Here is a 288,358-nt window from a genome sequence, read left to right as displayed (position 1 = left end):
CCATGCCACCTACCAATTATTGTAGTAATGCCCACTGTACTCACCCCCTTGTGGCTGCTGTGATGCCCTCAACCTCCCATGCAGCACTGGGTAGGCCACTATCAGTATGCGGCCCATCAGGGGGGTCAGGTTCCGACAGGCACGCCTTCCTCATTGCAGGTCCATCCCCAGCTGGGCCTTCGCGGTCTTCCGTGCTCAGTGTCTCAGGTCCTCCCACAGTTTCCTGCAGTGGGTGCTCCACCTGTTGTAGATCCCCATGGTCCGCACGTCCTTGGCCACAATCCCTTCTTTTGATGGGCGCTGACCTGCAGATGTAATACAGACAGGAGGACAGCATTACACATACAATCCAGCCTGTCACACACATGGCCCACAAATCCCGTTTAAAACTCCATTGGCACACACATAGCCCAGCACACACCATGTACACTACCACCAGACATCCCCCCTACAAATGACACGATGCCTGCACACACATCTCCATGCAACCTTCCCACATGCATTGTGCCCAAGGTGTACACACCTGTTGGTCTGGAAGCCCAGACAGCTGTCCATACTGCGGTAGGACCCCATCCACCAAGCGCTCCAACTCCATCGAAATGAAGGCAGGGGCCCTTTCCCCGGTCACACGGGCCAAGGTAAGTTCCAGACACAGGTCACAGCAGCACATGCAGTGTAGGTGTTGTCTTGTGGAAAGTCAGGAATCAAGTGAGATTATAGACAGAAAATGGCGGTCACGGCCAGCGGCGGTGTACACCGTCACTGCCGCCGATGATCCTCATTGGCCACTTTACTCCATAGAGCCCCATATTAGCCAATGAGGAATTGCACGGCGTTGCAAGACTGCCTTCCGCCAGGACGCCCAACGTTGGCAGAGTAACCTCACTTCCACCTGTCCCTAGATGCAAGACAGGCAGTCGCCATTTCATGGTGGTGTACTACATTCAGAACTTCCATAACTGCATCATTGCTGAAAATTCCACATACATTGCCATTCCCAATGTCCCATCACAGTAATGCTGTATGCTGAGGTGGTGGTTCCATTGTTCAAATTGTGACAGCCTACTCACTCTTGTGTCCTTTAGATACCTAATACTATGGATGCATAGGAGGAGGAGACAAATCCCCGTGTACAGGCCCCTTGTGGACTTGGCTACACTGAAGGACAGGCACATAATACTCACCTATTAACTGGACAGGGCCACAATCATAGAGCTGTGTGCCCAATTGGAGCCTGGCCTAATATCAGCTATCCGTCATCCCACTGGGATCCCCCCTCTTGTGCAGGTTCTATCAGGGCTCCATTTCCTGGAAACTGGTTCTTTTCAAGTGACAGTGGGCTTGGCAGCAGGAATGTCACAGCCAATGTTCTCAACCGTGCTGGCAAGGGTATTGTATGCCTTGGTGAAACACATGGGCAGCTACATTGCTTTCTCCCAGGTGAAAGATGTGGCCACTGTGAAGGCAGGATTCTATACTGTGAAGGCAGGATTCTATGCAATGGGATATATACCCAATATTATTGGGGCGATTGATGGTACACATATTGCGTTTGTCCCCCTACGCCAGAATGAACAGGTGTTCAGGAATCTGAAGAGTTTCCACTCACTGAATGTGCAAATGGTGTGCCTGGTGGACCAAGACATCTCCCACGTCACTGCCAAGTATCCTGTGTCGGTGCATGACACCTTTGTTTTGAGGAATAGCAGCATCCCAAATGTGATGGCCCAACTTCAGAGGCACAAGGTGTGGCTAACAGGTGAGCCAAAGTCCCGACCAACGGTATGTCAGTGGATGTCTTCAGGTGGGATCCCCATAGCATTGTGTAAGGCTAATGTTTGTCCCTCAGTACTTGCAGGTGACTCTGGCTACCCAAACCTATCGTGGCTCCTGACCTCTGTGAGGAACCGTTATAATGATGAACATGTGCGAACCAGGAGATTAATCGAAAGGACCTTCGGCCTCCTGAAGGCCAGGTTCAGATGCCTGCATCTGACAGGTGGATCCCTGTGATAGTCACCCGAGAAGGCCTGCCAGAGAGTAGTGGCATGCTGTATGTTGCACAACCTGGCCCTCAGACGACATGTGTCTTTTCTGCAGGAGGAGGAGACTGGAGATGACCCCGTGGCACCAGTGGACCCTGAGGACAGTGAGGATGAGGAGGCAGAGGATGAGGATGTGGACAACAGAACATCAGTTATATGTCAATACTTCCAATGACACACAGGTGAGATAGTGGAACTGAAGGCATTCACTTCATTTGCATCTTAACTTACTGTCACCTATGGCATGTCTTTCTACAGATGTTGGTGATATGACAACAGTGTTCTGATGTGTTTAATACAGACAGATACAGGGCATTATTTGTATGCTATCACACTGTTCAGATCATTTGCACTAGATGTGACTGTTCCCATAAATGCACATTTTCAACACATAAAACAGTGTCACTCAAGTTGTGTTCAAGGGTGTTTAGTTTGACGGAAAAGTGCAATGGAATGGGGTGATGGTAGAGGAATGTCCAGGGTATTGTTCCAGTCTATTTGTAGCACAGTTCCAGTGTCCAAGGGACCATAGGAAGGGGAGCAAAGGCAGTTCAAAGTGGAAAAGGTGATAGGGTGGGACACAAGGGGGGCAATCAGGGGAGTCTCATTTAGTGGCAGTGGTCTTGGTCTTGGCAAGTGTCTCTGGCTTCTGTCTAGGTCAAAGGGAACTTTTGCGGGGTGGTTCACCTTCTGCAGGGGAGCGGTGTTAGCGACCTGTGGGTCCTGTGGTGGGGCCTTCTGCCCACTAGCTGAAGCGGAAATGGAGGGCTGGTCAATAGACTGGCTAGTGGCAGGGACCCGCTGGTCTGGTGTCCAATCCCTCATGATGTTAGCCATGTCTGCCTGCACCCCTGCTATTGAGATCATGGTGGTGTTGAGAGCCTGCAAATCCTCCCTGATCTCCTGATGGTGTTCCTCCTGCAGCCGCTTGTTCTCCTGCACTGGGTTTGTTGGTAGGCCCCCAGGATCTTGGGGATCTTGGTGAGTGCCTCCTGGAGAGTCAGTTTCCTGGGCCTGTCTTCCCCCTGGCGCACAGCGGTTCTCCCAGTGTCCCTGTTGCCCTGTGCCTGTGTGCCCTGAACAGTGTGCCCACTGACCCCAGGTCCCTTATTGTCTTGGGGGCGAGGTGTGGACTGGGGTCCCTGTACAGGTGGGCACACTGCTGATTGACGTGTCCTGGGGACAGAGGTGTGGGAACACTGGGTGGGTACTGTGGTGTTCGATACTGATGGGGTCGGCTTTGTGTTTGACTGGGAGTGGGCTGGGGTGTCCGACTGACCAGTGGTCCCTGATGGGCCAGGTTGTTTATCCAGATCCAGAAGTCCAGAGTTACTGTCATCACTGGGGGCACCTTCTGTTCAGGGACTGGTTTGTCGTGGCACCTCCTCTTTGCTGACATTGGTTGGGGCACCTGTGGGGATGTAAGGGATGTATTATGCTTCATGTCTGTGACATATTGTACATCTCTAGCTTCCCTTTTATCGGTGCTGTTGCCCTGCCACCTTTGTTTGTGTATGGTGATGTATTGTGGGATTGTTAGTTCCCCTATGCTGTGCATGCTTTTGTGATGGGTGTCCATGCATTGGTATAGCATGCAGGGCTTGGCATTGGGGTTAGTCATATGTGTAGGTACAGTGTGTGGGATGGAGTGGAGTGATGGGAGTGAGGGTGAGGGGATGAGATGGGATGCAGTTATGGGGGGTGATAAGTAGTAAATCTTGAATCACCAGTGTCCAGTCCTCCTGCTACACCAGTGAATCCCTCCGGATGCAGTATTGCCAAGACTTGCTCCTTCCATGCTGTGAGCTGTGGGGGAGGAGGTGGGGATCCACCACCAGTCCTCTGGATGGCGAGCTGGTGCCTTGCTGCCACGGAATGTACCTTCCCCTGTAGGTCATTCCACCTCTTCCTGATGTCGTCCCTTGTTCTTGGGTGCTGTCCCATGGCTTTCATCCTATCCTCGATTCTCTGCCATAGCTCCATCTTCCTTGCAATGGATATTTGTTGTACCTGTGCTCCAAACAGCTGTGGCTCTGCCCTGACTATTTCCTCCACCATGACCCGCAACTCCTCATCTGTGAAAAGGGGGTGCCTTTCTGGGGACATGGGTGTTGTGTGGTGTGTGTAGGTGTGTGGGTGTTGGGTACTGTGGTTGGGTGTGTGAACTGGGGTGCGTGAGGGATGTATGGGTGTATGTGGTGTGTGTGTCTAGTTGTTGCCGTGGTCTTGGTGTCAGTCAAGTGGCATTAATTTGTATTCGTGAAGGGTTGTGGGTAATGTAGGTGTGTGTTTTATAGTACTGTGGGCGTGTGGGTGTGGTGTGTGTAGTAGTGTCAGGTCTGTGTTTTTGGTATTGGCCAATGTTGTGTAGTTTAGTACTTGGGTGTCCATTCTGAGTGCACTGGTGTGTACCGCCAATGGTTTACTGCCATTGAATGTCCGCTGTGATGATTCATGGGTCATGATGCGTTGGGCGTTGTTTTGTTTGCGTAACGGTATGGGTGTTCGTACCGCCACTTTAGCACTGAACTTTGGTCTGGCAGATTTGTGTATGTGGCAGTATTCTGTCGGATTGGTGTGTGTCATAATTTGGCAAATGGATGTTCGCCTCCGCGGTGGTATGTTGGCAGCCATCACCACTACGGTAAGCAGGATTTACTGCCAATGTCATGATGAGGGCCTATATGTTGTTTTAACCACTGCCAGACTTTCACTACAGCAACTGCTCCTTCATCATGTGTGGAGAGTTGAGACCAGTGCTGCATTTCCTGTAGCTGTGTTTAGCAGCAGCCATCAAGTCTTTTCAACCCACCTATGTTCCACTTTGTTTTGTACAGTCTCTCACCATCTCCAGTATTTGGCTTTTTGACAAAAACAACTGTAGAACCAGGAATCTTTATGAACTGCAGGATGCTATGGCCACGGTCTTTGGTTTCCTTGCAGTCAGACAATGTGGTTCAGGCATACACATACCTACTGGTGAATTCCAGGATTCTAAGACAGAGTTCAAGCAGCTTGGGCCAGATTCAAAAACATTTTCACTCTCTCTATTGATCATCTCCACATATTTTACAATAGCAATGGCTGTTTTTGTTTCTTCAATATGCCTCAATGCCCATTTAAACCCCTCTCAGCATCTCTCCTCAAGGATGTATAGTTTTCAGTAGTCCCTGTAAGAACCAGCCTAGGACCTTAAAAGATATTCATGAGATCTGGTCATCAAGCATTTAAATGTGTCACTGCACCTCATACAGAAAAAGATTTTATTTGACCTAAAGACACTGTCCTGTCACTTAGCATCTCCTAGGTTTTCAAATCCTGAAAAGGTGGCCACCTCTAAGCGTCAATGTCCCTTGGAAGAGCACAACGTAGTGAACCCGTACGAATTAGGCCTTTACCCAAAGAATGGCAGGGAGAGTACCATTATCATGATTTGGTACAATATGGTGCAGAAAACCAAAAAGAGCCCGTCTGTTTTATGTGGACTAATCCTCCACACTACAAAGGAAAAAGCTAGGTCTTTCTTATATAAGCCCCACCCACCAGGGTTTCCCTTTGGTGACATGCTTCATCATTCAGTCCACCCCGTTCCGCCATGGAACGGGGTGTGCTGAGACCTACGAATTATGTGGGAGCACTTATTGAGGTGTTCTAATGATGAAAGATAGGAGTAGGGGAGTCTTGAGTGGATAGTGAAAATTAAAAATATCTGCCAAGTAGGTAAACAGTCATTTATTCCAGCCTCCTGACTGTATGATTAAAACCGGAGTAAAAGGAAAATGTAGGTGTTAATGTAACTGCCTTTCAAATGATCTTGTCAACATGTTTCAAGCCCTCCTTTGGCTTTTCCTCAGGACCGAAGCTATGACTCCCTGGTACCACTCCTTTCAAAGTGACATATAGCTGTACACGCTCAGCATGCTAAAGGTATTAAAATATATACCACACCTACTTGATATTACTCTTTAATAACCTGAAATATTTAAGGGGAGAGTTGGTCTGCCCAAGTCTTGGCAATAACTTAGAATCTACTCACTGCTTTTACCTATGATAGGTGCATTTGTAAGCGCGTCTTACCTTATTTGGCTTCTCTTCATTGTTTTATAAGGGGACGCGTTAGAGGTTCGATGGATCTTTTGACTGTGCTTAGAGTAGTTCCCACCATAAGACTCAAATTTCAATACCAATCAAGAACCATAACAATCAATAGAATTGATCATCTTTGGAGGAGGAGAGGGAAGTTTGTAGTCACACTCTATATCGTAAAGAAAGAATATCGGCATTTCAGAATTGTTTTGTATAAGGAATCTGCAAAAACAATATTTATAACTGCTTTGCTGTACTCACAAATCCAAAGTGTCACTTCTGTTTAATGACCTATATGCACCTACCCTGCGCCCCAATCTTACTGTCCTCTCTGCCCGCCGGGCTCTTATGCTGTCTGCCAATAATCCTGGTGTGACCACTACTCAGATTTCAAGATGGCGGCTGTAAATCGAATCGCTTCCATGTTACCTTCCTGTATATCTCTGGTGTGTGAGCAACTACAGTTAGGTGGAAATCCCCATCACTTTATTCTCTCCCCAAGAGGAAAGCAGCTTTTTTTGTGGAAATATATTTGAAATTTTGGGACCAATCTAATCAGAATAACACCCTGAAGGCCTCAGAGACAGGAAAAATACCTGTACTAAAAACATAAACCTCATAATCTCTGTGTTATTTAAACAGGTGCACTTTGCAGGGCACTGGGTGGGAAATGTAATTCAAATCGCCCTTCAGTACTTCAGAAGTAGAGGTATGTTCCTACTCTGGGCAACCACTCAATCCAGTTGGGGAGGTCATGGTGCAAATTGTTCCCAAGGGATATTGTCTTTCAGGCTCTCAGTATGTGTTCTGAGCTTGAACACCCAGCGTTGCTCTTTTTCAAACAGTTTGTGTTCACAGTTGACAGTATCGTTCAGATATTCCAAGACCACCCATTGGTGGCCTTGCACTGTATGTCTCTTCTCGATGTAGTGAGTTGACCTTTTTGTTGTTGCTCATAGGATTGCTGGGACGTCAAAGATTTTTGTTTTTACCTTTCGGGTGCCATCCCAACATAATGCAGATTGCAGGAGCAGGTTATTAAATAAACCACTCTTTGTGTGTTGCAATTTGAGAATTTCCTAAATTCCTATGTAGTGTTGTTGTTAAAGACTACTGTTTTGGTGACTCTCATAAGATGACATACAATGCATTCACCACAAGGGTAGTGGGCTAACACTGAGGATGTTGTGCCCTGGGTCTGTGTTCTCTCTATCATAGTTTTCCGGGAATGTGTGTGTAGTAACATATCCTGTAGACTGAAACCCATTCTGTGTGAAAACATGGGTTCAAGAAAATTCAGCAAACCACTATTCAGAATGCACCAATGTCTATTTATAATCTTGCTCACTTCATCTGAGGCAATGTTGAAAGTAGTAATAAAAATGGGTCTCTCTTCTTTCTCTTTTTAGGGTGAGTGACTCAATAGGGCCTCCCTGTATTTATTCCTTGCACTTGTATTGCCTGAGCCACTATTCTTGGTGGCTATTTCCTCACCTCTAGTTTAGTTGCTAGGTGATTTGCTCATTTTTTATAGTCCTTTACATCGGAACAGTTCCTCCTCAACCTGAGGAACTGGCCAAAAGGGAGGTTTTCCCTAAGGTGGTGAGGGTGCAAACTGTCATAGAGAACTAGGCAGTTTTTTGCTGTTGGTTTCTTATCTGTTGTGGTTTTAAGTGCACTCTGATGTGGTGTTATGTTCAGGTCCAGGAATACCAATTCTTTATTACTTACTGTGTAAGTAAATTTCCGAAACCCATCTTGTGTATTTAGCCAGCTAAGGAAACACTTGTCTGTCAACTCATTGCCATTCCATATGATCAACACATGTAATGTGGAGGCCGAACTACTGCTTTGGAGGTGGTCCGACCTCCACTGCGAGTCTGGTGGTCTCAGGACAGCCAGACTCGTAATGAGGGGCTTAATGTCCAGGCCCATAAGAAGGTGGATGTCTGGGTTAAAATTGGTGTGTCTTAGGAGGCATAGTACATCTTTGCTGTCTTTTAGGAATGTGTTTGTATTCTGAACCTGGGACCTTGAAAAAGCATCAGCAAATCGGATAAAGGTTCTAAAATGGAACCTGTCTCTGATACTATGGGTCACCTGGGTGGTTTCTCTAAATTCTTATGGATCTTAGGGATCGTGTAAAAATAGGGGGTAACCGGGGTTCTGTTAGTTAGAAATTCTCCCTCTTTTTGTGTAACTCAGTCATGAGCCAAGGGCTGTTCAACCATGCTACCAATCTTTGTTTTGAAGGAAGTGGTTGGATCTGTGGACAGCCATTCATAATTTCTTTTGTCCATGATGAAACGGAGGCATTCTCTTCGATATGCCTCTGTTGACTGTATGACAGTTGCACCACCCTTGTCCACTGGTACATGCTAGTAGGAGGACATGCCTGTGTCTGCTTTTATTCCTCTTAATGACACCCCTTTTTTTTAACAATATGGTACAGACCAATGGCAAGTTGCTGACCCTCCTCATCCACTTGCAGATTTACTCAGCCTTCAGCATCACTGCTCACTACTACCTCTTCATCAGATTCCACCAGGTCTCTAATGCAAACAAACCCTGGTGGATGGGTTTAGCTATTGATTTAGTCATCATTCCCAGGGAGTTAGACTTGTCCCAGTCATTTTCAAACTCATCCTAGTCACCCACAAGTACCCAATTACCTGCTCACCACCTCAGAGACAAAGGGGCATTCATAAAGAATGCATGTTCTCAACTTATTTTGCACTTATACAAATAGGCCATGAGCAACATCTGTATGGTGACGTGTAACAGATGCAAAAACAAATGCATCCTTCATGCACAATGGGATATCTTTTGTGGTCACCTGGCCTCCCCTTGGCTTCCCTTACCCAGCATGAGCAAAGACACAGACATGGTTTTATTCCCACTCCCTTAGACGTGGTAGTATTGAAATCAAGTGTATGCCTGAGCTTCGTTAGGGGTAAGATTTTAGTCAGTCGTCTTTTACTGGATGGAACGTTTATGTTCGGCAGAAAATTGCACTACCCTGAACAAGTAGGTAGAGGATCCCCTGATGCAGTGGCTCATGGGAGCAAATACATAATAAATTGTTGGTCGCGCATCAGACCCCTTATTTTGCCTGAAGGCCAAATCTCTTCACCACATCCCAATGAGTGTGACATTCTCACCACAGTTTTGTGCCACTACTTTGATTAACTTTCCTTAACAATAATTGAGTGTAGCTCATGCGAGCGAAGTTCTACATAGATTCCAGTTATTGGCTTGCCCAGAGTTTCCTGCTTTTCCTTCCTTTATTCTCTCTCTCTTAGTTTAACTTTACAAACTGGCAATATTTCCTCATGAAGGTTCCTCGGTGTTGAAATGTACAGTTTTCTCACAAGCTAAATTTAAAAATGTTTTCACTATGACTTTGAAAGTGGATGTATGTTGTTGTTTTTTTTTCAGCACAACTATTAACAAGCATTGACAAGGCAAATAGGTCTCGCATGTACAAGAGCTATTGGCTTTGGCAATGTGTTTTTGCCACGTTGTACATCAGAGTGGCTGCTGTTCAGCATGGCTAAAAGTTAGTGATGTGGGGTGTCATAGAGTAGAGTGGGAGAGTAGAGTGTTGTAGAGTGGAGTAGGGAGAGTAGTGTGTCATAGAACTGAGTGAAGGTGAGTAGAGTTCAATGGTTCAGTGGCAGAGAGTGTAGTGGCATGGAGTGGTGGAATAGGGTGGAGTGGGCAGGAGTGAACGGAGGTAGTGGGGTGGACTAGAGTAGATTTGGCTGGATTGTACTGGAATAGAGTGGGGTGGATTGAGTGGGTGGATTGAAATGGGGTGAGGTGGATTGGAGTGAGTTGGATTGGAGTGGGGTGATTAAATTGGACTGGGGTGGGTGGATTGAATTAAAGTGATAGGACTAGGGTGGGGTGGAGTGGATTTGGTTGGATTGGATTGGGGTGATTTTGAGTGGGGTGAACTGGAGTAGGGTGGATTAGATTGGACTCCAGTGGATTGGACTCCAGTGGGGAGGACTGGAGTGGGGTGGATAGGATTGGATTCATTGGACTGGAGTGGGGTGGGCTGGACTGGAGAGGGGTGGATTGGAGTGGGTGAAATGGACTAGAGTGGGGTGAGGTAGATTGGAATGGGATGGGGTGGGTGGATTGGAATGGGGTGGGCTAGATAGATTGGAGTGGGGTGGATAGAAATGGGGCAGATTGGATTGGGGTAGAGTGGGGTGGATTGGACTAGAGTGGGGTGGATTGGACTAAAGTGAGTGGGCAGATTGGAGTGGACTGGAGTGAAGTGGGGTGGATTGGAGTAGGGTGAATTGGAGTGCGGTTGACTGGATTGAACTGCGGTCGGATGGACTGGAGTGGGATGGATTGGAGTGGTGTGGAGTGGGTTGGATTGTGGTGGGGTAGGGTGAATTGGTATGGGGTGAAGCATTGGGGTGGGGTGGTTGGATTGGGTGTTGGGGAATGCACTGAGGTGGGGTGGATTGCACTGAGATGGGGTGGATTGGAGTGGGGTGAATTGGACTGGAGTGGGGTGAACTGGGCTGGAGTGGGCCAGAGGTGGGTGGAATGGAGTAGGGTGGAATGAAGCAGTGTGAACTGGATTGAGTAGAGTGGATTGGGATTGGGGTGGGACTAGGGTGTACTGGACTGGGGTGGATTAGATTGGGGTGGGGTGGATTGGAGTGGGGTGGGGTGGGGTGGAGGGAAGTGGAACAGACTAGATTTGAGGAGGGTGGATTGGACTGGAGTGGGGTGGACTGGAGTAGAGTGAAGTGGGGTGGATTGGAGTGAAGTGTGGTGGGGTGGATTGAAGTAGAGTGGGCTAGACTAAAATAGAGTGGGTGGATTGGATTGGAGTGGGGTTGATGGGAGTAGAGTGGGGTGGATTGGAGTAGAGTGGTATGAGGTAGACTGGAGTGGGTGGAGTGAATGGGATGAACTGGATTGGAGTGGGGTGGATTGGAGTAGGGTGGGTTGGAGTGGGGTCAAATGCATTTAAGTAGGGTGTATTAAATTGGATTGGGGTGGGGTGGGTGTATTGGATTGGGGTAGGGTGGATTGGCTGGAGTGTACTGGACTGGGTGGATTGATTGAATTGGAATGGGGCGGACTGGACTGGAGTGGGATGAATTGGCTTGCAGTGGGGTGGATTAGATCGGTTTGGAGTATGTGGATTGGAGTAGAGTGGGATGGACTAGATTGGAGTGGGGTGGATTAAGGTTGTGTGGGGTGACCTGGATTGGAGTGGGGTGGAATAAGGTGGATTGGAGAGGGATGGACGGGGGTGAGCGTGTGGATTGGATTGTGGTGGATTGGGTTACATTGGATTGGGGTGGGTTGGATTGGATTGGGGTGGAGTAGGTTTGATTAGAATGGGTTGCATTGAAATTGGTTGGGGTGGATTGGAATGTGGTGGTTTAGAGCAGGAAAGGTTGGACTGGAGTGGTACGGATTGGATTGTAGCGGTGTGAGTTGAACTTGAGTAGGATGGGTTGACAGGAGTGGATTGGTTTGTGGTGGATTGGAGTTGGGTAGATTGAACTGGATTGGAGTGGGGCATTTTGGATTGGTCTGGATTGGTCTGGATTGAGGTGAATCAGATTGGTGTGGGGTTGAGTGTGGTGGATTGGAGTGGGGTGAATTGGGATAGAGTGTGGTAGATTGGATTGGGGTGAGGTGGACTGGATTGGAGTGGGGCAGTCTGAAGTGGGGCGGACTGCAGTGGGGCAGATTGTTTTGGACTGGAGTGGGCAGATTGTTTCTAACTGGAATGGGCATATTACAGTGGGGCAGATTGTTTTGGATTGGATCGAGACAGGTTGGAGTGGGGCAGATGTTTTTGGATTGAAGTGGGGAAGATTTTTTTGGACTGGAGTGGGGCAGATTGTTTTGGAATGAGGTGAAGCATATTGAAGTGGGATGGGTTGGGAGGATTGAAGTGTGATAGCTTGGAGAGGATGGGGTGAGTGGTCTGGATAGGAGTGGGAAGGATTTGATTGGAGTGGGGTGGATTGGGGCGTACTGCATGATAATGGGGGTCATTACGACCTTGGCGGGCGGCCGCCAATGCGGCCGCACTCGCGCACGGCCATTATGAGATCCCCGCTGGGCTGGCAAGCGGAAACCTGGTTTCCACCCGCCGGCCCAGCGGGGATCACGGCCGCAACACAGGAGCCAGCTCCAAATGGAGCCGGCGGTGTTGCGGCCGTGCAATGGGTGCAGTTGCACCATCTCGCTTTTCACTGTCTGCATAGCAGACAGTGAAAAGCTGCACGGGGCCGTGGCAGGGGACCCCACGACTCCCATTTCCGCCAGCCTTTTCATGGCGGTGCAAACTAAAAATTATGTTAAAGCATAATTTCGAAAATTACACATATGAAAGAAAGAATGTGGCTTTACAGTATTTAGTACAAGATAATAGTCATCTTTTGAGAACAGCGCCCATGAGCAGAAACAAAACAAAACATGAGTGCAAAGTGATAAAAGAAGACTTGTCAAAATAAAACAAGATAATAGTCATCTTTTGAGAACAGGCTGCCTAACGAGAAAGACAAAACTAAACATGAGTGCAAAGTGAGAAAATAAGACTTGGCAAAATTAAAAAAGATCCTGCGGCCAGAGCCTGTGGAAGCCCCTAGGCAGTCGAAATTGTGGAGCTCCCATTGCAAATTATCTCATAATACGTTTTAAATTATACCAACCAACAGTTCTAATAAACCAATTTTATTATATAAAACTAAGCATTACACGTACATAATTTTCACCATATTTCTTTTTTACAAACTGACAGCTGACAGAAGATGAGCTTTAAAGAAACAAACTGTTATGTAAATCTGATGTCTATGGTTTATGTACTTCAGGTTGTTAATGGGTACATTACATTAATACAGTATTTTCTCTGTAGAGACTTTAATGTAAAGTTTTCCTTTCTTTGAAGTGATTCATTTTTTCTATCTTTTGGAAAAAATTAAAGAAAGCTTGATTGTAATTTTCTTGAAATATAAAATCAATACTGTTTTGATCCGTTGTTGGGGGGCTCCTAAAAGGGGTGGGGCCCATAGGCTGGTCCCTATCTTGCCTATTTGGTAATCCGGCAGTGGCTGCTGCCGTATCTATTGTTTTTGTGTTTCTGTATTAATTGTGGCAGCAGTGGTGTAATCAGTCTTGCTAGTAAATTTTATTTGAATTTTAAGTTGATTGGCATCTAACTTTCAACTTCACACACTTTGTGACCCAGCCCTCTGCCACTTTAGAAGAAGCATTAGCAAAGCCGGTATGTCCATATAGGCAAGCTTGCTCATTTTTTTACTGCAAGCACATGCCACTAAAATTTAAAGAAGAAATTATGGAATACAAATATTAAATTAATGATAATTGACCATTACATATTATTTTAATATAACAGTACAGAAACCCTTTTAGTTTTACCGGAAAATCACAGAAAATATGATTCTTAATGGACCAAACAAAAGATAATGTTGGCTATGAATTGATATAACCTGAAAACATAGTTTAAGCAATCAACAATGACCAAAAAAATATGACTTGCACATTTTTTAGGGTGTGTGTCTGCATGTGATCAGGAAAAATGGTCCATCGCAGTGCAAAAGTGCCAATGGCTGAAGTGGGCTGAGACACTCTCCTGTGTTGTATGTTTGGGTGTATAGACGAAAAATATGAATCACAGTTGAATAGATCAATGGATGAAGAAAGCTGACAAAAAGCCCTTCTGTGTATATATGGATCAGTGTATTTTTATTTATGTTTTTTTAATTACAGCTTGCCATACAGCAGTTTTTTGGACAGACCTGAAAGAGATTGATGAGGTTTCATTGTGTATTGTGGAAGGGACTGTGGTTCCTCCATCATTAGATGTTGGTGCTTAATGGGAGCTGTGATATGGACTCCCTTCTAACACTTGGCATTTGCTGCTACCCTAAATCATGAACTAGATTTGGTTTCATTTTGACATCTTCTTCTTTTCTTGTACTTGAACATCTAGTCCCAAGGGATTACTGGACCTTAAAATTACATTGTTATTTCAGCTGATTTGCTTTCTTTGGCATTTTTTTCTTGAACTTGGGTTTGCCCGACTCCATTTACATTATTTTATTTTATTGTTTTAATCTTGTTCATTTTTGCCTGGGCTACCTTGAGTTGGTGCAGATGTTAAAAGCTATCACTCTGCAGGTGTCGACAACTGGCCCTCCTACAGCTTGTCCATCTGGATCCGTCAACACCCAAATACAGCAATTCTTTTCTTACAGAGGTCTATAAACATTACAACTGTGAGTTTTGGTTTCACTGTTTTCTCCCTGCTACACTTTCAATCCTTAATCTATTTCTTTTCTTCATAGAGGCAACCTACATCATCTAGTGCCATATAGAAAACATGCATCTGCGTTAAAATCTACCAGCCAGCCAGAAGTAAATGAGAACATTTATAAAACACCAGTCTTATGACTGCCAGGTCTGCAATAAAGCACTTACACTCATATAATGCATTAGTCTTTAAACAGCATTTACAACTTTTGTTCATTACTGAAACATAGTTTATGGAAGAATTACATGTCTCATTGAGAAGTTTGCTCCTCAATGGTTCAAATATTGTCATAACCATACCAATGAGAAAGGTGGCAGGATACCAGTTGTGTGTCATGAGTGTCTTTCGCTTACAATTAAGGCATGTAATCAACTAGCTGATGTGAGGTCAATGTAACGTGAAAGCAGCATGCTATAATAGGCCTGAGACTGCAAGTTATGTGTAATTTGAGGGATGGTATTGCTGTCAGATTTGCTGTCTGAGGTTTGGGTTTGCCCAACCTGTGTAACCTGAGGGATAGCTCGAAGGCCATGGTTTAGAGAAGTTGATACAGTAGCCTATAAACTCTAGATGTATCACTTTGGGGATAACGTTCCTGTGTGAAAACTGAGCCCATATTTGCATCTGTGTAAAAAGCCCTAAATACCTTTCTTTTTTCAAGTTTACTGATGTTCAAATCTGCCCTTTCTGTTTCTGGATCTATGTTTGTAGGTCTTGTAAGTTGATTGTCTCCTGAAATTGTAGTCTTTTTTCTTTACCTATGAATTGACACAGGGAATCGTGTCATGGAGATGTGAAATTCATCCCACTGATTCAGTCAAAATTGTCCATTTCAGGGTCCCTAGGATTGTTTATAGCCTGCGGTCCAGTAATTTGTACGATGGATGCCTCTGATCTGGCAAAAGCAGCCACGAATGAGCTGAAAACGGTCAATAAAGTCATAGTGGTTCCAAATAGGGCCCTTCAAAATATGTTTAGCCTAGGGCCCCTAAAAACCTTAGGATGTCTGTTAGACTTTTCATCCTTGGCGTGGTCTCCCTTAACTTTTTGCCTCTGTTCCCCAGGTTGTTGATGTGTGCTGGACTCTGATTTTGCTGTTTTTGTTACTCTGGACACTTTACCACTGCTAACCAGTGCTAAAGTGCAAGTGCTACTTTACAAAATGTGTATGTGATTGGCTTATCCATGATTGGCATATTTGATTTACTAGTGAGTCTTTAGTAAAGTGCACTGGAGGTGCTGGGGACTGTAAATCAAATGCTACTAGTGGGCCTGCAGCACTGGTTGTGCCACCCACATAAGTAGCTCTGTAATCATGTCTCAGACCTTCCATTGCAGTGTCTGTGTGTGCAGTTTTAACTGTAAATTCGACTTGGCAATTGTACCCACTAGCCAGGCCTAAACCTTCCCTTTTCTTACATGTAAGGCACCTCTAAGGTAGGCCCTAGGTAGCCCCAAGGGCAGGTTGCAGTGTATGGTTAAGGTAGGACATATAGGCCCTCATTACAACCCTGGTGGTCGGTGTTAAAGCGGCGGTAATACCGCCAACAGGCCGGCGGAAAGAAAAAAGGGATTACGACCATGGCGGAAACTGCCAACATAAACAGCCACTTTAACACTCTGACCACCACGGCGATACAAACAAACAGCACGACGGACACCGCCAATAGACTGGCGGGAGACAATGTACCACCCACCCTATCACAACACGCCTACCCGCCACCTTTTCTGGGGCGGAACCAACGCGAGTAAAAACACGGCGGAAACAGTACACAGAAGGGAAAACACTCACCTCTCCACACCCCACGAGGAACCAGGATGCCATGGAGCCCGAATTGCAGATCCTTCCGGCGATGGTCTTCCTGCTCCTCTATCAGGAGCTCCAACGACGGCGGCGACGACCATGGTGAGTACTGCACCTACAACACAGGGGAGGGGGGAAGGAAAAGAGAGTGACACACACACGCAACACGCAACAACCCCACCCCCACCCTCACCCACAACACCATACACACAAATACATGCTACAACATTACATATACACCCCCCATCCCCTCTTGAATAACACAAGGACAAAAGGAAATGATTGTCACGATTGTAATCAATAAAAATCCATTAGTAAAAAGTCAAAATCCAGTATATACAAATATGTACACCAACTACACAAGTCCGAATAGTTCACCAATCATTGTCTGTGGACCAATGGGCCCAAAATGCATGGGCGAGGCCCACACATGATACCTGACTCCAAACGGAGAGAACATTGGAGGGGCATCACATAGAAAATATACAGGCACCTCAGGGGGTGTGGGAGGGGGGGCAACTCAGCCTGATAAACGCACGACGACAATGCTCCACGAGGGGGCTCCATGCCCATTAATGTATCCTGGGGAGTGCAAAGCCACAGTCTCTCAAGTCTTTTCAGTGATGGTTTGACCACTGCTTTATCCTGGGGAGGGCAAAGCCACAGTCTCTCAAGTCTTTTCAGTAGGTGGTTTGGCCACTGCTTCATCCTGGAGAGTGCAATGCCACAGTCTCTCAAGTCTTTTCAGTGGATGGTTTGCCCACTGCTTTATCCTGGGGAGTGCAAAACCACAACTCTCAAGTCTTTTCAGTGGGTGGTTTGCCCACTGCTTTATCCTGGGGAGTGCAATGCCACAGTCTCTCAAGATCTCCAGTGGGTGGTTTGCCCACTGCTTTATCCTGGGGAGTGCAAAGCCACAGTCTCTCAAGTCTCTCCAGTGGGTGGTTTGCCCACTGCTTTATCCTGGGGAGTGCAAAGACACAGGGGGTCATTCTGACCTCGGCGGTAAAAGGCCCTTACCGCCGGTCAGAAGACCGCCATAACACCGCCGCGGTTAACCGCCACGGTCATTCTGACCCACAACGGCCAAACCTCCAAAATTCCGTCCTCCACTGCAGGCCGCCACATCAGCGGGCAGCGATAAACTGGAGATGACCAAACCTCCACCGTCACGCCAACAGAAATACGCCCATGCCATTACGACCCACGAATCCACACGGCGGTCATTCAAACGCGGTATTCCATTGGCGGTACACACCACCGCGGTCAGAATACACACACATCACCTAAACACAGCCACATTGGACAATTTGAAATACACACACCTGATACACATACACACACCACTCCCACACAATCAACCAACTATAAAACACACACCCACATCACCCACAAACCCCTGCGACCATAATTACTGAGAGAAGGAGAGAGAGACACAGCAGACAATCCAAAGCAAGACACACTGAGGCACACTACACCATCACACACACCACATAGTAGCACAAAGCACCACTCACCAACATACTTATCATCACATACACCACCCCACACCACACCCACACCACCCCATGGCACCCCAAAGGCACCCACGCTTTTCGGACCAAGAACTCCGGGTCATGGTGGAGGAAATCCTAAGAGTGGAACCCCAGCTCTTCGGCTCGCAGGTGCAGCACACCAGTATAGCTAGGAAGGCGGAGCTATGGCAGCGGATCGTGGACAGGGTCAACGCGGTGGGACAGCATCCCAGGAATAGGGAGGACATACGCAAAAGATGGAACGACCTACGGGGGAAGGTCCGATCGATGGTCTCCAGGCACAACATCGCGGTCCAGAAGACTGGCGGCGGACCCCCACCCAGCCCTCCCGAATTCACATCGTGGGAGCAAGACGTCTTGAACATCCTGCATCCTCAGGGCCTCGCAGGAGTAGCCGGAGGAATGGACTCTGGTAAGTCCAATCTCAACTACTATATCCCCCCCACCCCACCAGCATGCCAACCCACACCCCCACCCTCACCCCCCCATCACACATCCTCCCTGACAATGTCTCACCAGCACAACCCACCCATCCCAACACCAACTCCTGCATGCCAACACAAATCATGGGCACCCATCACCTAAGCATGACCACTGCACTAACCCCCCCCCCTAACTACCCTCACAACCCCTCCCTCAAGGGAATGCCTGCACTGGGGGACAAGGGCACCCATAACACGCACGCTATTGCACACACAGAAACAATAACCAAACTCTCTTACCCCATGCAGGACCCGAACGACAACACACCAGCCAGGAGGGTCCAGAAGTGTCCATCCCACCACCGGAACAGGCCCACACTGAGGATAGCAGCTCTGTCGACAGTGAACCTGAATGACCAGCCCGGACCATCGGGGACCTCTGGGCAGTCGGTTCCCCTCAGGCAGCCACAGGCCACACCAGACCCGACCCCCTCTGCCAACACCAGCACAGCTCCCACCCAGCGGGCCCATGCCTCTGTCTCTAGGACAGCTCAATCAGCGGTGTGTCCGCCACTACAGGGCACCCAGGCTAACCCAACACCCCAACAACAACAGGGACCTGGGGGCAGTGGTAGCGGGCACACCGTCCAGGGGACAGAGGCCGGGGGAAACCGGACAGCTCGGAGGGCTGCTGTGTGACAGGGGGGGGGAGGAGAGGCCCAGGGAACCCACTCTCCAAGAGGCCCTCACCACCATCATGGGGGCATACCACCACTCCCAAGAAACGATGGTGACGGTACTGGCCAGGTTCACTGAGATCCAGGCACAGCAGGAAGAACGCTACATGGGGTTCAGGGAGGAGCTGAGAATCATCGGGACCGCAATGGGGACCATCGTCCTGGCCCTCCACAGGATAGAGGATGCGTTGCGGGACCATGGTGCACCACACAGGGCCCCTGTCACTAGGCCGGACCAGGAACAGCCTACCACCTCCGCCGGCGCTAGTGGACAGGAGGTCCCAACACCTCGACAGCCCCCCAGAACCCCACCTCCTGCTGAAGAACAACCACCCCGTAAGAGGAGCCTGAGACCAAAAAAAAAGACAGAGTAGGATGTCAAGACCCCCGCCAGCAGGACATACCCCCTCAAGTCTTCCCACTGTCCCACATTGCCACCCTGTCCCACCATGAACTGCCTATGCTCCATCCTTCCACAGGCAAAAGAACAATGCACCTGTGAGACTGAGAACTGGACTCTGCCATGGATATTCCTCCACCCCCACCCATCACCCTTAGAATCACATGTACCGATATCTAGCACTGTAAATAAATCACATTTTGCACACAAATCTGTTTTGAGTCATGCTGTATTATTAACAAATGTATTATATATTACTGTTCAATTTCTGTTCTGTCAATTAGTCATGACAACATACCAATGTCAATACGCTGTATTTCATGGGCGAACCAAGCAGAAGTCAGGTACTGAGTCAGACAGCACTGAGAAGGGAAGGGAAAGGCAAAAATTTATGAAAAACATCTGTGGGGAACTACAGAAAGTACAGATGCAGGAGGCTATAAGCAATTGTGAAATGGCGTGGGTGATTCTTACCTGGGTGTTACTGGAAATACTGTTGTATCACTCTGTCCCTATTGTCTGTGTCGTCCTCAGAGTCTTCCTCCTCTTCACTCTCCACAGGCTCCACGGCTTCTACAACACCACCATCTGGACCATCCTCCTGCAGGAAAGGCACCTGGCTTCGCAAAGCCAGGTTGTGGAGCATACAGCACGCCACGATGATATGGCACACCTTCTTTGGTGAGTACATTAGGGATCCACCTGTCATATGCAGGCACCTAAATCTGGCCTTCAGGAGCCCAAAAGTTCGCTCAATCACCCTCCTAGTACGCCCATGGGCCTCATTGTACCGTTCCTCTGCCCTGGTCCTGGGATTCCTCACTGGGGTCAATAGCCATGGCAGGTTGGGGTAACCAGAGTCACCTATTAGCCACACACGCTGTCTCTGTAGCTGGTCCATCACATAGGGAATGCTGCTATTTCGCATAACATACGCGTCATGCACTGACCCTGGGAACTTGGCATTTACATGTGAGATGTACTGGTCAGCCAAACAGACCACCTGGATATTCATTGAATGGTAATTCTTCCTGTTCCTGTACACCTGTTCATCATCATTTGGGGGGACTAAAGCCACATGGGTCCCATCAATTGCACCAATGATGTTGGGGATGTGTCCAAGGGCATAGAAATCAGCTTTCACTGTAGGCAAATCACCCTCCTCTGGGAAAATGATGTAGCTCCGCATGAGTTTCATCAGGGCAGACAACACTCTGGATAAGATCTTGGAAAACATAGGCTGAGACATCCCAGATGACATGGCCACTGTTGTCTGGAATGAGCCAGTTGCAAAGAAATGGAGGACTGACAGAACCTGCACCAGAGGGGGAATTCCTGTGGGTTGGCGGATGGGGGACATCAGGGCTGGCTCCAGCTGGGCACACAGTTCATGGATGGAGGCACGGTCAAGTCGGTATCGTAGTATTATATGGCGTTCTTCCATTGTCGACAGGTCCACCAGCGGCCGGTACACGCGAGGATTCCTCCTTCTCATCGCTAGTCCCAGCGGACGGTGCCTAGGAAGGACAACATGGAGCACAGAGTCAATCCACTCACAGGTACGTACAACACAGCTTGCACAGTACAGGTAAATATATGGTTTGATATGTTTGAATGTGTGCCATTGCAAGGCCTAGGCCTGTGTGACGCATTAGAAATTAAGCCATGTGGGCCCTTGAAATGGCCGATGCCTGACCTGTGAAGTGGGACAATGGGATGTGAGGTCAATGCGCTGGCGGGGCACACCGTGGCGGTAGGCGGTCGAAGACCGCGGCTCCAAGCCGCATTGGTTAACATTGAAGCCTATGGGTTTCAGGAGCCAATGACGATGTGCGCCGGCGGTCGCGGGACGCACCGCCGCGGTACGCACCGCCGCGGGCGTGACCGCTATTTTCTATCAGCTCAATCATTCGAGACCTGATCATCCACAGGAGAGGACCTATACTGCAAGTGCTGCTGTGAACTCGGTCTGGAAGTGACAATGGCTGCTGCTACTGGTGAAAGGGCCCCCGCCTTCAGTTCAGAAGAGTTGGAGAAGCTCGTGGACGGGGTCCTCCCCAAGTATGCGCAACTCTACGGTCCTCCAGACCAACAGGTAAGTACACTCAGTGCACATTGAATGGGTTATGCCTGTGTGGAGGGGGGGGGATGTAAGTTGGTGGGGTGTGGAGGGAATGGGGAGTGCAAAGCACGACAGATGAGAGAATGGGAACCATGACAAGGTTGGGGAGGGGGGGGCATGTACTCCAAACATGCAGATATGTGACGGTTTCTCTTTCCCACCCTGTACATGTCAAACAGGTGAGCGCCCACCAGAAAATCGATATTTGGCGTGCCATCGCCGAGGAAGTCCGGAACTTGGGGGTCCACAACAGACGGGGCACCCACTGCCGCAAGAGGTGGGAGGACATCCGCCGCGGAACGTGGAAGACCGCAGAAACACTGCTGGGGATGGCCTCCCGACCTAGGAGGGGTGCCAGTCGCACCATGACCCCCCTGATGTCCCGGATCCTGGCGGTGGCCTACCCTAATTTGGATGGGCGCTTGAGGACAGCACAGCAGACACAAGGGGGTGAGTATCCGCACATTCTCCCATCTGTATGCGCATTGGAGGCGTCTGGGGGGGGGAGGAGGGCTGTGGGTGACATTAGGCCCGGGCGCTCTCTGTAGTGTAGTCCGCTCCCTTAGGCATGGCCCTGTGCCCCCGCCCCCCACCTCTGTAGGGTGCCAAGTGCAGCTACCCATGCTCCAGCATCACCCATGTGCGCGTGTGTTGTCCCTAGACCTGTTTGCCTAGTCAGAAGTACTGAGTAGTGTACCCCAAGTTCGCGACTTAGTGCACGAGGCACCTGTGTCTGTCCTCTCCGCAAAGGGTATTGCTAAGGCATGCACTCAACTTTGTTTAATTTCTCCCCCCACCCTAATGTCTTCTTGTGTTTTAGCATCATCAGGCGGAGGAGATTTGGCGTCGGAGCAGGAGGGAGCTGCAGGTCACCAGGCCCCGGTGGGCACTGACACAGACACCGAGGGCACCAGTGATCCGGAGGGCGAGGGGAGCACCACAACGGGGGCCGGTGGAGACACCAGCGACACGGACACGTCCTCGTTTGGGAGCTCCCTAGCGGGGGCGGCACCATCTGTGCCCCCCGCAACAACAGGTACAGCCGCCACCCAGCGCACCAGCACCGCCCTCCCAGCAGCCCCTCAGTCTTCGCTCCGTGGCCGCTCGGCCAGGAAGGCGTGCGTCTCCTTCGCCCCAGGCACCTCAGCCCCTGCCTCTGTTACCCCTGCTGCCCTCAGTGCGGAGCTCATTGACCTGGTGAGGACGCTCATTGTTGGGCAGACTACCCTTCTGAATGCCATCCAGGGGGTGGAAAGGGAGGTGCATCGGAGCAATGCCTACCTGGAGGGCATTCATTCGGGTCAGGCTGCCCATCAACGAGCGTTCACTGCTCTGGCCTCAGCACTGACGGCAGCCATTGTCCCTGTCTCCAGTCTCCCTCTTCTATCTGCCTCCACCCTTTCTCTGTCTCCTGTACCTCAACCTATCCCATCCACACCATCAGACCAGCCTGCACACACCTCAACACCCAAGGCCAGCTCATCCAAACATAAGCACCACAGAAAACACAAGCATTCACCCAAGCAACACACAGATGCAGACATATCAACAGTCACTACCACCTCTGTGTCCCCGTCCTCCTCGTCTCCCTCCTCCCTCCCTGTGACGTCTACACTCACACCTGCATGCACCCCAACATCAGCCAGTTCTTCCACCACCAGCAAACCCTCCACTACAGTCCGCACACCTGCAGTCACCACCCCCACTGGCATTTACACGTCCCCTGTGTCCTCTCCCACTGTGTCTGTCACCCCCTCTTCCAAGACACATAAACGCAGGCAGACACCCAAACAACAGCCAACCACCTCACCACAGCCTACGTCCCAGTCACCTGCACCCAAGGACAGCACACCTGGCTCTCATACAACCACATCCTCTTCCTCCACTTCTCTCACCACTACTCCTACCCCTTACCTTGGTCCCAAGAAAAATGACCTCTCCAGTTTTGACCTCTTTCCCTCCCCCGACCCACCCCCTCCAACTGGGAAAAGTCCCAAGGGCACCTCAGCCACCACCAGCCCAACTACTACAGTGCAAGTGGTGCATGGCATGTGGAGTCCACCCTTTGGCGGCAGTAACACTTCGGTGAGCAGCAAGGGGACAGCCAGCCCCCCCCCAGGCAAGAGGACCCGGAAATTGAAGGGCCGCCGTGAGCGGACAGAGACGGCTGCCCCCAAGGAGGTGACTCCGGCCACTTCACCGGCCACAGCAGCCAGGGGAGGAAAGGGCCCGAGAGCCCCATCTGAGGAGCGGAAGGACAGCAGGGCGGAGAGGACAACCACCAGGAGCGCGGAGCAGGCGGGCCCCACAAGCCCCATCCCGGCTGCAAGGGACGACACCAAAGGGCCCAGGACTCACTCCCCGAAGGGGCCTGACACAGCACGGTCGGAGGGCGACTGAGCAGGGTGTCCAGGCCAGGTATGACTCCCTTGACATACTGCAAGAGCACCACTGAAGAGGGCCCCGCCGTGAAGACAGGTACCGCTGAACAGGGCCCCGCCGTGAAGACAGGTACCGCTGAAGAGGGCCCCGCCGTGAAGACAGGTACCGCTGAACAGGGCCCCGCCGTGGAGACAGGTACCGCTAAACAGGGCCCCGCCGTGAAGACAGGTACCGCTGAAGAGGGCCCCGCCGTGAAGACAGGTACCGCTGAACAGGGCCCCGCCGTGCAGAAGAGCACCGCTGAAGAGGGCCCCGCCGTGAAGACAGGTACCGCTGAAGAGGGCCCCGCCGTGAAGACAGGTACCGCTGAAGAGGGCCCCGCCGTGAAGACAGGTACCGCTGAAGAGGGCCCCGCCGTGCAGAAGAGCACCGCTGAAGAGGGCCCCGCCGTGAAGACAGGTACCGCTGAAGAGGGCCCCGCCGTGAAGACAGGTACCGCTGAACAGGGCCCCGCCGTGGAGACAGGTACCGCTGAACAGGGCCCCGCCGTGGAGACAGGTACCGCTGAACAGGGCCCCGCCGTCTCAAGCACCGCTCCGCTGGGCCCCGCCGTCTCAAGCACCGCTCCGCTGGGCCCTTCCTGTCAAGCACCGCTCCGCTGGGCCCTTCCTGTCAAGCACCGCTCCGCTGGGCCCCGCCGTCTCAAGCACCGCTCCGCTGGGCCCCGCCGTCTCAAGCACCGCTCCGCTGGGCCCTTCCTGTCAAGCACCGCTCCTCTGGGCCCTTCCTGTCAAGCACCGCTCCGCTGGGACCCGCCGTCTCAAGCACCGCTCCGCTGGGCCCTTCCTGTCAAGCACCGCTCCGCTGGGCCCTTCCTGTCAAGCACCGCTCCGCTGGACATCGCCATGTCATGCACCGCTGCGCTGGGTCCCGCCGTCTCAGGCACTGTTTATGGTTCACTGTGCCCACCATGCCTCCTCCTTGACCAGTGGACTCTGTAATCCACCTGAGAGACTGTGGCTTTGCACTCCCCAGGATGGTACAGTGGGCAACCCACCCACTGTAGAGACATTGAGAGACTGTGGCTTTGCACTCCCCAGGATGGTCCAGTGGGCAACCCACCCACTGCAGAGACTTGAGAGACTGTGGCTTTGCACTCCCCAGGATGGTACAGTGGGCATGGTGGCTCCTCGTGGATCTGGCGTCGTGGACTCATGTGGCTGTGGTAGCCCCCCTTCCCTTCCCCCTGAGGTGCCTGTAGTTTTGACATCGGATGCCCCTGCAGTGTTCTCTCCAAAGGACTCAGGTCTCGTGTGTGGGCTTTGCCCTTGTTTCGCAGAACCTTGGCCCACGGACATGTTAGATTCGTAGGATGTGCAGGACTTGTTACTTCAGTGATACACTGATGTGTATATCTTTTTGGTTTTTGTAAATATTTTTCACCGTTGCTCAATTATTTCCAGGTGCTTTTTTGTACATAAATATTTATTCCAAATTTGGTTGTGTCATTGTATTTTTAAAGGGTGTTTGTGTGGTGTCACTGTGACTTCCTGCTCTGCATTGGTGTGTACATATTGGGGGGGTGGGGGGGTCGCATATGTGTATGCCCGTAACCTTTCTTCCTCCCCCCTCCCGTGTGTCGTAGGTGCAGTACTCACCGTTGACATCTGCGCCGGAGTTCGTACTCGTGGTAGATGAGCAGGTAGACGAGAGCAGGTATGATGTTCAATTCGGGTTCCATGCTGTCCGGATTCCGCGTGGAGTGTCTCGAGGTGAGCGTTTTCCATTGGAAATGTCTGTTTCCGCCGTGTTTTTATCGGCGGTGCTCCCGCCCCGGAAAAGGTGGCGGATTGGTGGGTCGTGATAGGGTGGGCGGTACATTGTCTGCCGCCTGGCTGTTGGCGGTGACCGCCGGGCTGTTTGTTTGTTCCGCCGTGGCGGTCGGAGTGTTAATGCGGGGGGCTGTGTTGGCGGTTCCCGCCATGGTCAGAATTGCATTTTTATGACCGCCGGCCTGTTGGCGGGTTGGCCGCCGCTTTATCACCGACCGCCAGGGTCAGAATGACCCCCACAGTCTCTCAAGTGGATAACAGTCTCCACTGGTTCTGGAGGGGGCTTTGTGCCCAGAGTGCTTCATCCTGCCAAGGACTGAGGTAGTGGACGAGATACTCCACTGGTTCTGGAGGGGGCTGTGTGCCCAGAGCGCTTCATCCTGCTAAGGACTGAGGGAGTGGATGCCTTTCTCCACTGGTTCTTGAGGGGGTTTTGTGCCCAGAGTGCTTCATCCTGCCAAGGACTGAGGTAGTGGATGAGATACTCACTGGTTCTGGAGGGGGCTTTGTGCCCAGAGTGCTTCATCCTGCCAAGGACTGAGGTAGTGGATGCCTTTCTCCACTGGTTCTGGAGGGGGCTTTGTGCCCAGAGTGCTTCATCCTGCCAAGGACTGAGCTAGTGGATGAGATACTCCACTGGTTCTGGAGGGGGCCTGGTGCCTAGAGTGCTCCACGTGCTGTGTGGCCGGTACAATTCCCTCACCTGGGTGTGTGTGCCACGAGATTGCCGAGGTACAAGTAGCATGATACGCCATGGATGCAGCGACATACCCCACACTGCTGCGGCTTCGTATTCCATATGCAGGTGACAACTGTGATGACAGTGATGCTTCATGGAAGCTGCCCAGGGTCCTGGAACTCACCACCAGCCTCAGACGACTGACCACTGGGGATGGTAGCAATGTCTGCGGTGGTGCCACTGGCTGAGGATGTCGCGGGGCCGCTGGCGGTGCTTGCGGTGGTGGCAGTCGCAGCGGTGCTGGCTGCGGGGTCTTTGGCGGTGGTGCTGGCTGTGGGGTCTGTGGCGGCGGTGTTGGCTGCAGGGTCTGTGGTGGCGGTGCTGGCGGCGGGGTCTGTGGCGGTGCAGGTGGCGGTGTTCTCCGCCGTGCAGATTGGCGTCGACGTGGACAGAAGGTGTAACACTGGTCCCTCAGTCGGTGCCACCATGCCCTCTCCTGACCTGCCCTTAGGTTTTTGGCCCTTCCCCACCTTTGATGGTGGCGCAACTGTCTTGCCACTATCCCCTTTTGTTTTCCCTGACCCCTTGGTGGCAGGTGTTTTCGGCTTCTCCCTCTGGAATGGGGGCACCTTTTTCACCTTGGCAGGTGGCAGAATGTCCTTGCCCTCGCTCTGTGGCACACTGGCAGCCCTGATGGTTGGCGCACTCCATGAAACATCAGTTGCTGGCACCACTGTGCCTGGGGATGTGGTGGCTGAGGTGCTGGGCTGGGACCTGGAAAGCCTGGCCCTAGGGTAAGGACGGGGGGAGGTGTAGGGAAGAGGTCAATGTTAGCCAAGAAAAGTTTTTTAGACACACTGGGATGGGTAGATGGAGGGGGTTTGGGAGAGGAGGTAGAGGTAGTGGTTGTAGGAGGTGTACGTCTGCTGAATTTGGGTGAAGGTGCATGGGCTGGAGGCTGTTGTGAGGTGGATGGCTGTTGGGTAGGTGTGTGCCTGCGTTTGTGTACTTTGGGAGGAGGGCTCACAGACACACTGGGAGAGGACACAGGGGATGTGTGAATAGTAGTGGGGGTGGTGTGTGCACGTGAGCGGTGTGTGGTGATGGGCGTGCTGGTGATGGAGGTAGTGGCTGAGGATGTAGTGCATGCAGGTGTGAGTGGAGATGAGACTGGGAGGGAGGAGGGAGACGTGGAGGAGGGGGACACAGTGGAGGCAGTGGATGTTGGTATGCGTGCATGGGTATGATACTTGTGTGAGTGCCTGTGGGATGTGTGGTGCTTATGTTTGCCTGAGCCACCCTTGTGTATTGAGGTGTGTGCATGCTGGTCTGATGGTGTGCTTGGGATAGGCTGAGGTATCCCTGGGTGGAGGAAGTTGGAGGGGGGAGGCTGGACACAGGGACAATGGCTGCCATCAGTGCTGAGGCCAGAGCCTGAAATGCTCTCTGTTGGGCTGCCTGGCCAGAATGAATGCCCTCCAGGTATGCATTTGTTTGTTGCAAATGCCTCTCGACACTCTGGATGGCATTCAGAATGGTAGACTGCCCAACAGTGAGGGATCTCAGGAGGTCAATGGCCTCCTCACTGAGGGGAGCAGGGCTGACTGGGGCATGGGCTGAGGTGCCTGGGGCGAAGGAGATGCCCACCCTCCTGGGTGAGCGGGCACGGGACACACAGTGAGGGGCTGCTGGGAGGGCGGTGCTGGTAGGGGGGGTGGCGGATGTACCTGTTGATGCAGGGGGCACAGAGGGGCCCGCCACTGCTAGGGAGCTCACATCAGAGGAGGAGTCGCTGTCACTGCTGTCTGCTCCTGTCCCTGCCGTGGAGCTCCCCTCGCCCTCCGTCCCACTGTTGGCTTCAGACTCCGTTGTTTTGCCCGCCAGGGCCAAGTGGGATGCAACTTCCTCCTGCTCCGATGCCAATGCTCCTCCGCCTGATGATGCTATTGCACACAAGAACAGGGAGACCACAAAAAGGGGGGGGGAGACAGAAGAAAGGCATGTTCAGTGCATGCAACACCACTACCGTTGGCGGACACAACAGATACAGCAGCCCTCTGCACTCCGCCATGCACTCAAAGTTCCTAGATTAATCACATGCCCATGGGGTACAAGGCCAAAGCCCGATTGCTGCACACATGGAAGTCACAGGAGCCTGACTAGGTGTAGAAGGCACTAACCACTAGTGGGGTTGGGGTGTCACTGAGCCTGCCTCACAAGGGACCTTGCCTACCAAGATCACCCTGGCCTAGGGGAACCCACTGCCCACCTCCCCCACCCAGACACCTCGTAATGCACGCAGAGTCAGCTGAATGAGACTGTACTCACCCCCTTGTGGCTGCTGTGATGCCCTCAAGCGCCCATCCAACTCCGGATACTCCACCGCCAGGATACGGAACATCAGGGGGGTCATGGTGCGACAGGCACCCCTCCCACGTTGGGAGGCCATCCCCAGATGGGACTCCGCCGTCTTCTTGCTCCAGCGCGAAGGTCCTCCCATCTTTTCCGGCAGTGGGTGCTCGTCTGTGGTGGACCCCAAGGGTCCGGACGTCCTTGGCGATGGCACGCCAAATAGCCTTCTTCTGGTGGGCGCTGACCTAGAGGAATAGTACAGGGGAAAAGGAAAATCTTTACCCGTCCGGACCATCATACTAATTGGCCCACGTTCCCACCCTTGCCCTGACGCGCATACACTCACGGTCCGCACATGCAGGCCTCAGACCCCTCCATTTATCTTCCATCCATACCACTCCAAACAGGCATTGCCCATGCAGCATGCTCACAGTGTACTCACCTTTTTGTCTGGAGGACAGTACAGTTGTGTGTACTGGGGGAGGACCCCATCCACTAGTTTCTCCAACTCCTCCAAAGTGAAGGCAGGGGCCCTTTCCCCAGACACATGAGCCATCGTCGCTTCCAGACTGAGGTCACAGCAGCACTTGCAGTGTAGGTCCTCTCCTGTTGAAGGTCAGGTATCAAGTGAATGAACAGACAGAAAATGGCGGTCATGTCTGCGGCTCTGCGTACCGTCGCCGCCGGCGTACATCGTCATTGGCTCCTCAGACCCATAGGGTCCAATGTTAACCAATGCAGGATTGCGCCACGGTCTTCGACCGCCTACCGCCACGGTGTACAATGCCAGCGCAGTTACCTCATATCCCCTTGTCCCACCTTACAAGTCAGGCAGCCGCCATTTCAGGGGGCCACATGGCATTAATATTAACTGCGTCACACCAATGTAGGCCTTGAATACACACAGTAACAGGCACATTGCGGATGAATAAATGTGTGCAAATGACATGTTGTGATACCTCAGTGTTGGCTGACTCTCTGCTCACTGTTCTCATCCATAGGGCATGTCTGCTGGGGCAGGTGATGAGATGGCGGCATCCTCCGGTCTACAGACCGCTGGTGGACCTGTCAACAATGGAAGAGAGACACGTAATAGTCACCTACAGACTTGATCGTGCAACAATCCATGAACTGTGTGCCCAGTTGGAGCCAGACCTGATGTCAGCTATCCGCCATCCCACAGGAATCCCCCCTCTAGTGCAGGTCATGTCAGTTCCATTTCCTGGCAAGTGGTTCCTTTCAAACAACAGTGGCCATTGCATCAGGGATGTCCCAGCCAATGTTCTCCAACGTGTTGTCCAGAGTGTTGTCTGCCCTGCTGAAACACATGCGTAGCTACATCGTGTTCCCTCAGGTGGAGGATTTGCCCACAGTGAAAGGTGACTTCTATGCCCTGGGACATATCCCCAATATCATAGGTGCCATTGATGGGACACATGTGGCCTTAGTACCCCCCCGCAGGAGTGAACAGGTGTACAGAAACCGGAAGAGCTACCATTCTATAAATGTGCAGATGGTGTGTTTGGCCAACCAGTACATCTCCCATGTGAATGCCAAATGTCCTGGCTCAGTGCATGACGCTTACATTCTGAGGAGTAGCAGCATCCCTTATGTGATGGGGCAACTCTAGAGGCACCGTGTGTGGCTAATAGGTGAGGACAAGGACCCTATACAGTGTGAATAGTTGTCTGGGTATGAGGTTGTCCTACGGGTTAGTGTGTGTCTAACAGTTGTCCCTCGATATTTGCAGGTGACTCTGGTTACCCCAACATGTCATGGCTACTGACCTCAGTGAGAACTCCCAGGACAAGGGCAGAGGAACGCTACAATGAGGCACATGTCCGAACTAGGAGAGTGATTGAACGCACCTTCGACCTCCTGAAGGGCAGGTTCCGGTGCCTCCATATGACAGGTGGTTCTCTCTACTACTCACCAAAGAAGGTGTGCCAGGTCATCGTGGCCTGCTGTATGCTGCACAACCTGGCTTTACGACGGCAAGTGCCTTTTCTGCAGGAGGATGGTCCATCTGGTGGTCTTGTGGCAGCTGTGGAGCCTGTGGACAGTGAAGAAGAGGAGGCAGAAGAAGAGGATATCGACAACAGAAACAACATAATCATGCAATACTTCCAGTGAGACACAGGTATGAAGATGTCACTGCCTCCCACATCTCATACTATTGTTGGAGCTAGCATAAGTCTGTCATTTTCACTCAGTGTATGGACCCTGACTTGTCACTTTGCCTTTCCATTTCACAGATGTGGGTCCCACTTTGTGCCCTCTGCAATATTTCCTCCAGCCCTACAGCTGTGTTACATCGGTACGTGAACAATTAAATTGACATTACTATATTCCATGGTTATTGCAATTACACGTTTGTGAAAGCACAGCCTGACTCCAGATTGTTTTGTGATTGAAGTGTGTTTATTTCTGTGCACATAAGTGGAGGGGGTTGTAAAATGGGCAGGGGTGAAGGTGGAGGAATGTCCATGGCAGAGTCCAGTCTATTTGTTTCACAGGTGCATTGTCCAAAGGGGCATAGGAAGTGGAGCAATGGCAGTTTAAGGATGGACAGGGTGACAAAGTGGGACAGAAGGGTGACATTCAGGGGGGTCTCATTTCCTGGCGGGGGTCTTGGCAATGTTCTCTGTCTTATTCCTGGATCTCAGGGACCGTTTGAGGGGTGGTTCTCCATCTGCAGGGTGTGAGGTGCTGGTGTCGTGGTCCTGTGGCGGTGCCTCCTGTCCACTAGCGCCGGCGGAGGTGGAGGACTGTTCATCGTCCAGGCTAGTGTCAGAGGCTCCTTGTTGTGCCACAGTGTCCCTCCCGGTGTTGACAAGGTCTTGCAGCACCCCTACAATGGTGACCAGGGTGTTGTTAATGGACTTCAGGTCCTCCCTGATCCCCAGACAGTGTTCCTCCTGCAGCCGCTGGGTCTCCTGAAGCTTGGCCAGTACCATTGCCATCATCTCCTGGGAATGATGGTAAGCTCCCATGATGTTGGAGAGGGCCTTGTGGAGAGTGGGTTCTCTGGGTCTGTCCTCCCCCTGTCGCACAGCAGTCCTCCCAGTTTCCCTGTTTTCCTGAGCCTCTGTCCCCTGAACCGTGTGCCCACTGCCACTGCCTCCAGGTCCCTGATTTTCTTGGGTTTGGTGGGTTTGCCTGGGTTCCCTGTAGTGGTGGACACACTGCTGATTGACGTGTCCTGGGGACAGAGGGATGGGCCCGCTGGGTGGGTGCTGTGCTGGTGTTTCCTGAGGGGGGAGGCTCTGTGGTGGCTTGTGCCAGTGTCAGGGGAACCAACTGTCTCGAGGTTCCTGATGGGCCGGGCTGGTCATCTTGATCCAGTTGTGCAGAGCTGCTGTCATCCCTGTGGGTCTCTTCTGTGGGGGGACTGGACATGTCTGGTACCTCCTGTCCGGTGATGTTGGGTTGGGGTCCTGCAGGGGTGTAAAGGCATGATTATTGCATCTGTGTGTGCCATTGTGTGCAATGGGTAAGTGACCCTGTACTCCAGTGCTTGCATTCTTGTCTTGGTCCTTGTGTGATATTTGGGTTGGGGTCTGTGTGGGTATTTGTAGTGGACATGCTTTGGTGATGGGTCTCCATGCTTTGGTGTTGCATATGTGAGGTGTTGGAGTGATGGGGATGAGGGTGAGGGTGGGAGTATGTGATGGCATGCAGGTAGGGTGGGGGATATAATAGTAAAGCTTTGACTTACCAGAGCTGAGTCCTCCTGCTATTCCTGTGAGGCCCTCAGGATGCAGTATTGCCAAGACCTGCTCCTCCCATGTTGTTAGTTGTGGGGCGGGGGTGGGGGTCCACCGCCAGTCCTCTGTACAGCAATTTGGTGTCTGGAGACCACAGAACGCACCTTCCCCCGTAGGTCGTTCCACCTCTTCCTGATGTCATCCCGTGTTCTGGGGTGCTGTCCCACTGCGTTGACCCTGTCGACGATTCTGCGCCGTAGCTCCATCTTCCTTGCAGGTGTGCTGCACCAGTGCTCCGAATAGCTGTGGCTCTACCTGGACGATTTCCTCCACCATGACCCTGAGCTCCTTCTCAGAGAACCTGGGGTGTCGTTGAGGTGCCATGATGTGGTGTGGGTCATGTGTGAGGTGGTGTGTGTTGTGATGTTTGAGGGGATGTGTTGTTGTGTGTTGTTTGAGGTGTGTTGATGTGTAAGTGATGGTGATGTGTGTCTGTGGATACTGGTGTTGTTTATGGTGGTGTCTCTCTCTGGCGTGGTATCAGAATTCTGGTAGTAAGGGTTTGTGGGTGATGTGGGTGTGTGTTTTATATTGGATTGGGTGTGTGGGTGTGGTGTGTGTATGTGTATCAGGTATGTGTATTTCGATTTGTCCAATGTGGTTGTGTTTTGTAAATGTGTGTGTATTTTGAGCATGGCGGTGTGTACCGCTAATGGAATACCACGGTTGAAAGACCGCCGCATGGATTAGTGGGTCGTGATAGTGTGGGCGTATTCCTGTTGGCGTGACGGTGTGGGTTTTGTTATCGCCAGTTTATCACTGACCTTTGGTGTGGCGGACTTGTGTGGGTGTCTGTATTATGGCGGATTCCGAGCTGTGGGTCGTAATAGCTGTAGCTGAATTCTGCGGGCGCAGCGGTATGTTGACGGTCTTCTGCACGGCGGTAAGCGGCATTTACCACCAGGGTTGTAATGAGGGCCATAGTAATATGTTTTATATGTCCTGACAGTGAAATATTGCTAAATTTGTTTTTCACTGTTGCAAGGCCTGTCCCTCTCATGGGTTAACATGGGGGATACCTTTAAATCTGATTAAAGTGTAGATTCCCTTTGTGAGCGGATGGACATGTGGAGTTTGGGGTCTCTGAGCGACAAATTTAAAAATACATATTTTAGTAAAGTTGATTTTAAGATTGTGTGTTTGAAAATGCCACTTTTAGAAAGTGAGCATTTTCTTGCTTATACAATTTCTGTGACTCTGCCTGTTTGTGGATTCCCTGTCTGGGTCAGGTTGACAGTTGGGCTGGTTGCACCTCACACTAGACAGTGACACAAAGGGAGCTGGGGTGTAGTCTGCATTTCCTGATGAGCCATCTGTGCTAGGAGGGAGGAGAGGAGTGGTCACTTACACTTGAAAGGGCTGTGCCTGTCCTCACACAATGCAGTCTCCGACCCCCTGGTGGGTGTCTGGGGCCTGGCCTGGGCAAGGCAGGATTTCACATTCAAATGAGACTTTACTTTGAAGTAGGCCTACTTTAAAGGAGAAATTGGGTATAAGAAGGGCACCCAAAACCACAGACGTTAGAAACACTTCTGGAAACAAGAGGAACCTCTGCCTGGAGAAGAGCTTAAGAGATGAGGAAGAAGAGCTGCCCTGCCTGTCACTGTGCTTTGTGGAGCTATCCTGCAGTTGCTGCTTCTGCCAGAGTAAGAAGGCAAAGACTGGACTTTGTGTGCCTTCCATCTTGTGAAGAAATCTCCAAGGGCTTGATTTAGAGCTTGCCTCCTGTTGTTTGAAGTCTCAGGGACAGCAAAGACTTCTCTCTGCCAGCACCTGGAGTCTCTGGAGAGACTCCTGCTCTGACGAGCGGTGCCCTATCCAGTCCCTGGGCCCTTGAAAGGAAAGCTGGTGAAAATCCAAGGCAATCGACTTCGGACGACTTCGGACCGACGCCGCTGCTGAATCCAGTGAGGCCGCCTGCAACCGACTCCGTGATCTTCGCTGGAACGTGATGACCTTCGCAGGCCCGACATCCCTGCAGCCCCGCCGAAGTCCACGGCTCCGTGGAAGTCGCTGCACCACGTTGTAACCGGCGCCGCTCAAAGTGCGCGGATTCAACGTTTTGCACAGACGCCGTGATCCCCGACTTCGCGCATCGGCTCGTTTTCATTTCTTTACCAAGGTACTGTACCTGGGGGTCTACGCGACTCCGTGTCTGGCGCCGCTGGTGTCAGATTGTTGGGAACGACTCCGTTACGATGCCCTATTAACACCTCATTGAAGCATTTTTTTGTTTCTAAGTGCGATTTTTTTGTTTAATCTTTAAAAATTCATAACATGACTTGTGTATGTCAGATTTTTGTTGTTTTGGTCTTGTTTTGTTTAGATAAATATGTCCTATTTTTCTAAACTGGTGTTGTGTCATTTTGTAGTGTTTTCATTAAGTTACTGTGTGTGTTGGTACAAATACTTTACACCTAGCACTCTGACGTTAAGCCTACTGCTCTGCCAAGCTACCAGGGGGGTAAGCAGGGGTTAGCTGAGTGTGATTCTCTTTTACCCTGACTAGAGTGAGGGTCCTTGCTTGAACAGGGGGTAACCTGACTGTCAACCAAAGACCCCATTTCTAACAATGTCCGTTCTGTTTCTGGCTCCTGGTTCTGTTCCGTTTCATCTCTATTAATACAGTACACAGCACGCTTTGTAGGTTTCCCACAAGTTTGCAATTTCTCCTAGCATTGTCTCAATTCCACACAACGGTGTTCTCTGTCAGTTTTAAAGGCACATCCGAGATGCGACCATACCCCACTAATTTATCAATGTATTTATTTACTATTTTTTATATTGCACTTATTTATTATTTTTATGCACTGTGGTATATGAAATTGCCTTGCGGTAGGCTATATTCAAATGATGCGTTATGTCCTTGTTCAACAGTAAATTGATGCCCTTGAATATGGTGTCAAGGGCATCACCCCTAGTCAAACCTACCCAATCTTTCTTGGGAGAAAGCAACATGATCAATTTTATTACGTTTCTAAACATTTCACTAACCATGGCAAACAGTGGGGGAAACATTAAGGTAAGAGACATTTTCACCTTCTGCTCACCTTACCTTCCACTAGATATCAAACCTAAAAATATTAATGAGGCAGAGTAGATGGTGTGGGTGACAGTCTCACACTTAATGTCAGGATGTGAGGTGCCCACAACGTCTCTGTAGTCTCACAACACCCAGAAGGACAGACTGATACATTAGAGTGTGAGTCAGGTTCTCTACATTTATCTCAGAACTGGAAACCTGATCACCACACATAGAACTAAAGAGCAGGATGAAATCAATGTCAGTTGGGAAACCCATAGCAACTGATTCAAGGGGGCATTGCCAAGAACTGAACAAATAAGGGAGAGAAGAACAAGGCTGGACCATTCATAAAATCGGATGGCCCTCCGTGAGTATCAGAAAGTATTGAGTATATTATGAGCAGTCTCAGCAGAGCAGCCAGAAACAGAAGAATCACTGTCAAGTAGTAGAATAAGCAGTACACACCCACTCTGGCAAACTCTGCTGATGCAATGGCCCATTGGTAGTACTCATGAAGGGCAGACAGAGGCCCGTCCCCTTGGAAATTTGGGCCCTGAGCAATTGTCTACTCTGCCCGTGTCTTGAAATGGCTATGCAGTCGAGCCAACCCGAACCAATTGTCTGGGCCATCACCAATGCCAAAGAACATGTAGAGTCTTCACAATATTTGGGATGTAAATTACACAACAAACAAAAAATAAAAACACGATAAAGACTTTAAAGTGTAGAAAGTGTTTCTTTAACACATGGAAGAGTTTCAATTTAGCATATTAGATCACAACATTGTTTTGAACTTATTTGAAGTGGAAGTTTCTAAGCATTAGCTTTAAAACATTTATCAACCCTCCTGCCTGAAAAAGCCATGAGTGAACAAAGTGAACCAATTCATGTTTTTTTCCAATAATGGCCAATAATATTTTTATGGCTGGTGGAGCATTACAGACAATGAAAGCATATGCACGTGACGTTTTTATATATGCTCCATCCTGGCCTGAATTACTTGAAAGTGATCTTGAATGTCACTATATAGTAAACTAGACACATGAAGTAAATTGATTTGACTTAAATCACACAATTTAGCCATGTGGGAGAGGCAGGGTTTTAACTTAGGTTTCCTGGATACACAGTGTATTTAAGCAACTGTCTAGATTACATTCCTTTCTCTCAATTCCCTTTCGCACCAGAGGACAGTGGCTCTGTACAATTCTGTCGGATAAATGGTAGACAATGTTATGTAAATACAGCCCACAGGATCATTTGACACAATATCTAAAACAAAAAAAGTACATGATGAAGGTAAGGGATTACAGGAAACCATATGCTAACATCACTGGCTTTCTCAGACTACATAGTTAGTACACGCAGCTGTCAAAGTGCATTAAAAAAAGTATGTATATTTATGATTGTGAGTGTAATCAGGACGGTGTCAGTGAGCATGGATTCGGAATCACAGGTGTGGCTAAAGAAATATAAAATAATTCACACCTTAACTGAAAAATAAATGAAAGTTAAACTAATCACTGAAAAATACACTATGTTATATTATGAAACTTTTGTTGATTAATGTGAGACCTGCAGATGTCCGTGTGGACAACCAGAGGCACATGGAATTGAATCCTCTTTGGCTAGCAGGGAACAGTGACTTGTGTATTTTGTATATACACATGTGTTCACGTTTGGTGCTCCTCCGAGTGTACACTGTTAGGGGCCCTTTGGCTAGATTCAAGGTCATGTGAAGTGCCAGATAGCCACGATGCTTGTAGGTTCAAGATGCCGGGCTGGGGCAATCACTCAGGGCCACTCTTGAATTTCATAAAAATCCCTTCAATGGCTCCAGGCTAAGTGACAGGTTTCACTTTCACCCCAAATGCCAGTCAGTTGCTGTTCCGCCATCCTCTTTGTTCCTGCAACAGATTAGTGGCATACCTCCCTCCACTGTTGTTACGGTGTGCGGCCTGGAAACGGAGTCTCAGCCGCTCTTGGGGATTGTGCCTTCTGTCTTATTTTGGCCTCTGTCTCCAGTCTTCCAGATTCATGCACATGCTGTGCCTAATTTTTCCTGGGGGAGTAGAGCCTCCGCAGCAACTACCCCACTGGTATCTCTGCACTCATGGTCCAGCCTTAAGCTAGTGGGTGGGGAAGGTAACCATCTTCACTGGCGCCAGCCTCAGTGTTCATCCGTGGTATCGTTGGCAGCAATCCATGGGCAGTCATACGCCGCTCCCTTGGTTTTTGGTAGGGATGTAATTGCCATAATATCCACTAGACACTGTGGACTGTAGTAGATATATGGGTGGCCAACAAGAGCTTCTCTAACTAGCACCCACCCACCATGTTGGTGAATTCACATATCACATAATTAGCCATCAGCTTTAGCCCGCCTCAACTTTGTTCATGCCAAATTTAAAGTGTGGAAGTATCCTCCACGGATGCAAGATCCAAACAGCACATTTAAATATCATGAAGATCCTTTAAGGTTAATGCCTGGTTCTTAAGCTTCACGTCTTAAAGGTTACTTGACTGGCACTCTGAAAATACATTGCTGGAAAGCTCCTACGTCTACCATCCAAAAACAATATCAATAAGTCAAGGCTAAACACACAGCCTAAAAGTGATACCAGAAACAATGCCCTGCCCTCGATACATGTACTGTATATGCAGACGACAGTATAACATTTGTTGTTGTTGTTGTTGTATATTTTTATTGTTCCATTTGTAAAGTGCTATGTATGTGTGTCTGAAAGTACTAATAAGAAAATACAGCAGCAAGCAATGAAAAATGCAGGCAAACTGTAGGGCTCATTACACGAAGGGTTGTAGCTACAGCATAGAGATGAGGTAATGGAAACTTACCACCTGTGGAAATGTATTGCTCAGTAGAAAACGCTCCTTCTTTCCATGTTCTAGTCAACAGATACCACAGTGGTAGTTACTGTTCTTCCGACGACCACGGCTTTAAGACACTGCTGTTCATTATCACCGGATGAGATTCGAATACCAGCGGGCTTTACCACTGTATAAAATGTAGCACTGGAAGTTTCTGAATAAAAGACAAACACATGCATATAGCTTGCTGTGCATCACGTGTACAAACTCTCATGCAGGAGGAGGTTTGTACTGTGATTGATCCTGCAGTTTGTACTGTTGCTGGAACATGCAATTGGACCAAGTCTTTTCTCTAGTTATTTTCTATCAGTTTGGGTTGGTGGACTCTCAAGGCCCACTGAAATGTGCAAACCTAACTAACAGAACAGATTCCCTCTTCATTTACATAACCACATCCTTGGAAACTTTCACTCACTTGGTCTCCTACAAGCACTATTAGTCATAGCAGACTCTACTCAGACATTGGACACACTTGTCTTCAATCCAGGAGTCTATTGTATTATATTGTAATTGAATTTACATAGCGCTTACGACCCTCAATGCAGTTATGAATCTTTCTCCTTGGGCATACCATTTCTGTAATCTTTTTACATCACACATAACAATGTTGACAGGGAATCTCACATACTCATTTATAGAGAAGATGCCCTTTCACTTGTGTTGATTACTGGATCCAGGCAGTTATATTGAACGACCAAATACAAATGACTTTCAGGATAAGATGCATATGTGTACAGATAGCCCAGGAGCTAAATTCTTCGTTTCATGAGCCCATTGATCTAAATGACCATCTGCTGACACAGACTGAAGACACTATCAAAGAAAGGTGACTGCATTACATAGAAATGAGATAGTGCAAGGGCAAACCGCATAGACAAATGACATACCCCCTGTAGTGTTACTTTTACATTTCTTTTAGGTGTGTTTTCCTGGTATTTTAAGGTTCTTGTTTATTGTGACTGTTCTGTTTGGAACCGTGACTGTATTGGCTATTGACTGGCTTCTAGAACTCAGGGTATTCTGCCTGGAGTGCTGGAGTCTGGCTGGTAGCTGATGCAGTCGTGGGTCTTATTTATCAAGGAATACAACATCATCTTTACTCATCATCTATTCGAGTTCCTGTGATGTTCATTGGACTGTCATTGATTCAAGTGGAGAGTCCCTACTATATAATTAGTACCAGAAGTGGGCTGAAGATCCACCAAGTTACGCCCGCTGTGACCCACTGACAAAAAGGAAAATTATCATCACTCGGTAACAGTTTATTTCAGATCGTTTATTCCCGGATCATCATACTTTGATTCGTCAGCACAATAAACTTCGTGACTTTTTACTTCTTCGACGTTGAGGAAAAGTTTACATTATTGGAAACATAACATTATGCAACTGCTTTACTTTCAAGCCGTGTTTTTCATTCCATTTTTTGCACACGGATCCCTTTACTTTCAGAGCTCAGCATCATTCCGTCAAAAGCCACAAGTGACGAGTTACACCTGAAGCATAGCTTCGGAGCGCGCCATGACATTACGTGCACCGTAGTGTGTCATCACACCACTTCCCTGTGCGTGGCGGTCATACTGGATTGCCTCAGAATACATTTTTACCCGTAGGATTGCCTCAGATTAGCATTTTACCTGCGTGTTTACGATTTTCAGATAGCCAAGGTTGCAGAGTATCATTTAATCGAAGCGTTTTTAGCCACGGTAGTTCAATCGATTCCTCTACTAAATTATCCATTGTTTTTAAGGTACTGCTTTGACTAATTTTCCTTCTCTCATAACAATTGGAATTGGAACAGCAGCCATTTAAACAGACTATTTTTATTTATTTAGAAAATCAATTACATTTATATTTTCTTCTTACACTATGGCTACAACATAAGGAGTAATGCAGCCTCTTCGATTTCTATAAAAATCAGGAAAACCTGAAATTAAGTGGAGTGAGTGGTGCGCAATTTTGAAAAATATCTTGCAGCAATAAACGCTTGGGAGTATCAACCTAAGAAAATGGCACTGCTGTTTAATCATCTAGAGTTGGCAGGTCAACGTGTTTTTGACAACTTACATCCTATTCCAGCACCTCAATCTGGTGATATAACATGAAATATCTATATAGAGGCAAAGGAAATAATTAAGAAACAGTATTCTGGCGATTCAAGTGTGCTTTTAGAAAGGTTCAATTTTTGCAAACAAGCATCTGATGAGACAGTAGAAGAGTATGTGGCCAGGGTATTGCCATCAAAATGTGACTTTGGGAACAATGTAGATACTTACATACCTGACCAACTTGTACTTTATTGTTACTCTAAAACAATTCAGGAACACCTGTTGACTTGTCACAATCCTACTTTGGAGGACACTATCATTGATGGTAAATGTGTCACTGTAATGGCTGATTCTGGGGCACCAGTCACCATATACTTTATACTGATTATGGCCCAAATCTTTGGTGTTATCTTGCTCTGACATTAGCCAGAAAGCATATGGAGATCAAGATATTGATCTTTTAGGATTCATTTAGTTTTCTTTACAGTGTTTGGGTAGGTCCATTATGACGAAAATTTATGTGGCTGTCAAAGGCTGGGATATTTTCGGATGGAAAACCTGGCAAAACTAGGAGATATATTATGTCCTGGTCATGCTATTTCTGTTGTGTTAGGAGATCTACCTGATTTGATTGCCAAAGAACCTGTGTTGAAGATTGATTTATCAAATAATATCTTGGATCGCATAATTGGGTTGTTTCCTGAGGTGTTTAAAAACCAGGTTAAGGGCGGTGCGTGGATTTGAGCATAGCACATAACTAAAGAGGAATGCTATTCCTGTGGTTCACAAAGTTAGACAGGTTCCATTGAGTGTTAGACGAAATCTGAAAGATCTTTTGCAGAACCTGAGGGCTGAGGGGATCTTAGCACCCACAGATTCTTCTGAGTGGGTTTCTCCAATTGTACGTACAAAGAAGAAATTGGGCGACTAAAGTTATGTGTGGCTTCAAGACCTTTAAATCAAAATATTGTGATCGATTGTCATCTGCTTCCCCATATTCAGGAGACGATTACTAAGATAGGACGTTCAAAATATTTTTCCACAATTGATCTATCAGCGTGTCACCAAATACCCTTGAGTGAAGATTCACAAGTATTAACTACATTTATAACTTCATTTGGGGCATTCAAATACTTGCAGCTACCATTTGGATTGGCATCTGCTGCAAGTGTTTTTAAGAAAATGATGGATACTCTTTTCGTGGACATCCCTCATGTTCAGTCATTCCAAGATGATATCTTGATTTTTACTGAAACTCAAGAAGAACATTTTTATGTGTTAGAAAAGGTACTAAGGGGGTCATTCTGACCCTGGCGGTCCATGACCGCCATGGCGGAGGGCGGCGGAAGCACCGCCAACAGGCTGGCGGTGCTTCCTGGGCGATTCTGACCGCGGCGGTAAAGCCGTGGTCAGAAAAGGGGAGCCGGCGGTTTCCCGCCGGTTTCCCGCTGGCCCAGGGTATCCGCCATGGCGGCGCTGCTTGCAGCACCGCCATGGGGATTCCGACCGCCTTCCCGCCAGCCTGTTTCTGGCGGTGTCCACCGCCAGAACCAGGATGGCGGGAACGGGTGCCGTGGGGCCCCTGGGGGCCCCTGCACTGCCCATGCCCATGCCATTGGCATGGGCAGTGCAGGGGCCCCCTAACAGGGCCCCACAAAGATTTTCACTGTCTGCTTTGCAGACAGTGAAAATCGCGACGGGTGCCACTGCACCCGTCGCACCCCTGCAACTCCGCCGGCTCCATTCCGAGCCGGCTTCATTGTTGAAGGGGCTTTCCCGCTGGGCCGGCCGGCGGTCTTCTGGCGGTCGCCCGCCGGCCCTGCGGGAAAGCCAGAATGGCCGCCGCAGTCTTTTGACTGCGGAGCGGTCTTTCGGAGGGAACCGCTTGGCGGGCGGCGACCGCCGACCGCCGCGGTCAGAATGACCGCCTAAGTATTTTACAATCCAGAGGCATGGCTGTCAAACCCAATAAATGTAAATTAATGGTACAATAGGGAGAATATTTAGGTCATAGAATTTCCCTAAAAACCTACGTTTTGTAACTTGGAAGCCATAACAAATGCACCTCCTCCCACTAATAAAGATGATCTACTATCATTTTTAGGATTATGGGGGTCATTCTGACCCGACCGCTGAAGCACCGCCAACAGGCTGGCAGTGCTTCCGGGGGCATTCTGACCGCGGCGGTAAAGCTGCGGTCAGAAAAGGGAAGCCGGCGGTTTCCCGCCGGCTTCCCGCTGCCCCAGGGAATCCTCCACGGCGGCGCTGCAAGCAGCGCCGCCATCGGGATTCCGACCCCCTTCCCGCCAGCCTGGTTCTGGCGGTGGAGGGAACGGGTGTTGTGGGGCCCCTGGGGGCCCCTGCAGTGCCCATGCCACTGGCATGGGCACTGCAGGGGCCCCCAAACAGGGTCCCACATAGATTTTCATTGTCTGCGTGGCAGACACTGAAAATCGCGACGGGTGCAACTGCACCCGTCGCACCCCTTCCACACCGCCGGCTCCATTCGGAGCCGGCATCCTCGTGGAAGCGGGTTTCCCACTGGGCGGGCGGGCGGCCTTCTGGCGGTCATCTCAGAATGACCGCCGCGGTCTTTTGACCGCGGTACGGTCTTTTGGCGGTTCCCGCCAGGCCGGCGGGGGTCAGAATGACCCCCAATGTGTGTATTATGCCAGATTTGTGCCTGGATATGCGTTAGCTGTTCAACCTTAAGATCCCTTCTCCAAAAAGGCAACAAATTTGAATTGGGTGATGAAGTTAAAATTGCCTTTGAAAATATAAAGAATTTGGGCCTATACTTTTTGACGCAAAACTGCGCAAATGTAGTTTTGTGTCAAAAATCTTAGAGCTGGCTTGCGCCATGTTTTAGCGCCATCTGGGCGTCACATTTATACCATGACGCACAACGGTTCTACAAACTTTATAGAGTCAAAATTGTTGACGTTAACCGTTGCACCTTGTCGTAAGGCAGAATGACGTTAGCGCCACAAAAATGACTCTAACCTGTTTTACGGCACGTAAATATGTCACAAAATGGATATGCACCATTTTTAACAGCATTATCGTCAACTTCGGATGCTAATGCAGAAAACAGTGCAAAGGATAGATAAAATGGACCCAGAAAGCCAGGAGAAACCCCAGGGTGACCCCAGTCAACCAGGAACCAGCCAGGAGGACACACACAAGTCCCAGAGGAGGGAGAAGAAAAAGCGCAAGTGCCGTTTTAGTGCAGAGGAGCATGAAATACTTGTATGAGAGGTGACGGAGCATCAACATCAACTCTTCGTCACTGGCAGCACAAAGTTGACAAGATCAATAGTGTGGCAGAGGTGAGGAAAAGTGTAACTGAGTGCAAGAAACGCTGGCATGATTTCAAGTGAAGGGCAAAGGAGAAAATGACAAGGAACAGAAAGGCAACACTGCAACCTGGAGGTGGAAGTCCAGCATGACAAGATGACCAGGATGAGATGGAGGAGATGGTTACCGCGGTCATCCCGGAGAAACTGGTCACTGGAATCGCAGGACAGCGCAGACTACCTGGAAACACCACAAATGCAGGGTAAGTTGCATGGGGGAAATTAATGCAAAATTGTCAAATGCAAGAAGGAGGAGGCACATAGGACACACTCACTGCATGTTAAAGGAGCACAGAGGGACACATTGCACATGAATCAAGTTGCACCATTCAAACATAAGCAACACATGTACCTACACCTTGGTAGTGCCATGCACCACAACACATACACAACCTGGACATATATTAATCACCAGGGCTAAATACCTACATGTACATATGCAGCACATAGGATGGAAGGCATGCCTAATGACTGCGCCTCTGGTTGTGTCTTTACAACATCTCTTGGATATAGTCAAACAAACCCTACCAACATGACCAAGACATCAGAGACTAGGAAGTCAGTCCATACCATTCCTGGGGTTACATCATGGTGGTGTCCCTTACAAAAACACCTTGCAACTGCCTTGTCTCATTGCCAAAACACATGTTCTGCATTTTACAGCACACAATACATTGAAACTTTTCCTAACAGTGCCCAGACATGTGCCGGAAGCACCACCACCCCGCACATAAATAACACATCCTCATAAGGCAGGCACTACTCCATCATGCAGTAAGGATGCCTCTCTGGGTGCAGGGAGAAGTAATCTGGGCAGGCGCTGGGGGAATAGCAGGGTGGTCCTGTATCATACGAAACATGACACTACCCAGTGTAACTAAACTGGTGTAGTGTGGAGCCACACATTTTGACGCTGATCAGAACTGTGCCACTAGAGAAAATATGTACTGCAGATTGCAATCTCTAGGTCAACAATTAAAGGCTGACCCCACAACTACTCTGACTCAACCATGTGAGACACATAGGAATGGGTAAATAACCACACAAATGCAACATATGTTATATGTCTATGAACATAATAGTGTACAATATCACGTTGATGGGTGGGGGTGGTGCATGGGCAAGTCTGGTGGTGGTAGGACTGCTAGTGCAGTGTACCCTTTGCGGTTGGCAGTGTGAGTTACACGCTGGGATGGCAGGTGGAAATCTGTATCGTCCTGGTAGCTCTGTGGGGCAGTTAGCACTACATTGTTGATGGACCAAATAGAGTCAGTGCCAGTCTTGGGGTGCATTGAGTGTGACAGGACACGCTTCTCTTAGCCCTGCAAATTAGGCAGTAAAAAGCGCAAAGGGGCTGGGCATGGGGCCCCCTGCACTGCCCATGCCAGGTGCAGGGGCTGTGCAGGGGCGCCCAGGGGCACACCACATCACCATCAACCTTTGCATGGGGGTTTCACTGCCATGCAAATGCTGGTGGAAAAGCGGGAACATACCTGAAGGTTAGCGCTGATCGTAATACTTGTCTGCTTTCACAAGACAGGTGGCATTGCCAGTCTCTAAGCTGCCAGCAACCTGCCAGTGCCAGGCCATTAGCTCATGGGGCATTCCCCATGGACGACATAAGCCACTACCACTTGCGCTGTTGGCAGTGGTCATATTGGCAATGGCAGTCAGGTGGTCATAGGACTGCCAGACTTGTAATGAGGGTCCATGTATGCACCAGTATACCTACCTGCAAAATCACCATCAAACTAGCGCGAGGTCCTGACCCAAGTTCAACTTTAGTCAATTGGCTATGTCCATCAATTTTTATACATCAGGCACTGTCATATAGGAAGGAGCACCTTCTAGCACAGACAGAAACTGAAATGGAAATCTGCTAGGTCCATGAATGCTGTGCAATGTAGCACACATACACATACATCAACATGAGGAGCAATCAAAGGAAACAACAGCATAGTGTCTTGGTAATGCCTTCCCTGAGGTAGTGTCAGGTATTGGTACCGCCTTGGTGTGTGTGAAGCATGTAAAACTGGACAGGGACATATTAAAATGTGTGTTGCTGTGGCTTGATCACTGCAACACCCATTGCAAGGCCTTATCATGCAAATGGATGCATAGGAAGGGTCCTCGATAACAAGATGGTGTCAAGCCACCAAAAGGATTTACATCACACCTAGTAAATATGACCAGCCAATTGCGCCACCTGAGCTTCCCCTCATGTGACACTCAGGTGGGGCTAAGGGTAGATAGACTGCAACCATGATGTACAGGAACAATGTTTGGGAAGTAAGCTGACAGTGAGCCTCCAATAGCAAGTCAGTGACGTGACATGTCAATTGCCACAACATTGAAAGATTGATTTGACACCATCTCATTGCAGAGGATGATGGCTTTCCTGCTGATCTGCCTGTCCTGGAGTTCTCCGATGACCTGGTTGACCAGCTGACAACCATCATCCAAGAGACCCTACAATCTGCCAGCACCGACACAGCTGAGGACTGAGAGGACCCAGGGACCAGCTTTGAGAGGATAGTGGTAGGAATCTAGCGGGAGCTGGCCAAGCAGGTGCGGGTAGGGATGGAGGCTATGGCAGCCAGCCTAGAGGTAATGGCAAGTGCCTTGTTACGGCCAATGAACATACAGCAGCCAAATGAGGCACACAGTCCTCACTGCATGGAGTCCAACAGTATCTGAGGGACATAGCTGTTGCCATGATGGAGAGGCCACAACAACTTCCCTCCCAAACTGGCAGCAGCGTGATTGAGAAAAAGCTGGACACCATGCACAGGGAAGTGGCATCCCTCAGGGCAGACTTGGCTGCCTACCAACGGGATGTTGCTGCTATCCTGAAAAAGAAGCAGCTCCTCCTTGCTGCAGTGATCCATCACAATCTACAACAGTGCTCCCCAGTTCCTTAGACACAAAAGCCAGCAGTGTTGTCCACACAAAACTCTCCACTGTCTCCAGGTCTTACTGCTTAAAAACCTCAGGATACAAAAATCCATCTTCAGAGGAAGATCATGTTCCTAATTAGCACTGCATCTTTGGAATTCACTTCCTCAGGATCTAAAAATGAATTCCGTCCCACTTGGCATTTAGATAAAATCTAAAAAATCTGCTCTTAGCTGAATATCTCCTCTAGGTTACCCTCCTCTCTGAATACTGCACATTTCTCTTCTTTTATTTTCCAGTTCACATCTCATCCTTTTCTATTGCAATAGCTTTTTGGATTACAAATTGATTTTAAATACTAATGATTTTTATGAAGATCTAGTTGTGACCCCAAAAATATTAATGTTGCACTATAAATGATGTTTATTAAATGTTCAGAAGTGTGTTTATTAATGAAGTTTATGTGTGCCACATTTTTATCAAGACACAATTTTATTGATATGGGTGCTGTTTTGGTATTCTGTTCGTCTTGCTTCTGCTCATTACCTCTCTAAATCAATAGTCTGTACATCTTGCTCCTACTCATTACCTCTTCCAATCAATGTCTCCCTGTGTGTCTTCTCTTTCCACAGTCTTCACCGAGCACAGGCCACTGTGATGTAACTAGTTGTTTTCCTCTAAGCAAATATATTTTGAATTAAACTTTCTTTGTGTTCTGAATGTATCAATCCCAAAAACACTTCCATGATAAGTTCTGATGGAGGCCTGCTAGTATACACTTGTGTATGGGCCTTTGTTAGAAAAATGTTTCATATTTTGTTGTGCATCTCTGGACAGCAACAGTACAAAAGCTGTTGGAGATTCTTTCCTTAAAAATGGATTAGTCTTATGTCTATGTGTGACGATCTAAATTCTGATTTGCTTAATATGTGTTATTACTAGTCATGCCATGCTGAATTTGCAGTTTTGGTTCATCTTGTATTTATAAAATGTGTATGAAAACCCTTGGTTTTGGGGTGAGCCAGTTCACTTCCCTTTTCTACCGGAGGCTTTGTACTGTTTATTTCTGATGTAGATTTGCCTCAACATCTATTAGATAGGGACACAGCCCGTTCTTCTGATTTTTGCTTCTTATTGGGGCTTAGAATAATTCAGATTTCTGACTATGTACTCTGTATTTATGCCTTCTTGGCCTATATATTTTGTATTTTCTCTGTAATGCTTAATTTGAGATTTTGTAACAAAACCCTCTACATTTTCATCTAGAACTCAGCTATTAAGAGGTCCTAATTACTTATTACTCTGCTAATTTGTTGGGTCTCATGCTGAGGAGGGTGGGGACTATTATTGCAAGATGAAACACGCTAGAGGGGAACATCCTAATGTAAATTCTGGGATGGTTTCAATTTTGGGGTTCATGTAGATATCAGGGTTCTGCTCCACCTCCATTGCCAAATGACTTGACAGTGTTCAAGCGCTTTATAAATTATCAATAACGTTTCATGCAGGACAAAAGACATAACATACCTCCTTTTCACAGAACGAGAGACCTGACCAAACAGTCACAACATCAAGTAAAGAACAAGCACGACTGTTCAGAAAAGACTGACACAAATCTCAACAATCACATGCCGTAAGAAAATTGATATGGGAATCAGACATAGATGTAATACCCACACAAGCAAGCCTTAAAAAACACATGTAATTTACATAGTGGACACTGGACTCACACAAAATACCCCATGTAGAGATAAATAATCACAGTCATTGGGTATTTCAGATTCAGGTGACCTGCATTCTGGCAAATAAACAACCATCACAACAAAGAGTGAAGAAACAAAACATGCATGTGTGTGTGTAAAATAACCTGTATTTCTAAACTGAATGTTTACCCCATTAAGCATCCATGAGCTGAACAACAGATGTTTATTGTTACCCAACTGTACTAATGTTATCAACCTCTGAAAAATGAAAGACTCTGCTGGGATTTAAACCTGTGTCCATGAGATCGAACACAGATTCCTGGAGTGGATGCATTAGTCAACTGAGCCATCCCACATGGTTGGTAAATTAAATGTCAACACAGTGCATGGTAGCCATGTAATTCTAATGATGTGTGGCCAGTCATACACATATTTATTAACCTCTCTCAGTAGCGGGTGGCACATGCAATATAAAGCAGTACATGGCAGCACTCCTGTGGGCTCTCCCCCTCCATCAACATCTACTACAAACAATGGACACATCAACCACAAAAAAGCACACACTAAACTCACTGGTAGATGTCAATAAATGGGAATTCCCACAATACCAAGAAACCTGGACCTGGATGCCCCAGCATCCACTTTTCCAGCCTTGCTAAAGCACAGTGGGTTGAGGCACTGATATGTCACACACTGTCATACACACTACTTCTACTTTTGCATTCTTTCGGTGTACAGGTCCACTCAACCTAGATAAACACAATGAGGCTCTCATTATTCTAATGAGACTACTGGATTTTGAGCCGCAGAATCGCCTGCAGTGTGGGAGACTAAGAGGGTCATTCTGACCCTGGCGGCCGGTGGCCGCCAGGGCCACCGACCACGGGAGCACCGCCAACAGGCTGGCGGTGCTCCAACGAGCATTCTGACCGCGGCGGTTCAGCCGCGGTCAGAAGCGGAAAGTCAGCGGTCTCCCGACGACTTTCCGCTGCTCGTGTGAATCCTCCATGGCTGCGGAGCGCGCTCCGCAGCCATGAGGATTCCGACCCCCCCTACCGCCATCCTGTTCATGGCGGGAAAGCCGCCATGAACAGGATGGCGGTAGGGGGGGTCGCTGGGCCCCTGGGGGCCCCTGCCGTGCCCATGCCAATGGCATGGGTACGGCAGGGGCCCCCGTAAGAGGGCCCGCAAAGTATTTCAGTGTCTGCCTTGCAGACACTGAAATACGCGACGGGTGCCACTGCACCCGTCGCACCTTCCCACTCCGCCGGCTCGATTACGAGCCGGCATCCTCGTGGGAAGGTCGTTTTCCCCTGGGCTGGCGGGCGGTTTTTCAGCAACCGCCCACCAGCCCAGGGGAAAACTTGTAATACCCGCCGCGGTCTTTTGACCGCGGCGCGGTATTTCGGAGGGGGGATTTGTGGCGGGCGGCCTCCGCCGCCCGCCAACATTGGAATGACCCCCTAAGTCTGACTCACTACAGGTGACACCTGTCGCTCCAATCTGGGTTTTGCTCGGCTAACTAGCAGTGCCTCACCTACACCCAAGGGCGGGAAGATTGGGCAGACAATCGCATGACATAATTGATTTCTCAGGGAAACCGTGGTCGCTCAGGTCTCATCCTTTTTTCTCAGTTACATTAGTCTCACATACACAATGACAGACAGAGGCAGTATATATTTCAATCAGGTTTTAATGAAGCAACTGCATCTTAGATAGCAAAGCATGGGCTGCAATAACCAGGAAGATACAGCATGACAAGATTAAAATTGTGACAAGGAGAGTAAAGCATAGAAATAACACTACCATATTGTCACTAGAGTCAATAGACTAATTCCTACCTAGGCTACAATAGAGCACAGCATGTTAAGCTCTAATTCTGCCCTTCAGGTTCCCCTGGGAAGACATCAACCCTTATACCTAAGCAAAAGCATGAAGTCTACATAAGCAGCTGTAGCGAAGCATTCAGCAATCAGCATACAGTCGTGGTTCTCTGACTGGAATCTCCTTCTAACGTGTAAGGGACAGGAAAGTGTTTATATAATAAAACAGCTGATGTTCTGAGAAAATGTCCCCATGTAAGGATGCTTGTTTTCTACGAATGTCAGAGACAAAACTTTATACCACGTTCACCGACAACCTATCTTACTGCAGCCTTGTAAGAAGCACAGAGTGAGCAAGAATGTCTTGTTTGAGAACAGAGTGCTGGCCTAGGCAAAAACAGTCAGATAGAGAGAAATAAAACAGGACACTAAAAGTGGCTACTGTAATAATAATAAAGCGAAGCTGAATAAAATACATCTAGGTTAAAGTGCACAGCTGCAGGCCTAGTATGTTAAAATAACATGCATGGAGCTATAACTAAAATGGCTACACAACAAACCAAATAACACCACTAGCAGCCACATTGATGTAGGCTTACTTTATCAAAAAGCAACATCTAACCCAGTGCTTAATTTTTAAACAAAAAATATGCCAGTGTCCAAAGCTTCCTACTGAAATACGCTGTTGTGCAATTACATGAGTGAGCACAGAATACTGAGGCAGCTTAATCTTATAGCCATCTCGGCCTCTTTAATCCATTTACAGGCCACTCCCTGCCCCTCCAGCTCACTCTTGCAGCTTTCTGCTTTCTCCTTTTGTGAGACTTTTCCATCTTTCTCTTACTCCATTTTCCCACGTGTCATTTGCGCACTGTAAATGCCTGCTGCAGAAAAATAAGTGCCGGCCCCCAAAAATAAGTGCTGGTGACCCTAAATGGCAACCACCGGCTCAAATTAAGCACTGATCTAACCCCTTTACATACACTGTAGTTAATTCCAGAAGTCCACACTATGAACACAATATGAGAAAATAACATAAACCAACCACACTAACACCCTAGATTTGCAATATACGAAAATGAAAGCATACATAGTTACAAGTAAACAAAAACTAAAAGGAGGCCTCATGTACAAAGGCAGCAGATGGTGGAGTAAATTCTGCACTGCACTCGTACAGTCCTCCCTTTTTGCGTAGCTAAATTTACTCAAAGGCCTCACACCACAATGGGTATTTTTCACAAAGTCGCAATTCGTCTGTCTTATGAATATTAATGAGGTAGGAATCAATTTGTGACCTCTTGAAAGAAGTAGAACTTGCTGGGATGGAGGATAGAGGAGTACGTGAAAGAGCAGACCTCTATCCAATCATTTGCATTCACAATGTTCATGGTTGCAAACCTTTTTCTCACAGGACAGGGGTACAAATGGCAAACTTAGTGGCACGTTGTGAATAGGCATTACGTGAGGCTCTTTTTGCATTGAAAATTGTATTTTCAAAATTCATTGTACTGATTTCATGGGCGTCAATTGATTGAAATACAAGGGGTGGCAGAAGTGACATTGCACGCCCTTTGACACACATATATTTAAAACCATTTATTACTTACGTCAGCTGCCAGGAAAGGGCATATTCCAGCTACTTGTACTCCATTTTTATTACACTAATAGTGCATAATATATTATTGTTCAGTATTAGTGTGATAAGTGATAAGGAGAGTGGAGGCCCAACTAATGTCCATAGGACGAGCTGCCACTGTGTTCCTGGCACTAAGGCCCATATTTATGAAAAATGGCACACAACTGCGCTAACTCAGTTGTGCGTAATTTTTTTTAATGCCAGCTAATGCCATTCCCTAACTTTATCCGTACACCATATTTATAAAATGACGCACAATGGCGCTAAGAAATGGCTAGCGTCTAAAAAAGATGCTAGCTGATTAGGGATGGCGTTAGGGTAAATGGTGCTAGTGGGTCAGAAATGACATTAGGCTGCTTAGCGGCAAAATATCTGCTGCAAGTCAGCCTAGCGTCATTTTTTGACGTACAAGCAGCCAAAAAATTAGTCCTGTCTAAGTACAGACAGGAGTCATTTCCCCTAGCCCAGTGCCCACCACAGGGGACCAGTGGCCCCTGGGCAACTGCTGCATACCCAGTGTCAGGCAGAGAGCCCCATGTAAGGGGTCCCCAATGCACACCACACATACACTTACCTGCAACTTACCTTGGTTGGGCTCCCTTCTCCTGTTGTGCCCCTGTGGTGTGGGTGGTGTTGCTGGGAATTGGGGTGGGTGGACATCTATGTGCCCATTCCATGGTGTTCTTCCATGGAAATGGGCCTACCCGCACTTTAACACCTGGTCTGACCAGGTGTTAAATAATGGCGCTAAACGGGCTTGGCGCCATTATTTAGGCCCACCTCCTCATTGAGTGTCGTTTCTGCATTAGGAGTTAAATATGGCGCTGGGGGGTCAGCATAATTTTTAGAAAGGGAATGCCTACCTTGCATCTCGTTGAGCAAGCTGGGTTGGCGCTTCCTAAAAACGGCACTAACACCATTATTTTGAAGCTAGATGAGTCTAGCGTCAAAATAAAAATAGAAATATGGAGTTAAGTTAGAACCGTTTTAGTGCCAAAATAAATGGGACTAAGGCGATGCTAACCGTCCATAAATATGGTCCTAAATTTGCCACCTCTGAGGCTAGGGTTCCCAAAGACAGAGACAAGGGTATCAAAGGGCAAGCTAGGGGTCCCCTAAATGACATCCATGACTGATTTTAGGAATGCAAAGCCTTTTGTGCATCTGGCACAAGAGGGGCTAATCACCGTTGAGAGACTTATGCTACACACGAGAAGAACCACACATAACCTATAAGCACAAGTAACTTTAGGTAGTAAGAACCCTTCTACACAGTAACTTTAGCTATATCTTTTTTTAAATGCTAGGCTAATGAGGACTAGTAAAATACACACGATTTGGTTCCCAGAAACCATTCCTTTAAGTTCACTTTGAGTGCAGGATAGTCACTGTTCTGCCCCCACTGAGCAGGCCGCCAGCAGAACGCCTCCTTTCCTGCCTCTTAAAAGACCATGAGATTGCAGCCAGGACAGAAATGCACAAAGTCATGTTAAGAGGTAGTCGCTGCTGGCACTGCTCTTGGACCCGCATGCTGGCAACAAAGCAAACCAGATCACATCACTTCTCACCGAGGACTGACCCAGACACTACAGCAATAAAAACATCAATACCCTAGCACTCAACGAAGGCTCTCTTTTTGGGAATATGGACATGAAAAATAGAATGATGTCAGAGAGACGTCACTAACCCCATCCTCAGTGGTATCCCCCATAATGGAGCAGGTGGCGGCTTTACCATCAGGATAGCCAGCATAGACAGCATCTAAGTAAGGCGGGGATGCGATCTTCTGTACCAGTTCCATCACTGCACACTCCCGAAAGTGACTGCTATACTTTACTTCCTAACGCCCTTTTTAAAAGAGATATTGACTGCATTAGTATTGGCTTATATTTCTTCAGACTATCCTTCTTCATTTTGTGGTTTTCCACCGTCGTTTTGATTTTATTTTTCTCGTATTATCAGGCACTTATGTATACAGTTGTTCTAAAACCTTCTTTGCTTCTCACGTCTGTTATGACTATGTATATCGATATAGCCTGGTTTATTGCTTTTCAAATTTTGCATTTTGAAATAATAAAGAATAAATACAAAAAATAATAAAAAGAGATAAGAAGCTAGAAAAGTATTTTTGATAGGCATTTAGCTCCAAGTTTCAAGAAAAGCCCTCCTCCTTGTCTCTAGCAAACATTCCATCATAGTAAGTTTGTGCACGCCCACAGCCATGGCCTCGTGTTTAGCTTCCTCAAGGGTGATCTTGTGCTTATTTGAAGTGCTTTCTTGCCCTAAGCAGCAGCAGCTTACTCGCAATTATACATTTACAAAGGCCTAACTGTGACTTGATTAAGCCAGTCCCTTGTACTATTTCGTCCACCAATTAGATTACAGCAAGATACCTTCAAAGTGGACAGCATACCGTTGCACTATTGCACCTCTAGTGAATTGTATTGGCAGTGCAAGAAGTTGCTTACAAACTAGTGTTACTGGTTTACCAGATCTCACCTGAAGTTGCCTGAAGGTTGTAGCAGCCTCTTCCGTCTCAAATAATTAAATAAAGGACACATTAAAGCTGCACCTGTGATTTGGTTATTCCTTCGTAGCATACACAGTTTACAGAACACATGACCTAATGTATCAAAGGGTTTTGCCTATTCTGTGTCTATGGAGAAATGTATTAGTGCATATAGGCCTAAGTCGTTTTTGTCCACCTTAGTTCTTCTGCTCGATAAGTTCGTCTTTGTGCACCCTCCCCCCTTTTACTCCAAAATATCATACTTGTGAACCTTCTTTCTTGAGATCCAACAGTGTACACACTGAGGTCATTCATGTTCATCCTGAGTTCTGTCACCCTTTCGAAACAATTCTCAAAAGGGTAATTGTGCCTTGATAAATACTCAAAATGGTGGTTGCATTATGACCTGCCAATGAACTCACAGAACCCTCTTACAACCTGTAATTTAATGACCAATATTGTTGGTTCATATTTGTACATACAAGGTGATAGAATTTGGCTTTTTAGGTTGTCATCTGTTTCACTGACTAGTTCCACCACTAATTTCGGTAAGTCATTTTCCCGTCTGCATTGCTTTGCTAGGACAAAGCTACTCTGTGTCAGAGAACTCCCACCCCTGACAATTTCTCTACTCCGCAATCACACTACAGATTTCGCTTTCCTCTAGGCATCTCTAAGAAAGATTATTTGCTCAGATTCTTTTTCATTATGACAGCTTAAAGTTTTGGTCGTGCACTTTGGAGTTTTAGTTCAAATTTTGTTTTAGTGTCATTAAAGCCCATTCACCTCCATTGAAAGGGATTTGAATTGTAGTTACGCTTGAATGTGCAGGCACATCCATCTATAATTATTGTGTGTATTTTCTAAGGGTAGGACTACCGATTTTCCTCAATTTAAGGTGTTCAGGTAAAAGGGAGAAAGACCCATCGGTCTTCGATCAAGTCATCGAGAAGGCCGTCATCAGACAACTAACCCACTTCCTAGAGGAGAACCGCACCCTGGACCCTTCCCAATCTGGATTCGGCAGCAGGCACAGCACCGAAACTGCCCTCATAGCCGCCACCGACATCAGAACCATACTGGACAGCGGCGAAACCGCAGCCCTCATCCTCCTAGACCTCTTGCCCGTGTTCAACACCGTCTGCCACCACACCCTACGCTCACGCCTCAGCAATGCTGGAATCCGCGAAAGAGCCCTGGACTGGGTCACCTCATTTCTCACCGGCAGGACCCAGAGCTCCAGAAAAAACTGCAACATATACAGAACGCCTCCGCACGCCTCATCCTCGACATCCCACGCCGCAACCACATGTCAGCCCACCTCAGAGACCCACACTGGCTCCCCGTCAACAAGAGGATCACCTTCAAACTCCTCATCCACGCCCACAAAGCGCTCCACAACGCTGGCCCTGCCTACCTCAATAAGAGACTCACCTTCCACACTCTGAACTCCGCTCCGCCAACCTCACCCTCGCCACCGTCCCTCGCATCCACCAAACTCCCACCTCGCTGCCAAGACCTGGAACTCCCTCCCCGTCCACCTACGACAGACCCAGGAATTCCTGACCTTCAGGAAACTCCTCAAGACCTGGCTATTTGAGCAGTAGCAATTCCTTCCCCCCCCTATCAGCGCCTTGAGACCCTAGCGGGTGAGTAGCGTGCTTTAAAAATTATTGATTGATTGATTGAGAGAGTCGGCCTCCCCCATTCCGCTCAGAGGCCACCCCAGGGTTCGTCCCTCAGCCCGACCTTCTTCAATGTCTACATGGCCCGCTCGCTAACATCGCCCGATCCCACAACCTCAACATCATCTCATACGCTGATGACACCCAGCTGATGCTTTCCCTCACCAAGGACTCCAACAAGACCTACCTCCATGAAGGAATGAAGGCCATCTCCGAATGGATGAAGAGCAGCTGCCTCAAACTCAATTCCGACAAGACGGAAGTCCTCATCTTTGGCTCCACCCTCTCTGCATGGGAAGACTCCTGGTGGCCTGCCACTCTCGGAGCCGCTCCGACTCCCACCGACCACGCACACAACCTAGGATTCATTCTGGACCCCTCACTATCCATGACACAGCAAGTCAATGCCATCTCCTCCTCCTGCTTTAAGACCCTCCGCATGCTCCGAAAGATCTACAAATGAATACCCACCGAAACCAGAAGAATGGTCACCCAAGCCCTCGTAAGCAGCAAACTGGACTACGGCAATGCCCTCTACGCAGGAACCATGGCCAAACTCCAGAAGAGGCTGCAATGCATCCAGAATGCCTCCGCACGCCTCATCCTGGACAATCACCTTCAAACTCCTCACCCACGCTCACAAAGCACTGCACAACACCGGACCAGAATACCTTAACAGATGACTCTCCTTCTACACCTCGACCCGGCATCTCCGCTGTGCCGACCTTGCCCTTGCAACCGTCCCACGCGTTGGCAGAACTACAACTGGCGGTAGATCATTCTCGCACCTCGCCGCCAAAACGTGCCACATTCTTCCCACCCACCGGCGCCAGACCAAAGACCTCCTTACCTTCAGGAAACTTCTCAAGTCCTGGCTGTTCGGGCAGTAGCAGCACTTCCCACCCACCTTCTCCCCCATCCCCTCCTCAGCACCTTGAGACCCTCATGGGTGAGTAGTGCGCTTTACAAATCCCTTATTGATTGATTGACTGATTGATCTGTGAAAATGTAGCCTACACCCAGAGTTATTGACTCAGCAAAGTTATTGAGGTAGCAGAATTGAAGTCACATACCCAACAACTGATGAAGAAAACTTCACTTCCGGTTTTAGGTTAGTCTGAAAGGGTTTACCAACAAAAAAATGGTGTATCACATAATTAACCTACCAGGAGATACCCTGAAATCATAGGGGTAGGCAAGATCTACGAGTACAGTCAGGACCCTAATTTATACCCTAATGCACCCAGCTTCCCACTACCAATCAGAAGTCAGAATTCTCACAAAGAATACAAGGAAATGCTGTAGCTGAGCACATGAGAACAAGAGAGTGACCTTAATAAGTAACAGAAAAGACAACTTTCAGCTGAGCAAGCTAATTCACAACTTTGTGTCTCGATTCCCAAAATGCAGCATGTCTCAATATCAGAGATGCACACATTCTGTAGGCATTATAGGAATGGCTGAAATAGGTTACAGCAAGACAAAGACAGACAAAAACGCTCAGAATTTTAGCACTACTTCTAATTACATCCTAGAAAATTAGATCCCACAAATCTTTAAGATGATGATGGGCAGCTGTATTTTTAAAGTAATATTAATTAAATATTGGGAGCTACAATGCAATTATAAGCAATGCATTGTATTGCTATCTAGAGGCCAACATATTAAGCATCCAACTTTCTTAGTTAAGATACATTACTTAGGATATAATAATATATTTACATTCTATTATTACAAACATTTATGAGGAGATTAAATGTATGAATGGAAGAAAAAGGGATTAACTGTATTGCCCTAAACATAATGCTGGGTGGCACCCCAATAAAAGTAATTTGGTTTTTACTGCAAAATAACTTACAACTCATGGAGTATATATTACTTTTGGCACAATCTTTGTGTAGAAGGGATTAATATAAATTTACGATTATTTGATACCTTTACTTACAGATTTACTCTGTGTGACATGGACAGTTAAGCTCTTTTCTAGTATTAGAAGAATATTATTCAAAGTGTAACCCCAGATTTGCAGACAACCCACAATGTATGAAGGACTTTCTAAAGAAGTAATGTGAATTTTAGTGTGATGGCGATTGCCAAATAGAATTTGACAATATCAAGTGGAATATATAAGAGGCTTTGGTGTTGAATAGGTTTTATGTTTAAATATGTACGATATTTACAATGTATACCGGGACCAATGGACGGGGATCAGGTAATAATAGCCTATACCCCCGCAAGCACTGAAGGAGTCTCACAAGAAACCATGTTACATTGGTGGACAAGAACAGGCAGGGTAAAGGTTGTGTCATGAAGGTAGAAAAGGGATCTCAAAGTCTGAGCCAGAAGGATATGCATGACACCCAGATGTGTAGTGGGTGCAGACGGATGATGACAAAAATAATAATGATTTCTTTTTGGGGGAGCTCACATTTCAAAGTGTGGATGTAGTGAGTGCACAATCCATGGTCTACCACATTTATGTATTTATGCCACATTTTTTGTTTATGTTTGAAGAAGAGGGTACACACTTGGCTGGCAGAATAGTGGAGCTTCATTCTCTAGATCAATTTTGATTGTGAGCTGGTGAAGGGATCTACGTAAAGTTAACTTGTACTTGTGTATCACTCTCATTACACAAACATGGTGAAGGTATGTAGCGACAAAGAAGGAGGAATATTGAGACAGCGATGAATAGAGATGCAAAGGAAGAGCATAGTGGGAACAAGGAGAACAGAAAACAGTATTGAGAAATGCCATAAACTCTTGTATTAAGCATTCAATAAAACAGGTCTTATTGTTAAAAACTAATAAAGACATAAAAGCAAGAGTTTAGTGAAGACAAAGTGCACCTTGACATACTGAACAGCTAGGTGAGTGCAAGGACTAAAGATGATAAAGGAAATGTCTGAGAATGAAAGGGAGCATTGACATAGTATGGCGACCTTGGTGAGGGCAAGGAGCTCAGGGACAAAAGAAATGCTTGGTAAGAGCATGGAATTCACAAAAAACGGAACATCTTTGTCAGTATATAGAGCTGAGAGTCAAAGGGAAGAAGTGGTGAAACAAGGAGTGACAAAGTCAATCCGTCATGTCTATGCAAAATTATTGGCTGTGACAAAGTGGGTCATTATGAACATGGCGGTCTGGACCGCCATGCTGGCGGTGGCGGTAATTACCGCCACCGGCATGGCGGTCCAGACCGCCATATAATGTTGCAGCCTAAACCCCACCGCCAGAGGTAAGCCTGGCTGTGGCGGTGTTTTCCTATCTGCCAGGGCAGCTTCTGGATAATGATACCCATTCCACCAGCCTGTCTTGGGGTGATTTGTGGCCTCCCTGGGGGCCCCTGCACTGCCCATCGTGAAGGTCACTGCCGATTTACTGGCAGCGATCTGCGCGACGGGTGCTGCTGCACCTGCTGCACAGCAACATTGGCAGTGGCTCCATTTGGAGTCACTGTCAATGTTAATGCCCTGTTCCCTGATGGACCGGCGGCCAGAAACACTGTTCCCGCCCGGCGGCCCAGCAGGGAAAACATAATACGGCTGGCGGGGGGGCCGTCGCACTGATGGTCTTGTGTTGACCGCCAGTGCTGATCTGGGCTGTTTTTACCGTCAAGATCATAATGAGGGCCAAAGTCTTTTAGCTTTATAGTACAGCACTCTAGCTGTGCAAAATGGCCATAAGTAAACTTAGAAAAGAAGCGCTATGATATAGTCAGGCCGGCCATATCGTAGCACTTTTTTTACCTTCCTGTTCACCTCCACGCTCTCCCATTGTCCGTCTGGTCCTACCCATTACTTCCTCCCATTATCTGCGTGCCCACCCATACCTGCCATAAGAAAAAAAAACAATATTGTGTGGTCAGCGCTGGTCATGTCATATTGCTTTTTTTTTTTTTTTACTTTACTGTTGCTGTACAACATGGCTAAAAGACATTGGCAAAGCCAATAACTTTCAGATAGGAGAGACCTATAGGCATTGTCAATGCTTGTTTGTTAGCATAGATAATGGAAGCTGATATTTACATCTCTGCAATGCAATAAAAGACTCTGGCTAGAAGTGTATGAAACAACTGACAAGAATTGTGACTGAGGGTGTGGATCCAAGCAGCTCACTGGCATCTCCTTACTTGCTCAAAAAAGGTATTTGTTAATATAGCGTAAAGGGTCTGGTATAAATCTAGCAGAAGCAAATGCCTCCCTTCATCTGCTCCACAGGAAATCTTTGTCAGTACATTATGAAATGGCAGGTGTAAATGTAAGATGCTCAACATGCGTGCCTTTCTTTATTCCTGTAGATGTTAAAAATATTGTGAAAGGAAACTGGTGTTACACCAAGATGATAATTTACTCCATAGACGTCTTTGTAAATACATTGTAAAGTGGCTGATGCATATCTAAGATAACACATAAAAGAAGGGGAGAGAGGTACTTCTCCTTTTCAGTCCTCCCTTATCTCTGTAAACCATACACACACAACATAGGAAAAGGAGGAACAAACGATACTCACAATAATTCCAGAGTATCATCAATTTGGAAACTATGCAAGGTTCTTAAAAATTGCCTTTGCCCACTCTTCATGGCATGCTCAAACATCCCTGTGCTAGCCAATGTCAGAGATGGAGCATAGGGTATGGGGGAAGTCAATACACCACACATCTAGGGATCTACTCTGCAGAACACATAAACAGAATGGATAAAACTATCTCATGGGGCTCCTACACAAACTTTACTCATGGATTCCTTGGACCGGATTAAAAATTATATCACAGTGATGAAATGGGGAAATTAGTATTCCTTCATCCCTGTTATCTGGTCACTTGTCTACATGTTTCGGCCATTCAACATTGTCCTCTTGGCTCCATCGGCCTTCCTCAGGATGTGAGATCCCGCCTTTTTAATACCTCGTACCTGTAATCATAGTTTTGGGAATCAGGATGTGGTGACTTGATAGTCCCTTAACAGTAAACACACATGAAAATACCTGGAAGAAACATAAAAAGCAAGAAATAAAGAAAAAGAAGAACCAAGCATTTTTCCAAGCGTCCATACCTGGTGCAATTACCATGCCATAGTTAAATCAAATCTCATACCATTACCAGTGCACAATACACAAGCTTCCTAATTCGTAATCTCCTGCAACCAATTTCTTATCATCCCTCCAGAGGTCATCCAATCACCACACACACACATCATCCAGGAGCTTTGTGAGGTTATTCATTGTCCTCTGTGAGCTACACCAAATATCACTTACTGAGTTTCACTTTTGATTCCTCTAAAATTGGAGTGCCAGTGGGAGCGCCTGACTATAGTCACACACTGTTACAAAGGGAAAGAGAAGTATAGTCCAATAGCCCATTGGTTACAATACTTGTCTCCATGTGGATACTCAGCGACTACAAGAGACTCTGCCTATGTTTCTCTCCCGTCTCAAGGATGCACACCCCCTCAGGTATATGAACACAAGGTTCTAACTTGGGAGTATCCCCATATCGATACTCCGCATCACCAAAATTATATATGCAATTGCTCACATTCCTTTTGCTTCTCGTGGATGCCCAACCCTCACTGGGTATTTCAGCCAAATGTTACAGCTTGGGAGTATCCCCTATTAATTCAGCCATGGTACAGGTACCCTACTGGCCTGGTTGTTCTGCCATGTGCTGATTCTGACCCCTCTGCATGCTGCTCGTATTCAGACACTTGGCCCGAGAGAGCACACTTTCTGTTTCTGTACAATACTCTGCCTCCTCGCTTGCTCTCCGGTTTGCAACTCAGTCCTTACTCACTCCATCCCCAAGTGGTTTTCCCTCTACTCACATCTTCAAGGGACCGACGGCACTTCCCTGTGCCACTCAGGACTCCGGGGAGGTGGCGTAGAGGGTGCTAATCCTTCCTTTATTCCAGCCACCCCAATCAATATCAGCAGTGTGCAAACCACATGATTTCCTGTGAGCTGTGCTGCGGGGGCCTTGCTTTATGCCAGAAAACAGCACTACCATCTTGAAGCTGGTATTGTAATACCGGGCAAACCGGGGACATCGCCAATCTGCTATGGCATCAGTCTCTAAAAATAAGCAATTCTACATTCTATATCTATTTCTATACTCCCAATTCTAATGCTTGCCACTCCAAAAAAGACTTGGTTGCATCCAATGGAAATTATTGATGACTGGGTACAGTATACTTACCCACTACAGGTGCAGTAGGTTTAAGTCAAAGTCCAGTGCCCTCACCTTTGATCTAGTTCAATATACTTGGATGTATTAATGAGAACTTCCAGCCCACTTCATTCTGATGTATTTACTCTCTTCTATCCTGAAATACATTTATCTCCTATCACAGAGTAATTGGCCCCAGGAGTGGAGTATATGTGTACTGAGGTAATTCTGGTGTGTTTACTCTCTTCTATCACTCAACCAGGGGACGTCCTAAATCATGTTCCATAGGAGAGCTTGAGTAATAGGGGGGTAATGAGTTACTCCTACTGGATGTTTTAAGGGGAGGGGAGCATAGATGCACTAATGCCCCTCCTTCAGGTTATTTTCTCAGAGACAGTTCAACTGATGCCACAGGATGTCCTCGTTCAATTCTATCTCATAGCTTTGGATGCAGTATATCAAATTTTGCTCATGTTTAAACAAGAAATTGTTTATGTCTTTCACATTGTGTGGGAATTTTGGCTTATCCAATTTTGTCCATATAATATCCTCAGTTCTGTGTGTTGTCATCCCTATATATAGGAGACTGCATGGACATTGAATCATGTAAATAACAATCTCTGAGTTGCAATTTGTATGTTTTGTTTGCACCCAAGGGAGACTCAAGCCCACATCCACAGTTTGTGAGCTCCTCGTTAATGAACATACACTACATGAACCACATGCCATGTGTGCTGTCACTGCAGGAAGGTCCTACATCCTTGGTTCCTGACTCAGACCAATATTTTGAGACCTTGGGTGAATGAGCATGTCTCTGATGCTGGCACACTTTTTAAATGAGAACATAGGTGTCTTTAAGTTCAAACCATTGTGTTAGACCTGACATCCTTGGCATGGTCTCCCCAAATTTTTTGCCTCTACTTCCCAGGTTGTTTATGTGTGCTGGAGTCTTTTTTTGCTGTTTTTTGTTACTCTGGGCACTTTACTACTGCTGACCAGTGCTAAAGTGCAAGTGCTCCCTACGTGAAATTGTATGTATTGACTTTTCCATGATTGGCATAATTGATTTACTAATAAGACCCTAGTAAAGTGCACTAGAGGTGCCCAGGGCCTGTAACTCAAATGCTACTGGTTGGCCTGCAGCACTTGTGCCACCCACATGAGTAGCCCTGTAAACATGGCTCAGACCTGCCACTGCAGTGTCTGTGGGTTCAGTTTTAAACTACCAGTTCAACTTGGCAAGTGTACCCACTTGCCAGGACTAAACCTTCCCTTTTAATACATGTAAGGCCCCCCTAAGGTAGGGTGCAGTGTATGTTAAAGGTGGGACATGTACTGATGTGGTTTACATGTCCTAACAGTGAAATACTGCCAAAGATGTTTTTCACTGTTGCAAAGCCTATCTCTCTCACAGGATAAAATGGGGGCTGCCTTTAAATATCCGTAAAGTGCAGCTTCCCTTTGAGAGCAGATAGTTTGAGGTCTCTGAACTCACAATTTAAAAATATATCTGTTGGTGAAGTTGGTTTTTATATTGTTAGTTTGAAAATGCCACTTTTAGAAAGTAGGCATTTTCTTGCTTTAACCATTCTGTGACTCTGCCTATTTGTGGATTCCCTGTCTGGGTCAGACTGACAGTCGGGCTGTTTGAGAATGTTCTCTAGAGAGTGACACAAAGGGAGCTGGGGTATAGACCGCATATCCTGATGAGCCATCTGGGCTAGAGTGGAAGGAGGATTGGTCACTCACACTTGAAAGGGCAGTGCCTGCCCTCACACAATGTATTCTCCAACCCCTGGGTGTGTGTCTGGGGCCTGGCCTGGGCAAGGCAGGATATTGTGAACAACAGAGACTTTCCTTTGAAGTTTGTCTACTTCAAAGCCAGAAAGGGGTATAAGTAGTGGACCCAAAACCCCAGACTTTAGATCACTTTCTGATTAAAGAGGAACCTCTGCCAAGGAGAAGAGCTGAAGAGCTGAGGAGAAGTGCTGCCCCTGCCTGTGACTGTGCTTTGTTGGGCTATCCTGCAGTTGGTCCTTCTGCTTGTGAAAGGGGACAAAGAGTGGACTTTGTGGTATATTCCTGCTTGAGAAGAATCTCCAGGCCTTGGACTGAGCTTGCCCCCTGTTCTGAAGTCTCAGTGCCATCAAAGAATTCCTCTGCTACCACCTCGACTCTCTGTTGAGACTCCTTCCCTGCCAAGTGGTGCCTAATTCAGTCCCTGGGACCTTGAAAGGAGAAGCTGGTGGAAAACCAAGAAAATCCAAGAAAACCGACTTCAGACGACTCCGGACCAATGCCACTGCAGAATCCTGTGACGCCGCCTGCAACCGAAGCTGTAGCCCTCTCTGGATGGTGACAATCTTGCAGGCCCGACCCTTCTGCAGCATCACTGAAGTCCGCGACTCTGTGGATACAACATCTCGCACTGACGCTCCTTTGCTCCGCTTCACCGGAACCAACTCGCCTTGGATTCAGCGACGCTGCAGTCCCCGACTCCGTGCACTGGCTTGTTTCCTCATTTTCACAAGGTACTGTACCTGGGGGTCTGTGTGACTCCATGGCCGGCACCTTTGGCGTTGGATTGTTGGGAACGACTCCATCACGACATCTTGATACCACCTAATCGAAGTATTTGTGCTTCTGAGGGCTATTTTTGTGTTTAATCTTGAAAAATTCATAACTTGTTGGATTTATGTTGTTTTGCTCTTGTTTTGTTCAGATAAATATTGGCTATGTTTCTAACCTAGTGCTGTGTCATTTTGTAGTGTTTTCACTGTATTATTGTGTATGTTGGTACAAATAATTTACACATTGCTTCTGGGTTAAGCCTTTCTGCTCATGCCAAGCTACCAAGTGGGTGAGCGGGGGTTAACCAGGTGTGTTTCTCCTTTGCCCTGACTAGAGTGAGGGTACTTTCTTGGGTAGGGGGTAACCTGACTGCCAACCAAAGACCCAATTTCTAACACATTGTAGTTGAGGATACACCAGTTCCTTGTAATTATCCGCTTGACATGATTAAATGCCATGCTGAATGTTACACAAACTGATCTGTCTACTTTAGGTCTTTCCCTGTGTTCCTGTAGCACATCTCTGTTACAATTCCTGACTCTATTCTGTGCCCACTTTATTTATCGGAGGGGGTAATCCCGCTCCGCTAGTTTCCTCCCAAGTTTGAGAGACTCCTCCTTGAACTCCCGTACTTCTGAGCAGTTCCTCTGGACTCGCAAGAACTGCTTGAAAGGATGATTTTCCCTTAGAGACTTCGGGTGGAAACTGTTAAAAGATAGGAGATTGTTTCTCTCAGTTGGTTTATGGTACATTCTTGTGGCCAGTCTTCGCTCCCTTGCTCTTATTTCCAGAAACAGCAGTGACATGTTGGAAATCATAGAACTGAAAAGTAGAAGAGGATTCCTGCCATTCAACCATTCAAGGAATTGAATTATGGAGCTCCAATAACCTTTCCATATTAGGAGGACATCACCTATGAAGTGGTACCTCAGTCTGATATGATCTGTTCTGGCCATACTGACACGCCAGGAGTGGTGCGAATGTACTGCCCATAGACGTGCCATGGGTTTTGAGTAGATGGTCCCCTTGAATTCAAAGACGTTCTTAGTCAGCGCTGTTCAGGCCAAATCCAGTATGAAGGATCTGGGTATTTGGAACTCACAATCTTGTTGATATAAGATTTCCTCAATTACCATCACAGTCTCCACCTGAGGGATGTTGGTATACAGGAATTCGATATCCAACCCACCAGAAATTCCATTTCTGGATTTAATTCCATATCCTTGAAGAGGTTCAGAACACCCCTGGTGCCCATCGCATACAATTCCATTTTGTGGACTAATGGTTTCAGAAAAAAGTCACAAAACTGTGACAAGGGTTCCATTACTGAACCTACTCCTCATACTATTGGATGCCCCAGAGGAGGTCTTGCAGGTTTGTGAACTTTTCGGTAGCGTATAGAAATATGAAACACTGGCCTCTCTTCACACAGAAATGCACCCTCATTGTGAGAGATCCAACTGTTGTTCACTGCTTCATTCACAAGGGATCCACTCTCTCTTTGTATTTCCTGTCTGGGATCTGCTGGGAGAATTTTATAGCTGCGTTCATCTGATATCAAACATAAGCATTCCCATTCATAGACCTCTTTCATCTGCATTGCAATCGCTCCACCCTTGTCAGCAGGTTTTTTAACTATCTTGGGGTTCTGCTTGGGTTCCTCTATCACTTGCACGTCAATTCCTGAGAGGTTTCTGAAAGGTTGATCAAAATTTTCCTCATCGCCTCCAGATCATGTGTAACCACCTACTCAAATGCTGCTGTCTCTGGCAGTAATTGTGAAATTGGTACAAATGTTGATCTTGGATGGAAGGAAGTGTCCGCCTGCTGTGTGGATACTTCTCCTTTGTTCTCAGAAAAGATCCTTAGGTGTAACTTCTTAAAACGTTCTGCCAATTCTTGTCTTAATTGTAACGCATTTACCATATTTGTGCGAACAAACTGCCAATACTGATTGGGTCAAGGAAGAACTAGCTCCCTCTATGGCACCTCCTTGGAGCTGTGAGTGGCACGGAGCAGGGGCACTGGTCCCTTGAAGACATGAGTAGAGGGAAAACCACTTGGGGACGAGGTGAGTTAGGACTGAGTCGCAAACCGGACAGCCATGGAGGGGGCAGAGTAATGTGCGGAAACAGAAGGTGTGCTCTCTCTGGAGTGTTTGAACAGGAGCAGCACGCAGAGGAGTCACGACTGACAGATGGCAGGTTCAACCAGGCCAGTAAGGTTCCAGTAGCATGGCTGATTTATTGGGGGGATACTCCCAAGCTGTAATATTTGGTTGAGATACCCAGTGGGGGTTAGGCATCCACGAGAAACAAGAGGAATGTAGGCAATGCCACATATAATTCGGTGATGCTGAGTACCAATATGGGGATACTCCCAAGTTAGACAGTTGGGTTCATATACCTGAGAGGGTGTAGCATCCTTGAGATGGGAGAGGAACATAGGCAGAGGCACTTGTAGTGGCTGAGTTGAGTATCTATATGGAGATAAGTATTGTAACAAAATGGGTTTTGTAACAGTGTGTGGCTACAGGGAAGTGCTTCCACTGGCAATCCAATTTCAGAAGAATCAAAAGTGAAACTCGGTAAACGATATTTGGTGTAGCTCACAGAGGATCATGAATAACCTCACAAGGCTCCTGGGTGATGTGTGTGTGGTGATGGAATGACCATTAGAGGGATGATCAGGAGTTGCTTGCAGGAGGTTCCATAGTAGGAATCTTGAGTATTGTGCACTGGTAATGGTATGGGATTCGATTTAACCATGGCATGGATATTGCACCATGTGTGGACACTTGGAAAAATATGTGGTTCTTCTTTATCTTTATTTCTTGTTTTTTATGTTTATTCCAGGTATTTCAATATATCAAGGGACCAGTAAGGTCACCACATCCTGATTCTCAAAACTATGATTACAGGTATGCGGTATTAAAAATGAGGGATCTCAAGCCCTGAGGAGGGCTGACCGACCCAAGAGGGTGATGTTGAATGGCCGAAACATGCCGCCAAGTGAGAAAATTACAGGGATGAAGGGATACTGATTACCCCATTTCATCACCGTGATATAATTTTTAATCCTGTACAGGGAGTCCATGAGTAGGGTTTGTGTAGGAACCCTCTGAAATAGCTCTATCCATTCTGTTTGTTTGTTCTGCAGAATAGATCCCTTGACATGTGTGTTGTATTGTCTTCCCCCATACCCTATGCTCCTCGCTGACCTTGGCTAGTATGGAGATGTTGTAGCAATCCCAATGTTGAAGCATGCCACGACTAGTCAGTGAGGGCAATTTGTTATAACATTGCGTAGTTTCCAAATGGATGATTCTCTGGAATGTTTATGAGTATTATTTGTTCCTCATGTTGTGTGTGATAATCTAAGATACTTAGATGGCAGTCTTATTTTACTGCAGTGGACGTCTTTGTGGATATGTTAGAAGATGTTAAGAGTAAATTTGGGATACTCACACAGCGCTCTCACTTTACTCCAGTTGACGTCTTTTTTAATCGAATGATAAAGCAGTAAATGGAGATTTTCTGCACCACTAATAATTTTAAAAGTAGAGGTGGTTTGGTGCTCTGGGAGGCTGTTGGGACTGGGTCAAAGAACAAAGCAGATATGTGTACACCATCTAAATACAGATAGAAACAGAACTGGTGAATCTTATCCACTGATCCAATGGCGACTGAAAGATTCATCAACTGTTTTTAAAAATAAATTATATGTTTAGAGGGTATGTTGAATAATAAGGGAGTGGATGTGGCACTATGGCAATAGCTGCAGTCTTTGACTTGTATTCAATTTCTTACCAAGCAACAGAGTGGAAGGGGAAGGAAGGATAGCAGCAACAATGCAGAAGGGAGGGGGCAGGGCTCGATGAGGCAACAAGCAAGGAAGGAGGAAGCATTATGATGGAGAAGCAGTATAAAAGTACCACCATCTGAGCGCAAGCAGCAGAAGGATACCAATAAGGACATTAATCAGCTCTTGGTCCATACTTCATTGAAAGGACAAACACACAAAGAAGAAGTGGTCTGCACATGCTGACCAATGAGAAGTATGAAAATGACAGAGACAAAGCCAACTAGTGGTAAGTAATGGGCGGGCTACAAGCGCATTTTAAGAGTTTTGTTTTTTTCAAAGTAATAGATTGTCACAAGGGGCAGCGTATGCACCCTGCTTGCAGGTGAGACTTAAAAAGGAGCAAAGACACAGAAGAAAGAGCTTGGTGAAGACAATTAGCACATTTGCAAAGGAAGAATTTTCTGAAGGGCAAAGAGCTGAGAGACGAAAGAAGAGCTTGGAACAGACAAGAGCAGAGACACATGTAATAGTTTGGTAGTGGCAAAGAGGAGAGATACACAAGGAAGATCTGTTGAATGTCAGGAGCATAAACACGAAGTGTGTGTAAAGACAAGGAGCAAAGACACAGAAAAAAAGAGCTCAGGGAGGGCAAATAGCAGTAACACACAGGTGAAATCTTTGTGAAGGCTGCCCAGGGGATTAGGGAATGCAGGGAGTGAGGGTGCACGAGGCCCTAGTGCCAGCTGTAATAAGAATGCACAAGGAGGAATTAGGGGCCAGATGTAGCAAGGCTTTTGCGCCTCGCAAACAGCGAAAATCGCTGTTTGCGAGGCGCAAAAGCCACATCACGATGCCCATTCCCATTTTGCAAGTCGGTAACCTGGTTACCGACTCGCAAAATGGGACTGCGAGTCGCAAATAGGAAGCGGTGTTCCCCTTCCTATTTGCGAGTCGCATCGCGATGTTGGATTGCTTTCTGACCGCGAACGTGGTTGCAAAGCAATTCGCAGTTACCACCAGTGTCACACTGGTGGTAACCCATTCGCAAAAGGGAAGGGGTCCCTATGGGACCCCTTCCCCTTTGTGAATGGCCTTGAAAACATTTTTTTCAGAGCAGGCAATGGTCCTATGGACCACTGCCTGCTCTGAAAAAATGAAACTGAAACGTTTCATTTTTCATTTTGTAACGCATCTCGTTTTCCTTTAAGGAAAACGGGCTGCATTACAAAAAAAAAAAAACTGCTTTATTTAAAAAGCAGTCACAGACATGGTAGTCTGCTGTCTCCAGCAGGCCACCATCCCTGTGAGTCGCAAGAGGGTCGCAAATTGCGACCCACCTCATTAATATTAATGAGGTGGGCCTTTGCGATCCCCTTGCGACTCGCAGATGGTGTCAGGGACACCATCCTGCATCTGACATTGCAACTCCCAAATTGCGAGTCGCTCAGACTCGCAATTTGCGAGTCGCAATGCCGGAATTTTGGACATCTGGCCCCTGATGAGCAAAGATGGAGATGCTGAATGTATACAGAGAGAGAGCTTTGTAACTGGTAGTGCATGGCTTAGTGCATAGGGCTGATCCCTGTGTGTTGTGTACACCAACGGTGGTGTTGGTGCTGGCATTGACCAAGTGTATTCTCTGTCTCTCCCCCCTTCTTGTTTTGTCACACTGTCCTTGTGTGCATTAGCATCATCTGGCGGAGGAGCAGAGGCACCAGCGATGGAGGGAGCTGCATCCCACATGGGCCTGGAGGCCAAATCCACCGATGGTGAGGGCAACAGTGGGACGGAGGGCGAGGGGAGCACCACGACGGAGACAGGAGGGGACACCACAGACAGCGACTCCTCCGATGGAAGCTCCCTGGCGGTGGCGGACACCTCTGTGCCCACCCCAGCAACAGGTACAGCCGCCACCCCCGTACCAGCACCGCCCCCCAGCAGCCCCTCAGCGTGTTTCCCGTGCCTGCTCACCCAGGACAGTGGGTGTAGGAAGTTGGCTCTGTATATACTATTTCAAAGCAAGAAATAGTGTGCACAGAGTCCAAGGGTTCCCCTTAGATGTAAGATAGTGGCAAAAGTAGATAATTCTAATGCTCTATTTTGTGGTAGTGTGGTCGAGCAGTAGGCTTATCAGAGGGTAGTGTTAAGCATTTGTTGTACACACACAGGCAATAAATGAGGTACACACACTCAAAGACTTACTCCAGGCCAATAGGTTTTTATATTGAAAAATATATTTTCTTAGTTTATTTTAAGAACCACAGGTTCAAGATTTACATCAGACACTTTAAATGTAAGGTACTTCACTTAGATACTTTAGGAACTTTGAATGAAAACAATATCATGTACAGTCTTTGTAAAAATGGCAATAAGCTATTTTTAAAGTGGAAGAGTTCCTGTGGGAGGTAAGTAAAGGTTAGATTAGGAGGTAAGTAAAACACTTACAAGTCTCAGTCCTGGGGCGTAGGCAGCCCACCATTGGGGGTCAAGGCAACCCCAAAGTTACCACATCAGCAGCTCAGGGCCGGTCAGGTGCAGAGGTCAAAGAGGTGCCCAAAACACATAGACCTGTGTCCTCGGGGGCAGACCAGGGGGGTTTTGTAGAGCACTGGGGGGGGGACACAAGTAGGCACACAAAACACACCCTCAGCGGCACAGGGGCGGCCGGGTGCAGTGTGCAAAGTAGACGTCGGGTTTCAGGTAGAAAACAATGGAGGGACCCGGGGGTCACTCTAGCGGTGCAGACAGGCACAGGGGGGGCTTCTCGGGGCAGCCATCACCTGGGAAAGGCAGAGGGTCGCCTGGGGCTGACTCCTGCGCTGAGGTTCGGTTCCTTCAGGTCCTGGGGGCTACAGGTGCAGTGTTGTATCCAGGCGTCGGCTCACTTGTTACAGGCAGTCGCGGTCAGGGGAAACCTCTGGATTCTCTCTGCAGGCGTCGCTGTGGGGGCTCAGGGGGGTCGTCTCTGGTTACTCACTGGCTCGCAGTCGCTGTGGAGTCCTCCCTGAGGTGTTTGTTCTCTGGATCTCGAGCCAGGGGCATCGGGTGCAGAGGGTGAAGTCTCACACTTCCGCCGGGAAATGTGCAGTCTTTGAAAGTTGCTTCTTTGTTGCAAAGAAGTAGCTGGTTTTGAACAGGGCCACTGTTAACAGGAGTTCCTTGGTCCTTTAGTCCAGGTCAGTCCTCTGAGCCCTCAGAGGTTTCTGGTCCCTGTCGGATGTGTCGCTGGAGCAGGGTTTGAAAGTTGGAGCCAGGCCAGTAGGGCTGGGGCCAAAGCAGTTGTCGTCTTCCTCCTTCTCTGCAGGCTTGTAGGTCAGCAGTCCTTCTTGTTTCTTCAGGTTGCAGGAATCTGATTTCTTGGGATCTGGGGAGCCCCTAAATACTGAATTTAGGGGTGTGTTTAGGTCTGGGAGGGCAGGAGCCAATGGCTACTGTCCTTGAGGGTGGCTACAACCTCTTTGTGCCTCCTCCTGGTGGGGAGGGGTGCACATCCCTAATCCTATTGGGGGAATCCTCCACCAAACTCAAGAAGGAGGATTTCTCAAGGCAGGGGTCACCTCAGCTCAGGACACCTCAGGGGCTGTCCTGCCTGGTGGGTGACTCCTCCTTGTTTTTTGCATTATCTCCTCCAGCCGTGCCACCAAAAGTGGGGGCAGTGGCCGGAGGGGCGGGCATCTCCACTAGCTGGGATGCCCTGGGGTGCTGTAACAAAAGGGGTGAGCCTTTGAGGCTCACCGCCAGGTGTTACAGTTCCTGCAGGGGGAGGTGAGAAGCACCTCCACCCAGTACAGGCTTTGTTCCTGTCCACAGAGTGACAAAGGTACTCTCCCCATGTGGCCAGCAACATGTCTGGTGTGTGGCAGGCTGGCAAAAACTGGTCAGCCTACACTAGAAGTCGGGTAGGTATTCAGGGGGCATCTCTAAGATGCCCTCTGGGTGTATGGTACAATAAATTGCACACTGGCATCAGTGTGCATTTATTAGTTCTGATAAGTTTGATACCAAACTTCCCAGTTTTCAGTGTAGCCATTATGGAACTGTGGAGTTCGTGTTTGACAAACTCCCAGACCATATACTCTTATGGCTACCCTGCACTTACAATGTCTAAGGTTTTGTTTAGACACTGTAGGGGCATAGTGCTCATGCACATATGCCCTCACCTGTGGTATAGTGCACCCTGCCTTAGGGCTGTATGGCCTGCTAGAGGGGTGACTTACCTATGCCACAGGCAGTGTGAGGTTGGCATGGCACTCTGAGGGGAGTGCCATGTCGACTTAGTCATTTTCTCCCCATCAGCACACACAAGCGGAGAAGCAGTGTGCATGTGCTGAGTGAGGGGTCCCTAGGGTGGCATAAGACATACTGCAGCCCTTAGAGACCTTCCCTGGCATCAGGGCCCTTGGTACCATTGGTACCAGTTACAAGGGACTTACCTGAGTGCCAGGGCTGTGCCAATTGTGGAGACAATGGTACAGTTTAGGGAAAGAACACTGGTGCTGGGGCCTGGTTAGCAGGGTCCCAGCACACTTTTAAATCATAACTTAGCATCAGCAAAGGCAAAATGTTAGGGGGTAACCATGTCAAGGATGTATTTCCTTACAGTGGGCATCTCCTTTGCCCCAGGCACCTCAGGCCCTGCCCCAGTCAACCCTGCTGCCCTCAGTGAGGAGGCTATTGACCTCCTGAGATCCCTCACTGTTGGGCAGTCAACCACACTGAATGCCATCCAGGGTGTCAAAAGGCATTTACAACAAACAAATGCATACCTGGAGGGCATTCACCCTGCCGTGGTGGTCCAACAGAGAGCATTTCAGGCTCTGGCCTCCGCACTGATGGCAGCCATTGTCCCTGTCTCCAGCCTCCCCCCTCCAACTTCCTCTACCCAGTCCCAATCCCCTCAACCCCAACCTATTGCAAGCACACCTTCAGACCAGCATTCACCTAAATCAACACACAGAAGTGGCTCAGGCAAACACAAGCACCACACTTCATCTCACAGGCACTCACCCAAGCACCAGCCCCATGCAGACACACCAACATCTACTGCCTCCACTGTGTCCACCTCCTCCTCATCGTCCACCTCCCTCCCAGTAGCGTCTCCACTCACACCTGCAGGCACTACATCCTCATCCACTACCTCCATCACCAGCACGTCTATTACTACACACCCCTCACTGGCAGTCACCACCCCCACATCCATGCACATGTCCCCTGTGTCCTCTCCCACTGTGTCTTTGACCCCTCCTCCAAAAGTACACAAACGCAATCACACACCCACCCAACAGCCATCCACCTCATAACAGCATCCAGCTCATGCACCTGCACCCAAACACAGCAGACTGACACCTCCTACAAGCACCCCCTCTTCCTCCACTCCCAAACCTTCACGCTCTTCCCAACCCAATGTCCCTAAGAAGCTTTTCCTAGCCAACATTGACCTCTTCCCTACCCCTCCCCCCCGTCCTTCGCCTCGGGCCAGGGTGGCCAGAACCCAGCCCAGCACCTCTGCCACCAAGTCCACATCTGCTATGGTTTCTGCAGCTGTGAGAGGCTCTAAGGAGTCACCCATCAGCCCAGCCAGTGTGCCACCGACACCTGCCAAGGCCAAGAAGGATCCACCACCTGGAAAGGGCAAAAAGGGGACAGCTTCCAGCAAGGAGAAGGAGACACAACCAGCCAGCAAGGCCAAGTCAAAGACTCCAGCTGGCAGAAGCAAGGAGGCACCACCATCTACTAAGGGCAGGAAGGGGCACAGAACAACAGCCAGGGCACTTCAGCCGTCCGAGGCTGCAGGTGAATGCCTGGAGGCTACCACCACAACCACCAGCACCGCCACCTGCACCGCAGTCAGCACCGCCACCTGCACCGCTGCAAGCACGCCACCTGCACCGCTGCAAGCAGCACCACTGACAGCAGCAGCAGCCCCAGTGGGCAGCCGTCTGAGGCTGCAGGGGAAGGGCTGGAGCCTCCCCCCATCACTGGCAGCACCGACACCAGCACTGCCACCACTGTACAGCCATCCCCGCTGGCAGATGGACTGTAGTCCTGTCTCCATGGAGTGTCATGCATCCTGCCCACAGAAAATTGTGTGGGGCTGACACCCGGGTGAGTGACTGTGACCTTGCACTCCCCATGAGCTGCATCACAGGGCACAAATACCCCTCCAGAAACAATGGAAAAAGGCATCCACTCAGCCCCTCCTTGCCAGGATGAAGCACACTGGGCACAAAACCCCCTCCAGAACCACTGGAAGAAGGCATCCACTCACCCTATCCTTGCCAGGATGAAGCACACTGGGCACTAAGGTGGTCATTCCGACCTCGACGGTCTTTTCAATAGACCGCTGAGGGACCGCCTTACGGAAGACCGCCAGTGCTGGCGGTCTTCCGCACGGGCCATTATGACCGTTGGCAGCGCTCCGCCCATTTCCGGATGAAGAGCCGCCAACAGCCATACTGGCGGCAGGCGGGGAAGTGGAGGTAGCTCCACCTCCACCGCTACGCCAACAGAACACCGCCCAGCGAATCACGACCTGTGATTCGCTGTGGCGGTGTTCTGTTGGCGTGGCGGTGTCGGCGGAGCTGCCCCCATGGGTCCCGTTCCGCAACAGGTAAGGTGATCGTCCGCTAGGGAAGGGGGGTGAGGGGGGTGTTGTGAGTTGTGTGCATGCATGGGTGTGTGCGTGTGTGTATGTAGAGGGGGCGTGTGAGTGCGTGCATGAATGCGGGGGGTGTGTGTATGTGCATGAGTGCGTGCATGAATGCGGGGGGGTGTGTGTATGTGCATGAGTGCGTGCATGAATGCGGGGGGGGTGTATGTGCATGAGTGCGTGCATGAATGCGGGGGGGGTGTATGTGTGTGTATATGTTAGGGATCTTCCGGCTAGGGAGCCCCCTCCTTCCCCGTCCCCCTGAGAAGCTTGTGTGTTTTTGACCTGATGCCCCTGCAGTGTTCTCTCCGTATTGAGGCAGGAGTCAAGTGTGGGCTTGGCCTATGTGTTTTGGCCCAGTGGGCCACAGACTATTTTTGAGTGGGCATTGTCCCGTCTTTTGTATATATTGTATGTAGTGTAAATACTGTTTTTGATTTCTGAACGTATTTCTAAGTATTTCTAATATTACACTCATTTGACTCCATTCCTTTTGTCCTTGTGTAATTCCAGATGGTTACGGGGTGTATATGTAATGTTCTTGCATGTGTTTGTGTATATGGTGTTGGGGGTGAGGGTGGGGATGGGGGTGTTGCATGTTGCGTGTGTGTGTCACTCTCTTTTTCCTCCCCCCTCCCTTGTGTGCTAGGTGCAGTACTCACTGTGGTCGTCGTCACCGGCGTTGGTGATCCTGGTGTATGAGCAGATACACCAGCATGGGGAAGACCTGCAGCTCGGGCTCCATGGTGTCCTGGTTCTTCCTTGAGTGTCGAGAGGTGAGTCGTTTCCCTTCTGTGTACTGTTTCTGCTGTGTTTTTGATGGCGTTGGTACCGCCCCGGAAAAGGTGGCGGATAGGCCTCTTGTAATACAGTGGGCGGAACCTTGTCTTCTGCCTGGCTGTTGGAGGTTACCGCTGTGGCGGTCGGAGTGTTAAAGTGGCTGTATGTGTTGGCGGTTTCTGCCGTGGTCATGATTCCATTTTATTTACCACCGGCCTGTTGGCAGTGTTACCGCTGCTTTAACACCGACGCCAGGGTTGTAATGAGGGCCTAATTACTGTTATCCTGCTCCTCTCTCAGACAACTACTGTTATCCTGTTCCTCTCTCAGACAGACACATGATACTACTTCTCCTCGCCTCTACTAGGCATAGACCTTGAAAGCTCCACAGAATTGAATATGTACAACCAGGATTTATATTCACTATGAGATCTTGGGTCCAATTTGCTGTTCTCTGTTAGCTATAGACGGCACTGCAGCGGTTTGAAGGGACAGTGCATATGGCTGACTGATACATATAATCCCTTCTAGCACCCCTATCTTACTATCCCTCACACAGCCATCACCTATGCACATGCTCCACTCCTTCTCTCACTTACACCTTCTCTCCCAGCAGTCCTTGCCATTATAGGCCTTGCTCAAGAAAGCATAAAGAAAACATATTTCAGTTTAAGCACTTTCACAGGTAGGAGTCACATTCAATCCTTGACCAAAACAACCTTGTTCTTCCACACATAAAAAAAATACCACAAAGATGAGTTCAAAGCCTACTCATCTCAAGAGCACAGAGGTGTCACAGGAGCATCAATCTAGGCAACCCTGTATTGTAAGCCATATACAGGTCTCACAAGGCCAACTTTCAGAAGCCTGTGTTGTGTAAAGCATAAAACCATGATGCCGTTGACCTCCCAAAAGCTCAAGCACAAGAGGATATGAGTAAACTGAAACACTCCCTTCTCTGCTGCAGGCCCAGAGAGGTGTATATCCATGGTGAGAAGCCCTGTGAAACATCTGAGTGTAGAAAATACAGAGGGGGCAGTCTCCTGTTGGCAATGAATAAAATCTGGCTTGGACAGGAATCTCTTGAACGATGTACTATGTCTTCGAACTCTTTGATGCCACGGTTCCTCTAAACGAAACCTACCTCTTCAAAGAAGTTTACCTCATTCTCTGCAGAGTTCCTCCACCCCATTATCCATCCTTCCTCCCTCCCCACCTATCTACTACTCAGATGCCTAAGGCTGACTGGCCACAGTGCACTATCTTCACATCTTCCGGGATACTAATCTTTTGGGGAAGACCCAAAATACTTATTTCTCATTCCTCCCATCTTGTTTCCTTCTTTCTTCTATTCTGGTTCTACTTTTCCTGCTCTTCTGTTCCACATTTAGCATTTAGAGGCAACCGTAGGATGACTTAAAGAGCTTTACAAATAATAAACATGATACACCATACCTAGAATATTTTTCAGAGCAGGAATATATGTTGTTCCGTCCGCCACCACTGTTGCTCTGCCTTCTGCAGCCTACGCGGATTACACTCTGAGAGCCTGCTTTTGAATATTAATCTTATGCCATACTCTCTGGCATATTTCTGAGTCCTTATCGCTCTGAGTGTTCAGACTAAAATAAGTGATGCTGCTTTGAATAGCCTAATATCTATTTTTCATTTAAGGATCGGAAGGAATATGCAAATCAAGAAGCGCCCGAAGCTAGCCACTCGGACCAGAGCGGGGACATATGTCTCCCCCGAGTTCCTGTAGGCAGCCCAGCCATTATCCTCTAATCTCTGCAAATAAATTCAGCTGCAAAGCCCCTCAAATCCGTATTTGTTCCTTTTTAAAGCTTTTTACAAGTGTTCGCCTTGTAAATAACATAATCAGTCACTGGGAAAGGGCAAGGAAAATATATTTCTGCTGGGGAGGGGAGCAGGAGCCTTGGAACAAAATGGTGACTCATGAGACAGTCCTTTGCTGCATATTACACACCATAATACAGATTACTCCTGGGAGAGCCCTGCTTTCTCTTCTCATATGATAGGAAGACACCTTCATAAATCCAGAGACTGTCCCTGCCTTCTATCAAAACTATAAAATATTACTGGCGCTTCTCAGAAATGTTTAACCCGTTAAGTGCTGAAGACTTTAACCCATCTCTCTAAACTTTATAACTTTTTCCCCACATATGTTATTACAAGTGTCTACTTTTGACCTTTTCTCTCCATATGCTGGGGGTTGTTCAGATGGCAAGTGTGTGTGAGTTACTCAGGAGGGCCTGCGAAAGTAGCCAAAAACATGGCCACGTTTTTTTTTTAACTGAAACAAAGCACTTTGTAAATAGTATGATATTTTTTCAGGTGATGCACAATATTTTCCATTATCTGCTTGCATTTTGTGGGCAGAATGGGTGAGAAACTCATTGGTGGGCCCAGAAAATTATACAAACTAAACACCGTTCTGAATTCTGTGCAGATTGATTAAGAGTTTCCAGAGCAACTATTCATTGAATTCACAAAATAGTGAATGTAAACTGCTTCATTGTTACTGAAGACCACAGGATTGTTTGCAATTGAAAATCTATAAATAAATGTTGCTAAAGGAGAGCGGGGAGTTCGAAGCGCTGGACATTATGCCCCATTGCCACATCCAGCCTTTGTGATGGCCCTGGGCAGACCTATCTTGCTAAAAGTAAAGTAAAGGGTCAAGACAAAACCTCAATCCTGCTTAGGGTGATTTGGGTAAAAAGTAGTCCCAATACTCCATAGAAAGTCTGTGGGTTGTGTGACTCTCGCTTTTATGGTCAAGAATTCCATTCAGATTTCACACTATTGATTTATTAACACACAGATTTCTCACTGTTACCACGGAGGGTGGCTGTACTATTTAGGAATGGAGTTGGCTGCGGGTAAAGAGAGCTTGTGCAATACAGGGGTGGGCAGAACTCGCAAATTGCCATGTTGCGCTACTCGTGCTGATTTTTAACGGCAGGAGCTCGTTCCGCACTGAAAAATCAGAGCAAACAGCACCACACGAAACACCAGACGGCACTGCTGCTAGAACTGATTTTGCTACAGCTTAAGTAGATGTTCTACTCCAGAGGCAGCTTTCGCACCGTGAATGGGCGTGACCGCCCACAACATTTGTAGTGAGAAAATCTTGATTGGTCCCATCCTAGCACCTGAAAATCGCACAATGGGACAGCACCTCTTGCTCACCAACTTACTGTTGACTAGCTGCGTGCAAGAAAAAAACATTGTCACACAGCGGTTGCTGAATATGACTGTTACTACGCATTGCAAGCGTATCGTGGCCAAAATTCCACTAAATCCGCCAGCGGAGCGGGATTTATCGCCCACTCCCAGAGCAATGTAGACACATCACACATCGTTCAATTTTCCTGGATCTCTATTCTTCAAATAAGTGTAGGATCAGAGGGAGAGGGGCCAAGTAAGATGGCTGATTAGGTGCTCCTAAATGTGCTCCCTTTGACAGAGGCACAATCCTGTTGTGTAATCTAGGCCATTCTGCCCTCCTTCCATGCTCTAGAGACTCCTGGAGAGGCGGAACACTGATTTGCGGCCTATTCACAAAAAACACGGGATCGAGCAGACTTGTGGGTGGGCTGTGCCGCTCCTCCTGAGCCCAGATTTGTGTTGTATTGTGCCCCCGTTATGTGCTGTAACCTAGGGGGGGAGGGCGCTGATCCAGTTTAGACTCCTGTGGCATCCGGACTCACCTTTCTGCCTGTCCTGGCTGAAGAATCTATAGGTGTTTGCAGATCTCTGTGCCATGCTACTCCTGGCCCCTGGAGGAAGGTGCTGGGCCGTGGCAGGGTGTGATGGGCCACGCTGAGTGCTGTCTGTCAGCCGGAGGCCTGCCTGTGCTCACACACATTGTGGAGGCTTGAGGTGGACTGGAAATGCCTTGATCTGCTACCCTACATGGCTGGCCTCAGTGCTTGGGGAGAAGTAGGAACACAGCACGCCCGGCCTGCCCGGCACTTGAGGTGAGAGGACCGGAATGTTGTGAATGCTGTACTGGGTGCTCCCGCCCTCAAAGTGAGCCCTGAATACACCTCACTGAGGCAGCTGGAGTTTTGCAGATGTCTGTCGAGAGCACCACCTCCTGCCTATGTTGATCCGGGCAGTCCCCAATGACCGGAGGGGTGTCCTGGAAGTGAGATCAGCATCGCAGGAGAATAGCTGGCTGAGTCAAGCATGGGAGCCTTCCTGAACTGTACCTTAATTTGGCCCTGTTTGCTTGGTTGGATGTCCAGCATACCAGAGGGCCCAACCGGTTTTGACGTCCAGCTTTGATCCGTATGGTGAGGAGTCACCTATGAAGCTCACCTGCTTCACACCCTGAAAGTACTGTGTTTTGGGTTGCGGTTTTGGGGCACTGCCCAAGGGAATCCATTCTAAACCCTGCATTAGCCTTGTGCCTTTTTACTTTTTGGGGCACCCTGGAGCTCACTGTATGAGGGGTCTGTCTTTGCACTGTAGAAACATCAGTGTGCAAGAGGGCTGCCTAGGGACATACCACTATTACAGGCTGCAGGCTGTTTATACCATTGCGGTGGTCCCTTGAGTGCATCTACAGGGTGGAGATCTCAGCAGCAGCATCAGAACTGCAGTACGCCACTGGGACCTGGGACACGCTCTGCAATATCTGGATGTGACGCCCTCTCTCTGTAGGTGTGTGACCCTGGTTGCATTGAGGTTACGTGGGAGGCCTTACCTACCTTCTGTGCACAGCTGCTTTCCTGGTGCCTTTGGCTTTTTGTTACAGCGCAGCCGCTGCTGCGCAACACCTCTTGCGGGCACTGTCCGTGATGCTGGGGCTCCGACAATACCCATCATTCTTCATTGGACCCAGCTCAGTGACCTTCTGGAGCCTGCAGCAGTCCTTTTGAAGTCTACCTAGTTTTGGGTCTGAGGAGAATAGTAGACTTCAACCATCATGGTGAAAGATAAGGGTACCAAGTCTGTGTAATCTAATAAAATGGCCAATTACACTCAGAGATTATGGCCTCCTGAACTCGCAGCAGGTGTACACCCGTTAACTGAAGGAGCAGATGGAGGGGTTGCAGGGCCTGGGCCCATCTCTGGCAGACAGGATGATGGAAATTCAAGGTTGCCTAACTGAGATGGCCAACAAGATAGATGCCATTGAGACATAAACTTACTACATATGGACCTCCACAAGGTGAAGGACTGTGTAACCGCTAGAACAAACAGTCGACACACATCAGCAGGCGGTCCAGGAACTACACCACATGGTATCTGACCTCAGGAGGCAGACTGACTGCCTAGATGAACACATAAAAGACGCTGAGGGGAGATCCCAGAAGAATAACCTGTGCGTTGTAGGTTTCCCTGATAGGGCGGAGGGTCGGTCCATGGAATTGTTTCTTTAAGAATGACTTGCTACGTCTATGCCCCGGAAAAAACTATTCAAGTTCTTCACGATTGAAAGAGCCCACAGAGCACTTGCACCCATGTCCAGACCTGATGCCCCTCCAAGAGTGATAATCGCCCACTTATTTAGATTCAGAAATCAGGACGCCATCCTTCAATGGGTCCATGTCCGGAGCCCCTCACTGTTCCAAGGACATCCTAATTATATATTTGCTGATTACACCCAGAAAGTGCAGGATGGGAGTGAAACCTTTATTTCGGTCACAAGATGCATGTGTGAATGGAACTTGAAATACTTAATATTTCCAGCCAAACTTCGTGTCCAACTTGAAGGGTCAGTTTTGTTCTTCTTTTCTTCTGAAGAAGCCAGTGAATGGTTAGACACCTTGCCATGACAGTTTGGTCAGAGTAAGCCAGATCAGGAGAAATGAACACCTCATGCACAGACACTGTTGTCCCGCCCGAGAAGGCAGAAAGGGAGGAGCCTTGATGATGCTTGACCATCTGACAAAATTTTGGTTTGCCCGTATGGTGCACTTTGAGCTCCGAATGTGGTCCTGGATTCCAGAGACTCCTTTCGTAGACACCGCAGAGATCCTGAAACAACCAGTGACAGCACAGGCATGGGGTGACCTTATAAGTAGATACACCAGCTGTGAGTACAAATGATGTGGAGATAAACTTTCCCAGCTGTCACTGTACTGTTCTCTGCGATTGTCCCTGCTGGATTGTTCTCAATCAGTCCGATGGTTAACCCGGAATACTGATCATTATTGGTAAGGACCCCGGGGGGAGGGCAGATATGGACACATGGACTAATTTGTTAAACTTTAGCTGGAACACTGAGTTGACAGGTAGTATTAGAACAGAATGACACGGTGAGGGAGCTTTAACCTGCTCAGGCTTGCACCTTTTCCAGAGTCCTCACCTCTTGCATAGCATGGTGATTTATTGTATTTTGAGTTTCTGATTGTATTTGGGTGTTTAGTTTGAAGTTTGAAAAATGGGGCAGTCACGGCTGGTGCACCACTGGCTTATAGTTGGGGGGAAGTTTATAGTGCAGCTGCCCATGGGGAGGGGGAATATGGGTAATGATTTACGTTTCGAAGTGTTGCATTTTTGAGGACATGTACCTTACTCTTGTGCATCATATGCTTGGCTAAGTCTCTGGGGTCGGAGCCCTAAAGAGTTGTCAGAACCACCACTGTTTCACTAGGGAGGGATGTGGGATCTTTAATATTCACAAGTGGCAGAACATGTCATTAAACTTATGTTATGGAATGTCCGTGGCATTGCCCAGCTTATCAAGGGAAGAAGGGTGCTCACTTATCTAAAACGTTATAGGCTATACATACCCTGTCTGACAGAAACTAGTTAATCGGTGGACTGCATATCCTACCTGCAACGGCAGTGGAGAGGGCAATTATATGCCACCTTCTACTCCAGCTACACCCAAGGTGTACTGATCTAGATGGCTTTATTTACCAGGGGCACATCAAAGCTCCCGATCGGAGATGTCTTGTATTACAGAGCATCCTGGAGGGACAAGAGATTTTCCTTATCAATGTCTATGCACCTCACATTGACTACCCTGAATTTTATGCCATGGTCACACGGGCCACTTTACAGTATCTTACTTTGCACTATCTTGCACAATATTTGCGGAGGACTTTAATTGTGTCCTGGATGGCTTGCTGGTTTGAAACTCCCATAAACTACATACCAAACCCCACCTGACTGGTGCTTTAGGGGACTTATTGAGTGATTTATGCCTTGATGACATATGGAAGCTCAGGCATCCCCAAGGAACACACTACTCCGTTTATACCCCCACAATGGGGATCCATAGTAGGCTGGATTATTGCTTGATCATAGAAGATGTGGCACAAACAGTGTTGGGAATCTTCTACCTTACCAGATATTTATCAGATCACTTGCCCATTTTCTTGACCTTTGGAAAGCAGTGAGAAGGGCCTGCGATTCCACTCTGGAGGCTCTGGGCAGAAGCCTTAAAGGCTCCCCATTCGAGGCCCTTGTATCCAACACATTAACACATTACTTCCAAGAGAATTGGGGTACATCAAGAAGTCGGGCCATGGACTGGGAGGCTATGAACTTGGTTCTTTGTGGGGAGTGTTTAAAGAAATCATATGGGGTTAGGAGTCAACTAGAAAGAGACATTCAGGTGTATGAGCGAGAGGTAGGATTATAAGTGGCTGCACTCCCATCACACCCTGATAGATTAGGAGGCTGAAGGGAGGCCAACAAAGTCATTTTGGATGCCAAGAGGAGGCTTTAAAAGCATGTTGATACAGCATATGGCCAACGACTTCCTGTAGAAGGGGACAAGACTAGGACGATGTTAGCCCACATGATCAGACAGGAGAGTTCTCCAACCCCAATTTTTACCATGAATGACCATGCTAGATGCAGGGGCTGCATGCATAACATTAATTATGTTTTTAGGTCCCATCTGAGCACCAATAATGCAATGAGGTAGCTCACCCAGCCATGTGCAACTGCACATTACCTCAGTCAGATCCCTCTCCTACAGCTCAGCCATGAAGAACATGAGGCTCTGGAGTGCCCCCTCACTTGTAAGGAGATCCTAGGTGCAATCTGTGCCAGAACACGGGAAGCGAAGGGCTTCATACTGAGTTCTATCACAGATACCTGGATATAGTGGCCGATAAACTCTTTGCTGTCTATGAAGAGACTCTTCAGATGGGAAGCCTCCCACTCACTCTGCAAGAAGCCACGTTAATAATGATTCACAAGCCTGGTAAAGATCCCATGGCCACTTTTGCATACAGGCCGATCTCCTTCTTAAACTTTGATGACAAACCTACATATTAACAGCCCCTCTGCTTCAATGTCTCCCCTCGCTTATACATTCTGATAAATCTGGGTTCATCCCCAAAAGAAGCACTCCGCATAATCTTAGACACCTCTCCCACATCTATCATTCTTCACAGCATCTCGAAGACAAGATGGCCCTGGCATTATTGGATATCGAACAGGCATTTGACTCCTTAAGGTGGTCATACCTGTGGCAGGTGCTAAGGAAAGTAGGACTACCCATACATTTATGCAATGTGTACAACTGCTTCCTGCTAATCTTTGCACATGCGTGTGATCCGGATGTGAGACTGTGAGACTTTGGAAGTGTTTAATCTGCATAGTGGTACCATACAGGGTTGCCCTCTGTCCCTGCTCCTATCCCCACTAATAATGGAGCCTCTGGTGGAGAGGCTGCGCAGGATGCTGAGCCCATGGGGATTTCTGTGGGGAAGACAACTCATGTGATCTCCCTCTATGCTGATGACACCCCGGTGCACATTAGGAAACCTACATACTCCGGGCCTATTCTCTTGCAAGGGATGAGGGAGTCTGGAGAATTCTAGAGCCTTCAGGTGAATCCAGCAAAGTCTAAACTATACCTGCTTTGCCTATTGGCTGACAGGTCCCTAGAAGATCTCCTGGACGTGGGGCTCCCTGGAATTAAGTGATGTTCGCAAACTGGGTATATGCCTGGTGCCCACCAAGGACGTATTTCTGGAGTTTATATATGGAAAGGGTAGTGAGAGGGCTGCGTGCATCAGTGCAATTTCGGAGAGACCTGCCTCTATCCCTTATGGGCCGTATTGCAGTTGTGAAGATGGTCATGCTCCCCAAATGTTTACATGTGCTCCAGGGTATGCTGTATGCAATCCCAGGTAGTACTTCTGGATGCTCGACAGCATTGTCATTGATTTGATCTTGGCTATTAAAAGTAAACGTGTCAGGCTCTCTACCCTAAAATGGCAGTGGAGCCTTGGAGGTTTAGAAGTCTCTGACATAGAGCTCTATCACAAGGCGGCCCAGCTGCAGCATGTTGTCCATTGGTTCGACTCAGGGGACACATGGGAGAAAGCCCTCCTAAAGGGATCTCGTGAGGACAATCTGCTCCCTCTACTGCAGAGTGAGTCTTGGGTTTCCCTGGAAACACCCTACTTGAATTAACTGGTATCTGAAATGTGGAAAGAGGTTATCAAATTGGTAACCCGGGGTGCCACATATACCCCAGACCTATCGCTCTAGATTCTGCAACCATTTCAGAAGATCACCAACTCCATGTCAGTGCAGAGGTGGAGCGAGGGAGAGTGTAATACCTTGGGGGACCTGTACTCCGACGGATGCTTCACCTCATGGGATGATGCCATGACATCTTTTGCCCTTGGCATGGGTCAATATATCCAATATGTGAAAGTCTCCCCACAGGCTGGGAAATTTGGCCTACCTTCCCGGATGCCCCACCGAATTATACTTGTGACAACGCTGGTGATGGCTGGACGCTGACTGATATTACATCTCTATCGTGCACTACGAAGTGACTTACCCAAGTTGTCCCTCCCGATCTAGAACAGATGGGCCAACCTATAGGATGGGCTGCTCTCGTGCAGAGAAATGGTGCACATACATGAGGGGGGTTTGTACTCCTAGCTCCAATGCCATATTCAAACTTGTACAATATAATTATATTCACCAAACCTACCTCACCCCAGAAACATTGCACAGGATCTACCCTACCTGCCCAAGGACCTACCTAGGCTGCAGACAACCATCAGCAGATTTCACACATATGGTATGGCTTTGTAAGGCCCTGGCTTCTTACTGGCAACTGATATTGGATAATCTAAATAGGGCCACTAAATGGCATTTACAAACGGATCTCAAACAGATGATAGTAGGTCTAATCCTGTCCCCTCCCAACGAAAAACTTAGTAGGAAGTTTGCCCTGCTTGGTTTGGTCCCAGCAAAATGTTGCATTCCCATTAGGTTGATTAGTATGGAACCCCCTCGCTATGAGGACTGGAGCCGAAATGTATTTGAGTGGGCATCAGCAGAAGAAATATGGGTGAAACACATCCAGAATGACACAAAACTAGAAAATTATATTAGGGCTTGTGCTGCCATATTAGCTGATCTGCGTGGTTCTCCTAAGGGGCAGGACACGTGTCTAGACTGCCACTCTTTGTGATTATTTTTGTATTGTTGCATACTCTGCTGTGTGAAGGGTCTGGTACAAGTGCATGGGGGAGTGAGGGGAAACTGGGTAAAGTTGAAATGTTTTTTTTCCCTTTTGAAGTAGCTCACATTGTTCTTATACTGATCTGGATGCTCAGCTCTATGACCAAGTGTATCCTTTGTAACCACAATAAAGATATATACAAAAAAATGTAGGATAAACGATTTTAATGTGTTTTGTGAGGAAAAACTGTAGCAATACCACATTTCAATGACAAATCACACAGCCATAATTCACATAGAGCAAGTTTTTTGGGAGGTGCACTAGGGTGCCAGACATTAGATAATGCTGCTTTAAATTCCACAGTTAGAGAAAATAAATAACCCCTTGTAGGTAGTGGGTGTCAGCTTTCCTAGGCAGTATATCAGAGGTGACACATCCTTCTACTCCACAAGGGAAGTTGAAATGAAAATTAAATCATTTTAGTTGCTTCTTGTGCCATGAAGTGCAGGTACTCAGGGCTTCATTTATGATGCCCTTGTGTCACCGGATCGTCACTTTTAGTTACACTCTGGTGGCGTAATGCCCTGCACCATATTTACAAGGTGGCTTTAAGCCACTTTTTATGGCTTAACACCGCATTGTAAATACAGCCCCTTTACACGCATCACTTAGTGTGAAAGGGGCATGCAATGGGTTTTGCTGTGGGTGTTCCACCGCAACACCCATTGCATTTAGATGCAGCCCGGGGGGGGGGGCGTAAGCATGGTGCAACAAGGAGAAATACCTCTATTTCTCCTTGTTTTTGCTTTTACTATGTGTGCTGCATTCTGCAGCATACATAGAAAGACCAAAAACTCAATCAATGATTGGTTATGTGTAGGAAGGGACACCTTCCCGCGCATAAACAATCATTAAATAATGACGACTTGTTAATGTAGCACACATAGAAGTAACAAGTCATCATTATTTAGCGATTGTTAATGTGCAGGAATAAGCAATCATTCTCTACACATGGTGAGTAGAGTCCAAAGAGGAGCATGCCTTGTACCAGGAAGTCGTAGCATTCACTTTTCTACCACTTTTTTTGCTTGACAAAATGACACAAAATTAACTCAGGATCCTGGATAGGAATAGATTGGGTTAAGGAACCTGAAATGCTTCTCTATGGGATTTGGAAAGCAGATGAGGGCGGAAAGTGGCTTGTCTTATGTCAGAAAGCTTTTGATTTCTACTCTGTTTCTGTCCTATGCTTTACAAAAAACAATTCCTTGCTGTCCCATTCAGCCCTGCTAAGAACCATATTGTGGGTAAACCCCAAATGTATGCCCCATCGTGGGATCTCAAAGGGATTTTTTTCCAATGAAATGTGAGTCACAGCATAATGTCATGAAGGGCCAACCTCCATTCCATCCATTTTATTGTATTTGTCCCTGTCATTTCGTGGACCAGATGACTGGTATTGATCACCCCAATTTTTCCTCAGAGGTGTTGAAATATATTGTTTCCAAAGAAGATGGGTGATGTGACCCAAGGATCAGAGCTAAGGGCCAGATGTATCAAAAAAGCCTTTTGCGAATCGGTAATAGTGAATTTTTAAAATTTGCTATTTCTGATTCGCAAAATGCTATGTATCATATTTGCAATTCGGTAATAGAGATTTCTTAAAAATCGCAAATGCTATTACCGAATCGCAAATTGCGATACAGCCCCCATTCGCACCTATGGGCCTGCAGGCCCATATTTGCGATTTTTTTGCATTTCCCAAATAGGGAATTCCTAACTGGAATTTGCAATTTTGGAAATGCAAAACCCCAGGGTGCTGGGGGCCTAAGGCCCCCTCTGCTGCACCCTAAAAAGGTTTTTTGGACATGTAAGGTGCACACATGCCAAAGGGGCATGTGTGCGTTACATGTCAATTTTAAAAATGCATTTTTAATGCATTTTTAAAATTTGCACATGGTTACCACCAAGTTTTACTTGGTGGTAATTGCGATTCCTTAATGCCCAATTCGCATTAAGGAATTTCTTGATACATGTGGTTTAGAAATCGCAAATAAGGATTCCTTCTTTGCAATTTCTTATTTAGAGAATCGCAATTTGCGATTCTCTAAACGGGGTCGCAAATTTAAGGAATCGCTATTTTAGCAATTCCTTAAATTTGCATTGCTAATGCCTTTCATACATACTGAAAGGCATTTTTGCATGCGCAAACGGGCATTAGCACTGTTCTTGATACATCTGGCCCTAAATCTTTCGGGTGTTTACATTTTCCCTGATAAGTAGTACTTTCATCTCTCTGGAGCAGGCACATTGTAAGAAAAGCCAATCTGGACACCTAAGGGGAGTTGATAATTGTTGGAGAGGTGAAAGGAGCAAAGCCGTTTACCAGATTGCCACTTCTCTATTCCTCGTGATCCATGGAGGAGTTTGTATTTGGATATCGCTCACAGGTGGTAATCACCAAGCAGGAATGCTATTGGAGTCGTACCTCTGGAAAAGGAAGAGTCTCTTCTTTTCGATGGAACCGCCTGTGCCTCAGGGGTGGCTGAACTGCCCATCCAATTGGCAATTGTTCCAACAGTTACTGGAGCTGTATGAGTTTGGCAACTTCTGTTAGGAAGAGTCTCCAGGGGCATACCTGCTTTTGTGTCAGCACCAGAGAAGGGGAAAGATGAGAAGCACCAGAGATTGTTATGCACTCTGAGACAAAATTGAGTGCAGTGGATGTCGCAGCAACATCATCTTTACTAGAAGGATTAATGTAGTTCAATAGATTCCAATAAGGTAGAAGGCATCTCTTTCATGATGATGACATTAAAAGTGTGTTTTAAAAGTATGTACCATGTGTTATGATATTGACATTTGTCTTTAGTATGCCTTTACTATGACTTGAAGTCATTTCAGTTGTTTGTGAAGCCAGCCATACCATTCCAATGTTACCGTCAGTGAGCAGATTCTTAAACCTCTTGTGATTATGGCCCTCATTACAACCTTGGCGGTAAATGGCTCCTACCGCCGTGCTGATGGGCGCCAACATACCGTGACCGCGGCGGTAATCCGTCATGGGTATTATGACCCACACAGAGAATACCGCCACTATACAAACACCCACACAAGTCCGCCACACCAAAGGTCAGTGATAAATTGGCAGTACCAAAACCCACACCATTACGCCAACAGGAATACGCCCACAGTATCACGACCCACAAATCAACGTGGCAGTCTTTCAACCGTGGTAAACCATTGGCAGTACACACCGCTGCGCTCAAAATGCACACACACTTACAATACTACACCACATTGGACAATTCAAACTGCACACACCTGACACACATACATACACCACACCCACACACTCACACCACTATAAAACACCCACCCACATTACCCACAACCCCTTACAACCCAAAAAAATCAAACAAGCACAGAGAGACAAGCAAAGAGCACACATATACTCTAAGGCACAGAACACCATCTCTCATACACCGTCCACGCACGTCACATAAGACATCACAGCACATCACCCCACACATCACCTCACACATATCACTCACACCACATCATGGCACCTCAAAGACACCCCAGGTTTTCTGAGGAGGAGATAGCGGGTCATGGTGGAGGAAATCATCCGGGTACAGCCACAGCTATTCAGATCACAGGTGCAGCAAACGTCCATTGCTAGGAAGATGGAGCTATGGCGGAGAATCGTCAACAGGGTCAACGCTGTGGGACAGCATCCAAGAACCAGGGATGATATCAGGAAGAGGTGGAATGACCTACGGGGGAAGGTGCGTTCCGTGGTATCAAGACACCAGATTGCTGTACAGAGAAGTCTGGCGGTGGACCCCCACCTCCTCCCCACAACTAACAACATGGAGGAGCAAGTCTTGGCAATAATGCATCCTGAGGGCCTTGCAGGAGTAGCAGGATGACTGGACTCTGGTAAGTCAAATCTTTACTGCTATATCCCCCACCCTACCTGCATGCCATCACAAACTCCAACCCCTACCCTCACCCCCATCACTCCACCACCTCACATATACCCTACTATCACAACCCACCCATCACAATACCAAGTCCTGCATGCAACACCAGTGCATGGACACCCATCACAGACCTGTATGGACATCCATCACCACAGCATGCCTAGTATAGAGACTCAGCCAGCCCACACAATCACCAATCACACAAGTTCAAGGCGACAGGGAAAGCACAATTCGATAAGGGAAACACACCCATTGCACAAGATGGCGCACACAGATACAATAACAATGCATTTGCATCCCAACAGGACCCCTACCCAATGTCACGGGACAGGAGTTGCCAGCTACATCCAGTCCCCCCACAGAAGAGGCCCACAGTGATGTCAGTAGCTCTGCACTCCTGTATCACGATGACCAACCTGGCCCATCAGGGACCTCTGGACAGTCAGTTACCCTGCCACAGTCCCAACCCACCACAGAGCCTCCCCCCTGAGGAAACATCACCACAGCACCCACCCAGCGGGCCCATGCCACTGTCCCCAGGACACGTCAATCAGCAGTGTGTCCACCACTACAGGGACCCCAGGCAATCCCACTAACAAAGGATGATCAGGGACCTGGGGTCGGTGGCAGTGGGCACATGGTTCAAGGGACAGAGGCAAAGGACAAGAGGGAAACTGGAAGGAGTGCTGTGCGACAAGGGGAAGACAGGCCCAGGGAACCGACCATCCACAAGGCACTCTCCAACATCTTGGGAGCATACCATCATTCCGAGGGGACCACGGGCACGGTACTGGCCAAGTTGCAGAAGACCCAGCGGCTGCAGGAGGGACAGTACATTGGGATCAGGAAGGACCTCACCAAAATCTACACCATCCTGGTCACCATAGCAGGGGTGTTGGCTGATATGGGCCAGACCATGTGGGAGGCAGTGGCTCAACAAAGGGCCCCTGACACTAGCCAAACCGAGGAACAGCCTTCCACCTCCGCCGGCGCTAGTGGACAGGAGGCACCGCCACAGGACCAACAGGCCACCAGCACCCCACCCCCTGCAGAAGGAGAACCATCCCCCAAACGGTCCCTGCGATCTAGGCAGAAGACAGAGAACATTGCCAAGACCCCCGCCAGCAAATAGGACCCTCTTGATAGTCACCCTACTGTCCCACTCTGTTACCCTGTCCACCTTGAACTGCCATTGCTCCACTTCCTATGCCCCCTTGGACAATGCACCTCTGATGCCATGAGACTGGACTCTACCATGGACCTTCCTCCACCATCACCCCAGCCCCTTGCACATACCCCTATACTTATTGGCACCTAAATAAACACCCTTGAAACAAATACCAATCTGGAGTCAGTCTGATGATTCACAAATGTATTACTACAACATTAGCAAAGCATTGCAAAGTATATGTTCATTTACTCATACCAATGTATGACAGTTGTTGGGCAGCAGTACACATAGCAGAAGCCACAAAGGGGTACACAGATATGAAAAAAGGGAATCCAAAGGGAACACTCAGTGTCCCTAGACAGAGGGTAAGAGGCTGCCATGTACAATGTCCAAAGTAAACTGAAATGTCAAGAGGAGTTACAGTGTCTTACCTGTGTGTCACTGGAAGTACTGCAGGATAATGTTTGTTCTGTTGTCAACATCCTCTTCCTCTGCCTCCTCTTCCTCACTGTCCACAGGCTCCACCGCTGCCACAAGACCATCACCAGGCTCATCCTCCAGCAGAAAATGCACCTGTCGTCCCAATGCCAGATTGTGCAACATACATCATGCCATGATGATCTGGCACACCTTCTTCGATGAGTAGTACAGGAATCCATCTGTCAGATGGAGGCACCGGAATCTGGCTTTCAGGAGGCCGAATGTCTCAATGATCCGCCTAGTCCGCCCATGTGCCTCATTGTAATGTTCCTCTGCCCTTGTCCTGGGATTTCTCACTGGGGTCAGTAGCCATGAGAGGTTGGGGTAACCAGCGTCACCTGCAAATATCGAGGGACAATAGTGAGACACACACTAACCCTTAAGGACAACCCCATACCCAGACACCTACTCATACTGTGTGGGGACCTTGGGCTCACCTATTAGCCACACCTGGTGCCTCTGGAGTTGGCCCATCACATAAGGGATACTGCTATTGCGCAAGATATAGGCGTCATGCACAGAGCCAGGATACTTGGCATTCACATGGGAGAAGTACTGGTCCGCCAAACACACCATTTGCACATTCATAGAATGGTAGCTTTTTCTATTTCTGTATACCTGTTCATTTCTGCAAGGGGGGACAAATGCCGCATGTGTCCCATCAATGGCACCAATAATGTTGGGGATATGTCCCAGGTCAGCTTTCACTGTGGCCAAATTCTCCACCTGGGGGGACACGATATAGCTGCGCATATGTTTCAGCAGGGCAGACAACACCCTGCTCAACACGTTTGAGAACACTGGCTGAGACATCCCTGATGCCATGGCCACTGTCGTTTGGAAGGAGCCACTTGCCAGAAAATGGAGCACTGACAGGACGTGCACTAGAGGGGGTATTCCTGTGGGCTGGCGGATAGCTGACATCAGGTCTAGCTCCAATTGGGCACACAGTTCTTGGATTGTGGCACAATCAAATCTGTATGTGATTATAATGTGTCTGTCCTCCATTGTCGACAGGTCCTCCAGGGGTCTGTACACTGGAGGATGCCGCCATCTCATCATCTGCCTCAGCGGTTGTAGCCTATGGAGGAGAACAGTGAGCAGAAGGTCATATTTCCACATAGAATGCACAACTGTGTCCGAATGAATGTTACAGAAGCCGTGCGTGAGTCTGGATATGTGCCAATATGTGCTGTGATGCAGTTAGCTGCTATGCCATGTGCCCCCCTGAAATGGCGGCTGTCTGACTTGTGAGAAGGGACAAGGGGAAATTAGGTAACTGCACTGGCATTGTGCTGCGTTGCGGTGGGCGGTCCAAGACCGCAGCGCAACTCCGCATTGGTTATCATTGGGCCCTATGGGTCCTATGAGCCAATGGCGATCTACGTCGGCGGTGAGGGTACGCACCGCCACGGACATCACCGCCATTTTCTACCCATTCACTCACTTGATACCTGACCTACACTGCAAGTGCTGCTGTGACCTGAGTCTGGAAGCGACAATGGCTAGAGTGTCTGGGGAAAGGGCCCCTGCCTTCACTGCGGAGGAGTTGGAGAAACTGGTGGATGAGGCCCTCCCCCAGTACACGCTACTCTACGATCCTCCACACAAAAAGGGGAGTACACTGTGAGCAGGATGCATGCGCAATGCCTGTTTGGAGTGGTTTGGATGTAAGCCACATGTTGGGGGGGTGGCCTGAGTGCTGCATGTGAGGTGGTCAGTGTATGTGCATCAGGGCATGGCTGGGAACTGGTGGGCAATGGGTATGATTGTCCGAACGGGTGACTAATTGCCTTTTCTGCTGTCTTTTCCCTACAGGTCAGCGCCCACCAGAAAAAGGGTATTTGGCGTGCCATCTCCAAGGAGGTGTGGACCCTGGGGGTCTATCACAGGCGGAGCACCCACTGCCGCAAGAGATGGGAGGACCTGCGCCGCTGGACCAAGAAGACGGTGGAGGCCCAGCTGGGGCTGGCCTCCCAATGTAGAAGGGGTGCCCGTCGCACCATGACCCTCCTTATGTTCTGCATCCTGGCGGTGGCCTATCTGGAGTTGGATAGGCGCTTGAGGTCATCACAGCAGCCACAAGGAGGTCAGTACAGTTCAGAAAGCTGACTTTGTGCACTTTAGAAACTAGTTGGGTGTGGGATGTGGGCTGTGGGTGCCCCCAGGCCAGGACGATCATGCCAGGGTAGGTCCCTTGTTTGCAGGCCCTGAAGCACCCCTACCCAATGGTACAAGTGGGCAACTACTACTGGGCAGGGTCCTGTGGGTGTCAGGTGTGCAGGTGCTGGCGGTGGGCATTGTACCCCATGGGCTGGTGACTGTCTTTGTAAATGGTTGGGCATTTCCTAGGGCATAGGGCATCTCAGTGTGTGTTGAGTCCGCCAACGGTAGTGGTGTTGCTGACATTGACCATGTGTGTCCTCTGTCTTTCCCTCCCTTTTTGTTTTGTCACCCTGTCCTTGTGTGCATTAGCATCATCTGGCGGAGGAGCAGAGGCACCGGCGACGGAGGGAGCTGCATCCCACATGGCCCATGAGGGTGAATCCAAGGAGGGTGAAGGCACCAGTGGGACGGAGGGCGAGGGGAGCTCCACGACGGGGACAGGGGGAGATACCAGTGACAGCGACTCCTCCTCTGATGGAAGCTCCCTGGCAGTGGCGGACACGTCTGTGCCCACCCCAACAACAGGTACAGCCGCCACCCCGCCTACCAGCACCACCCTCCCAGCAGCCCCTCAGCGTGTTTCCCCTGCCTGCTCACCAAGGAGGGTGGGCATCTCCTTCGCTCCAGGCACCTCAGGCACGGCCCCAGTCAGCCCTGCTGCCCTCAGTGAGGAGGCTATTGACCTCCTGAGATCCCTCACTGTTGGGCAGTCAACCATTTTGAATGCCATCCAGGGTGTCAAGAGGCATTTGCAACAAACAAATGCATACCTTGAGGGCATTCATTCTGGTGTGGCGGCCCAACAGAGAGCATTTCAGGCTCTGGCCTCAGCACTGATGGCAGCCATTGTCCCTGTGTCCAGCCCCCCCTCCAACTTCCACTACCCAGACCCAATCCCCTCTACCTCAGCCTATCCCAAGCACACCTTCAGACCAGTATGCACACACATCAACACACACAAGTGGCTCAGGAAAACATAAGCACCACAGATCATCACATAGGCACTCACACAAGCACCATACCGATGGACACATACCAACATCCACTGCCTCCACTGTGTCCCCCCCTCATCTTCCTCCACCTCCCTCCCAGTATCTTCTCCACTCACACCTGCATGCACTACATCATCAGCCACAGCCTCCATCACCAGCACTCCCATCACAACAGACCGCTCACGAGCAATCACCACCCCCACAACGATTCACACATCTCCTGTGTCCTCTCCCAGTGTGTCTGTGAGTACACAAATGCAGGCACACACCCACTCAACAGCCATCCACTTCACAACAGCCTCCAGCCCATGCACCTTCATCCAAACTCAGCAGACGTACACCTCCTACAACCACTACCTCTTCCTCCACTCCCACACCACCCCAATCTTCCCAACCCAGTGTGTCAAAAAAACTTTTCCTAGCTAACATCAACCTCTTCCCTACACCTCCCCCCTGTCCTTCCCCTAGGGCCAGGATATCTAGATCCCAGGCCAGCACTTCAGCCACCAAATCTGTGTCCGCTGTGGTCCCTGCAAGTCCGGGTGGATCGAAGGGGGCACCCATCCAAGCTGTCAGTGTGCCACCTTCAGATGGGAAGGACCACCCGATTCCGCCACCTGCCAAGATCAAGAAGGGGCCGGCATGCAGCAGGGGAAAGTTGCAACACCCACCCAGTAAGGCCTCATCCAAACCCAAAGAGGACAGTGCCAAGGTCCCAGCAGCGACTACCAAGGTGGGGAAGGGACACAAGAGCAAGGCCAGGTCACCTCAGGTAACGGAGCCTCCTGGTGAGAGGCTGGTCACCACCATTTCCCCAGACATGCCAGCGACATGTACCACGGTCACCACAGCCACGACCACCGTCACCTGCACCCCCACCTGCACCGCCGCTGCCACAACATCAGTCAACAGCATCCTCCCCAGTGATCTTCCGTCCGAGGCTGCCGGAGACGGTCTGGTGTCTCCATCCACCACTACAGACACCAGCACCACGGCCAGCACCAGCAGCATCTCCGCCGCAGCCACCACCACCTGCACCGCCATCTGCACCGCCACTTGCCCAGCCGGTGCCACTACATCGGACGGCAGCAGCATCCCCAGTGGGCAGCTGTCCGAGGCTGCAGGTGACATCTTGGACCCTGGACACACCACATGAGGCACCAGCACTGGCAGTACCAGCAGTTTGCAGCCTAAGTCGCTGCAGGATGGAGTGTGGCTCTGCCTCCATGGAGTATCATGCTACCTGTTCCGTGAACATCTCGGTCCGCAGACACCCAGGTGAGAGAATGTGAACTGCCACACCACCGGTGCAGCATCACTGGGCACAAAGCCCCTTCCAGAACCAGTGGAGAGATGCATCCACTCCCCCTATCCTTGGCAGGATGAAGCACACTGGGCACAAAGCCCCCTCCAGAACCAGTGGAGAGATGCATCCACTCCCCCTATCCTTGGCAAGATGAAGCACACTGGGCACAATGCCCACTCCAGAACCAGTGGAAGAAGCCATGACCAAGCAGTGGGCAAACCACCCACTTGAGAGACTGTGGCTTTGCACTCCCCAGGACCAAGCAGTGGGCAAACCACCCACTTGAGAGACTGTGGCTTTGCACTCCCCAGGACATCGCTGTGGGCATGTAGCCCCCTCAAGGAGCAGTAGTGTTGTACCATATTCCGGCTGAGGTGCCCCCCTCCCCTTCCCCCTGAGGTGCCTGTGTTTTTTCGACCTGATGCCCCTGCAGTGTTCTCTCCGTTTTGAGGCATGTGTCATGTGTGGGCTTCACCCATGATTTTTGGGACCACTGGTCCACGGACTTTACAAGGGACAATGTACAGCCTTCTGTACATGATGTAAATATTTGTATATACTGATTACGGTAAAGTCTATTGCTATATCTAAATGTTCCAATATATCACTGGTTAAACTCATTTCCTTTTGTCCTTGCGTTCTTCCAGGGGGTGACAGGGTGTATCTGTAATGTTGTTGGATGTGTTAGTGTGTATGGTGTTGTAGGTGAGGGTGGGGGGTGGTGGGGTTGCGTTCTGCGTGTGTGTGTAACTCTGTTTTGCCTCCCCCCCCACTTTGCGCCACCGCCTTCTTTCAAATTCCTGGTGTTTTAGTAGATACACCAACATGGGGAGGACCTGAAGTTCGGGCTCCATGGCGTCCTGGTTCTTCATGGAATGTCAAAAGGTGAGTGGTTCCCCTTCGGTGTACTGTTTCCGCTGTGCTTTTGATGTTTTTGGTACGTCCACGAAAAAGCTGGCGGATTGGCCTGTCATAATACAGTGGGCGGTACATTGTCTTCCATCTGTCTGTTGGCGGTGACTGCTGCGGTGTTGGTTGCCCTGGCGGTCGGAGTGTTAAAGTGGTTGTCTAGGATGGCGGTTTCCGCTGTGGTCGTGATCCCATTTTTTTTACCTCCGGCCTGTTGGCAGTACTACTGCTGCTTTAACACCAACCACCAGGGTTGTAATGAGGGCCTATATGTTTAGAATGTTTCGGTCAATGGAAAACTGTGTGGTGCGCATTTGCTTTGTGCAAGGTTGAATAATGGATTTGCATGTAAGGGACCTTCATATTTCATCTTGGGCACACTAAAGGGTTTGAAAGCACTGATCAGTGAATGTATGATAATAGTGTCTGAAGGCCATACCAATTGCATGGCTAGTTTTAAGGTCAGTAATATGACTCTGCCCAGTGGCTAGCGATAATATGAGCAGGGTTTTTTGATTGTTGTATGAAACCAGAGAGTGCAAAACAAATTCACCCAGTTCTTAAAAACTGTCCAAATGGTATGTTCTCCCAGAGTGATTGTGGATGACAGTTCTCAAAACTAAGTAGAAAGTTCCTATCAGTTTGTTTATGGGTATCTTTCTGTGTAGTGCACCATCTTTGACAATCAGGTGGAGATTCAACAAGAATAGGTGTATGACGTTCAGTGCTGATCATAAAGTTCAATTTGGTGGTCATCTGTACTGATCCATTCAACAGACGATTTGGTGACAGAAAAAAGTTAAACATCACCTAAAGCTCTGGAAACTTCACCCACTAACAAAAAGGGCAGAGCTGCCCATTTCATGGCCAAGTTAAAATTGCATAAGCCTAATTGAACAACCCAAAATGCTTTAGTATTCACTTTTCACTTTAAGCTGAGATATGTGAAATCCCATTGTCAGGCAGCCACATTGGATAGGCTTGAGTCATCAAAATTGAGTTTTATCCTTCAAATACCAACTTTTAGTAGACTTTTAAAACTCGTTAAACATCTTTGCAAACTCCGTGCCGTTCAGAGAGATGGCTACAACTTTAAACTTCACAAAGTAGGAGAAGATGAAATTTCACAACTTCGTCGGCCATTTCTGGTGACCAGAATGGTTTAAACCACAGATTCTAGACGAAGGGCCAGATGTACCAAGAAGGCCTTTTGCGAGTCGGAAATAGCGATTTTTAAGAAATCGCTATTTTTGATTCGCAAAATGCAATGTATCACATTTGTGATTTGGTAATAGCGATTTCTTAAAAATCGCGAATACCATTACCGAATTGCAAATTGCGATACTGGCCCCATTCGCACCTATGGGCCTGTAGGCCCATATCTGCTAATTTTTTGCATTTTCAAAATTGCAATTTCTTAACTGGAAATCGCAATTTCGGAAATGCAAAACCCCAGGGTGCTGGGGGCCTAAGGCCCCCTCTGCTGCACCCCAAAATAATTTTTTACACATGTAAGGTACACACATGCCAAAAGGGCATGTGTGCTTTACATGTAAATTTTAAAAATGCATTCTAAATGCATTTTTAAAATTTGCACATGGTTACCACCAGGTTCAACCTGGTGGTAAATAGTGAATCCTAAATGCCCAATTCGCATTTAGAAATTGCTTCTTACATGTGCTTTAGAAATCGCAAATAAGGAATCCTTATTTGCGATTTCTTATTTAGAGAGTCGTAATTTGCGACTCTCTAAACAGGGTCGCGATTTTAAGGAATCGCTATTTTAGCGATTCCGTAAAATTGCTTTCAGAATGCCTTTAATACATTCTGAAATGGCTTTTTGCATTCGCAAACGGGCAATTGCACCGTTTGCGAATGCAAAAAGCATTCATACATCTGGCTCGAAGTGCCTTAAGATTACCAAGATGTAAAGAGAGACTTTCGAGTCAAAATCCCTACAGTGAATAAACATCACACAAGTAGAATGCATGTCACTAGAAAAGTATTTCTATGACACCACAACATAATTGATCGAGGGTCAGGGATCGGGAGTAAAACTGAATTATGTTTTCACAAATAGAAGAGTGCCCCTGAACATGCCATAAATCAACCCAAACATAGCCCAAGCAGACATGGGTGCAAACTCACTGAAAAATACATGAAGTGGAAAAGGAGGGAGGGACTATTGGTGAAGAGTGGAATAGAAATGGGCAGGTAGAATGGATTTTGTGAACCGTATCTGTTGGCAAAACAATATCTTTTAATACTAATGTTGTTTGAAATTAAGGTGTTTGGAACAGTGGTTCACAATCTTTTGACTTCTGTGGATCCCCACTTTATCATTACTAGAACCCATGGACCCCCACTGAATCCTTATTGGAATCCGCCCCCCCAGTGGGTCATTACTTAAAGCTAGGGACCTAATCTGTTAAGATTATATAATTTTCTATATCAAAAAATCAATAGGGATTAGGAGGAATTAAAGGTCCAGTGCATGCCCTCCAATAACTGTTACTAATAATGAAATACACTGTTCCTAAGAGACATGAAAAACAAACAACTAAACAGGGAGAGTGTTAGGAGAACCTACTCAATAGGGAGTCCTATTTAGTAGGAGCAAGAGTCCTCACACACCCAAATGGGTGTCATGCTTCATCATCGGACCAGCTCCTCGTCAGACCAAAAGTTGTTTGTTTTTCATGTCTCTTAGGAACAGTGTATTTCATCATTATTAGTATATAATTTTCTAAGCAGTCGCGAACCCCCTGAGGAGGCTTCGCAGACTTCTAGGGGTCTCTGGACACAGATTAGGAACCACTGGTTTAGAACATCTTACCTGCATTTCTTCCACTAATATTCACTCCTGTCAGCTCAGTTCCTTCCTTAGTTACACCTACTCAAGTAACTGACCTCCTCCTTAACCCCTTCGCAGCCAAGGACGTAACGGTTAAGTCCTTGGCTGCGGCACTGAGGCACCAAAGACGGAACCGTTATGTACTGGGACCGGCTCATGGGGGGAGCACTAGCGCCCCTACTGCAGGGACGGAAGGGGAATCGCTTCCCCTTCCACCCTCATCCCCCCACACGGCATCTGATGACATCAGTATGCGATCGCGCACTGACCTCATCAGCTTCCAGCATGGATCAGAGGAGAAATGCTTTTGCATTTCTCCTCCAATCACTGGAGGGGCTGAGAAAGGCATGAAAGGAGAGGAAAGGCCTTTCCTTTCCTTTCATGTCTTTCTCAGCATTTCAATCGGGCAGCAGAAATGCCCACTAGACGCCAGGGATTATTTTTTTTGTGTAATTGATATGAGGGGAGCGGCCCCTTGGGCAGGGGGGAAAATTCTTTTTAGGCCATTTCTGCCACCGGGGGCAGATCGGCCTAATATAATTAGGCCGATCTGCTCCCGGGTGGAGGGGGCAGAAACCCCCTAGACACCAGGGATATATATTTTTTTTTTTATATGTGGGGAGTGACCTTAGGCAAGGGTCACTCCTCAGGGAGCAAAATTACTTTTAGGCCATTTCTTCCCCCCTTGGGAGTAGTTCAGCCTATTTTTATTAGGCCAATCTGCCCCCACGGGGCAGAAACCACTAGACCACTAGACACCAGGGATTTGTTTTTAGATATTATTCATAGAGGGGAGCGGCCCCTTGGGGAAGGGTCGCTCACCGGGAAAGAATATTTTTAGGCCTTTTCTGCCCCCCCCCCAGGGGTAGATCAGACTATTATAATTAGGCCGATCTGCCCCCACAGGGGGTAGAAACCCCTAGACACCAGGAATGTATATTTTTTATGTTTACTTTTGATTTTTATATATAGGGAGCGACCCCTTAGGCAAGGGTCGTTCCCCTGGTGGTGCAAATTGTATTTTGGTCATTTAAGCTCACCTTGGGGGCAGATCGGCCTATTTTTGTTAGGCCAATCTGCCCCCAAGGGGGGAAGAAACCACTAGACACCAGGGATTTTTATTTTTTGTGTCAATTTCACACAGAGGGGGCAACCCCTTGGGCAAGGGTCATTCCCCTGGGGGGGCAAATTTATTTTAGACCATTTCTGGGCAGATCGGCATATTTTTATTAGGGGGGGGCAGAAACCACTAGGCATCAAGGATTTGTTTTTGCACCAATTTCACGCAAGGGGAGCGACTCATTAGGCAAGGTTCGCTCCCCTAGGGGGGCAAATTTATTTTAGGCCATTTCTGCTCCCCTTGGGGGCAGATTGGCCTATTTCTATTAGGCTGATCTGTCCCCGGGGGTGGCAGAAACCACTTAGGCACCAGGGATTGGTGTGTGTATGTGTGCGTTTTGTTTAGGGGGGCAGCCCCATAGGCAAGGGTTGCTCCCCATTACTGTTTGCCATATCTGCCCCCCTTGGGGGCAGATCGGCCTATTTTTGGAAGGCCCATCTGCCCTCTAGTGGGCAGATTGGACAATTACCCCCGATCCACACCCCGGTTGGGGGGGGGGGCAGAAAGTCTACTAGATGCCAGGGAATTTAAAAATAAATAGTGGGGTGGTGGCTACCAAAGAGTATGGGCCTGGTTATGCCCTCCCTCGAACTGAAGGGGGTAACAGTCTTTCAGCTCTACCCTCACACACTAAAACATCTTATCCCATGGCAAACAAGAGGACATTTGATTATTTGGGGTTTTGGTTTTACATTTGGGCCATGAGAGCTTGGCTAACTCTCAAAATCGTCCCACTTGGAATGGTGTGGGCTGCACTTTTTGGACTTTGGTGCGCTGCCATGTAGAAAAATCCACAAGACCTAGACACATCTGAAAACTAAACATTTGGATAATTCCAGGGTGGTGTGCTTCACATGCACCCTGCACCATCTTACCCAAAATGCCCTGCAAATCCCCAACTTTGCTGGAAATCACAAATTTTTTTGATGGAACCTTCCGGAATCTGCAGGAATCCACAAAATTCCTAACACCCAGCATTGTCGCATCTATACCGATAAAAATTCTGCCCCGCTTGTCAGCCTGTAATTTTTTTTTTCAAACTGCCCTTTTGGACCCGCTTTGTTTCCCCCTCAATTTCGACATGTTTTTGTCTCTTCCCTGTCACAGGCACTTGGACCACCTACACAGATGGGGTATCCTTTTTACTGGGAGGCTGAGGGGAATGTTGGGTAGAAGGAAATTTGTCCCGGTGTGGTGATTCCACACAGAAATGTGGGAAAAATGTGATTTTTTAGCTAAATTTGAAGTTTGCTGAGGATTCTGGGTAAGAAAACACTGGGGGATCCACGCAAGTCACACCTCCCTGGACTCCCTCGGGTGTCTAGATTTCAGAAATGTCTGGGTTTAGTAGGTTTATCTAGATTGCTGCTTAGCTCAGGACCAAAAACGCAGGTGCCCCCTCCTCCCCTCAAAAATAAGTAGTTTTGTATTTGATAATTTTGATGTGTCCAGATAGTGTTTTAGGGCATTTCCTTTTGCGGGCACTAGGCCTTCCCACACAAGTGAGGTACCATTTTTATCGGGAGACTTGGGGGAACGCTGGGTGGAAGAAAATTTCTGGGTCCTCTCAGATTCTAGAACTTTCATTCACCGAAATGTGAAGAAAAAGTGTTTGGCAAAATTTTGAGGTTTGCAAATGATTCTGGGTAACAGAACCTGTCGAGAGCCTTACAAGTCACACCATCCTGGATTCCCCTAGGTGTCTAGTTTTCAAAACTGCACAGGTTTGGTAGGTTTTCCTAGGTGCCGGCTGCACTAGAGGCCAACATTCACAGCTTGGCACTTTGCTAAAAACAGCTCTGTTTTCTTTGGGAAAATGTGATGTGTCTGATAACACGTCCCTTTATGATAATTTATTATACATCAGGACTCGTTTTAGGCCAATGAATCTTTGGACCCAGTTGAGAGACAACTTAGGACGAGATAGCTAATCAATATATCAAAAAATACGTCAATAATGTCATCAATATTTATCACAACAATACATTTTACCTTAGTCAAAGTCAGTAATTAATTCAAGACGCTACCATGACCTTTCAGCCATGAATAACCACACCGGTTTAGTAGAATTTTATGAGTTTTATTCCCTAGTGCTTACAATTCTAATATCAGATACGTCAATCTCAAAACCAAGAAACATAATAGCACAGTCACAATATGGCAACCTTGGCAACATTTCATTAAAGCGAGAATCACAAACATCAGAACATAACACGGCGTGAACATAGATCAATTTAGCAGAGTGTCAATAATGAGTCAATTCAACAAAGCATAGATTCGGTCATTTGTCTATTTGCGTCAGTTTTGGTGAACACCTGTCCTAACCACTGATTAGCATTAGCACGTTGGGCTTCATGCAAAACAATTTAGAACACTAATTTGGAAAACATCTATCTAAGGTCTCTGTCAAAAGTAAGCAGTTGGTACCTAGAAAGGAAAAGCAAACAGACAACTCACAAATGCATTGTCATAATTAACCTCCAAGGTTTAGGTCAGCGCACAGGTTCAGTCTTCATCTTCAGGACATCAGTCAATTCGCCATCAGTCAAAACTCAGCTTCGGGGCAAAAGGGCACTTCCCTCATAAGGAAGTAAAGTGTAACATGGGCAAATCTAAGGGCGAGGATGGTTTTAAGTAAAGCAACAAGTCACCAAACAGAGTGACAGAGTTTCTGGATAAAATCAATAGCATTCCCTAACCCACCTAAATGTCTCCCCGTGACATGGGTTTTTATCCCTTTTCCATTGTACATTCCCCCAAAACTCTATTGGACATTTGTTATACCCCACTATCGTTAACCTATCAGAAAATACATTAGGTCACCTAACTCTTCACCCCATATTATTTTGCGAGTCTTTGATTGGTCCCCATAATTGACGTTTTCAGAGGTGGCACGTCCGGTATGATTTCATCTTTTTGTAATTCTTTGCACATCTTTTGGTCAACAGCTCCATTGTCTTCACCGGTTTGGTTGACCTTGTACATTACATTAATCTATACTGTTTCAATTGGTTTTTAACATTTATTCTGCAAACAAGAAAAGGCTGTGAGAACGGATCTAACATGGTTACATTCGTCTTCTAGTTTGAAAACAAAAAGAACATGCAGGGTTGTGTCCTTTTATGAATCAGCACACTGCAAAATAGAAAAATACATTTAATATGAGAGCCAAGCAGCTAAACTTCGGCTCATGCTAACTTAAGGCCTATGAGGATTTTAGCACAGGTTCAATAACGCAATCATTAGTACAAACTTATTTAAACATAATATAAACATTTTAGTCATTATTATTAGTCTACGTATACATTGGCGGCCACTCCCCGTGGTCATATTTCAGGTGCACGTTTAAGCACACATTATTATTATAGTTTCTATGCAGCATTATTACACATGAATTCATAAACATTTCATGTTAATATAGATTATATATAGGCTACACTCTCTCAGTCCCTCCTCTGATGACGTCCATCATCACACAAACATTTCCCTTTGACCTTTCACTTAAATGTTTCACTTTACGCATTATGCGCATTTCAACATCTTGTCCTTTGTGTGTTAGGGTTTGTACACAGCAAAGAGCATGTCCCCTCTCACTGCACTAGTGGGTTCTGTAATAGCTCCCTTTTAAACTTACTATTGAAAGCCTTTTTTGTTATCTCACCTCCCCCACCCCTAGGCTTCTGTGTATGTTGTTTAATGTGCTGTTTTGTTTACACATTGGGCCTTGCTTTTACCAAGGATGCTTTAAAATACTCCTCCCTAGGCCATGTGTTAATCCAACTCATTTGTATAATAACTGAAACTCTGCACACCTTCCAAGAACATGTGCAGCATGTGAGGACCACACCCAGCCCTTCAAACCACACCCAGCCCTGTCTATAAAAGGCATCCCCCGAGCCTCACCCAGTGCTTGTGCTCGTCTACCTCCCGCTTACCTGAGAACAGATCCCTCGGCGCTGGCACTCCTGCTCTTTACAGACTTTCATTGACTTCAATGGGCGCAGCTTCTGGCTCTTCCTTCTTCCGGTTTCCGGTTCCTCCTTGCTTCAGCCTCTCTCCTATGAGAAACCTGCAAAAGAGAAAGAAGACAAGGTTAGACTGATCAGTATCTCTTGCCAGCAACAAGTAAGTGCAAAACCTTTTATTACCTGAAAGAACTTTGACAACAATTTCTGGATTCGTGTATAGACAATTTGAAACAAAATACCTTCCACGAACATTGTGATTCAAACTCTTTGTTACAAGAATATTTTGCAGAACTTTGTGAAGCAAACATTGTTTTTTCTCATGGAACTTTTAAGAATCGAACAGTGGAAACCATTAACAGCAAGGCAAACAGTAAATCAAGGACTTGCACAAATTACATGCTGTATTTTGATGTAAAAGTACAGTATTTGTTTTATAAAAGATTCTGGAAATATGGGAAAAGTGAGTCTGCTATTGGGAATTTAGGCTTTAGTTATATTATGATGAATGTTTGATATTGGTAATTCTGATAACGGTATTTGTTTAATGTTTTAGAAGCTTTACAGTAATAGAAAACACATCCCAGAGCAGTAACACATTCCAAACCTGGAAACTAGAGACCAGGATCCAAGAGGTACTTTTAGAAGAGAATTTCTAATAAATAAAGGGATAGTCAGGAACCCATTTAGGAATAGGTTGCACTTATCTGTTCTTTGTTTATGTTTCATTAGGCACCAGTTTCTACAGAAGTCAGAAAGGGACGCAGATTTGTGCAGCACTTCAACAGTGGAAACGCAAGAACGGTGTTGTCTCTCTTTTTTATTTTATCCACTTCCCCCTTCCCTTGAGCTTCTGTTCTTAGTGCACTGTTTTAAAAACTAGTGTGCTGGAGCAAGCAGTTTCAGGGTGGGGTCGGATTGTCTTCAACCTCCATCAGAACTGAACAAGAACTCAGGTGAGCTGGGCTTTGACAGAAGCACAAGCCTTAAAAAAATTCAGTTCTGGTGGACGATGAATACCGGGGAAGAAATAGAGGGCATTGACGGGATATGGCGCAGGCCCTAAATGAGGACTTGGCTCATAATGAATCAGTGTCTGGCATCTTGCAACATATGCAAGAGGAAATAGAGAGATTAAAGATGGAGAATACCTCTTTAAAACAGGATTTAAGCAGGTATAAATTTAGGGGATCTCAGTGGAACACAGCTTCTACGCCTTTGTTTAAAACCTCCTCAGAGACAGGGGCACCATCAAAACATACAACTTTGCCTTCCCCAGTTGAGGTTACTGTTAATGTTCCTAATGTTGTGCCCTTAGCAGCACCTGAACGTTTTCATGGAGATAGTAACAAATTCCATGTTTTTATCAATCAATGTCAATTACACTTCATTTGTAAGCCACAACAGTTCCCTACTGATGATACGAAAGTGGCATTCGTCTTGTCTTATTTGGGTGGCACAGCAGCCAATTGGTCAATTCCTTTCGTGGATAGAGATGATCCCATCCTCCATAATTGGAATCAATTTAAACGTACCATGACCAGCCTTTTTGCAAAACACACTTTCATGCAGGCAAGTGATAATGAGCTTTTAAATCTTAAACAAGGCAAAAAGGATTTATTGACCTATCTCACTAGTTTTAATCGTTTACTCACCGAGACACAGTGGCCAGAAGAAAAGCGTGTCTCCCTTTTTTATAAAGGTTTGAGAGACGAGTTAAAAGACGCGCTGGCTCATATGGTTGATTTGCCAAAAGACTATTCGGACTTTGTAGATTTAGTTGTGAAATTAGAACATAGACTAGGAGAAAGAAAGGGAGATAAATACAAACTGGAATCACGGTTAACTTTTATTAGACACGAGAAGAAAGACACAGATAATAAACTCCCTGAACCAGAGCCTATGGAAATAGGGACACTCAGAGGTCCACTCACATCAGAGGAGAAAGAAAGAAGGAGAAAATTTCAATTATGTTTATATTGTGGCAGGGCAGGTCACTTTGCCAGAGAATGTCCAGTAAAGCCTAAAACTCCACGAAAGGGTGCTGTTTCCTCCACCTCCTCAACTGAATCGGGAAACGATTAAGCTCGACAAGGGGAGAGGTTACTTGTTCGAGAAAACATCTTAATCAAACCTCTAATGCTGCAGCCTTCAGGGTACCGCACATACCTAGACATTTCATAATTCAGGTCGTTTTAATTGTTACTACCCAAGTGAGGCATTCCCTCCCTGTCCTACTGGACTCAGGCGCGACAGGAAATTTTGTGGATAATAAGTTAGCTGAAATCTTAGGACTTCCTATGTGCCTAAAGCCTTGTCCAGAAGCAGTATGTGCAGTGGATGGGTCAGAATTGACCTCTGGATTAATCACAAAACAAACAAGTCCACTTGTTATGGTCTGTCAGAACGGGCACACAGAGGTGATTAGCTTTGATCTGATAGATACTCCTAATTTTGGTTTGATTGTCGGGGTACCCTGGTTAACAACTCATAACCCAAAAATTGATTGGGTGAATAGAACTGTTACTTTGGATTCCTCTTTCTGTAGAACCAATTGCTATCAAGAAGCAGGTACAGAACAGAGCACAGTATTACACTGTGCTAGTGTTACACAAGATGAACCAAGTCTCCCTCCTGAATATTCTGACTTTAAAGACGTCTTTGATCCAGTAAAGGCTAGTGTGCTGCCCCCACATCGGTCTTATGACTGCCGTATAGATCTTATCCCAGGGGCCCCTTTACCTAATAACAGAGTATATGCTTTGACTGACGAAGAAACCAAGGCCCATATTTATACTTTTTGACGCTAAACTGCGCTAACGCAGTTTAGCGTCAAAATATTTAGCGCCGTCTAACGCCATTCTGAAGCGCCATGCGGGCGCCGTATTTATGGAATGGCGTTAGCCGGCGCTAGCAGCTAGCAGACCGGCGCTGCCTGGTGTGCGTGGAAAAAAAACACGTAGACCAGGCAGCGCCGGCGTAGGGGGAAAATGGCGTTAGGGCGTCTTAAAATGGGGCAAGTCAGGTTGAGGCAAAAAAATCGCCTCAACCCGATTTGCGCCATTATTTTCGACGCCCAGACGCCATTTAAATGACTCCTGTCTTAGTAAAGACAGGAGTCATGCCCCCTTGCCCAATGGCCATGCCCAGGGGACTTCTGTCCCCTGGGCATGGTCATTGGGCATAGTGGCATATAGGGGGGCACAAATAAGGCCCCCCTATGCCACCCAAAAAAATTAAAAAATATAAAAATTTATACTTACCTGAACTTACCTGAATGTCCCTGGGGTGGGTCCCTCCATCCTTGGGTGTCCTCCTGGGGTGGGCAGGGGTGGCAGGGGGGGTCCCTGGGGGCAGGGGAGGGCACCTGTGGGCTCATTTTGAGCCCACAGGCCCCTTAACGCCTACCCTGACCCAGGCGTTAAATAGTGGCGCAAATGCGGGTTTTTTTGACCCGCCAACTCCCGGGCGTGATTTTTGCCCGGGAGTATAAATACGACGCATTTGCATCGCCGTCATTTTCCTTGCATCTCGTTAACGCAAGGAAGGCGTTCACGCAAAAAAATGACGCTATTTGCCCATACTTTGGCGCTAGACGCGTCTAACGCCAAAGTATAAATATGGCGGTAGTTTTGCACCGAATTTGCGTCGAAAAAAATGACGCTAATTCTGCGCAAACGGAGTATAAATACGGGCCCAAATACTTAAGAACCTACCTAGATGACCTACTACAGTCTGGGTTCATCCGTCATTCCACATCTCCGGTGTCATCTCCACTCTTTTTTATCCCGAAGCCGGATAAATCCCTGCGCGCGTGTATCGATTATAGAGGACTAAATAAGGCTACAATAAAGAATAAATATCCTCTTCCTCTAATACCTGTGTTGTTGGATCAATTAAGACATTCTACTGTATACACTAAACTAGATCTGCGGGGAGCTTACCACCTGGTCCGAGTAAAAGAGGGGGATGAGTGGAAGACAGCTTTCAAGACAAAGTTTGGTTTATTTGAGTACACAGTAATGCCCTTTGGGTTATGTAATGCCCCTGCGGCCTTTCAGTTCTTTATAAATGAGGTCCTACACGAATTCCTGGACGTTTGTGTCATAGTATACATAGACGACATCCTCATTTACTCTAAGAACTCAGAAGAACATACCCAACATGTTCGTGCAGTATTATCAAAGTTAAAAGAAAATCATCTTTTTGCTAAGTTAGAAAAGTGTACTTTTAATGTCAACAAGGTGGACTTTTTAGGATACTGCCTGTCACCTCAAGGAATAACTATGGATGTAAAGAAAATCAGTGCTATTGCTGATTGGCCAGAACCATCCTCTGTAAAAGATATTCAGAAATTTCTGGGTTTCGCCAATTTTTATAGGAGGTTTATTGCACATTTTGCAGACATTGCGGCCCCAATAACTACCTTGTTGCGGAAAGGGCAACGATTTCTTTGGACTGATGAGACGGCACACGCCTTTCAACTCCTAAAACAAAAGTTCACTTCAGCCCCAATTCTGAAACATCCTGATCCTGACTTGCCCTTTTTTGTTGAAGCGGATGCTTCACAAGTAGCTTTAGGAGGAGTTCTCTCTCAACGAGATGCAGTAGATGGCCAGTTAAATCCTATAGCCTTCTATTCTAAAAAGTTATTGCCAGCTGAACAAAATTACACTGTGGCTGAAAGGGAACTACTAGCTATCAAAGTAGCCTTTTCAGAATGGAGGCACCATTTAATGGGAGCCAAGTACCCAGTTACAATCTTTTCTGACCATAAGAACCTAGAGTTTTTTGGATCACTTAAAGCGCTAACACCACGTCAGATGCGCTGGTTAACTTTTTTTAGCACATTTGACTTTGTGTTAACCTATAGACCAGGTGCACAACAAATTCAATCTGATGTGTTATCTAGATACGGACATACCTCAGACATGAAACAAGATAAAATAGGAGAACCCATTATTCCTCCCCAAAAGTTGTTGGCACCAGTACAACAGAAGGATTTCATCACAGATCTATATAATGCACACATGCAAATAGCACCTCAGGATTGGTTAAAGGATTCCCATAACACAATACAACGAGGTTTATTGTATCACGACAACATGCTGTTAGTGCCCACCTCTGAATTACAAACACAGGTGATAATTTGGCATCACGCCTCACCGTTGGCAGGTCATCCTGGTTGGGTAAAAACCCTGGAAAATGTGCAAAAACACTTTTGGTGGGACACTATAAGAAAGGACATTAAGCAATTTGTCACTACCTGTCCAATTTGTGCAAGACATAAATATTCTCATAAGGCTCCTGACGGCTTGTTAATACCAATGCCAACACCCAAACAACCTTGGCACACTGTGAGCGTAGACTTTATTGTAGGTTTACCACCTGTAAAATCCTTCACAACAGTGTTGGTTATAGTGGATTTTTTATCTAAAATGGCACATTTTGTACCATTACGGAAATTACCCACGGCGGCAGAATTTGCCGATATTTTTATAAGGGAAATTGTGCGTTTACATGGTTTGCCAAACAAAGTGGTGTCAGACCGAGGGAGCCAGTTCAACTCCAGATTTTGGAAAAAATTATGTGAAAAACTGAAAATAGATGTGGCCTTATCCACTGCTTTCCACCCAGAGACAGATGGACAGACTGAACGACTGAACCAAACCTTACTTCAAACGCTACGTTGTTTATTGGCTGATTATTCTAGTGAATGGTTGGAAGCTCTCCCTGTAGCAGAGTTTGTTTATAATAATACTGAGCATTCAGCTCTACTTTGCTCACCATTCTATTTCTTGCAGGGGTATCATCCAAGAGCTATACCCATTTTGTTAGAAGATTCCCTGTTGCCTACAGTAACGGATAGACTAACGAGGTTAGGTGACATACAAGACAAAGCCAGGAAACATTTATTAAAGTACAAGGAAAGCATGAAAAGACAAGCAGACAAACACAGGTCTGAGGCCCCAATGTATAAAATTGGTGACAAGGTATGGCTCGCCACAAAGAACCTAAACATAGAGGGATCCCGAAAGCTGCAACCACGTTTCATTGGACCCTTTAGTATAACTGCCATAGTAAACCCGGTAACAGTAAAATTAGATTTACCAAAAGAATATCCAGTACATACTACATTCCATGTGTCCTTGCTTAAGCCGTACAACTCAAAAACCCGACCTGAACCACCACCTCCACCCATACCAATTAAGGGAAATCTGGAATATGAAGTGAAAAGCATAAAAGACTCAAAAAGAATTAGTGGACGTCTGTTTTATTTAGTAGAATGGAAAGGATATGATGAATCTGAGAATTCATGGGAACCAGCATCATATGTACATGCCCCACAGCTGATTAGACGGTTTTATTTAAAAAATCCAGGAAAACCCCGTCCTGTAGGAGGGCCTTTGAGGGGGGCAACTGTTAGGGTTTGTACACAGCAAAGAGCATGTCCCCTCTCACTGCACTAGTGGGTTCTGTAATAGCTCCCTTTTAAACTTACTATTGAAAGCCTTTCTTGTTATCTCACCTTCCCCCCCCAGGCTTCTGTGTATGTTGTTTAATGTGCTGTTTTGTTTACACATTGGGCCTTGCTTTTACCAAGGCTTCTTTAAAATACTCCTCCCTAGGCCATGTGTTAATCCAACTCATTTGTATAATAACTGAAACTCTGCACACCTTCCAAGACAGTGAACTCTCCCAAATTTCATTAAACATTTTCTCCCTTTCATTTTCTTCATTCTTTTTACTCCTCTTTGTCCAATTTCTTTTAATTTTGTCATTTATTTTGCAAGCTCCCCATAATCCTAATAGACAGGCCAGAACAATTAATAGACCACCTAATATTTTTGCAAGTACCCCATTCCAAATGTTGCTAAACCAGCTCCCTACTCTGGCAATTCCCTCTCCTAATTTCTCCCACACTCTGGGTTCCTTCAAATCTTTCAAATCTGCACTATCTTTAGTTAGGTCAGTAAGCATACCTCTAATCTTTTTACTATTATCAGGTATATATGAGCAACAATGACGCTCGTTGAGCATCTTGCAGACTCCGCCACTCTTTGCTAAAAGAATGTCTAAAGCAAGCCGATTTTGAAGAGTCATAGCTCTTTCCGTAGCAAGTTCAGAATCCATCAGGAGTATAGCCCCTGTAAAATTTGTCAGCATGTTATCCACAATAGTAGACAGCTTTTCAATCTTCATGGATTTTAAAATAACCCCTACTGAAGGAATTATGGCTCCAAATATGTCACCAACGACAGCAGCCGCTGTCTCTCGTTTTTGTTTAGCATGTTGTAACTCAGACGTTTTAGGTATTTGCTTTAAGTCATCAATCTGGTAAATCTTTGGGAAAACTATTCCCAAATAACTTGTCCCATACCATCCCTTAGGGAGACGGTAATAAGCATTAAGTCCACAGATATAATAGATCCCAGGGATCGCTGGATCCTGTTAATTTAACATGAATGCCCATTTACTCTGAAATAAAAACACATGCCTGCAGTCACTCGTTCCCACAAATAAAGGGGGTCATTCTGACCCCGGCCAGCGGCAGTAGCCGCCGGCCTGGCTGGGACCGCCAGAAGACCGTCCCGCGGTCAAAAGACCGCGGCGGTCATTCTGGGTTTCCCACTGGGCTGGCGGGCGACCGCCAAAAGGCCGCCCGCCAGCCCAGTGGGAAACACCCTTCCATGAGGAAGCCGGCTCCGAATGGAGCCGGCGGAGTGGAAGGTGTGCGACGGGTGCAGTAGCACCCGTCGCGAATTTCAGTGTCTGCTAAGCAGACACTGAAATTCAAAGTGGGGCCCCCAGGGGCCCCACGACACCCCTCACCGCCATCCTGTTCCTGGCGGTCGAAACCGCCAGGAACAGGATGGCGGTGAGGGGGTCGGAATCCCCCATGGCGGCGCAGCAAGCTGCGCCGCCATGGGGGATTCCTCAGGGCAGCGGAAAACCGGCGGGACACCGCCGGTTTTCCGGTTCTGACCGCGCCCATACCGCCGCGGTCAGAATGCCCTCAGGAGCACCGCCAGCCTGTTGGCGGTGCTCCCGCCGACCCCGGTCCCGGCAGTCAAGGACCGCCGGGGTTGGAATGACCCCCAAAGTGTCATGTTCTGATTTTGGCCTATATATACAAAGCCTTCCTACATGTAATGCATCTAAAGCTAGTTTGCCTTGTGTCTTTATTGCGGTGTAAGCATAATCATTTGCATATGTGCGTTTTTCTATCCCCTTTTCTAATCTTTCCTTCAATGCTTTGCGTCTATCATCAGTGTGATCTAAGAAGCTTTTCTCTACAGGTGTCAATAAGCAAGTCAGATTATTGCGGTGTGCATAAGCTGTCCCAAATGTAAGCGTCGGTTCAAAGAAACCTCTAACTAATTTTATACTATGCTCCTTGGCTAATTTGTTCAGAAACTCAATCACAGGCACAAAAGAAAACACTACATCCAAATTTGAATAAAAGTATTGCACATGCTCCTGATTATAGAATCTTGTTAATAGCAAGCTACAACGTATCCCGTATGTTAAAGGAAGACTATGATAGGTGACCCCCCTCTTGTACTGATGAAGGAACCTTTGTGCACACATAACAGTTTTTCGCATCCATGGTCTCAACGTACTCATTCAGCAAGCGATAGAAGACATTAGTGGAGAGTTCCCCTTTTGAGTTAGTTCCCTCATGCAAGTGTTTTGCATCCTGCTCAAACTTTTCCCACGGTGATAGTGTTGTAGTCTCAGGTTTTGGAGCATTGTTAGTCACTTTCTTATCCAACCACGGCATTCCCACAATCACACCTACAATTATTATTGCACACACAATACCTATTATAAGACTCAACCAACCACACACTTTACCCTTTTTGTTACTACCTCTATTATAAGCCATGTCTGTAAGAATCAGATAGCAGAACAACAATCAACTTGACAACGGTATAAAACTCTTTTTCTCTCCTTTTTTTTAATCTCGATGCAAAAGTCTTTTTTTTCTCTGTGCGTATTTACAGCGTTTCACTCACTCCAGGACCCTTTTGTCAAATCAGGTTAGCAGCTTGTCATAATCGGGTTTTCAAAGTCAAATCAGGTTATCAGTGTCGCATCCGGTAGTTCATAAGTCTTTTTCTTAGCTTCTCAGTTTTCAAATTCAAATTTTTGTTTTAACAATGTCTCTTTCTTTAATTGATTTCAAGTACCGTAGTATTGGCCTGGCACTTCTCGATCAAAACAAAATGCTAAGAATTCTTGTTGCCATTCAGATGTTGTGCATATGCCCATTCAGGACCTGCGTACCTTCTATTTGCGGTTCTCTTTCTTTTCAATCTGCGTTCGCCTTGCAATTCTCCTTCACTTAGATCCTCTATTCAGGATGTATCAGTTTCTTCTGTTATTGTTTCACCTGGTGCGACCCTTTCTTTCGCAGCCTGCTTCTCTGGCCAATTATCTCCCTTATGCGTCTTTTTCCTGCTTGTCCTTTCAGTACGCTGAACAGCACCCTCCTCTTGTGCTATGGTGTTTTCTCTTAATGGACCTGCAACTGGCTCAGGGGATGCCGGTGTACTTTGATCTCTTTCTACTATTTCCCCTTCTTCTTCTGGATCTGTAACGGGTTCAAGCTCTAACCCGTATCCGTCTGCTTCTGGGAGAACCTCTCCTTGGTTTAGTTCTCCTGCTGCCTCTACTGAGATAGGCACATTGTCACCTCTCTCTAACTCATTTATTGTTTGAGGGACTAGGCTGTTCTCAGTGGGCTCTCCTGTAGTCTCAGTTCCCTCTTGGCTATTTTCAGGCCCTGAGACTTCCATAACTGGAACTGTTGAGTCGGAAACTTCAAGTTCCTCATCAGTTGCACACATTACCTTCTTTGTGTGACTGGCATGTATCCAGTTTGGAACGCCAGCACATTTCACAGCAGTGGTTGTTGTCAATATTACTTGATATATCCCCTTCCAGCGCGGCTCCAAACACGACTTTCTCACGTGCTTCTTGACAACCACCCAGTCACCGGCTTGCAGAGTGTGACGTGGATCACTGATTGGTGGCAATGTATTAGCTTCCACCTGGTGAGAAAAGGAGCGAACCACATCATCCAAACCTTTGCAGTAGTCCAACACCATATCATCCGTGATATTCACAAGAGCATTAGCAGGTACTGCGGGCAGCCTCATAGCTCTACCCATAAGGATCTCGTGGGGTGATAGTCCTGTCTTCTTATCAGGGGTGTTCCTCATCGACATCAGCACTAAGGGTAATGCATCTGGCCATTTCATATTGGTAGCTGCGCACATCTTCGCCATTCTCGATTTCAAGGTGCCATTCATTTGTTCTACTAGTCCTGATGCTTCAGGGCGATAGCTACAATGCAGCTTCTGTTCAATGTCTAATGCGGCACACAAGAGCTTAATCCATCATTATCAAAGTGTCTGCCCCAATCTGATTCTATAGAGACCGGAAACCCGAACCTGGGTATTAGTTCCCTAAGCAGCAGCTTTGCAACTGTGAGACTGTCGTTTCTACGTGTGGGGTAAGCTTCAATCCAGTGGCTGAAAACACACACAATCACCAACACGTACTTCAATCCTCCACAAACAGGCATCTCAATGAAATCCATTTGCATCTTGCTAAATGGACCACCAGCTCTCCCTATGTGGCTCAAAGTTACCACAGTCCCTTTTCCGGCATTCATCTGTTGACATATGATGCACCTGTGACAAGTAACCTCTGCGGCATGTCTGAATTTTGGGTTAAAACAGTCAATATTGAATGACCTGATCATTGCATCTCTCCCAAGATGTGCCTGTCCATGGTAAAGCCTCGCAAATTGTGACAGAAGACTGTTTGGCAAAACCAGTTTCCCCTCCTCCGAGACCCACAAGTCATCAGCTCTTTGTACGCATTGCATTCTCTGCCAAGAGCGTTTTTTCTCCTTGCTAGCACGACTCTGTAGTGTTTTTAGCTCATCTGTGTATCAACCACCCTTAATGCAAGGTTCAAACATTTGTCATTTTCGGTTTGCGGTAACAATTCCCACTGATCCTTGAACGATATACAGTTCAATGTGCAAAATCTTGCGACTTGATCTGCATAGCCGTTTCCCATGGACACAAAGGGGGTCATTCTGACCCCGGCCGGCGGCGGAAGCCGCCGGCCTGGCTGGAACCTCCAGAATACTGCTGCGCGGTCAAAAGACCGCCGCGGTTATTCTGGGTTTCCCGCTGGGCGGGCGGGCGACCGCCAGAAGGCCGCCCGCCCGCCCAGCGGGAAACACCCTTCCATGAGGATGCCGGCTCCGAATGGAGCCGGCGGAGTGGAAGGGGTGCGACGGGTGCAGTTGCACCCGTCGCGATTTTCAGTGTCTGCATGGCAGACACTAAAAATCTTGGTGGGGCCCTGTTACGGGGGCCCCACTACACCCCTTACCGCCATCCTGTTCCTGGCGGCCACAACCGCCAGGAACAGGATGGCGGTAATGGGGGTCGGAATCCCCATGGCGGCGCAGCAAGCTGCGCCGCCATGGAGAATTCCCCAGGGCAGCGGAAAACCTGCGGTACACCGCCGGTTTTCCGTTTCTGACCGCGGCTATACCGCCGCGGTCAGAATGCCCATTGGAGCACCGCCAGCCTGTTGGTGGTGCTCCCGCGGTCGTTGGCCCTGGCGGATTTTACCACCAGGGTCAGAATGACCCCCAAAGTCTTGTGACTTAGCATGAGCATTGAATTTCACCATGGCATTTTCAAGAGGCAACTGAATCGCATGTAACAAATCCTTGATTTGTTCACCATTTTTCACGGGAGAACCAGAAGAGGTCATAAAACCTCTCTGTGACCACAATTGGCCAAAGTCATGTACAATTCCAAATCCGTATCTGCTGTCGGTATAAATAGTGACTCTCAGGTTTTCAGCTGCGTGGCATGCCTTAGTAAGGGCAATTAGCTCTGCCACTTGTGCGGAATACACTCTCTCGAGCCAGGAAGCTTCAATAATACCAGCTATGGTACACACAGCATAACCAGCTCTCAGCATTCCGAGTGAATCTCTCAAACAGGATCCATCAACAAACATAATGCAGTCATTTTCTTTTAACTGCGTATCTTGAATGTCAGGTCGGGGCTTGGTACATAGTTCTGTTACCTCAAGACAGTCATGCTCCACTTCCTCTTCATTATTAATCTCAGTACTTTCAACAGGAAGTAGAGTTGCCGGGTTTAATACAGTGCATCGCTTCAGTGAAACATTAGGCGATCCCAAAATGATTGTCTCATATCGGGTAAGTCGGGCATTTGTCATGTGCTGGGTCTTAGTTCGAGTCAACAGAATTTCAACTGAATGTGGAACCATTACTGTCAAGGGATGTCCCATCACTATGCCTTCACACTGCGTGAGGCTTTGACCAACTTCTGCAACTGCGCGCAAACAACCCGGTAAGGCTGCTGCGACGGGGTCCAAGGTAGCTGAAAAATATGCTACAGGACGGTTTGCACCTCCATGGACCTGTGTTAAGACAGACAAAGAACAAGCATCACGTTCATGACAAAACAGTAGGAAAGGTTTCGTGTAATCAGGCATACCCAAAGCTGGTGCCCTGCACATGCACTCTCTCAATTCCATGAATGACTCAAGCTCTTCTTTGGATAGGGTTATGGTCTTTGCCTGTTAGCTTTATCAATGATTTTGAGATAATTGAGAAGTTGGGTATCCGCTGGCGACAGTAGCCCACCATTCCCAAAAACATCCTGACATCTCTCTTTGTTGTCGGGGGGTTCATTTGCAGAATAGCTGTCACTCTTTCCTTCAATATTCTTCTGGACCCTCTCTCAATCAAGTGTCCTAAGTATTTCACCTCTTTCTGGCAGTACTGCAGCTTCTTGGGTGACACTTTATGTCCGTTCTTTCCCAAATGATTCAGTAAGGCAATTGTGTCATACCTACAGTCATCTTTTGTCCTGGACGCAATCAGCAAGTCGTCAATGTACTGTTCTAGAGTTGAATTGAAAGGCAGTACTAAGGATTCTAAGTCCTTTTTCAATATCTGATTAAAGATGGACGGTGACTCAGAGAACCCTTGAGGAATTCTGCACCAACTATACACCTTGTCCAGGAATTTGAAACTGAATAAAAACTGGCTGTCCTCATGAAAAGACACCGAAAAGAAGGCTTGTGACAAATCTACAACAGTGAACCATTCAGCATCACATGGAACCTGAAACATGATCACTGCTGGATTTGGCACTATGGGGCAACACTTCACCACAATCTTGTTTATTTTCCTTAAGTCCTGCACAATTCGAACCTTCCGACAGGGCTTTTTCAGACCCATTATCGGTGAATTACATGGACTGCTCAATACCTCCTTCAGGACTCCTTGTTTTACAAAGTCTGCAATTCTTTGCGACACCTGAATAAGAACATCTTGTGCCATATGGTACTGCAGCACCTGGGGAAACACTGCGTTTGGCTTTACTTGTACTTTAACTGGTTCTACTCCTTTTATCAGTCCCACTTCCTTTCCTGTCAAGTCCCACACTTTCTCCATCACCGTTCCCTGTAATTCGGCTGGTAAGTAAGTCACTGTAAGCATTGGGAATAATGTTATCAAAGGGTAATCTTCATTCGCGGTTTCTGTTTCTAACTCTGAGAACTGACCATCACCCCTTCATCATCACTGTTTGTTTGCACCTCAATTCCATCATTGGAACAGGTAATTGAGCACTTCGTTTTGCACAGTAAGTCTCTTCCCAGTAGGGATACCGGACTTGAATCACAAACTACAAACATATGCAGTCCCTGGAAGTTGCCAATCTCAACTTGCACTGGATCTGTAATTGGATTTGTCAAGTACTGGTTTGCCACTCCGACCACTCTTATGGTACGCCCTGAAAGTGGCAATTTCTGAACCTCTGCACTCCTGACCGTGGAGCGTGTAGCTCCAGTATCAACCAAGAAGGAAACCTTGTGACCCATTACCTTTCCCTCTACATAGGGTCCCCTCTGATCTACCTCTAGGGATGCTGCAAGCCTGCACTCTTCACTGTCTGAACTGTCATCCGACCATTCCTCATTCATTCAATCTTCACCACGCAATGGGAATTGCTGTACTGTATTATTTTGGCTCATCACTTGACCTGTGACCTGCTGAGGAAGCATCACCTGCTGCTGTCCCATTGGAGCCAGTGGTAGTTGCATTTGCTGTCTAGATACCATGGGAACCTGCTGTTGTACTTGCTGCATTTGCGCTGGTTGAACATGCGGCATTTGCATTTGCTGCATAGGCTGTAGACCTTGCATCTGAACCATATTATTTTGGAAGTTCAGATTTTGATTCCTCAATTTTGGACCTCTCATATTTTGTAATGTACCGACATTAGTGCTTTGTTGAACGACACCATCCTGCACCACATTTGGGCATTCCCGCTTCCAATGCCCCAGGCCCCCTCACGCGTGACATGGTGACATCTTTTTCATCCCTTGCACGTCATTTTGAACCACAACAGTATTCAAGTCTGGACCGCGATTCACAAAACCTAGACCTCGACCTCTTGGTTGTGCCTGAAACACACCATTCCCTTGCGGTTGCTGCTGTATCATCTGTTGAATCCCATTTCCCTGCATTCCTGCCTGTGCAGCCCTTATCTGCATCACCATCACTTTCTCTTTCAACTTTTTCTGCTTCAGCTCAATCTCATCACTACAGTATTTCGCATACTGCAACACCTCATGAATCGGCTTTGCTTGCCAACAAATCAAATGATTCTTAATCATCTGGCTAACCTCTGGTCTCAGCCCTTCAACAAATCTGAACACGAGATGGTTCATGTCTTTCGGCTCAATGGTCTCAGTACCACTGTAATGTTTGAATGCCTTCAACAACCTCTCATAGTAAGCATGTATTGATTCCTTAACCTCCTGTGAGGTCCGGTCGATTTTCTGCCAATCAGTTACTTTCGGCGACACCTTCTGCTTCAAAAACTCAATCACTTTATGATAGCACTTCATCACCTCCTCAGAGGGTGCTCCGGTCACCTTATCCCTTGCCGGCTCCTGCGTCGGCCAATCTACCCCTCACTTGCACTCAAGCCATAAGTCAGGCGGAACAATGATCTCAAACAAGGTATTCAGGTCTTCCCAGAGACACTTCGCAAGCTTCACAAACCTATCTGTTTGTTGATACCACTCGATCGGTTTCTTCCTCAATCTGGGATAATCATTAGTGAAGGATAGGATGTCTCCCCTGGACCACTGTACATGAATTAGAACCCCACCAGCTGTTTCTCTCATTGGTAGCATCTTTACTGATTCCATATCTGGTGTAGTTTTAGCTTTACTCGATCCTGCGCTATCACCTTTCTCCTTGTCTCTTTTCTTAGCCCATCTGCCGTCCCACTTTTCTAACGCTCCCTAGATTTGCGCACCTTGCAATATTTCCTTTAAATGCGCTTTCCTTCCGGCAGACCTCATATGCTCGAAGTCTTTTGAATCAAAGTCTAACCTGTAACTTCTTTTCAAATGTTTAGTATTCTCAATATCAATATTGTATTTGTCAGCCAGGTTTGCTAATTTCTGATGTACCTTGCCTACTTCTTTAGTAATCTTAGGGCAAAGATATCTCAATTCTGCTTCTGTGTATGACTCTAATCTGTTTACCCCCATTGTTCCTTCCACTAGTTCCGCCGCTTCCACGCCCAGTCTCACAAAGTTGAGGTAATCATCTTTCTCCGACCTTTCCGGTTCCACTGCAGTTACTGTAGTCTTTTGCGTAGTAAAGGTCTTCTCTAACCACTCATTCAACTGTTGTACCGTAAAACCTTGCAGTGAAATGTTCCCTGCATGCATCATTGGCGACTGTGGAGCATTCGTACTTATTGTTTGTGGGGTTAGCACACCTAGCCCTGCCTGTCTCATTGCCTCCAATGGTGCTTCAACAGGGCTAAGGTCTAACAAAGACCTTGGTTTTTCAACCGCTTGCTCTCCTGGGGCCATTAACTGAGGGGTTCCTATGGACCCTCCTCTTATTACATCTTGGGTCATCACTCCCTGATCAAATACACCAGGCTTACCTTGTGCATACAATGGCACCGGTGGACCAACGGTAATTGGCAATGATATTGCAGCTGGTGTCTGACCTGGTCCCAAACTTCGTGGAGCAGTGACTCCAAAGGTCTGATTCTCTAAAGCCGGGGCAGGTATTAATGGAGGTCCTGCTGCTGGATTAAATCCCGGTATCAGTTGTGGCTGCAGCTGGGGCAGCAATTGCGGAGTTGACTCAATCTGCACTAACCTCGATTTTGTATATATCGGGTATGGCGGCACTATCAGGTTTGTAGTAGTCTCTAGTACTGGGACGTCTGGATAGATTCCCTGTATCTGCGGTGGAGGTTGCAACTGTATCTGCATGTCTGGCGCAGTGGGTACACTGACACCATTCTGTATCGAACCCGTATCACTAGTCTGTACTGTATCAGTAAATCCCTTCTCGTGCGTCTGGTTCCCAAGACGCGCACTAGTGCTCGGGACATTGTCGCTTACCGCAGAAGGTGGCGGGCGATCATGTAATATCTGATTTAAGAATTCTTCGTTATCTGAATCATCTTCTTCTTCCCAAGATTTTTTAGTTTCTTTAGGCTTACTAGAATCTTTGTCTGTTTTGCATGTGGCTTTCTTCCCCTGTGCCTCATCTCCCTGTGTTATTGCTGGGAACAATTTTAATCCATCAACTATTCCCCGTCTCCACATTTTGCTCTCATTATCCCACCTTGCCTCCGCTAAAGTCTTATCTGCCCTTTTTATTCTTCTTTGAAATTTTTCTTGTCTTTGTTTAATAGCCATTAGATCCCAAATTGCTAAAACCTCATACTGCGCTGGCCTCGGAGATGGTTTCTGTACACTTAACATCCACCTTAAATTCTCTAGAACTTTCGTATTGAACGTCCCGTGTTCTGGGAACGCCAAACATCCTTCCTTTTCTGTCAATTTGCACCCCTGTTTCATCCATAAACAAGGCAAGACACCTTTTTCTTCCATGACAATGTAAGCTGGAGTTCCTTCAGGCGGTGTAGACTCCCCTTCACTCGCCATAATGTATGTGTCTCCTTTCAGAGCGCTCTTAAAAGCTTTGACAAAGTTCATCTTTACGTCTTTCTTTTGTTTGTATTTAATCAAGAAGTGACTTTAGTTCCCAGGACACTCTTCACCCACCTTTCTCAACCTATTGCCTCTCACGGACGGCAGCCAATCCCTGCGCGGCCCCTCTCGACAACTGACCTATCTCAGCGCGGCACTACTGACGTCACATTCACACACTGCAGCTGACAAAGTCTTGCGGCTCGTCCGCCCCTCACTGGATTCACACCAAACTAATGCAAAATTACTGCAAGCCCCTTTTAACAACAACACAAATTTGCCAGTTTACTACAAGAAAGGTAACACATTCGCTTCAGAACTTTACAGAGATTTCACTTGAAGCCTCGGCCGCTACTCTCTCCTTCTCAGTTCCCGCACCCGCAAGCAGAATTCGACCTGCAAATCCTACTCTCGACTTGTCAATGGTTTGTTCTAGTGCACTTTAGAACTTGCCAAATCTCCATGGAAGGTTTCACACATACAATTTGACTCAAACTCGACTTGTCAACCACGCCTGATTGACCTAATTAAACCGCACAAATTACACTTGTCAATATACTCCGGAGTCTTAGACCACGACGGGTCCATACATGAACAACCAACCATGTGGATAATTTTGAGCACAAAGCGCCACACTCATAATAAGTACGCCGACTTCCCTACTCTCACACTGCAGAGTACGCCCACTCCTACTAAAACAACATTTACCTGGCCTAGATACACACAAACTTCACAAATCACCTGCAAAAATGCATAAGCTGAGCAAGCGCAAATCCTACACCACACATGCTATAACGCCGAGAACATTCCCAACTCACTTAGGCAGGCTCCAAGATCCCGGGAAAGTCATGGGGAATTTAGAAACACATCATACCTCCAGTTTGCATTATCTCAGAAAAACAATTTAAACAATAATTATCCGTCCTAGGGCCCCAAAGGGCCAAACCGTCGCTCTGCTACCAGAACTGATAACGCGTCCCTTTATGATAATTTATTACACATCAGGACTTGTTTTAGGCCAATGAATTTTTTGACCCATTTGAGAGACACCTTAGGACAAGATAGCTAATCAATATATCAAACAATATGTCAATAATGTCATCAGTATTTATCACAACAATACATTTTACCTTAGTCAAAGTCATTAATTAATTAAAGACGCTACCATGACCTTTCAGCCATGAATAACCACACAGGTTTAGTCGAATTTTATGAGTTTTATTCCCTAGTGCTTACAATTCTAATATCAGATACGTCAATCTCAAAACCAAGAAACATAATAGCATAGTCACAATATGGCAACTTTGGCAAGATTTCATTAAAGCGAGAATCACAAACATCAGAACATAACACGGCGTGAACATAGATCAATTTAGCAGAGTGTCAATAATGCGTCAACTCAACAAAGCATAGATTTGGTCATTTGTCGATTTGCGTCAGTTTTGGTGACCACCTGTCCTAACCACTGATTAGAATTAGCATGTTGGGCTTCATGCAAAACAATTTAGAATACTAATTTGGAAAACATCTATCTAAGGTCTCTGTCAAAAGTAAGCAGTTGGTACCTAGAAAGGAAAAGCAAACAGACAAATCACAAATGCATTGTCATAATTACCCTCCAAGGTTTAGGTCAGCGCACAGGTTCAGTCTTCGTCTTCAGGACATCAGTCAATTCGCCATCAGTCAAAACTCAGCTTCGGGGCAAAAGGGCACTTCCCTCATAAGGAGGTAAAGTGTAACATGGACAAATCTAAGGGCGAGGATGGTTTTAAGTAAAGCAACAAGTCACCAAACAGAGTGACAGAGTTTCTGGATAAAATCAATAGCATTCCCTATCCCACCTAAATGTCTCCCCGTGACATGGGTTTTTATCCCTTTTCCATTGTACATTCCCCCAAAACTCTATTGGACATTTGTTATACCCCACTATATTTAACCTATCAGAAAATACATTAGGTCACCTAACTCTTCACCCCATATTATTTTACAAGTCTTTGATTGGTCCCCATAATTGACGTTTTCAGAGGTGGCACGTCCGGTATGATTTCATCTTTTTGTAATTCTTTGCACATCTTTTGGTTAGCAGCTCCATTGTCTTCACCGGTTTGGATGACCTTGTACATTACATTAATCTACACTGTTTCAATTGGTTTTTAACATTTATTCTGCAAACAAGAAAAGGCGGTGAGAACGGATCTAACTTGGTTACATTCGTCTTCTAGTTTGAAGAAAAAAAAGAACATGCAGGGTCGTGTCCTTTTATGAGTCAGCACACTGCAAAATAGAAAAATACATTTAATATGAGAGCCAAGCAGCTAAACTTCGGCTCATGCTAACTTAAGGCCTATGAGGATTTCAGTACAGGTTCAATAACGCAATCATTAGTACAAACTTATTTAAACATAATATAAACATTTTAGTCATTATTATTAGTCTACGTATACATTGACGGCCACTCCCCGTGGTCATGTTTCAGGTGCACGTTTAAGTACACATTATTATTATAGTTTCTATGCAGCATTATTACACATTCATTCTTAAACATTTCATGTTAATATAGATTATATATAGGCTACGCTCTCTCATGTCCATGTTGTGTTTTGGGGCATTTCCTTTCACGAGCACTAGGCCTACCCACACAAGTGAGGTACCATTTCTATCGGGAGACTTGGGGGAATGCTGGGTGGAAGGAAATTTGTGGCTACGTTTTGTCACCGAAATGTGAGGAAAATGTGTTTTTTTGGGCCAAATGTGGAGGTTTGCAAAGGATTCTGGGTAACAGAATCTGGTGAGAGCCCCACAAGTCACCACATCTTGGATTCCCGTAGGTGTCTAGTTTAAAAAAATGCACAGGTTTGGAAGGTTTCCCTAGTTGCCAGCTGAGCTACAGCTCAAAATCCACAGCTAGGCACTTTCCAAAAAACACGCAAGTTTTCATTGTAAAAATGTGATGTGTCCATGTTGTGTTTCCTGTTGCGGGCATTAGGCCTACCCACACAAGTGAGGTACCTTTTGTATCTGGAGACTTGGGGGAACACAGAATAGCAGAACAAGTGTTCTTGCCCCTTGTCTTTCTCTACATTTTTTCCTTCCAAATGTAAGACAGTGTGTAAAGAAGACGTCTATTTTAGAAATGCCCTGTAATTCACATGCTTGTATGGGAACCCCAGAATTCAGAGATGTGCAAATAACCACTGCTTCTCAACACCTTATCTTGTGCCCATTTTGGAAATACAAAAGTATTGTTGATACCTATTTTTCACTCTTTATAGTTCACCAAATGAATTTCTGTATACCCAGTATAGAATGAAAACCCATTGCAAGGTACAACTCATTTATTGGCTCTGGGTACCTAGGGTTCTTGATAAACTTACAAGCCCTATATCTCCCCACAACCACAGGAGTCCAGCAGATGTAACGGTATATTGCTTTCACAAATCTGACATCGCAGAAAAAGGTTACAGAGTTCGCTGTCTGCAAAGCAGACAGCGAACATTGCAATGGGGCTGGCCAGGGGGTCCGCTGCACTGCCCATGCCAAGTCCATGGAAAGTACACGGGCCCCCATGGGGCACCCTGCACCCCGACTCCACCAGCCTTTTCATGACTGGGTTACTGCCATGAAATATCTGATGGAGAAGGGTGTTGTAATCCCCAGGGCAGCGGTGCTTGCAGTGCTGCCCCGGTGAATTAGAACACCAGCACCGCTAGACCATTATGTAGATGAAATCTGGCAGTGCTAGCGGTCCAACCGCGGTTGAACTATGGTGCTCGGACCGCCGCATTTGCAGTGGTCCGATCACCACCGTGACCCGGCAAACATTATTCCTGGCAATGCAGCCCTTGCTTTCCTTCAAGTCTAGCTCTGCATTTCCAGGTATTCCTGGCATTACAGAATCCCTCCTCTAAGGAATGGGTCTCAGGTTCCTGCCACCCAAACTGGGTTCAAACTTTCCTTGGCAACAGCACTTGAATCTCTCTGTCAACCAGCTCATAACAACCTGATTAATGGAAAATTCCATACACTCGTACACTTTGTGCACACATGTTCAGCCAGTAACAATACATGGACCAGGTACTCCTCTCATTAGGATTGACAAACTGATAATTTGGGGGAGAGGCTAGAGAATAGCAAGACTGACTTAGGAGGAGGCCCTGACCACAGTGCCTGCCTCCCCCATACCACCTGATACCATGGTTCTAGGCTGATGCAAGGTCAGCTTGATAAACGCTCTTCATGTTCAGGTCAGTCAGCTAGGTGGTGTACATGCACTAAATGTGCAGGCACCTGGGTACCTGAGCTGAACTTTTCCAGGCTGAAAATTTCACAGCCCTAGAGGCATGACCTCTTAAGCCTGGGAAAGCTCTGCAAGGACCCCCTCCTCATAACCAAGGGACGTGTCACTGATAGACTCAAACGTGGGTGCTTCAGTTCTAAGCCCTGTAGTGCCCAGGCTGAGTGTCCATCAGTGATGCTTGTCACAGAAGGGGGGTGGAGTCAGCTAGTTTAACTGACCATATCCCACTATTTCACAGAGTAACTTTCCTGAAGCCTCCAGGAACCACTAAGCCTTCCATCCCACCACCCGAAACTACTGCTGGTCCAGTAAGTGTAGTATGATTGTTTGTGTATTTATGCTTGTGTGCTGTAAATGGGTGTGTGCATGGGTACGTGCTTGTGAATGGTGGGTGTGTGTGTGCACACTTGTGAATGGATGGTTGTGAGTGAGTGTGTATGTGGATGGCTGTTAGTATGTGAATGTGCATGTAGAAGAGAATGTGTGTGTGCGGGCCCCACAACTATACCACATTACGGACCACCATAGGGGCTCACCAACTGTTACTGAGACATCCTGGGACACTGGAGTCTGGTGTGCCTGGGGTGGCTGCTTTTGTGTGATTAGATCATGTTGTCAAGAGGAGGGTCAGAGCACTCCTCATAACCCAGAGAACAAATGTGTGGTCCTGATGCCAGCAACAGAAGGAATGCTTATCTTGGCATGGCGAATGGCTGCAGATGAGGAATCTGGTACTTAGAGTGGTTTGGAGCAGGAAACAGCACACCACCCATCCCACCTGCTCTACACCAATACAGAGGGGTGTCAGCAGTGAACATCGAGGACAAATGGCAAGGAAGTAGCATCGTCTTTAAGGCATAGTGAGGGTGGCGAATACCTGTATCTTGCTGGCGACTCCCTTTTTGTCTGAATGGCCTGAAGGTCAGAACTGTAACTGCAACAAAGCAAGGATTTTGTGACAAAAAATTGCTGCCAAAATTATTGGCAACAAAAATATCAGCAAAAAATTTTGCTCATCAAATCAATATTCTTAATTCCAAAGTTCCCGATCACAATAATACAGTTGTCTCAGCCAAAACGTGTTTTGTGACACTCTCATTCTAACTAGTTACATTACTCCTAGCTGCCCTAAATGACCTATTATATATAAAGTGATGCTCTACAATTACAAGACACCTGGATTATGAAGATTGCGGAATTAACAAGTGGATGATTAAGAGTCGCTTAAATAATTTGTCATGTTTTAGGCCTGAAGAAGCAACTTTGTGGAGAAACAGCACTAAAGTTAGCAAAACAAAAAATACTCTACCTATGGAAAATCTGACCTAACTATAACTGTAAAGTGATCTGAGGAAGGTATTGGAGCACTTTATATGAGCACCAGTTACATTAAACAAGGTCATGTTCAATTTTTTCAGGGAGCTTGTGATTTTCTCTGAATCACAACATGTTGAGCCGATGCTGTGACTCAAACCTGGTTCCCCAGGTCTAAAGTTTGCAGCTCTGGTTGTAACACACATCCTCTCCCCATATGTACATACATATAAAAAATTGTTTTAATTCAGAATAAAAAAATAGACTTGTGGAGGTCAAACTCCCTACTCACAATCCAATCTCATGAACAGTTTTGAAAGTGCTGGGCATTGGAGGGGTCACATTTACTAGCAAAATTTACTATTCCCATTCCAAGCTGAGAAATTTTACAGAAATAGTTGAACTTTGGAATGTTCACATTTGCTATTCCCACAGGAGTAGCAGTAGGGAAAGTGTTGGACTTTGAAGGGGTTCGATTTACTATTACCACTCTAATGTAAGTAACGGTAGGGAAAGTATTGGTTGTTGGAGAGGTCACTTTTATTATTTCTACCCCAAGATAAGCAACTCTAGGGAAATTGTTGGACTTGGAGGGCTTTGGGTTTACTCTTTTCATTCCAACATAATGATCAGTATGGGAGGTGTTGGACTTTGGAAGGGTCACATTTGCTATTCCCACTTCAAAGTAAGCAACAGTTGAGAGACTGCTGGACTTTGGAGGGGTTAGATTTACTATTCCCATTCCAACATAGGCAACAGTAGGGAGAGAATTAGACTTAAGAAGGGTTTGGTTTAGTATTCTCACTCCAAAATAACAGTATGAAAAGTGATGGACTTCAAAGAGCTAATATTGTCAGAGAGACCAGATCCTCGGGGCCTGCGCACGTTCCCATGTCCACCACTAGACAGCTCCAAAGCTCCGATAGAAATATCACAGAGCCTGAGAGAGTCCAAGTGGAGGAAAAGGGGATTAGGTAGGGAACAGCTGGGAAGGAGACCTGTAGGAAGCAAAAGGTTAAATAACACAATATCAAGATATAATCACATTGACTTTCAATAGACTATGGTTCTAAGAGTTCTCATACTGTAACCATGGATAACCTAAGAAGTGACTATAACTAGACCTCAAGAAATCTAGGTACCTGGAAAAAATCAAGAATGGGTTAATACAATGTTTCATATGAGCTATTCATGAAATACCACAAACTGTCCTTATACAAGAACCTTCTAGAGTTATGTTTCTTTTACATGAGGACAAAAGGCTATCTGAAATATTCCCTGGAAAACAATAAGAATTGTACTCGGGACTTAATATGCACAAAGGATGTCACATTTTGAATTAAGCATCTTCACAGAAAATCCAAAAAACTCTGGTTAAATGTGTGCACCTCAACAAACACAACACACCAAAGTTTTAAATGCCAGGAAATGATCGTGCACACTGTTGCCGATCTGAACATCAAGTTTTACATGCTGGAAATGAATCGCGCACACTGCCGATTCAAACAAGAATATGCAAATGCCATGCATTGATTGCGCACACTGCTGATTCGAACAAGAATATGCAAATGCCATGAAATGATCGGGCACACTGTTGCCGATCTGAACATCAAGTTTTACATGCTGGAAATGAAGCGCGCACACTGCCGATTCGAACTAGAATATGCAAATGCCATGAAATAATCGTGCACACCGTTGCCGATCTGAACATCAAGTTTTACATGCTGGAAATGAATCGCGCACACTGCCGATTCGAACAAGAATATGCAAATGCCATCAAGAATATGCAAATGCCATGGAATGATCGCGCACACTGTTGCCGATCTGAACATCAAGTTTTACATGCTGGAAATGAATCGCGCACACTGCCGATTCGAACAAGAATATGCAAATGCCATGAAATGATCACCCACACTGTTGCCGATTTGAAGATCAAGTTTTACATGCTGGAAATGAATTGCGCACTCTGCCAATTCAAACAAGAATATGCAAATGCCATGGAATGATCGCGCACACTGTTGCCGATCTGAACATCAAGTTTTATATGCTGGAAATGAATCGCGCATACTGCCGATTCAAACTAGAATATGCAAATGCCATGAAATAATTGCGCACACTGTTGCCGATCTGAATGCCAAGGTTTACATGAGAGCAATGAATCGCGCACTCTGAAAGTTTCACAAGTATACCCAAAACTCGAGAGTCTTTGAGAACGGGGTCGGGGGCCCAGCCCGACCTCCGCCTTACCTCCCTGCTCAAGGATCAACAATATAATGCGGGGCAGGCCTGGAACATCAAGGTAGGCCTCCGGAACAGGAGCTCAGGAAGTTGCTGCTGCTCTGCACCGGGACCTCTGAATAGTGAGCACGTGGAGCTGGGCTGGCTAAAGAGTCTGGCCCAGCCCACAAACCACACTCAGTAATGCTGGGCGGAAATCTTCTAGAAGGTCCTAGAAAGGGACCACACCCTAACACACTCAGTAAGCCTACAGCAATACCTTGCAAATGAACAGTTATTGCAAACATCATTAATAGTGTTTTTCAAAGTTAAACTCTGCAATGCAAAAGGTTAACATACTGCATATAAACACAATGCATGAATTATGCTCTTGCATAAATACTGGGTTTTTGCATTTTTGTCGCCCGTAGAGCGCGCACTGTCCTGATGTTGACAAATATTTAATTTCCCTTATCCTAAATTGATGCAAAATAAATTACATAAACATAAAATAAATAAACACAAAATATATCCACATATATATACATACAAAATATTTAACATTATATAGGTTATTCAAATAATTAACATTTAAAAATGTGAATTTAACATATAAACCTATACATTAAATTATATAAAAACATATCATTTAAAATATTTTAAAAAATGATTTAACACACTTACCACCCTAATGCCCTTAAATTTCAACAACCCCAAAAACAAATTAAGCTAAGAGAAATAAACAATAAACTTTATTAAAAAATAACTCTAAGATTATTTGCATACAAAACAATTAAATACCATAATCAACTATCGGATTTACCAAGGAATAAAGAAAAAAATGTATTACCATACTTTTTTAATGGCTTATTTAATAAGGTAAAAAATAATTTGCATACCTAATTATCAAATAAACAAACTAAAACTTACAAACAAATCATAATTATCTATACACTAAATATTTAAAATACTTCCCATCCTATTCCCCTACAAGCCCAATATCCCCCCAAAAATTAAATTGACATAATTTTTTAAATAAAATACTAAATCGAAATAAAACAACACAGTAAAATAATTGAACAAGTTTAACATTAAAATAACAAAAATGTAAAAAACAAAAAACAAATAAAACACACCAAAATAAAAAAATAAACTATATGTACAAATATAGTTAAACAAGCATTTACAATGCAATGGGCCTCGCGTTTGTTCGAGTTAGAGCTATTAGTGTTGTAAACTCATAACCAGACTTTTCTTGTCACATAAACTGAAAATGAAAAGATGTATGATTACTTACCGGTAATCTTCATTACTCCTGGCCCTGTAGTCCTAGTCCCATTCATTACTATATGGAGAGGAATGTCTCCCTGACAGAAAAAAGAACAAGAGGAATGCTGTATCCCTACCCCGCCCCCATCCGGGAAGTACATAACTGTCTACTTACCCAGCATTCCTCCTGAACTACCAAGCCCCCTGACTTGAACACCGGCCGTCCAGGAGGGAGGGTGGGGCGTAATGAATGGGACGAGGACTACAGGACCAAGAGTAATGAAGATTACCGGTAAGTAACCAGACATTACCCCCAGGTCCCACCATCCTCGTCCCCTTCATTACTATATGGAGAATACCAAAGCTGAAAAAAGAATGGCTTGAGAGACAAAACCATCAAAGAACCACAGAGGCAAACAACAGGTACATGCCAAAAGTGATTGAAAGAAAACACCAAAGTTAGGAGCAAACTGCCTGAAGAACCCCTAGCCCAAAATTAAGGTCATCCCCCAACACATTCTGAAGACGATAGTGGGAAACAAAGGTATTAGCAACAGCCCAAGTTGCCGCCCGACAAAACTCAGATATGGAGACCCCCTTTATTTCCGCCCAAGATCTGCCATACCTCTGGTAGAGCGACCCTGCACACCTCCGGGAGGAGGAACACTGGCCGAAGAATAAGCTAGCTCAATAGCTTCAGCCACCGGCCGATGGAAAGAGAGGACGCCGTCCCTCTCATAGAAGGGGAACCAAAGGAAAGAAAAAGAGAGTCAGATTTGCGAAAAGGGCGAGTTTTTTTCAAGATAGACCAAAGGAGCCCTACGAACATCCAGCAAAGACCAATACAGAACCCCTTCCCCAGGAGTCCCCCTTGCAAAGAAGGTAGGACAATCTCCTGAGAATGATGGAATTGACAACGCCATCCTCTGAAAAAGACAAAAAGGGCTCCTGAGCCATCAAAGCACCCAATTCCCCAATTCGCCTACCTGAGGTGATAGCAACCAAAAACACCACTTTGAAAATTGAAAACCTAGGACCAAGGAATGAAGCGAAGCAAAGGAGAGCCAGAAGAAGTGTCAGGAACCTCATCCTCAGGAAAATCCATGTTAATTTTGACATGCTTCACCAAAGGAAGTAATAACTCCTTGGAAATATATTTGCCCTTCTGCTCCTCTTGAGAAGGACCCTCCAACTCAGAACTGGACGAGGGAGAAGCAGCCACCCCAGCCGGAACCACAACTGGAGGGGCGGCCTGAAACTCCAACAAGGTCTCCTGAATCAATTTGCGTAGATGGGTATCATCCCTTTTTCTGCTCCTCCGAACATGCCCATGGGAAGAGGAGGAGAAAGAGGAAGAAGAAGTGGAGGAGGAAGAAACCGCCACATGCCTTCGCTTGGATGTGTGTTTACCCATAGTGACACACACACAGCACAGCCAAATGACAGGAGCCAGCAACTATCACATACCAACAGCACCGAGTGATTTTACAGAAGAAAAATGAAAGCAGACACTTACCGGCACACAACGGTGACCGCCCCAGCAATATCGCGACATTGCGGACAGGAAGCACGAACAAGGAAGCTCAGGAGGCGCTTCCCCAGCCCAAAGCCGCCCCAGCCACAAAGAGCCGAACAGAGGACCCGCCCAGCGGTCCATCGGCAAAACCCAGAGACCGCACTGCATCGAGGCCAAGCACCCGAGCAGAAGCACAGCGGCAGCAAGCTTCCTCACCACCCAGCCGGAGGAAGCAATCGCACTGCGCAAGTCCCCGCAGGAGCAGCACATCCTCGTCAACCTGTCATGGACAGAAAAAAAGAACAGTAGGAATGCTGGGTAGGTAGATGGTTATGTACTCCCCGGTAGGGGCGGGGTGGTGATACAGCATTCCTTGTGTTCTTTTTTTCTGTCATGGAGAGATTCCTCTCCATATAGTAATGAATGGGACGAGGGCGGTGGGACCTAGGGGTAATAAACAGTTTCATATAAGCAAGCTGATTGCTGGGAAGCAAACACACAAAAGGAAACAGAAGTTAGCTTGCAGTGAAACGTATCGGCAAAAGTGCAATTATCTATGTAACATGATTGATGTCATGGAAAGCGCGCGACTAATTCCCAGCGAAATCGCGCCATCAATGAAACAAAGAAAAAAAGTAGTCCAGATACCATACGGAAAACATGGAGCCTCGTATGTTTTCAGTAGTTGGCCGGTGCGCTCGAGGAGGGCTAAACACCGGAAAAGGCATGACGTATGCATGCTTTTAACTAATCAAATCAGGCAAATTTTAAAAGGCAAGCCCACGAACCAACCAAAGTGATGGCTGTGGTTACAAACCTGTAGAGAGATAACAACAGGGACAGAGTGCTTTGCGCGCTCGACCCTAAAAACTATACAGGATTTAAAATAAACAATATTCTACTGCATGTTGTTCCGCAATATTTCTGACATCGCAATATTTTTACATCATACTTGTGTCTCTCAATTTTATTTAAAAAAATATTTTGGCGAAATACCAAAGCAAGAACCTGATGCAAAGGTGTGCTAAGCCACCATTGTCATATGCCTTGTGAGTGGACCTGAATACAGACGGTAGGCATAGCTTTGCGCAGAAGTAACCTATGACGATTTGCTGAATATGTTGGCCCTGATCCAATGCCTGGTACATTGTCAGCATCCTTGATCGCCATACGGCCACCTGGGACGCAACTGAATCTTGCAGGTGTCTTTTTGATGCCAGATTACTGTGCACCCTGCCAACATCCTTCATGGTTACACGTCCACCTGGGAGCTTAACTGATTTTTGCAGGTGTCCTTCTAATGCCTAATTATAGTGCCCCTTTGGGAGATTCAGAACTGATTCTATGCCTGTATGAGAGGGCATAACTTTACTTTTGCCTCGCCTGCTTCATGTACAAATATGCTTCCGCCCTATCACCTACCCACACAAACCTTTTGGGCACTGGACCTATTGTACTGATCTGCTCTTTCTGCGTGCAGTTGGGTTTGGGGCAGTCTCAACCTTCTATATGAGCCTCACTGTTTTACTGCCACTGCAGATTATTTCAGATGACTGAAGCATTTCCCACAATCGGACTTCATTGTCTGACAGAGGAGTAAGGTGATTGTGTTGTTCTTTTGTCAATAACCACCTTATGTGAAAATCGGAAATAGAACACAAAGATAAGTATCACCTGATGTAAAGCCTTTGGAATAAGGAGAGCACAAGCCTGGATCAATCATATGCAGCAACATTATCGCGTACATGAGAAAATGAGGCGATATATGAGTCAGTGCCGGGTTACTTTGTTTCAAGGGGCAAGCATGCACAGGGTAGCAGTGAGCACCAGAATAACACATGTTTTTATAATTTAGACTCGCATGAGGATGGATGTGTCTAAAAGCCAATGAGTTCTGTGATGAATTGTTTTATTTGAGCCAATAGAATAGGTTATGCAAATTAGTATTTTAAAATATTAGCAAGAATGAGCAAAGTGGGTTCAAGTGCTTGATGCAAAGATTTCTTTGCAACTTTAAGGTAGCAGGTTTGTATGCAGGTAAATAGTTTATTCACTTGCTTTGAATCTTGAATCTTTGTAGGACTAAATTATTCTTTCATTCTCCCACATTTGATAAAATTACTGCTTTTTTACATTACTAAGTTTATATTAAGTTGCATACGGATGTTAATTAGCATAATTGTAGTGAAATGCCAGCATACATACAATACATTACTTATTAGATGAATTTGACATGCTATTTTCCTTGGAACATATCTTGCTGCAATTAATCTTCCTGTAGTCTATCCTTGCTCTTCTATCATTCCCTTTCACATATTCTTCACTTGTTCTACAATAATTCTCGGTTTTCGTTTCTAGAAAGCTTGAAAAAGCAGATTGGTTTCATATTGGTTACTCCACTAGCTCAGTTGAAAGCAGAGTGCATCTTTGCAACTTATGATGGTCTGCTGAGTCTGGCACAAGATGGCATGGTGTCCAGCCATACGGGCTACTGACAGACTGCATGAATGAAGCGGACTACCGACAGTCTGCATGAATGAAACTTACAGTTCACATTTCTTGATACTGTTCGAGTGCTAAAATTACAAAGTGGGCTGCAGCACAGCTTTCTTTTCTTTTTCTAATCACCCATCGGTTCTTCAGCGAAAAGCTTGTCTGAAGTAATTTAAAAGAGGTCAGTCCATGGACATCACTTCACCAAAATGCCAGGGGTAGTGGAAGTGACATCACAAGTCCTTTGACCTCAAATTTCACTCCCACACACATACTTATGCATACATACAAATTCCTACATACACTCTCTCACACATAATCTCACTCGCGCAAGCACGCTCAAAACATACATTTAAAAGCATTTTCCATTATGTCAGTTGTCATGGAAGGGCATGTTCCAGCCAATTCGACCCATTTTGTTACAATAACAGTGAACAATATGTTATTATTAACTATTAGTGTAATAGAAAATTGACAGAAAACAAAGACAATGGAGCCCCAACTCACTATAAGGAGAGCTGCCACTGCGTTCTTCACACTGAATTTTAAGCATCTGAGGCCAGGGGTCGCAAAGGCAGTGCCAGGGGTCGCAAAGGGCAAGCAAGCTGCGACCCCTGGCTACCCCTAAGTGACAACCGTGGATCAGTCAAGTCAAAAAAACAGCAGGTGGCAAATTTAGAATTAATAATAAATAAACAGTTTGTGACCTCTTGGTGGTGGGGACTTTCATTTTTTCATTTTAAAGTAAATTCCGTCTGGAGTACGCCTGGCCTGTAGAATAGTACCCTTCGTGGAGACCTTTGACTAAGAAGCTTGCCCAAGGGACAACCCTCAATGACCTTTGACATGCAGCTTTAACAATGCGTGAATCTGCTCTAGTATTTTGTGGCATTACAGAATTTACAAGGAAAAGAAAAACTGTGAAGCAATTTATGCAATTAACGTCAAATTATATGCACATTAGGCGTCTTTATTACCTAGCTATTATGTAGATCAACACACATGCTTATTGCCTCAAACAGATCACAATGCTTACATACAAATGCCTTTCTTAAGAAAAACAAGCTGTGCCCATGTAGCAGATACTAATTAAATTGGTATTTAGCAACATTTGTTTCTTTACTATATTTCACTTATCTCCAAAACTGACTTTAAGTGGTTGAAATAGGGTGGGATGCATGGGGTCTTTAGTTCTTCATTCCATTGGCTTCCGTCAGTTCTGTTATTGTTTATTTGTTTGGGCTAAAGCGAAAATGTAGCTTTTCAGCCACAGTACAACAGTTTAGGAAGTCTTTGCCTAAATGCAACTTTACCTTTATTTTTAATACTGTTGTGAAAGCTGAATTAATTACTATTAAATTTGCAATAATTAATAGCTAAGAACTTACATGAATTATGCTAACACAGGGCAATCTATTTTTTGGGGAATTGTGCCCACCTAGGTGGCAGCCATTACATGTACAACATTAATAAAGAAATAACATGAACTGCTTACAAATAAAATGCACATAAAACGTATTAGTGGGCCATATTAATGTTTTAGTGAGATGCATTTGCTTAATTTTACTAGGCGTAGAGTAATTGTGAAATTATGGGCCTATTCAACAAGGCCTCATGTTAAGCTTCATGGCATGGATAAATAAATGTTCAAAAATGTTTTGCAAGAGCAGAGAATGTGTTTATTCATTATTCACACAATGCTGACCAAACGATTTGTAAATGTCTTAAATTTTCTTGTGAGAACTGTCTGCTGTAGTACAATGCACTTCTTATGGATACATTTATATCCTTGGTGCGTGAGAAGCAAATGTTACCAGGACTCAACAAAGGCTTCACTGACTGGAGTTATGATTGTAACTAAACTGGTGATGGGAATGGGAAAAGAGGAGCCAATCATCGACTTGTGAAAGTCTGTCTAACAATATCATAGATTCAAGAATCAATGTTCATTGGTTCTACTGTGAACACACGATATTGTGACCAATGACGGTGTGAGAAAATACTTTATGGATTTTTAACTTAGCTTGACTGCACTTTCGAGTCCCGTTCGAGGAGCAGAGCAGTTCCTGATGGCATTTTCTTCCTAACTCTTAGTCATTGTGTACATTTGTTAATGCTATCGATGCTGTTTCCCTTAGCTTGACGACCTCTATAAGTTGGTTCAGTTAACTTAAAGCCCCACTGTGGCTGTGCCGATCCCCTTCACTGTCCCTTGCCAAAGCTGACCAAAAGGATGTCCAACTGATGAAGAAATCACAGATTGCTGATCCATTCTGGAGCAGTATAACAAAATGCTATTGTTTTTGTTTTAGATTTTGTTCTTTCTTTTAGGTACCAACCGCTATTTTGTTAGAGTCCTAGTTAGATGTTTTCCAAATTAACTTTTGTCTAAATTACTTTTGCATGAAGCCCAAACATGCCATTCGAATTGGAGGGTTAGCTATTGTGTTATCGTGTCACCTGCTAACAAATGTTATTAATAAAGAATTGATTTTATGCATCTGCTGAGTCTAGATGGATGCAATTTCTATAGTTCAGATATTGTTATTGTTAATTTGTACGGTAACCATTGAATGTTTGAGGATAAATACTTGAGGATAAAGGATTGAAATTCTTTCGCCGCTTTGGTCAGCCTGTGTTCTTTGTATATGAATATCATTTGGTTTTGAGATTGTTTATGTGATATTAGCATTGTTAATCTAGGGAAATAAACTTTCTAATTTTACCAAAAGGTGTGGTTATTCATGGCCATATGAGTCATGGTGCGTAAAGATTACTTACTCAAAGTTTCTGATGTTTGATTTGTTAAACAGATTGCACTGTGGTTGTTTAGGTCATGAGAACATTTGTACCCATGGTGGAACACTCTTAGCGTTAGTCAAAAGGTCCATCGAACCTCTAACTCGTCCCCTCATGAATAAATCATCAAACAACAAATAAGATCAGACGCACTCACACTGTCATCTATATCTAACATGAAAAACACATACAATATTGATCTCAGAAGAACATAAACCAAGAGGCACATGGTTTTTAAGTCTTGGGCGCAGACAGCTTTGGCAGACCAATTGTTTCCAATTCACATCAAATACTTAGGCCCTGATTACGAGTATGGTGGTCTCACTGTAAAACTGCCATTGTGGTGGTTGGGAGAAAGGCGCCAAGCCATTGGCCTCCTGACCACCACATTACGACACTATTGCCAGGCTGGCGGAGGTGTCTGCAGGGGTGTCACTGTGGTGGCAAGCTTTAGCTCATAAAGTGAGCCTGAAGCACATGCTGCAGCAGTGCAGTGCCAGATACACCTTGGGCACACTGTTGCCATGCACAATGTTGTGCTTTATAACAGTGTGCACCAACAGTGCAGGCTTAAGGGGGCACACCATGTGCTCTTAGCTACACTTTCCCATTGGGCAAAATCACCCTGGGGCCCTGTTTAGGGCCTCTTCCCTGCCTTTCCTTGAGCTTTTTATGGCGGAGTCTCTGCCATGAAAAGCTCGGCGACAAAAAGCAGGTCATGATCAGCATGGTGATTGACCACAGCATTGTTTACAGCCACCTCAGCCGCCACCATGGGTATGAGCGTGAAGGAGAGACACAAAAGAAAAAAGATGTTTGCTCCCAGTCAACGTATTGGCAAACGTGCAATTATCCACGTAACAGGGTTGTTGGCAGAGGCGGTAACAAAACTGCCCAAGGAGGGACAAACATAAAGTATTTACCAATGATAAAAAAGGATTTTTGAAAGGCAAACCCATGAACGAGTGATAGTGATGGGCGTGCGGTGGGCGTGGTTAAAAGCCACAGATAGATTACAACACATCAGAGTGCTTGCACGCTCGACCTAAAAAGTTACGGGATTAATATCTTTAAATTACATTCACATTAAAACCATTCCAGCTACAGTCAGAATTATACGTTATTATATATTAACAATGATCAAAATGTATGCATAGAATTAACAGTAAGAAAATTACATTTTAATAAAAATATTGTTACATTAATTTTTAAATTCAAGAAAAGGTAATAAAAATAAGTCAAAGTAAAATACAAAATATATTTTACTCTTAGATTTTTTCACATCAAATTAAATTTGTGCATATGCTATATGCTTTCATTTTAAATCGCTACCTCCATTATTTTCTATGTTGCATTATCAGTGGTTGGCCATGAGTGGTAATGGTAATGGTCCATTTTGGGTGTACTAACTTTACACTCATAAACTTGGCTCAATCCCCATTATAGTGGGTGGAGGTATGTAAGTCTGAGTAACTTTACATTTGTAAATGGTGAATAGCCCAAAGTAGTAAATTTACTCAAAAGTGTAAGAGTAAACACAGACATGTAGATGTGCTTCCTTGCAGGGCTGAACTGGTGGAGCAGGCATCAAGCATTTCCCTGGACGGCTGGAAGGGTGGGGGCTGGTTTTGCAGTGGTGGGGGCTGATTCTGCAGAGGTGCTGGAATATCAGCCTCTAGTAACAAAAGCATCAGTGCGTCACACTTCCACGCTTCCTCTGCCCCCCATGGGCTGGTCTGACAAAGTTTCAAGGGTTGCTTTGGGTTCTCTAGTGCAGTCTGGCCCTGCTCACATGCAAGCTTACCTTTGTGGATAGGCCCCTTGATGAGCAACTAGTGACAATGACACTTTATATTTACATTTATTTGCTTTGTGCTACAAACACTGAATTTGAAATTGAAAGTTTAAAAACGACTTATTTTAATAAAAAAGAGGCAAATAAAAAAATACTGGATAAGTTCTTGCAGCTGTTTTCTTGTAGAAAGTTATCATCAACCAACTTTCGATGGTGATTGTTGGAATTATTCCTTATGCAGGGTCATCCCCACTCTTTTTGCCTCCTGTCTCCTATTTTTTTCTGACCTGTTGCTGTTGGCTTTTGAACTCTGAGCACTTTACCACTGCTAACCAGTGCTAAAGTGCATATGCTCTCTGTGTAAATTTTACTGTTGATTGGTTTATCCATGATTGGCATGTTTGATTTAATAGTAAGTCCGTAGTAAAGTGCACTAGAGGTGCCCAGGGCCTGTAAATCAAATGCTACTAGCGGGCCTGCAGCACTGGTTGTGCCACCCTCATTAGTAGCCCTGTAATCATGTCTCAGACCTGCCACTGCAGTGTCTGTGTGTGCAGTTTTAAACTGCCAATTCGACTTGGCAAGTGTACCCACTTGCCAGGTCTAAACCTTCCCTTTTCTTACATGTAAGACACCCCTAAGGTAGGACCTAGGTAGCCCCACGGGCAGGGGCAGGGTGCAGTGAATGTTTAAGGTAAGGCATATACTATTGTGTTTTATATGTCCTAACAGTGAAATACTGCTAAATTCAGTTTTCAATGTTGCAAGGCCTATCCCTCTCATAGGTTAACATGGGGGCTTCCTTTAAATATGAGAAAAGTGTAGATTCCATTTGGGAGCGCATAGACTTTGGGGTCTCGGAGCTCACAATTTTAAAATACATCTTTTAATAAAGTTGATTTTAAGATTGTGTGTTTGAAAATGCCACTTTTAGAAAGTGAACATTTTATTGCTTAAACCATTTCTGTGACTCTGCCTGTTTGTGGATTCCCTGTCTGGGTCAGTTTGACAGTTGGGCTGGCTGCCCCTCTCACTAGAGAGTGACACAAAGGGAGCTGGGGTGTAGCCTGCATATCCTGATGAGCCATCTGTGCTAGAAGGGAGGGGAGGAGTGGTCACTCACACCTGAAAGGGCTGTGCCTGCCCTCACACAATGCAGTCTCCAACCCCCTGGTGTATGTCTGGGGCCTTGCCTGGGCAAAGCAAGATTTCACAAACAAGAGACTTTTCTTTGAAGTAAGTCTACTTTAAAGGGCAAAATGGGTATAAGAAGGGCACCCAAAACCACAGACTTTAGAACACTTCTGGAAACCAAGAGAACTTCTGCCTGGAGAAGAGCTGAATAGCTGAGGAAGAAGAGCTGCTCTGCTTGTGACTGTGCTTTGTGGAGCTATCCTGCAGTTGCTGCTTATACCTATGCAAGAGGTCAAAGACTGGACTTTGTGTGCCTTCCTTCTTGTGAAGAACTCTCCAAGGGCTTGAAACTGAACTTGCCTCCTGCTGTTGAAGTCTTAGGGACAGCAAAGACTTCTCTCTGCCAGCACCTGGAGCCTTTGCTGGTATCCATCCAGTTCCTGGGACCCTGAAAGGAGAAGCTGGCAGAACAAGAGTAGGAAATCCATGCACAGACCACCGTGCGGGGAAGAGATCGACGCAACTCCGAGAGGCGGCTAAAAAATTGACGCGCCGCCAGCTTCGTGACTTAAATCGGCGCTCGCCTACAGCACGGCTGAAAGATCTACGCACGCGGCTGGAGAAACAACGCTTAGCATTGCTGACGGAGGCTGGTGAGATTGCAACCCGCGCTGCGTGGTTTTCGAATCATCTTACGGCAGAATTTCCGAAGCAAACATCGCTGGGCGTGTAAAAACGACACAAGGCCTGCCTGGACCCAAGAGTGCTGTTTGGATCGACGCATCGCTCTCCTGTGGAGAGAAAAAGCAACGCACATCGACCCGACCGAAGGAGAAATGACCCGACCGAAGTAGAAATGATGCAGTCTCACTCTTGAGTGATATCAACGCATCACAAGCCCCTTTTGACGCACACTCGCCCTTGCAGGGTTATTTTTGACACACCCAGGTACATTTCCACGCTAACAGCGTTAGCGTTGTGTTTAATATCACATGAAGACTCTTTTTGGTTTTTAATTGATGACTTGTGTATGCTGGATTTTTTTCGCTTTGGTCTTGTTTTGTTTAGATAAATATTTTCTATTTTTCTAAACCTGTGTTGTGTCATTTTGTAGAGTTTTCATTGAGTTTCTGTGTGTGTTGGTACAAATACTTTACACCAAGCACTCTGAAGTTAAGCCTGCCTGCTCGTGCCAAGCTACCAAGAGTGGGGGTTAGCTGAGGGTGATTCTCTTTTACCCTGACTAGAGTGAGGGTCCTTGCTTGGACAGGAGGTAACCATACTGCCAACCAAAGACACCATTTCTAACAGTGACGTCAAATGTGACTTGATGACAAACAGGGTGCTAAAATTTGGTAGACTCCTCCATTTAAGATACACACAAGCAAGGCTTCTACTGTGAACCCTCTTTGTGGTGAAATCAAATAGTGACCAAACAGGGATCACCACATTTTAGAGCCTTTAGGAGACATGAAAAGTGTTCAGATGATGCCAAAGTTTGCCCAGCATCTGAATACACCTATAGGTCTCAAAGCATGTATACTTTTTTTGATGGATTACTACAGTGTATACCTACATTCTACAGAAAAAAGACTGCCAAAATAAAATGAAGAGAGAGTACATCATAAGGCAAAAGAGATCGCAGAGATGACGTTTATCAGTTACATTCAGAAAAGCAGGAGATCAGAATTCAGTCTAATCTCATCAGGAATGGATAGGGGCACCAACTCACTCAAACTAATTGCAGACACTGTCTCCAGTGCTGGTCCTTTTGAGGACAACTCATTATTTTCTTATTTTTCTAATTTTATTTCAATGGAAGCATAATAAGACTACAACACTCATAATGTATTAGGCTATCACACGAACGTCCAGGACTGAAAGCAGTATCCTTAATTACCTGGCAGGAAGAGGTCATACTAGGAATCAAGCTTTATATTCTGGGAGCTAGACAAACAAAAACTTGTTTATGTGGTTTGACTCTTTTAGCTTTAGGGATTAACAGACTTAGAAAGTCTCTGTTTCTGGGATCTTTCTGCCCACCTGTGATTGTTGAAGTGTTATGCAGTTAGGATAATATACCAATGTGAATCATTTAATGAGTTACACAAGCTATCTATAAATTAGTTCTCCCTTCTATGGGGAGCCAATGAAGAGGCTTTAAGGCGAGAGTGCAATGGTTAGATTTTTAGCTCAAGCAACTGAAAATGCAACAGCATGTGGATTTAATTTTAAGGGTGCCAATGTTGAGGTGCAATTGTCTGCCACTATTACAATTCCTGCATCAAGGCAGAGGATGTTTATAAGACACTGGGCAAAGAAACTGTTCTTCAAAGACCTGCAACTTAGGAAGGGGTTCTAACAGTCAGGGAAAGGGTTGAATAAAGCAGGAGATTATTGGCTTATTTTGTGCTACAGCCAAAATATGGGAGGGGAAGGATTCCCATAGTCATCACATATTCTCTGAAGCACTAGACTTAACCAAAATATGTAAGGTTCTTTATAACGTACTCAGAAAAACTTTATTTCTAATATTTATTTTATTACAGACCCTATGGGTCTCCTTTTCAGGATACACAGACCCTCTCCCATTTAGGTAGCATGCTTTATAATCAGGCTGCACTACACATTGGGTTGGGTGTGTGATACCCAACAGGATTGATAGAAGGAGCTCTTTTAGAAGACCTTTTTGTGATCAAAGACCCCCACAAATGTGGTGTCTTAAGATCTTTTTAGACAGCGCAAAGTTAGTTGTTTAAAGTAACTTGAGGATAGTGTAGAGATACTTTTGTATTCCTAGTTTGCCTAGCCATGGTAAAGTTAAAGAATGGGTTGGGTGTGGAATACCCAACAGGCTCGATAGAAGCAGCTCTTTTAGGAAATCTTTTTCTGATCAAAGACCCCTGCAAATGTGGTTGCTTAAGATCTTTTTAGACAGTGCAAAGTTGGTTGTTTAAAGTGGCTTGAGGATAGTGTGGAGATACTTTTTTATTTCTAGTTTACCTAGCCACTGTAAAGAACATACATTTATGAGCAGTAATACTCCTTAAAGTTCTTGATTTCAAAGTGGTGAACATATTTCTGCCATACTGACCATCAGGGCCATAGGCATTTATTAGGACTGTAGGAAACTGGCCCCTTGTTTGCAGTATCCCCACCCCACTTTTTGCCTGATATCCGACGCTAACTTGAGTGAGTGTGTGCTGGGATCCTACTAACCAGGCCTCAGCACCTGTGTTCTTTCCCTAAAACTGTGCCATTGTTCCACAATTGGCACACCCCTGGCCCACATTTAAGTCCCTTGTAAAAGGTACCAAAGGTACCAAGAGCCCTGTGACCAGGGAGGGTCCCTAAGGGCTGTAGCATGTGTTGTGCCACCCTAAGGGACCGCTCACCAAACACATGCGCACTGCCAATGCAGCTTGTGTGTGCTGGTCAGAAGAAAAAGGTAAAGTCAACATGGCATCCCCCTCAGGGTACCATGCCCACAAACCACTGCCTGTGGCATAGGTATGTCACCTCTCTAGCAGTCCTTACTGCCCTAACGCAGGGTGCACTATCCCACAGGTGAGGGCATAGCTGCTTGAGAATATGCCCCTACAGTGTCTAAGTCCATTCTTAGACAATGTAAGTGCAGGGTTACCATATTAAATAAATGGTCTGGGAGTTTGTCATCACAAACTCCACAGCTCCATGATGACTACACTGAAATCTTGGAAGTTTGGTATCAAACCTCTCAGCACAATAATCACACACTAATGCCAGTGTTGGATTTATTGTAAAATGCACACAGAGCATCTTAGAGATGCCACCTGTATTTTACCCAATCCCTTAGTGCAGGACTAACCAGTCTGTGCCAGTCTGCCACTAAGAGACAATTTTCTGACCCCATGGGGTGAGAGCCTTTGTGCTCTCTGAGGCCAGAAACAAAGCTTGCCCTGGGTGGAGGTGCTTCACACCTCCCACCTCCAGGTACTGTAACATTTGGCCATCAGCCTCAAAGGCTCAGGCCTCCTGTTACAGTGTTCCAGGGCACTCCAGCTAGAACAGATGTCCCCCCGACAAAGCCCCACTTTTGGCAGCAAGTCCAGCTGGAAACTTAAGAAAAGCAAGGAGAAGTGGCCCCCTCCTTGCAAAATCCTTCATCTTGGTTTGGAGGACAGGGATTAATAGGGATTGGTCTGTGTCCCCCTCCCAAAGGGAGTGTACACCAAAAGGGTGTAATCACCTTCAGGGACAGTAGCCATTGGCTACTGCCCTCTGACCCCTGTAACGCCCCTAAATCCAGGATTTAAGGGCCTCCCTGAGCCAAGCTCACCAGATACCTGGCAACCTCAAGAAGATGACAAGAAGAAAGAAGAAGGACTGCCAAGCTGACCCCCAGCAGAGAAGACTGAAGACATCAACTGACTTGGCCCCAGCCCTACAGGCCTGTCTACAGCTGCTACAAAAAGGTGACGCATCCTGTAGGACCATCGACCTCTTAAAAGCTTCAAGAGGGCTGCCTGAACCCCAGAGGACTAAGATCTCCCATTGACAGCGGCCCTGTCCAGAAAGAAACTCCAGCAAAGGAATCCAGAACCACCCCGGATCCTAGGGTCCTGCCCACTCTGTACTTGATGCCCACGGCCTGTGTACAGGTGGCCCATCTGACTAGAGCTGGTCCCCAAGCGATTCTGACCTAGTGTCCCCCTGGGTTGATACCTCATGTGCAACATGACGACGCCTGCAGCCTAAATCCAGAGGAATCCCCTGACCACGAAAAAAACGGATGAAGATTCCCAACACCTAAAGATACCCCTGCACCTGCAGCCCCCTGGCCTTGGGGAATTTGACAACCGGTTCATCGATGTCCAGCAGGCAGCCCTTCTCCTTGTCCAGCCTGTGGTTTTCCGGATCCAGCCCCCTGGACCTAGCCTGCAGCATTTATGTGACCCCCAGAGTCCCCCTATTGAAAAGCATTGGAAGCCCGATGCTGTGTTTGCACTCTGCACCCGGCCGCCCCTGTGCTGCTGAATGTGTGTGTTTGGTGCTGACCTGTGGCCCCCTGGTGCTCACCTCAATCCCCTAGGTCTGCCCTCCGAAGACGCGGGTACTTACCCAAAAGCAGACCTGATTCCAAGTGGCCCCAGTCTCCATATGACTCTGTTGTAAATTCTGTATCATCTTTGACCTCTGCACCTGGCTGGCCCCATGTTTCTGATGGTGGGTGCTTGGGGTTAACTTGAACTCCAACTTGTGGACATCCTAACCCCCGTAGACTAGAACTATAAGTCTTGTACTCACCTCAAAACTGTACTAACTTTTCTTCCTCCTACAACTGTTTCTGAAAATTGCAGTTAATTTTTAAAACAGATATTTGCTATTTTCTTTAAAACCATTTAACTTGCCAAATTGAAACAAAGTGGAATTGATACATATGTTGGATACTTACTTGCAAATGTACTTACTTCTAAACTGAATCTTGTGGTTCTAGAGATAAAGTAACAAAATATATTTTGCTAAGTAAAAACAATTGGCATGGAGTTAGTCCTTGCGTGTGTGCTTCATTTATTGCCTGTGTGTGTACAACAAATGCTTTGCACTATTCTCTGATAAGCCTAACTGCTCGACCACACTACCACAAAAGAGAGCATTAGTTTTATCTGCTTTAGCCTCTGTTAAGTCTCTTGAGAACCCCAGGACTCTGTGCACACTATATCTCATTTTGATTTAGTACATACAGAGCCAGCTTCCTCCAAGGACCTACCCAAGATAAGCCAAAATCTAAATATAGCAGTCTAGAGAAATATATGACTTTAACAGTAAGGCAAGTCACATGACTGTGTGCATATGCGTTAGATGTTATGATGCATGGTTTACTGTGTTCACATGTGGCGATGATATACACATATATTTGTATTACAAGTCTGTGTGAGTACCCATGATCGCAACATTAGAAAGGATTATGTTTTATTATTTTTACATGGGCCCGAAGAATCTACATTGTATCCAGTTAGGTATAAACGTATGCCTCATATATATGTATGTATGCATGTGCTTTGCACCACTGTTAAAAACTCTTGTATTGCTCCAGAGGGCTATACTGAGATTAGGGCTTGTCTCTATTAGGTCCTAATGAATGACGGTGACCTGGATATGCAATGTGGCAAAAACATGTTGACCACTTTAAAATAAAGGACTTTAAACATTACTATGTCCCATAGTCACTGCTCTCTTTGCCAGCCTTAAGGCGAGTAGTAAAACTGGGAATAAAAAATATCTCTAAACTATGGAAATTTTAAACATCAACCTTTGCCCTTTCTAAAAAACATTTAAAGACATGGTATTTGCAGAGGCCCTTTGATCATCATCTTCTAAAACAGCTTATTCTGTGGAGCCCTTGGGCATGGCACATCCATCCCAAAGTTGAGCACCACTTGATGATGAAGCATGCCACCTAAGTGGGTGAGGATCTGCCTATGACCCTTGAAAGTCTACAACAGTGCTTAGTTTCAAAATAAAAACGTGCTGGTGCTCAAAGCTCTGTTGCAATTAAATGTGGGCGCCATCTCGGGCCTCTTTAATCCATTTACAGCACTCCCTGCCACCTTCAGCTCACTCTTGCAGCTTTCTGCTTTCTCCCTTTGTGAAGCTTTTTCGTTTTTCTCTTCTTCCGTCTTTTCCGTATGAGGCTTTTGATTGCAGTAAATGCTTGAGGCAGAAAAATAAGCGCCGGCCCTTAAAAAATAAGTGCCGGTGGCCCGCACTGGAAACCACAGGCTCAAATTAAGCACTGGTCTACAATAAAATAAGCATTAAATAGGAAAGGTTCTTGGAGTATATTATATGGAACGTCACAGACGTAGGTTAACTTGTTTGGCGCTACAACAGGTGAGGAATTAACCACACCAACTGGACTAGGTGGTCCTTTCCTACCACAAGGCTGTAAGAATCTGCTTCTGCTGAGATCTTTAGTATTTATTCGTAATTTATTTTAGAGTTTAATAAATGGATTCAGAAGGTGGTCTAAATAAAGTCCCCTTATCCCTGACAAGAGGATAAATTATACTGCAGGCGCCGCCTGCAAGAAGCAGTACCGTGCCCAAACATCCTCAGGGGGCGGCTGCCGAGGAGCCCCCAGGGGCCAACAACCGCTTGCACACTGCGCCAGCTGCGCGCGCTTCATAGCCAAGGCAACAGCGCACCTCCCTGCCTTTCATCACTCTTCCCAAAACGAACATACTGTTGCAGAGACTTTGGAGAGGAGCGTAAACAGGGGCGTTTATTGGGAAGAAAGACGCGCGAGTCCTGCTGCAATCCAGATATTATTACTTTATTTACATAATTCCTAGTTTGCGGCGCAGCGTGTGATCTGAACAGCGGAAGAGGTGATATATATTGCATATATTGCATTTGTCGTGTAAGATGTGATTCTATTCTCGAGCCAGTTTTAAAAGGAATTTGTAATTACCGGCACCTTGTAAGAGAAAGGCAGAAACGTCTGGCGGAAGTGGGAAGGTGCGAGGAGGCTGGAGGAGCCTCTGTTCACCTCCTTTTGAGAATGAGGAAAGCTAGACCATCACAAAAACACTTTTATAGTTTATTAAACGGCCGTTTCGAGAAAATGCAAAATGAACTTCACAATAGCACAACGCTGGCCTTTTCACCATGATCTATTTTTATTGGAATTCTTCCACTAAGAGGCATATGAATGTGTTATATACTGATTTTGAAATAACTCATCTCATAAAATATATTATTTCATCACGCATAAAAGTCAAAGTATAAAAACGTTGTCTGAAGGAATTGATTTCTACTGAATTGCTTTGCAGTGATACGAAGGGGCGCATTTCCCTTGCTCATGCCTTCACAAAAGAAAGCGCTTTGGCTAGATTTTTGCAGTTTTTAAAACGTTTAAGATGCTTGCTTCATAATTATTTCTGCAATAGACTGAATGGAACGTAAATTATTGAATATTTCCTATTCACCTTTAAACTGTACACATTTATAAAAATCTGATTCCATCAAATTAGCTGTTTTTTAGACTCTAATGTGTGTATTCCACTTATTCAGGACTGGTGATTGTTGTCCTTGGTTTTAAAGCAGCCATGGTGAATTCTGCTACTTGAATATATGTGTTAAAATCAAAATGTCCCAAGATCAGAAGCATTGCCTGTTTGCTGCAGCATGTGTCAGTCTCTATAAGTGTAGGTCGCAGTTGGCACTCGAAGTAAAGTAGTGAGGGCAGTTAAGCAGTGTTTGATTGTTTCTGCCACTCTTGGACTAAAACATCACAAGGAACTTTAGCTTTTATTATTTATTTAAGTTGTTTTTATCTGTGTCATTCTAGGCCCCATCTTTGATGGCAGAATGCCTTAGAGCAGGCCACCAAGCCACATAGCAAACAGTATGTGATAAGGCAGGAGCCAGACAAGAAGGTGAGCAGCATGTGGTGAAACATACTAACAATAATGCAACACAGTATATTGTAGATGGGCACAGGTGACAGGGAAAAGCCATAGTATTAAACATCTAAACATCAACAGGTCAAAAAACGACGCAAATGCGGCGCAAAAAAAGTATAAATACGGGCCTGAATTCCTTCAGTGTGATTGTGAGTCAGTTATTGACAGGCAGAAAATTCCAGATCCTGGGTGCTCTTCCAGAAAAGGAGCACTCCAGGGTGAATAGCTATTACTAAACTTCAGGATTTCTGGAAAAAGAAGCACATTGTTCCGAGAAGTTCTGTTCCTTCAATGGATGACAATTCTGTTTATAAGGCAGAAGTGCCAATGTGTTGTACTTCATTCCTGATAAGCGTGTCTCCTGATCTGCAAGGTACCTGGGGTAGGAAACAGAGGACAGCCAGGACTGGTGCAATATGATCACATGTCCTGGTTCCAAAGACCAGTCAGACAGCAGAGCTTAAAATGGCTTTAATTGGGGTGGTAGAAAGTCTTTTGAGCAAGGCATTTCCATATTGAGCATGTTAAATCGAAGTTGTTAGAATGACCAACCTCAAGTTTGCTTTTTAGAGAAACTGTCTGATGATTCTCATGTTGGTTAACTATGGCTTTAATGTGTGGGCATGGCTTGTCAACTGAACATGGCGGATGCAAGATCGGTCTCTTTTCTCATGGCCATTCGTTTGAATCCTCCGGGTGCAAGGGTCCACATCGGCTTGCTGCACGTGCTGTGTATCATGGTGGCCTCGGGGGTACATTCCCCTGAGGAGCGAATTGGGAAACCGACTGGCACCCAGGAACTTCTGCACTGAGATGGGCTGTGCAGCCTGTGCACCTGTTTCAGGTGACACTTCTACGAGGGCAGTTGCCCATCTTGTGTCAGCCCTGGCATCTGAGGTGGAGCGAGCCCTGCCCGCTCGAAGGTGGACAGATGGCGATGGAGGGCCCTATGACGTTGGCCCGAGCTGCATTTCTGGCATACCAATTTGGACCCTTTATCCTCTCATCGGGCCAGGAGCACATAGGCCCAATCGTTCTTTTGGCCCCCTCCCTGCACACTGCCAAGTGGGGAGAACGACTCCTGTTGAGTTGCCTATATCAGGCCTGGAGCAGCGGTACCAGGGGCATGGTGTGCGCTGAAAGCTTGCAGCCCAGCCCCACCTTCCAACAGATTGCCACAGAAGTCTTGGACAGCTGAGAGGGCCACATTGCCAGCGGAGCCAGGGTGCCCAGACCAACTGTCAGCCACTTTTCGAGGTTAGTGATATTTATTCATCTTGCTGCACACCACGCCCTGTATCCCTCATAGGCCATCAAGTGGAATTTCTTGGTGTGCCATAACACCATACTTTTCCCTTGAAGGGCTTTGCCGTATCAGAACACTGTATTGACACAGCTGAGACTGCTCATGCCCTCATGTTAGCCATAACGGAACCATCTACTGGAATCCTTGTGTCATTTCTGTCACCAGATAAACCACTCCGCACCCTGCACTGCACTGTTGCTTGGGCAAACTGAGTGAAGTGCGCAAACAACTTAGGGTTGCACCTTCTGACCCTCATGCTAGATGCTACACCCTCTGTCACTGTTTGACTGAATGCATGGTGCTCTTATGGTTGCCACTGTGGATTACCCTGAGTTGATGAACCCCCACCTCACTGAGGGTTCCATCCCTGATAAACTGGAAATAATACTGGTTGCCATTGCTGAGTCCTGGGAAGCACTTGAGGCCAATTTGACTCTTTCACCAATGATATGGTGATTCTTAGAGAAAATAAGTAAAAACTTTTGGAAAGAATTCACATGAATACTCAAGCCATAGCAGAACTATGACCATCTACTTGAACTACTACTGAACAAACGAAACCAATCCTGAAGGAGCTCCGTATAGCGAGGGAAAACTAGATGATATGGAAGCATGATCTTGCTGAAATAATGTGCAGATGGCAGGTTTACTATATTAACTGGAGGGTACAAACGGGACTGACCCTGTCTCATTCCTGGAATGCTGGATAAAACAAGATATTGCTCTTTCCACACTCTCCCCGCATTTTGTGATTAAACAAGCGCACAGGGTCGTGGCTCAGCATATTCCCCGGGGGGCCCATCCCAGACCCATTGTTATGAGACTATTGAAGTATTGGGACTGAGACATAGTCTTGGTGGCAGTCTGTAGACAGGCTTCTGTCTGTTCTGACAATGCAAAAGTGAAGTTTCCCCAGACTAAATGCTGGCGGTCTAGAGGCAGAGGGCATCTTTCCTACAGGGCAAGAAGAAATTGTGAGACTTTGGGTTCAATTATGCTCTAATATTTCCTGCTAAATTGTGAATTTCGGATGATCAGTGTACCTATTTCTTCACGCAGCCAGAAGTGGCAAAGGATTGGGTGCAGCCTTTCATAAGAGAGCACCTAGCTGCTCTGATCTTCCCCTCTTACCACTCCTAGGATGGATCTAATAACAACCACAGACCGTAGTCCATGTTGCCATAGATCGTGGCATGGCACATACTCAGTTGCCGGGGGACGCAGCAGGATGCGGTCACAGCAGTGGCCTCCTTCCATGGACGATCCCATGTCTGAGGAATTCTGCTCTGATACTCCAATATTAACTGCACAATCTATTACTGATTTGGTATGATTCCCATCTACTGTGAGCTGTTCATTTTTAAAACCCTGGGGGATCTCCTCCTTGAAAGAGCCTTTGAGTTCTGCTCCAGTGATTTCTGTGGCCTCTCCCCTGCCCAAGGGACTGCTAGTTGGGGCGACTAACCAACCCTACATTGGGTCCGGATATACATCTCTATATACTGGCACCCGTCAGTTATTCTGCATCATTAGCTGGGTCGGAGTCCCTGCTTGGCTAAATAAATGTTTCCCTATTTGTTCCCTTGGTGCATATGGCTAGGAAACTGAATTTATTTTGTCTTGTTCTCCCCCTTTCCTTTCCCTTGTTTGGTTGGTATGTTTGTATTGTGTTGTCTGTTGTTATTGGACCATTGAGATGTGTTCTGTCCTACGAATGCTATTCGCTTCCAGTTAGACTTCTGTAGCTGTTTAAGCAGCTTTGTTGGTTTGCGTTCTTGCTGACACCCCTTGCTATGTCTGGTACACGTGTGGTTCATTTCAAACATACTACAATGGTCCCAACCACACCTATGGTCTTTTTCTGATTCGCTGACACATATAACCTGATTACGTGGAATATCAGGGGTATGAACTTCTTGAAAAAATGTTATAGAATACACACAGCATTATTCCACTGGCAGACTCACATTGCTCTCTAACAGGAAACCCATTTGACAGCTCTGAAGGTTTCCAGGCTGCAAGCTAAATGGAGGGGGCAAGTGATCGGCAAGTGATCGGCACAGGGTTCTTTGCTTATTCTATAGGGGCTGTGGGAGGGATTAGAGCGGGGCCCCCCTTCAGATTGAATATTGTACATATTAGCCTTGGTCATAATTTTATACTCATTAATGGTTCCCTCAACGGCCACTTGTGGGACTTAGGGGTTATTTACGCTCTCCACACCAACCAAGTTTTTGGTCTCAGTTACCAAATATTTTCATAGGTTGGCCTTCTGCCCTATGGGTCATTGGCGGGCACTCTAACACAATACGTGTCCCTAGTAAAGTGTACCAGAACTGCTCAAGGCCTGTAAATCAAACGCTAATAGTGGGCCTGCAACACTGGTTGCATCACCCACATGAGTAGCCCTATAACCATAGCTCAGACCTGCCACTGCAGTGTGTGTGTGTGTGCAGTTTTAACCTGCAAATTCAACTTGGCAAGTGTACCCACTTGCCAGGCCTAAACCTTCCTTTTTTATACATGTAAGGCACCCCTAAGGTAGGCCCTAGGTAGCCCCATTGGCAGGGGGCAGTGTATGTTAAAGGTAGGACATGTGCTGATGTGTTTTACATGTCCTAACAGTAAAATACTGCTAAATTCAGTCTTCACTGTTGCAAGGCCTATCTCTCTCATAGGTTAACATGGGGGGCTGCCTTTAAATGTCATTAAAGTTCAGGTTCCCTTTGAGAGCAAATAGAAATGTGGAGTTTAGGGTCTCTGAACTCACAATTTAAAAATACATCTTTTAGTAAAGTTGTTTTGTAGATTGTTAGTTTTAAAACACAACAAGAATTTTCCTTTTTTCCTTCTATTCTCCATTCCATAAAAAACACTCATGGGCATTAGCAATACATGGTGTCTTTAATACCTGATGTAACAAGACCTTTCCTTCTATTCCCCGGTCCATAAACTACACTCATGACTGGACTGATGTATTTGCTTGGCATCACTCCATTTGACAATGACTTCCATACCCTACCAGCCCAGATGGGTTCTAGGTTAGACTACAACAAATCTCTGTATCTTTGTACCATATAACCAACGGATGCCTTTTGTGGCTACTAAACTCTGTGGCCAGGCTCCTAAATGAGCTAATTAATTTTCCCTAGCTCCAACCCTATTGATTCAACTTTACTGAACAGCAGTATTGGCAAGAGTTCAATTTAAAGCTATGTGCTACGTCCACTGCACTACTAATGGCAGAGCATCAGATTCTCAAGAAGAGGCTGCCAAGAAGTTATCCACCCCAAGATCTTTGATCATGCGAAGAACTGTTCCTTCGGATTCCAAGAAATAGAAAACAGCAGAAATAAGGACATGCCTTCTTCCCCAAACCCATGGAGTTTAATTATTTAGGAGAGGTACATGACGCCAGACCTCTTTCAATTCACAAGGAAACTTTAACTTTGGTTTTCAACTCAGCAAGAGGGTCCTAATTTCCTTTAAGCCGTGTCACTTCTTTAGATCTACTCAGCACCTATCAACAAGTACCCTTGTTAGGCATAAGTATGTTCTACAGAAATCTCAATGTAAATATGTTCAAACACCACTCATGATTCCTGTATGGGGGATATAATCATACACCCCTGTTTGATTGGTGAGAATTGGTGATGGCTGACATTCTCTTTTCCAGGGATGAGAGGACCCCAGAATAATGCCTGATATTTTCTTTTGTGTCCTTCTCATGCCCTTGTTTCCCTCAACATACAAAACACTCTATTTCAAATCATTTCTTGAACTGTGATCTTTGCCAAGGGTGTGGGCCTCATCTGTCATAAAGGATTATATCCAATAAATAAATGTGGGTGTGCCAATGGGGTTTGTGTGGGGTGCATCTACAGGCCACGTCACTGGAATCAGCAAGATTATGGCTGTGACTGAGGTTGATTATACAATTCCTGGAGAACATCATTTAGTCCGCATGAAGAATGATTTGGGTGACATTCGTATTAGATTATGGGAGTGTGAGCTTGTGTACAAGTACCTTTCACTGAGGAGGGATTAGAGGAGTGACAGGCCAGGAGTTGGCAACAGGGCAGACAAAGAAAGAGATGAATCAGGACATTACTCGGTTATATCATGAAAAGGACATATGATTATTTAAACACAAAGAGTTACCATGCAAGTTGAGGGTGTTGATCAGACAAGATGGAGTGCTTCTTTCACATTTGAGTGTTAGGTTTTCACAAATATGTCAACAGATCCTTCTTAGCTCTTCGGAAAACAGAGTTACGAACTATTTTCTCAATTCTGGGCTGAGAAACAGACAATTTCTACCCACACATCTTCCTCAAATTACCTGTAGATAATGTGGATCAGGGACGAAACAATGCCACAGACTGTAAGCCATACTTGTATACTACTGCTGTGAGCTCTGGCATCCTTTCACCACAAGTGCACACGCTTAAGAAATCCCTACTGTTATTTTAAAGGCTGTTATTCTATGCACCTTTTAGGGCACAATACATAAAATAATTGCGGAAATCTGTAAAATCATAACAGCATAAGCAATAAATGAAAATATTATGTAAATTGCAGCATATTAAACGCAAAGCATTTTTATAATCCCTGCATGCCTGATCTTTACGCATGGAAAGTATTCCCATAATGGGGTTGAGTATGTCAGGTTCTCTGCAAAGCAAGGCTAAGATATGTCCCTGCTGAGAAGTATAAGATAAACATCCTCAGATTGGCTTGGAAGGTCCGCCTCGGAACCTCCATACCCTGTTAGTGGGTATGTCTTCGAAGTGTCGAGCGCTCTCTCCAAGAGGACTGTGAACAACTATGTTTTACCATTCTGCACATTTTGTTTTGAGAAACCTAAATATAATGTGGGAATTCCCTTGAGCACTCATGTGAAAATCTAAAGCTAATCTGTTTTCACCTAAGCATCTCCTATTCAAATGAATACGTGAATATATGCGCTAGATGCACACTATAAAAACATGCATTAAATATATTGCATGTAACGTACGTTAATACACACTAATACAAAAAATGCATCAACTATTGCAAACTAATAACAAATTATGTAGCCCAAGCAAAAAAGCACAAAAGTAAAAATAGCACACTATAGTGTTGGGATAAAAATCATAAAAGACAAAGGCCCTCATTTAAACTTTGGCGGGCGGCAATTGCCGCCTGCCAAGTTGAAACCGCCGGGCGGCTGCCAATGCGGCCACACTCCCGCGGAGTCTATTTTGAGATCCCCGCTGGGCCGGCGGGCAGAAACCTCGTTTCTGCCCGCCGGCCCAGCGGGGATCTCGGCTGCATTGCGGGACCCAGCTCCAAATGGAGCCGGCGGTGTTGCGGCTGTGCGACGGGTGCAGCTGCACCCGGCGCGCTTTTCACTGTCTGCTATGCAGACAGTGAGAAGCTCCATGGTGCCGTGGCAGGGGGCCCCTGCACTGCCCATGCCAGTGGCATGGGCAGTGCAGGGACCCCCAGGGGCACCGTGACTCCCCTTTCCACCAGCCTTTTCATGGCGGTTCATACCGCCATGAAAAGGCTGGCGGGAGGGGGACTCGTAATCCCCTGGGCAGCGCTGCAAGCAGCGCTGCCCTGGGGGATTACAACCACCGGGACAAAAGTGGCAGGAAACCGCCGGTCCCGGCGGTGCGACCTCGGCGCTTCCGCCACGGTTGTAATGCCCAAGTTTGTACCGCCAGTCTGTTGGTGGTACAAACTCCAAAACAGCCCTGGCGATCTTTGACCGCCAGGGTTGTAACGAGGGCCAAAATCTGTGACAGAGGGAATGGGACATAGTAGCTGGAGCTGATGGCATAGTTGAAGAATGGGTGTGTAAAATGATGATAAAAGGTGGGGGTGTTGACTTGGCCCTTTTCTACAAGGTCATCCCCAGACATTTTGCCCTCACCCTCCTGTTTTCTGAACCCATTTCAGTTGTCCTTTTGGACCCTGCTCACTTTACCACTGGTAACCAGTGCTAAAGTGCTTGTACTCTCTCCTTTAGACATGGTAAGATTGGCTTAAAACCAATTAGCACATTTAATTTTTTGTAAGTCCCTACCAAAGTGGTAATAAATGTACCCAGGGCCTGTAAATTAAATGCTACTAGTGGGCCTGCAGCACCTACAGTGCCACCCACTTAAGTAGCCTTTAACCATGTCTCAGGCTTGCCATTTAAGCTTGTGTGTGCAGTTTTAAACTTCTATTGTAACTTGGCAAAATAAACCTTTTGCCAGGCCTAAACATTCCCTTTTAATAAATATGAGTCACCCCTATGGTTAACCCTAAACAGCCTATAGGGCATGATGCAGCATAGTTAGAAAGTAGGACATGTACAATTAACTTTTACATGTCCTGGTATTGAAGAACTCTTAAATTTGTTTTTCACGACTGAAAGGCCTGCCTCTCCCACAGTATAACATTGGGTTAACGTATTACATTTAGGCCCTCATTACAACCCTGGCGGTCAAAGAGTTTTGGAGTTTGTACCGCTAACAGGCTGGCGCTACAAACTAGGGCATTACAACCACCTTGAAAAGGCTGGCGGAAAGGGGAGTCGCGGGGCCCCCTGTCACGGCCCCATGGAGATTTTCACTGTCTGCATAGCAGACAGTGAAAAGCGCGATGGGTGCAACTGCACCCGTCGCACAGCCGCAACACCGCCGGCTCCATTTGGAGCCGGCTCCCATGTTGCGGCTGAGCGGGGATCTCAAAATAGACCCCGCGGGAGTGCGGCCGCATTGGCGGCCGCCCAGCAGTTTCAAACTGCTGCCCGCCAAAGTTGAAATGAGGGCCTTAATGTGTTAACTTTTAATTGGGAGCAGCTAGGAATATAGAGTTTGGTGTTTAAAAGAATTGTAATTTAGAACCCTCTTTTATGGTAAAGTTGGATTTTAAATCACGTCTGAAAATTACACTGTTAGAAAGTTGGCCTTTTATTGTCCCAACCATTTGGTTCCTGCATCCTGGTTCACATGACTAGGTGTAGCTGGTAGTTGATTATTGTGTATTGCTCCTAGACAATGTGACAAAAGGGGAAGAAGTGTTGGCAGGATGGGCCATCTCTAACTTAATGAGAAGGAGGAGCTGTCACCTACCACTCTTACACATCACAAAGGTTCTGCCCAGCACACTCATAACGGGCTTTTACACTAGTCTTTTGTGTCTCCAGGCATGCTGGAGCCAGAACAAGGAGACAGGAAATTCCAAGCACCTCTGGGGGGGTGGAAGCCGCAAGAATCTTATCCTACTTTAAAGAGAACAACAGGTATAAATAATCCACCCTCAGACCCAACCTGTGGATACTACAGAAGGACTGCTGTGCTGCCCTGCTGCCCTGTGACCGTGCTGGCCTGCAGTCTGCTACCCTAATTGCTAAGAAGGAAGACTGGACCTGCACCCTTCACCTCAGGATGAAGTGACTCTAAGAGCCAGCTGACTGATCTCCTGTTCTGAGCTACAGGGACATAACAAGCTCCAGGGGCCCCCTGTATCTACCCAGCTGATCTGCTACTTGGAACGGAAAACTGGACTTGCAACTGGACCTGCATGAGCCTTGCTGGCTTCTGTTGGAGTGAGTTCCTGATCCCCAAGAGGTGCCACTCATGTCATGCACCCTTGCTGTGGCATTAGTGAGCTGCCTCTCAAGGAAAAGGAGAAATTCCGAAGATTTGTACTCTTTGCAACAGCTAACAGACCTGTTTGTGCCAAGACCTTGCTGCCCACATGCCCGCCAGTGTGAAGCTCCGGTGAACCAGGCTTTTTGCATCACTGCCAGTGCCATCCAGCAATGCGAGCTCTGCAGTTTGGGCTACAGCATCAACAGCTCACGCAGACCACCAGCATCAAGCTCCAGCAATGACCATCCACAACGGGATCTCATGCTACAGGAATGACCATCAGTAATGCCATGCCTGTTCTTTGCACTACATCAAAGACCATTTGTGGCGCTCTCCCTGCTGCCTGCAGCCCCTTCCACCATGAATGGAACTCTTTGAGCTGGAGTTTTGAAGGTACTCCTTCAGCTGGACTAACTTGGTCCCAGTATCCAGCTCATGCCCCATCCCAAACTGACTGAATTTGTGACTTTCACCAGGTCTCGCACGACCAGATTACCTCAAACATCAATTTGTGCTTTTAGATGCTATACTTACCTGACATCTTTGAAAGTGCATATCTCCGGCCCTACTGATTGGATTTTTATCATGTGGGCGACATATAATTTATTAATTATTACTTGTTTTTTCTCAATTGAAATGGGATTTTTCCTATATAGTGTTTTCACTTTATTACTTTTCAAAATGCTGCAAAAAATACTTTACGCAGTGCCTCTAAGTCAAGCCTGGCTGCTTTATGCCAAGCTACCAGAGGGTTAAGCACAGGTTAATTTGGGGTTTGCTTGTGACTTCACCCTGAAAGGAATTGTGGTTACTGCTTGAAAAGGGTTTCACTCCCCCAAACCACAACCCCCACCGCCAGCCAGTTATCCAATTTCCAGCAGGGGGAATAAAACCAGCACCTCATGGAAGGTATTTTTTGGTAGCAGAAAGAAACATTTAGGAACTTATTTAAAAAGTCCCTTGCACAGCCGCAGCATAATTTTTTTTATAACGCTGTGGCTGCGCAAGCAGTCCCCTACACTGCGCCACATTTACAAACTAGTGCAATGGGACCATTGCACCTGTTTGTAAAGTCCTGCACCATATTATACCTGCACCAGGTATACTGTAAGCACAGTGGATGTTCCCACTTTAAAAGCAACGCAGAAGTGGTGCCGTGAAATTTACTACATTTCACTGTGCCATTCTGCGCCTTCACAGTGTCATTTTTTTGAACACCTGCTCAGAGCAGGCATCAAAGTGACACTGGGCTTTTTAACATGGGACCCTCCTCGCATTGCTAGAGCAGTGTCAGATTACCCAAGCTACTCCAGCACTGTGCCACTTTTGGGCTGGCATGTGCACCAGAATTTCTGCGGAATCATTCGCCATGGAGCGCTGTATCATAAATACAGCTATACCATGGTGTCATTAACGGGTCTGGTGCTAGAACACTGGAGCATTGATGCTGATGCACCAGTTTCTAGTAAATTAGGGCTACATGTACTAAAGTTTGGTTTTGCGACTTGCAAATTGCGAGTCATAGCGACTCACAATTTGCAAGTCGCAAAACCTTATGTTGCACAGTGTCAATGACACTATTTGTGATTCGCAAGGGGGTCGCAAATGCCCTACCTCATGAATATTCATGAGGTAGGTCGCAATTTGCGAACCCCTTGGGAATGGCCGCCCTCATAGGAATAGTGGCCTGCTAGAGAGAGCAGACCCTCATTTCTGTGACTGCTTTTAAATAAAGCATTTTTTTTTTTAAATGCCGCCCGTTTTCCTTAAAGGAAAACGAGATGCATTTCAAAAACAAAAAATGAAACTTTTTCGTTTCATTTTTTCAGAGCAGGCGGTTGTCCATAGGACCATTACCTTCTCTGAAAAAATAGGTTTACTGCCATTCACAAAGGGGAAGGGGCCCTATGGGGCCCCCTTCCCGTTTGCGAATGGGTTAGCCCCAGTGTGACACTGGTGCTAACTCGGATTGTTTTGCGACCACATTCGCGGTCACAAAACAATCATACATAGGACTGCGAGTCGCAATTAGGAAGGGAACATCCCTTCCTAATTGCGACTCGCATTCCCTTTTTGCGATTCTGTAAATATTTTACTGAATCGCAAAAATGGGTTGGAACATGGCAAATTTCATTTTCCACATCGCAAATGTCCCTATTCGCTGTTTGCAATGTGCAAAATGCTACGTACATGTAGCCCTTAGTCCCTTAGAGTAATACAATGGGGAGTGATATAGGTGTGTTAAGCTCTATTTAGGATTTGCTTATTTAGGAGCATGCCAGGGAAAGAGGGGAGGTCACATACTTCCTTTTGGGGAAGTTTGGAAAGAATCTGGGAACATGGGTGAGTAGCAGTGATGCAACAGCAGAAAGACAATAGCATCATGGGCTAGAAGAAAGGCCCTCTGGATGCTCACACAGAGGAGAATTCATTCCCTCGAGCATCACAAAAATGTTCACACCTGCCCTGCTACATAAATAAAGGGGAGTGTAAAAAATGGCAAAGGGAGGATACTGCAGGATGAAAAATATTATCAGACTACTGCAGGTGGTGTTCAGGAACAGCTTAAAAAATATCAATTTGACTGTAATATAGGTGGTTAAGACGGAGAAAGGGAATTAATGAAGAGTGAAATGGGCGGGTGGGTGGTTGTCAGGAGTGTTGGACCTAGTGCCGGTAGGCTGCTCAGGAGACTGGTAGGTCACGATTCAGGAAGAAACGGTGGGGTAGATGCACAAACGGCAAGACAGAGACAGAACTGGTAGGCCTATAAATATTTAATATTAATAACGTGTTTTACGTGGTCTTACCCCACAATACCCTGGAACACCTTACTGCAGTACAGTTTACTTAAACAGTATAAGCCCAATTAAAACATCATACTCATCTACACTCAGGCCTAACCAAGAAGTATTTTAAGGCGTGGCTGTATATTTTGAAGCTGTGAGCTAGCTATCAAATCTTAAATCTCTACCCTAAGACACTCAGGCTAGGGTTGTTGGCCAAACTAAAGGTTACCCAAATAAATCAAGAAATGCGTCACTAAACCCTGTCAGATCTGAGGCCTTAACATGCTTTCTGTTACCTCTGGAACTCAGTTTTAAAAGTCCACAGATCAGTCGCTAGTTTGCAGCATCAGCTGCTGCCTCAATAATGGCAGCTTTCATAGCCTGTCAGTCGCCAGGAGGTCACTTGCCCTGCAACAGGTAATGAACAGACCGACGTTGGTTTGGCTGGAGATAAGGCACCTTGTGTCCATCCCTTCATGCTGGACAAAGGAACGCTTCACTGGAAGGATCCGTCAAGGGTCTAGTCTGCGTAAGATTTCCTGCCTCCAAAGCCGCTCAATTTGCTAACTTCGCCAAGTGCTAACCTCTCACTGACGGGATTACACCTGAGCAGTCTCGGCATTCACACAGCCTCCGTGTTCTGACTAACGAGCTGCCCTCTTGTGCACACAGCTCATGGGCAGGACTCCTCAGCCAATCACAAGCAGACAGACTTAACCCATGCTAGGGGCATGCATTAGTCACCTGGAAAGGCCTGACTTCAAAGAGTATGATATATCTATTTGCAACAGAAAGGTCATTCCTGCAGTCACATGCAGTACATCCACTGTACATCTGCTCATTCACACCTGCCAACTACCATCCCAATTAACTGTGATGTCAGACAAGGCTTTACAAAGGCTGTGAAGTATGAACATGCGACCTTGATATATATTTAATACCAGTTTCCCCTCCACCCATCGGATTCTTTGCAAGGGGCAACAAACGAGAGCACATAACCTGCTGCAGCATGCAGCAAGCTCCCACAAACCTGCCAAGAGTTGGAGTGCCTAGTACCTCCGAATGCTGAGGCAGGGAGGGTAACCGACAGGCAGCCAAGACCAAGGCAAAGCATATCGTAACCCGCAAAAAACACTGGAAAACATTAAAAACCACTCACCCCCTTCCACTGACAAGTTAAGGGGTAAATGAGGAATTCATAGAGGCCTAAGAGTCAGAAAGAGCCAGGAACTGCCTTTCAAAAAGAGACTAATGCAATGATTTTAAACACTTGTCTCCTCCCACAAGGTAATATCCGCTTGGTCCTGGTAACATAAGTGGCTACTGAACAGCATCTGTCACTTACTACGGTGCCCAGGGCCTCTGATGAAACTGACTAGAATTGTAGAAACACTAGTCCAATGTATCATTCCCATTTGTAAACCAGGGATGTGCAATTTGCACACCGACTGATTGGCAGGTGCAATTTGAGATGTGATCTATGTATTAACAGGTTGGATAGCAAACTATCTATTCGCAGGCAGTCGCAAAACAACCTGTCTAATGAATATTCATTAGGCATTCATTATTCATTAAGCAGGTCACAATTTATGATTGGGTCTGGGCAAAATTTAAATTGTGCCTTAGACAAACTGAATTAAGTTTGGAAATTCCACATCAAACAGTAATACCGTGATTACAGCGGCTCCTGTAATTAGGAGTAATTTGGAGAAAAGAATCCTACTGCAATAACACAGTTAGCGAGCATGCATGACTGCTCACACTTCTGTGCGCTTTTCATAGCGCTTTTCATAGCACAAAATGCATCTTATTTCTAATCTGGACACAAAGTTGCTTTTTGCACTTAGAATCTAGAGCTAAATGAGGGAAGGAAATTGGGGGAAAATCTAACCCTAAATGCACATTTAGTGAGTCTGAGTGGCTGCCTCACTGCTATTTATGTTCTGTTGCATTTAGCACAATTTTTAGTGCAAAATGCATCCTTGGTCCATTATGGATGCGAGGCAGCATTTTTGCACTAAGAAAACTGCACTAAATTCAGAATTAGTCTTCTTTAGTGATTCCGCGTAATCTCACAGAATATTTAGGCAATCCCTCATGATTTTGCTATGCAGAATTACACAAGTTTCACCACCGCTATTTGTGACCCCTCAGCCCTCTACCATGCACACTGTTCTCATAAATGATGTCATTTGAGATTTCATGAGTGTGGTTATGAATGATATAACTGGAAATGCTATAAGTGATGTAACATGAAAGGGTTTAAGCAGTGTATGGAGAAGCCATGAGTTATAGTTAATGTAGTCTGGCTAGAGAGTTCCCAACACTCTGTATGGAGCTGTGAGAGCTATAGTACATTTGCTCGGGGTGCAAATTATACCTTTAAGTTATAAATATAACATTGCAATTTCTAAGTTTTGTGTAGTTAAAGCTGGTTTTGTATAGAAATAATAAAATTGGTTTTCCTAACTATAAATATTCTTAAACCTTTCGTTTTTTTCATTGAGTATAGGTATTTATGACCTTTGTTCTAGGTTGTCAGAGAATTTGAGAGCAAGAGGTGTGTAACTCAGAAGCACAGAACAGGCATCCAAGATTGTGCAACAAATGTAACTAAACACAAAAGACTAACTAGGGAGTAATGATGGTATTGTTTATAACTGTATGGTGCCAAGACAGTGATCCAAAGTCAACATTTAATGAGGCCATATGGGTCTGGTGGCCGGTGACAGAACACCTACACAGTTTATGGGGAAACCATTTACTGCTCTAATTGGTTTCCAAAGTCAAACTCTCACCTGAGGAACCAACCGACTCCACCAGCTCCCACTAGGACCTGGGGAGCTGAACTGCAAGCCTAGAATTCAGTCATGTGTTTAAAGATTGATACCTCTGGATTTGTAAGATGGATGGTAAAGCTCCAAAATCACAGAGACAAGCCTCGTTCCCAGGGGCACTACCCCTTTAGATAAACGGAAAACATGGCACTTGCCCTGCTCATTGAAAATTGTGTGTTTGGGAAACCCCGGGGAACGAGGGGCAGAGTTTTTCTTTGGAAAGCATGTGCCACAACCTTTCAGGGAAGAGTGCAAAAACACCAAATAAAATGATGAACGAAGTGTTGAAACTCTTCAAACACTCACTCTTAGTCACAGATCTGGGTTTAATCCATTGTTATTTTGCTTGCCACGTCACCCCGCTTTAGACCCAGCTATATGCAAATCAGTCTTGACCCTCCTCCCAATAGGAGCAGTCCAGCCCGAACTGCCAGGCCAGGTCCTCCCTGGACAGGATTCATGCATCCTGGGACCAGTTTCAGGGTATCACCCTTCATCAGCCAGGCTAGCTTGAATCCAGTGGTGCAGCAAACAAGGGACCCACATCTGGGCATACCCTAGCCACTTAGGGTGCACAAAGCAATATCACAAAATAAAGTGCAAAAATAACCTGAAGTCTCGCAACCTTTCCTTTCTCCTTCCTATCACCATGATGTGGAGCTAATCGGAGGGGAATAAACAAGGTGTGAGAATCCTAAAACAAGTTCTTTTGGGTTTCTCTCAAGGACAGGTGGCAAAGGTGGGTACGGACCTGCTCAGCATTACTTTGAAAAACTATGGCTTCCATTCTTCTGCCAAAAACGGTGACGGTAACACTCATTGAAGCATTAACTATCAAAAACAAATTCGGGGAATGGATCCAAAATGGTGCTGCCTCTACTCCTTAACCAAATGTTCAAATTAATTTCAAAGTGGGAAAAGGGAGAACACATCTGCTGCTAATCACCCTCTTGCTCCAGAGCAAAAGGGGTGGAGCTAAGCCCTATGACTGACAAGTAATTCAGCCCAACACGTACCTTCCAGTTACAGAATGCTAAGCTTCCCAGATCAAACTCCATTTAGCAATGTCAATACCTGCACCTGGAAATGCCTTTTGGCCCCAACAACACAATTAGTATAGGCAACAGGCACTGTTAGGAACATCTACAAGAAAGATGACAGAATTAAAATATTGCAGGGTATAAAAAAGTCGCTTTGGACTAGGCTGTATCCAGACTGTAGGTTTGTTCGAACTTGTCAAGGTATTTCCATGACAACTGTAATTAAAAGAAAAAAAACCTTTGCAATTCTCCTTTATTTTATGATGTTAGCAATGTTTTAACTTCAGCTACAAGTAACTACAGGGGAATCAAAATGTCAATCAAATTGAAGCTAGAAAATTCTTTCATCAAAATGCTTTGTACATAAAGTTTCCTTCCAGAGAGTTTTTTTGTGGAAAACTTTACGAGTAATTTGGGTTGAAGGTGGGGTCCTTGCCAAACTGCAGGGTGTTTTGCGCAAAACGGAACATCAGGTCAGAAACTTTGCACACTCCCACTAAAGAGACAGCCTTCTGCACTACTGAGTTTTTACAGCACATTATTTTATAAAATATAGGGAAGGGAACTTCGCTCAACACAACGTGCAGCCTCGGATACAGTGCTTCTGGTAAGCAGATAAACAGGAATTCCTATGTAAGGAATTAAATATGTGTATAATCAGTGCTTAATTTGTAAAAAAAAAAAAATGCCAGTGCCCTCGTTGGGAGGCCACTGCAACGTGCACTGCCGATTGCCACTATCAGCGCTGCCAATGGCAATACCAACAGACTACTAACCATCACACTCCTACAAGTGAAACAATTCAGACAATTCCAGGTCCTCAAAACGATAGAAATTGCTGGGTCGGCAGGTATTACTCCATTTAAAACAAGAAAGTAAAAAACAAAAAAAACAAAAAATATATATATATATATATATATATATATATATATATATATATATATATATATATATATATATATTATATTATGCACTGTGTAAGGGTAAGTATGCTGGATGTTGTTAACCTTAAAGAGCAAGGGTGTTTGCTAGTTTCGATGAGCTCACCCCAGACAAAGAAAACTTCATAAGGTGGCAAGGAGCTACTTCACCGATTCAGTTATTTTCAGTCAAGTTACTCAATTTATCGCTATCTATGTCATTTCCACTTACATACTTTCTTACAACCACTATTTTTCCATTCAAACCCCGCCTGTTCTACTTCCGCACAAGCACGTCCCACCACTGGCCCCTTGAGACACTGCTGACATCTTATAAGATTCTACACTCAGTCAACACAACTATTCATCATATTAGCATGTCACACTTCACCTGGCCTGAATTCAGGACAGGGCCATAGGGTCAAAAGAAAGCTGGCATTGCATTCCTCTTGTGCACCGACCTGCCCCGTGTGCAGTGGACATGGGACTGGCTGGTGCACAGGAGGCCTAAAAAGGCAGCGTTCACTGCCCCTGGCCCTCTCCTGAGTGAGCCCAATCTCTGAAGCACTAAGCAGGCCCAACCCTGCTTAGCGCTTCCAAGATCGTGCGCATTTGGGAGAGGGTGCTGCACTGCCACTCCGCAGCACATGGAACTCTTTCTCTGTGAAATTCCATGGAGTTTTTTATCAACTCCGTGGAATTCCGCAGAGTGGAAATCCGTGAACTCTGCTCAGGCCTTCTTTAAAGACAGAAACAAGAGAACAGAGAAAAGAGACCGAGCTCAGTCCCCCCAGGTTAGGTTGCAAAGGCATAGCAATCATTAGTGCAGCACGTGCAGTCAGAGACGTTTTAAGGTATGGGTAATGTGGGCTCTGGCCCAGGAAGCCAGCCTTTCAGGGCCCCCCTGACAGAGCCAACTCTGCTCTGCAGATAGCCTTGCCCTAATGACCTTGAATAATTCTTAAACTGATTGTTTGAAATACCATTTTCCTTTAATGTATTTTTAATGTGGGTGATGAGTGGAAGACTATTACAGACATTTTGCAGACATAACATTCATAATAAAAGTTTCAAAACATATGAAAAATGGAAGGGTGTCACAGAAATTAACAGTAGTAATCTTAGTGTGCTGCTGCTGTGTACAATATTGAAAATACACTGGGGCATCTTTTTGAAAAATGACGCACAACTGCATTAGTGCGTCAAAACTTTTAACGCCACATAATGACTTTTCTTAGCACCATGCATGCGCGATATTTATAAAATGGATCACCATGTTGCTAAGAAAAGGCTAGTATAAAAAAAAATGACGCTAATCTTTGCGACAGGTCGTAAAGAAAAATTATGCTAATGCTGCAAAAGTGGTGCTAGCATGACTTGCAGCACAGTTTGTGAAGCTAACTGTGCCAGCGCCATTTTTGTGTTAAAGTGTAAAAAAAAAGCCCACAAAAATGCCAAACAGAAGTTATGAGGACCCAAGATGGAGAATGCAGGACAGGAGAAACTCCAGAGAGACCCTAATTAGCCCAATACAAGCCAGGATGGACAGACAGACTCACAGGAGAAGGGGAAAAGGAAGAGGAAGTGTTACTTCAGTGAGGAGTAGAATAACATCTTGATCAGAGAGGTGGCGGAGCACCATCACCAGCCCTATGTCACCTCTAAATTGCCATAAAGTAGGAAGGAGGCCATATGGCAGTCATAAGTCGATAAAGTCAACAGTGTGGCAGAGATGAAGAGGACTGTGATGGATTGTAAGAAGCGTTGGCATGATTGTAGGCGCAGAACACAAGAGAATCTGGCCAGCAACAGAAAGGCAGCACTGCAGACCGGAGTTGGAAGTCCAGCACCCCATGAGCAGCTGGATGAGCTGAAGGAGATGGTGGCAACGGTCATCCCGGATGAGTTGGTCATCGGAGTCCCAGGACAGGACAGTGCAGAGATTCAAGAAATACCACAAATGCAGGGTAAGTTGCAGTGGGGGCAATCTTGTAACTAACAAATGGCATAAGGTGGAGGCACATAGAACCCACTGTATGCATGCAAAAGGGTTGCATGGTGACACACTAATGGCTAAACACTTGTAATGGACACTCACCTCCCCCCTATATGCACAGACCACTTCTCAACACTCACATCACTCCCTTCACTATGGCAACTGTACCATCTGTCCACGTGTAACTCCCACTGGGCAACATGTACAAGGCATGTTGTGCAGGGTGGACCGGAAAGAACTGGGATATGTTTCCCAGCACCATTGGGAATGGACACAAATGTGAGAATACACCACATATGGAGCATATCTGTGATTATCATCTGCGCTGCTGTACAAGTAGTGCTATGTCACCATGCTGCAAGGGAGCCTGTGTAGTGGGGATGGTTGGTGTTGTGCATAACATCAGCTACAAGTGGTCTTACCATCTCATTAGGGGCCATGTTTACAAGGCCTTAGTGCAACACTATCATCATTTTGATTGATGCTAATGTGGCCTTGAGGTGTCTATTCCCCTTTTGCCATATTGACAAATTTGCACAATGCATGCACAGCTCTACTTTGTAAATCATTGTGCCACAAAAGCGGAACTCCATGAACTGCAGGGAGGACACACAACGTTGTGGAGTCTCCACATGACCTACTCAACACACACCACCGATTAGCTCGCCACAGCCCTGGATTCCTAGGACTCAGATATTATCTTCCAAAAAACAGCGGTAGGAGTCCAGCGTGAGCTGGCACAGCAGGTGCGGGTGGGGATGGAGACCATCGCGGGTAGCCTAGAGGGTGTCCATTGGGGACTCAGTACAAATAAGGACAACTCCGCTGCCATCAGAGGCACTCACTCTCCGCTACCTGGAATCCAGCAGTACTTGGCCGACATAGCTGGTGTCCTGAGGCAGAGAGTCAAACAAATCCCCTCCCAAAGTACCACCTGCATGACTGACAACAAGCTGGGGGCTATCCAAACTGTCCAGGAGTTCATGCAGCAGATGCTGGGCTCCCTCACTGTCAACCTGGCTGCCTATCACTCTGATGTTGCTGCTGTGTTGTAAAACCAGTGGTTCCTCCTTGCTGAAGTTAAGCCTTTCTTTTTTTCACAGATGACAGATGTCTGGACGTTTGAAAACACATCTCTAGCCTCTGATACGTGTGTGCACCCCTCAACTTCAACAACAGCACCACCCATGGCACAGGAGGCACCTCACACATTAGAGGATGAAAATGTGAAAGGAATGTCATTCACATCAAAAACCACCCAGTAGCTAAAGTCTGTGGCACATGGGCAGTATCGCCTTAGTTCTATGCTTAAGATCATGCCAGTGTTGTAACAACTGGCAACGTCCCCTCTTCACTCTCCCACTATTGATTTATCTTGCATAGTCTGTCATTGTGGAAAATCCCACTTACTGGCAATTTGAACACCTTCTTACAGATGCACTCCTCTTCTACACATGTCTCATGGCATGTCCACCCCCCCCACCCCCGGACTCTGGCGGGACATCCAAGGGCTTGGGATCTCTCATGGGGTCAATCCCCTGTACAATGCACATCATCAAAAACAAAACTTGCACATTTAAAGAAATATACTAAAGGAACATTTGTGTGATTTTGTGTCTGACGCAGTAACTGTTTTAACTGTATGCATTTTGTGAAGCTAATACACTGAGTACTTTGCAAAAGGAAATGTGTGGCTTTGTGTCAGACACCAAGCCACTCACAATGACTGAAACATGAGTAAGGTGACTGATAGCAATGTGGACTGGCAAATAATTTCTGAGTCTCCAAAGCATGTCATGCAACAGGTAGCATGCAAGTTTTGCGATGGCTTTTATGATGTATTACACAACTGTCTGGGAAAAGCTAGGATGGTTTCACCAGTACAACATTGATGTGACAACCAAATTAGACATGTGTAAGACTGTGAGGGGCAGCCATGAGTGTGCCAGTTTTCATTTCCCAATTTAGGGGGAGTGCAAAGACAACATCTTCTAAACAATGAAAGTCTCATTACTTGCCAACACAGATGAAAGATGTAAGATAAACTGTTTTGGGATGTGTATCCATGCACAACCAGAGTGTCACATACAGTACTGAAGAATGTCTTGAGTAGCTGATGTAATACTGTTGCTAACCTAACAGGTATACTTGGACATAGGGGAAACACATAGTCACACATGTAAATTACTACTGGATGAAAACCCAAAGGCATTTGTCTAACCTGACAAGTGCAGATATGTTACCACCAGGATAGTAAATCATGATGGAGATCATATTGTAGTAAATACCAAGATTTAATAATACCCAAAAAATCTATCTGAAAATTCCTAAGCTATAGACTAACCTACACTAACCTAACCTATACTATCTTATCATAACTTATTCCTACAGCTAACTTATCTTATCTTAACTGATTCTACACATGTAATGCAACACAATGAACATCAACCCCACTATCCCCTTGAGAGACATCAGTATACAAAGCAACAGTAACCACAGTTAAACATTGACTTTTTTATTTTTTTATTTAACACACATACCCAAACCATAACCCACACCCCTAGATACAGCGCAAGAATAGTTAAAACCCAAATGCCTACACCCCTAAGGATGAAAACTATGGCCCTCATTACAACCCTGGCGGTTGGTGTTAAAGTGGCGGTAATACCGCCAACAGGCTGGCGGTAACAAAAATGGAATCATGACCACTGCGGTAACTGCCAACAGATACAGCCACTTTAACACTTCGACCGCCATGGCGGCAGCAATAAACACCGCAGTGGTAACCGCCAACAGCCAGGCGAAAGACAATGTACCGCCCACCCCATTACAACCCACACATCAACCAGCTTTTCCGAGGTGATACCAACGCCATCAAAAGCACAGTGGAAACAGTACTTTGAAGGGAAACCACTCACCTCTCGACACTCAAGGAAGAAACAGGACGCCATGGAGCCAGAGCTGCATGTCTTCCCCATGCTGGTGTATCTGCTCATATAGCAGGAGTACCAACGGCGGCGACGACGACCACAGTGAGTACTGCACCTAGCACATAGGGGAGGGGGGGGAGAAAAAGAGAGTGGCACACACACATGCAACACGCAACACCCCCACCCTTACCCCCAACACCATACACACAAACACATGCAACAACATTACATATAAACCCCTTAACCCTCAGGAATAACGCAAGGACAAAAGTAATTGAGTCAAATGGGTGTTATATTAGAAATAGTTAGATATACGTTAATAATTCAAAAACAGTATTTACAAAATATACAATATGTACAAAAGGCGGGACAGTGTCCACTCAAAATGTCCGTGGCCCACTGGGCCAAAACACATAGGCCTAGCCCACACTTGACTCCTGCCTCAATACGGAGAGTACACTGCAGGGGCATCAGGTCGAAAACACACAGGCACCTCAGGGGGACGAGGAGGGGGTGCACCTCAGCCGGAAGATGGTACAACGGCACTGCTCATGGAGGGGGCTCCATGCCCACTGCGATGTCCTGGGGAGTGCAAAGCCACAGTCTCTCAAGTCTCTCAAGTGGGTGGGGTGCCCCCTGCTTGGTCCTGGGGAGTGCAAAGCCACAGTCTCTCAAGTGGGTGGTTTCCCCGCTGCTTGGTCGTGGGGAGTGCAAAGCCACAGTCTCTCAAGTGGGTGGTTTGCCCACTGATTGGTTCTGGGGAGTGCAAAGCCACAGTCTCTCTAGTGGGTGGTTTGCCCACTGCTTGGTCCTGGGGAGTGCAAAGCCACAGTCTCTCTAGTGGGTGCCAGTTTTCCACTGGTTCTGGAGGGGGCTTGGTGCCCGGTGTGCTTCATCCTGGCAAGGAAGGGGTGAGTGGATGCCTTCTTCCACTGGTTCTGGAGGGGGCTTGGTGCCCATTGTGCTTCATCCTGCCAAGGATACGGTGAGTGGATGCCTTCTTCCACTGGTTCTGGGGGTGGTTTGGTGCCCAGTGTGCTTCATCCTGCCAAGGATAGGGTGAGTGGATGCCTTCTTCCACTGCTTCTGGAGGGGGCTTGGTGCCCAGTGTGCTTCAACCTGCCAAGGATAGGGTGAGTGGATGCCTTCTTCCACTTGTTCTGGAGGGGGCTTGGTGCCCAGTGATGCAGCACATGGGGTGTGCAAGGTCACAGTCACTCACCTGGGTGTCAGATCCACATGATTTTCGGTGGGCAGGATGCATGAAACACCATGGATGCATGACTACAGTTCATCCGCCGTTGTGGACGGCTGTACAGTGGTTGCAGTGCTGGTGCAGGTGGTGGAGCTGCCAGTGGTGGGCGGAGGCTCCATCCCTTCCCCTGCAGCCTTGGACGGCTGCCCACTGGGGCTGCTGCTGCTGGTGGCGGTGCTGCTTGTGGTGGTGCTTGCGATGGTGCAGGTGGCGGTGGTGGCTTTGGTGCAGGTGGCGGTGCTGGCCGCGGTGCAGGTGGTGGTGCTGCCAGTGGAGGGGAGAGGCTCCAGCCCTCCCCCTGTAGCCTCGGACGGCTGCCCACTGGGGCTGCTGGTGGCGGTGCCGCTTGCAGCGGTGCTTGTGATGGTGCAGGTGGCTGTGCTGGCCACGGTGCATCTGCCAGTGGAGGGGGGAGGCTCCAGCCCTTCCCCTGCAGCTGCCCACTGGGGCTGCTGCTGCTGGTGGCTGTGCTGCTGTCCGCGGTGCAGGTGGTGGTGCTGGCCGCGGGGCAGGTAGTGTGCTGGCCGCGGTGCAGGTGGCGGTGCTGCCAGTGGAGGGGGAGGCTCCAGCCCTTCCCCTGCAGCCTCAGATGGCTGAAGTGCCCTGGCTGGTGTTCTGTGCCCCTTCCTGACCTTGGCAGATGGTGGTGCGTACTTGTTTCTGCCAGCTGGAGTCTTTGCCTTGGCCTTGCTGGCTGACTGTGCCTCCTTCTCCTTGCTGGATGTTCTCCCCTTTTTGCCCTTTCCTGGTGGCGGAACCTTCTTGTCCTTGGCAGGTGCTGGTGGCTTACTGGCTGGGCTGACAGGAGCCTCCTTAGAGCCTCTCAGAGCTCCAGAAGCCACAGCGGACGTGTACTTGGTGGCTGAGGTGTTGGGCTCGGTTTTGGACACCCTAACCCGAGGTGAAGGACGTGGGGGGTGGGGGGGTAGGGAATAGGTCAATGCTGGGGAGGAAAAGCTTCCTAGGGACATTGGGGCGGGAAGAGGGTGAAGGTTCGGGAGTGGTGGCAGGAGGTGTCAGTCTGCTATGTTTGAGTGCAGGTGCATGGGCTGGATACTGCTGTGAGGTGGGTGGCTGTTGGTGAGGGTGTGTGCTTGCGTTTGGGTACTTTGGGAGCAAGGGTCACAGACACAGTGGGAGAGGACACAGGGGAAGTGTGCATGGAAGAGGGGGTGGCGACTGCCAGTAAGGGGAATGTAGTGATAGGAGGGCTGGTGATGGAGGTAGTGGATGAGGATGTAGTGCATGCAGGTGTCAATGGAGACACTACTGGGAGGGAGGTGGACGAGGAGGAGGAGGGGGACACAGTGGAAGCAGTCGATGTTGGAGTGTCTGCTTCTGGATGGTGCTTGTGTGATTGCCTGTGGGATGAAGTGTGGTGCTTGTGTTTGCCTGAGCCACGTCTGTGTGTTGATTTGGGTGAATGCTGGTCTGAAGGTGTGCTTGGGATAGGTTGGGGTCGAGGGGATTGGGACTGGGTAGAAGAAGTTGGAGGGGGAGGCAGGAGACAGGGACAATGGCTGCCATCAGTGCTGAGGCCAAAGCCTGAAATGCTCTCTGTTGGGCCGCCATGCCAGAGTGAATGCCCTCCAGGTATGCATTTGTTTGTTCCAAATGCCTCTCAACACCCTGGATGGCATTCAGAATGGTTGACTGCCCAACAGTGAGGGATCTCAAGAGGTCAATAGCCTCCTCACTGAGGGCAGCAGGACTGACTGGGGTAGGGCCTGAGGTGCCTGGGGCGAAGGAGATACCCACCCTCCTGGGTGAGCGGGCACGGGAAACACAGTGATGGGCTGCTGGGAGGGTGGTGGCGGCTGTGCCTGTTGTTGTGGTGAGCATAGAGGTGTCAGCCACCGCCAGGGAGCTTCCATTGGAGGAGGAGTCGCTGTCTGTAGTGTCCCCTCCAGTCTCCGTCGTGGTGCTCCCCTCACCCTCCGTCCCACTGGTGCCCTCACCGTCGGTGGATTCGGCCTCCAGGTCCATGTCGGATGCAACTCCCTCCGTCGCCGGTGCCTCTGCTCCTCCACCAGATGATGCTAATGCACACAAGGACAGGGTGAGAAAACAAAAAGGGGGGGAGACAGAGGATACACTTGGTCAATGCCAGCAACACCACTACCGTTGACGTACACAACACAAAGGGAGCTGCCCTATGCACTAGGCCATGCACTACCAGTTACACAGCTAGTCACCAGCCCATGGGGTGCAATGCCTAACGCCATTAGGTGCACACCTGTAACACACAGGACCCTGCCAAGTAGTAGATGCCCACTAACACTATTGGGGTTGGAGTGCTTCAGAGCCTGCCCAACATGGGACCTACCCTGCCAGTTCGCCCTAGCGTAGGGGCACCCACAGCCCACATCCCCCACCCAGGTAAAACCTTAACCCGAGCAAAGTCATGATTCTGAATCTGTGCTCACCCCCTTGTGGCTACTTTGATGCCTTCAAGCACCCATCCAACTCCAGATAGGATGCAGAACATCAGAGGGGTCAGAGTACGACCGGCACCCCTTCCTCATTGGGAGGCCAGCCCCAGCTGGGCCTCCGACGTCTTCCTTGCCCAGCAGCGCAGGTCCTCCCACCATTTGTGGCAGTGGGTGCTACGCCTGTCAAAGACCCCAAGGGACCGCACCTCCTTGGCGATGGCACGCCAAATACTCTTTTTCTGATGGGCCCTGACCTGCAAGGAAATATACATAGAAAAAACGGATTAGTAATACTGTCCGGACTGTTACACTCAAGTCCCACAATATCCCTCCCATCCCCTTACGCACAGACATTGACCACCAGACATGAAGCACTCTACCCAGGACCCCTCTGCCCCCCTCTACACGAGGCATACACACACAGCAATCCATACATTCATGGTCCTCGCATCATGCTCACAGTGTACTCACCTGTTTGTCTGGAGGACCATAGAGCGAAGTATACTGGGGTAGGACCCCATCCACCAGTCTCTCCAACTCCTCCGAAGTGAAGGCAGGGGCCCTTTCCCCAGACACTCGAGCCATTGTCGCTTCCAGACAAAGATCACAGCAGCACTTGCAGTTTAGGTCCTCTCCTGTTGAAGGTCAGGTGGCAAGTGATTGAACAGATAGAAAGTGGCGGTTACGTCTGCGGCGGTGCGTACCGTCACCGCCGGCGTACATTGCCACTAGCTCATGGAACCCATAGGGCTGAATAATAACCAATGCTAAGTTGCGTGGCGGTCATTAACGGGTGACCAAAACGGCGCACAACGCCAACGGAATTACCTCATTTACACTTGTCTCTCATCAGAGGTCAGGCAGCCGCCATTTCAGGGGGGCACAGGCCATGGCACCTAACTGCGTCACAGCAGAAATTGGCACATCAACTGAATTCACATACTGTTTCTGTAAAGGAAGAAATGCATTTTTATTGCAACATATGTGTGAATATGACTCCTCTGCTCACCGTTTTACATCCTAGGGTTCAACCACTGAGGATGAATAGGAGATGGAGACATCCCCCCGTGTACAGACCCCTTGTGGACCTGGCAAATATGGAGGACAGGCACATAATCCTTACCCACAGACTTGATTGGGCCCCAATCCAAGATCTGTGTGCACAATTGGAGCCAGACCTTATTTCAGCAATCCGCCACTCCACAGGTATCCCACCTCTAGTGCAGGTCCTGTCAGTGCTCCATTTCCTGGCGAGTGGTTCCTTCCAAACAACAGTGGCCATGGCATCAGAGATGTCTCAGCCAATGTTCTCCAATGTGTTGACCAGAGTGTTGTCTGCCCTGCTGAAACACATGCGCAGCCACATAGTATTTCCCCAGGTGGAGGATTTGGTCACAGTGAAGGCTGACTTTTATGCCCTGGGACATATCCCCAACATCATTGGTGCCATTGATGGTACCCATGTAGCATTTGTCTCCCCCAGGGGAAATGAACAAGTGTTCAGGAATAGAAAAAGCTATCACTCTCTGAATGTGCAGATGGTGTGTTTGCCGGACCAGTACATCTCCCACGTGAATGCCAAGTATCCTGGCTCTGTGCATGACGCCTTTATCTTGAGGAATAGCAGCATCCCATATGTGATGGCCCAACTCCAGAGGCACCGGGTGTGGCTAATAGGTGAGCCCAAGGTCCCCACCCAGTATATGTTGGTGTATGGGTATGGGGTTGTCCCTAAGGGTGAGTGTGTGGCTAACAGTTATCCCTCGATGTTTGCAGGTGACTTTGGTTACCCCAACCTATCATGGCTACTGACCCCATTGAGGAATGCCAGGACAAGGGCAGAGGAACGTTACAATGAGGCACATGGGTGAACAAGGAGGATAATTGAGAGAACCTTCTGCCTCCTGAAGGCCAGGTTCAGGTGCCTCCATCTAACTGGTGGATTCCTGTAGTACACACCCAAGAAGGTGTGCCAGATCATCGTTGCATGTTGCACAACCTGGCCTTGAGACGCCAGTTGCCTTTTCTGCAGCAGGATGAGCCTGGAGATGGTCTTGTGTCAGCGGTAGAGCCTGTGGACAGTGAGGAAGAGGAGGCAGAGGATGAAGATGTGGACAACAGAAGTTCTCTCATACAGCAGTACTTCCAGTGACACACAGGTAAGTCACTGTAACTTCACTTTACATTACAGTTTTGTGTTGGACATTTGACATGGCAGCATGATTTCCCTATGTCTATGGACACTTACTGTAGCCTTTGGCATCTCTATTTTCCCTCTGCCCCACTCTAGCTCCTGGTGTGTTTAATGCTGCCCACTACAGGTCTTACCAATGTATATGTAACTGTACATATGAATTGCAATGTTTACAGATTGTTGAACTAATGCATATTTCAATCAATTGACAGACTCCAGAGTTGTATTTGATCCAAGGGAGTTTTTTTAAGTGCTAAGAGGTTAGGGGGATGTGCAATGGGCTAGGGTGCTGGTGGAGGAATGTCCAGTTAGATTCCAGTCTCTTTGTATCACAGGTGCATTGTCCAAGGGGAGTAATAGCAGTTCAAGGTGGACAGGGTGACATAGTGGGACAGAAGGGTGACATTCAGGAGAGTCCTATTTCCTGGCGGGGGTCTTGGCAATGTTCTCTGGCGTCTGCCTGGATTGCAGGGACCATTTGCAGGGTGGTTCTCCTTCTGCAGAGGGTGGGGTGCTGGTGGCCTGTTGTTCCAGTGGTGGGGCCTCCTGTCAACTAGCGCCAGCGGAGGTGGGGGGCTGTTCTTCAGTGTGGCTAGTGTCAGGGGCTCGTTGATGTGCCACTGCCTCCCTCATGGGGTTGGCCATGTCAGCCAGCACCCCTGCAATGGTGACCAGGATGCTGTGGATGTGTTTGAAGTCCTCCCTGATCCCAAGGTACTGTCCCTCCTGCAGCTGCTGGGTCTCCTGTAACTTGGCCAGTATCTGGCCCAAGGTCTCCTGGGAATGGTGGTATCCTCCCAGGATCCCTGCAAGTGCCTTGTGGAGAGTGGGTTCCCTGGGCCTGTCCTCCCCCTCTCGCACAGCAGTCCTCCCAACTTCCCTGTTCTCCTGTGACTCTGCCCCCTGAACCGTGTGCCCACTGCCACTGACCCCAAGTCTCTGATTGTCTTGGGTATGTGGGGTTGCCTGGGGTCCCTGTAGTGGTGGACACACTGCTGATTGACGTGTCCTGGGGACAGTGGTATGGGCCCGCTGGGTGGGTGCTGTGCTGGTGTTTCCTGAGGGGGGAGGGTCTGTGGTGGTATGGGACTGTGGCAGGGTAACCGACTGACCAGAGGTCCCTGATGGGCCAGGTTGGTCATCGTGATCCAGGCGTGCAAAGCTGCTGTCATCACTGTGGGCCGCTTCTGTGGGGAGACTGGATGTTGGTGGTACCTCCTCTCCAGTGAAGTTGAGTGGGTCCTGTGGGGATGTAAATGCAGTGTTATTGTATCTGCGTGTGCCATCTTGTGCATGGGTATATTTCCCTGTATGTTTGTGATAGCCCTGTCAGCTTTGCCTTGTGTGTGTGGTGATTTTGTGGGCTAGGTGATACTCTCTAATGGGCATGCTTTAGTGGTGGGTGTCCATGCAGGTCTGTGATGGGTGTCCATGCATTGGTGTTGCATGCAGAGCTAAGTATTGGGATGGGTGGGTTGTGGTAGTGGGGTATATGTGAGGTGGTGGAGTGATGGGGGCGAGGGTAGAGGTAGGAGTTTATGATGGCATGCACGTAGGGTGGGGGATAAGGTAGTAAAGATTTGACTTACCAGAGTCCAGTCCTCCTGCTATTCCTGCGAGGCCCTCAGGATGCATGATCGCCAAGACTTGGTCCTCCCATGTTGTTAGTTGTGGGGGAGGAGGTGGGGGTCCACCGCCAGGCCTCTGTTCGGCTACCTGGTGACTTGCAACCACGGAATGCACCTTCCCCCGTAGGTCGTTCGACCTCTTCTTGATGCCATCCCTTGTTCTGGGGTGCTGTCCCACGGCGTTGACCCTGTCCACGACTCTCCGGCATAGCTCCATCTTCCTTGCAATGGACGTCTGCTGCACCTGTGATCTGAATAGCTGTGGCTCTACCCAGACAATTTCCTCCACCATGACCCTTAGCTCCTCCTCTGAAAACCTGGGTGCCATGGATGTGGTATGAACGGTATGTGTGAGGATGTGTGGGGTGATGTGTTGTGGTGTGTGCTGTGAGGTGCGTTGATGGTGGATGGGTGATGGTGTTCTGTGTCTCAGATTGAGTGGGTGCTCCTGGCTTGTCTCTCTCTCTGTTAGCAATCTTTTTTTTTGTTGAAAGGGTTGTGGGTAATGTGTGTGCGTGTGTTTATAGAGGTGTGGGTGAGTGGGTGTGGTGTGTGTATGTGCGTCAGGTGTGTGTAGTTTGAATTGTCCAATGTGGTGTAGTTTTGTAAGTGTGTGTGTATTTTGAGTGCAGCAGTGTGAACCGCCAATGGTTTACCTCGGTTAAAAGACCGCTGCGGTGATTTGTGGGTCCTGATACTGTGGGTGTAATTTTGTTGGCGTAATGGTGTGGGTTTTGATACCGCCAGTTTATCACTGACCTTTGGTCTGGCAGACTTGTGTGGGTGTCTGTATAGTGGCGGATTTCTCTGTGTGGGTCATTATACCCGTAGTGGTATACCGCCAGGCTCACGGTATGTTGGCGGCCGTCAGCACCGCCAATGTTGTCATCAGGGCCTATGTCGTAAAACTAACCTACACTACGCTAACAAAACTAAGCCTAACTATCTAAAACCATTACTATAAAAAAAATATTAAAACAGGGGGAAGGGAAGGTAAGAAGAGCAACGAAGGGCCCAAATTCAGCACCTCTTTACTTTCCTCTTAATGTAGCAGCACATTCTGAACATTTTTTCAGTTTTTTTCTCCAATTTGTCCATCCTCGACTTGAGGTCTGCCATATCCTGGCTCTGAGCAGGCATTAAAAGTGCCAAATAAATAACGAAAATAAATATCTTAGATTTCTTTGTGCCATATTTTCAGCCCCCCCGCCTAATGGAGGAACACCCCCTTTGCATACATTATGTCTGGAGCAGGCATAAAATAGCGCAAAGTGGCCCAATGTGTGTGTTGTGCCACTTTGTAAATGGCACAGCAATTTTGGCCTCATTGGGCCACATTAGTGTCAACAGAAATAATGCTAATGTGGCTCAAGGAGGTGCTAGAAGCTCTTGAATCTGCCCCTTAATGTGTCACATTATGCTGCCCAATGCCTTTATGTGTGTCAATAAGTTCAAATCAGCATGTTGCACATCAACACTCAGCACTGCCATCTCGTATCTGGGTGCATCCATGCTCCACCTATTTCTACACAGTGATCTAGCAACAGCACTGGATGATACTGTTCATTGTGTGGAGCTGTTTGCATAACATCATTGGACATTCCCAGGACCTGAACGTTCCGAAAATGTACTGAGTAATGGCATGTCAGATAACAATGTTGTATGGACATCCCTCAAGCCATATGCACATGCCAAGGTCTATGACAATGGCATGGGTTGTCTATGTTGCCACATCCAACATAGAGTTTGGGGCATAGTCAAAGTCAGTATTCACGTATGTTATGTTGAGCTTTGTCCTGACTATCTGAGGTGCTTATTTACGAGCCACTTGCATTGCTGAGGTGTCACTTTTCAGAGGGGAAAAAGTGAAGCACTGCTGGAGCAAAGGGTTCCGTGATAAGCCCCTCAGTGACCTAGTCACATGGTACTTAATCCTGACTTGACCTGAGTTACTGTGTGCTACGTGTGGCACACAGAGCAGTAACCTGTATTGTCACTAACATATTGCCACCCTTCATACATGTTTTGCAACTCAGCACTTCTGGCACATGTCTTGATTGTCATCACTGGATTTGTCCGTGTATATACCTTTTCCAACAATCACAAGGCCCTTGCAGTACACATTGCCACCAGTGCATCACTTTGTTGTACTCCTCATCCTCAACATAACATCTGACATACTGTCAATATCCAAGGATGGGTAATGGTGTCTAAATTGCCACACATGTCATTTCTACGTGGTATTTAACACATCATCCAACATCACACACAACCCCTACACTAAACCTTATACATATAGGATGACACTTACTGCACTATGCACCACACATGGAAAAAGTATACAAAATTACCGTATTAGGTATTTGACTTGACAGGACAATGGTGACACCACCCTAAGGGTGGCATTATTTCATGGTGCTGCGTCAGGTTCCAAAGTTGTAGTAAATGTGAGGCAGTGCCAATATGCAAGTTGTTTGAAGGTGGGATGCCCAATACAAAACCCATTGCTGACCATCTCCACACTAAGTGATAGGTGTGAAGTGGCCATATTTTCAATGCAGCATCAGAACACATGTAGTGGCTTGGCACCACCTTTTAATGTGTGGAGTGATGCATGTTGCATATGTGCTGTTCAACAGTCATCTGTTCTTCCCTATCCATGTGTGTGGAGTGTGGTGTATGTATTGTTATTCCCACATGTTTAGTATGTTGTATGTGTTATGTTGTGCATGTTTGCTTTCCTACAAGTTTGCCATTGCCATATTGTCTATCCTGAAAACGTTGGATTATTATTGAGTGTCAGAAGATGTAGGCATCATGCACGCTGCCCAGATATTTCGCAAGGATGTTGGTGAGTATCCTGCAATGGTCCACAATGGCCTGCACGTTTACTGAGTGTGTGTGTTTCCTGTTCCAAAAAAAGTGTTCTGTTGCAGCACGAGAGACAAGTTGGACAAATGTGTAGTCCATTGCACCCAGAACATGCTGGAACCCAGAGATTTGGTAGAAGCCTTCTTTGGTCTCCTACTGCATTTGCTGGGTGTTGGGGAACAGGATGTGGTGGGGAGTGAGTCAGATGATGGTGTCCAGTCTCATAAGAAGAAATGCAGAAAAGGATGGTTGGGAGATACCACCTAATGATGCTGTAGTAATCTGAAATGAGCCAGAGGCCAGCATGTCGAATTCGGCCAGATGCTTGGTCATGGGTGGCATGGTTGTAGGACTTTCCACTCTTACCGTGATGTCGGGAGCAATGTAATGGAGCACCTGTACAATAGACCCCTGCTTGAAAAGGAAGAGTCTAATGACATCTTCTTTCCTGAGGCCAAGGATGGATATCCATTGGTAAAATATTCTCTCTCTCCTCCTGCGCTGTGTTTGTGGCTGCTGTTGTGGTGGTTAAGGGTGCTGCGGTGGTGCTCATGGCACCTGGCGTCATCATTGTTGTCGTCTCCTGTAGCAGTAACAGGTCCATGTTGTCCACTGTTTGCCAGAGTTCCTTCTGTGGGTTTTCCTTATATACTTGTGGCTTCATTTTAATGCCTGGTCTGACCAGGCATTAAAATTTTGACACAAATCAGAGTTAGCATCATTTTTTCGAGGCAATCTTAGGCGTGCGCCATTTTTCCGATAGTTTTAAATATGGCGCTAGCGGGCTAGCATAATTTTTTGGGAGGGAACACCTTCCTTGCTTATCATTGTTGATAAACGATGCAAGGTAAAGCAGCGCTCCTTAAAAATGACACAAACTACAGGAAAGTGGCACTAGACTGCTCGAGCACCACTTTATAAATATGGCAGTCGGTTAGCACTGCATTTGCGTAAAACGAATGGCGCAATGGCGGCGCTGACCTTCCATAAATATGGGCCACTATCTCTGAATATTAGACATATACACATTTAAAATTTGAACCAGTGTGCCCGGGTACTGTCAGCAACCTGGCCCAAGATGGCAAGAAAGAGCTGAACATGAATCATAAATTCAAGGCTGTTCCAAACAGCCCCCAAAATCCTTAAGATGTCATTGTGTGCAGCGGCAGTGCAGACCAGAGACTTGAGGGGAACACTCTACCACAATAATGAATTTGCATTTATTTAGTTACATAGTTTTATACAGCGCCCACCAGGCCTCTGGTGCATCAGAGCACTCTACAGAAACTGACATGTGACAATTGATAAGCAGTTCATAACTTGTGCAGGAAGTAGTCACTGGCACACATGTTTGGGGATCAAATTGTTGACCCCGAGAGAGAGAATGGCAGAAAAAGGAAAAAGAGTAAGATGAGAAAATATTGACAAAAAGAAAATCAGGGATGACAGGAAACTACAAAAGTAAGATAAAGAGATGGGAGGTGGAAGATGGTGAAAGAAAGAGGCAAGAGATGAAAACAAAGCTAGACAACCTTGACATAAGGTAGTTTGGCATGCGTGGAAGTCTCTTAAGAAAAACGCCTGGCTCCTTCACTTAGTATTTTTTTTTTTACAAATTAACCACTACTTACAGGCTCTTACAATTGATCATTACATTGAGCAGAGAGAGCTAGTCCACAATGCACTGAGCGCCTAAGTACAGTTTATCAATCAAGCTTGCAATACAGGCTTCAGGCACTAGAGCAGCATCAGTCATAAATCACTGAAGTAATTAGATCATTTTTAACACAGGTGAGAAAGAAAAAGGAAGGGGTTTCTGGTGCTGGACCATCATCAAGGATACGGAAATGAAAGTGCTTATTCCCAGGTGCTCCTGAGGAGAAGAAAGAGGGGTATGTGTGGCAGGGAGGGGCAAATTCTTATAACTTATCTACTATCCTTGGAATAATTGCCACCATGCAGTATTGCCGGGGAGGAGGACAAAGTGTTGTGGAGGGGTGTGACAGTAGTGAGATACATCGGTTCTTGGGTAGCTAAGCAGCCACATCTACCCTCCACAAATAAGCCACCTGGAGTCCACTCCTGTGTTCTGGAGAAGGGCAAAAAAACGTAATGAATTCCAACAGGGCAGATTTTCTACAAATTAGTTGACAAATCCAATTCCATGTAAGAGTTTCCAGCACATCTTACTCTTCACGGTGTGAAACTTCCTCATCGTCAGGTGGCTGTGTGAAGTGCTGAAACTGTGTGTCACACAGCTGCAACATGTAGCATGACAGTTGTTATCTAAAAAAGGTTTGAACTTTAGGGGGAGGTTTGCCTCTTATTTTACTATCTGTCTTTACATTTTACTACACAACTGCAAAGCATTGGGGTGCTATTTGTAGGTCCTGGTTACAGGCAGTTTAGCTATGTGTTGGAAGATCTATTGTGATCTTTGGGGCAAGCCTTTCCTTATGATTAAATGGTCTTGTTGTCTATCTCATTTCCCTGCTTTGGTTTGATGGCTTTCCTTACCATTCTTGTGTTTGTCCCATCTGGGAGCCTTTCAGTCTCACAGCATTTGATTGGATGTGTTGTATCCTTCCACTGCATACTTTAAGGAACTAATTTGCTTATTTTGTATTCAGCACTCCAAGAGAGAACATATGTTTCCCGGCTCTATTCCCCTATTTTTCCTCTGGCCCCATGAGATCTCTTAACTCCACACTCCCTCACTTCCTGCTCCAGTATTTCGTTTTATTATTTTTTAACAACCACTCAACGGCTCCAAAGTACTGCTCTGATGCTCCATTTCTTTTTACAGTCTGTGAACGCTTGTCACTTTTTTAAAATGTTAACTTGCCATTGTAACATGGCTGTCCCCCATGTTAGACTACTAAATTAATAATGACCTCATGTATTATGACGCACACGTGTGCATGCATCACAACGCAGGCGTGCACAACGATGGCCATCTTGGAATGGGTTTGATTTAACAGAAAGCGCATTGAAGATTGCGTGCCACAAGAGTGCATGCACCTTGATCCATGCTTTCACATACGATTGGCGTTGGCAAAACCAATAGCCCAGCGCTTTAGAGCTGAGACCTACAGGCTTTGTCATTTTATTTTTTTGCCTGCAATAATGTACATGCGCCCTTGCTACACAACTGCTATTTTGTGATCATTATGTCAGAGAAGGGGATCTTCAGCTAGTGATTGAAAGGCCGAGAGCCCAGCTGTGATCACTCAAAAGCACCCAGCCCATTCCAGGGGCAGCAGGCTCAGATGTAGGAGTGACGGGGTTTGATGTTGATGGGCACCACTCGAACTTTTACTATTCACATTCATCTGTTTTTCATACCTCTTTCTGCTCTGCTCCTCATTACAGCTGGCCCTTGGAATTTGCATTTTGCACGCCTCATTTCCGCTCCAGAGAAACATGTCTGGAATGACATGGAAATCAATGATAATGACATGCAAATAGAAGGCAATTATGCATGTCTGTTTACAACGTGTGTGCGCGTATCTATGGACTCCCTGTTAACACAGTCAGGCTGATTTGACACCCTCGTTCTCGGTGCATCTAAAGTCACCCAGTTACAAAGTCGACACAGGATGAGAGGGGGATAAGGGAGGAGAGGAGGTGGGTACATGAGGATGAATACATCCATTTTAAGTTGAGGTGGGGCAGACTCGATTAGTAGAGGTCAATGGGGAGGGGTCACTGGGTCTTGAAGTATTGTAAAGTAGCAGAATATAATAATGGGCACTATAAATAGCGGTGCAGGCGATTGCTGCAGAACCCCTAAAATAACCGCTGGAGTTCAGAAAGGGAATGAGCAAAAAAGCTGCCTTTAAATTTAGTAAATTTTGTTTTTATCTTGTCACATTTGGTGTGCATTCAAAGACAGAGGCCAAATGTCAGAATAGGTCTGCTGACACATTTCTGCTTATTATTTTAACATGGAGACTGGTGTATACTTTTTTTCTCTGACTGAAAAGTGAGAGGATTTTGTAAAATGAATTATGTGACAATCTTGCTGGTGTAAAAGGAGTGTCAAAGGAAACAATGTAGGATGTCAATTTTAATCTAGCACATAACAACATTAGCGTACCTGTCAATGAACTGTGCACATATTTCAAACTATATCACCCTCTTGGAAAACCCACGAGGCACATTTTTTAAAAATTCTGAGTTGCAATGGAAAGAATGATTGTAATAGCATCAAAACAAATGAAGACACTTTGGGGGTCATTTAAACCCTAGCGGTACAGGACCGCCAGGGCTGAAATGACGGAAGCACCGCCAACAGGCTGGCGGTGCTTCCAAGGTCCTTACGACTGCAGCGGTTGCGCCGTGGTCGCACTGCCGGGGCCGGCGGTTTACCGCCATATTTGCCCCAGCGGTAATAATCCGCCTGGGCAGGGGATCACGAGTCCCCGACCGCCAGCCTTTTCCTGGCGGTTTTAACCGCCAGGAAAAGGCTGGCGGTACGGGGAGTCGCGGGGCCCCTGGGGGCCCCTGCACTGCCCATGCCACTGGCTCTGCAGACAGTGAAAAGCGCAACGGGTGCAACTGCACCCGTCGCATGGCCCCAACACCGCCAGCTCCATTTGGAGCTGGCTCCCATGTTGCGGCCCACATCCCCGCTGGGCCGGCAGGCGGAAACTCGGTTTCCGCCCGCCGGCCCAGCGGGGATGTCAAAATGGGCACTGCGGGAGGGCGGCCGCATTGGTGGCTGCACAGCGGTTATAACTTGGCGGGCGGCAGTTGCCGCCCGCCAAAGTTGTAATGAGGCCCTTTGTTTGGAAATGCACAAATGCTAAATAATTGCTAAAACCCAATACACAAATGTTATTCCTTGTTATTCCTTGTGCAGTATGTAGTTTTATCAGTAAAACTGCATGTCTGTGCAATTTTAGTGGCCATTAAATAAAAGATGCACTGTCTGTGAATGACGGCGAGCTACCACACTATAATTTGGTAATAAATTTATGATAGTGTCTCCAAAACACATTACAAGGTATTTACTACATCCGTACCACTCTCCTGCTGAATAGACATGGCTTATTTGCTACACTTGTTCTGTCTGATGCTTGGATTTTCACGATCACTATGACTTTAGTGTCAGGATGGCAGCAACCCTCTTTCAAAATTGTTCCAGCACCACTGAGTATTATCTGTTGAGGTTTACTATGCCTGCAACACAACCACACAAAACAACAAGCATTTGCAATGCAATGTGTCTCGCGTTTGATCGAGTTAGAGCTAGTAGAGTTTTAAACTCCTAACCGGACTTTTCTTGCCACATAAACTGAACAGTTTCACATAAGCGAGCCAACGGCTACCATGAGCGCGAAGCAGATACACAAAAGGAAACAGAAGTGCAATTATCTATGAAACCTTCAAAAGTGTAATTATCCATGTAAACGGCAAAAGTGCAATTATCCATGTAACACGGTCGATGTTATGCAAAGCATTCAACTACAGCCTTGCAACATCACGCTGCCTATGAAATAAAAAAATATTAGTCCAGAAACAATACAGAAAACATGAAGCCTCGGATGTTTCCAGTAGTTGGCCGGTGCACTCGAGGAGGGCTAAACACCGGAAAAGGCATGACATATGCATGCCTTTCACTAATTAAATCAAATTAATTTTAAAAGGCAAGCTCACGAACCAGCCAAACTGATGGGCATGACATGGGCATGGTTAAAAGCCTACAGAGAGATTACCGCAGGGACGGAGCGCTTTGCGCTCAACCCTAAAAAACTGATTCCACCCATACTAATTCTCTAAGTGGGTAAATTTCTATGTCGGCATCTGTTTATAGTATGTTTGCACTTGTGGGTGTTTGAGTGTTTGTAATCGAAGGGAGAAGGGGAGACCAAGATTGAGGTGCAATTGGAGAGCAGTGGGTTGGTGAGCTCCAGTTTCAGAATGAGTTGTACTGCTGGACTTGTGTGTGCACACCCTTGTATTGCAGAGTGCTTTGCTATCTAAGTGTGCTAATCCTTATGTCATGCTTTTGGCTGCTTGTGGCGCACACCGGCACTAAGGTTTGTGGGTCAGGACTTATTTTTTAGCATTTAGACTTTGTCCCAGATCAAGAGAGAGAAATGCGGAAAAAGGAGAAGAAAGATAAAGGAAAAAGTTAGGAAAACTCTAAGTTGGAAGCAGGGGTGAAAATACCTGCAACACTGTGAGGTTCTCACAGTGCCTTGGGTGGGTTATAAAGATATTCATAATATACGCACATCCAGTCCCTTGCCTTTCTGCACAGCACACCGAGAAATGGTCGCTTATGTGCCCATTGAAAATGCAGCAAGGCTGTGGAGAGAAAAAGGAAATAAGAGCCAGATGTATGTCCATTTCATTTTGCAAGTCTCTTATTTCAACTTTTTGCGAGTCACAATTAGAGACTTGCAAAATGAAATGTACAAATGTGTCTCAGACACATTTCGTAATTCACAATATCAATATTCATGAGGTAGTTCTCAATTTGCGGCCCAATTGGGAATGGCCGCACTCACAGGGATAGTGGCCTGCTGGGGACAGCAGACCACCATGTCTGTGACTATTTTTAAATAAAGCAGTTTTTTTTTTAAATGCAGCACATTTTCCTTAAAGGAAAATGGGATGCATTTCAAACAAAAAATTTAAAGTGTTCTTTTCATTTTTTCAGAGTAGGCTGAGGTTCCTGGGACCACTACCTGCTCTGAAAAAATATTTACATTTCCATTCGCAAAGGGGAAGGGGTCCAGAAGGACCCCTTCCCATTTGCAAATAGGCTACCACCAACTTGAGGTTGGTGGTAACTGTGAATGTTTTGCGACTGCATTCACAGTCTCAAAACATTTCTACATGTCAGTGTGATTCAGTATTAGGAAGGGATGCCCTAAACACGCCCTTTCTTAATACCGAATTGCAAAAGCAAAATGCTATTTGGTAAACAAGTTACTGAGTCGCATTTTGCTTTGGTACATTTTTCCAGTTGCAAATGAACCAATGAGCAGTTTGCGACCAGAAAAATGCTTCGTACATCTGCCCAAGTGTCTAACAAAATGAGAGACTGCAAAAGAAAGTAGTGTGAGGGACAAAATGCGACTGATTGAGATTCTCCCAAGGTCCCTAACCCTCATACAAATCTTAGTAATGTTCAATTCATAGCTCATATTTTCAGAATTGAAACATTTTCCATTCAAATTATTCACAACAAAATCAGTCTTGTTATTCACTTACCTGGTACAGTTAACAAACATTAACAAAGCCTATAGGTCTGTCAGACTTATTGTAGGTACATGTTTTGGGTGTTGTGTGACATGCAATAACAAAAAACTTACACAGAGCCACCCAAATACTGATCCGGTAGAAGACCATGCGAAGCATATGATTTTAGTTTACATGTTTCAAGCCACACCCTTAATTGCATAGGTTGTACTTCTTTGAAAGCATCCATAGTTATGCATCTTTGGCAGTGCTGTTTGAGAGACCCCCTATCCACCTTTTCACTCCACTTAAAGTACTGGGTATATTGGTGTGGGTATTTGGGGCTACAATACTGGATTAGGACCAGCATCTATAGGATATGGCTGAGGCCGATTGGTATGGGAGTATGCGGCTTCAATATTGAAAAGGCTGTCGCTGTTTCAGGTTAGGATCAAGGGCAAATGCAGTATATGTCTGGGATCTAATAATAGTATAGCAGGTGCAGATGCTGATTGAGCGTGCATGAGGTTCACCAAGGGCAGAAGTTAAAGGTACATGTGGGTAGGCAGCGTTCTCCACTATTTTCACAGGGTGGACACTGTCCACCCTGATAAGAAGGTTGGGTATCACTCATATATGCTGAACTCGTCCCAGTGTAATTTTCAGACATCGGAACACATTCATCAGCGCTTGCAGTTGTCTACGCTCATTCCGAGCAGCAAAATGCAGGCAGAAAGGGGACTTTATTATTTGAAATTCAAGCTGGGCCCAAAACAAAGGCGGACGTTAAGGGGCTATCAGGCCTCCTTTTGTTGGAGTATCCTGTCTGGGAGCTATGAGGAGTCTCACACTTGAACGCAAAGACAATGGGGGTAAACAAAGGCACACAGCTTGTTATCACTTCACAAGTACTTAAGAGAGGCAAGGTTTTGACTTTGATCAGACCCTGTGTTAGACCTGGCATCCTTGGCGTGGTCTCCCCTAACCTTTTGCCTTTACTTCCCAGGTTGTTGCTATGAGCAGGACTCTGTTTTTGCTGATTTTGTTACTCTGAGCACTTTTCCAACGCTGAACAGTTACGTTATGTTATGTTAGCAAGCTGACTGACCCCAAGAAGCTTGCACAGGAAGCTGATAATTGGGAGCGCACCAGGGTCCAAAAGAGGTATGGGTAGACCACGCCAAGGGTGGGCAGGGTCCCTCTCAGAAGAATAGGGAGAGTAAGTTTAAACAGGAGGAGTTCTTTAAAGGGCCCCAACCTATTTCCCAGGGTAGGATTCCCAGCCCCCAGTTGAGAAGAAGCCATGGTTTTCTAAAGGGAAACCTGCAGAGGGGGTCCCGCAAGTGTTATGCATGTGACCAGGTGGGTCATGTGAGGGGAGGATCCCAAATGTCCCAAGTGGACACTGGCACCCACTGGTGCTCAGTCACAGGGTTTGGCAGTGTAGCACTTGGGGAAGAGTTGGTTCCAGGTGGGTGGGAGCCAACTGAGATTACCCTTGTCTCACTAGGGGACAGTGAGATGGTCCAAAGGCCCCTTGTGCCTGAGAACACTAAAAAGTACAGGGCAATGGGTGACCATCAATGGACAGAGGGTAGAGGCTCAGAGTGACACAGGAGCCAGTGTGACCACTGTGAGAAGTCACCTGGTGTCTAAAGAGCAGCTAGACCCCCATGTACTTCACCAAGTAGTTGCAGTAGATAACTCAGAGTGCCTGTGCAGAGTGATACGGATTCCCTTTGAATGGGGTTGGTCTCTCAGGTACCTTGAGAGTAGCTGTGAGTCCAACCATGCCTGTAGATTGTCTGTTTGGCACGGACCTGGAGAATTCCCCTTGGAATGAGGTGGAACACAGGTCTCACTTGGAGATGTTGGGTCTGCCTGGGTGGGTGTGTGTGTGTCCACCTGGTCAATGGCAGCCCATCAGGGTGATCAGGAGACCCTGGAGCTTGAAAGAGTGGCCCAAGTGTCTGCCAGAAGGAGGAAGAGCAAGGGGCATTGGAAACCCACTCCAGAAGTTCCCTCAGTCCGGGAGGAGGCTGAACCCGAGGGGGATGTCCCAGAGCCTACAGGGGAACAGGTGGCTGAACTGGGGAAGGTTCCTGAGCTGACTCCATGGCAGCAGGAAGGGGGACCCACCAGGGAAGCATTCTGTGAGGCACGGAAGACATGCCCTACTCTGGAGGGTTTGAGGCAGCAGGCTGCAGACCAAGCATCTGGCAAGGAGTCTGGTTCACATCTGATTTATTAGGACGAAGGCTTCCTATACAGTGAGCCTAAGGTTGCTGAACCTGGGTCAGCCTGTGTGCTGGTGGTAGCCCAGTGCTTCAGAGCCTTCCTAATGGGTCTGGCTCATTATGTGCCTTTAGTTGGACATCTGGGGCAGGACAAGACCTTTGAGAGGCTTGTCACCCACTTTTATTGGCCCCAAATGAACAGGCACTCAGATGCACACTGTAGGTCTTGCCAAACTTGTCAGGCAAGTGGCAAGAGTGGGGAGAAATATAAGGATCCCCTCCAACCTTTTCATGTGGTCAGCACCCCCTTTGAAAGAGTTGATATTGACATTGTGGGGCCTCTGGATTCCAAGACAGCCATGGGCATCAGGTTTATCCTGGTCTTGGTGGACCATGCCGCCCGGTACCCAGAAGCCATTCCCTTGAGATCAGTCACCTCCCTTGTGGTGCACTGATGGGGGTTTTTACCCACATGGGGTCGCCAAGGAAGTGGTCTTTGATAGGGGTACCAACTTCATATCTACATATAGGAAGTCTCTATGGAAGGAGTGTGAGGTAACCTAGAAGTTTACACTCCTTATCATCCCCAAGATCTTGTTGAGAGATTCAACCACAGCTTGAAAGGCATGATCATGGGCCTGTCAGAGCCCTTGAGGAGTAAGTGGGACATCCTCTTTCCACGCCTTCTAGTTGCCTACAGGGAGGGTCTTGGATTTAGCCCTTGTGAGTTGTTGTATGGCCACCACATCAGGGGACCTTTGAGTCTGGTTAGGGAAGGCTTGGAGGAAACCTCCAGTAACCCCTCCCCCCCCCCCCACCAGGATGTATTCAGTTAAATGCTGGACTTTAGGAACCAGATATTCAGCTTCAGGAAGCTCATTCAAGAGAGCCTGAAAGGAAGCCAGGAAGATATGAAACGGTAGTATGACCAGAATATCACTCTGGTTGAGTTTAATCCTTGTCAGAAAGTGTGGGTGATGGCCCCAGTGGAGCCTAGGGCTCTCCAGGATAAGTGGACTGGGCCTTTTGAGGTGGTGGAATGCAAGAGTGATGTCACCTATCTAAGGAGAAAGATGGGTCTGTGGAGGGTGTGAACCTCTGCCCCTCACTAACCCCAGAGCAACAGAGGGACTGTCACCAGGTTTTGGGAAAGTTTGCCTTATTATTTTCCTTGATCCCAGGGGTTACTCATTTGTGTACACATGGTGTGGACACTGGGGACAGTCCTCCTGTGAAACATAAAGATTACAGAGTGACTGAGAAGATTAGGGCCAACATAAAGGATGAGGTATCCAAAATGTTAGCTCTTGGGGTTATTGAGTTTTCCAGTAGCCCTTGGGCCAGTCCTGTGGTCTTGGTCTTAAAGGCTGAAGCTCCTGGTGCCACGCCAGAACTCAGGTTCTGTGTGGATTACTGGGGACTCAATGCGGTCACTAAGGGCCAGATGTAGCAAAGTATTTGCACGTCGCAAACGGCGAAAAACGCCGTTTGCGAGGTGCAAATGCCTCTTTGCTATGCAGAAATGCATATTGCGAGTCGGTACCGACTCGCAATATGCATTTCCGACTCGCAAATAGGAAGGGGTGTTCCCTTCCTATTTGCGAGTCTGAGTGGTATGCAATACCATTTGCGACCGCGTACGCGGTCGCAAATGGCATCGCAGTTACCATCCACTTCAAGTGGATGGTAACCCACTCGCAAATTGGAAGGGGTCCCCATGGGACCCCTTCCAGTTTGTGACTGGACCCACAAATATTTTTTCAGGGCAGGGAGTGGTCCAAGGGACCACTCCCTGCCCTGAAAAAATACCGAAACGAAAGGTTTCGTTTTTTTTTTAAGTGCAGCTCGTTTTCCTGTAAGGAAAACGGGCTACACTTAAAAAAAAAAAAAACTGCTTTATTTAAAAAGCAGTCACGAACATGGAGGTCTGCTGACGACAGCAGGCCTCCATGTTTGCGAGTGCCTATACTCGCTATGGGGCCGCAATTTGCGACCCACCTCATGAATATTCATGAGGTGGGTCATTGCGACCCCATAGCGAGTTGCAGTCGGTGTCTGAGACACCGTACTGCATACCAATTTGCGAGGTGCAAAGTGCGAGTCGCATGGACTCGCACTTTGCACCTCGCAAATTTTAAATTTGCTACATCTGGCCCTAAGACTGATGCACACCCCATCCCCCGAGCTGATGAGCTCATTGATCGGTTACGGGTCTGCCAAATATCTAAGTACATTTGATCTGACCTCTGGATATTGGCAGATTTCCCTGACTCAGGGGGCTAAGGAGAGGTCTGCATTTTCTACCCCAGATGGGCATTACCAGTTTAGCGTGATGCCTTTCAGATGAAAAATGGCATGCCACCTTTCAGAGGCTGGTTAACCTGGAGTAGGCTGGATTGGATGATTTCAGTGCAGGCTACCTGGATGATATTGCTCTGTTCAGCTCACCTTGGGAGGAACACTTTCAGCGCCTCTGCAAAGTGTTTGAGGCCCTGCAGAAGGCAGACCTCACTGTTAAGGCTAGCAAGTGCCAAATAGGGCAGGGCTCTGTGGTGTACTTGGGGCACCAGGTAGGGAGTGGCCAGGTGGCACCCCTACAACCCAAGATTGACACTATCCTGACTTGGGAGCCTCCCAAGACACAGACAGAGGTGAGAGCCTTTTTAGGTGTCACAGGTTACTATAGGTTTGTTAAGGGGTATGGCACCATTGTTGCTCCCTTAACGGAGTTAACTCCCAAAAAGGAAACCAAGAAAGTGATCTGGACTTAGGGCCAGATGTAGGAAGGCATTAGCGCCTCGCAAACAGCGAAAAACGCAGTTTGCGAGGCGCTAATGCCCTCAAGCGATGCTGAAACACATATTGCCAGTCGGTACCGACTCGCAAAATGTGTTTCAGACTCGCAAATAGGAAGGGGCGTTCCCTACCTATTTGCGAGTCGCACCGCGATGTAGGATTGATTTGTGACCGCGAAAGCGGTCGCAAATCAACCCGCAGTTACCATCCACTTGAAGTGGATGGTAACTCATTCGCAAACGGGAAGGGGTCCCCATGGGACCCCTTCCCCTTTGTGAATGCTCACAACAATGTTTTTTAGAGCAGGCAGTGGTCCTATGGACCACTGCCTGCTCTGAAAAAACACCGAAACAAAAAGGTTTCGGTATTTATTTCTATTTGCAGCTCGTTTCCTTTAAGGAAAACGGGCTGCAAAGAGAAAAAAAAAACTGCTTTATTGAAAAGCAGTCACGGACATGGTGGTCTGCTGTCTCCAGCAGGCCACCATCCCTGTGAGTGCCTAGACTCGCTATGGGGTCGCAAACTGCGACCCACCTCATAAATATTTATGAGGTGGGTCTTTGCGACCCCATAGCGAGTCGCAGAAGGTGTCTGAGACACCTTTCTGCATACCAATTTGCGAGTTGCAAATTGCGAGTCGGAAGGACACGCAATTTGCAACTCGCAAATTGGTTTCTACCTACATCTGGCCCTTAGTCTTTCCAGACAGCTTTTGATGCCCTGAAGGCAGCCATGTGCACGGCACCCATGCTGAAGGCACCTGACTTCTCTCAAGAATTTGTTGTGCAGAATGATGCTTCGGAGCATGGTGTAGGAGAAGTGTTGCCACAGCTAAATGAAGAGGGCCTAGATCAACTTGTAGCCTTAGTCAGTAGGAGGTTTTTTTCCCAGGGAACGTAGGTGGAGTGCAAATGAGCGTGAAGCTTTTCCTGTGGTCTGGCCACTGAAGAAGCTGAGTCCCTACTTGTTTGGGACTTACTTCTGAATTCAGACAGACCACAGTCCCCTCAGATAGTTAATGCAGATGAGGGGTGAGAACCCAAAACTGTTGAGGTGGTCAATCTCCCTACAGGGAATGGACTTTATGGTAGAAAGCTGCCCTGGAACAGAACACACCAATGCTGATGGTCTGTCCAGATTCTTCCGCCTTATTGATGAGAACTCCCATGAGGTTGGCTAGTTCTCCCCACTTTCAGCTGGCATCCTTGGTGTGGTCTCCCCTAACTTTTTGCCTCTACTTCCCATGTTGTTGCTGTGTGCTGGACTCTACCTTTTCTGTTTTTGTTACTCTGGGCACTATTCCACTGCTGAGTAGTGCTAACGTGCAAGTGTCCCCTATGTGAAATTGTATGTGTAATTGTCTTTTCCAAGACTGGCATATTTGATTTACAAGTAAGTCCCTAATAGAGTGCACTAGTGGTGCCTAGTGCCTGTAAATCAAATGGTACTAGTGCGCCTGCAGCCCTGATTGTGCCACCCACATGAGTAGCTCTGTAAACATGGCTCAGACCTGCCACTGCAGTGTCTGTGTGCGCAGTTTTAGACTGTCAATTCCAGTTGGCAAGTGTACCCACTTGCCAGGGCCAAACCTTTGCTTTTAAACATGTAAGGCACCCGTAAGGTAGGCCCTAGGTAGCCCCAAGGTACAGTGTATGATAGAGGTGGAACATGTACTGATGTATTTTACCTGTCCTAACAGTGCAATACTGCTAAATCGGTTCTCACTGTTGCAAGGCCTATATCTCTCATAGGTTAACATTGGGGATGCCTTTAAATATTCTTAAAGTGCAGTTTCCCTTTGAGAGCAGATAGAATAGGGGTTTGGGCTCTCTGAACTCACAATTTAAAAATACATCTTTTAGTGAAGTTGGTTTTTAGATTGTTAGTTTGAAAATGCCACTTTTAGAAAGTAGGCATTTTCTTGCTGTAACCATTCTTTGACTCTGCCTGTTTGTGGATTCCCTGTCTGGGTCAGACTAGCAGTTGGGCTGTTTGTTAATCTACTCTAAACCGTGACACAAAGGGAGCTGGGGTGTAGCCTGCCTATCCTGCTGAGCCACCTGGGCTAGAGTGGAGGGAGGAGTGGACACTTACACCTGAATGGGCTGTGCCTGCCCTCACATAATGCAGCCTCCAACCCCCTGGTGTGTACATGGGGCCTGGCCTGGGCCAGCCAGGATCCTGTAAATAGCAGAGACTTTTCATTGAAGTTGGGCAACTTCAAAGGCAGAAAGGGGTATAAGTAATGGACCCAAAAGTCCAGACTTTACATTTCTTCAGGATTTGCTTCTGGAACCAAGAGGAACCTCTGCCAAGGAGAAGAGCTGAGGAGAAGTGCTGCCCCTGCCTGTGACTGTGCTTTGTTGGGCTACCCTGCAGTTGCCGCTTCTGCCTGTGAAAGGGGACAAAGACTGGACTTTGTGGTATATTCCTGCTTGAGAAGAATCTCCAAAGGCTCGGACTGAGCTTGCCTCCTGTTTTTGAAGCCTCAGGGACAGCAAAAGCTTCAACAACCAGTCTCTGAGTATGCATGCTGTAGACTCTAGCTTGTCAGAGGGTGTCATTCCAGTTCCTGAGCACCTGAGAGTGAATTTCTGGTAAAATCCTGTGAAATGACACCGGACGATGCCATGCGACTTCGCAAGGACACCGCTGCATGTCACCTGTGATGCCGCCTGCACCTGAAGCTATGGACTTCGCAGAAGTGCGACGACCCCACTGACATCACAGACCCTGTGTCATCGACACCACGGATGTCCCAAGAACTCGCCCGATTGGAGTGTTGTAGCTCTGAAGTTCGTGACACCCGACTCCGTCGCAGTGCCTCTGACCCTGTGATGTGAGCACAACCCCGTGAGGTCACCTCGCAGCATCGTGACTTCGTCGGACTTTGCCAGAGGTGCCCAGGGACCGACTCTCACAACTGACTCCGCCTCACCTCCACCGCTTCGCAGCAAGGACCCGACACCTTTTTGTGAAACCTCCGCTCCTTCTCCTCATAGCATTGGAACCGATGCCGCCTCGAATCCAGCGATGCCTCACTCCTCGACTCTGTGCACCAACCTATTTTCCCCACTTTTGCTAAGGTACTGTACTTGGGGGGTCCGTGTGACTCCGTAAATGGCGCCAGTGGCTTCGCATTGAGGGAAATGATTCCGTCACGATGCTGCTTAACATCAAATTGAAGCATTGGTGCTTCTAGGCACTATTTGTTCTGTTTTTAAATGAGAGAGTTATATTTTTTATTGTGTATTGTGGATTTTTATCGTATTTGGTCTTATTTAGATAAATATTTGTTATTTTACTAAACCTGTATGGTGTGCATTTTGAAGTGTTCTATTGTATTACTGTGTGTATTGGTACAAATACTTTACACATTGTCTCTGGGTTAAGCCTTTCTGCTTGTGCCAAGCTACCAAGGGGATGAGCGGGAGTTAACCGGGTGTATTTCTCCTTTGCCCAGACTAGAATGAGGGTCCTTGCTTGGAGAGGGGCAACCTGACTACCAACCAAAGACCCCATTTCTAACACCCTGTATGTAAGAAATATCCATGCACTCTAAGAATGTCAGATGTGATGGCTTGTCCCAGTATTTACACAAATAACAATTTAAATGCCACTATTTTGTTTTGTTTCTTGTACAGCGCTACTCCTCCCAATGCAGGGCGTCAGAGCACTTTACATCGGGAAGCATGCCGAACAACGAGTCCTGAACAACGAAGTAGTGGAAAACGAAAGCGGAACGTTTTCGTTTTCCATTACTTCCTTGTTCAGGGCCTTAACCACGCATGTGCTGAACCACGTACATGCGTGGTTAAGGCACAGAAGAAGGGAGTCGGCTGAGGAGGATGACGTGATCAAGGAGGAGGTAAGTTGGACTAGGACTGGGGCTGTTTTAAGGGCATGGGGGTCGGAGTATTTTTTGTTTTAGGGGCGGGGTTGGGTAGTCGGGGTATTTTTTGTTTTAGGGGTGTGGTGGGGTGGGGGCTCGGGGTGATTAAGGTTGAGGGGCAGGAGAGGGGGTCAGGGTTTAGGTTTTAGGGGTGGGGTGCTTTAGGTTTTAGGGGCGGGGTAGGGAGTCGGGTATTTTTATTTTTTGGGGGTGGGGTGGGGGCTCAGGGTGATTAAGGTTTAGGGGCGTGGGAGGGGGGGTCAGGGTTTAGGTTTTAGGGGTGGGGTGGGGGTTGGGGTGCTTTAGGTTTTAGGGGAGGGGGTTGGGGTTGCGGTAGTTTTGGGGGTGGGGGGTTGGGGTGGTTGTGGGGGTGGGGGGGTCACGGTCATTTTTAGGGGTGGGTGGCCAGGGGGGACGCATGCTGGAACCATGCATGCCGTTCACTAATGCCTTTATCAGGAATGCCTTTACAACAAATTAATTGTTGTTAAGGCATTCGTGGTAAAGGCATTAGTGGTAAGAACGAGGTGGTTGTTCCGACCTTGTTGATCAGGCATGGGTGGTTCGAGTATTAGTTGTTCCGACATGTAACCCTTTACATCACATACACATTATACAATGACAAAAAAATCATGTGCATGTAAATCAATATATAGGATGTGTTACATAAAACAGTGAAGGTTACAAGGTGTAGGAGCTACATGTCCTTCATAGCTCATAACTCCAAGAAACAAAAGGATCTCTGAGTTAAAAACAGTAATCCACTTGCCTAGCAACATACACTAAAATGTGTTGTCTGCATGTTACATGATGTGCTTTACAGGAGACACACTAACCCTCTATACTACATTGATTAAGTACGGGGACTAGAGGAAAAAACTCAGATCTGTCCAGCAGATGTGTTAATCTCCAGAGTTATTTTGCCAATATTATTATTCACTGAGATTTCCTGTGCACAAGGATCTCTGCAGCAGGTGCCTTAATCCATAAAATAGTTTAACTGTAGACTTTTTAACGAATGAAGCACAACAGATTTACTGTCAAGATTCTCTGTGTTGCCGTTTTTTTTGTGGCAGAGTTTTTTTGAAAATAAATGCATGAACTGAGGTCCAGATTTTGCATCTGGGTGTGTCACTTTTTTGGCATAACTATGATGCAAAATCTCATATATTACATCTCGTAATACGCTTGCATGTACTCATAATAAACCTGATAAAAATGTGTGTGGTGATAATAACTGATGTCACTTCTTCTGAGGTACAGGTTGTGATGTCACTTCCTGTGATGCCACATGCGATCTCACACCCTTTGATGTAATGCGCCATGATGTCACTTGCATACTGCTTAAATTGGCTAGTCCCCCCACTTCTTTTTTTACGTCTTGTGCCCTGGGTGCATTGGTGTGGGCAGCTGGGATTCTAATACTGAAATAGCAAGTGCTGATGATGGTTGCTACTGAAGTGCATCGGTAAGGACCTTTGGAATCCTAATATAGGAATATCGGGTAGAGATGCTGGTTCTGACTGAGGTGACTTGCTGTGGGTGCCTGGGATGCTATTGATGGAGTAAAGGAGGTGAATCAGTGTGGGCGCTTTGGAGGCTATGAATGGACAGGAGGCATGGACGTCATTTAGGGGTTGCCACGGGTCACAGATGAGACCCCCTGTCTTGCCCCTTGCGACACTTGCACTGTCTTTGCCACCCCTGGATTCAGAGGTGGGAAAATCAGTGCCAGGAACACAGTGGCAGCTCATCATTATGGACGTCGGTTGGGGCTCCACTCTCTTTGTCTTCTTTCATTTTTTTAATACACTTATAGCAAATAAAGTTTAATTATTCACTATTAATATAATAAAAATTGGAGGACAATTAGCTGGAATATAGCCCTCCCTAGAAGCTGAAGTAAGTAAAAAAATGCTTTTAAATATATGTTGTGTGCATGCTTAAGGGTGAGTGTGTGTTTACATAAGCATGTGTATGTGAGTGAAATTGAAGGTCAAAGGGTGTGTGATGTCACTTCCACTACCCCTAGCATTTTGGTGAACTGACATTCATGATAGCAGGTGCCCATGGTGCTTGTGATTGAGGGGCATCAGTGTAGGTGCTTGGGATCCTATCCATGGGATGACAGCTGCTGATGCGATTTTGGTTCAGGTGCAGTGGTGTGATTACATACTTGGTCCGTCACTGCATTAGGAAGTGCGACTTCTGCCGTCGATGCACTGATGTGGTTTCAGAGTTGGCTTAAGGGCGGTGCGACTGGAGTGGCCGCAACGGGTGCTGACCTGGATATGGGGCACTAACCTCAGGGGGGCGCTGTGTTTAGCAATAAACTAACAAAACTTGGATTTAAAAGCACCTACTGAAAAGTTTCTTGTGTCCAGCCTTCAGGAAGCAAGTAAAATGTCAAGATAACTCTTGTGATTAATGTTCTTGCTAGAGAGAGAGATTGGGGTTTTGTAATTGGTAGTTTTGACTCACCATAAAGTAGTGCAGAGGTTTAATATGCCTGAAGCAAAGAACAGAACTATATCTTATGTGGCTACCAGAGTGGATTAGTAAAGCCAGCCTTTACCAGATCTTTAAAACAAATGAAATGTATGTGAGAGAGGGGCTATGGAGAGATGAGAGCCACTTTTCCCAGGTGGTAGTGAGGTATTCCTAAGAGGTGGTCATGGGATGAGGGGTGCCAAAAAAGATTGTCGCACATGGCGCCATTAGCCGGCCTTGTGTGGTTTTACAGGGTTGAGGGCTATACAACAGGTGCTTCTGCAGTCTTGTTTTAGACGCACTTGTGTGGTTGTGTGTAGCGCAAACACTAAATACCACACACCGCGTCAGGTAAGAGCTGAGGTGCATGTCAAAATGTGCTGACTATTAGTGGTAGTCAACCCACCAGTGCTTAATTTGTGCTTGTTGTTTCCGGTGCTGAGCACCAGCACTTATTTTTGAGGGCCGGGGCTTATTCTTATGCCTCAAGCATTTGCTGCGAGCAAGAGACACATATGGGAAAGACGGAAGAAGGAAAAACTAAAAAGCGTCATAAAGGGAGAAGTTGCAGGATGAGCTGAAGGGGCAGGGGTGTCCGTAAATGGATTGAAGAGGCCCGAGATGGCGTCAGGATTACGCTGCCTCAGTATTCAATGCTGGCACATTTAATTACAACAGCCTCGTGTTTAAGAGAAGGGCTTTGATCACCGGCACCTCTTAATTTACCCACCCGTGAGATATGTCATGTTACCCATCCTCTTCACCGCCTCCACGGTTACGGTTTATCTCACTCTTCGGTTGTTTACACGTCATCTTGCAGACTTCAGCCCTCTTTGTAAGCAGTTGCTGACAAGAAAAAACACGTTGTGTGACATCTTTCTGTGAAGATGAGTTAAATGTCCCCGAGGGGGCGCCGTCGATCACCTTCGAATCTCTTGTCGATTAACTCCCCTATCCGAGAGGCATTTTTCACGTCAAAGAGGCGGGGAAAACTCCCGCCTTCATTCAGAGATCAGTCACCTCGTGGCGCGGCTCAAGGCAACAGTGCCGCCATCCTCGCCTGCTATCTCATTTGCATTCGATTACCCAGAATCCACCATGGCCATTTTTCATTTCGCAAAACGATTCATCGTATGTCGTGCTGGAAGAAACAATCTGCAGCTGCTGGGGACTGGGGAAAAGTGACGGCTGCAAGGAGCATATTTGGATGAAGGACTGCTGATGAAACTGGCCTCTTCAGATGTATCACCTCTATCAAGAGGGGCAGCAGGGAAAGGGGGCCTGGGCGATGAACAGAGTGGCATGGCCAAGCTGCTTCTCCATTAATAAAGTAGCATTGGTGGAAACTGGACCTGTTCGTGCCGTCTTGTGACTCTATCAGTCTGTAATGTTGTGACTCTATCAGTCTGTAATGTTTGTCACGATACATGCCGGGCCATTTTTAACCGTGCTATACGTCTTATGGCAGTGCAGTATACAGGGGTGTAGGAGACAACAAATTTCTGGGGGGGACAGGGACAGCCTTGGGGACTTTCAATCAACCCTATACAAATCGCTCGTTGTTTACGAACTGCAGGCTCCGATAAATATACACAATCATATATATTGGAAGTGAAATAGGGAGAAAGGAAAGCATGTTTTCACAGTCTGAAAGTATCTTTTATTGTTATTTACATTCACAAAGAAATTAGCTCAAATGTGAAAATAACATGTTGATTAACCTTGCATCTTCATGCACCAAGCAAATCAAAGGAGGAGGGTAAAAAGGAAGCACATACCCTTTGCGCCCCACAACCATCATGCCCTTTGCCTCATGCCAATTGGAACCGCACTGGAGAGATCAAAAGCATAGATTCTCTAATCTCTGTATAAACTGCAGTCACTAATTTCTTTAGAAACGGCTGTTTGTGATGCACCAAGTCACAGCGTGTAAAGAAAAGACATTCACTGATTATAAAGAAAAGACATCAGAAAATGACTATGATAGGGTTATTACAGTCGAGTTCTGACATTACAATGCCTTCTGCCAGAGCTAGCAGCCAAGGTAAAAGGCAGATCAGGTCACAGAGCATAATTAATAAAGCTGTTTAAAGCAAAAAATGTAATGCTGCTTTTCTTTCTTCTGCTCTACTTTAATAGCTTGGGATGACAGAAGCTATGCACTAAGGTTTTAAGTGGTTTGTGGGAAAGTTGGAGGTGTGACCATGTATTATATGGAGTAAAATACCCCCTGTGTACATAAGGATATTGCAAGTCACCTTAAAGTTCATACCTTATAAACAAGCATTGGCAAAGCCAATAAGTCTCCCCTATGCAAGTTCTATTGCCTTTGCCAACATTTTTTTTAACAATGCTGTACACTAGTGAGACTACTATTCAGCATGGCTCAAAGTGAATGGCCTAAAGGAGAATGATGTGTCATCGACTGGTGTGGCATAGTATCATGGAGTAAGTAGAGTGTCCTAGAATGGAGCAGTAAACTTAACTTTAAAGGAACAGGGGTCCCTTAAAAATAAATGCAACACCACTCCCATGAACAATGATATTAAAGAAGATCAAATGTAGTGGGAAACCATCAACAGGGGAAATCGAGAAAGACTGGTATTCGGGCATTACACAAGTTATCTGGATGACCCAATGTCGCCAATTACAAGAAAAATGTAAAAAGTAACCTATATAGTAGAGTGGTTTGGAGGAGGCTGGCCTGGTTTGTAGTGGGTACCTATGGTACTTACACCTTATACCACGTCCAGTTATCCCTTATTAGTGAAATGTAGGCAGTGTCTAGATGCCAGGCTCTCTAGGGGTTGCTGTAGCCAAGGCTTATCTAGAAGACATGCAAAGCTCATGCAATACCACTGTAGTCACCCAGTACTCACACAAGCAAGAAAATATTCAGTGTTACAAAAATAAAGGTACTTTATTTTAGTGACACAAATGCCAAAAATACCATAGAGACTATACTCCCTTAGGAGGTAAGTAGTACACCAATTATATACACTAGTATGCAGCAATAGCAATAAAAACAGTTAGGAAACAGTGCAATCAGTGAAAATCACAATGGTTAGAAATGGGCCTAGGGGAAACACAAACTATGTACTAAGAAAGTGGAATACGAATATCGGTTTACCACCTAGGCAAGTGTGGTGTGTAGAGGGGCGCTGGGAGTATTAGAAACACCAAAGGTAAGTAATAGAACCCTCCTCAGAGCCCAGGAAAGCAGGAGTAAATCACAGTAACTTTCCTAGAACACACAAGAACACGAGAAAGAAGATAATGCAAGAACCAGAAGATACTTCAAGACACAAAGGGTGGATTCCTGGACCTAAAGACCTGTGGAAGAATAGGACTAAGTCCAAGAAGCTCAGAAGAGTCCAGGGAGGACAGGAGCCCCTGCTAACCCGAATCAAGGTGCAAAAGAAGAACCACTGGTGAAAAACAACAGTGAGTACTGCACCCAAGAAGATGGATGCAGGTTCGTGGTTGGTGCAGATGATATCCCACACCAGATGAATGATTGCAGTCTTGTTTGCATCGCTGGATTCCACCAACAAGCCTTGGCACAGGCAAAGCTCATGGTTAGCGGAAAATGGCACTGCCCGGGACCAGGAGGGACCTGGTGGACTCTACCCAGGAGGAGGAGTCAGAGGGGGCTCTGAGCAACTCAGAGAGCCCACAGAATACCTGCCAGCGCACACAGGAGTCCCCCAGCATGGGGACAAAGGAGTTGCAAAAGGAGGCCCACGCAGCAGAAAAACAAAGGATCCCACGCCGCCAGAGAACCACTCAGGAAGCTGTGCATCTCAGGAAGGAGTGCTGGGGGCCGGAGCTACATTGTGCACAAAGAATTTCATGGAAGGATGCCACACGCTTTGGCAACTGAAAAACACGTGGTACACGGGTACTGTCTTGCGTGAGAAGGCAAGCTCTTACCTCCACCAAAGTTGGACAGTAGGACGTCAGGACCATCAGGACCACTTCAGTCTACCATCCGTGATGCAGGATCCATGCAACTCGTCAGGAGAGGGAACCCATGCAGATGGTCATCGTTGCAGAGAGATGCCTGCTGAAGCAGGGGAGTGACTCCTTCACTCCAAGGGAGATTTGTTCATTCTTCTGGTGCAGACTGAAGACAGGCTGTCCTCTGAGGATGCACGACTGGGAAACAGCTGCAGTTGCTGGCAGGAGCTGAAGTTACAATGTTCTAGAAGTCGTCTTTGCTTCGTTGTTGCAGTTTGTGGAGTTCCTGGAGGGTCCAGATGCAGTTTCTTCGGTGAGAAGGTGAAGAGAAGGATGCAGAGGATTCCTGCTGGAGTCTTGTAATCTGAATTTGAAGAACCTCCCAAAGGAGAGACCCTAATTAGCCCTGAAAGGGGGATTGGTCAGCTAAACATGTAAGCACCTATCAGGGGACGGCTCTGACACCACCTGCTGGCACTGGCCACTCAGATGCTCCCAGAGTTCGCTGAAAAATTGGAATCCAAGATGGCAAAACCCAGGGACCCTCTGGAGGAGCTCTGAGCACCACACCTGGGGTGATGATGGACAGGGGAGTGGTCACTCCCCTTTCCTTTGTCCAGCTTCGTGCCAGAGCAGGGACTGGGGGTACCTGAACCGGTGTAGACTGGATTATGTAAGGAGGGCACCAAATGTGCCCTTCAAAGCATTTCCAGTGCCCTGGGGAAGGAGGCTACCCCTTACAAACCTATTTCCAAAGGGAGAGGGTGTAACACCCCTCCCCCAAAGGAAATCCTTTGTTCTGCCTTCCTGGGCTTGAGCTTCTCAAGCAACAGGAGGGCAGAAACCTGTCTGAGAGGTGGCAGCAGCTGGGGCTGCCTGGAAAACCTCAGAAGGCTGGAATGGCAATACTGGGGGTCCTCTAAGGAGCCCCCAGAGTGCATGAAATCATACAACCAATGCTTGCAAAAGCCTTGGGGTATGATTCCAACATGTTTGATGCCAAACATACCTATGTTCGGAGTTACAATTATGTAGCTGAGAATAGGGAGTGACCTATTTCCAGTACACGTGTAAAATGGCATCCCGCACTCCTGAAGTCTGGGAAAATGATCCTGGAGGTCGTGGGGGCACCTCTGCTAGTGCAGGGGTGCCCTCACACACAGGTACTCTGCACCCTACCCTCAGGGCTAGAGGGCCTGCTATAGGGGTGACTTATAAGTGACCTGGTGCAGTGTAACTGGCAGTGAAAGGGTGCATGCACCTTTTCACGCAGGCTGCAATGGCAGTCCTGCAGAAGCCTTTGCATGGACTCCCTATGGGTGGCAAAAGAAATGCTGCAGCCCATAGGGATCTCCTGGAACCCCAATGCTCTGGGTACCCAAGTACTATATAATAGGGACTTATAAGGGGGCACCAGTATGCCAATCTTGGGTGAAATATTGGGTTACCAGTATGCAACAACCATAATTTAAGGGAGAGAGCATAACTACTGGGGTCCTGATTAGCAGGATCCCAGTAGACACACTCAAACACACTGGCAAACAGGCCAAATGTGGGGGTAACCAAGCTAGAAAGAGGCTACTTTCCTACAAGGTTAGCATCCACAATAATGAGTTACAAGCTTTTATACACCCACTTTTACATCAATGACTCAAATAGTGAATCAAGAAGTCATTAGCTCATAGTACCTATGCTTATGCCAACTTATGTGCAATATCACAAATTCAAGTCAAGGTACTTTGGCCGACGATATTTCGATCCCCTAGACAAGTATCGGGATCATCCTAAGCCTTCGTTAAGCTTGAGTTAAAAGGGTTACAGAGTGCTTGTAACCAAAACGGCGAAGATAAATCTGACTCACGTCTCATATGAGTGACAAGGCAATCAATGGTTTCTGAATCTCTAATCAAGTGCCAATGCCATAAAGTAGTAGTAGAGTGGAGTAGTGTCACAGTGTAATAGAGTGTCAGAGAGTGGAGTGGCAGAGTGTCGTAGAGTGCAAAGGCATAAATAAGAGTGAACTGGAGTAGAGTGAAGTAAAGTAACGTGAACTAGCATAGAGAAAGTTGGGTAGAGTGTTGTTGAGCATAGTACATTGTTGTATAGTGGAGTGGCATAGAGGGTTGTGCAGTGGCGTTGAGTAGAGTATCGTAGATTGAAGTGGCATAGAGTGGTGTGGAGTGGCATGGAGTGGAGTAAAGTGGAATGGAGTGGCATACAGGGAGTTGTGTAGGGAGTTACAGAGTGGAGAAAGTGTTAGAGTTTAATGGAATAGAGTGTCAGAGTCTAGTATCATGGAGTATAATGTCAGAGTGAAGTGTCATAGAGTGGAGTTGGGTGGTCTAGAGTGAAGTGGCATAGAGTACAGTGGTGCAAAGTAGATTGGTGTAGAGTGTGGTGGTATAGAGTGCGTTGGTTTTGAGTAAAGTGATGTACAGTGCATTGACGAAGGCTGCACTGGTTTAGCGTACAGTGCAGTAGCGTAGAGTGGTGAACAGTAGAGGGGAGCAGAGTGGAGTGGCACAGCATAGATTGCAGTGGTTCAGAGTGATATGTCAGAGTGATGCGGTGCATGGTAGAGTGGAGTGGTGCAAGGTAGAGTAGACTGGTGTAGAGTGCAGTGGTGGAGTGCAGTGATGCAGAATAGAGTGGCATAGAGTGTAGTGGCATATAGTACATTGGTGTAGAGTGCAGTAGAGTGGCATATAGTTGAGCAGTGCAGAGTAGAGTGCTGTGGTGCAGAGTAGAGAGTAGTATAGTTCAGTGGCAGAGTGCAGTGCTGCAGATTAGAGTGTCATTAAGGGCAGTGGTGTAGAGTAGAGTGGCATAGAATGCATTGGTGTAGAGTGCAGTGATGTAGAGTGATGCAGAGGAGAGAAGAGTGGCTTAGAGTACAGTGGTGCAGAGTAGAATAGAGCTGCATAGAGTGCTGTGGCATAGAGTAGATTGCTGCAGAGTACAGTATAGTGGTGAAGAGTAGATTGTTGCAGAGTGGAGCATAGTGATGTAGAGTGCAGTAGCATAGAGCGGTGCAGAGCAGATTGGAGTGGCGCAGGGTACATTGGAGTGGTGCAGGGTAGATTAGACTAACATAGCATAGAGTGGAGTTGCGTAGATTGCATTGGCATAGAGGAGATGATTTCAAAGTAGAGTGAAGTGCCTACAGTGGAGTGGTGTAGAGTAGATTAGAGTGCCATGGTACAGAAAAGAGTGCAGTGGGACCTAGAACAGTGACATTGAATGCAATGGTGCAGAGTAGAGTGGCGTGGAGTTCAGTGGCAGAGTGCAATGTTGCAGATTAGAGGGTCACAGAGTACAGTGGTGTATTGTCGAGTGGCATAGAGTGCAGCCGCCTAGAGTGCTGTGGCGCAGAGTACAGTGGCATTGAAAGCAGTGGAATAGAGTGCTGTGGTGCAGAGTAGATTGGCATAGAGTGCAGTGGCATAGAGTGCATTGGTTTTGAGTAAAGTGGTGAAGAGTGCACTGGCAGAGTGCAGGGGTGTAGTGTACAATGGTTAGAGTAGAACAGCATAGATTGCAGTGGCGTAGTGTAGAGTGCTGCAGAGTAGAGTGATGTAAAGTGGAGTGGTACATTATAGATTGCAGTGGCGTAGAGTAGCACAGAGTGGAGAAAAGTGGTGTAGGGTGCAGTGGCATAGGGTAGATTGTTACAGAGTACAGTGAAGAAAAGATAGAGAAAAGATAATATACTTCAATATGTTGAAGTATGGAACGATAACAACATAAATAATAATGCTAGGCATAATGGCCCAAAATGAAATATGGCTTCTGCCTGTTAGCCATGCTATAATCAAGCCCTTCATTACCTAGATAACAAAACATTAAACACAAATCTTAGAAAAATATACCCTTCTAATAGCTAAATTGTTGTGTGAAAAGGTAAAATCTGGGCCCAATCTCAGCCTCACTGCTTCACCAACTGGTGTGATCTTAGTCAAATACAAATATTGTGTTTCACAGAGTCTCCTTTCTAGCCTGCAGGCACCAGGCTGAGTGGGACTCTGTTTCCTCTTTAGATCTTCCTCATTGTCCTGCAGCTCCTCTTAAAGGCCTCCTGCAGTGCTCCTCTTCAAGGCGGCAGCAGGTGATGCAGACAGTAATCACCCAAAACTCTTCTCCTCCTCGTGCCCTTTGTTCTTATGAGCACCCTTAATGCCCACAGCTGTGAACAGGACAAACAAAAGGGCAGAGGGTGCAGGGGGCCTCCTGACTCACCTTCATTCTGTACAGGGCTATTATAAGTAGCGCTTTTGTGCGCTAATGGCCCTCTGAATAATAGATGTAAAAGGGGAAATTATTTTGTCCCCTTGTCCCCCCCACCTTCGTCCCCCGTGTCCCCCACCCTCCAAAATCTGGGGGGGATACATCCCCCGCGTCCCCCACACTTCCTACGCCCATGGCAGTATATGTCTATTGAGTTTGTAATTATTTGGAAGAGTGAGTACACAAACATCATACAGGGTCATTGATGATCAGACACGCTCTATGCCTGTGTGCCCCTGACTAAGCTTCTCTGACTCCCCCACCACCCCCCCACGCCATAGCCACACATATGTGTATTGGCCGTGCTGCAGGTATGCACTCTCAATAAGCAGTGCTTAATTTGTAAAATAATAAGTGCCGAGGTCCTACGTTTTGGTCGGCGGTATGGAAGGTAACGTTGCCGAATACCAAGGCTGCATAGTCTGGTTTCCACCCCGACCTCTTAAGCCAGCACCAGGCACCCCTGCCTCCTTATGTCACTCTTTCACGTTTATTTAATCACTGTCTTCTCCCTTTATCACTTTATTACTCATCCTTTTTCTTTTCCCTTTGTGTGGTTTTCTCTCTCTTTCTCTAGGTGAACCTCTGATGAGGAGAAATAAGTGTGAGTCCCATCTGCAATCAACAGTGCAAACTAAGCATCATGGGTAAGGCATTTTGTAGGACATGCACAATATGGGACTGGCACACCTCTTGGCATCATAAAATGGTGTTTCGGTGTTGGGGTACAGTGTTGTGTCTGTTTCAGGGTCCAGCACGTGTGCCAGCATCTGTAGCAGGCCCACTTGTGCCACTTAAAGCAATAAATGGGTCAGTTACATGTCAAGGAGACTGTTTTTCTCATTTAATGGCCTCATTCAGATTCCAGTGCCGCAGCACTGCCCCTGAGCAACATCACTTCTGGTCCCAATCAAGCAGCAATTCTCAGTTTTCTTTAGAACAAGAGATGGAAGTGATATTCAAGGAAAGCCAAATAAAATAGGCATGGGCGAAGCCAGTAGGTCTGGGTGTAATGTGATAACACATGCAAACACTGGATTGCAGAAATGAAACTTTCATATATTAGCACATTAAAGTAGGACTATTTGCTTTTCTAATACACTGTAGCCAGTGCCTAATTTGAGCAAGAGTTTTCCGGGGCTCAGCATTTACTTGTCAACACAAGCACTTAGGATAGTCTGCCACATGGTGGTGCTCTATGTCTAATTTAGAGACGCGCACAAGAACAGTTGTTTGTTAATTCAATGTACCTTAAAAATGACTAATACCTGCATCCCAAGCCATTCTTAGAGCTTTGGGGGCCTGGAATCATCTGAATTGTCGCACTTCGAGGCGTATGATGCATAGTAGTTGTGTTGGTACTTTCATTGGCAGTGCTGGCAGGGGCAATAAGTGGTGAAAGCTACAGTGGCCTGTTGGCAAGGGCCCCAGAACATGTTTTTGCACAAATTAAGCACTGATGGTAGTAGTGGTGGTGTTGTGCTATTGATATCTGTGGTGGTGATATTGGAGGTGGCATTGGTAGTGACAGTGGTTTTGGTGGTGGGGAGACCAGTGGTATTTGTGACGTTTCAGAAGTGGTACTGGTGGTGCCTGGTGTCTGTGGTGGTGGTATTAATGGTCCTATTGGTGTATGTGGTACCAGTGTGATATTGGTGGAAGTGGTATTAGCTGTGTGTGTGTGATATCGGTGGTGGTAATGTGCTGTGGTAATGGTGGTGGGAAACAAAAACAATTAGGAGGCATGTTAAGTTCAGGTTCACTATCAAGTCATGACAACAACATTTAAAAAAATGCCTAGTACAATAAAAAGGATTTCTTTCTGAATGAAATGCACATACAAGATAAAAGGCATAGGGGTGCAGCGCCACTTTCCCTGCACTCCCTAGCACCCCCCTACCGCCACCACGTGGGTGCTGTATTAAAAATATGGCACACCATGGTGCAGGATAGGGGGCAATAGTGTCATTTCTCATGAGGCTTTTGAGGTACTCTGCAGGAGTAGCGCCAACATTTTCTATTCTAAAAAATGGAAGCCCCCTTTTAACGCCTGCTCTTGAGCAGGCGTTAAAAGTGCCGTAAAAAAATGGCGCAAGGAAATCTCATAGATTTCCTTACGCCATTTTTCCAGCTCCCCTAATGGGGGGAGCGCCCCCTTTGCATACAATATGCCTGGTGCAGGCATAATGTGGTGCATGGGGTTACAGAGTGGTACAGTGCCTGCATTGTGCCACCCTGTAAATGCGGCACGGGGATTTCGGCCTTGTTGGTCCACATTAACGTAAAAAATAATGACATTAATGTGGCATAAGGTGGTGCTAGGGCATTATAAATATGCCCCATAATCCTCTGAGCTGATCTAAGAGGTGATTGAGAACACTTGAAGACATGGATGAAAGAGGCTGATCCAAATAAGCTAATAGTTGAAAGGGCTGAATCAAACCCCACGTCTACGCATTCTATAAAGAATGGGGCTTACAAACCTCTGCACTGTCAACACAGACCTAAAGTAATACTTGCATAAAATTGTATAGGCACCTGACACTCCGCTGTCTGGATTTGCAATAAAAAATCCAGAAGCTAGTGTCACACTTGAAATGATCTGCCATTTGCTGCTGATAGCTATCTCAGAACTGCAATGGACTTTTCAACCTCACATTCCACCAGCATTTTGGAGTTGAAATAGCTGCCTGCAGCATCCTTCATTAAGTGTGCAGTGCAGTGAAACCGTGCACAGTGGTCAAAACCACTTTCAGCAATATATAAGCTGTTATTCTCCTAACAAGGGCCCAAGGCCTAAAGTCAAGAAACTATGGTGGGGTAGACTCCTGACTGTCCCACAGTACGTCTCCACTCTGAAAGAGTACTCACCCGAGTCCCCCTGTTTCCATCAGTCTTGCAAAAAGAGCAGCATACGTCTGTGTAGGCTCTGGTAATTTTACATAAGCCTTATCTATGAACTTTCCTCAGTAGATTCACTTGGAGATCGCTGCTTCCTTCTGTGATATGCACTCTGTAAAATGGAGGACTTTACCTCCAAAGACTGGATATGATGGCACGTAGTTATAGTTGAGTCTACTGGAATGTTCTCCTTGGTACATTCGACAGGTGAATATATCCATTCAACATTGTTTATGACAACTATGCCAGCCCTGATTCTGGCTGTCGCAGACACTGTCCTAATACATCAAGTGTTGGTGTTGCTGAGTTACAACGGAGTCATCTACCTCTGCGGTTCCTGACTGATGAATCAAACAATACAATGGCTGTGTTTGTAAATGTGGTGTGTTTCTCTCAGCCAGTACCCCTCTGTAGCGTGATGTGGCAGTGCAGGCTATAATTGTGGTCAAATTCAGCTGGGCGAGGCTCTTAAACCTCTCTTTCATTTGTATAGTTCTCTTCACACAAAATCAAATACACGTGGTTCATACATCTTTGCAATGAGTGTTCAACGCATTTCTGCACCCTAAATCATTAACCGGGTGCATTCATCAGGACCAAACTTGGCTCCTTAACTACATTCTTCACTTTAAGGGGAACGACAACCCTTTCATCGCTTTAGTGGGCAAGCCTACCAGATAGGTTCTGCACGACCCTTAATTTGTAAGACTAAGAACATGATACACCAGAGTCCAAACATTTTCTTAGGTAGTCACTGCTGGCTCTGCTGTCTTTGCCAACTGCAACTCTCAGTGCCTCCACTATCCTACTGTCTCCTCCTCTGACATTGACCCTACGTCAATCCCATTGCCATGCCCAGTATTACATCGATCTCTACGTAGATTTGTGCAGCACTATAGAAATTTAAAAATAAACAACACTGTATTTTGCAATCTGCTTAAAATAAGCAGTGTTACTCCTTATTGCAGAGATGGTGTCATCCTGAGTTGTTCCATATCTGGTGTGTTTCTTTCCACTGCTGTTTTTCTTTTGCAGGTTTTTTGAAGTGAAATACTTATAAAGGTAAACAAACTACAAGCGCCAGTTGAATACATGCCTGCCACGGATTAACCTGCCAGTTTACATTTATATTGTTTAGAGTTCTAAATCTAAAGACAAATCTGGACAAACTAACCCAGATCCGCTATTCGATCCCACATCTCTGAATGATTCAGTGGAAAGCATAGGACTTTAGCACTGGTCTGGTTTCCAAAGATTCAAATAAGCCACTGGTAGACAAGCCTGTGGCTCTCCCTGCGTGGGGGTGTGGTGGGGTCTAGAAGAGTCCTTGTTTGTTAGTGAAGTGTGGTTCTCTTCGCCTAGCAGTAGTGCAGTTTTTGCAAAAATATGTACCTGTCTCTAACAATGACTTATGCTGCACAGCAGCAGAAGTTATCTGATACAAAAGGAAGCATTCCAGTTAAACCTTTGTGTGCTAAGATAAGTTCCGGGACAGAACCCTGAAAATAACACCTCAAATTAAGCACTAAGCGATTTACAAAAAGGACTGAGGCTCCTATTTGTCACGCCTGTCACAGTAGGATCCTGTCTTAATCTACCTGGTGAATGGAACTGGGTTGTCAGTCCTTCTCACCCTCCCTTACGGCAACAAGGCCCAAACGTCAATTTGAAAATACCATGACCCAGCACTAATAGGTACCCCTCAATTAGCATACATATATTTCTCAGTCTCACTGGATAAATTCAACATGGCATTAGTGCCCCCAGCAAGAACATTAATTAATTAAAGTCCTAATCCTGTCACGTGAAGCGAAAGATTCTTCCAATTGTTCATTTAAAATGTGTCCTTTAATTATATTCTTCTTTAAAATCAACTCATTCGTCCCTTCCAAGGAGTCAACACATTTTGGTGGTCATTACAACCCTGGCGGACGGTGTTAAAGCTGTGGTAATACCGCAAACAGGCCGGCGGACCAAAAAAGGGAATTACGACCCTGGCAGAAACCGCCAACTAAGACAGCCACTTTAACACATCGCCCGCCACGGCAGTACAGACAAACAGCGCGGCGGTCACCTCCAACAGACAGGCGGAAGACAATGTACCGCCCACACTATCACAACACACCAATCCGCCACCTTTTCCGGGGCGGATTCACCGTGGATAAAAACACGGCGGAAACAGCTTGTGCTATGGGAAAACGCTCACCTCAACACATCCCACGAGGAACGAGGACACCATGGAGCCGGAACTACAAATCTTACCTGCCATTGCATTCCTGCTCATCTACGACCAACAGCGACATAGGCGCAGAACAAACTGGTGAGTACAGCACCTACGACACGGGGGAGGCAAAAGTTACGGGGACCCCCACCAAACACCCCCACCCTCGCATATTACAACACACACCAATGCAGTATCAAAAATCACAGTAACAACCCACAATCCCCCTGGAAGAATGCAAAGACAAAGCGAATAGCGGTCAAACTTTGTATTGTGCCAATATACTACTCATTAAAAAATATACAGATATATATATCACAAAATCAGTCAAAAATAAATGTACAATACAAGAAGTAGTGCAGAGATGTACGCAACAATGTCCGTGCACCAACAGTCCAAAAATGCATGGGCGACGCCCACAATAGATACCTGACCAAAATCCGAGAGAACACTGCCGGGGCATCAGATAGAAACAATACAGGCACCTCAGGGGGAAGGGAAGGGGGGGCACCTCAGCCAGATGAATGCGAAGCCAGATCCACGACGGGGCTCCATGACTATTGATGTATCCTGGGGAGTGCAAAGCCACAGTCTCTCAAGTCACTTCAGTGGGTGGGTTGCCCACTGTGCCATCCTGGGGAGTGCAAAGCCACAGTCTCACAGCGGTGCTTAGCCATGGCGGTCTTTGCCCTGTTCAGCGGTCTTCACCATGGCAGTCTTGGCCTTGTTCAGCGGTGCTTAGCCATGGCGGTCTTTGCCCGGTTCAGCGGTCTTCACCATGGCGGTCTTTCCCTGTTCAGCGGTCTTCACCATGGCAGTCTTGGCCTTGTTCAGCGGTGCTTAGCCATGGCGGTCTTTGCCCGGTTCAGCGGTCTTCACCATGGCGGTCTTTGCCCTGTTCAGCGTTCTTCACCATGGCAGTCTTGGCCTTGTTTGAGCGGTGCTTAGCCATGGCGGTCTTTGCCCTGTTCAGCGATCTTCACCATGGCGGTCTTTGCCCTGTTCAGCGGTCTTCACCATGGCAGTCTTGGCCTTGTTCAGCGGTGCTTAGCCATGGCGGTCTTTGCCCGGTTCAGCAGTCTTCACCATGGCGGTCTTTGCCCTGTTCAGCGGTCTTCACCATGGCGGTCTTTGCCCTGTTCAGCGGTCTTCACCATGGCAGTCTTAGCCTTGTTCAGCAGTGCTTAGCCATGGCGGTCTTTGCCCTGTTCAGCGGTGCTTTGCCATGGCAGTTCTGGTACGGATATTGGTGTGTGGCATTACGATCTCCACACTGGACATTGGTGTGTGGCATGACGAACTCCACACTGGACATTGGTGTGTGGCATGATGAACTCCATACTGGACATTGGTGTGTGGCATGACGAACTCCATACTGGACATTGGTGTGTGGCATGGCGAACTCCACACTGGACGTTGGTGTGTGGCTTGACGTTCCATCATTGCCCAGCGGGGCTGTGGGATTCTGGACCCTCATGGGCTGTGACTCCGGCGGTGGTCTCCTGACCAGTGACGATACTTGAGCCCTCCTGGGCTATGACTCTGGCGGTGGTCTCCTGACCAATAACAATACTTGAGCCCTCCTGGGCTGTGACTCCGGCGGTGGCGGTGGTCTCCTGACCAGTAACGATACTTGAGCCCTCCTGGGCTATGACTCTGGCGGTGGTCTCCTGACCAGTAACGATACTTGAGCCCTCCTGGGCTGTGACTCCGGCGGTGGTGGTGGTCTCCTGACCAGTAACGATACTTGGGCCCTCCTGGGCTATGACTCTGGCGGTGGTCTCCTGACCAGTAACGATACTTGAGCCCTCCTGGGCTGTGACTCCGGCGGTGGCGGTGGTCTCCTGACCAGTAACGATACTTGGGCCCTCCTGGGCTATGACCCTGGCGGTGGTCTCCTGACCAGTAACGATACTTGAGCCCTCCTGGGCTGTGACTCCGGCGGTGGTCTCCTGACCAGTAACGATACTTGGGCCCTCCTGGGCTATGACTCTGGCGGTGGTCTCCTGACCAGTAACGATACTTGAGCCCTCCTGGGCTGTGACTCCGGCGGTGGTCTCCTGACGAGTAACGATACTTGGGCCCTCCTGGGCTATGACTCTGGCGGTGGTCTCTGGACCAGTGACGATACTTGGGCCCTCCTGGGCTGTGACTCTGGCGGTGGTCTCCTGACCAGTAACGACTGTGCTGGCGGTTGTGTCTGGACCGCCGGAAATGATGGCTTACTTCCTCGGGACCTTCCCCACCTTCTTTTGAGTTACAGATGACTCACCAATCGCCTTGGATCCCATGTCACTGTTTGTCCCACCAGGAGTCTTGACACGGTCCCGTCGTCCACTCTCCAATTTCTGAGCCTTTACAGGGAGTGGGCTGACAGTGCCTTGGCTCCGGGTCCTACTACTTGCCCTGGTGGAAGGGGCAGTCCAAAAACCTGGTACACGCACCACTGGTACTGGAGGCTTTTTGGCTGAGGCGCTATGACGGGACTGATGAATTGGAGGGTGGGGGGTGGAGGCAAAAAGGTCAATTTGACATAGGGACAGTTTCTGACGTACACTGGGATGGGTAGCTGGAGGGGCTCTGGGAGTGGAGGAAGAGGAGGTGGTTGTAGGAGGTGTCACTTTAGCTGTTTTGGGTGCAGGTGCAGGTACTGGAGGCTGTCGTGAGGTGGATGGATGGGTGAGTGATTGCCGGCGTTTGTGTACTTTGGGAGGGGGCGTCACAGACAAACTGGGAGAGGACACAGGGGACGTGTAAATGGCAGTGGAGGTGGTGAGTGCAGGTGAGCGGCTTGTGGTGCTGGGTGTCCTGGTGCAATTCCTAGTGCCTGTAGATGTGGTGCATGCAGGTGTGTGTGTAGACGACACTGGGAGGGAGGAGGGAGAAGAGGAGGAAGGGGACACAGTGGAGACAGTGGATGTTGCTGTGTCTGTATGGGTCTGATGCTTGTGTGAGTGCCCGTGGTGTGTGTGGTGCCTATGTTTGCTTAAGCTACTTGTGTGTGTTGACTTGTGTGCATGCTGGTCTGTAGGTGTGCTTGGGATGGGCTGGGATACAGGGGATTGGGTCTGGGTGGAGGAAGTTGGAGGGGGGAGGCTGGACACAGGGACAATGGCTGCCATCAGTGCTGAGACCAGAGATTGCAGGGTTCGCTGAAGGACAGCCTGACCAGAATGAATGCCTTCCAGGAATGCATTACCGTGTTTCAACTCTCGTTCTACACCCTGGATGGCATTCACAATGGTAGACTGCCCAACAGTGAGTGACCTGAGGAGGTCAATGGCCTCCTCACTGAGGGCAGCTGGGGTGACTGGGGCAGGGCCTGAGGTGCCTGGGGCGAAGGTGATGCCCACCCTCCTGGGTGAGCGGGCATGGGGCGAACGCTGAGGGGCTGCTGGGAGGGCGGTGCTGGTAGGGGAGGTGGCGGCTGTACCTGTTGAAGTGGGGTGCACAGATGGTGCTGCCACCACAGGGGAGCTCCCATCGGCGGACGAGTCCGTGTCGCTGTTTGGTGATCCTGTGGCCGACGTGAAGCTCCCCTCGCCCTCCGTCACACTGGTGAATTCAGAGTCTGTGGTGTGGCCCTCCATGGCCATGTGGGATGCAGCTCCCTCGTGCTCCGGTGCCACTGTACCTCCGCCTGTTGATGCTGATGTACAGAAGGACAGGGAGAGCAGAAAAATGGTGGAGACAGAAGAAAGAGAGTTTTAGTGCATGGCATAGCGCTACCGTTGGCGGACAAGACAAACGCATCAGCCCCCTGCATTACGCCGTGCTCCTGCCCTCTGCACATGCAATTTCTGGGATATGGCCTACATGGCAATGGTAGAAATCTGCCCACATGGATGGCAAAGGGGCAACTATACATCAATTTGCCTTGTATTTTGAGCTGGGGTAGTGTGCCACATGGCCTACATAACGGAGGGGCCTTGCCTACCTAACTCGCCCTGGCCTAGGGACACCCACAGCCCACCACCCCCACCCAGACAGCTCCACTGCACGCAAAGTCCATAGGATGAGGTTGTACTCAACCCCTTGTGTCTGCTGTGATGTCCTTAAGCGCCCATCCAACTCCGGGTAGGCCACCGCCAGGATCCGGAACATCAGGGGGGTCATGGTGCGACGGGCACCCCTCCCACATTGGGAGGCCATCCCCAGCTGAGCCTCCGCCGTCTTCTTGCTGCAGCGGCGAATGTCCTCCCATCTCTTCCGGCAGTGGGTGCCCCGTCTCTGGTGGGCCCCCAGGGTCCGGACTTCCTTGGCGATGGCACGCCAAATGTCCCTCTTCTGGTGGGCGCTGACCTACATGACATGCACAAGGAAAGAGGAACAGTCATTACCTACAGCACCGTCGTTGTAATTGGCCCCCTCCCAACTCTATCCCTGTGGCCCATTCATCCCCATGCATGACTGTTCTATGTACTCTGCCCCCTTCCCTCATCCACCCAGCCCTCTCCACCCAGGCCTAGCCCATCTAACGTGCTCCATGTGTACTAACCTGTTGGTCTGGAGGACCGTAGAGTAGCGTATACTGGGGGAGGACCCCATCCACAAGTTTCTCCAAATCCTGTGCAGTGAAGGCAGGGGCCCTTTCCCCAGACGCAGCAGCCATCGTCGCTTCCAGACCGAGGTCACAGCAGCACTAGCAGCAGTGTAGGTCCTCTCCTGTCGAAGGTCAGGTATCTAGTGATTGAAGAGATAGAAAATGGTGGTGACGTCCGCGGCGGTGACGTCCGCGGCGGTGCGCATCATCACCGCCAGCGCACCTGTTCATTGGCTCCTGGGACCCATAGGGTCCAATGTTAACCAATGCAGCATTGCGCCGCGCTCTACGACCGCGTACCGCGACGGTGTCCAACGCCAGCGCAGTTACCCCACAATTCCAATGTCCCAGTTTAAAGGTCAGGCAGCCGCCATTTCAGGGGCCCACATGGCTTCAATTACTACTGCGTCACACATACCGAGGCCTACACTCAAAACCTTTCCCGGATGGGTTAATTGTCTGGTGTAGTCTTGTGTGTGACTGTGGGTACATACCTGGAGGAATGCTGACAGTTTCTTCGCTGTTGTCCTTCTTAGGCACCGTCAGTTGGGATATATTGGAAGATGGCAGAATCCGCCGGTGTACCGACCGCAGGTGGACCTGTTGACAATGGAAGAGCGACATGTCATCGTGACCTACCGGTTTGACCGTGCCACAATCCAGGAACTATGTACCCAGTTGGAGCCAGACCTGATGTCACCAATCCGCCATCCGACTGGAATCCCCCCTGACGTGCAGGTGCTGTCAGTGCTCCATTTCCTTGCAAGTGGGTCTTTTCAGACAACAGTGGCCATGGCATCAGGGATGTCCCAGCCTATGTTTTCCAACGTCTTGTCCAGAGTGTTGTTTGCCCTGCTGAAACACATAAGGAGATACATAATTTTCCCTGAGGTGGCGGATTTGCCTACAGTGAAAGGTGACTTCTATGACCTTGGACATATCCCCAACATCATAGGTGCCATTGATGGTACCCATCTAGCTCTGGTCCCCCTCCGCAGGAATGAACAGGTGTACAGGAACAGGAAGAGTTATCATTCCATGAATGTCCAGATGGTCTGTTTGGCAGACCAGTACATCTCGCAGGTAAATGCAATGTTCCCTGGCTCAGTGCATGACGCCTACATACTGCGGAATGATCTGATGGGTGAACTCCAGAGGCACTGTGTATGGCTATTGGGGGACTCTGGTTACCCCAACCTGTCCTGGCTACTGACCCCAGTGAGGAATCCCAGGACCAGGGCAGAGGAACGGTACAATGAGGCCCATGGGCGGACTAGGAGGGTGATCGAGCGGACCTTAGGCCTCCTGAAGGCCAGGTTCAGGTGCCTCCATATGACATGTGGGTCCCTATTCTACTCACCGAAGAAGGTGTGCGACATCATCATCGCCTGCTCCATGCTTCATAACTTGGCATTGCGACGCCAGGTGCCTTTTCTGCAGGAGGATGATCCAGATGACGGTGTTGTTGCAGCGGTTGAGCCTGTGGAGCCTGTGGACAGTGATGAGGATGATGCTGATGAAGATGAAAATTACAACAGGGAGTCAGTCATAGAGCAATATTTTCAATGAGACACAGGTGAGTACAATTTCATGTTTCACATCATATTACATTTCACACGTCTACCTCTATCCTGTACCTACATTTTACTCCCTATTTGGTCACTGAGTTGTCCCCTTCCATTTCAGTTTCAGTAATGTGGTAACCTACGTGTCAACAGCTTGCACCCTTGAAAGGCTTGTGATGTGTGACATTGGTATGTTGACCTTCCAATGGGTAACCTTTTTAAACACTGTAATTGACAATACAAAGTTCACAATCATTGACTGACTCCAATATTATTGAGGTTCCAAGGGTGTTTATTGAAGTGCATAAAAATGTAGGGGGTTTGTGAAATGGGGAGAGGTCATGGTGGAAGAATGTCCATGGCAGAGTCCAGTCTATTAGTCTCACAGGTACATTGCACATCTGGCCATTGGAGGTGGAGCTGGGGCAGTTCCAAGCTGGACAGGGTAACAAAGTGGGACAGTGGGGGGACAATCAGGGTGGTCTTGCCATTTTGCTCTGTCCTGTTCCTGGATCTCAGGGCCCGCTTTCGTGGTGGTTGTTCGTCTGCAGGGGGTGGGGTGCTGGTGTGTTGGTCCTGTGGCGGGGCGTCCTGTCCACTAGCGCCGGCGGAGGTGGTGGGCATTTCATCGTCCTGGCTAGTGTCAGGGGCCCCTTGGAGTGCCACGGTGTCCCTCAAGGTCTTTTGAATGTCCATCAGCACCCCTACGATGGGTGCCCAGGGCAGAGCCGATGGTCCTGAGCTCCTCCCTGAACCCCAAATACTGTTCCTCCTGCAGACGCAGGGTCTCCTGCAACTTGTCCAGGACCGTTGCCATCGTCTCCTTGGAATGGTGGTATGCTCCCATGATGGAGGATAGGGCCTCATGGAGAGTGGGTCCCCTTGGCCTGTCCACCCCCTGTCGCACAGCAGCCCTCCCAGTTCCCCGGTGTTCCTGTGCCTCCGTCCCCTGGACCGTGTGCCCACTACCACTGCCCCCAGGTCCCTGTTGTTGTTGGGGTGGTGGGTTACCCTGGGTGCCCTGTAGTGGTGGACACACCGCTGATTGACCTGTCCTGGGTAGGGAGGTATGGGCCCGCTGGATGGGTGCTGTGCTGGGGTTACCAGAGGGTGTAAGCTCGGTGTTGGGCTGTGGCTGGGCAAGGGGAACCGACTGTCCTGAGGCCGACGATGGTCCGGGCTGGTCATCAAGATCCAGTAGGGCAGAGCTGCTGTCGTCACTGTGGGCCTCTTCTGGGGGTGGAGTGGTGTTGTCTGGACCCTCTGGTGTGGTGACGTTCCTTCGGGTTCCTGCGGGTTCCTGCGGGGGTATAAGTACATGATTATTGCATGTGTGTGTTTCATGGTGTGCAATGGTTGGGTGTGCGTGAACCCCAGTGCAGGCATTCCTGTGTGGGGGCTTGTGTGGTGATGTTTGGGGGGTGTTGTGGGTCTGTGCAGTGGGCATGCTTTAGTGATGGGTGTCCATGCTTAGTTGTGTCATACAGGTCTTGGGTTTGGGATGGGTGGTTGGTGTTATGGGTAGATTAGTGAGAAGTTAGGGTGATAGGGGAGGGTGTGAGGGTGGGGGTGTGTGATAGCATGCAGGTAGGGTGGGGGATATGAGAGTGAAGATTTGACTTACCAGTATCCGTTCCTCCAACAACTCCTGCGAGGCCCTCAGGATGCAGGATGGACAAGACTTGCTCCTCCCATGTTGTTAGTTGTGGGGGAGGAGGTGGGGGTCCGCCGCCAGTCCGCTGTACCGCGATGTGGTGCCTGGATACCGTGGAATGCACCTTCCCCCGTAGGTCGTTCCACCTCTTCCTGATGTCCTCCCTATTTCTTGGGTGCTGTCCCACAGCGTTGACCCTGTCGACTATTCTTTGCCATAGCTCCATCTTCCTGGCTATGGATGTGTACTGTACCTGTGAGCCAAATAGCTGTGGCTCTACCCTGATTATTTCCTCGACCATGACCCTGAGCTCCTCCTCGGAGAAGTGGGGGTGTCTTTGGCGTGACATGGGGTGGTGTGTGTGATGTGTGGGGTGGTGTATGTGTTGATGAGTGTGGTTAGTGTAGTGGTATGTGGTGTTTTGTGCGGGGAAGTTGTGTGGGTGATGGTGTAGTGTGCCTCTGTGTGATGGTGTTATCTATTCTGTGCTGTCTCTCTCTGGCCTTCGTCTCTAATTTTTGGTAGTAGGGGTTTGTGGGTGATGTGGGTGTGTGTTTTATATTGGGTTGGGTGTGTGGGAGTGGTGTGTGTATGTGTATCAGGTGTGTGTATTTGTAATTGTCCAATGTGGCTGTGTTTTGTATGGGTGTGTGTATTTTGAGCGCTGCGGTGTGTACCACCAATGGAATACCACGGTTGAAAGACCGCCACTTGGATTCGTGTGTCCTAATAGCATGGGCGTGTTTCTGTTGGCGTGGAGGTGGAGGATTTGTTTCCGCATATTTATCGCTGACCTTTGGTGTGGCGGACTTGTGTGGGTGTCTGAATTTCGGAGGAATCCGTGATGTGTGTCATAATAGCTGTGGCGGTCTCCCGCCGCCGCGGCGGTGTATTGGCAGTCTTCTGCACGGCGGTAAGCGGCTTTTACCGCCAATGTTGTAATGACCACCTTTGTCTCCTTCGGGGATTTCTTCAGGGCTACAAAATATAATATTAACATGAATGCTTTTGATATCCCACGTACAATCAAACAAATCCAAATAACATCACCAAGACATAATTCATAATGGATATTGTATTCAGAATAAGGTGCAAATTACAAATACCACATTCATGTTACTAACTTGTATAATCTTTATCTAATACATAGTTAGCTATCCACAAGTATCTATATCATTCCCAATCAAAATACATTTCCCATTGTTTAGTCTTTCATTATTCACCATACCCCTGAGTTTAAATTAATATCCAGTCCATATTGCAGTACCGCTTTACGCAAACTTTAACTTCCGTTACAGTGTATCATATCAGCCAGCATATGACATTGGTCACATTTAGCATATTTCATCTTTCCCAATTTGTAACAACGTTATTGGATCATGGCAACCAGTGCTTAATTTGAGCCGGTGGTAGATGGTGGGGGGCACTGGCACTTAATTTTGGGGCTGGAAGGTATTTTTCTGCTTCAGGCAGTTACTGCAAGTGAACAATGTATATGGGAAAGACAGCGGAAGAGAAAGACAGAAAAGCTTCCCAAAGGGAGAATGCAGAAAGCTGCACTAGTGAGCTCAAGGAGAAGGGAGTGGCTGTAAATGGTGGTACGAATCGGAAGAGAGGAAAGATGCAAATTATGAACAATGTGATATGCTGGCGAGATATGATATACTGTAATGGAAGTAAAAGTTTGAGTAAAGTGGTACTGCGATATGTACTGGATGTTAATTTATACTCAGGGATATGGTGATTAATAAAATAATAAAACAATGGGGAATGCATTTTGATGGGAATGATGTAGATATTTGTGGAAAGCTAACTGCATTAGAGATAGATTATACAAGTTAGTCACATAAATGCTGTATTTGTAATGTGTACCATGTTCTGATAACAGTATCCATTATGAATTATGTATTGGTGGTTTTATTTGTATTTGTTTGATTTTATGTATGATTTTAAAAGCAGTCATGTTACTATTATGTTTTGTAGCCCTGAAGAAGTCCCTAAAGGGGACGAAATGCTTTGGCAACTTGGAAGGGCCAAATGAATTGATTTGAGAGAAGAATATAAATAAAGAACACATTTTAAGTGAACAATTGGAAGAGTCTTTCGCTTCATGTGACCGAATTAGGACTTTAATTACTTACTAATGTTCTTGATGGGGGCACTAATGCCATGCTGAATTTATTCAGTGAGACTGAGAAATACATGTATGCTAATTGAGGGGTGGCTATTGGTGCTGGGAGACGGTATTTTCAAATTAAATGAAGCACTGGTTACCTTAGTATATTTCGATACACAGGAAAAGGTCACAGTATGGGTAATGATGCTGTCCATCTTATAGACTTGTAGGGTTGGTTATTAGCTACAGGTCCCCTCGTCGTTACTCATCCATATTCACAGATCTGTGACAGCAAGCACATTCGCCTTCATGCTTCCTGTATCCTTCTGTATTTGAGATTTGATATCTTTGCTGGCAGCTTCTGAAATATGTGGCACATTAGAGGCAAGTAGCGCTGGTTACACACTCTGCCTTTAATGCAGAAAGGTCCTTTATTCAATGATCTTTCTTGGACAAATCACATCCGTCCTCCAGGATGCGCGCGCTTTATTTTAAGATTAGCATGATTGCCTTCTGTGCTCTTCGATAATTTGTGTTTCATAAAGTATGACAGTGACTCAGTCTCCAAATTAGTTGGTGCTGCATTCTGGCATCCACAGAGCACGGTTGTGCCGATGATATTCCTCCATTCGGTGCTCAGGTGATGTACATTCTTGAGCGCACAACAAAGCTACTGAAAGCCTGGCTGAGGGCCGCTGCGCCTCGGATGCCCAGTGAATTCGGCTGATTTATAAGAGGTATATTTGTAATTAGATAATTTCTTTCTATCATTCATAAATGTGTATGACTTCATATTTTTTATATGTACACTATATATTACTACAGTTCCCCGTTGCAGGTAATAAACTTTCTTTTACCTTGACGGTAAATTGAATCAAGAACTTGATTAATGCGTACGTTTAAAATTCTAGAGCACAGCTGTCACGTGGAAGTCTCCAGGCACTAACCTTTGACATGACTTAGGCCCTCATTACAACCCTGGTGGTCGGTGTTAAAGCGGCGGTAATACCGCAAACAGGGCGGTGGAAAAAAAATGGGATTACGACCGTGGCGGAAACCGCCAACATAGACAGCCACTTTAACACTCCTTCCGCCACGGTGGTAGAAACAAACAGCACGGCGGTCACCGCCAACAGACAGACGGGAGACAAAGTACCGCTCACCCTATTACAAGAGGCCTATCCACCACCTTTTCCGGGGGGAAACCAACGCTATCAAAAGCACGGCGGAAACAGTACACAGAAGGGAAACCACTCACCTTTCGACACCCAACGAGGAACCAGGACGCCATGGAGCCCGAACTACACGTACTGCCCATTTTGGTTTACCTCCTCTTCTACCAGGAGTACGAATGGCGCGGCGGCGACCACGGTGAGTACTGCACCTACAACACAGGGGAGGGGGGGAGGAAAGAGAGTGACACACACACGCAACAGCCCCACCCTCATCACCACACACAACAACAGACACTCAAGTACATGCAGCAACATTACATATACACCCCTCACCCCCTGGAAGAACGCAAGGACAAAAGGAAATGATTGTAACCATTGTAATCAAGAAAAATCCATTATTCCAAAGTCAAAATTTGGACAAATATGTACACCAACTACACAAGTCCGGATAGTGTACTAATCATTGTCCGTGGACCACTAGGCCCAAAATGCATGGGCAAGGCCCACACATGATACCTGACTGGAAACGGAGAGAACACTGCTGGGGCATCAGATCGAAAATATACAGGCACCTCAGGGGGTGGGGGGCACCTCAGCTTGATGAACGCACGACGCCACTGCTGCACGAGGGGGCTCCATGCCCATTGATGTATCCTAGGGAGTGCAAAGCCACAGTCTCTCAAGTCTTTCCAGTGGGTGGTTTGCCCACTGCTTGGTCCTGGGGAGTGCAAAGCCACAGTCTCTCAAGTAGCTCCAGTGGGTGGTTCGCCCACTGCTTTCTCCTGAGGAGTGCAAAGCCAAAGCCTCTCAAGTCTCTCCAGTGGGTGGTTCGCCCACTGCCTTATCCTGGGGAGTACAAAGCCACAGTCTCTCAAGTCTCTCCAGTGGGTGGTTTGCCCACTGCTTGGTCCTGGGGAGTGCAAAGCTACAGTCTCTCAAGTCTCTCCAGTGGGTAGTTCGCCCACTGCTTGGTCATGGGGAGTGCAAAGCACAGTCTCTCAAGTCTCTCCAGTGGGTGGTTTGCCCACTGCTTTATCCTGGGGAGTGCAAAGCCACATTCTCTCAAGTCTCTCCAGTGGGTGGGTTGCCCACTGCTTCATCCTGGGGAGTGCAAAGCCACAGTCTCTCAGGTGGATGTCTTTCTCCACTGTTTCTGGAGGGGGCCTGGTGCCCAGAGTGCTTCATCCTGCCAAGGACTGAGGTAGTGGATGTATCTCTCCACTGGTTCTGGAGGGGGCATGGTGCCCAGAGTGCTTCACGTGCAGTGTGGCCGGTCCAATTCCCTCACCTGAGTGTGCGTGCCACGAGATTTGCGAGGTTCAGGTAGCATGATACGCCATGGAGGCAGCGACATACCCTACACTGCTGCGGCTGTGCCTTCCAACTGCAGGTGTAAACAGTGATGGAAGAAATGCCTCATGGAAGCTGCCCAGGGTCCAGAAACTCTCCTCCAACATCAGACGACTGACCACTGGGGATGGTAGCCATGTCAGCGGTGGTGCCTGTGTCCGAGGACACCGTGGGGCCGGTGGCGGTGCTTGCGGCGGTGTCTGTTGCGGCGGTGCTTGCGGCGGTGCTGGCGGCGGTGCATGGGTCAGCACCTGCAGAGGGACACAGCAGGACGTTTCCTGCAGCCTCGGACAGCTGCCCACTGGGGAAGAGGCTGGGGACTGTCGCTAAGGCTGTAGATGTGTTGGGGCAGTGCAAGTGGCAGTACTTGCAGCGGTGTCTGTCGCGGCGGTGCCTGCGGTGGTGTCTGTTGCGGCAGTGCTTTTGGCGGTGCTGGCAGCGGTGCATGGGTCAGCACATGCAGAGGGACACAGCAGGATGTTTCCTGCAGCCTCGGACGGCTGCCCACTGGGGAAGAGGCTGGGGACTGTCGCTAAGGCTGTAGATGTGTCGGGGGCGGTGCAGGTGGCAGTACTTGCGGCGGTGTCTGTCGCGGCGGTACCTGCGGCGGTGTCTGTCGCGGCGGTGCCTGCGGCGGTGTCTGTTACGGCGGTGCTTTTGGCGGTGCTGGCGGCGGTGCATGGGTCAGCACCTGCAGAGGGACACAGCAGGATGTTTCCTGCAGCCTCGGACGGCTGCCCACTGGGGAAGAGGCTGAGGACTGTCGCTGAGGCTGTAGACGTGCCGGGGGCGGTGCAGGTGGCGGTGCAGGTGGCAGTTGTGGTGGCGGGGCAGCCAGCGGTGTTCGCTGCCATACAGTTTGGCGTGGTCATGGACAGAAAGCGTGACACTGGTCCCTCAGTCGGTGCCACCATGCCCTCTCCTGACCTGCTCTTCAGCTTTTGGCCCTTCCACAGCTTTGATAGTGCTGCAGTTGTCTTGCCACTATCCCCTTTAGTTTTTGCTGAGCTCTTGGTGGCTGGTACTTTCGGCTTCTCCCTTTGGGATGTGGGCACCTTTTTGACCTTGGCAGGTGGCGGAATGTCCTTACCCTCGCTACGTGGCACACTGGCAGCCCTGGTGGGTGGCGCACTCCATGACTCCGCAGTTGCTGGCACCACTGTGCCTCGGGATGTGGTGGCTCAGGTGCTGGGCTGGGACCTGGAAAGCCTGGCCTTAGGGGAAGGGTGGGGGAGGTGTAGGGAAGAGGTCAATATTAGCCAGGAATTTCTTTTTAGACACACTGGGATGGGTAGATGGAGGGGTTTTGGGAGTTGAGGTAGAGGTAGTGGTTGTAGGAGGGGTACGTCTGCTGAATTTTGGTGAAGGTGCATGGGCCGGAGGCTGTTGTGAGGTGGATGGCTGTTGGGTGGGTGTGTGCCTGTGTTTGTGTACTTTGGGAGGAGGGCTCACAGACACACTGGGAGAGGACACTGGGGATGTGTGAATGGTAGTGGGGGTGGTTAGTGCACGTGAGCGGTGTGTGGTGATGGGCGTGCTGGTGATGGAGGCAGTGGCTGAGGATGTAGTGCGTGCAGGTGTGAGTGAAGATGAGCCAAAAGAGGGAGGAGTAAGACGTGGAGGAGGGGGACACAGTGGAGGAAGTGGATGTTGCTGTGTCTGCATGGGGATGGTGCTTGTGTGAGTGCCTGTGGGATGTGCGGTGCTGATGTTTGCCATGTCCACTCTTGTGTGTTGATGAGTGTGCATGCTGGTCTGATGGTGTGCTTGGGATAGGCTGAGGTACAGGGGATTGGGTCTGGGTGGAGGAAGTTGGAGGAGGGAGGCTGGACACAGGGACAATGGCTGCCATCAGTGCTGAGGCCAGAGCCTGAAATGCTCTCTGTTGGGCTGCCTGGCCAGAATGAATGCCCTCCAGGTATGCATTATTTTGTTGCAAATGCCTCTCTACACCCTGGATGTTTTTCACAATGGTGGATTGCCCAACAGTGAGGGATCTCAGGAGGTCAATAGCCTTCTCACTGAGGGCAGCAGGGCTGACTGGGGCAGGGCCTGAGGTGCCTGGGGCGAAGGAGATGCCCACCCGCCTGGGTGAGCGGGCACGGGACACACGCTGAGGGGCTGCTGGGAGGGCGGTGCTGGTAGGGGGGCTGGCAGCTGTACCTGTTGATGCGGTGGGCACAGAGGTGCCCGCCACCGCAAGGGAGCTCCCATCAGAGGAGGAGTCGCTGTCACTGCTGTCTGCTCCTGTCCCCGCGGTGGACCTCTCCTCGCCCTCCGTCCCACTGGTGGCTTCAGACTCCATTGTTTCGCCCTCCAGGGCCAAGTGGGTTGCAGTTCCCTCCTGCTCCGGTGCCAATGCTCCTCCTCCTGATGATGCTATTGCACACAAGAACAGGGAGACCACAAAAAGTGGGGGGGAAAGACAGAAGAAAGACATGTTCAGTGTATGCAACACCACTACCGTTGGCGGACACAACACACAGGGAGCAGCCCTCTGCACTACGCCATGCACTAACAGTTCCTAGAAATTTCAGCTGACCATGGGGTACGAGGCCTAAGACCAATTGCTGGACACCTGTAAGTCACAGGAGCCTGACTAAGTGTAGATGTCTCTTACCACTGGTGGGGTTGGGGTGCCACATAGCCTGCCTCACAAGGGACCTTGCCTACCAACTTCGCCCTGGCCTACGGGAACCCACTGCCCACCTCCCCCAACCAGACACCTCATCATGCGTGCAGAGTCAGCTGAATGAGAGTGTACTCACCCCCTTGTGGCTGCTGTGATTCCCTCGAGCACTCATCCAATTCCGGATAGGCCACCGCCAGGATCCGGAACATCAGGGGGGTCATGGTGCGACGGGCACCCCTCCCACGTTGGGAGGCCATCCCCAGCTGGGCCTCCGCCGTCTTCTTGCTCCAGTGGCGCAGGTCCTCCCATCTTTTACGGCTGTGGGTGCTCCGTCTGTGGTAAACCCCAGGGTCCGGACGTCCTTGGTGAGGGCACGCCAAATACCCTTCTTCTGGTGGGCGCTGACCTGGAGGAATGGTACAGGGGGAAAAGGAAATTACTTACCCGTCCGGACCGTCATACTCATTGCCCCCCAGTTCCCACCCTTCCCCTGACGCACATACACTCCCCATCCGCACATGCAGGCCTCCGCCCCCCCCCCTGTATCTTCCATCCACACCACTCAAAACAGGCATTGCCCATGCAGCATGCTCACAGTGTACTCACCTGTTTGTCTGGAGGACTGTACAGTTGCATGTACTGGGGAGGACCCCATACACTAGTTTCTCCAACTCCTCCGAAGTGAAGGCAGGGGCCCTTTCCCCAGACACATGAGCCATCGTCGTTTCCAGACTGAGGTCACAGCAGCACTTGCAGTGTAGGTCCTCTCCTCTTGAAGGTCAGGTATCAAGTGAGTGAACAGGCAGAAAATGGTGGTCACGTCCACGGCGGTGCGTACCGTCACCGCCGGCGTACATTGTCATTGGCTCCTGGGACCCATAGGGCCCATTGTTAACTAATGCAGAATTGCGCCGCGGTCTTTGACCGCCCACCGCTAAGGTGTACCATGCCAGCGCAGTTACCTCATATCCCTTTGTCCCACCTTACAGGTCAGGCAGCCGCCATTTCAGGAGTCCACATGGGATGGATGTTAACTGCGTCACACCTATCTAGGCCGGGAATATAGACATATACCGGCACATTGCGGATTAATAACGTTTCTGGAAATGAGATATTGTGATACCTCAGTGTTGGATGACTCTCTGCTCGCTGTTCTCCTCCATGGGGCACATCCGCTGCAGCAGGTGATGAGATGGTGGCATCCTCCAGTGTACAGACCCCTGGTGGACCTGTCGACAATGGAAGAGAGACACATCCTGGTCACATACAGACTTGATCGTGCAACAATCCGGGAACTGTGTGCCCAGTTGGAGCTGGACCTGATGTCAGCTATCCGCCATCCCACAGGAATCCACCCTCTACTGCAGGTCCTGTCTGTACTCCATTTCCTGTCCAGTGGGTCTTTTCAAACAACAGTTGCCATGGCATCAGGGATGTCCCAGCCAATGTTCTCTAACATGTTGTCCAGAGTGTTGTCTGCCCTGCTGAAACACATGCACAGCTGCATCGTTTTCCCTCATGTGGAGGATTTGCCCACAGTGAAAGGTGACTTCTATGCCCTGGGACATATCCCCAACATCATTGGTGCCATTGATGGGACACATTTGGCATTTGTACCCCCGCAGAAATAAACAGGTGTACAGAAACCGGAAGAGCTACCATTCTATGAATGTGCAGATGGTGTGTTTGGCAGACCAGTACATCTCCCATGTCAAAGCCAAGTATCCTGGCTCTGTGCATGATGCTTACATTTTGAGGAATAGCAGCATCCCTTATGTGATGGGCCAACTTCAGAGGCACCGTGTGTGGCAATAGGTGAGGGCAATGTCCCAATACAGTTGACATAGGTTTCTGGGTATGGGGCTGTCCCTAAGGATTAGTGTGTGTCTAACAGTTTTCCCTCGGCATTTGCAGGTGACTCTGGTTACCCCAACCTGTCATGGCTACTGACCCCAGTGAGGAATCCCAGGACAAGGGCAGAGGAACGCTACAATAAGGCACATGGGCGAACTAGGAGGGTGATTGAACGCACCTTCGGCCTCCTGAAGGCCAGATTCCGGTGCCTCCATCTGACAGGTGGCTCCCTATTCTACTCACCGAAGAAGGTGTGCCAGATAATCGTGGCCTGCTGTATGCTGCACAACCTGGCTTTGCAACACCAGGTGCCTTTTCTGCAGGAGGATGGGCCAGATGGTGGTCTTGTGGCAGCTGTGGAGCCTGTGGACAGTGAAGAAGAGGAGGGAGAAGAAGAGGATATCGACAACCGAAACATCTTCATCATGCAATACTTCCAGTGAGACACAGGTAAGAAGATGCCACTGCTTCCCACACCTCATTCTATTGTTGGAACTAACATAAGTGTGTCATTTTCATTTAGTGTATGGACCCTGACTTGTCACTTTGACTTTCCATTTCACAGATTTGGGTCCCACTTTGTGCCCTTTGCTATGTTTACTGCTGGCCTACAGCTGTGTTACATTGGTATGTGAACAAGTAAATTGACATTGCTATATTCCATTGTTATTGCAATTACAAATTTGTGAAAGCACAGACTGACTCCAGATTGTTTTGTGATTGAAGTGTGTTTATTCCTGTGCTAATAAGTAGAGGGGGTTGTAAAATGGGCTGGGGTGATGGTGGAGGAATGCCCATGGCAGAGTCCAGTCTATTTGTTTCACAGGTGCATTGTGCAAAGGGGCATAGGAAGTGGAGCAATGACAGTTTAAGGATGGACAAGGTGACATAGTGGGACAGAAGGGTGACATTCAGGGGGGTCTCATTTCCTGGCGGGGGTCTTGGCAATGTTCTCTGTCTTTTTCCTGGATCTCAGGGACTGTTTGCGGGGTGGTTCTCCATCTGCAGGGGGTCGGGTGCTGGTGTCCTGTTGTTCCTGTGGCGGTGCCTCCTGTCCACTAGTGCCGGCGAAGGTGGAGGCCTGTTCATCGTCCAGGCTAGTGTCAGAGGCCCCTTGTTGTGCCAGTGTGTCCCTCCTGGTGTTGGCCAGGTCTGCCAGCACCCATGCAATGGAGACCAGGGTGGTGTTAATGGACTTCAAGTCCTCCCTGATCCCAAGGTAGTGTTCTTCCTGCAGCTGCTGGGTCTCCTGAAACTTGGCCAGTATTGTTGGCATCGTCTCCTGGGAATGATGGTAAGCTCCCATGATGTTGGAGAGTGCTTCGTGGAGAGTGGGTTCCCTGGGCCTGTCCTCCCCCGTCGCACAGCAGTCCTTCCAGTTTCCCTGTTATCCTGTGCCTCTGTCCCTTGAACCGTGTGCCCACTGCCCCCAGGTCCCTGATTTTCTTGGGTTGGTGGGTTTGCCTGGGTTCCCTGTAGTGGTGGACACACTGCTGATTGAAGTGTCCTTGGGACAGAGGGATGGGCCCACTGGGTGGGTGCTGTGCTGGTGTTTCCTGAGGGGGGAGGCTCTGTGGTGGCTTGTGACAGTGTCAGGTGAACCAACTGTCGTGAAGTCCCAGAATATGGGCCTCTTCTGTGGGGGGACTGGATATGTCTGGCACCTCCTGTCCGGTGACATTGGGTAGGGGTCCTGTTGGGGTGTAAATGCATAATTATTGTATCTGTGTGTGCCATTGTGTGCAATGGGTGGTTGACCCTCTACTCCAGTGCTTGCATTATTGGCTTGGTCCTTGTGTGATTGGTGATTTTGGAGCATGAGTGTAGTGGACATGCTTGGGTGATAAGTGTCCATGCATTGGTGTCACATGCAGGGCTTGGTTTTGTGATGTGTGGGTTGTGTTGATGGGGTATCTGTGGGTTGTTGGGGTGATGGGTGTGAGGGTAAGAGTGGGAGTATGTGATGGTATGCAGGTGGGGTGGGGGGATAAGGTAGTAAAGAGTTGACTTACCAGAGTCTAGTCCTCCTGCTACTCCTGTGAGGCCCTCAGGAGGCAGTATTGCCAAGACTTGCTCCTCCCATGTTGTTAGTTGTGGGGGAGGAGGTGGGGGTCCACCGCCAGTCCTCTGTACAGCAATCTGGTGTCTGGAGACCACGGAGCGCACCTTCCCCCGTAGGTCGTTCCACCTCTGTCTGATGTCATCCCTAGTTCTTGAATGCTGTCCCACTGCGTTGACCCTGTCGACAATTCTGCCCCATAGCTCCATCTTCCTTGCAATGGAGGTCTGCTGCACCCGTGATCCGAATAGCTGTGGCTTTACCCGGACGATTTCCTCCACCATGACCCTGAGCTCCTCCTCAGAAAACCTGGGGTGTCATTGAGGTGCCATGATGTGATGTGGGTGATGTGTGAGGTGGTGTCTGTTGTGATGTGTGAGGGGATGTGTTAGTGTGTGTTGTTTGAGGTGTGTGGATGTTGTGTAAGTGATGGTGTTGTGTGTCTGTGGATGCTGGTGTTGTTTTAGGTAGTGTCTTTCTCTGGCGTGCTTTAAAAATTCTGGTAGTAAGGGTTTGTGGGTGATGTGGGTGTGTGCTTTATATTGGATTGGGTGTGTGGGTGTGGTGTGTGTATGTGTATCAGGTGTGTGTATTTCGAATTGTCCAATGTGCGGGTGTTTTGTATATGTGTGTGTATTTTGAGCGCTGCAGTGTGTACTGCCAATGGATTACCGCAGTTGAAAGACCGCTGCATTGATTTGTGGGTCGTGATCATGTGGTCGTATTCCTGTTGGCGTGACGGTGTCGGTTTTGTTATCGCCAGTTCATCACTGACCTTTGGTGTGGCGGACTTGTGTGGGTGTCTGTATTGTGGCAGATTCTGGGCTGTGGGTCGTAATACCTGTAGCGGAATTCCGCAGCAGCAGCAGTATGTTGGCGGGCTTCTGCATGGCGGTAAGCGGGATTTACCACCAGGGTTGTAATGAGGACCTTAGTTTTCAGTCTGCTGTACTACATACTGCCGAACGCGATGGGAAGTATGTTGATGTGAATATATATATATCGACGTTTCAGGTTATTCCATTGGCCCACTAGGGAAACGGTGGATGTAAGGTTTCATTGTACTACTGTTCAGTTTTCCCAGCGGGATCAAACAGTGTAGCTCAAATTTGCAAAAGTGAGGTTAAAACATCATCTCTGGGAGGCAACGCTATGTGGGTCATGTTATTATTCTGTAGTGTTAGGCTGGGTTCAAACCATTAGATTTTAATTGAACCATAAAGATGGAGGGCTGCACAATTGTGGCAATCAATCTGCTTCCACACACTTCATGAAGGTGTAAAACTTTGACAACTTTATTAATTTATTTTACCATTGCAGGAGAACAAAACTTGAAATTGGTCATGCATAACTTGAAAACCCATAATTTGGCATTTTGAATATTTTCTTTCAGCAAAATTAGTAAAAAGATCTATAGTTTGTTTTCAATTATTATGCTAAAAATTGCAAAATATTTTTCAATAGTTGAACTTGAAGAAAAAATCTGCTTATACTTGCTATTTTGCATAACAAACCCTTGCAAGAGGTACATTTGAAGAGAAAAAGTCCACATACATTTTCCATTTCTAATGGGTTAAATTAAAGTGAAAATAAACACAGGATGCATCACATTATCTCGCAACTCGCATTACATTTTTGTACTAGTGAAGGCAAACCTAATGCTGGAATATTGGCGTCTGGTGAAAATCTGGAAGTTCACCAGGGGAGGCTCCTCCGCTAAGGCGGAGGAGCGTTGCCCCACTGAATTGAGGGGAAAGGAAAAATAAAATGATAATAACGTTACATTATTATCATTTTCTTTTTCCTGGGAGAAGGGGCGGGGCTGGATTGGGCTGTAGGGAGGGGGCCGGAGGAGGGCTATGTTCACACAAAGTGTGCATGTATGTTCGGCTAGCTGTTTTGGGTCAGCTAAAAAGACATGCACATTTTGCATGATCTGTACCTGGCTGTATAGCACAGTCGAGTGGAGAACATGCCCAGACTCCCATTACTAGCCTGAGCGGCAAAGCTGGCCACTCAGATCAATCACAACACTGCTGTTGCTGGTGACAACAGCATTGTGATTTGCTGGGAGCCGGGGAACAGGAAGAGGACCGAGGGAAGACAAAAGTGTTTCCCCCACAGGTAAGCTTTTAAAAAAAAGAAATTCACCCTGTTTCCCAAATTTTCACTCAATGGCAAGTTTTTAGGACTCATCCTGGACACCAATCTCATCATCAAGGAACACATCATCAAGAAAGCAATGACAGCTCAGTGCCATCTCCCTCTACCAAAGAAAGCAAAACCATTCCTCCAAAACAGCAACTTAAAAACTGCTGTTCAAGCCCTCATACTTTCAAATCTGGATGGTAGAAACACCCATCTCCATGAGCTCCCAGACAGCATATTGGCACCCCTTAAGGACATCCTACAAGTCACAGTGTTTCTCATCCAGGGTTGGGAGAAATATGACCACTTTACCTCAACCCTGAAATAATTCAACTGGTTGCCCTTCCTAGCCCACACTGTCTTTATAACAAGATGCATCATCTACAAAGCCATTAGAGTTGGCACCCCTTTACAAGCTTACCATCTACGCTGGCTTTTGGCACACTCTCAGCTAGGATCCTGTCAGACTGGAGAGAAACAAGTGAAAAAAAAGAAAAGAAAAAAACAAGACAGTCGGCCTTCTATATTTATTCATCTATGTACCCAGGATCTGGAAAAACATCCCTGAATCCACCAGGACCACCGTAGCAATGCTCCAATGTAAGAATAATCTGGACACAATTCTTTAAAGAACACTGCATCATAATGCAGTACCTATCCACTTTTACTCGTAGAAACCAGCTACCCGTCCAATCTCATGTTGACTGTGCTTTTGACTTGCATCCTGTGCACTAGCTGCTGCTTTTCAGCTAGTATTGTGTTATACCAGTGCATACATACACCCATACATACATACCCACAAGCAGCGAAAATGAATGTACTGCTTCTTACCTAGTGTTGCTAAAAGTGTCAACACACAGATAAGAATAAGAAATATTGGTATCAAACCGTTAAAGGATACTTCTTCTCAACAAATGTCTTAACTTTTTAATTCCATTTATCATTATTAAGCTTTTACCAACATGTTCAAATTAGCAAATTCCCTGTGTGCGGGAGCAATTTTTTCATCTGTTTCCCTGCCAGCATCACAGCAAGCAGGGAAACAGATGAAAAGTTTGCTCTCAGAGGGCGGGAGCATTTTTATTGCCCCCCCCACCACTGGGAGCGGACTTACTGTCTGCTCTTGCTTGCCGGAGGCTGTGAAAGCTCCACCAAGTGGGAGCAAACAGCTATGTCCCGTGGGTGGGCATCTCAAGACATAGGGAGCCAGCCTTAAGGGGTGGTAATGCCCAGGGCCATTAATGGCTCAAGGAGCGGGGCCGCTTAACCCCCCTCCTTTTCACCAGCATGGCGGTGCCCCAGGTAGGTGGTGGGGGGGACTGCGCAGCCCCCTCTCCCTTTAAATTAATGGGCAGGCCCCAGGGAGGTGGAAGTACTTTTCATGGCCGAGAACCATGGGATGGGGTCGCTGGGGCCAATTGTGCCCTAAGGGAATGCAGCACCCCTTCCCCTTTCTACAAATGGGCCTAGCCCCAGTGAAGTAGCTGTACAACAGGCCGAAAATGGCCCAGGAGGGGGAACCACTTCTCCTTTATTGATTGGGCTGTGCCTGGCAGGGTGTCAGGGTGGGCGGTTCCCGGGGCTGAAATCGGCGAGGAGAATGGAGGTAACACGCATCCCTCATGAAAAAATAAATGCACCCGGCAGGACCTAGCCCATGCTTGTTTTTTAATTTTTGCTGAGATTCACGGATCCTCCATGATTTAGCAGCAAAAAAGAAAATTAACATTTTTGGGCCCTGGCGGGGTCCTTGTGGGACTCCACCACCAGCCTTAGGTGGCCAGGGTACTTCCTACCCTGCCTGTAGGAAAGCACCTTGTTTGACATGCTTACCCCATTAACCTTTTGCCTGGTATCTGATGTAATTTCGACTGAAAGTGCACTGGGTTCCTCTGTAAGTCCCTAGTAAATGGTACTACTGGTATGGGGTCTGGGGTACCTAAGAGAGTCCCTGTAGGCTGCAGCACAAATTGTGCCACCCTAAGGGACCCCTCACCAAGCACATAACAGGCTGCCATTGCAGGCTGCGTGTCTTGGCGCAGACAAAAGTGAAAACATGACATGGCACACAGCCAGTGAGCCATGTCCCATAACACTGAATGCAATATATGTAAGTCACCCCTCTAGCAGGCCTTACAGCCCTAAGGCAGGCTGCAGTATATTACATGTGAGGGCATAGCTGCAGGAGCTTTGTCAATTCTTAGACATAGTAAGTGACCTGGGAAGCAATTTTCTAAACGTGCTGGACACTGGTCAATACAAGTTCCCCAGCTACATGATGGCTTCACTGAAGATAGGCATGTTTGGTATCAAACATCTCATATTAGTGATTGCAGTGTTGGATTTTCCAATACATGCACCCAGAGGGCACCTTAGATGTGCCCCTGAAAACCTACCAACTACTAGTGTGTTGACTGACTGGCCCTGACCAGTTCAGCCACCATTAGCCACCTTTCTGACCCGGTAAGGTAAGAGCCAGTGCTCTCGGAGGCCTGAGACAAAAGCCTGCACTGGGCGGAGGTGTTGACACCTCCTCCAGGCAAGATGGACATTCCAGGGTGGGAAGCTTCAAAGGCTTAGCTGCCTTTGTAATGCAGCCCAGGTCTCACCAGATGGCAGAGATGACGCACCCCCCTCTACTGACCCCACTTCTTGGCAGCAAGACAGGCAGGAAAAAATAGTTTGATTAGGAGGTGTGCCCATATTATCTAGTTCCACCCATTAGGTGAACGAGCTGAAGTAGACACCCCTTTTTAAATTCTCCATCTTGTTTTGAATGGAATTACACCTTTAGGGTCAGTGTTATGCCCACTTCCCAGCGGAAGTGGTCATAGAGAGGGTGTAGTCATCTAAAGGTGGGCAACCATCTGGCTGCCACCTGGCACTCCCTGTAACGCCCCCAATTTGAGTGTTTAGGTGGCACCCTTGAACCCAAAAACGCAGATCCTGATGGCCTAAGAAGCCCATGACACTGAAGAGTCGCACCAGCAGAAGAGGAGAAAAGAAGCAGCTGACCTGGTACCAACCCCGCCATCCTGTCTGCAACCTTCGACGGACCCTGCACCAGAAGACGATTCATCCTGCAGCGGAACATCCAGAAACCCAGAAAGACTGCCTGCCTTTGAAAAAGACTCAAGACTCCCATGAGCAGCGGACCTGCTCCCCAACAAACTCTGAAGAAAGGACTCTGTAGCCTACAGAACCACAAAGACCTGACACCTGAAGTCATCTCTGCACCCACCGTCATTGACCTGAGTTGGAGTTGAGCTCCAGTGCTAACAAGGTTCCCCAGCATCAATCGTGGTTTCACTCCTCCTGGACTCCACAACAACACCTGCAGCCTCAGCCTACAGGACACCTCAACCACGAGCGCTCCTGGACACAGAAATCTGACGCCAAAGACACTCCTGAATCCATTGTCCCCGGGCCCTGGTGAAGTGGACCAAAGGTGCACCTACATCCCCGAGCACCCCATGTTTGTTACCTACCTGTTGGTTTTCTCCAACTGGCTTCCTAGCTAGAACCTGCAGCCTATTTCCACTGAGACCAATCCTTATCAAAATACATTGGGTACTCAATGCCATAATACACCTCTGCTCCTGCCCACCCCAGTGCTGCCCAGAGTCACCTGTTGGTGTGGTCCTGACCCTTGCCCAATACTCACCTTAAATCTCAGAGATTGGTCTTGTAAGTCATCATACAGTACCTGTTTGCTGAACTTATTTTTCCTCCTCTAGGACTATATTGAAGAACTCTGAAATTGCAGTGTACACTTTGGCAAGTAAAAATAATTTATACTTAAAAACATGCTTACCTTCTGACGATGTTCTTGGTTTTAAAGAATATATAGAAAGAAGTGCTATTTTCTACTTTAGTCTCAGATTTATTCTTTGAGTGTGTGTCTAATTTATTGCCTCTCTGAGTACAACAAATGCTTAGCACTACCCTCTGATAAACCTATCTGCTTGCCCACACTACCACAAAATAGAGTGTGTTGGAAATGGCCCTTTTTGCAGCATTATCCCCAAACATTTTGCCTTCTTCCCCCTATTTTGTCAGGTCTGTTTGTGCTAGTTTATTGTCTCTGCGCACCTTGCCACTGCAGATCAGTGCTAAAGTGCAAGTGCTCTCTAGGTAAATTGTACTGTTGATTGGTTTATCCATGATTGGCATAGTTGATTTACAGGTATGTCCCAAGTAAAGTGCAATAGAGGTGCCCAAGGAATGTAAATCAAATGCTACTAGTGGGTCTGCAGCACTGATTGTGCCACCCACAAGAGTAGCCTTGTAAAGATGGCTCATACCTGCCACTACAGTGTCTGTGTGTGCAGTTTTAAACTGCCAGATCAACTTGGCAAGTGTACCCATTTGCTAAGCCTAAACCTTCCCTTTTTATACATTTAAGGCACCCTTAAAGTAGGCCCTAAGTAGCACCATGGGCAGGGAGCAGTGTATGGTAACGGTGGGGCATGTAGTGATGTGTTTTACCTGTCCTAACAGTGCAGTGAAATACTGCCAAATTCGTTTTTCACTGTTGCAAGGCCTATCTGTCTCATAGATTAAACTGGGGGCTGCCTTAAAATAACTGTTACGTGCAGTTTCCCTTTGAGAGTAGATACAAATTTGGAGTTTGGGGTCTCTGAACTCACAATTTAAAAATACATCTTTTAGTGAAGTTGGTTTTTAGATTGTTAGTTTGAAAATGCCACCTTTAGAAAGTGGACATTTTCTTGTCTAAACCATTCTGTGACTCTGCCTGTTTGTGGATTTCCAGTCTGGGTCTTTTTGACAGTTTGCCTGTTTGCACCTGTCCTCTAGACAGTGATACAAAGGGAGCTGTGGTGTAGCCTGCATATCCTGATGAGCCATCTGAACTAGAGTGGAAGGAGGGGTGGTCACTTACACCTGAAAGGACTGTGCCTGCCCTTACACAATGCAGTCTCCAACCCACTGGTGTGTGTCAGGGGCCTGGCCTGGAAATGGAAAGATCTTGCAAACACTTGAGACTGTGCTTTGAAGTTTGAAAACTTCAAAGACAGAAAGGGGTATAAGTATTGGGCCCAAAACCCCAGACTTGTAGAATCTTTCTGGAATCAAGAGGAGCCTCTTCCAAGGAGAAGAGCTGAAGAGCTGGAGGAAGAGTACTGCCCCTGTGCAGTGTTGCTTTGCTGGGTTGGCCTACAGTTGCTTTTTCTGCCTTAAAACGGCAGCAATGCCACTCTCCGGAGCTCACTGCGAGGATAACGACGCCCTGAAAATCCAAGGTACTGATTGCGGGCCTTCCCGCAACTGTAGCTGGCCCGCTATGCTGCGGCCAGCCTGAACTGTTGGTTTTGTTTATCACAACGCCATGATAGCCCCAGGTGGAGCTATCAACTTCAAGGAACTGTATTTTTAAGTTAAATTTTGCAAAATTCATATCTTTATTACTGAATGTCGGATTTTTATTGTTTTGCTCTTGTTTTACACCGATGAATATTGGCTATTTTTCTAAAAGTGGTGTGGTGTCTTTTTGTAGTGTTTTCACTTATTAGTTTGTGTTATGTGCAAATGCTTTACACATTGCTTCTGAGATAAGCTTGACTGCTCATACCTAGCTACCAAGTGGGTGAGCAGTGGTTATCTGAGTAGGTATCTCCCTTATCCTGACTAGAGTGAGGGTCCCTACTTGGACAGGGTTCAAACCGACTTCCAACAAGAGACCCCAATTCTAACAGAGTGTTAGTTCTATCTACTCTGTAAACCAGTAGGGGATCCACTGGACTCCCTGCACAGTGTACTTTTTTTTTTAGTGAACCATATGGAGAGACAGCTTCCTGCATTGGTGGAACAGCGGTGGGGTCAGCGACTTTCCATTTGCTGAGACCACTTGATCAATAAGTGACTACAAAAGTAGTTGCAAAAATTCTCTTTAGATACATTTATTTTTTGAATTAGTTATTTTTTTCATATTCTTAAAAATAACTGCTAGGGTCTGATTAAGTCCCTGTGGCTTTAACAATTTAAAGATTTAAAAAACGTAATTCAGTTAAGACTGTAAAATCTGTGTTAGGAACTTTTACTAGCTCCAAAAAGGTCCTAACTTTAGTACAGTAATGAGTACCTCAGAGGGTATGGATAAGGAGCTCGACCTTACCCCTTACCTCCAGCTATCTCATAAGCAGTTAAGGACCCTCTGCAAAGGGTACACAACCACAACTGGCTCAAACCTTACCACTGAAAAGCTCCAGCAGCTGTTGGCAGAGTATGAGCAGGCCTATCCTACTGATGGGGCCACTGACCCGGAGGGTCAGGGCAGCTTGAGTGAGGAGAAGGATTTGGACCCTTCATCACTTGAAAGACAGGAACCTGCACCTCACAGACAACCCAAGGTGTCTAGAGCATCCTAGTAAGTATGGCTCAGACCCCTCAAGGTCCAGTGAAGAACTTTCTTAAGAAGAGATTCTTTTAGAAAGATTGGCTCAAAGAATTGCCCTGGAGGACAGGATACTGGCCATAGAAAAGGAAAGAGCAAAAATGGTTTTAGCACCCACAACTGTCGGCAGCAACTTTAGACCTAGGGACAGAGTAGGAAACTCTGACTCAAAAATTCCCAAAGAGATTGTCATTGGGAAGATGGTGATGATATCATCAAGTGGTTCACAGCCTTTGAGAGGGCCTGTGGTGCCAGAGAGGTTAGCAAAAAGCACTGGGGCTCTTTCCTTTGGAAACTGTTCTCAGGAAAGTGCAGAGACAAACTCCTGACACTGAATGAGGCCGATGCTAGGTCCTATGACCTCTTGAAGGACACTCTGATTGAGGAATTTGGGCCCACTCCTGAAGAGTACAGAATCAGGTTCAAGGAGACTTGGAATACCCAGAGTCAGTTCTGGGTAGATTTTGTAGACGTTTGTGTAAAGACACTAGGTGGCTGGTTAAAAGGTAACAATGTGCATGATTATGATGGGCTTTACAATGTATTGTTGAAAGAGCATCTGTTCAGTAAATGTAGAAAACTTACATCAGTGCCTGGTAGGCCTAGGTCCACTTTGTCCTCAAGAGTTGGGGAAGAAGGCAGACCATTGCATCAAGACAAGGATGATCAAAACTACCACTGGTAGGGGAGACCACAAAAACAAGGACAACAAGCCCCATGGGAAAGATGGTAACCTGAACAATGATATAAGTTAAGAGTCTTCTAAAGGGCCCCAAAGCCTTTCACAGGAGGGTAGGCCCCAAGACTCTTCACAATCCAAGGTTGGGTACAAAGGTAAAAACTGGGATTTCAAAAAGGCTTGGTGCCAGGACTGCAAGGCTCTTGGGCACCGAACTGGATGCCCTACCTGTCCCCACAAAAAGAATGCCTCTAGTGCACCTGCAGTAAATGCAGTGGTAATTCTCCAGATTGGATTCCAGGTAGGCTCTGGCCATTTCACTGAGCCTACTGAGGCAACTCTAGTCTCAGAGGGTGGGGTAGGTGTAGCTGCCCTGATTGTCTGGCCCAGTAATCTGGAGAGATACAGACAACAGCCACATACTAATGGGATTAGGCTTCAAGCACTGAGAGAGAGACTGCCAGTGTCACCATAATGACTGAGCAACTGGTATCCCCAGATCACTACTTGACTGGTGAGACATATGCAGTCCTCAACGCTAATACTCAGGCTAAGGTGCATCCTATGGCGATGGTGTCCTTAGAATGGGGAGGGGCTACTGGCCAGAGAAGGCGGTGGTATCTCCTGCAGTTCCTGTACAGTGTATGCTAGGTAATGATCTGAAGTCCTCAGCATGGGCTGAGGTCAAAAGGAAAACCCATGCAACAATGCTGGGTATACCCGAATGGGTGTGCACATAAAAACAGAGCACAAAGCAAAGCCTGGGGTGAAAAAGTAGAGTTGGAGTTTGAAAAATAGCTCAACCTACCAGGAGAAAGGGCAAGAAGTCTGGGAAACCAGCTTCCAAACAGATTCCAGATCAGGTCCCCTTTCCTCAGGGAGAAAACCGGTCAGCCCGAGAGGGAACTGAGATCTGTGCCAGGGGCGGAGGACCTGTCCCACTCTTGAATACCTGAGGCAGCAAGCTGCTGATCAGGAGAAGGGAGATATCAGTGGCTCTCACAGGACTTATTGGGAGCAGGGACTCCTTTTAACTGAGGCCAGAGACCCCAAACCTGGTGCCAGTAGGAAAGTGGTAGTACCTCAGCAGTTTAGAGCATTTCTCCTCACTTTGGCCCATGATATCCCCCTAGGTGGGCATCTTAGCCAGCTAAAACATGGAGTCGGTTGGTGAACCACTTCTACGGCCAGGTATGCCCCAGAAGGTGAAGGAGTTTTGTAACTCCTGTGTCACCTGTCAAGCCAGTGGCAAGACAGTTGTCCACCCAAAGGCCCCATTAATCCCACTTCCAGTGGTTGGAGTTCCCTTTAAAAGGGCAGGGTTTGACACTGTCTATCCCCTTGACCCTCCAACTGCATCAGGAATGAGGTTCATACTTGTTTTAGTGGATCATGCAACCAGGTATCCTGAAGAAATTCACCTGAGGACTACTACTGCCCCTGCAGGAGCTAGGGCCCTCATTGGTATCTTTACCAGAGTGGGCTTTGCAAAGGAGGTGGTTTCAGACAGAGGTTCAAACTTCATGTCTTCATGTCTGGATACCTGAAATGTGTGGGCTGTATGTGGTGTGACCTACAAGTTCACTACTCCATGTCATCCACAAACCAATGACCTTGTTGAGAGATTCAACAAGACATTGAAAGGTATGATTGGTGGATTCCCTGAAAAACTCAGAAGGAGATGGGATGTCTTACTTCCATGCCTGCTTTTCACTTGCAAGAAGTGTCACAGAAGGAAGTAGGTTTTTCTCCCTTTGAACTTTTGTTTGGGCATCCTGTAAAGGAAGGATGGGAGAGACCTCTCAGAGAGCCTAAACAGAATATTGTGGACTATTCACTTGGCCTTTGCACCCGAATGGCTGAATACATGGAAAAAGCATCTAAAAACCCTGAGACCAGCAAAGAGCTCCAGAAGCTCTGGTATGACCAAAAGGCCACTCTGGTGGAGTTCCAACCAGGGCAGAAGGTGTGGGTTTTGGAGCCTCCAAGAAAAATGGAGTGGACCCTACACTATCCTAGAAAGAAAAGGGGAAGCCACCTACCTGGTGGACTTTGGCTCTTGCAGGAACCCTAAAAGGGTTATCTATGTCAATCACCTTGGTGGCCTGAGTGGCAGCAACGGCAGTCACGTAAAAGCGCTGCTCCGCCGAGGCCTACCAGAAATCCTTCTTTTATGGCCCCGGAGGAGTCCCACATCGGAGTCGGGACAGTGGAAGGATGAGCGAGGGTGCGGGAGCCCATGGACAGCTGCCTGGTGCCTGAGTCTGAGGACCACAAAGAGGCCGCCGGCCTGGATCGGAGCGCGGCCTGGTGAAAAGATGCGACCCGCGACTGGCCTGAAGAGCGAACTGCCGGGTCGGTGAAGGTGCGACCCGCGCAGTGGATCGCCGGCGGTACAGGACTGGTGCTGATCGGTGACGGCAGGTGCCTGGGGGGACAGATCAAAAGCTGCAGTAGCACCGTAGGAGGAAAGTGTGCGGGAAGAGGCGAACTGCAGAAGGGGGAGCAGTGACAGCGGAAAAGCGGACTGCGCAATCGGCAGTCGGAGGAGCGGATCGGGAGCCGATCGGCAAGGCAAGGTCTTGAGTGGCGGCCCTGGGGCTCGGGTACTGCTGCGGAGAGAGCACGGGAGGAAGAGCGGATGAGAGGTGGTGGCTCTGGTCAGCAGAAGACTGCTAAGTGGTAGAGAGGGGACGCGATTGGAGGCAAGCTTTCGGGGGTGGACTGCAGGGGCTCCCTGCCCACTGACACCTAACCCGGCGGCGCCGTACTGAATAAAATGGAGCCGAGGTGAGCTTTGGGCTGTAGGAGGGGATGTAGAAGGATCCCTAACAGGGGAAACGCAGTGACTTGATTGGACCTTGCGGGATCGCTGACTTGGGGGCCTGAATGGGTGAGGGACCTGGCAATGGACAGGGCCCGAACTGAGGGCAGAAGAACACGTCACTGCCATAATCCAGCAGTAAAGGTGCGCCACGGGGACCCGGCCCGTCTTGAAAGACAGAAGGTGCTGCCCAGGTCTCGGGGCACAACCAGAGAAGGGAAAGAAGTGAACAAAGGGACCGTGCTGCTGGGAGTGAATGACCACGTGGCAAGGAGACGTCCACGGACCACATGTACCCTAAGCAGGTGGAGAAGCGAATAGGCGCGTATCCGCTGTGATTGTTGTTGGCCTGGAAGGAGAAAACATTGGATCCCCTGCGGCCGCATGTCTGCCAAGAACCGCAAGAAGGGACAAACACAGGGGAAAGACCGCGTTGATGGCCAGAGTGCTTCAGAAATGGCTGAATTGGTGCCGCAATCCCTACAAATAACTTTGGATAAAATATTAGGGGACATAGAGGAGTCCAAGACCACCCTTCAATGAGAAATTGGTCAGGTATCAGTGGAACTAAGCCTACTGCGAGCAGACCACCAGAAATTGGCAGATAGAGTCCAAATCGCAGAGACGAAGCTCATAGACTTGACCCCAGCACACCAAGAGATACGAACCACAATTACACATCTAACAGATCGGGTACAAAGACTGGAGCGACAGGCCGAGGACGCTGAAGGACGAAGTCGGAGAAACGACGTGCGTATCATTGGCCAACCGGAGGGAGCTGAGGGAATAGATGCGGTAACCTTCCTCGAACAATGGATGCAGCAGGAGGTCGCACCAGGCCTACTCACCCCATTCTTTGCTTTGGAGAGAGCCCACGAGTACCGGCTAAGCCAGCTGCGCCTGGACGACCCCCACGAACAGTGGTAGCCAAACTGCTACATTACAGGGACAGGGACATTCTGTTGAAACAGGCCAGGGAAGCAGGGCCCTTCAGGGTGGACAATGGAACAGTCACTCTCTTTCCAGACTTTGCCGCTGAGGTGCAGGCCAAGCGAGCATCCTACATGGTGGTGAAAAGGGCCATGAGAGATACAGGAGTACAGTACTCGCTCTTGTTCCCAGCACATATGAGAGTGATACAGGAAGGGCACAGCACATTCTACCAGACACCAGAGGAGGCCTGGGAGTGTCTGGAAGTGGATAATGCGGAGAAAGGCTCTGGTGCCCCACAGGGGACGCAACGCAGGCGAAGGCACAGGGAAGAAAAAAACGCCGGAATGGATCCCGTCAGAGAACCAAACCTACACCAGAACAGAGGGATCATGACAAACGATCAGCTCTAGAGGCTTTGGCATCGCTGGGGCAGGGGAATGGGACCGAAGAGGCCAGCGATGGAAACTCGGATCACCAAACTCACTCACGGACTCGGATGCCCACCAGTTGGACGAGGCTCCAAGAGTGACCCCATGGTCAGCCGATGACTTATAGGGAATATAAGGGGTTCAAAGATGATCCCACCTTCGGGCCACGACATGGGCAGGGACCTGTAGGTGAGCATGGCTCCCCCACCCGGATTCTCGACCACCAACCACTGAATGGCGAGAACACTATATGAATTAGAGTTATTGTTTTGTTTGTTGAGCGTATATTGGACAACCTCCCATTGTGGAACTGCCCTGGGTAGAAGGAGTTGGGGGAAGAGGTTTTTGTTACATTATATGCACATGGAACCAGTTATAATAGAACTTACACTACAGGCACAGATGAGGTGGGGAGGTGAGACAAGAACTGGTGGTCACCGGAAGAGGGTGGCGACCTTGACGGCTCCAACACATACATGCAGACGTCTTATAATCTAATAACCTGGAACATCCCGGGGATGGGGTCGCCGCTAAACGTCATAAGATCTTATCCTACCTAAAGAGAAGGGGGGTGCATATCGCATTTATCCAGGAGACGCACCTTACCACCGGGGAGGTGGATAAATTGAGGCGCAGGTGGAGGTGGCAACTCTTCGCCACCGTGCACTCGGCGTTTCCAAGGGGGGCAATGATTTGGGTCAGAACCGGGGTCCCGTTCGAACCCCTGTCTAAGGACTTGGACCCAGACGGTAGATATGTTATTGTGGAGGGCAGGTTACACGGTACGCCTATAGTGATGTGTTGTGTGTATGTCCCTAATCAGGCACAAACTGCATTCTGGCTGACGCTCTCTGGGGGATTGGCCCGACACTCAGGGATCGCCTTCTGATCGGGGGAGATTTTAACTGCGTGCTGGACACTGGGCTGAACCGCTCCCTCCCCCCCCTTGCCTGGGGCGGCGGCACATGCAATGGCGGAGAACCTCAGGGAATGGGCGAGACATTGGGGGTTGGAAGATGTATGGATACTACTCCTTTTACTCGGGAGTCCACCATTTACACACCAGAATAGACCGCGTGATGAGTTCTGGATCAGTCACCCACGAGATGATCCACTCCGAGTACCTAGGCCAGACATTGTCGGACCATAGCCCGTTACTCATTACCTGGCAGGGATCGGGGGAGAGGTCACCCATCCTGACGTGGAGGCTCCAGCCGAGGGCTTTGGAAGACCCAGTATACTAGGTGTTCCACACCTTGTGGAACACATCATGATTAACAAGGACTCTCCGGGATCGTGCAGTCTGGAATGGGAGACCCTTAAGGTGGTGATGAGGGGGTACTGTCTGGGACAGACGGTGGGAATTAGCCGGACTCTTGTTAATGAGCTGAACCAGACGGAGAGGGAACTTCATGATAGGGAGGTTGAGCAGGGAACAGACCCAGAGGCGCAGCACAGGCTTCTCAAGGTTAGAGAATCGCTTAATCAGACCCTAGAGAGGCGGAGATGTCATGATTATCTGAAGTATGTGACTGCTGTGCAGGCGGAGGAGGGTAGAGGGGGCAGACTACTGCCGTGGTTGGTATGGCCTGAGGGAAGTAGCACCCCAATAACAAGCGTGCGGGGGGCACCTGGGGACCATGTTCACACACCATCAGAGATAAATAATGCCTTTAAATCATACAACACGTCCCTGTATAGGCACCCTGGAGAAGATCTATCGCGGTCGTTGGAAAGCTATCTGGCGTTGGCCACTCTCGGGGAGGAGGACAGGGGGCCTCTGAGAGAACAGATCGCATTAGACGAAGTTAAAACTGCCATTTCACAACTGGCGGCGGGCAAGACACCCGGCACAGACGGACTCCCAATGGAGTTCTATAAAACATATGGGGATATCCTGGCGCTAGTGCTGGTTAATCTATATGCTGAGGCCTTTGAGACCGGCGCTGTTCCGGGAACCTTGCGGGAAGCGTTGATGATCCCACTACCTAAGACAAAGTCACCTGAGGCATCTGTAACTGACTTTCACCCCCTATCTATGCTGAATTGCGATTTCAAAATTTTAAGTAAAGCATTGGCTAATAGGTTGTTACAACATATCACGCACCTCATCCATGAGGACTAGAATGGTTTTATACCCAAACGCAGTACCTCACTAAACCTAAGGTGGCTGTTTATGTTACTGCATCGAACACCTGAGGAACAGAGCCCGGAGGCTCTGCTCCTATCCGTAGACCTAGAAATGGAATTCGATTCAGCGCGGTGGGATTATCTCAGCACAGTGATGGCCAGAATGGGGCTGGGAGAGAAATGGATAAGATGGGTCGAACTGTTGTACCATTATACAGTAGCCCGGGTGCGTGCGGGAGGAGTGGTGTCAGACCCCTACCCCATAGGCCGCAGCACTAGATAGGGCTGTCCGCTTTCACCCTTACTGTTTGCGATTGCTATTGAACCACTGGCAGCACAATTCCGGAAAGAGGGGCAGGACAGGGGGGTGTCAATGGGTTGGGAGGAACACATTATATCGCTTTATGCGGATGACCTGCTGATTTACCTACGAAGTGGAGGGACCGGGATACCCTGGGCGCTGGCGTTACTTGAGCGGTTCGGTGCTCGGTTGGGTCTCAGGGTAAATGGGAGGAAAACGTATGCCTTCCCGCTGGTTGAGGGCACTGGATGCCCACCCACGTGTCCGGATGATCTCTTGTGGGCACCCCGCTCCTTCAAGTATTTGGGTATTCAGATTTACCACAAGTTAAATGATTTAAAGGATGGGAACCTATGAGCAGTACTCCGTTCCATACAATCCTCTGTGATGTTCTGGCGCTCGCTGAGACTCCCAATGATGGCCCGAGTGGCCCTGTCTAAAATGGTCATGCTACCACGGCTCCTTTACTACTTCACCACGCTACCTGTGACTATCCCGAAGAGCTGGTTCAGGGAACTGAACGCACTCCTTAGGGGACTACTCTGGGATGGGGGACGCCAGCAGACATCTCTCTTTACCCTGTGCTGACCTACGTTGGAAGGGGGGCTGGAGGTCCCAGATTTTGAACTGTATTATCTGTCATGCCAACTCCAGTGGATGGCGCGCTGGGTATCTGGGAGACACGAACGGGATTGAGTGTAGCTAGTGACGAGATACCGCCGGATCGTCTCATAGCAGGATTGGTGGAGGCTGGAAACCTTCCATCTAGGAGGTTTGGACTACTGAAAGTTGCCACCACCTGTTGGAAAAACTGCCTGAAGCGCACTGGGGTGGCGGTACCATACTCCCCAGAACTGCCATTGACTGCTATACCGCTAGGAACGACGAGCTGCGCTCTGACTGGAAACCAGACGAGGGCTTGGACGCAGACTGGGTGGTGACACTGGGAGACCTCTTCCGCGAGGGGGTTCTACGCACCTTTGCGGGACTAGTAGAAGAAGATGGAATCCCGAGGGGTCAGTTCCTGACATACCAGTCACTGATCTTGGCAGTTCGCAGACTATGGCCCACAGTAAATGCAGAGCCAGAGACACATACTATTCTACATTTGCTATTAATGGGGGAAAGGACAGATGCCTGGTTACTAAACTTTACAAGGCCCTTACCAATGCTACGTTAAAGTCCTTACAGACCCTGAGGTCGAAATGGGAGGAGACAGCAGGCAGAGAACTGACAGATACAGAGTGGCAGAAAGTGTTAGCGTACCCTCGGACTGTGTCTAGAAACACAAGGTTCAGATATATTCAATACAGTTATGTTCACGGAACGTACCTCACTCCACATAGACTTAGGGTGATATATGGGGGAGGACCCATGGATTGCCCCAGATGCCAGACGGGGGATCCAGACTTTGGTCACATGGTCTGGGAATGCCCCACCATACAGAGGGGTTGGATGGAAGTGATGGAGAACCTTGGGGGACCTTGGGGACACGATTAGACCCAGACCCTCTACTATGCCTGGTGGGTTTACATGGCAGACCGGCATCCAAGAAAGTGGGAAATAGGTTCCTGGACCTTGCCCTGGTCCTGTACAGGCGCCGCACTGCATTGGCCTGGAAATCCCAGACGGGTCCGCGGATGGAGGATTGGAGGAATGATGTCTCGAGATGGGTTCAGGCCGAACAGCAGGCGCTGCATGAGAAGAGGCACGGGATATACGGGCGAGACCTATAGTCCCACTGTGGACAGAAATAATAGAGGCTTGGGAAAGCAGGGTGCGGGGGTGAAGGGACATCAGAAAGTGGAGAAACAGCGGCGCTGGGGGAAGAAGCCTGAGGAGATAGATGACGAGGCAGGAGGAGGGCGAGACGACAGGGGATCATGGAACATGCGCCAGAGTAATAACCCAGCCCCCATGGTTGTTGACAATTCCTAGGGCAGGATGAGAGATGCTACTGCTCGCGGATAGTAGAGAGAACTATATTTGTAGTGCGGGGGCACCCCAGTGAAGGGGGATAAAACCTACAAATGAAGTAGAGGGAGGAAGACGTTTGAGGTGACCACACCACCAGACCGAATTAGATACACTGGCAGGACCTAATTCTAAGGTGCCATATTGTAATAACCCGTGCATAGATTGTTTTCCCTTTCTTTTGTTTTTTTTTGTTTATTTTTTTCTTTTTTTTCTTTTGCTCTTTCCTTTTTTCTGTTCTAGGTAATTGCTTTATTTCTTTATTGAGGTTAATTTAGTTCACAGCTTAGTTGGCGACAGAAATTGCGCTGATAGAAATTGGAAACGAGAATAAGTGGGAAGTGTCAATGTTCTGTGCATGTGGTTGGCCTCAATGGTGACCTATGGAATAATGCCATGACTTATTTTGTGCCTATGCTCTGTATAAAACAAGTTTGATTACACAGCATGTAAAGAAGAACATACACATGTATTTATGACTATTGCCTTCTATGAAAAACCAATAAACAAAGTTAGAAAAAAAAAATCTATGTCAATCACCTAAACCCTATCACGACAGAGCTGAGACGACCATGCTCATGGTCACTGATGAGGGACAGGAAACTGAGAGTGGACCTCTCCTTGATCTCCTCTCCAGCAACACCAAAGATGACTCAGTTGAAGGAGTGGTCTTTTCGGACACCCTCACTGACTAATAGCAGACTGAAATTAGGTTTTGTGGGGACTATAGAGGCATCAATGCTTTGACCAAAACAGATGCACACACAATTTCTAGGGCTGATGAACTGATCGAGGGGTTAGGGGCAGCCAAATATCTCAGTACTTTTGATCTCACATCAGGATACTGGCAGATAGGTCTGACCCCTGAAGCAAAAGAGAAATCAGCATTCTCCACTCCTATTGGGCATTATACAGTTTACTGTTATGCTATTTGGACTAAATAACGCCCCTGCCACCTTCCAAACATTGGTGAATAAAGTCCTGCTGGGCTAGAAGACTTTAGGGCAGCATATCTTGATGATAGTGCTGTCTTCAGCTTCTCCTGGCAGGATGACCTGATCCAACTTGGAAAGGTCTAAGAAGCTCATAAAAGTGCAGGCCTCACTATCAAGGCAAGCACGTGCCAGATAGGGCAGGGCCAGGTTGTATACTTGGGTCACCTTGTAGGTGGAGGCCAAGTTCAACCAATAAAACCCAAGATCCAGACAATTCTGGACTAGGTAGCTCCAACCACCCAGACCCAAGTCAGGGAATTCCTTGGCTTCACTGGGTACTGCAGGAGGTTCGTGAAAGGATATGGCACCATTATGGCACCTCTCACAGAAATGACCTTCAAAAGGATGACTGTACGGTGAGCTGTCAAAAGGCTTTTGACACTCTGAAGGAAGCAATGTGCTCAGCACCTGTTCTAAAAGGTCCAGATTACACCAAGAAGTTCTTGGTGCAGTCAGATGCTTCCGAGCATTGGATAGTAGCAGTCCTATCCGAAATCAGTGATGATGGCCATGACCAACCTGTTGCTTTCATTAGCAGGAAGTTACTCCTCATGAATTCATTATTTTTTTGAGTGTAGAATGATTTTATAATATCTGCTGTGTTCAGAAATTATTATGTAAAAGGGATGTTTCTTTATTGTAACATTACAGGATTAACCACTCTCTCAGATGACGGGCATGCATCATAGGGTGTGTGGAGAAAGACTGGCTTCTCCGTTGAGACCTCTCTCTCATATGAGAGGTGTGTCTAGTAGTGAGTGGAGAGGGACTGCCCTTTACTGTCAGACCTTTCTCTCAGATGACGGGTGTGCATATTAGGGTGTATGCATGAACTGGCCTCTTCTGTCAGACAGTCTCTCAGATGAGGTGTGTGCATACTGTAATAGGAAGTATGCATGGACTGGCCTCTCCTTACAAACTTCTCTGTCAGATGACAGGTGTGCGTATTAGGGTGTGTACATGGACTGGCCTCTCCTGTCACACCTGTCTCTCAGATTATGTGTGTGCGTATTAGGGTGTGTACATGGACTGGCCTCTTCTGTCAGACCACTACCCCAGGTGATGGGTGTGCGTAGAAAGATGTGTGCATGGACTGACACCTTGTTTCAAGCATCTCTCTCAAATGACGAGTGTGCATTGTAGGGTGCGTGGAGAATACTGGCTTCTCTGCTAAGACCTCTCTCTCAGATGGGGAAGGTACATAATAGTGATGAGAGAGGGACTGCCCTTTCTTTCAGACCTTTCACTCAGATGACGTGTGTAAGAAATTAGGTTTCTGGAAACCACCACTGTAGTCTGGGCAAGTAAGTTACACACCAAAGATCTTCTGCGCACATCCCCGGTAGTTTGGCACAGAACAGTCAGGCTTATTTTCATAGGCGTTTGCGCAACGCACTCACACCGGTGACACAATATATACACGACAAAAGAGACTCCACATAGGATTATATATATAAATATGCTTCTTATAATGTAAATATATATATATCTTAGACCGAACCTTCCATAAATCATAAGTATTGTCCAAACCATGTAAATACTGAGGTAGTACTCATTATCCTGACAGTGGAGGCATCCAAACGTCATACATTATAGCATCAGGGTATACAATGCAACAGATAGAGTAGAAACAAGCATATAAGTTACCAGGTATCACTGTGAGCACAAAACCTACTACATTTCACCAGCAGTCTATCAACAGCAGTAAGCCCACATAGGCACTGGGACTCCTGTGCTCCTATTAGCAAGGTCACCGTATTTGCAGAGTGCCATGGTCAGAAAGGGGAACATAGTCTCAGTTGTAGGGCACAGGATCACCTACGCACCTACTAGTGGTGATACGGTAATCATGGCAAGGCCCTGCATGTAGCAAAGCCACTTCCTAGTGGCGAACAGGGTCTCTGCTAAAGATTCCCTCAGTAGTAACAAGCCATGAAGTAGTATCCCATGGTAAGGCCCAAACACGGTGGGGGGACACACACCATAACTCCCCATGTGCAGGCACCCAAATGCAGCGACCCGCAAGAGCGCAGGGTAGTTGCCAGATTTGCGAGAAAGATGCAGGCATAGCCGGACACAGTGCCTGGTGTCCCGTGTATGCTGTGTGGGGCACAGCACCAGGGTGAGCCCTCTGGGCCACCGGAGACCTCTGGAATGGCATGTGGGACACCTACAGAACACCAGCAAGTCTTGGGAATGGGGCCCACTCCAGTTATCCCCAGCCTCGCCAGACTGGGCGTGTACAACACATCTCTCAGGCGCGATTGGCTAGTGTTCCTCATATGCTGGGCCTGCCCTAGGCTACCAGGCAACACCCCCCACTCCAGGGAGCCCCACAGGGAAAAGAAAGACAGCTGGGCTTCCCTTGGTGCTGCGGCATGCTTAATGGCTGGCAGAGTGAGGAGCTGGGAGGAAGCACACAGTCTCTGGAGCCCGCACCCTCCTCACCAGAGAAAAGGCACTTAACACGGGTTAGGCTGAACCAAGGAGCAAGTAATCAGCGCTCACTGCACACTATCTGGGGTAGTAGGATAAAGCACTCACCATGTGCATGTCACCAGTAAGGGAAAAATCAAGAGCACACCGTGCTCTGGTTGAAGGCAACTTGAGTGGCCGGACTCAGAGACCCATGGCCAATTCAGGGGCAGCCCAGTTCCAGAAGAACACGTGGGAGGGACACAAAGCAGACAGGCAGGCCAGCTCATCAATGCCAGTGCACAAGTGGTAGTCCCTCCTGCAGCCAAGCTGTAAACAGGCAGCAGGCCAACAAAACTTAGCAGATACCAATAATGGCGGTTTCTCCTGGCAGCACAGCAATGTCCAGTTGGAACACAGTCAGGGAGCACCTGGCAGCAGGACACCGAACAGAGAAGCAATTCAGTGAGCCCTTTATGCCACCCAGCAGCTAGAAGGCAGCAGGGTAACAGCAAAAGAGCTGCCCAGATAAGTCCTTTGGGTAAAACAGCAGTCCTTCCGACAGAGGTTGGCTCCCAGTTCCAAATGTGCTTTGATGGGCTCAGAGACCAGTACTTATACCCAAATGTGCCTTTGAACTGGGGGAGATTTCAAAGAGTGGATTTGAAATGTACCCATTCCCCTTTCACCTCAGGCGTTGTCTGCCAGGAGATCTGTGAGGGGTTATCAGTCCTTTGTGTGGGGTCAGGCCACTACCCTTTGTAAGTGAGAGCATCTCCACCCTTCCTGCCCAGGAAGACCCAACAGCAGGCAAATGAACGCAGAGGTAGCTGACTGTCCTGTGTTTATGGCTGTCTGGATGTAATGCACAAGGGAAGCTATCAACCAGCACCGATCAGATATGGATTGGAGACAGGCTGCAAAACACTAGAGTTATAAGCACAGAGAAAGGCCCACTTTCTAAAGGTGGCATTTCTAAATTAGTAATGTAAAATCCAACTACACCGGTAAGCAGGATTTTATAATACCATTCCAAACATACCAAACATGCCAATGCTACTCCTCGTAGATCAGAAATTACTGTTAAAAACATATAAGGGAATTCCCAATGTTAACCTGTGAGAGCAGCAGCCCTCACAATAGTGAAAAAGGAAATAGCCTGTTTGTCACTGCTAGGACATATAAAACATAAAAGTACATGTCCTACCTTTTAAATACACAGCACCCTTCCCAGACGGCTACCTAGGGCCTGGCTTAGGGGTGGCTTGGGTGTAATAAAAGGAGAGTTTAGGCCTTGGCAAATAGTTTGAAATGTCAATTCAATGAGGCAGTAAACTGTGTACCCAGGCCCTGCAGTGGCAGATCTGAGACTTTTTTTGAAAGGCTACTTCTGTGGTCGGTGCAATCAGCGCTGCAGGCCCACTGTTAGCATTTAATGTACAGGCTCTGGTTATATGGTATACCGCTTTACAAGGGATTTACAGGTAAATTAAATATGTCAAACAGTTGTAAGCCAATCATGCCATGTTTTAGGGGAGAAAGCACATGCACTTTAGCACTGATTAGCAGTGGTAAAGAGCCCAGGAGTCCTACAGCCAACATAAAGAGGGTCAAAAACTATGAGAAAGTCAAAAAGATTGGGGATAGCCCTGCAGAAAGGGCCATTTCCAACAACTGGTGTGTGTATTAGGGTGTGTACATGGACTGGCCTCTCCTGCCAGACCAGTCTCTCAGATGATGGGTTCGCGTAGGTAGATGTATGCATGAACTGGACTCTCCTTTAAAGGCTCTCTCTCAGATGACAGATGTGCCTAGTAGGATGTGTGAAGAGAGACTAGGGTCTCTGCTGAGACCCCTCTCTCAGATGATGGGTGCTTAGTAGCAGAGTGTGTGGACAGAGACTGGCATCTCTGCTGAAATCCCTCTCTCAGATGACGAGTGTGCATAGAGAGACTGGCTTCTCCATTGAGACCTCTCTCTCAGATGAGAGGTGTACGTAGTAGTGAGTGGAGAGGGACTGCCCTTGCCTGTCAGACATTTCTCTCAGATGATACGTATTAGGGTGTGTACATGGATTGGCCTCTCCTGTCACACCTGTCTCTCAGATTACGCATGTGTATATTTGGGTGTATTCATGGACTGGCCTCTCCTGTCAGAACTCTCTCTCTGATGATAGGTGTGCGTGGTAAGATGTGTGCATGGACTAACAGCTCGTTTCAGACCTCTCCCTCAGATGATGAGTGTGCATCGTAGAGTGTGTGAAGAGAGACTGGCCTCTTTGTTGAGACCTCTCTCAGATGATAGGTGTGCATAGTAGTGAGCGGAGAGGGGCTTCCCTTTCTTTCAGACCTCTCTCTCAGATGACCGGTGTGTGTATTAGGGTGTGTACATTGACTGGCATCTCCTGCCAGACCTGTCTCTCAGATGACGGATTAGCATAGTAATGTGCATGCATGGACTGGCTTCTCCTTTTAAACCTCTCTCTCAGGTGACAGATGTGCATAGTAGGGCGTGTGGAGTGAGACTGGCATCTCCGCTGAGACCTCTCTCTCAGATGATGGGTGTGAGTAGTAATGAGTGGAGAGGGGCTGCCCTTTACTGTCAGACCTCTTTCTCAGAGGACGGGTGTATGCATTAGGGTGTGTACATGGATTGAACTCTCCTGTTAGACCTCTCTCTCAGATGATGGGTTAGCATATTAAGGTGTGTGCATGGACTAGCCTCTTCTTTCAGACCTCTCTCTCAGATGACGGGTGTTTGTATTAATGCGTGAAGAGAGACTTCCTTTTTCTGTCAGACTTCTCTCACAGATGACGGATGTGCATATTACGGTGTGTGCATGGTCTTGCCTCTTCTGTCAGACCTGTCTCTCAGATGGTGTGTGTATGTAGTAGGATGTGTGCATGGACTGGCTTCTCCTTACAGAGTTCTCTCTCAGATGATGGGTGTGCATAGTAGGGTGTGTGAAGAGAGGCTTGCCTCTCCACTGCAACATCTCTCTTAGATTACACGTGTGCATAGTAGTGAGCGGAGAGGGACTGCCCTTTCCTCTCAAACCTCTATCTCAGATGATATGTGTTCATATTAGAGTGTGTACATGGACTGCCTCTGCTGTCATACCTCTCTCTCAGATGACAGGTGTGCGTAGTGAGGGGTGTACATAAACTAGCTTCTCCTTCCAGACCATTCTCTCAGATGACTGCTGTGCATAGTAGGGTGTGTGGAGAGTGACTGTCCTCTCTTCTAAGACCTCGGTCTCAGATGATGGGTGTGGATAGTAGGGTGTGTGGAGTGAGACTGGCCTCTCTGCTGAGACCTGTCTCTCAGATGATGGGTATGCATAGTATTGAATGGAAAGGGACTACCCTTTCCTGTCAGATCTCTCTGTCAGGTGACATGTGTGCATATTAAGGTGTGTACATAGACTGGTCTGTCTCTCAGATGACAGATGTGCGTAGTAAGATGTGTGTATGGACTGACCTCTCTTTTCAGACCTCCATCTCAGATGATGGGATTGCGTAGTAGGCTGTTTGGAGAGAGACTGGCCTCTCCACTGAGACCTCTGTCTTGGATGACAGGTGTGCATAGTGTGCTCTGTCCAGTGACTGCCTACCCTTCTAACAACCCTCTCTCCAATAATGGGTGTGCATAGTAGTGTGGGGAAGAGACTTTACTCTACTCACAACTCTTACCAAGCAGATGGACATAAATAGTAGACTAACATCATCTCCACTAAGACTCCTTTCCACTGTTGCAAGTGTGCATATTATGGTGCATTCAAAGATCACCTGCTCCTTCTGACTTTTCCTGATCTTGCGAGTCTTGCAAGATCATAAAAAAGAATTCAAGTAAGAATTACCCATCTACTCATCACAGTACTTATCTCTTATACACTTCCCTTAAAAATACAAGGACCACCATATCCATTCCTACTAATAGGGACTAATGAGAATTCATCTACTCATTTTGTCTACTCACAACCCAGTGAGAGTCCCACAAGATCGTAAAAATTAGTTAAAAACAATATACATTAATTATCTTCACAGTAGTTAGCCCTTAGACACCCTCTCTCTAAATCGAGGGGGGCAGCATGCCTTTCTGCAGCCCACTTCTATAACTTTCTTACTTCATTTCCACAACACCTCATTTCATTTCTAACATTACAACAGCTAGCCAATCAGAGCACTTGACGTCAACGACCCATCCACCAAGGCAGGATGCAACCACCTCAGATGTATCCTCCTCAACACCAGCTCCCCGCTCCGTCCACAAGCACGCATTATAGCTATGGAATCTACTCGACTCAGCCTCCTCAGATGTCGCCTTCCTGACTGAGACCCTGATGAACCCCTCCTCAGCGCCTGAAATCACCATAGCCATCCCGGACAGCTACAAGATCACCTGCAGGGACCGTTCCAACAAACCAGGAGGAGGCATCGCCATCATCCACAAGAACACCCTCAGGATCACGTTCAGCACCAAAGACACCCTCATCCCCGCCGAACGCCTGCACTTCCAGATCCACACTGACCCAATCACCACCCTCCGATGGACCCTCGTCTACAGGCCTCACAGCCCCCGACAGCAGTTCAGTAACTCCATCACCGACATCATCAGCAGGCACGCTTGCACATCCACAGACTGCATTCTCCTTGGAGACTTAAACTTCCACCTCGAGAACACCAACGACAACAACACGGACACACTGCTCGACAACCTCTCCTACCTCGACCTCAAACAGCTCGTCACGACACCGACCCACTCCGCAGGACACACACTCAACCCTATTTTCTCTGCCAGCAATCATGTCTCCTTCAGCCACACCACCAAACTCCACTGGAAAGATTACTGCTGCATCCACTTCTTCAAGAAACCCAGAACACACCACCACCCACAATGGATCCCCTACCGCAGTTGGAACAAGGTCACCGAAGTCCATCTTATCACAACCCTCTCCGGAACCCACCCATCGACACCAGAGACACTGATGCAGCTGCCCTCAACTTCAGGCAATGGGTCGACACCTGTGCCAATACTCTCGCCCCAATCAAGAATCCCTCCAACAGATGCACCGACAGAAAGGCCTTCTGGTTTACCGCTGACCTCCACGAATCTAAGCAAACCTGACGAAGACTCGAAAGAAAGTAGCGCCAAGATCAGACTCTGGACAAGCACACAGCCTTCAATAAAAGCTATCCGCAGACACTATCAACTCATCCAAGCCACCAAGAGAACTGCCTTCAAAGACCGAATCAACAACAATGCACACATCCACAAGGAGCTCTTCAACATGGTGAAGGAACTCTCCAACCCCAGCTCCAATGACATCCTGCCATCCCAAGACCTCTGCGACTCCCTAGCCTTCTACTTCCACCGCAAGATTGAACACATCTATGATAGCTTCAGCACCCAGACCCCCCCGGCAACCACCAATGCCACATATTAACCTCCAACCAACCTCCTCCTCTCCTGGACCCCCGTCAATTACAACAACACCATCGAAATCATGAGCACCATCCACTCCAGCTCTCCATCTGACCCCTGCCCTCACCACATCCTCAACAAAGAAAGCTCCGTCATCGCACCCCAACTACGAATGATCATCAACAGCTCCTTCGAATCCGCCACCTTCCCGAAGAGCTGGAAACATGCCGAGATCAGCACCCTCCTCAAAAAACCTAAGGCGGACCAAAAGAACCTCAAGAACTTCTGGCCTATCTCCCTGCTCCCCCTTCCCGGCAAAAGTCATCGAGAAGGCTGTCAACAGACAACTAACCCGCTTCCTCGAGGAGACCTGCACCCTGGACCCTTCCCAATCCGGATTCCGTAGCAACCACAGTACAGAAACCACCCTTATCGCCGCCACCGATGACATCAGAACCGTACTGGACAATGGCGAAACCGAGTCCCTCATCCTCCTGGACCTCTCGGCCGCGCTCGACACCATCTGCCACTACACTCTGTGCTCACGCCTCAGCAATGCAAGAATCCGCGACTGAGCCCTGGACTGGGTCACCTCCTTTCTTACTGGCAGAAGCCAGAGAGTCCACCTCCCCCCATTCCGCTCGGAGACCACCGAAATCATCTGCGGCATACCCCAGGGTTTCTCCCTCAGCCTCACCCTCTTCAACGTCTACATGGCCCGCTCTCTAACATCGCCCGATCCCACAACCTCAACATCATCTCATATGCCGACGAAACCCAACTCATCCTCTCCCTCATCAAGGACTCCGCCAAGACCAACCTCCACGAAGGAATGAAGGCCATCGGCAAATGGATGAAGAGCAGCTGCTTCAAACTCAATTCCGACAAGACGGAAGTCCTCATCTTCGGTTCCACCCCCTCCGCATGGGATGACTCCTGGTGGCCTGCCACTGTCGGAGCCACTCCAACTCCCACCGACCAAGCATGCAACCTAGAATTCATCTTGGACTCCTCATCCTCATTATCCATGACCCAGCAAGTCAACGCCATCTCCTCCTCCTGCTTCAACACCCTTCACATGCTCTGAAAGATCTCCAGATGGATACCCACCAAAACCAGAAGAACAGTCACCCCAGCCCTCGTAAGCAGCAAACTGGACTACGGCAATGCCCTCTATGCAGGAACCACAGCCAAACTCCAGAAGAGGCTGCAACGCATCCAGAATGCCTCTGCACGCCTCATCCTGGACATCCTCCGACACTGCCACATCACAGACCACCTGAGAAACATGCACTGGCTCCCAGTCAACAAGAGAATCACCTTCAAACTCCTCACCCACGCTCACAAAGCACTGCACAACACCGGACCAGAATATCTGAACAGACGGCTCTCCTTCTACACCCCAACCCGGCATCTCCGCTCCGCCTACCTCGCCCTTGCAACCGTCCCACGCGTCTGCAGAACTACAACTGGCGGTAGATCATTCTTGCACCTCGCCACAAAAACGTGGAACACTCTTCCCACCCACCTGCGCCAGACCAAAGACCTCCTTACCTTCAGGAAACTTCTCAAGACCTGGCTGTTTGAGCAGTAGCAGCACCCCCCCTTTTCCCTCCCTTCCTCAGCACCTTGAGTCCCTCATGGGTGAGTAGTACGCTTTACAAATTCCTGATTGATTGATTGATTGACTCGCTCTTGAGGTACTCATGGGAGCCTCTTACTCCTGCAAGAGCGTGAAGGCTCATAGGAAAACTGGACCTCTTGACCACTCACAGGGCTCCATTTTTGATTTTGTGTTCTTGCAGGAGCCTTGTAGGACTCTCGAAAGCCCAACTGCCCAAATATACAATTGTTTTGACCCTCAATTTCTCAAAAACTACTGAACAGATTTAGACCAAATCACAAAAAGGACAATCTGCAGACACAAATCTATCTTACTGTCGAATACAGTATAATTTTGTTCAGCAGTTTTTGCTAAGACTTGTTTTAAAGAAGTCTATATAAAATGCCTAGGGATTATGCATTTTGGGACCTCCTTTTTATTGTCCCCCTTTTGATGATTTAACATGAAACTTTCTAGGAAGGAATTGAGGTTGCTGTACTTTTGTTTGGAAGGTTTTGTGAAGATTCGTTAAATGAGTCCAAAGTTACTAGTAAACAAAAAAACGCTCAATACATATATATATTATATATATCTATCTATATATAAATAAGTATATATATATATATATATATATATATTCCCACACACACACACACATATATATATATTACATAGTCGCCACTAGGTACTTATAGTTAGGACCATGTTTCCATAGAAAAAGCATTTTTTTACTTGCCTATATCTGTGGCACCATTTGACGAATCTTAACACAATTTTCTAAAAAAAAAGTGTTGCAATGGTTATTGTTGCGCCTGGGAAGTGTCAGGGTGATCTGTCAAGTGGGTGCCAGGAAAAAGAGGTGGTGAAAAAGTTGTGTTTCCTATGCTATTTCCCATAGGACCTTTAGAAACGTCTACACCCCAAACCACTGGACAGAATTACGCCAAATTTGGCAGAAATCTAGCTTTCGGTAGCAGATTGTGCTGTAGCTTATTTGGTGTAAATCGATTCAATTGTTTTTGTGAAAATTAGGCAAATTCAAATTTGTATACCTCTAGCCGCTAAGCATTCATGATAAAAGATGAGCTCGTGCAGGGAAATGCACAGCTCTGACTGGCTGCCAACACTTCAAACCAGGAAGTGTTGGCAGCCATCTTGGGACTCAGCTTCATCCGAGTACCAGAAAAAAATGCAAAAAAAAGAAAAGGGGCCAGGGTATAGATACCTTGACCCTTTAGCTCTGGTGGTGGGGTCCCAGAAGGATCCATCCAGAGCAAAAACGTTCTTTTTTTTGCCACAGATTCGCAAAATTTTTGAATTTGTGGGGAAAAAAAGTATGGGATCCCGCGCTCGTTTGGTTAATAAACCCCCGGTGGGCCAGGTTCCAGGGGCATTCATAATTTTGAATGCGGGGCCTCCTGGTCCCCCACAACCATGGAGACCACACCTCTCCAGGGCGCTTTTTGTGATATATGAATGGGGCACGCGGCCCCCCACATCATTGGGACCACCACCTCCGTGGGACAAAATGCTATAATTGTGTGGGGGAGGCCCATTGGCCTCCCCCAACGCGCCGGGACCACCACCTCTCTGGGTCAATTTTTGCGATATATGTGCAGGGGCGGTGCACCCTCACACCGTGGGGACCACCACCTCCCCAGGTCAAAATGCTTTAATTGTGTGGGGGAGGCCCATCGACCTCCCCCACAGCCCTGGGACCACCACCTACGTGAGGCATTCATTTGATGGTGTGTGGGGGGGCCGCACCCCCCCATTTTTCCCTGCAGCCCCTGGGTCAACACTTTCCTGTGGCAATCTGAAAAAAATTGAAAGGGTGTCCATTTTGGACCGTCTTAGCTTCAGGGACCACCACCTCCCCAGGGCTATGCACATTGGAGGGGGGACACATGGCACCCACCCCTTGATGAGCCACTGATGGCCCTGCAGACTGCCACCCCCCAAGGCTGGCTCATGCTATGTCCCTGGGTGCCCACCACCGGGGCATAGCTGTTTGCTGTGGCTTGGCTGCAGCTTTGTCAGCTGCAGCCAAGTCACAGAAAGCACTCCGCTTTCTGACAGCGGGACCTGTCAAACAGGTCCTGCTTTCAGAAAGAAGACTTTTCATCTCTGTTCCCAGCATGCAGGTATGTGTGCAGGGAACAGAGATAAAAGCATTGCTTCAGCGACCAGGGAGCTGATGTTAAAAGCTGCTGCCTGCTCGCTGGAGCAATGGGACTGCAGGGGAGGCCTTGAGGCTCCATGGTCCCAGATAGACCTTAAAGGGCATATAATAATATACATTTTAAAAATGGTCAGGGACCATGGGGGAGGCCTTGAGGCTCCCCCTGCGGTGCCAGATGGTCCATAAAGGACTAAAAACAATATAAAATATAGAATAGGTCTATGACCTTCACACCGAGCATTGAGAGTTTGAGTCCAGATGTATCCCTGGTCTTGCCATCCTTTTTTTCTTTCAACTTGAAATGTTTGAGGCTCATACTGAAAGGTGATCTTACTGTTTTTAATTGGCAAATGCATTTTTCTTTTCAATTTGTGCAGAAATATCTCATATCATCAAAGCCTAAGAAACTTTCTGTCTCCCTCTCACTCTGTTTTTTTCTCTCTCTCTTTTAATCTTTCTCCCACTCACACACCCACTCAGACCCTTACATACCCACTCACAGACCTACTCACATACTCATGCACCCACTCACAGACCCACTCAGACCCTCATGCACCCACTCACAGACCCACTCATGCACCCACTCAGACTCACACACCCACTCACAGACCCACTGAAACCATCATGCACCAACTCATAGACCTGCACGGACACTGACACACCCCAAGACACTGATTCACGCACTTCCACACCCAGACAGAGACTCTCATAGCCACTCTTACCCCCAGATACGCCCTCTTACACCTATTCTCAAACCCAGAGATATTATAGTTACTTTAGAAAACTGTAACTATAATGGGTTTAATTTCTATGGTTTTGTACGAGTAAATTCAGAACCTAACTATAACGTCCCTGTAACCTTTGTTTTTTTAGTAAAAACAAATATATAAATATATATATATACACATGAACACACACATACACATTTACCTTACATGTACTTACCTTGTGTTGTAAAGGCATGCATGGTTAAGATATATCCATGGTAATGGATGGGTTGTAATGCCTGCATTGTAAAGGCTGTGTCCCCAAAAGGAGGCAGAGACGGGTGCGGTTGTGTTTCATACCATCCAATCAATGTCAAGTTAAAGAAAGAAGGATGGGTGTGGGACGGAACATATCCATACATAAGCAGGGTTTTCCCTAGTCAGAGCGGATATTGATTGGATAGCCAGACCTCTCCTGATCTCATACATTCTCTTTTATAGTTTCCTGGATCTAACCCATACCTAAATATGGGAGAGTCCCAGGACTAAGAGGGTTAACATGAAGGAAAACCTGGAATTACAGAAAGCCTTTGATAGGAACTAAGATTACAGTGAACTTCTCTGGGGATTGGAAGACAAGTCTCCTGATGGGACACATGTAAATTGAGCAGTGAGATTAACAGCACTGATTGAGAAAAGAATGTCAGCATGAGTGAAGAATCATGATCATATTAGCGATGTTATATAGAATGAACCCATAATAAATGCCATGCTTTCCTTGGCAAGGCTTGGGCTCAATATTTTGAGGGTTTGCATTCTTTGAGCAATGTACCCCAGTATCCAACTGGATGTGGAGATGGAATAGTAAAGACACACTTCATTGAAGTCAATGGGGGGAAGTGTGTGTGTGTTGATGCGTGCGTGTGTGTGTGTGTCCCCGCAGTACTGCAAGGTTTGAGGACTTGAGTATTTTAGCAAAAGTGTTTTAAAATAGAATTTGCGCAGGAACCATTCTGTGGCATATTAACTAATCTTTCATGCAACACAGGCAGAAAACGTAGTTGCTGCATTGCATGAAAGGCAGAGGTCATACATGCTCTGTATTCACAAAGATATGGTGCATTTCTGCTTTCTCATTGTGCTGGTGCACTGTGTGCTGCCAAGCGCTAATACAGGCACCCTTGCACCATGGTCTATGTTATAGACAGGGTTGTTTTTGTGCAGGAAGGGGCTATTCTTTCTATGTGTGCTACAGAATGCAGTCCAGAAAGAAAGAGGAAGTGAGAAGGATAAATAAAGATATTTCTCTTTGTTACTCCTCACTGGGAAAGGTGTAGCATCTTGAGGCATTCCCAGGTTTACTAAATTTAGTAAATCTGGGAATGCGCCAAAATCCATGTGTGGATGTGTGGGTACACCCATGGTCCCTAATGGAACCACCTCAAGCTGGAAAATGTAACATAACGCAGCGTAAGCAGCTACTTTGCTTTACATTTCTTTATGTACATTGTATGGCTTTGTAAATATTACTGAAGCCTTTGCATTGTCCATGTGTTGTCTGACATGACACAAGGACAACACAAGGGCTTGATAAATCGGGGCCTGGTTTGATCCTCAGAGCAACATACCCCAAAAGGATGGGGACTAGTAAACATACACACCATTGATGTAAGTGGGGGGAGGGGCGTGCACGTGCGCACCTGGGGTACTGGGTTTGCAGGGGATACTGTACAGGTTAGCAGGATTGAGACCGTGTGTAAATTTCCAGGGCAACTGTGTCTTATTACATGTAACTTCCTCTGCCTTCCCGTACAAACATTGCAGGTTTACAGCGCTTACGGTGAAGTCCTACAAGCCAACACGCTGCGCGGTCTGTAAACAGACACTCGCAGCACGGCCAGAGCACGGCCTGTAAAGGTTAAGAAGCATGCTGAGAACAGACATTCTCAAGACTTTAGATTCATAATGTCTACATGAATTAAGAAGATTAAGTTACAGGAAAGACAATATTAACTTCCTGGAGGCAGTTCACTACACTTAATGAAATGTCTAATAAAGATGAATCCATATCCGCGCTGGCGTACAGTATCATCCTCTTCACAAAGCCCCTCGAGGCTTATGAAGATAGGCGGGGGTGGGTGGCAAGAAGTCAGATCAGATCTCAGTTCTCCCTTTGATTCTTAACATATGCATGTTACCAGGTTTGACTTCGGGAGGAGGGTTCAGTGTTATCACACAACCTTCGGGGCCACCCAGTGAGTGATGTCACAGTGTCTCAAAACCCAAGCAGAGTTCACCAAACAAAGCAACGCTCTAGAATGTCTAATGGGGATTGTTAGTGATGTGGGACTTGTTGGAAAGAATGCTTTTATTCTCTTCACTGGATGAGTCCTTAAAGGCATGTCAATTCTAACAGGCAGGCACTGCGCAGTATGTTGCAAAACAGCAGGCACACCGCTGCATGAAAATATCTGGTTGGAAGCGATTGGTCTGAATTTATAAATATTCACCCTCCTTAGCCCCATTACCTTAGATATGTAGCCTGACAGCTGATAAAATATTTCACTAATTCTGTGGATCCTCCTTAACAAACCATTCTCGCAATGACGTCAGTCTACCTAAAATTAACCCATGGCACCTTCATGAGGGAGCACCTGCAACCCTATTTGTGGACCTCATGGTCTTCTTGAATGAGTTGTGGACATTTCACTGGGTGGCAAACGCCGGCTCACTCTTGACACCAGTGTTGCCCCAGAGTGATTGCTACTTTTTTTTATTTTTCACTGGGGAGGGCTTCCATACCGCCGCTCTCCTTCACAACCTGCTGACAGGCATTTCGCCACCTCCAACTTAAGTGCTATTTATTTAGGCGCTGCAGTACAGGCGGCGGCAAGTCTGTCGGCAGGAACAGTGCAGCCAATAGTCCACACACCTTCTTGAATATCATGCCATTCCCATCAACTGGACTCATGGTCTTCAGCTAACTTCTCTGCTTTGAAGAAAGGCTGGCAATGCTTCCCACCGAAAATAAAATGTGCACCTTCCTTTAATGTCATCATTTTTCATTGCATTACCATTCTTGCCTGTTCATTTCTACAACAAACCCCTGCAGGTTAACCAGGCATATCTATCCATTCCACTGAAGGGCGCATCCATCCCGTCTTATTTCAACATCAAGGCACACTGAAAGCCATGTCTTTATGTGTCTGCCATTGCGCTCCAATTTTCTGTAAGAAGCTCTTCATTTCTCTTATCTTTCCATTTCTGCCTTTTACACTGGCTCACCTTCACATCCTCCTAATCTCCCCAGGCAGTTATCTATCTACCTTTATGTTCAAACCATTTTCAAAAACTTAGGAAACAGGCCCACAGAAATAAAGGCTTCAGTAAGGTATTTCAGCCGACTAAAATCTAGTATCAAGCATTAGTGGTGTAACTTACCGGATATCAAGTCTCAAGGGGAACGGGAGAATTTGCTTGAAAGAACTACTTCCGCAAAAATGAATACGTATGGCGAGCCATGTAAAAAAACTTAGAAAGCACAAAAATGCACAAAAAGTGATGAACGGAATGCTTGAATTTATCTCAGTCACTGGTAATTACCCTTGGCTGTATTCCAGTACATCATTTGTTTTAGCTTGTCCAAACTATTAAAGACAGTGACCAACCACATGCAAATCAGCGTTGTCCCATCTTCACAAGGGACAGTCCAAATTGAACTGCAGGACCCTGTCCCCTCTGAATGGCAACACAAGCAACAGCATACCAACATAGGCCTTTTTGGGCCTCGTCAGTGAAGTGCAACTTGAATCCAAAGCTCAGGAGTTTTAGTACCCACATATGTGCAAACATAGCTCTCATAAGGAAATCAAATCACTGTCTTTACTTTTGTTTACTATACAGAAAATGGGAGCATCCATGACGTATAGGGATTATCTATGCCTAGATTTGTAAATCAGTTTATAGGGGAGGAGATTTTAAATATTATTTTGGAACTATAGTGTGAAATTGTACTATGTATTTTTAGGAAGACTGGGTGAAAACAAGCCAAATCAAGTTGGTAAGGGGCCCATCAGACAACATATAATATATTATGACCTCATCATCTGGTATATGCAATGATGCCCCTTTCATACAGTATGAAGAAGAGTGCACCATGGGGTAACATAAATTACACTTGCCACATCGGGTAGGATCAGCGATAGTGGCACATGATAAGTGTAAGAATTAACATTACTGATGAATAAGACAGTAGAAGACACACCAGGCAGTAAAACAAATATTGGTCATCATCTGGTCCTCATCTGCAAGTACAAGCAGTGATGCCCCCATCAAGTGGTACTAGCAGTAGTGTAGCCACCAGATAGTATTAAAAATCGCCAGCGCATGACACAAATCAACAGGATAACTAATGTAAGCAATAATTGTTCCTCAGTCATTAAATCTGATGTTACCATTCTACAGCGGAAGCAATACTGGAGCGGGGTTAGTATAGATAATAGTACTAGTAAGGCAGTATAAGTAAAATGGCGTCCATTAGGAAATAGCGCTCAAAATGTCCATTCATGAAATATAAGCATTAGCTATAATGCACCACACAGACTATCACATCAACAGCTGATCACTCATACCAACAATCATACCACACTAGTGTTGAAAGAAAAATATCAAAGTAATTACCTAAACGTGAGCAGTGGAAGGATACTGGTCATCCAATCAAAACTATGGCAAAATCTGGAGGGGGGAACAAGCAGAAGAAGATGAAGAAAAGCCATCAAACAAGTAACAAGTAAATGAGATTTAGAAAGACACAAAGCTCACTTTAGTAGTGGTATCGTCCATAATGTGTTTCTGGTGAGATGTAAAAAGCAATCTGCAAACCTGAAAAGTGGTAGTGTAATGTCTCCTTTTGTCCAATGCCACTGTGATATTTGAAACAAGATGACCCACCTATTCTTCACTAAACTGGTGGGGCAAAGAAATGCCCTCCTCTTTTCCTGTCCACAGCTTTCAGCCAATGGTTGGCTGATATTGCGTGCTCTTTAATTTTCACCCGCTATTTAGTCTGCTTCCTGGAAGACTGCAGGTCAGTGTGAAAATAGGTTCTAGATGCCCCTGTTAGCACTTCCTGTCTGGGTAACTTTCTTCCTTTCTGCATCAGAGTCCCGCCCTCCATCTTTCTACTGGCTCAAATTAAGCAGTCAGAGAGGGAGAGATCATGTCGTGTTGAGTTTCAGAATATGAATGTATAATAGTGTGCCTGTGCGGTGGTGCATTGCTCTTTGTTTAAAACGTATTGTTTATGTTATGCTCTCCGGTGACCAGCAATGTTGTTTTAGACATTTTAAAGGGGTGGGGGAGGGGTGTTTGACCTCTCTTTCAAGGGCAATAGCCAGGTCAGAAATGAATAAAATAACTACTGTTGTATAATGATTGCTGACACAGGCATGCTGAATTATAGATCTCAGAATGGTGTTACAATTACTAAAGTCATGGTTTTTAGAGTACCCACCCCAAAAGGACAAATCGCTGAGTCAGCAGTCATAGCTGGTACCTGTGACTTGCGTGCAGCATGGTCGCTGACCTACTGAGGAAAGGGTGCTTCAGATTCTTCATCAGGTGTGTTTCTTCTGCAGAAATCCTGTGTCACAGGTTTAATGACTAGCGCTCTTTGTGATGTGAGTGTGCTTCTCACCAACAGGGTGCTAGAGTCTAAATGGTGGCTGGGATCTGCTCAAAGAGGTACCCTTTTGGGCATGGGTCACTACCATCCCCATGACCAGGTCATGACACTATGAAGTCGGTGGCAGCTGATTATGACAGTGGTGAAGATGCCTTTTCACCTAGGCAGCCGTGGTGAGACTCAGCAGTGTATCGGTACTCCCAGCAAAATCTGGGTGATACATCATGACAGAACAGCTGGCTTGGGCCAACTTCTCCAAGGGCTAGTCACATAATTGGCCCATCCAGTATATCCAGTGTTCACCTTCGTACTTGAAGAAGCACTTTACAGAGGGAAGGAAAAAAAGGAAATCTCACTTGAGTACCTGGATCCTGTTTTTCCAAGCAGAACAGCAAGACCTGTTAAAAGGTTTACTTAGCTGACCCTGAGTCACACAGTCGCCGGAGATCTAGCATGGAGTCTATCTTATGCTCTGTTCCTAGAAGACAGGTGGACCAGATGATGACCAAACGGACAGCATGATGTTATGTTGTTATTTAAGTTTAGTATTAAACTATTATATTAGCGCGTGGCTGTTGCGTGTCTCCGTTCGGATTCCATGGGGAGATTCGAAGTCGGTGGTTGGGATCGGAGTCGGTGAGAGACACGCAACACGCACGGCAGACTCGGCAAGCCTTTTTGTATTCATATCTTATAGAATAAGGCTTTGAATTTAAGTACCAAGCCTCCGACTTTACAGATTTGGTGACGAGGGAAGAAGTTGTCTCTACCTTAATGAACCTACGCAGCGCAGGAAAAGGTGTGCACGATACCGGTAAGGACCTTACGCAGCACTGGAATAAGAGTGCGTGATAACGGTAAGGCTTGCCGAGATATTGAAGGAAGTGATTTTACGAGTGCTCCGTGCACGCGCATTTGCGTGCTTTATTGATGGACTACTTCTAAAATTATTATGAGAGATAAGCAGTAGAGGAGTTACCGTTACTCCAAGCGACCTTTGAGCTGTGCTCTCCATTCTACGTCTCGTGCGCCACTGTATTGAATACAATCTACGTAATATGACCTCTGACGTGTTCGCGTTGATGAAAGGAAAGACCCTTAGCAACACCTTTTATTTAAACTAAGGAGTATCAAAAAAAATCATAACGTTTTGTCAGAACAAGTGCGCTGGAACGAGTGTGTCATCGGACACAGAGCAGTCAAGCAGGAAGTCAGCAGTTTGTCTCCTACAAGACACGCCAGGAAATTATGGGAATGCTTGTTATTTCGCAGGATTGGGAACTACAGTAAAGGAATAATTTACGCATGTACACTGGATGGAAGAAAACTTCACTACTTGTGACACTTTTAGTACAGTACTGTTAATTTATCAAAGTTTGTTGTTTTTTTTTCTTTTTTTTCTTTTTGTGTCCTCTTTTCGTTTCAAGGTGGTTTCTATGATAATAGCAAGCTACAGTGAACAAATTCCTTTATTACACAGCTTTGAACATTAATATTTTCAATATGGCCACACAGCAATTTTCCCTTCAGCCTTGGCAAACATTTTGGCCAGCAGGTGCAAGTCCATGTATGAAATGGACAGAATGGAAATCGTACTTTCTACATTTTCTGGAGACTAGAGACGAGGAAGGAAGAATGAGTTCAGAGAGGAAGAAAAAGATTTTTCAACATTCTGTGGGCCCTGAAGGACTAAATGTATACAAATCTTTGACAACAATTAGTGGCAGTGGGGACACTAATGTATTTGAGAATGTGTTAAAGGAGTTTGATAATTATTTTGCACCTAAGGTGTGCATAGGCATTCTAAGATACACATTTTTTTCAGAGGAAACAAGAATGTGGTTAGACTGTTGATGAGTATGTTGCTGCGCTCAAAGTATTGGCAAATGACTGTAAATTTGATCATTTGCAAGGGCAGTTGATTAGAGACCAAATAGTAATGCATACCCGTGATCCAGCAATTCAGGTAAGATTGTGGATAAATGGAGATCCTGAGCTGGATGATATTTTAGCTATAGTTAGGAAAGCTGAATTATCAAGTCGTAGCGTGAAAGCAGTTAAAACAGAATCTAAGGAAACTGGGGAGGACACAGTCAACAAAATAAAATATAAGGAAATGGGCAGACCAAAGAAAGAAAGTGCGAAGAACCAACAAGCATCAAAGTGTGATGGTCAAAGGTGTTATCATTGTGATAGCAGTTCACCTTTGGCTTCTTATGAATATTGTCCTGCATTGAAGCAGAAGTGTGCGGCCTGTGGAGTTCTAGGGCATTTTGCTAGGGTGTGTAAAAAAAAAGAGGAATAATAATGTGAAGTATGTGGATGGAGTAAGTGATAATTCAAGTGAAGATGAGAGTAAAGTCAATAGAATTACGCAGGACAGCAAACTAATGGGTAAGGATCAAAGGTTTGTATTCAATGTTCATGAAGAATCAATTGGCAATAAGAATAAACCAGTATGCTTAATGCATATAGGGGGTCGAGATTCAAGTTTATGTTGACTCAGGTTCTCCTTTTACTATCATTAATGAAGAGGTATGGAGGTCAAAATTTGTGGGAAAACTAGGTAGTAATTTACAAAAACCTGATATTAGCCCAGAAGGGTTTTCTGGAGAGAAGATAGACTTGTTGGGTTTCAGAGAACTTACTTTTGCTTTTAAAAACAGGAAGTCTGTTGGGAAGCTCTACGTAGCAAGGAAGGGACCTTCAGTTCTAGGTTGGAAGGATCAGGGAGAATTGCACATTACCCTTGATCCAAATAGTCCTGAACCAGTCATGGTAGTGGATGAGGAAGAAAGTATTGCAAAAGAAATGTTTAAAAAAATCCTAACGTTTTTTGCGGGAAAATTGGTGTTTTGGATGGTTTTGAACATAGTATTGTTCTCAAGTCTAATGCCAGTCCAAAGATATACAAAGTAAGAAACATTCCCATTCTAATCAGGAGTGAAGTTGAGAGAGAATTAGATAAATTAATGGAAGCCGATATCATCGAACCAATTGAATCTTCCGAGTGGATTTCTCCAGTGGTAGTAGCTAAAAGCGCAAATGGGAAGATTCATTTATGCATAGATTTGCGCCACCTGAATCAAAATATTGTAGTGGATAAATTTCCCCTACCAAGAATTTCAGAGATGTTGACATTAATTAAGGGAGCAAAATGGTTTTCCACCATAGATTTATCTGCAGCATACCATCAGATCAAATTGAGTGAAGCAAGTAAGAAGTACACTGCGTTTATTACCCAAGTGGGGTGTTTTCAATATAAAAGACTACTGTTTGGCTAAGCTTCGGCAGCTGCCATATTTCAGAGGTTAATGTATCAGTTATTTGGGAACCATACCAATGTGAGATGTTTTCAAGATGATATATTGCTATTTGGCAAAGATAGAAGGGTACATGATAAAGTGTTAGAGGAGGTGAGTTTAAGGAGGTGTTAAGTATTCTGGAAAAAAAGGGTGTAGGAGGCTGGACTGGCTTGTAGTGAGTACCAAGGGGTACTTGCACCTTGCACCAGGCCCAGTTATCCCTTATTAGTGTATAGGGTGTCTAGCAGCTTAGGCTGATAGATAATGGTAGCTTAGCAGAGCAGCTTAGGCTGAACTAGGAGACGTGTGAAACTACTACAGTACCACTTAGTGTCATATGCACAATATCATAAGAAAACACAATACACACTTTATTTTTATGACAATATGCCAAAGTATCTTAGAGTGTACCCTCAGTGAGAGGATAGGAAATATACACAAGATATATATGCACAATAGCAAAAATATGCAGTATAGTCTTAGAAAACAGTGCAAACAAGGTATAGTTACAATAGGATGCAATGGGGACACATAGGGATAGGGGCAACACAAACCACATACTCCAAAAGTGGAATGCGAACCACGAATGGACCCCAAACCTATGTGACCTTGTAGAGGGTCGCTGGGACTATTAGAAAATAGTGAGAGTTAGAAAAATAACCCTCCCCAAGACCCTGAAAAGTGAGTGCAAAGTGCACTAAAGTTCCCCCAAGGACAAAGAAGTCGTGCTAGAGGAATAATGCAGGAAAGACACAAACCAACAATGCAACAACGCTGGATTTCCAATCTGGGGTACCTGTGGAACAAGGGGACCAAGTCCAAAAGTCACAAGCAAGTCGGAGATGGGCAGATGCCCAGGAAATGCCAGCTGCGGGTGCAAAGAAGCTTCTAGTGGACAGAAGAAGCTGCGGTTTCTGCAGGAACGCAAAGGGCTAGAGACTTCCCCTTTGGAGGACGGATCCCTCTCGCCTTGTAGAGTCGTGCAGAAGTGTTTTCCCGCCGAAAGAACGCCAACAAGCCTTGCTAGCTGCAAATCGTGCGGTTAGCATTTTTGGACGCTGCTGTGGCCCAGGAGGGACCAGGAGGTCGCAAATTGGACCAGGAGGTAGAGGGGATGTCGAGCAAGGCAGCAGGTAGCACCCGGAGAAGTGCCAGAAACAGGCACTACAAGGATGCGTGAAACAGTGCTCACCCGAAGTCGCACAAAGAAGTCCCACGTCGCCGGAGACCAACTTAGAAAGTCGTGCAATGCAGGTTAGAGTGCCGTGGACCCAGGCTTGGCTGTGCACAAAGGATTTCCGCCAGAAGTGCACATGGGCCGGAGTAGCTGCAAAAGTCGCGGTTCCCAGCAATGCAGTCTAGCGAGGTGAGGCAAGGACTTACCTCCACCAAACTTGGACTGAAGAGTCACTGGACTGTGGGAGTCACTTGGACAGAGTTGCTGGATTCGAGGGACCTCGCTCGTCGTGCTGAGAGGAGACCCAAGGGACCGGTAATGCAGCTTTTTGGTGCCTGCGGATGCAGGGGGAAGATTCCGTCGACCCACGGGAGATTTCTTCGGAGCTTCTAGTGCAGAGAGGAGGCAGACTACCCCCACAGCATGCACCACCAGGAAAACAGTCGAGAAGGCGGCAGGATCAGCGTTACAGAGTTGCAGTAGTCGTCTTTGCTACTATGTTGCAGGTTTGCAGGCTTCCAGCGCGGTCAGCAGTCGATTCCTTGGCAGAAGGTGAAGAGAGAGATGCAGAGGAACTCGGATGAGCTCTTGCATTCGTTATCTAAAGTTTCCCTAGAGACAGAGACCCTAAATAGCCAGAAAAGAGGGTTTGGCTTCCTAGGAGAGAGGATAGGCTAGCAACACCTGAAGGAGCCTATCAGAAGGAGTCTCTGACGTCACCTGGTGGCACTGGTCACTCAGAGCAGTCCAGTGTGCCAGCAGCACCTCTGTTTCCAAGATGGCAGAGGTCTGGAGCACACTGGAGGAGCTCTGGACACCTCCCAGGGGAGGTGCAGGTCAGGGGAGTGGTCACTCCCCTTTCCTTTGTCCAGTTTCGCACCAGAGCAGGGCTAAGGGGTCCCCTGAACCGGTGTAGACTGGCTTATGCAGAATTGGGCACATCTGTGCCCAAGAAAGCATTTCCAGAGGCTGGGGGAGGCTACTCCTCCCCTGCCTTCACACCATTTTCCAAAGGGAGAGGGTGTAACACCCTCTCTCAGAGGAAGTCCTTTGTTCTGCCATCCTGGGCCAGGCCTGGCTGGACCCCAGGAGGGCAGCTGCCTGTCTGAGGGGTTGGCAGCAGCAGCAGCTGCAGTGAAACCCCAGGAAGGGCAGTTTGGCAGTACCAGGGTCTGTGCTAGAGACCACTGGGATCATGGGATTGTGCCAACTATGCCAGGATGGTATAGAGGGGCAATTCCATGATCATAGACATGTTACATGGCCATATTCGGAGTTACCATTGTGAAGCTACATATAGGTAGTGACCTATATGTAGTGCACGCGTGTAATGGTGTCCCCGCACTCACAAAGTCCGGGGAATTGGCCCTGAACAATGTGGGGGCACCTTGGCTAGTGCCAGGGTGCCCACACACTAAGTAACTTAGCACCCAACCTTTACCAGGTAAAGGTTAGACATATAGGTGACTTATAAGTTACTTAAGTGCAGTGTAAAATGGCTGTGAAATAACGTGGATGTTATTTCACTCAGGCTGCAGTGGCAGGCCTGTGTAAGAATTGTCAGAGCTCCCTATGGGTGGCAAAAGAAATGCTGCAGCCCATAGGGATCTCCTGGAACCCCAATACCCTGGGTACCTCAGTACCATATACTAGGGAATTATAAGGGTGTTCCAGTAAGCCAATGTAAATTGGTAAAATTGGTCACTAGCCTGTTAGTGACAATTTGTAAAGAGAGAGCATAACCACTGAGGTTCTGGTTATAAGAGCCTCAGTGAGACAGTTAGGCATCACACAGGGAACACATACCTTTAGGTCACAAACTTATGAGCACTGGGGTCCTGACTAGCAGGGTCCCAGTGACACATAACAAACATACTGAAAACATAGGGTTTTCACTATGAGCACTGGGCCCTGGCAAGCAGGATACCAGTGAGACAGTGAAAACACCCTGACATACACTCACAAACAGGCCGAAAGTGGGGGCAACAAGGCTAGAAAGAGGCTACTTTCTCACAAAGGGTTTGACTGTAGAACACTTGAATTGTAAGTTTGGTGTACAATCTGTCTGGCCATGTGTTACGTGGTGATGGTGTGACCATGAAACCTAAGCTGGTAGACACCATTCTGAATTCTCCACACCCTACGTGTAAAGACGATGTCAAATCATTCTTAGGAATGGTTGAGTTTTATGCAAAATTTGTGAAGTGTTTTTCTGGCAGGGTTTATAACATCAGACAATTGCTGATAAATCATGTCAAATTCAATAGGTCACGGGAATGTGAGATGGAGTTTGAAGATGTAAAAAATGCAATTGTACAAGCTCCTACTTTGAGTAGTTTTCTTCCTGAATGTACAAATGTGGTGACTGTGGATGCCAGCAATAAAGGATTGGGTGGTGTGCTGACACAAATAGATGCTTCGGGGAAGGAAGCTATAATTGCTTTTGCTTCTCGTGCATTATCACTGAATGAAGAAACTTTTTCGGTAATAGAGAAAGAGACACTTGCATGTATTTGGGCACTGGAGCATTACAGATCTTTTGTGTGGGGTAAGGAACGTATTTTACGAACTGATCATACCCCGCTAGTGAAATTACTGACCACCGAAGGAATGTATAAAGCATCAGTGAGGATTGCAAGAATGTCAATGCGTTTGCAAGATTTTGTATTTGAAATAGAGTATGTTCCAGGAAGAAGTAATGTGCTGGCAGATTATTTGTCCTGAATGCCTACAAAGATATTAGAATGGGATGCGGTTGAAGGAGAGGAGTTACAACTTGCATTGATTCATGATGATGATGCTCTGAACATAAAGGAGGCGGTGTGGAAGGAAGAATATTCTAAGGATAATTATTTACAGACATTGTCGGAATGTGTGATGAAAGGTTGGCCTAACAAGTCTAAAATTTCTAAGGTGCTTAAACAGTTTTGGGAGGTGAGGAGTGATCTTTCACTTGTTCAGGGAACTATTTTTAGAGTTGATACAGCCATATCGTCAAAGACACTTAGAAATAAGATTTTTAAGTTGTGTCACAAAACTCACTGTGGAATAGTTAAAACCAAACAGAGGGTGAAAAGATGGTATTGGTGGCTGGGAATAGATGTTCAGGCTGAAAAGGTTGTAAGGGAATGTGTCATTTGTGCCAATTCAGATAAAACTTTGAATACTTTAAGACCTAATATGTGTGAGCCAATTGTTCCGAATAAGCCGTGGCATACTGTTGCCATTGACATCATGGGTCCCATTGGAAATTCTGGGAAGTTCATTATTGCTATGATTGATGTTTTCTCTAGGTGGCCAGTGGTGAAAATTGTGGATAAGGTGGATTCGTTGGACGTTTTGACATTTATGGACAGTACTTTTGTGGAGGAAAGTTTACCTGTTCAGATTATTATTGACAATGGGGTACAGTTTACGTCTGCTTTGACGAAGAAGTATTTTGAAAGAATTGGAATTAAACACAGAACTACATCTTTATCTAATCCAAGTGGCAATGGAATGATCAAAAGATTTAATAGAGTTATGAAGAATGCAATTCAGATTGCATGTAAGAATGGGAACGATTGGTCAGTTCAAGTTTATAAAACGTTGTGGTCTTACAGAACTTGTTATCATGAAGCTCTTGGCTTATCTCCTTTTGAGTTAATGAGAGGCAGGGTACAGAGGACAAAATGCAACCCAGAGTGGTTGTTGGAGGTTTCTGAATGCAAGGTTCCATTTGGGAAAGTGAGAGATCAAATCATGAAGAAAAATATGGTTTATAAACAAACTTTTGACAAGAGAAGAGGTTCAAAAAGTGATGTAGAAATTCGTTTAGGTAGCTGGGTTAAAGTGAAGGAACCAGGAGAGTAAGGAAGGGTGAGGGTCAGTTTTCAGAACCAATTCAAGTAAGCAAGGTTTTGCATAACGCGGTCCTTTTGAGCGATGGGAAGGTATGGAACCTTAAAAGGATAGCGGTGTTTAAAGGTCAGCCTACTAATGGATGAAATATAAGTGATTCCCTAGAAGATATTGGAGTGGGAAAGAATAAACTGAATGACAATCTGGACAAGGAGTTCCACATAAGTGACAATGTTGAGGATGATGTGTCTAGAAGTAACCTGGAGCAATTTGTAGAAGAAGGAGATTTGGAATGTGAGGAAACTCCGGCATGTGTTGCTAGTGATGTAGGAGATTGTGTTGAATCTATGGAAATGCATAGGACTGCTAAAGTAGATGGTAACAAGGAAGGTACAAGTCACATAGGCAAAGTAATCTCTTCAAAGCCGAAGTGGTTGGATGATTACATTTTGTGATTTTTATGATTACATTTTGTGACCTTTACTCATAATTGTTTATGTTCTATTTGTTTTTTATTTTTGTTATTAAAGGGGAATATGTGCTATGTTGTTATTTAAGTTTAGTATTAAACTATTGTATTAGCGCATGGCTGATGCGTGTCTCCGTTCGGATTCCATGGGGAGATTCGAAGTCGGTGGTTGGGATCGGAGTCGGTGAGAGACACGCAACACGCACGGCAAACTCGGCAAGCCTTTTTGTATTCATATCTTATAGAATAAAGTTTGAATTTAAGTACCAAGCCTCCGACTTTACACAACTGTACAATAGGCTGCCAACTTGTACTTTATCTCAAGAATGTGTTGATACAAACATGTGTGGAGGATTAGCCAGAGCTGGGCCCAGGCTCAATGGGGGAAGTGAATTGCCAATGGGCAGATACACTAGAGAGGAAAGCCAACAGAAATGGCTGGTTCTGAGTTAACAAGCTCGATCCGTCTTTGTACTGTAGGAAGGGACTGAGCGGGTCAAGGAGAGGGAGTAAGAGTACTGAACGGTATGCAGGCAGGTGGGTGCTGTCAGTGACATCACCAAGGGGCAGACGAGATGAAGACAAGGACAAAGACACCCATAGTGGCAAGGGGGCAGGAAGGAATACAGAGAGAGGGCCAAACAGTAGAAGAGGACAGGCTATGAGCACCCATAGGGCCAAGCGGGGAAAATGGGACCAGGACAAATGTGAAACAGACAAAAAGCAGGAGAGAGGAGGCAGTGCAACATCTATCTTAAAACTATGAAACTTTGTCATCCTCTACAGCAATCAGAAAAAAACAGAACAGGGCGGGTGGAAGGACACAAGATCAAATCTCAAACTCTCATGTTTTCTCACAAATTTGTACATGCTTATTTACAGCTAAGAAGTTACCAGCCGAATTCACGAGATGGCAGTGATTCAGACACAGCGATAACAACTGAATAATAGCAGCTAAGTGTTGGACTTTTGCTTATGCAGGGTCATCCCCAGACTTTTTTGCCTCCTGCCTCCTATTTTTTTCTGACATGTTGCTGTTGGCTTTTCAACTCTGAGCACTTTACCACTGCTAACCAGTGCTAAAGTGCATATGCTCTCCTGTTTAAATTGTATGTAAGTGGTTTATCCATGATTGGCATATTTGATTTACTAGTAAGTCCCTAGTAAGGTGCACTAGAGGTGCCAGGGCCTGTAAATCAAATGCTACTAGTGGGCCTGCAGCACTGGTTGTGCCACCCTCATAAGTAGCTCTGTAATCATGTCTCAGACCTGCCACTGCAGTGTCTGTATGTGTAATTTTACACTGTAAATTCGACTTGGCAAGTGTACCCACTTGCCAGGCCTAAACCTTCCCTTTCCTTACATGTAAGGCACCCCTAAGGTAGGCCCTAGGTAGCCCCAAGGGCAGGGTGCAGTGTATGGATAAGGTAGGACATATAGTAATGTGGTTTATATGTCCTAACAGTGAAATACTGCCAATTTCGTTTTCACTGTTGCAAGGTCTGTCTCTCTCATAGGATAATATGGGGGCTACCTTTAAATATGATTAAAGTGTAGATTCCCCTAGAGAGTAGATGGACATGTGGAGTTTGGGATCCCTGAACTCACAATTTAAAAATACATCTTTTAGTAAAGTTGATTTTAAGATTGTGCGTTTGGAAATGCCACTTTTAGAAAGTGAGCATGTTCTTGCTTAAACCATTCTGTGACTCTGCCTGGTTTGTGGATTCCCTGTCTGGGTCAGTTTGACAGTTGGGTTGTTTTTCACCTCACACCAGACAGTGACACAAAGGGAGCTGGGGGGTGATCTGCATTTCCTGATTAGCCATCTCTGCTAGGAGGGAGGGGTGGAGTGGTCACTCTCATCTGAAAGGACTGTGCCTGCCTCTGACAATGCTGTCTCCAACCCCCTGGTGTGTGTCTGAAGCCTTGCCTGGGCAAGGCAGGATTTCACAAGAAGGTGTGAGTCCCCTTTGAAGGAAGGTGACTTCAAAGACTAAAATGGGTATAAGAAGGGCACCCAAACTTACAAACTTCAGAAACACTTCTGGAATCAAGGGGAACCTCTGCCTGGAGAAGAGCTGATAGCTGAGGAAAACGTGCTGCCCTGCCTGTGACTGTGCTTTGTGGAGCTTTCCTGCAGTGCTGCTTCTGCCAGAGTAAGAGGGCAAAGACTGGACTTTGTGTGCCTTCCATCTTGAAGAAGAAATCTCCAAGGGCTTGATGTAGAGCTTGCCTCCTGTTGTTGAAGTCTCAGGGATAGCAAAGACTTCTTCCTGCCAGCACCTGGAGTCTCTGGAGAGACCCCTACTCTGCTCTGTGGTGCCCTTCCAGTTCCTGGGACCCTGAAAGGAGAGGCTGGCAGCCTAAGGACAAAAATACACGCACCGAGCGCCGTGCGGAGAAAAGATCGACGCGAATCCGATCGCGGCTGAGAAAACGACGCGACGCCGGCTCCGCAGCTGAGAAACGACGCCGCAGGAAACGCGACCGGAGAATCGACGCCCGGAGCAGGAGAAACGACGCGCAGCATCGCTGACGAAGGCTGAGAGATCGCAACCTGCGCCGCGGGACTTTCGGGCCGTCGCGTGGCTGGCTTTTTCGACGCGCATCGCCGTGCCGAGTTGTTTTCGACGCATATAACCGTGCAGGGTTATTTTCGACGCACACCGCCCGTGCGGGGTTATTTTTGACGCAAACCAGGTACATTTACACGCTAGCAGCGCTAGTGTGTTGTTACAACTACCTAAAGACTCTTTTTATTTTAAACCTTTAAAAAATCCTAACTTGACTTGTGTATGTTGGATTTTTGTCGTTTTGGTCTTGTTTTGTCTAGATAAATATTTCCTATTTTTCTAAACTGGTGTTGTGTCATTTTGTAGTGTTTTCATTAAGTTACTGTGTGTGTTGGTACAAATACTTTACGCCCAGCACTCTGAGGTTAAGCCTACTGCTCTGCCAAGCTACCAAGGGGGTAAGCGGGGGTTAGCTGAGGGTGATTCTCTTTTATCCTAACTAGAGTGAGGGTCCTTGCTTGAACAGGGGGTAACCTGACTGTCAACCAAAGACCCCATTTCTAACATTGGTGACCAGCGGTCGGGATTTGGACTTGTATTTGTACTTGACATACAGTAAATAAGTGTACACTACTGTTTTGATCTCAGACCACTACGTGACCACATACTACTTGTCTTGTGATTCTGCTTTTTGTTCTCTGATGTCCTCCTGGAAGTATTGATGATATTTTTGGACTTTGTTTTTTGGTTGTGAAGCCTTTGCAGAAATGGAAGTCAATTTCTGGCACCTATCTATGTATAAAAAGTGGCAGCTTAAAGCATTCTGCATGGAAAGGGGACTGGCTGTGAACAAGGAATCCAGAAGGGAGGATCTTGAGTCAGCCCTGTTTCAGGATGAATTGAAACGTTGTCAGGCAACACCACCAAATGAGTCTGAGGAGGATAACTACTCTGAGGAGGAGGACTACTCCAAAGAGGAGGGCAGTGGCCCTGAGGAGGGAACAGAAAGAGATGATAGGCTCCTAGCTCGAATCCGGAGTCTGGAAGAGCTTAAGAGGGCCGAGGAGAAGAGAGCCTTAGTCCTGGCAGAAAGGAGGAGGGACTTAGAGATTAAAAAAATGATTTATGCTTACGAGCTTAAATTGAAAGAGCTGGAAGTCATGAGGGCTGAGTCCAGCTGGAATGGTGGCAGCAACAATTGTATATCCAGTGATGCTGCAGAAGTACACATGCCCAGAGAGGTGGTGCCCTACTTGAAGGAGGGAGTTAACACACGCCAGGAGGTTCAGGGGTATGAGGTAGCTCCAGTGATGCACAGGGTCTCTGAGGTGGATTGGGGAACTGGCATGGGGAGTCATATTCCTACTGGTGGGAGGGACACTCTACTGACTCTAGTTGAGAGTGACAGGGAGAGGGGTTCCCCCCAGGTAGAAGTCCTGGTTATGGAGTGTGAAGACCTCCCAGAAGAGTGTGGGTTGAGTGTCAGGGACAGTCAGGTACTGTCTCACCAGTCTCAGGAGGGTGATGTGGGGTGCTTTTTCAAAGCAGAGTCACTGGATGGTTGGGTGAAGGGTACTTTGGTTAATTCATGTGAGGGGCTGAGTGATGTAATTGCTGGAGAGCATATGTCTAGTCCTTATTTTCCAGAGCTATGCCAACACCAGGTGGAGTGTGAGTTCTCTGACCCCAGGGAGCTTACAATGGAGGCAGACTTCTGGGTGAGTACCAGAGAGTCTGAAGAGGCATTTGGGGGTGCTCCTGAGAGGAGTGGTCTAGGTAGTTCCCAACCAGGTGAGGTAGGGAAGGATTGTAGTGTCCCAGGTAGGTCCCAGTGTAGTGGGATGGGTGAGGGACCCCATGTCCAGTCTCAGAGGAGAGGGAATGGGGATGGGTTGAGGCCCAAGGTGCCCGAGATCCGGTCCCAGGTCCTGGAGGGTTCCCTGCGGGAACACCAGGAGGGGAGCCTAGCCTGTACCATAGGGCCATCTGTTGAGGGAGACCCCACAGTGTCAGGAGAACTTGGGGGGGCGGCTGTAGCCAGCGTCCCACCAGTTCTGGTGTCTGGCAGTACCACTCCTAGTGAGGGGGTGCAGAAGTCCAGACAGAGGGTTGAGAGGGGGTTGCGGACCCCAGTGGAGAACCTGGAGGGTCAGGGGTCAGCTCTGAGAGCAGAGCCCCCCATGAATGACCTTGGTGAGACCATTTCTGGGCTGGGGGGAATCCAGACTCTGTCACATGGGCAGAGGTCAGGAGACCTGCGCCAGCCAGACTCTTGTGTGGCCCTTCGGGACAGTGTGTCCCTTGAGGGGGGTAAGTGTGCCCCCCTGGAAGTCCTGGTGTGCCAGGCAATGGTTCAACCGCAGGGTGGTGACTCTGGGTTGAATGATCAGGTTCAGGGGGTAAACTCTGACCTGATGGGGGGTAAGTGTGCTCCCAAGGAAGTCCTGGTGTGCCAGGCAGTGGTTCAACCGCAGGGTGGTGACCCTGGGTTGGATGACCAGGTTCAGAGGGTAAACTCTGACCTGGTAGGGGGTAGGTATGCCCCCCAAGAAGTCCTGGTTTGCCAGGCAGTGATCCAGTCTGTGGGTACAGGCCCTGGATTGGGAGGCCAGGTTAAGGGTGTCCCCCCTGACCTGGAGGAAGGGGCTACTGCTAACAGTGCCCCTACCATGTTGTCTTCTGGGGGGGCCGCTCCTAGTTGGGTGGTTCAGGACCCCAGAAGAGAGGGCAGGGGGAGGGAAGCCTCACCCCTGGCCCTGGTCCAACCTGAAGGTACAGACCCCAGGTTGGAGGATCAGTTGCAGGTTAACATCCCTGCACTGATGGAAGAATTGTGCAGGACTGCTTCTACAAGCACCCTGACAGTTTTTGACTCTGGGGGTGCCGCTTCTGCAGGGAGGGTACAGAGCCCCAGAGGGGAGGACCAGGGTCAGGTTGTCATCCCTGACCTGGTGGAAGAGAGAGTGGTCAAAGGGTGCCAGGCACCTGGGGCTACCACCCCCCACTCTCCACAGTCACAGTGGTTAGAGAGGCCTGAGGTCGGGCTCTCATCCCTGACAGTTGTCTGGGGCCACTGTGGCTGGCTGTCCTGGTGGACAGAGTTGCCCCTGGGGGGGGAAGGACGAGAGTCACACCCCAGGGGTGGAGTGGGCAACACCATTGTGTTGGCCCTGGTGGTACTATCTGCCCATTGCAATACATCTGTGAGCAAAGTAAAGTTAGGTGTTGCACAGATGGTGTCTGTAGATGTGGAGAAGGGTTCCCCATGGGTTAGCTTAGTGGGCCCTGAGAGTATGGACAGAGGGATCCAACTGGAGTCAGGAAGGCGTAGAACTGGAGCATGCCCCTGCTGTTGTGGGCCTGGGTCCCTGTTCTATCGCCCCAATCAGGGAAGTACATCAAGGTATTGATTGTTCTCCCCTGGCTTTAGGCTGGTAGGGGGTCGTGTTGGACTTTTGCTTATGCAGGGTCATCCCCAGACTTTTTTGCCTCCTGCCTCCTATTTTTTTCTGACATGTTGCTGTTGGCTTTTCAACTCTGAGCACTTTACCACTGCTAACCAGTGCTAAAGTGCATATGCTCTCCTGTTTAAATTGTATGTAAGTGGTTTATCCATGATTGGCATATTTGATTTACTAGTAAGTCCCTAGTAAGGTGCACTAGAGGTGCCAGGGCCTGTAAATCAAATGCTACTAGTGGGCCTGCAGCACTGGTTGTGCCACCCTCATAAGTAGCTCTGTAATCATGTCTCAGACCTGCCACTGCAGTGTCTGTATGTGTAATTTTACACTGTAAATTCGACTTGGCAAGTGTACCCACTTGCCAGGCCTAAACCTTCCCTTTCCTTACATGTAAGGCACCCCTAAGGTAGGCCCTAGGTAGCCCCAAGGGCAGGGTGCAGTGTATGGATAAGGTAGGACATATAGTAATGTGGTTTATATGTCCTAACAGTGAAATACTGCCAATTTCGTTTTCACTGTTGCAAGGTCTGTCTCTCTCATAGGATAATATGGGGGCTACCTTTAAATATGATTAAAGTGTAGATTCCCCTAGAGAGTAGATGGACATGTGGAGTTTGGGATCCCTGAACTCACAATTTAAAAATACATCTTTTAGTAAAGTTGATTTTAAGATTGTGCGTTTGGAAATGCCACTTTTAGAAAGTGAGCATGTTCTTGCTTAAACCATTCTGTGACTCTGCCTGGTTTGTGGATTCCCTGTCTGGGTCAGTTTGACAGTTGGGTTGTTTTTCACCTCACACCAGACAGTGACACAAAGGGAGCTGGGGGGTGATCTGCATTTCCTGATTAGCCATCTCTGCTAGGAGGGAGGGGTGGAGTGGTCACTCTCATCTGAAAGGACTGTGCCTGCCTCTGACAATGCTGTCTCCAACCCCCTGGTGTGTGTCTGAAGCCTTGCCTGGGCAAGGCAGGATTTCACAAGAAGGTGTGAGTCCCCTTTGAAGGAAGGTGACTTCAAAGACTAAAATGGGTATAAGAAGGGCACCCAAACTTACAAACTTCAGAAACACTTCTGGAATCAAGGGGAACCTCTGCCTGGAGAAGAGCTGATAGCTGAGGAAAACGTGCTGCCCTGCCTGTGACTGTGCTTTGTGGAGCTTTCCTGCAGTGCTGCTTCTGCCAGAGTAAGAGGGCAAAGACTGGACTTTGTGTGCCTTCCATCTTGAAGAAGAAATCTCCAAGGGCTTGATGTAGAGCTTGCCTCCTGTTGTTGAAGTCTCAGGGATAGCAAAGACTTCTTCCTGCCAGCACCTGGAGTCTCTGGAGAGACCCCTACTCTGCTCTGTGGTGCCCTTCCAGTTCCTGGGACCCTGAAAGGAGAGGCTGGCAGCCTAAGGACAAAAATACACGCACCGAGCGCCGTGCGGAGAAAAGATCGACGCGAATCCGATCGCGGCTGAGAAAACGACGCGACGCCGGCTCCGCAGCTGAGAAACGACGCCGCAGGAAACGCGACCGGAGAATCGACGCCCGGAGCAGGAGAAACGACGCGCAGCATCGCTGACGAAGGCTGAGAGATCGCAACCTGCGCCGCGGGACTTTCGGGCCGTCGCGTGGCTGGCTTTTTCGACGCGCATCGCCGTGCCGAGTTGTTTTCGACGCATATAACCGTGCAGGGTTATTTTCGACGCACACCGCCCGTGCGGGGTTATTTTTGACGCAAACCAGGTACATTTACACGCTAGCAGCGCTAGTGTGTTGTTACAACTACCTAAAGACTCTTTTTATTTTAAACCTTTAAAAAATCCTAACTTGACTTGTGTATGTTGGATTTTTGTCGTTTTGGTCTTGTTTTGTCTAGATAAATATTTCCTATTTTTCTAAACTGGTGTTGTGTCATTTTGTAGTGTTTTCATTAAGTTACTGTGTGTGTTGGTACAAATACTTTACGCCCAGCACTCTGAGGTTAAGCCTACTGCTCTGCCAAGCTACCAAGGGGGTAAGCGGGGGTTAGCTGAGGGTGATTCTCTTTTATCCTAACTAGAGTGAGGGTCCTTGCTTGAACAGGGGGTAACCTGACTGTCAACCAAAGACCCCATTTCTAACACTAAGTTAACCACGGAGGCTAAGACATAGCGAGGGAAGAAATGGTGGTGATGGGTGGACACCTCCTGAACGAGACAATAACCCAGCGGTACTAACAAGTTGGCACCTATGGAAAACGTGCAGGGTTTTATAGAGCAGACAAGGACAGAAGGTGGAGCAGACCAAAAAAACATACACCACCTTCATAACATGACTCATAACATGATTATCACAATGCGTAGGAATGGACAGTTATAGCTTAGATGGACGGTATGGGTTGGTGGGAATCAGAGGAGAGGAGGACAGACGGGGCAAACATATTCTGTGACTGCCAGTGTGTAGAGCAGTGGTCTCCAAACTTTTTAATGCCGCCCCCCCCAGTTGAAAAATAAAAATCATTGGGGACCCCCTCAGAATTTTTCACAACTACTTTTATAAAGATGACAATGTTTAAATATGTCTAGAACTATTTAAACATTTCAGTTAAATATTGTTACCTTTTTAAAAATAAATAATGCTGTTTTTGTTTCTCCCCCCCCCCCCGGATCACTTGGGGTCCCCATAGGGGGGCCCGCCCCAGTTTGAAGACCTCTGGTGTAAAGTGTGAGCATCTTTTTGTATATATATTTGATAATGTTAGCATGCATTACATTACATACCTTGACACGTGTTAACTTATTTCACGTCTGTGTTATAGATGTGAACTCTTGATCCAATATGTCTCGATAGCTTATCACTGCAAACTACTGAAACATTAGTGCTATTTAGTCCTAGATGTTCTACTAATCACGCCATGTAAGTCCAGAGAATGTTTTTTTGCTTTCACTGCAGTCTAAACACTGGCTATAGTGTGCTTGCAGGTTTACCCCGTGCAAGTTCTCTTCTGCTGGAATTCAATAGATTCAAGAGCTGTTGCTTCTGTGTGCTTCCTAATAAAAATAATTGTTTTCAGTCCAGTGATATGAAATGCAGCACTCAAATGCATTAGGCCCTCTTGCTCCATATGCTCCTTATTAAGTGGTTGATGGAAAATGCTGTGATACAAGGATCCTATTTGAGCCTGTGAGACATACATCTCTGCAGTTTTGCATCTTAGACTAATAGTTTAAGTATGTGTGATTAACAATGTTTGTGTGAAATTAGTTTTCATTCTCATCTTATTTTTAATCGCCGAATCGCTAAGGTATTCCTTATTATGATGAATAGCCTTATGCTAATGATTTATTGAAAATAGTGCAGAATAAATTCTAAACAATTCTAAAATGTCAGTATTTCTCTGTGCACTGATTCAGCAAGTTCTTGACAAGGTTCACTGTATCACATGAAGATGCAATAGATTCTCTGACAGGTTTGTCTTATTACAAACATCCCTCTTTCTGAATGAGGATAAGTCAGTAGAAGGGTTGAGAAGCACCTACCAGGTTTTCTATTCTCCTAAAGGTTACAATTTCCTAAAGAGGTTTGGGAAATCTACCAGACATGACCCCCAAAATGATTGGGGCTCTCACAGAAAAACATAATATAGCAGTCGTCTGATCAGGAAGGGCTGTGGACATCTTATGCGGAAGGTGTGGGGTAGCAACAAGCAAATTAGGAGAGGCTCCTAAAAATAAACAGTTCACAACCATTGTTACCACATGGTATCCACTGCAATCGGAAAAGAAGAAAAATAGTTATTGACAAAGCCAACAGGTCTGGCTTTAATGTGTCGATGAAGGCAAACACCAACATGCACATAGGCTATTTCAGCCATCTTTGAGCTGTGAAAGAGGAGCCTTTTTGTGGCTTGTAGGTAGGAGTTCTAGCACGGGAGGGGACCTTGACAATGCAGCTTCAGGGACAGGGTCACCTTAAGAGATAAGACCTGTAGTTAAACAACTTTGAATGTATGACTAAAAGCAGTGCTGGGGGCATATGCAGGTTATATGCCACTGGTGATTATTTCTTCCATTAAGCCTCTTTCAAAGTGCGCTAATATCGTTAGATCGGGGAAAGTGCGATTTCACCGATATCAATCACTTTGGTAAAGGTGAGTGCCTGAGACTGTAATGCAGTCATATTTATTCTAAGCACTATAACTCTACGAAAATGTTACGTTTTGGTGATTAAAACATGAAAGAGC

At 47.2% G+C, this 288,358-nt stretch overlaps 1 long non-coding RNA gene across 1 annotated transcript; it reads right to left on the bottom strand.

The window, feature by feature from the left end:
• Positions 1-123,846: 123,846 nt before the first annotated feature.
• Positions 123,847-270,410, bottom strand: LOC138286754 (uncharacterized). The gene is made up of 4 exons (XR_011202050.1): positions 270,363-270,410; positions 268,381-268,434; positions 184,965-185,046; positions 123,847-124,783 (listed from the first exon to the last, which is right to left on the bottom strand). It is a non-coding gene; the product is annotated as an uncharacterized lncRNA (long non-coding RNA).
• Between the last annotated feature and the right edge of the window lie 17,948 nt (positions 270,411-288,358).

This window comes from Pleurodeles waltl, chromosome 3_2 (genome assembly GCF_031143425.1).
Source record: "Pleurodeles waltl isolate 20211129_DDA chromosome 3_2, aPleWal1.hap1.20221129, whole genome shotgun sequence".
In the NCBI taxonomy this organism is placed as follows: Eukaryota; Metazoa; Chordata; class Amphibia; order Caudata; family Salamandridae; genus Pleurodeles; species Pleurodeles waltl.
Note: the sequence above shows the minus strand (reverse complement) of the source record. Positions and strands in the feature narration are given on the sequence as shown.